The sequence below is a fragment of the Euleptes europaea genome, chromosome 19, assembly GCF_029931775.1.
Source record: "Euleptes europaea isolate rEulEur1 chromosome 19, rEulEur1.hap1, whole genome shotgun sequence".
Classification (NCBI taxonomy): Eukaryota; Metazoa; Chordata; class Lepidosauria; order Squamata; family Sphaerodactylidae; genus Euleptes; species Euleptes europaea.
In genome coordinates this window covers 24,253,266-24,484,916 of record NC_079330.1, presented here as the reverse complement: position 1 = coordinate 24,484,916, position 231,651 = coordinate 24,253,266, and the positions used below count along the sequence as shown (strand labels likewise).

Genomic DNA, 231,651 nt, shown 5'->3' with positions numbered 1-231,651 from the left:
GCCCCCATAACCCCTAACCCCCCGCCCCCTTCCTCTCTTGCCTGCACAGTCTCTCTTCCTCCACTTCTCCTCATCACCCCCACCACCATTATAGAAGTAGGTGGGTCAGCAGTGGGTGGGGGATGTGAGGGTTGAGGAGGGGCCTGGTTCCCTTCCACCATCCATCCACGGTGTTGGCTCCAAGGCACTTTCATTTTTGGATGTCTCCCTTTCATTGTTAGGGTTTGGGATTTTTCTCCAGCCTGGGAGGTCCCCCAAGTTTGGAGAAAAATCTCACTTCTCTCAACATGGCCCCAGTCTGCATATTTAACTATCCTCAGGCATGGCCATCTTGACTATTAGATATACTGACATGCTGCCTTTCTAGTTTCCTGGCTGAGGTGGCTTGCAAGTTAAAAAATACCATAAAATCTTTAAAACATAAATTCTCAGCATAGAAACAAAACAAGACATTAAAAACAAGCCATCAGAATCTAGATGTTAAGGTTTGGAAGAGGAACAATTTTGATGTCACGGAAAATCTGGTAAAGGGTCATCACATGATGAATGACAAAGAAGTGGTTTTAAAATTGTGAGACAGACCATCGTTATTATAGTATTTTGCAGATCAGACATATGGCAATTACACTATGGAGGAATTATAGTGGTTTAAGAACAAAAAGGTTAGCCTGATCTCGTCAGATCTCAGACTTTGATGGACCAAGGGTCAGCCCTGGTTAGTATTTGGATGGGAAACCTCCAAGGAACACCAGGGTCATGATACAGGGAGACAGGCAATGGCCCCCTCCAAATGTCTCTTGCCTTGAAAACCCTATGGCGTCACCATAAGTCAGCTGTGACTTGACTGCACCCAAAAAAACAAAAGAGCAAACAGTCTTTGAGCTTATAATTACCACTGATCAAGCTACCTTGTGGTTTAATGGCTCGAATCTATTCCTTGCTACTAAATCTAGAAAGTGGTTCTTCAAGTTGCACCAGAAAATGGAATAGGGATTTACAGATCAATACTGAGTTAGAGGAATGGGGGTGGATTTGGAATTGTGCAGCACCGAAAGTACTATTAGTTTCAATGGCATTTTACTTTGCATAGGTTCGCCACTATCCATAGAAATACATAGGATCTGTGTTGGTGGAATTGCTCATCCATGGCACTTTTTTTAACATTATTTTAGTCATGTTAAAAAATACAACCCTTCTGGAAACTGGCAATTCAGTCACTTAGTGAAATGTTGGGTTGTGACACATCCCCCTTGATCCAAAAGTGATTCTGTTGGCCGATGGAAAAGGCCATGGAGCCCTTACAGATGGAGAACTGATCTTGATCCTACTTATCACTGCTAAATTGGCAGCAGCAGCAAATTGGAGGGAAAAACAAAAAACAGAACCTCCCCCAGAGCATGAATGGTTCCACTGTGTGTGGAATATTGCATTATTCAACAACATCTATTCAAAGAGCCCAGAGAAATAATTTTCAATATTCAGATAGGTTTATCTAGCATTTGGGAGGTGTTTATTATGTTTTGGAGTAATAAGGAAGTGTTTCCTTATGCATCTTACGGGTTATTATAATGCTTCTCTGGTTATGTTATATATGGTGTGTTATATTTTGGGAAATCTAACAATAATAAAAAGACCATCCTGCTTTAATGTATGTACCAGTTTGTGATGCACTGTTTTTTTTCAATAATCCAGTTTTATTCATTGTTATCACTGTTCTTGTTGCATTGTTTTAATTCTATAATAAGTCTTGAGTTTGAACAAGAACATTAGACTATAAATGAAGTTAATAAACAAATTACCTACAAGGGGATCCATTAACAGATATACGACTTTGAAAACTGAAACTGCAATTACTGATTCCATGGACAATTGTTTAATTCAATGCCTTTCCTGGTTCATCAGCACAGTCCAAGAAAATGGATGGGCTGGTTTAGCAGCACAACTGAGATTTCCACCTGATACACAGTCATGTGGCACAACCTCCAGCTGCTGACTGGACAGGAGCCACAGTCCAATGCAGTATCAGGCATGCTTAACCACCTGAGAACTGAGATCAGGGTTGCAACCTTCTCTCTACACAATACTGTCTCCTTCTGGCCTTTGCACAAGGAAACCAACAAACAAACCTTCCGCTCCAGCTAGTTACTTCCCAAACCGATCCAGGAATTCCAGGTAAGTTTTCTTCTGGGCTGCAGAGGCAGGGACGAAGTGCCCCCCTGGGTGGGTGAGAAATAAAGGTTCACTAAAGTGGGAGGCAAGTTCCTGGCTCATCTCAGCAGGGATGACGCGGTCCGTCTCTCCTAGGACATGCAAGCTGGGCACCTGGATGGGTTCCTGATAGTAGCTCTGGTGATCGAGGGATCGGCTTTTGAAGCCAGCAATCAGGATGGCAAAGTCAAACTGGAAGTGGAGGTCTCCACGTTGCTTCAGGGCGCAAATGAGGGCAGCCAGTGCTGCGCCCTGGCTAAAGCCCAGCAGCCCATCGATGGGGCTGTGTTCAGCACATGCCTCAGCCACAGCCTCCAGCGACTCCTCTAGTCCTTTGCAAGACGAGGTTTCCTCAAGGGCACTGAATGTCCCCTCCTGGGGGTTGGAGAACCACCAGCCGCGAGCACTGCTGTCTAGTGGCTCCAACAGGCTGGCCTCACCTGCAATGGAGAGGGGAAAACCCGGTGGTTAGAGACATTGTGTGTGTGTGTGTGGGGGGGGAATGGTTGGTTCCTCAAAGCATTTATGCCCCCCCTTCTGGGTCTTCTATTCTGCTGCCTTTTCTGTGTAGATTTATAAGCTACCTTGCCAACAGGGGTTCAAGGAATATCCCCAGGTTTTAAAAGGCAAGCCAGATCCAGAGCGTAACTATGAAAACATTCACAAGGAAATGATATAGGAATCTGAGGAAGCCATGTTATGCTCCTATGCAACTAACTAAGTCATGAAAACTTATCCTGGAATACATTTTATTAGTTCTAAGGTGATGGTGGACTCTTGTTTGATTAAGTACATAATACAGTCAAGTCGACCCGGAGAATAATTAGGATAGTGATTAGGACGATTCTTTAAATGGATCTAGCACTTTCTAGGACTTGAACAGCTTCACCAAACTTCTGTCTACAATCCTCACATCTCCTCTGCCAGGTAGACCAGCACTAGGGTTGCCAGCTCCGGGTTGGGAAATACCTAGAGTTGCCAGGTCCCTCTTCGCTCCAACGGGAGGTTCTTGGGGCGGAGCCTGAGGAGGGCTGGGTTTGGGGAGGGACTTCAATGCCATAGAGTCCAATTGCCAAAGTGACCATTTTCTCCAGGTGAACTAATCGTTATCGGATGGAGATCAGTTGTAATAGCAGGAGATCTCCAGCTAGTAGCTGGGGGTTGGCAACCGTAGAAATACCTGGAGATTTTGGGGGAGGAGCCTAAGGAGGGCGAGGTTTGGCGAAGGGAGGGTCTTCAATGCCATAAGAATCCAATGGCCAAAGAGGCCATTTTCTCCAGGTGAACTGATCAGTTGTAATAGCAGGAGATCTCCAGCCACCACCTGGAGGCTGGCAACCCTAACCAGCCCTCCCACACGGCGGCGGACTCTGAACTCGGGTCACGTGCAAGGCTACCCCAATGGGCCCCCAAGCTTCGCCCACCCTCCTCGAGCCCTCTGCACATGCCCAAAGGCACACACGACCGCCGCGCGACGTCACAAAGAGGCCCCGCCCCCACCTGGCCGTGCGGCTACCACGTGAGGCGCGTCCACGAACAGCAGCTCGGCGCGCCCGCGCAAGGCTTTCCGCAGGGCCCCGCTGCGCGCCCGGAAGCTCCCGGCGTCCTGGCGGTAACCATGGAGACAGAGCAAGCGCAACGAGCGCGGCCCCGAAGCCCCCTCCGCCATGCTGCTGCATCCGGGTACTTCCTTTCCCTTGGGCGGAAAAGAGTATTGCAGAGACCGGAACTTGTCTGGCCCACCCACCTCTATGGCGAGGGGGGCGAGCGGCCGTTCCTCTCAGGCCGGAGCCCCGCCCCGGATGTCTTGTTTAGTCTCAGCGGCAGCCAGCTGTTGCCATGGAGACAGCCTCTCCGCGGCCGGGCGGGCGTCAGGGGGCGTGGTTTGCAGGAAGCCAGGGAGAGGAGGGAGACGGCTCACCTTGGAGGCTCAGCCGGCGCACTTTGCGCATGCGCAGAGGCGCAAAAAGATACCATATGCAGGACGGTTATGCCCCTGCTCTGATGGGAGTGCTGAGACCCTTGAGCACGTTGTGTTTGAATGCAAAATCTACGACAAGATACGAGAAGCCGTTCTTTCTGTATTATCGGACCTCCCAGGGCGATCCAGAGCTTTTAGTCTTTCTAACATGCTCTCAGACAAGGATATGGAGATAACTTTTAAAGTGGCCAAATTTGGGTGGCAAGCAAGGAGTGCATGGGTCGAACTTAATGGTTGAGCGATTTTATATTTATATTTATACTAATTCCAAACATGTAATATTTTTTAATTAAGCGCTTAACGGCTTTTATGAGTGAGAGATTGTAAGATGTTATAGGGGCTCACGCTTGATGCACTTTTATATGTGTTATGTATGTATATCTGGTATGTTTTTATGCTGGTCTTCGACCGTATTAAACTCTCTTTGTCCATGGCTAGGGTGGCCAGCCTTCAGGTGGCGGCTGGAGATCTCCCACTATTACAACTGATCTCTAGGTAACAGAAATCAGATCACCTGGAGGAAATGGCCGCTTTGGAAAGTGCATTCTATGGCATTATAGCCCATTGATGTCCCGCCCCAAACCCCGCCTTCCTCAGGCTCCACCCCCCCATCTCCACGTGTTTCCCAACCCTGAGCTGGCATTTAGGAAGGATGGGACCTGTAGGCACAGGAGAATGCCAGTTGCTGCGGAGGGGGGGTGTCTCTGTGCCCCCCTCCCAAACCTGTGGGCCTACAAGGCCTGGTTATTGCACCAAAGAGAATGCTGGACTAGACAGACCTTTGGTCTGAGCCTGCAGGGGTCTCCTGGTGCAGTTCACTGTCCTGGGGTGGGGGGCAATTCTGTTGTTCCCAGTCCCCACCCTAGGGGCATCAATCAACCCTCCTCCAGCCCTGTGAGAAAATGGGCTGGGGCATGATCCCCTCCACTCTGTGTGTGTGTGTGTTAAGTGCCGTCAAGTCGCTTCCGACTCATGGCGACCCTATGAATGAAAGTCCTCCAAAATGTCCTATCTTTGACAGCCCTGCTCAGATCCTGCAAATTGAAGGCCGTGGCTTCCTTTATTGAGTACCCTGATTCATGCTCCTCACATTCCATGTTCCTATTATATGCGTCGAACAGCTTCGGACAAGGATCTGCAATGGTTGAAAAACACCGTTGTCCATGTGGCAAGAGTTATGCCATGGGCTTTCTCTGTGGTAGGTCAGTCCTCTGGAATGGCCTAGCAGAGTTGGCATGGAGGGCACCTTCATCGGCTGTATTTAAGATGGTGTGCGAAACTGAGGGGATTTGTCAGAAAGAAAACAGACCTAGCTGCATTTATTTACTTCACTTCCTCCCCAATGGGGACCCAAAGCAGCTTACATCATTTGCCTCTCCTCCGCTTTATCCTCACAACAATCCTTTGAGATAGGTTAGGCTGAGAATGTGTGCCTGGCTCAAGGTCACTAGGTAAAGTTTTCAAGCACAATGGCTAGAATGCTGTGTCGAAACGGGGGGTGGGGGAAGGTGCACACTGAATGTTATGCCAGCCTGGTCCAGAAAGATTTATTTTAACTACACTCCTTGGAGGTGTATACTTTATAAGTTTAGCAAGTTTATATAGTTTAGCAGCACTCTCGTAGATTACATCTTGTAATACATACCTGGGCTGACACTAAATGATTATATTTGTATTTGACATTTTAATGTGTGCAAAATATTAGACCACTGAAGAAAACCTGAGGGCCGAAATGCGTTTGGCATGTGGTTTTAATTATCAACCCTATATCTGTTGCTATATGGGCTTGTTTTTAATATATGCCTATGCGCTTTATAATAAATATATTTCATTGTTTTATTTAGGTCTCGGGTAGCCAAAAGGTTGGGTGAAACAACTAGACTGCTGGGTCACCAGTACAACAAAACTAGGAGAATCAGACAAAAGGGTGCCTTTTTGAGGTTTAGGAATAATTCAAACAAGAAGAATACAGGCAATTACTTTATTATAAATTATCCACATTCTTTCCTTAATAAAAATTTACTGAGATGGGAAAGAAATAACACCTACACTATTTTTAAACCCCCTCCTCATACGCTAACTAATGTTCTGCCACAACCAAAGTTAATTACGCTGGCCTCATACTCTTTGAAGGGGGTGGGCACTCCCTGGTAGAAACTTGTATTCCCCCCTTAACTCTTGGCCATTCCTAGTCCTCAAAAACTTTGCCTTCAGGGGAATGCCTATCCTGCCCCTCCCCAAAAACCCTCTTTCAGTCCTTTCCTCCACTGAACCTTTGACCCAGCTGGAACCAGTGGGGACAGAAGGCATTCACTTCCCCACGTAGTCAGGGAGGAAAAGGAGACCCAGGTCAGTTGGCTGCAGCAGGGGAAACCCAGCCGCCGATGGCCCCTCCACTGCCAGACCTGCTTTTATGACTAAGGCAAGCAAACGGGGGCGGGAGGCATAGGCCACAAGCCCCTGCCAGGTCCAGTTCTCAGAGGCTGCAGCGCATGAAGAAGGCAGTCTCGCCCTCTCCACTCTGACCGTTGCCCCACCCAGTACACCGGAAAGAAGGTGTGGAGCTTTTGGCTTCTGAGCCACGAGCAATGGGAAGGTTTGGCCCACAACCTGCAGTTCAACCCGCCCCACCGGGCAAGCGCCTCCACCCAGGTGTCTTTCCTCACATCCCACAAGACATCTCTGCCTGCGAGAAATAGGAACAGGGAATTCCCCTCCACTGCCCCACTGCCCCAAAGTTGGGCTGGGTTCAGGCCCTCCTGGGCAGACACACAGCATGATGGAGGGGAGTTCGTGGCACAGAAAATCAGCAGCTGCCACATCCTATTTTGCAAGGGGACCCCCAGAAGCAACCTGGCTCTTGCCTCCCAAAGCTCACAGGCTGCTGCTTCTCAAGGTGCAGGGCTATGGCTTTCTCTCCCTGCCCGAGAACTGGGGGCTTAGACATGCCAGGCCTCGGCGGCCCTTCAGGGCCTCAAGGCTGCTGTGGTTGTGGGGTTGACTCTTCCTCCTCCTTTTGGCGGTCTCCGCTCGGTCTCGCAGGCAGTGTAGGCCCTGCCACCTTCACCTGCAATCAGAAGACACCACGGTGGGAAAAGCACAGCAGGCGCTTGGCCATCTCCCCCCTCCCCCCACTCCTTTGGATTTATGAGTCCCACCCTGCTGCTACACCCCCACCCCAAAAAAAATTAGGAGCAACTCCATAAGCTTGATCTGCAAGGACAAGGAATTTGTGCTCCTTTGCTTCTAGTTTGAGGCAGAAGAACTGCCCCGCTCATCAACCATGGCTCCCATTTTGCAAGTAAAAAGACAAATAAATGCTGGAAAGGAGTACATGCTGAAATCCAGAAAATGTCAAAAATTAAAAGAGTATGCTATTAGGAATGTTACCAAAAATATTTCAGAAGGTTTAGAGGAACTGCTCCGATATATGATAGTAGCAGCTAGAGTAACAATTGCCCCAAAATGGAAATCAGAAGAGTGCCCATGTAGACAGGGCTGGGAGAGCAAACTCACAAAATATGCAGAAATGGCAAAACTGACAAATTATGTGAATAAAAGACCAATTAAAGAATATCGAGACAAATGAAAACACTTATTACATATTATTCCTAAAAAATGGGAAGCGGAAAAGGAGATTGTTGAGATGATGTTTACGATTTATGAAAAATCCTCTTGATATATTGTACTGAAAATGTGCCAAAAAGGGGGGTTTAATGTTTAACATTTGGGAAATATTTTTAGAACTATAAAACATTAATGATCACTGCAGATATCTCTTATCTATTTAACTCAAAATTCTATAATTAGACAATGTCATTATTATTTTACTATATATTGCTCATAATTTTCTTTTATGTTTCATTTATATCTGTAAAAAATGCATATCTTAAAAAATCAACAACGGTGGCTCCTACCTTTATCAATAAGAACAGGACAGGCCCATGCCTAATAGCTGTTAAACCAGCCAGCCATTTAAATAGCCCCCCAAAATAGCCACCATCACTACCCTGCTGCGGTGAGCCACTCGGGAAGCAAGACAGATCTGCTCTATTCTGCCCACTTGGGCCTACAAACTCTGAGCGCATTTGGTTTGACATTAGGGTTGCCAACCTCCAGGTACTAGCTGGAGATCTCCTGCTATTACAACTGATCTCCAGCCAATAGAGATCAGTTCACCTGGAGAAAATGACAGCTTTGGCAATTGGACTCTATGGCATTGAAGTCCCTCCCCAAACCCCACCCCCCAAACCTCCTGCCAATGGTGAAGAGGGACCTGGCAACCCTATTTGACATCTCTGCTCTGGCCGGCCTTTCCACCAGCTGGGATTCCTCCCCCCGCATTAAACTCTCATACTTTGGTGAACTTGCTTCTGCCAGGTCTCCCTCCCTCCTGCTCCAAAGAAAAGCCTCCAAAGACTTATCTGAGCACGAGCAAATGCTGATTTCCCTTCCCTCTCTTTACCCACCTCAGGCCATGAGCCGTCAGGAGAAAGGCGGGCATGTAAATATTTAAAAGATGTTTCAAAAATATTCTTTTTATAGAACGGGTTTAGTAGATTTACTAGAACTGAAGCGGCTCAAACCCTGCATTGGACATATCTGCTCCATGAGCAAAACCAGAAGTGGGGTCTGTGCTTTTCCAATGAATGCAACAGGCCCCTCACGGGCAAGAGACCCTATACAGCCCCAATCCCTGTGCAGGGATAGCATCTTGAGGGAGGATGCTCTAGTACAGCGGTTCCCAAACTGTGCTCCATGGAGCACTTGGTGCTCCGCGAAACATCTCCTAGTGCTCTGTGAAAAGATTGGAAAGAAAAATAAATAAAATAAAAGTGACAAGATTGCAAAGTTGTGAATTTTTGCGGCCATGAACTGTGTAGGTATCGAGTGGAAATTATTTAGCTCTTACAGTGTGCTGTGAAGCCATAACTATAAAGGGCTAGTCAGCATTCATAGTGCCAAACTCAAAAGTCTGCCGTCTATCGTCCACCATATCTGCCCTATTTAAGTTTTTTTGTGTGTGTATGTAGTGAAATTAGTGGAGAAAATAATTTTTTTGAATGAAATAAAACTTGATTAACATGCCCAAACGCTTAAACTACCGTCCATCGTCAATACTACTGTGATTCGGTTTAGTATATAGGTGCTAGGTGAAAATGAGTGCTCTGTGATGAATTTCTCTCCTGAAAAGTGGTCCATGACTCAAAAAGTTTGTAAATCACTACTCTAGTACTACAATGGACAGGCCGGGGGGGAATCCCAGAACTACTTCCACTGCTCAGAAAACTCTGTCCTACCTTGAGTACCAACTGACCATGCAAAGGGGAGGGTGGGAGACATTGCTGGATATTTTAATGCTTTTTTATACCCTGGCTTGCTTTTAAGGCTGGCTATATTACTCAAAAGCAGCCTGAACAGCCCAGACTACCCCATGCTTGTCAGACTTCGGAAGCTAAGAGGATTGGCTGTGATTAGCACTTGAGTGGGAGACCACCAAGGAAGATGTGGGTTTCTATGCAGAGGAAGGGAATGGCAAAGCACCTCTGCTCATCTCTTGCCTTGAAAACCCCAAGGGGTTGCCATAAATCTGACAGCGCTTAATTATGATATACTAATAATAATTTCTTGCATTTGTATGATTTTACTGTAGTATTTTAACCTTTGTAAGCCACCTCGGATAAGAGCCTCGTGGCGCAGAGTGGTTAGCTGCAATATTGCAGTCCAAGCTCTGCTCACAACCTGAGTTCAATCCCAACAGAAGTTGGTTTCAGGTAGCCAGCTCAAGGTTGACTCAGCCTTCCATCCTCCCGAGGTCGGTAAAATGAATACCCAGCTTGCTGGGGGTAAAGGGGAGATGACTGGGGAAGGAACTGGCAAACCACCCTGTAAACAAAGTCTGCCTAGTAAACATCGGGATGTGACATCACCCCATGGGTCAGGAATGACCCGGTGCTTGGAAGGGGGGCCTTTACCTTTAAGCCACCTCGAGCTGGTCTCTTGAAAGGTAGCATATATATTTTTCTAAACAAGCAAATAAATAAGGCGGAACATTCTTGGTTTTGCAAGGGGGAAGCTATGCCAGCCCATTTTTTAAGGAAATATTTATGTGCCTTTCTGAGTGCTCAAAGTGAAGCGTGCCTCCAATTCCAATGCAGAAAAAAAATTATGTAGAAAGGTATCCAAAGTCTTGAGAAACACTGAACTAAAAGCTTCAGTTGATTAATTGTTGGAAGCAAATTTTAATAGACAGGAATGAGATTAAATGGCACACTCATAATTTCCCCCCTAATGTAATATGGAATGAAAAAAGAAAGTTTTATTAGATTGCAGGCTCTCTCGTGTTTCCTTCGGCAGTCTCAAATCTGTGCCAATGTGGTGGGTATGGTGATAAGCAAGTTTATTTAATTGACTTTAAACTCAGATGATTAATGAACCAATCAGTGGACAGCCTTCGATGCAAATAGCTGTGTGGTATATGGGTGTGTTTGTGTCTTAAATGCAATGTGAACTGTTCCATTGGGCAAAGGAGATGCTCCTCTAATTATCGTTAAAGTGTGAAATAAATGTGCTGTTAAAACAGCAAGAGTCACCTGGAGCTCCCAAAGGGAGCTCAAAAGGAGAACAGCAGGTCAGGCCAAGGGTTGCTCGACACAAGTGCTGCTGGCTCTTCTCTCCATCACCCCCCCGTCCCCCACAATCTATACAGACAAGTAATGAACACTGCTATCCTAAGCACGGTTACCCCTTTCCGAGCCTACTAAAGTCAATTCCGCTGGAAAAAACACATTACTCAAACTGCAAATGACCAGATCAGAAACAGGGACACTGCTAATGAGGTGAAGCTCACTATCTGCATGTTTTGTAAATCATTTGGTCATTTTGGACAATGCTCCGGTAACACTGTGCGTGATGGGTGCTTCTGATTATCATGCCATTTTGGTTAGGAATTAATAGACAAATTAATTTTACGCTAGAAGGTTCACTGGATCTCAATGCTCTTACTGCGATGTTAGGGTACACGCCTTCTTCCTGGAACCTATCAAAAGGACAAAGGCTCTGGATTTTACAATCCTTGGTAACACAAGCATAGGAGCCCCATGGCGCAGAGTGGTAAGCTGCAGTACTGCAGTCCAAGCTCTGCTCACGACCTGAGTTCGATCCTGATGGAAGTCGGGTTTAGGTAGCCGGCTCAAGGTTGACTCAGCCTTCCATCCTTCCGAGGTCGGTGAAATGAGTACCCAGCTTGCTGGGGGTAAAGGGAAGATGACTGGGCAAGGCATTGGCAAACCACCCCGTAAACAAAGTCTGCCTAGTAAACGTCGGGATGTGATGTCACCCCATGGGTCAGGAAAGACCCAGTGCTTGCACAGGGGACCTTTACCTTTTACGTTAATGCAAGCATACCTCAGAGATATTGAGGGTTCCATTCCAAACCACTGCAATAAACCGAAAGTTGCCTTTATCAAGAAACAATTGTGAAATAGCACGACACTTGGTCTCAATTTGTGGATTTAATTTTTTCCCCGGCCCTGTTTGGCTCTTGACCTGCTTGAAATCTATCCCTTTGCCTGAATGTTGGTTTTAGTTATTGCAGTGTGCGCTGGCAAATGATCCTGGCGGGAGGCAATCAGGCAACCCTTCGCCTCAATTTGAGTTCTTCAAACAGAGAAACAGAGAAAAACCGGGCACGCTTTGAAAAATAAATAGGAGTTCCAGAAGGGCCCTGTGAGCCATGTTGGGCAGAGATTCCCATTTCACCAGGGGTCCAAATCTGAGCCCGCTTTTCCCCAGGAGGAGGCGCTCTCTCAGAGCTGGACCTTCCAGCAATGAGGCCATCTGCACATGCTCCGTTGGCACCTAGCCATGACACTGCACAGCATGGTTCCAGTTTGGAAGAGGACATTTCTTGGCAGCACACTGTCTCCACTAAATGCACAAAGGGCCAAGGAGCCTCCGTCCCACCCCGCGTGGCCCCTTGTGTCCTTCAGGGCCAGCCCCCAGCTTCGCATGGAGAAGGTCCCAGGTTCAGCTCCCGGCTTCTCAGATCAGAAGGGCCTCAAGGAAGCAGGGAAGGGATGAGCTCTATTGCAGAGCTTGGGGGGAGGGCCCTGCCAGTCCAAGAAGACCCTGCAAACCTCGATGGGCCAAGGGGCTGGGTCCATGTCGGGAGCTTCCCTTGTCTGTCTGCAAGCAGGCCAGGAAGCAATCTGTGATTGGGGAGAGAGGGGGCCAAGCAGGGCCCAGTCCTCCCCGACCCACACCTGCGAAGATGCCTGTGACTCTCACCTCTTTGACGGCGCTTTTCTTTTGGGGGCGGTGGGAGGTGTGGTTCGCCGTCCAGGGTCCCAAGGACTGGCTGGCATAGAAATCCATGGGGTAGGTCTCCTGCCACGCAACCTGCTGCAGAGCCACGGCAGCCTGGGAAAGGAAGGAGGGGGGGTTGGCAACAGCCCCTTTCCATGAAGTGCTCCCTGCCTGGCCCAACTACGTGGATTGGAACCCAGGTCCTCAGCTCTGAAGCAACAGCCCCTTCCCATGAAGTGTTCTCTACCTGGCCCAACAATGTGGATTAAAACCCAGGTCTTGAGCTCTGAACCAACATCCCCTTCCCATGAAGTGCTCCCTGCCTGGCCTGACAATGTGGATTCGAACCCAGGTCTTGAGCTCAGAAGCAACAGCCTCTTCCCATGAAGTGCTCCCTGCCTGGCCCAACAACGTGGATTAGAACCCAGGTCCTGAGCTCTGAACCAACATCCCCTTCCCATGAAGCGCTCCCTGCCTGGCCCAACAATGTGGATTAGAACCCAGGAGCTGAGCTCTGAACCAACACCCCCTTCCCATGAAGTGCTCCCTGCCTGGCCCAACAACGTGGACTAGAACCCAGGTCCTGAGCTCTGAAGCACAGGTGCATGACTCCTCTCGCAATAACCAGCCTGGGCTCAAATCCTGGCTCGGGCAGGTAGTCGCTTTCCCCCCTCTCCCCAGTTGGAGCTTCGCTGGCCCCCGGCTCTTGGACTAGGTGAAAAGCAGCCCAGGATGCTCCCAGTGCATGGAGGGTTGCTGACACCGATCCCCTTCCCTCAGCTGGATTATTGGAAACAGACACAATAAGCTCACCTCGTAGGGTGTGAGCAGAGGTTTGTCAAAGGCCTCCCCCCAGTCGATGGAGAGTCGAGGGCAAGCCACCTGCACCCACCTGCAAGAAGAAGCGCAGCCGGTGAATCTCATGCACCTTACACTCAGAAGCCCAGGCATGGCTGCCAAGGTGCTGGCAGCACATAATTCAGGGCTGGGGGCCCCTCAGTCCTTGACTCAGAGGTAAGGGGAAGCAGCAGCTATGTCAACAGGGCCTGAAAATTTCACACTGCTGGGGAGGGGGGGAAGGTTGCCCAGGAAAACTCCGCAACATTTGGGGCAAAGCCTGTGGAGGGAGAAATCTGGGGATCTGATTTCACCTAGGATCTATGGAAGAGACCCCAAAACGTTTTGAGCCTCCGGGCCCATTTGGACTTTTGACAAGGCACGGTGGGCGCAGCAACAAAACGGCTGCCACAAAATGGCTGTCGTAGGAGGCGGAGCCGGCCACAAAACGATTGCCGCAGCTTCACTTCAGCAACATAGTGCAGATCCTCGTGCCATGGTGGCAGCTGCCGCCAAAGCAACATTTAAAAAAAATTGCACAGCCATTCAGATTTCCAATAGGCAATCAGAAGCCTTGCTGGGCAAAAGCCCTACCTGGCCCCACCCACTTCCTAAAAACACCTGGCGGGCACCAGAAAAGGTATCAGTGGGCTCCATGGCACCCATAGGCACCATGTTGAGGACCGATGATTTATGGTATACCACAGCGTCTGCCCTCTGAAGCTACCATTTTCTCCAAGGGAACTGGTATCTGTAGACTGGAGATTAGTTTGTAATCCCAGGAGAACGTCAGGCCCCACCAGGAGGTTGGCAACCCTAGGAGGGAAGCTTCCCACCCACGGAAGAGATTTTGCCCAGAACTTACGCCTCAACATCGGGGAAGAGCTGCAGTTTGCCTGGGAATATCTCCGAGAGCAGAAGCCGGACGAAGGGGCGTTGCAAGGCTTGGAGGCATGACTCTAAGTGCTGTGGGGAAGAGGGGAAGGGGGTTAGGGCTGCAGGGATAGGAATAAGCTGCCCACAAGTCACCAGTTACTGGCAACACTGACCTCTGGATCTAATGTGTGGCTTTGGGGAAAGTCCTGTCTCAGGACCAGGACAGGAGGAGCAGGGAAGCGGCAGAGAGGGGGGAAGAAGAAGAAGGAGGAGGAGGAGAAGGAGGAGGAGAGTTGGTTTTTATATGCTGACTTTCTCTACTACTTAAGGAAGAATCAAACCGGCTTCCAATCACCTTCCCTTCCCCGCCCCACTACAGACACCCTGTGAGGTAAGTGGGGCTGAGAGTTCAGAGAGAGCTGTGACTAGCCCAAGGTCACCCAGCTGGCTTCATGTGTAGGAGTAGGGAAACCAACCCAGTTCACCAGATTAGCCTCTACTCTTTTCCAGTGACTCTTGTCTTCTCATAATACGGCCAAAGGATGACAGCCTCAGTTTAGGCATTTTAGATTCTAGGGTCAGTTCAGGCTCGATTTGATCTATAACCCACTGATTTGTTTTTTTGGCAGTCCACGGAATCCGTAACTCTCCTCCAACACCACATTTCAAAGGAGTCTACTTTCTTCCTATCAGCTTTCTTCATTGTTCAGCTTTCACATCCATACATAGTAACAGAGAATACTATGGCATAAATTAATGCTGGCTAACCCGGACTCAATCTCCACTCTGCCACGGAAGCTCACCGGGTGACCTTGCGCCAGTTACTCTCTCTCAGCCTAACCTACTTCACAGGGTTGTTGTGAAGATAAAGTAGAGGAGGGGATAGCACTGTTGCAAGCCGCTTTGGGTCCCTATTGGGGAGAAAAGCAGGGTATGAATTTTAAAGGAAACCAGCTGGAAAGCATTTCACCTGTAGGATGGCTGGGGACCCCTGGCGTCCCAAGGTCCCCAGGATAAGTCCCCACTTGGAGGCATGGGATGCTTTGCGGATGGCTTCCTTGCGCGAATCCTGCATGCGCTCGTGGTCGTAGTGCTCTTGTGAGAAGACCTTGCTGTAGGGGTCGTACCTGCAACAAGGAAGGCAGAGGCATTTGGCTGTTGGGCATGGTATCTCCTCTCCAAAGAGAAACCTCTAGAATCATAGAGTTGGAAGGGACCACCAGGGTCATCTAGGCCAACCCCCTGCACAATGCAGGACATTCCCAACTACCTCCCCCACACACACACACCCAGTGACCCCTACTCCATGCCCAGAAGATGGCCAAGATGCCCTCCCTCTCATGACCTGCCTAAGGTCATAGAATCAGCATTGCTGACAGATGGCCATCTAGCCTCTGCTTAGAAACCTCCAAGGAAGGAGAGCTCACCGCCTCCTGAGGAAGCCTGTTCCACTGAAGAACCACTCTAACTTAGAAAATTCTTCCTAATGTCTAGACGGAAACTCTTTTGATTTAATTTCAACCCATTAGTATCTCTCTCACACACACACACATACACAACGGCCAAGTTACAGCTAAATGTTCATATGCTCTTTTAGGTGCTCTTTTTGAACTGGAACACAACAGCCGCTGCTCCAGTTCTGCACTACTTATCACTTTCATTCCTCCAGCTCACAAGCAGCTTTCCCACAGGTCCCACATGTGGAGCCACAATTTGAGGTGGGGTCAAAAATCTGTGCTGCAAATGCATAGATCAGTCCGACTTAATTGTTTGCTCTGGCAAGAAAAATAAGAGCTAAGTTAGTTAGCTCTAGAGCAGAATCCCACAAATGATGTTGTTTTTGGTGGTTCATATCAATGTTAATTCTACTAGATTTCATTTTCTTGTACGTGTCTCTTTTTTAACATTGTGCTACTCTGTCGATGATGTTTTGTGAAGGCCTATGGCCGCATACGCCCTGACCTGGGTGGCCCAGGCTAGCCTGATCTCGTCAGATCTCAGAAGCTAAGCAGGGTCAGCCCTGGTTAGTATTTGGATGGGAGACCACCAAGGAATACCAGGGTTGGTGTGCAGAGGAAGGCACTGGCAAACCACCTCTGTTAGTCTCTTGCCATGAAAACCCCAAAAGGGGTCGCCATAAGTCGGCTGCGACTTGACGGCACTTTACACACACACACATGGCCACATGCAAATTAATTCTACATAACTAACATAGATCAGTCCATGCAATTTAGACTGGACTGAGTCAGAAGGAAGGTTCAGTAGGACTCCCATGGCTAAGAGAGTAAGTCGACAAAACAGAGGGGGGAAATGACCCAACCTAAAAACAAAGTTGGGTACCCAAAGGTTTGGTGAAATAAAACCCAGTTAAACAATGAAATGCATTTACTATAAAGTGCTCATGCATATATTAAAAACAAGCCTATGCGATAGCATATACAAGGTTGATAATGTACATCCACATGCCAAATGCATTTCAGCCTCCAGTTGTCTAATACAACATATTATGCACACATAAACTTTAATTAACAAACAGAATTATTTTGTAGCAGCCTGGGGTATGTATTATAAGATGTATTCCAAGTAGACTTTGCCTATGATACCAGTGTTACTAAATATATTTTGAATTGAATTGTAGAAGCACAATCAAGGAATGCAGTTTAAAATATTTGTTTCTGGAACAGGCTGGCATTACATTCAAGTCAGTATCAACCAAGTTCAAATCAGCCCCCAGTTCAAATCTTGCCTCTGCCACAAACTCACTAGGAGGCCTTGGGCAAGCCACTCACTCAGCCCCCACCCCCCATCTGCAATATGGGCATAAATGTTGCTGGCCTGCTCTACAGAACTGTGGTAAAGATTACAAGAGAATGGATGTGAAGCATTCTGAAACTGTATATACCTTTTTTAAATTATTGAACAATTAATTATAGTAATTATTTAATAATCACCAGTGTAGGAAAGGTGTTTGCAGAGCAAATATGATGTTTCAACTAAGAACATAATAAAAGCCCTGCTGGATCAGACCGAGGCCCATCAAGTCCAGCAGTCTGTTCACACAGAGGCCAACCAGGTGCCTCTAGGAAGCCCATGAACAAGACGACTGCAGCAGCACCATCCTGCCTGTGTTCCACAGCACCTAATATATTCGGCATGCTCCTCTGATCCTGGAGAGAATACGCATGCATCATGACTAGTAGTCATTTCAACTAGTAGCCATGAATAGCCCTCCTCTCCATGAACATGTCCACTCCCCTCTTAAAGCCTTCCAAGTTGGCAGCCATCACCACATTTTGGGGCAGGGTGCCCCAATTTAACTATGCATTGTGTGAAAAAATACTTCCTTTTATCTGTTTTGAATCTCTCACCCTCCAGTTTCAGCAGATGACCCCACGTTTTAGTATTATGGGAGAGGGAGAAAAACATCTCCCTGTCCAATCTCTCCAAACCATGCAGAATTTTATAGATCTCTATCATGTCTCCTCTCAGCCGCCTTCTATTCTTCTGTTGATTCCACTGAATCCCCTCTTTGGCTTTCCATACCATCAGTGCTGGTATTCTTCTGGCCAATTAGCCAGAAGGATCAGGGATACTGCACCCCAGTGTTTTCAAGTCCTACCTGGCTGTCATCAGAAGATGGCACTAGGGAGAGATGCTCAGCTTCACCGCATTTGTACTGTCTTGTCCCCTATGCTGAAACTGCTTGGAGTGACTTGCCCACAGATCTGGAGTGAAATATGCAGACAACACTCAACTATCTCTCCTTGTAAGCAGAGTCAGCTGAATCAGTTGGTATTCTGAAACCAGGTTAGATAAACTGAAGCCTGATCAAGAGAAGACCAAGGCACTGTTGGCTTATTTTAGATGACATTGCACCCCAAAAAACGCAGCTTTGGGGTGCTATTAGAGCTGTCTGCAGATGATAGCTCAGGTATCTTCTGTAGCACCTTCAACCAACCTTCAGCTGGTGTGCCACCTGCAGCCTTGCCTCGAAAAGCAGGACCTGAACAATTCTCCATGCTCTCCTCGCATCCAGGTTTGTCTACTGCAATTTGCTCTATGTGGGACTGCTCTTGGAGACAGCACAGAAATTTCAGCTGGTTCAGAAGGCGGCAGCCAGGTTGCTGACCGGCATAAAGAAAGAATACACCTTGTCAGGTTTTAAAGAGCTATAGTGGCTGCATGAAGGAGCTAGAAAAGATTCTGAAGTGTAAGGATGTGTCACTGGCCACCAAGATTAAGTTAATTCATGCCATCGTATTCCCTATTACTATGTATGGATGTGAAAGCTGGACATTGGAGAAAAGCTGATAGGAAGAAAGTAAATTCCTTTGAAATGTGGTGTTGGAGGAGAGTGTTACGGATACAGTGGACTGCCAAAACAACAACAACAACAAATCAGTAGGTTATAGATCAAATCAAGCCTGAACTGACCCTAGAAGCTAAAATAACTAAACTGAGGCTATCATATTTTGGTCACATTATGAGAAGACAAGAGTCACTGGAAAAGACAGTCATGCTAGGATAAGTAGAGGGCTGCAGGAAAAGAGGAAGACCCAAGAAGAGATGAATTGACTCAATAAAGGAAGCCACAGCCCTCAGTTTGCAAGATCTGAGCAAGGCTGTCAAAGATAGGACATTTTGGAGGACATAGGGTCGCCATGAGTTGGAAGTGGCTTGACGGCACTTAACACACACACACACACACATAATGGCTGCAAGCTTTGATTAAATACGAAGTGCTGGTTCCTGCTTCTAAATCACTTCACAGTCTGGACCAAGGACTTTGGCTAAAATCAAGTGCAGTGCGTGTGTGTAAAGGACTCCTTGCTCTCACGCAAACCTGCCTGTCAGCTAAAACCTTTACACCAGTATTGCTCAGCATGCTCCCCTGGGTGGTGGACAGGGACAGCAGCGGTGCCTCCTTCGGAATTCCCTCCCCAATTCGCAATTCACTCGGCACCAAGCTTGTTAAGTCTCAATGCACCAGGGAAATGCTTTGCTTGTTTTGCTGAGTTGTAGACTTTTCCCCATTTGCCCTGCCTGGTACATCACCTTCTGTTCCTGGTTTTGTTACATTTTAGAGCTGTGGCTCAGTTTCAAACATTTACTGCTCTGCTTCGGGATGTGGACAATGCAGCCGGCTTTATCATACGCTGCTGGTTTGCATTTTGGGTTTTTTAGTGCAGATTCTTCCTATTTTTATCAAGATGCATTTTAATCACTTTGTGCAAGCTTGCCTGGGGCGTTTTTTTTTAACAGAGTTGGGGACTTCGATACTTCAAAAATAGATCCATGCAATGCATAAATAAATAAATGAGCAGAGCGTCCGGAAATGTTGTGCAGCTCAGAATTTAGTAGTCAGGATGTTAACTGGGGCTTAGCCAATTCTGCGTCGACTTCACGGGCTCTGAATTTTTGCAAGGCCAATTCTGGGTTTAAACGTAGCTTAAGCCCAGGTAGCCGGCTCCAGGTTGACTCAGCCTCCCATCCTTCCGAGGTCGGTAAAATGAGTACCCAGCTTGCTGGGGGTAAAGGGAAGATGACTGGGGAAGGCACTGGCAAACCACCCCGCAAACGTCGGGATGGGACGTCACCCCACAGGTCAGGAATGACCTGGTGCTTGCACAGGAGACCTTTACCTTTTACGTTAATGCAAGCATACCTTTTTTAAGCCCAGGATAGTTAAAGGACTCACATATGAAGGCAGCCATTTCTTAAGACCTTCTATGGAGAGCCCTTTCCACACGCCCCACTGTCTGAGCTCTGATGAGGTCTTTTTCCAGCATAGGGTTGCCAGGTCCCTCTTTGCCATCGGCGGGAGATTTTGGGGTGGAGCCTGAGGAGGGCAGGGTTTGGGGAGGGGAGGGACTTCAATCCCATAGAGTCCAATGGCTACACATTTGTGTTATCCTATGTGGGAACTGGCTGAAATTTATCCTGCTTGAATTTTTAGCAAATATGCAATATGTAAGCTGGAGATATTACATGATGACTGATTTTTGAGGGACTGATGAAAAAATTTAAAGCCAAAGAATTTGAAACGGCCGTATCCCCTCTTAAATTTTTGGCATCCTCTCATGGTAACGTCAGAAATGCTATTTAAAAGCTTGAAGAGGAACCAAGAACTTCCCTGTGATGACTGAATATGACCTAAGGACTACACCTATACTTTGAATCTTCAGTCTGGTTTGTTCCAGCCTGATTGTTGTAACATACATTGTATATAGTAGGATAGATTATTTAGGTTGTTAGTTTCAATAAGTGTATAGTGACTCTATGGGGGTTACTGCACTTTGTATTCCCAGCGATGTATTGTTTGAAAATGTTGTAAAAAACATCACTTTAAAAGGGTTTTTGGATACCACGGCTTATAAACGGTTGGAAGATGTCTTCATAGCTAAAGGGGCCAAACAAAGTGCGAACAGTATTTTTTTATAACGTTTTCAAACTCTTAATACATCGGTGGGAATACATAGAAAGTGCGAACAGTATTTTTTTAATAACCTTTTCAAACTCTTAATACATCGCTGGGAATACAAGTGCGGCAACCCCCATAGTTATATGTTGCAGCGATTTATATAAATATTTGCACTTTGTAATATTCATTCGCTCCTGTGCCGATTACCCGGAGGTTGGCAACCCTATTCCAGCACCCCTATTGGCAACCCTATTCCAGATGGTCGAACTCCTTTCAGGCACAGCAATGCCCTTTAGAGGAGCTTTTACATCATTGGAGTCCAGTAGTACCTTAGAGACCACCAAATGTTCCAGGCGATCAGCTTTTGTGAGTCAAAGCTCACTTAGTCAGACAGAAAGAGCTAGATTTCAGTCGCTGTCGCTTCCTGCTTATGTTCTCAGTTCCTGCCATTCTGTCGATTGGCCTTGCCAGGGATATTTTTGTTGGGTTGTTTGTTTTTTTGATACTTCTGTGGGATTTTACTCATTGCAGCTCATTTCAATTGGGTTTATTGTCGGCTATCGTGCGGGTTTCAGAACGCTGAAATGCTGGATATACATATTTAAATGGACAACATCATTTTGAGTCAGTTTAAGCAAATCAGCAAAGGCATGGGCCACAAAACATGGCAAAACCAGCAAACCCCCACCCCTTCATAGCACCCCACTCCCCAGTCACTGGCCAATGTGATCTAAACAGAACAGGGAAGCAGACTGTAATGAGCCAGACCACTGACTCATCCACATCTTCAAGACCGGCAATGGCCCTCCAGGGTATCAGGCAGAGACCGATCTTCCCAGCTGGTTCAGAAAAGCTGGGCAAGTGAATGAAGATTTTCTGCACACGACACAACACCTGTGCTCACAGGGGGGAAGATCATGGTTCAGTGGTAGGACATCTGCTTGGCATGCAGAAGGACCCAGGTTCAATCCCTGATGTCTCCAGCTAAAAGGATCAAGTGGCAGGTGATGGGAAAGACCACCGCCTGGGACCCTGGAGAGCCACTGCCAGTCTGAGCAGACAATACTGAACTTGATGGACCAAGGGTCTGATTTAGTATAAGGCAGCTTCATGTGTTCACGGAGCACTACTCTTCTGCTCACATTTTTCTGTGTGCCAGCGCCATGTGGTGTACTCCTGGATGACACCTGCAGGTAGGGTTACCAGGTCCCTCTTCACTACAGACAGGTGGTTTTGGGGGCGAGCCTGAGGAGGGCAGGGTTTGGGAAGGGGAGGGACTTCAATGCCATAGAGTCCAAACGCCAAAGTGGCCCTTTTCTCCAGGTGATCTGGTCTCTATCAGCTGGAGATCCGTTGTAATAGCGGGAGATCTCCAGCTATTACCTGGAGGTTGGCAACCCTACCTGCAGGAGATTGAGGCGGCAAAGCGAAATGCACCGCATCAGACTGCAGGGATTTTTGCTGTGGGTCTTCCTTCCCATCAAACACCGAACAGAGAACAGTCAAAGCAAGGAGACAGATTGTGGAAAGAAAGACCCCACAAAATGTGGGGATTTCCATAGGGGAAATATCCCCAAAATGGGATACTCCCCCTGAAGTGGTGTGGTCCATTCACCGCCGTCACATCCCCGCATATCTTAGACTCAGCAGCATGAAGAAGCAGAAGGGATAAACTGGGGGCAGCTGAGGCCTCCGTGGGGGTCCGGCCTCCTCAACGCAAAAGCTGCAGCCTTAGGGTTGCCAGATCCCTCTTCGCCACCGGCAGGAGGTTTTTTGGGGCGGAGCCTGAGGAGGGCAGGGTTTGAGGAAGGGACTTGAATGCCATAGAGTCCAATTGCCAAAGTGGCCATTTTCTCCAGGTGAACTGATCTCTGTCGGCTGGAGATCAGCTGTAACGGCAGGAGATCTCCAGATAGTACCTAGAGGTTGCAATAAGCCAACAGGAGAGTGGTACCCAAAGCACATGTGCACAGAAGAAATCTGCCAATTTAAACTGAATAATATGTTTGGGTAAATATTAAAAACGTTTTAAATGTTTTTGTGTGTTTAAATATAAGTATTTTGGTGTAAAATTATACTTAGGTTGTAAATTTGGTTTCGAAGTATTTATGGTGTAAATTTTGTTTTAAAGAAACAGGATTAGAATCAGAAAGACTAAAAGAAGCAATCAAGATTCTCCTGTTAATAGCAAGATTAATAGCAACAGACTTCTGATGAAGCTGATGCGAAACAGGGATAAAGTCACAAACCTTGTTTAGTTTGCATTGTTATATTGTGCATAGTTTGCATTGTTATAGTTTGCGCTGTTAAGACATAACTATTTTGGATATTATGTAATTTTATTTTTAAGTGTTATAAGACTCGGACTGTAATTCTTTGTTTGTAAGAATTTATTAGTCCTTGTTTTCTGTTTTATCTTGTTTTATCTGGCTAAGGGCCGTAAATAAATTATCGGGCTAAGGGCCGTAAATAAATTACCTACCTACCTACCTACCTACCTACCTACCTACCTACCTACCTGAAATATAAATCACCTTTGTGAGATTATATAATTCATCCCATTCAGTACATGGAGGTTGGCAACCCTAAGCCCGAGGAGCCTCCTGCTTGCAGGGAATGGGAATAGGGCCAGCCCCCCCGCCCCATCCCCAGGAGGCTGCAACGTGCTCTCCTGCTGCACCGGTCCGCTCTCTCCGCTCCCCCCACTTCCAGGGAAATGGGTGATTTGCTGGCCGACTCGACAAAGGGAATTTTAATCAAGCTGCACCCGGGCTGGGCCGCCTCCCCAGCCCATAAAGCTGCCGTCCCTGCCTTTTAGTAACAAATGACCTACTCAGAAATTCAGATTCCGAGGAGTGGGCCCGGCCTCGCCCGTGCACCGGATATTTCATCGGCTTTCAGGAGCCTCATCACAGTGTTTTATGGCCCCTGCCTGCAGCAGCTGGAGACTTTAATGGGAGCTCCACGTAACGTTTATGCAGGTGCTTGTCAAAATGTTTAGATTTCAGGGGGAGTCGATGGCATCTACTACACCTGACGCGGGTGGCGGCTCCCCCTCTCCTCGGCGCCGCTTCCAGAGACGGACAGACTCTCCGTTCAGGGTGGCCAAAACTCCGGCCTATGGAATTAATTTCTGAATAAACAGTGGAGTAAACACTTACGCCTGAAGAACCTTGCTGCGTGCAAAAGAAGCAGCTGTCCGGAATTCAACTTTCCACGCTCATTTACTGTCCAGCTGGAAGGATAACCAGCACAGCATGCAGAGATGCAACAAGCAGGTCATTGAGCTGCAGCTGCATGGGGAGCAACAGAAGGATCCCGCCATACCAAAAGCAATGATGCAGAATGATTTGCCCACAGCCTAGGGTAACTTCTTCCGCCAAGCTGGCACAACCAACCATGCAGAGACACAACAGGAAGCCTCTTCTGATCAGACGCTTTCATTAGTTACTTTATTGGGAATGACCGCCTCGCACAATTCCTCACCAGGATGAAAGGTTTATATCAGTGATTCTCAAAATAGGCAGTACCTCACCCTGGGGGGATTACCTAGGGGGGCACTAAGAGGCAAGAGGGCAGCGGGGGGGGGGCTAGAGGGCATCAGGGGGCCCCCTTCAACTGTGTTGTTCATTAATTTACAATAGCACCATGCTGACAAATTTGGTGGAAACTATCAGAATTTTCCCCCAGACTTTGAAGAGCTGGTACCGCTGGATCTAGTTCATCAGTTCTGTTGAATAAATTTCAACTAAAAAGTTTTATTTTGATTTTGAATCGATGTGCAATTAATTGTTACTGTTTTGAAATTTTATTGTTAATATCTTCTCTAGTGCGTCATGCAAACCCCTGTTTTGAATACTGCTTTTTATAGGATAGGGGTTGAGTTTGTGGAACCAAGGGGGCGGTGGCCCGAAACGTTTGGGAACCACCTGTTTATATAATTTGTGGCCACTCCATGGGGTTCCCAAAAGGAATGGACCTTGGGGTCTGCCACTTCTATCATTTGTGGCACTCCCTCCCACTTGACACGTGCCAATATCCAAACCCAACAGACTCGGAAGCACTCCTAAGACCATCCTATGGGAGGGGGCTTTAAAGGCTCAGTGTTAAAGTTTACAGAGGGGTGGGAGATTTTTTATTTACTCATTTGTTTCAGTTTCTATCCCGCCCTCGATTCCTGGCCAAGGCCGGGCTCAGGGCGGCTAACAACATGGTATATAAATAAATACACTAAAATTACAATACAGAAAATAAAAAAGCAATTAGACAGCCCCATAGACATTAAGTTAATAAAACATCAGAACAGTAAACATCAGTTTAAGCGAAACATCTGTTTAAATAAAAACAACACAGTGGCACTCATTATTGGATTATAGAGACTGCCAAAGGGCCTAATAAGCAGTCAGGGACCCCACCCATTAGTTGGTAGCAAACAGAAGAAAAAAAGGGGAGAGAAGAAGAAGGGCGAAGGAGAAGGAAGAAGAAGAAGAAGAGTTTCTCTACCACTTAAGGGAGAATCAAACAGGCTTACAATCGCCTTCCCTTCCCCACCCCACAACAGACACCCTGTGAGGTAGGAGAGGCTGAGAGAGCTCTAAGAGAGCTGTGACTAGCCCAAGGTCACCCAGCTGGCTTCATGTGGAGGTGTGGGGAAACTAACCCGGTTCTCCAGATCAGAGTCCACCGCTCCAAAGTACTACACCTTGCTGGGGGAGTAGGGAGGCCAGCACTGATGGAAAACCATAACTACCCTCAGAGTTACCAACCACCAGGTACTAGCTGGAGATCTCCTGCTATTACAACTGATCTCCAGCCGATAGAGATTAGTTCCCCTGGAGAAAATGGCCGCTTCGGCAATTGGACTCTATGGCATTGAAGTCCCTACCCGCCCCAAAAACCTCTCGCCGGTTGCAAAGAGGGACTTGGCTACCCTACCTGGCTGTTATAGGCCTTTTCCATATGATGTACCAGTGGGAGGGGGAGGCAAAGGCTGAACTGCAGACAACGACTGCAGAACCTGACCACCTCACCCTGAAGCAAAGCAGGATGGGGGGCAGAGGGGGGTGCTCCTTCAAAGCAGCCATGGGAGGATTCTAATGTGACCAGGAGTCTGCTGCTGGGGAAAAGGGTGTTTCAATCCTTTTGCTTGATCTAACTTATTTCTTCTCCGTCCCTCAAAGCTTTTTTGGGGGGGAGGGAGACAGGTCCCCTTCTTTGAGAAGGGGAGCAAATCAGGACCAAAAAGTTGCACACACCTTGGGCTGCTCTGAAGTTAACACAGAACTCTGCAAAGTGCAAAAGCCTGGCTGGGCTTCATTTGCCGCCCCAATTTGGCACCGGTAAATGGCCCATCTCTTCAAAACAGATGTCCAAAGTGCCGGCAGCAGCCTGCCTTTTTTTCATGGCCATCACAACTCCCCCTTCCCATCCCACCTCCCTCTAACAAAACAGCCTCAGTAGAAAAGAGCAAGAGTCCAGTAGCACCTTCAAGATCAGCTCACTTCTTCCAATTCTACAAAATAGCCCCAATTTGGGTTGACAGGTCTGATGAGTAAGAGTGACCATGGTCAGATACCACGGATGGGGAGGCAAAGATCAGAGGTGGAGGGAGGGGGTATGCTACTACCTGGCCCATTCACTCCATGCTGGGGGAAGCCTAGAATGGAAAGCAGCTAGGGTTGCCAACTGCCAGGTAGTAGCAGGAGATCTGCTATTACAACTGATCTCCAGCCGATAGAGATCAGATCACCTGGAGAAAAATGGCCGCTTTGGCAATTGAACTCTATGGCATTGAAGTCCCTCTCCTCCCCAAACCCCGCCCTCCTCGGGCTCCGCCCCCAAAATCTCCCACCGGTGGCAACCCTAAAAGCAGCAGAAAGGACCATGGGGAAAGCCTAAGGTTGCCAACCTCCAGGTGGTGGCTGGTGATCACCTGCTATTACAACTGATCTCCAGCCAATAGAGATCAGTTCACCTGGGGAAAATGGTCGCTTTGGCCATTGGACTCTATGGCACTGAAGTCCTTCCCCTCTCCAAACCCCACCCTCCTCAGGCTCCGCCCCCAAAGTCTCCAGGTATTTCCCAACCCGGAGCTGGCAACCCTAGGAAGCACAGTAGCTAAAGTTGCCAGCTCCAGGTTGGGAAATACCTGGAGATTTGGGGGTAGAGCCTGAGGAGGGCGGGGCTTGTGGAGGGGAGGCACTTCAATGGGGTATAATGCTATAAAGCCCACCTTCCAAAGAGGCCATTTTCTCCAGGTGAACTGATCTGTGTCACCTGGAGATCATTTATAATAGCAGGAGATCTCCAGCCACCACCTGGAGGCTGGCAACCCTACTAGCAGCAATCCTCATATTTGGCCTTTCTGCACCTCGGGAGGCAAAGATTCCATACAAGGAAAATACTAAGAGAGAAAAAAACCCAGAAGATTTCCAATTAGAGGTGACTGGGATGTCACAGACTCTTGTCTGTTGGAGGTAGAACAAACAGAACGTCTTGACAATTTGTTTTCGGATTCGCAAAACATGGACAAGTTTTGCTTTCTCAGCTGTGTACTCGATGTCCTATCCTTGGGATGAAGAGATACTTTGAACAGATGGACGGATGCCCAGAAAAAAAAATCTCTGAACAAGTTGATCTAATAGTTCACAGTTTGGGTACATTTATTTCTATGGGAAATTTCTTCTTGAGCTCAGGGAAACGCTCACCGCATACCAGCAGAAGCAAAGAATTGGAAGGTTTTGGTATGGCCAGGTGTGTTTCCACGTAATTGGGCCGATTAAAAACAGCCACACCCAAAACACCCCTGAATCAGATGTGGGTTCTGGAGACTAACTAACCTTTCTGAAAGGTGATAATCTTAATCTTTAAATAGCATAAGGAATGATACATATGTATTTCTGCTACTGATATCATTTAAACATGCAGGTATATTTTGTTTCATAGTGATTCTTTCATATTTTCTCGTTTCAGGAATGATTAGATTGATTTTAAATACAAATCTTAAAAGATAAACATGAGTGATCTTTGGCTGGGGTACAAGGTTTTCACTTGATACTCGGAAATAAATAAACTTCTGACCTCCTCAGAGGCTATAACCTATAGAGACTGGATATCGAAAGGAGTAGCCATCTTAGTATAACCCTATGATTTAGTGGTTAATACATTGCTTTGGAACAGGCAAAGAGACCCTTCATTTCCATGTGTCTGTTTTAAAAGGAATGCTTCCCTTCCTGGGGGGGGTGTGCTAATCGTTCACCTGTTATAAAAAGTAGGGGATAACGTGACAGAAATTTGTAAAATTTATGCATTATATCGGAAGGTGAGACATTTTATTTCTTCCCCTCAGTACTACAACTTGTGGTCACCCAGTTAAACGGATGGCTTTTAAATGCAGGACACGTAAAAGGAAAACACTTTGACCACACAATCATCATTAGCTTGTGGAACCCACTGCCACCGGATATGAGAAAAGCCACTGGCCTGGATGACTTTAGAGATGATTCGGGGAGAATCATGGCTGTCGGCAACCCTAGGACACACAGTAGCTAGGGTTGCCAGCTCCAGCTTGGGAAATACCTGGCGATTTGGGGGTGCAGCCTGAGGAGGGCAGGGTTTGGGGAGGGGAGGGACTTCAATGGGGTATCAGTGGCTGTCGGCCATGATAGTTAAAAGGAACCTCCCCGATTAAAAAGCAAGGAGAAGTGATGGCGAGGGGAACATCTTGATGACCTGTTATGGGCTTCCCAGTAGCACCTGGCTGGGTAGTACTGGAAAGACCTGACCCCTCCCTTCCTTATTGTGCACAAGCAGGATATTCTGCGGAGAGTCTCCAAGGAAGATAACCCATTGACCACGCCCATAGGAAGATGAACAGCCAATCTTCATTTTGAATGGTTTTATTTGCATTTAGCCATAGGACATTACAAATAATCTTCATTTTGGGCTCCTCCTCCATGGTTAACACAGAGAGAACCAGCTAAACGGAAGAGGCAGCTGGCACTGCCGAGATGCGGGTGCAAACATGCAATCGGCTATAGTGCCAACTGGGAGAAGAAGAAGAAGAGTTGGTTTTTATATGCCGACTTTCTCTACCACTTAAGGCAGAATCAAACCGGCTTACAATCACCTTCCCTTCCCCTCCCCACAACAGACACCCTGTGAGGTGGGTGAGGCTGAGAGAGCATGACTTGTCCAAAGTCACCTAGCTGGCTTCATGTGTAGGAGTGGGGAAACAAACCCAGTTCACCAGATTAGCCTCCGCCGCTCATGTGGAGGAGCAGGGAATCAAACCCGGTTCTCCAGATCAGACTCCACCGCTCCAAACCACTTATCTTAACCACTACACCACGCTGGCTCTCACAGAAGGAGTCTATGTGGGCATGCAACAAACTCTCTCATAGAATCATAGAGTTGGATGGGACCACCAGGGTCATCTAGTTCAACTCCTTGCACAAGGCAGGAAATCCACAACTACCTCCCCCCCACACCCCAAGTGACCCCTACTCCATGCCCAGAAGATGCCCAAGATGCCCTTGGGGCTCCTTAAAAAGCTATGGAAGGTAGAATGGCAGAAGCCTGTTTCATCAGATGCCAGCAGGAAAAACAAGCAAATATCTTTGTAGGGGCTTTTTCTCCACCCCCCACCCCCATACCTGTATGCAGGAATCCCCGGGTTGGCAATCATGATGGACTCCAGGTGGAAGCGGCCATCGCCGAGATACCTGCAACAGAAGGGGAAGGGGGGAGAGACAGGATCAGCTGAAGGGAGGACAGGCACGCTGCTCCCTCATGGGCTCCTCATTTAACCCCACCAATGGCTGCTTCTGCTTTTCCGATCAGGGCTGAGGTTGTCTATCCAAGGTAGAGCCCATTTTCGATCAGATTCAAGGACAAAAGTGGAGTGATCCCAGACAGCGTTTCTGGGCAATGAGAGTCCTTATTACACTCTGGCCCTTCATAAGTTAGCATCCCGCTGGGACCAGTTTGTGAGGTATTTTGTGTCTAAGTAGCTCGCATCTCATAAAATCATAGAGTTGGAAGGGACCACCAGGGTCATCTAGTCAAACCCCCTGCACAATGCAGGAAATTCACAACAACCTCCCCCCCCCACACACCCCCAGTGACCCCTACTCCATGCCCAGAAGATGGCCAAGGTGCCCTCCCTCTCATCATCTGCATAAGGTCATAGAATCAGCATTGCTGACAGATGGCCAACGAACCTCTGCTTAAAAACCTCCAAGGAAAGAGAGCTCACCACCTCCCGAGGAAGCCTGTTCCACTGAGGAACTGCTCTAACTGTTAGAAAATTCTTCCTAATGTCTAGATGGAAACTCTTTTGATTTAATTTCAGGCCGTTGGTTCTGGTCCAACCTTCTGGGGCAACAGAAAACAACTCGGCACCCTCCTCTACATGACAGCCCTTCAAGTACTTGAAGATGGTTATCATGTCCCCTCTCAGTCTTCTCCTCTTCAGGCTAAACATACCCAGCCCCTTCAACCTTTCCTCACAGGACTTGGTCCCCAGCCTGGACTCTGTTAACTGCAGAACTGTTTCTGAGTTTTCCTAGGGTCTGTCTCTGCTGTTTGTATGCCTACTTAAGTCATTTCTGTAGCCTGAGGCGGTGCCCCGAAGGCCCATGACCCTCCCCTCCCCCAATTTAAAGCTGCTGGAAGGGAGATGACTATCTGGGTGAGGGGGACAATAAATGCCTCATTGAGAGACAGGGGCATACCAGAGCCAAGGATTTCAAGGGCTGGCTAGAGCCAAAATTACAACCTTGGGAAAAAGAATGTGAGGTTGTGGGAACAGCACAACTTTAGAGATTCCTGAACTGCATTGACTAGTTGGATCCTTCCAATCTGGTCTCTGGCCTACTTTGGGGACTTGGACACACTTTTTCCCAGAGCTGGGTAGAGCAAGGTGTTCCTAACGAACCTCTTAGAAGAAGAGTTGGATTTTATACCCCACTTTTCTCTACGTAAGGAGTTTCAAAGCGGCTTACAATCACAATCCTTTCCTCTCCCCACAACAGGCACCTTGTGAGGTAGGTGGGGCTGAGAGAGAGTTCTGAGAAAACTGTGACTGGCCCAAGATCACCCAGCAGGCTTCCCGTGGAGGAGTGGGGAATCGAACCTGGTTCGCCAGATTAGAATCCGCTGCTCTTAACCACTGTACCTTGCTGGTTCAAACCTGGTACTCCTCTAGAACAGGGGCTGGAAGTGCTGTTGTGCGGTGAACCCCATCCTCAAGACTTAGGAGGAGGTTGTGGGATGCTCTTTGGTTTACGGGATGCTGCAGGGTTCCTCCCCCACCCCTGTTCTATTTAACAGCCACGAGAACTCACTGAGAGAGGCTCGCTGGTGGGTCGGGGTGCAAAGTCATCAAAACAACAAGGAACCATGGAGCCAGTGTGGTGTAGTGGTTAAGAGCAGTGGTTGTAAGCGGTGGACTCTAACCTGGAGAACCGGGTTTGGTTCCCCACTCCTCCACATGAGCAGCATAAAAAGAGCAAAATAACAGAATGTGCTCCTCGAAACATCTCTTAGTGCTCCACTAAGAGAATGGAAAGAAAACTACGGTTGTTCGGTTTAGTGTATAGGTGAAAATTAGTCCTCCGTGATGAACTTCTCTCCTGAAAAGAGCTCCACGACTCAAAAGGTTTGGGAATCGTTGGCCTACATCCCTGACAAGTGTTTGTCCAGCCTCTGCTTAAAGACTGCCAGTGAGGGGGAGCTCACCACCTCCCTAGGGGGCTGATTCCACGGTTGAACAACTCTTACAGTAAAAAAATGTTTTCCCTAATATCCAGCCGGTACCTTTAAACCCATTATTGAGAGTCTTATCCTCTGCTGCCAACAGGAACAGCTCCCTGCCCTCCTCTAAGTGGCAGCCCTTCAAGAGAGCAATCATGTCCCCCACTCAACCTCCTCTTCTCCAGACTAAACATTCCCAACTCCCTCAGCCTTTCCTCATCAGGCTTGGTCTCCAGGCCTCTGATCATCCTCGTCCTCCTGCTCGTGTGTTCTGCCTCCATTTGAGGTACAGTGGGAGAGCATACAAGACAAGGTCTTTTTGGTGGTGACCCAGAGTGCTGAACACTCCACCCTGAAAGTTATGCATGATGCTACCAGCCCCAGGATTTGTACTAAGGAGACCTTATTCTGTTTTGGGGGGAGGTTCTTTCCTTTCTTTTTTTAAGTGTGACTGCTTCCCTGGGACGGTTCTGTTTTCGAATTTCTCTTTTTGCGTTCCAAGCGATCTGATTGTTTTGCAGCACATTAATATTATGACTGTCAGTTGCTTTGAGGATCCACTGGGGGTAGTTCAATAAATAAAACACACACGTGCGTTCCTCTACACTGCGGTGAGCTGCTCTTCTCTCCCCCTGCTTGATATTCTGTGGTTGCAATTAACGCTTCTTTCCAAAATGGGGACTTCGAACTGGCCTCCTTCTATTGAATAGGCCCACAAAGGGCTGACGCTTGGATCTTGAGTCCTCAGCGTTTTCCCCATCAGTCTTCAGACTGTGAGACACGATCATTTGTATGGTCCATTTGAGAGCGTATTGCCACAAAGTACTATTTTATGGGCGCCATTCTTCAACACTGTGTCCTCTGCACCAGTGTTTCCAGAGGCACCTCTTTAAACAAAAAAACGAATGAATTAAAATTGGCGCTGTTTCTTTCTTTACGTACTCTGAAGCTATCAGGATCAAACAACCTGCCCTCTAGGAAGCCCCTCCTCCTGTATGCCCTCCTTGCGTCAAATGTGCCCCCTGTGTGACGGTAACTCATGCAGAGACACAACGGGCAACCTCTTCCAAGGGCAGAGAAATCTGTTGCGTCGCCATGAAGGCAGACGTACACACTTCCCAGCCCCACAGAAGTGGACTAGAATGAGAGAAACAGCGCTGAGAACCGGCGGGCGTTCCTTCCATGGCCTTCTCTTCCTTGCCTCCTGGAGCTCAGCAATGCGGCTGCCAGGCCTGAAACCCTGGCAAGCACTGGAGGAAGAGGAGGAGAAGAGGAAGAAGAGGAAGAAAAGTTGGTTTTTATATGCCGACTTTCTCTACCACTTAAGGGAGAATCAAAGCAGCTTACAATCACCTTCCCTTCCCATCCCCACAAGAGACACCCTGTGAGGTAGGTGGGGCTGACAGAGCTGTGACTAGCCCAAGGTCACCCAGCTGGCTTCATGTGTAGGAGTGGGGAAACAAATCCAGTTCAACAGATTAGCCTCCGCCGCTCATGTGGGGGAGTGGGGAATCGAACCCGGTTCTCCAGATCAGAGTCCACCGCTCCAAACCACCGCTCTTAACCACTGCACCACGCTGGAGGCGGGAGGCATTCCACGCAGGCAACCCCCTCCCCCGGGGAACAGCACGTCAACGGCGGAACGGGCTCAAGCACCGTTTAAAGCCATACAGGGTTGGGGCAGAAGGATTTTCTACAATTTAATTTGCACCCCCAGAGACAGAGAGGGAAGCCAGTGGTTCATGTGGAGCGCACAACGCCATGGGAAAGAAAAGACCACCTCCCCTCCTGAAATCTTAAACATTCCTCTCTCCTCTTGGTCAGGGGCCAGCTGGAAGAGGGCCCTCCCCCCTCCTGCAGCTTGCCCCCCCCCCCCGGGTCTGCTATTTATTTTTCCACGGTTCCTCAGCGTGATGTTCACAGTGCATTAAGCATTTCCATTACCTCCAATAATTAGGTGTGCGGAAGCTGGAGGCTCGTCTAATTCACTGTCCTTAAAGAAAATTAATGGGGTTGCTGCATCAGGCCCCAGTCATTCCCCAGTCATTCGTCTTCCCCAGCTGCCACCTCCCTGCTTCCCCCCACCACCCCAGCCGTTAAGGACGCCTCCCTTGCTGGGTCGAGGCACAGCCAAGGAAGGGTAGAGGGTCCGGAGGGCCCTTTCCCAACAGCCAATGTTGAAGATGAAGAACAAGAAGATGAAGGGGAAGAGTTGGTTTTTATATGCCAATTTTTTCTCCCTTTTAAGGAGAATCAAACTGGCTTACAATTTCCTTCCCTTCCTTTCCCCACAATAGGCACCCTGTGAAGTAGGTGAGGCTGAGAGAGCTCTAAGAGAGCTGTGACTAGCCCAAGGTCACTCAGCTGGTTTCATGTGGAGGAGTGGGGAAATCAACTTGGTTCACCAAATTAGAGTCTGCCACTCCTAACCACTACACCATGCTGGCTCTGTGACAGCAAAAGCAGGATATAAATAGATAAATACAATTTTGTTAGCACATTCCTTTGGCTCAAATTAAATTAGGAAGACCAGAACAAAACAAGAGCCCCACCCCAACCACTGTTACGTGACCCTTACTCACACAATGGCATCTGTGTCCTTTGCCAGCTGGGGGGACGTACACCCCAATATCTCCCCAGGGGAGAGAGGCTTGCATTGTGGGGTGAAGACAGTATAATCTGAGCAAAGTTCCCGAGTGGCAGCCTGTGAAGGGAGGGGAGAAGAGAGCAGAACATGGAAAAGAATTACCCACTCAAGCCTTTGGGGCCGTGCCACAGGGAGACACAAGAAAAGCCCTGCAGGGTTAGATCCCAAAAGGACAACCTGGCCCAGGCCAGTTTCCCCAAATTCCAGCCAGACAAGTGGCCTTAGGAAACAGCCACACACACACACACACCCCTTTTTTTCCCCCAGTATCTGGGACTCAAGGAACACTGCCACAAATCAGAGAGGTTCCATTTAGATAGGAAGATGATCGGGTGTGGGCAAGACCTGTTCTGCACGATCGGGAATGGTCCAAGAGCCCATCGGCAAGGTCAAAAGCAGCAGGGGATGAATCCCAGGAAGCTCACCCCTCCACCCCCATCCAGGCCCAGAGTGGGAAATCTTAACATGCTGATTTCCAGGGTATAAGCTTTCAAGAGTCAAAGCTCCCTTTGGGAGCGCTGACTCTTGAAAGCTATTTACCTTGGAAATCTTGTGGGTTTTCCAAGTGCTACTAGACTCGAATCTTGCTCTTAACAGTCTGCTTTCTGAACCAGGGGAAGAAGAAGAGTTGGTTTTTATATGCTGACTTTACCACTTAAGGGAGAACCAAACCGGCTTACAATCACCTTCCCTTCCCCGCCCCACAACAGACACCCTGTGAGGTAGGTGGGGCTGAGAGAGTGTGACTAGCCCAAGGTCACCCAGCTGGCTTCATGTGTAGGAGTGGGGAAACCAACCCATTTCACCAGATTAGCCTCCGCCGCTCATGTAGAGGAGTGGGGAATCAAACCCGGTTCTCCAGATCAGAGTCCACCGCTCCAAACCACCGCTTTTAACCACTACACCATGCTGGCTCTCAAGGTCAAAAGCAGCAGGGGACGAATCCCAGGAAGGGCATTCCCCCATCCCCATCCAGGACCAGAGTGTGAAATCCTAACATGCTGATTTGCAGGGTATTAGATTTCAGAGAAGTAGAAGAAGTGTTGGTTTTTATATGCCGACTTTCTCTACCACTTAAGAAAGAATCAAACTGGCTTACAATCACCTTTTCTTCCCCTCCCCTCCCTGTGAGGTAAGTGGGGCTGAGAGAGTGTGACTAGCCCAGGGTCACCCAGCTGGCTTCATGTGTAGGAGTGGGGAATCAAACCCAGTTCTCCAGATCAGAGTCCACCGCTCCAAACCACTGCCCTTAACCACCACACCTCCCTGGCATCTCTAGTTAAAAGGACATGGGGATAAACCCTTTGGGAGCCTTGACTCTCAAAAGCTATTTACCTTGGAAATCATGTTGTTCTTTCAAGTGCTACTAGACTCGAGTCTTGCTCTTAACAATCTGCTTTCTGAACCCGGGGTAGGGGGACAGCAGGGTGCCTCTCGCTACCCCTGCACTGGAGGACAACCGGGTGGCCGTCTCGCCTCTCGGGCTGGCTCATCAGCCTCGCGGAGCTGCCACAGGAGAAACGTGCCTGCCTCGCGCCCTGTCGCCAGCCCTGACAAAGGCATCCATTAAAAGTGGCCACTGTTTAACGCTCCGACGCTGCCCTGTTTAGACAGCCGCAGTCGGGGGCGCCCATCCATCTCTGCCCACTTGCAGGGAACGGGCCGAGCTCTCGGGCCCTGCCAGGGCCTCCCCACCTGCCACCTGGTTAGCACTTCACAATGCCAAGCACTTGGCTATCTGCTGTGACAGACACTGAGAGGAGATAACAAAACACAGATCCCGTTATTTGGAGTGTGCGGATCCAGTGGTAAACTACAGTTGAGGGGGGGCTCACATCATCTACCAAGGGGAGGGGCTGTGGCTCAGTGGGAGAGCATCTGCTTGGCATGCAGAAGGTCCCAGGTTCAATCCCCAGCATCTCCAGTTCAAGGGACTAGGCAAGTAGGGGATGTGAAAGACCTCTGCCTGAGACCCTGGGGAGCCGCTGCTGGTCTGAGCAGACAATACTGACTTTGATGGACCACGGGTCTGGTTCAGTATAAGGCAGCTTCAAGTGTTGGGCTTCAGACGCTCGTTCAGTGGGCTCTGTAGTACGCAATACTGACCTTAATGGACCAATGGTCCATTATATGGACCAATGGTCCATTCAGTATAAGGTAGCTTCATGTGTTCAAATATTTTCTTAGGGGAGGGGCTGTGGCTCAGTGGTAGAGCCTCTGCTTTGCATGCAGAAGGTCCCAGGTTCAATCCCCGGCATCTCCAGTTAAAGGTACTAGGCAATTAGGTGATGTGAAAGACCTCTACCTGAGACCCTGGAGGGCTGCTGCTGGTCTGAGCAGACAATACTGACTTTGATGGACCAAGGGTCTGTTTCAGTATAAGGCAGCTTCATGTGTTCATGTGATCCTTACAGCTGGAGATGCTGGGGATTGAACCTGGGACCTTCTGCATGCCAGGCGGATGCTGTACCACTGAGCCATGGCTCCTCCCTCGCATCTCTAGTTAAAAGGACCAGGTAGTAGGGGGTGTGAAAGACTTCTGTCAGAGACTCTGGAGAGCCCCGGTCAGTTTGAATAAGCAGGACTGATCTTGACTCATCAAGGATCCAATTCTGTATAAGGCAGCTTTGTGTATGTTCAACTGGGGTCTCAGAACTGGCACTGAGCTGCTGGGCCCCCAATTCAACCTGCTTGGTATTGTCACTAGTGGCCAAACTAAACATAGCCATAGGGTTGCCAACCTCCAGATACTAGCTGGAGATCTCCTGCTATTACAACTGATCTCCAGCTGATAGAGATCAGTCCACCTGGAGAAAATGGCCACTTTGGCAACTGGACTCTGTTGGAGGGTGTGGGCCTGTCTCCTCCCCTTCCTGCCACCCCACAAACCAGCTTACCAGGCTTACAGAAGACCAGAACCAACAGACTCAGAGTAGAAAACATCACTTTTCAACCTCTCTCCTCACCTGAAGGGCAGATACAAACTGAACCGTGCTGACAAGCGCCAGTTTGGCCCCTGCTGGGAAGTTGAACCGCACCACCTCCACGAAATGGGTCATGTCAATCTTGATGTCAACAAAGATGTACAACATCTTCACACTCCCCGTGGAATCGATGGGAACTGGTGGAGAAGAGAACAAAGGCTGTTGCTGCTACAGGGTCCCCGGTGGGGAAGAAGGGGAGACCCCAGCCCCAGGAGAGAAACAGAGCTGCCCCCACCTTTCCACCAGCCCACTTCCTTCCCAAAAGCGCATGCCCGATCCATCAGTATGCACTGCAGGGTACAGCATTCAGAATCCTGACATGCTCGGCTTTCCTTACATCCCTTCCCCTCCCCACAACAGACACCCTCTGAGGTAGGTGGGGTTGAGAGAGCTCGAAGAGAGTGGTGACTAGCCCAAGGTCACCCAGCTGGCTTCATGTGTAGGAGTGAGGAAACAAATCCACCAGATTAGCCTCCGCCGCTCACGTGGAGGAGTGGGGAATCAAGCCAGGTTCTCCAGATCAGACTCCACCACTCCAAACCACTGCTCTTAACCATTACACCATGCTGGCTCCCCATAAATAGTTATCCTGTCCCTTCTATAATCAGAAAGTCAAGGCGGACAGCTGAAAGGGGGGGGACAATGGATTTTAGAGTTGCCAACTCCTGGTTGGGAAATTTCTGGAGATTTGGGGGTGGAACCTGGGGAGGGTGGGGTTCAGAGAGGGGAGGGAACCTCAGTGTGCTATGGTGCTATCGTCCACTAGGAACATCAGTAGCCAAAAAAATCTTTTTGGATTACATTTTTGTCATGCTCAAACTGCATTTAACTTAATTCTTTAGAAGAAGATGAGTTGGTTTTCATATGCCGACTTTCTCTCCCTTTTAAGGAGAATCAAACCTGCTTACAATCTCCTTCCCTTCCTCTCGCCACAACAGACACCTTTGAGGTAGGTGGAGCGGAGAGAGTTCCGAGAGAACTGTGACTGGCCCAAGGTCACCCAGCAGGCTTCATGAGGAGGAGTGGGGAATCAAACCCAGTTCTCCAATTCAGAGTCCACTACAACACACTGGCTTTATTCTTTATTTTTTTTCTTCAGATATATTATAATACATAACTGGGCTGATAGAAAATCATTCTATTTGTTAATGAACGTTTCGGTGTGCATAATATGTTGTACTAGACCACTAGGGGCTCAAACGCGTTCAGCACGTGGTTTTAGATTATCAACCCTGCATTTGTTGCCTTAAGGCTTCTTTTTTAATATATACATAGTGCTTTGTAACAAATATAATTTATTGTTTAATTGCATTTTATTTCACCCAACCTTTTGGGTACCCAACTTTGTTCGTCGGGTTGGGCCATCTTCCCCTCTGTTTTGTCCTCTTCTGGGAGACAACATCAGAATCACCATGCAGCGCCATAAGAAATGAAGGCATCGAAGGAAGGCTCCTTCAAGTCCAAATCGCCCCCTCCCAATGAGGCCTTGCCTGGCACTGCCTCCTGTCAATCAGCCTTGCTGGGAGAAAAATTCTGTATCCTTAATTGGAGCGTGCAGAGGAGGCTGCCTGCTGAGTCTCTGCATGAGATACTGCTCCAGCCTCACCTTCTGCTAATCAGAAGGAATCACGCCCAGCACCCTTACTCTTATGGCACATCAACAGTAAATTCTCTGTTTCAGTTCAGAAAACATTGTGCCTTAGCTATGGAGGAAGAGAAATTTGCAATATTGCTTTACTCTGCTCTGGTTAGACCTCACCTAGAGTATTGTGTTCAGTTTTGGGCACCCCGATTTAAGAAGTAGACAATCTGGAACGTGCCCAGAGGAGGGCAATAAAGATGGTGAGGGGTCTGGAGACCAAGTCCTATGAGGAAAGGTTGAAGGAGCTGGGAACGTTTAGCCCGAAGAGGAGAAGACTGAGAGGGGATATGATAACTATCTTCAAGCACTTGAAGGGCTGTCATATAGAGAATGGCACCAAGTAGTTTGCTGTTGCCCCAGAAGGTCGGACCAGAACCATCAGGTTGAAATTAAATCAAAAAGAGTTTCTGTCTAGACATTAGGAAGAATTTTCTAACAGAGTGGTTCCTCAGTGGGACAGGCTTCCTCGGGAGGTGGTCAGCGCTCCTTCCTTGGAGGTTTTTAAGCAGAGGCTAGATGGCCATCTGTCGGCAATGCTGATTCTGTGACCTTAGGCAGATCATGAGAGGGAGGGCATCTTGGCCATCTTCTGGGCATGGAGTAGGGGTCACTGGGGGTGTGGGGAGGAGGTAGTTGTGAATTTCCTGTGTTGTGCAGGGGGTTGGTCTAGATGACCCTAGTGATCCCTTCCAACTCTATGATTCTATGATTCAATAGCCCCATATGCCTTCACACCAGTTGTGGGGATGTGTGCTCCTGTTTGTCAGGAGAGAGGCAAGACAATTGTCCATAACTGAGTCCTGGGGAGTGGCAGAAATTGGGTGTCCTCAAAATGCTTCAAAACGTTTGCACTGCCACATGAGAGCAACCATGCACAAAGTTTAGGGTTGCCAACTTCCAGGTACTAGCAGATCTCCTGCTATTACAACTGATCTCCAGCTGATACAGATCAGTCCCCTGGAGAAAATGGCCGCTTTGGCCATTGGACTCTATGGCATTGAAGTCCCTCCCCTCCCTAAACCCCCCCCTCCTCAGATTCCGCCCCCCAAAACCTCCCGCTGGTGGCAAAGAGGCACTAACAAAGGTGCCAACGTTTGCGCTACAATCACCTGCCCTTTTGGTCACCCACAGCTCTGGCTCTTTGTGCCAGTTTGAAAACTAGAATCCTCTGGGGGGGGAAAATTGGAAAAAAAAATCCTACCATTATAACGCATGTGGGTCAAACTGCGCCCTGTTTGCAGTCGTTGATTCCGAGAACATGCACACAAAAAAGAAGTCACTCTGGCGTGCTTAATTGGGATGACTCTGATCCCCAGCCAGAGAGCCGCTTTCTGCATCAGGAAAACTGCCCTACATTGAACTGGAACTTCCCCTCCGCACACCGCCCCTGCAGTGTGGGCACTCGGGGACTGCCACCTCGGGACGGAAGGTCACCCCGCCGGCCTCCCCTTCCCCACTTTGCCCCTTTCTGAGAAAGCAGCTGGCACTTTGCGCTGCGGCCACCAGAGGAGGCTGCGCCTCAGCCGGATCTTCGAGCCCTCCCTCCGCAAACCATGCCACTCCTCCCAGCAGGACACCCTGCAGGGCGGGGAGGGGGGAGAACAACACAGGCTGCACTCTCTCCTCCGCCAGCCCCAACCGAGGATGGCACTGCTGGCTCGTTCTTCGGGAAAAGACGGGCAAGAAGGCAGAAGGGGCTCCCCTGGCATCCTTGCTCTGAGGCCCCAGCAGCCTCGGCATCCTGCAGATCCCCTCACCTGTCCATCCCTCTTCCCCTCCTCCCCCCCCCATCCTCCCTCACTCTCCCCTGCAGTCTCCCACCCAGGTGATGCTCCAAGAAGGCAGCCTGGCAGAGACGCCAGCCCTCCTCCCTCCCCCCCCTGCAGATCCACCTTAAAAGCCGACGCGGCCTTTCCCTCCTCCTCTCCCCACCCCTTCCTTGTTATTTTGAGCCCATTCCATCCTGGGTGGACTTCAAAGTTAGCAGCATCTGGGACAGCAGCGCAGTTTCCATGGCAACAGAATCCAGAGTACCCGTTCCGCCTAGGGAGCCGGCAACCGTTGCCTGCCTGCCTGCCTTCCCTCCCTCCCTGCTCTTCGAGGCCTCCTCCTCATGCTCAGCAACCGTGCCAGTGGCACAAACAGCGCAACCCCCCTGCCCCACCCCTCCAAGCCTTTCACAGGGCTCTGCAAGCCTCTCCACCATGGGGGGGGGGGGCAGGGATAGAGAGCGCAGGTGAAACAGCGAGGAAAACCCAGCTCCGCAGCCACCCCGTGAAAGCAAACTGTGAATCCCGGTGCCGATGGGATTCAAACAGGGAAGGGAGAAGCGTACGCAAGATTGCATTCCAATTTGTATTGCCGAGAATCCCTGCTTGCCGCCTCCCTTTGGAGACTCACTTAGGCACATGAACACATGAAGCTGTCTTATGCTGAATCAGACCCTTGGTCCGTCCAAGTCAGTATTGTCTACTCAGACAAGCAGCGGCTCTCCAGGGTCTCAGGCAGGGGTCTTTCACATCACCTACTTGCCTAGTCCCTTGAACTGGCGATGCCGGGGATTGAACCTGGGACCTTCTGCAGGCCAAGCAGATGCTCTACCACTGAGAATCTGCAGATGCTCTACCACTGAGCCACGGCCTCAGCCTGAGAACTGCCAATCCTTTCCTAGGAGGTTTGGGCCTTCGGGGTTGGTTTCATGGGTCTGGAATCCTATTTATTAAAACATTCATATCGTGCCTTTCCTCGTGGTTCAAGGCAGCTTACAATCTTGCCCCGGTCTTGCAGGTCGTGCCACGTTGGTGAGCCAAGCAGGCCAAAGGCGTCTCTCTCGGCTTCTCTCTTTGCATAAAGCTGCCGTGAAAGGCACATGCAGTGGGCGGGGGGCCGGGGCCATGAAGGACCACACCTGCTTTGGGTGCAGCCCAAGCAAAGAGCCTTGAGCAAAACACTGATGTGGATTGGTCAGCGGAGAGCTGATAGCTGGGTGGGGGGAGAGAACTGACGCTCGAATCTAAGGATGAATGAGGAAGATGACGGACACGCTCAGAATCCTGAGCTGTGCCAGATTCTCAAGGGGCAGTTTTGCGGGTACACAAAGTACACCCGAGCGATGCCAAAAAAACCATTTGCAAAACCCCAGTGCTTTTAAAGCGTCTTCGAGCAGGATTCTTGGCCTTGGCAGCTCACTCCTACGTAAGCAAACGCAGGACTGCAGTTCGACACGTGCATTTAAGAAAATAAAAATCAAGATCCATCAGTTTTGGAGTTTACATGTTTTAAGGTTTGCAAGGCAGCCTTCCACATTCCCTTCCCCCAATCACTTCGAGCTGCCACTTTAGATTCCCCATAGATTTGGGTGTATGGGGGGGATTTGTGTATTTATTTATTTATTTATTTATTGAGCAGGCCATCCCAATTTGTTTGCAAAAGATCTGGGTCGAAAAAGTCCTCCATGAAGGACTTAAACTTGCCAACTTTTCAGCTTTTTGAAGTTTCGCAAATGAGTCACAAACTACACAGGGTAGCTCAAACATACAAAACAATCTGGTGTTTAACTGTTCTCTGGCACACACACACACACAGTTTCATGGCTCCTTTAAATAAACATGAATTGCCAACCAAAAGGAAGTATTTCTTCACACAACGCATAGTTAAATTGTGGAACTCCCTGCCCCAGGATGTGGTGATGGCTGCCAACTTGGAAGGCTTTAAGAGGGGAGTGGACATGTTCATGGAGGATAGGGCTATACATGGCTACGAGTAAAATGGCTACTAGTCATGATGCATACCTAGTCTCTCCAGGATCAGAGCAGCATGCTTAATATATCAAGATAAAGGTCTCCTGTGCAAGCACCGGGTCATTCCTGACCCATGGGGTGACGTCACATTCCAACGTTTCCAAGGCAGACTTTGTTTGTGGGGTGGTTTGCCAGTGCCTTCCCCAGTCATCTTCCCTTTACCCCCAGCAAGCTGGGTACTCATTTCACCGACCTCGGAAGGATGGAAGGTTGAGTCAACCTTGAGCTGGCTACCTGAACCCGACTTCCGTTGGGATCGAACTCAGGTCGTGAGCAGAGCTTTTGACTGCAGTACTGCAGCTTAACACTCTGCGCCACGGGGCTCCTGCTGAATATATTAGGTGCTGTGAAACACAGGCAGGACAATGCTGCTGCAGTCGTCTTATCTGTGGGCTTCCTAGAGGCACCTGGTTGGCCACTGTGTGAACAGACTGCTGGACTTGATGGGCCTCGGTCTGATCCAGCAGGGCTTTTCTCAGGTTCTTATGTTCTAACCCCACGAGCACCTCTAGCAGCTCCTGCAGCTACGGTCTGTAGCCCCCTTGGGCACAAGAAGCCAGACCAGTAGGCTGGGCTATGGTAGTGCATCATGCTGCCTTCAGATTTGGGGATCCCTACACAAGGCACTTTCAGTGGGCCCTGCTAACATGGAAGTGGTAGGAGGACACACCCGAAAAATTAACTCTGCTCCAAAATGCTCCCCCAGAAGAATGCATTGCTGGGGCCGTGGCTCAGTGGCAGAGCATCTGCTTGGCCTGCAGAAGGTTCCAGATTCACATGACCACAGGAAGCGGACTTAAACTGAGTCAGACTCTTGGTCCATCAAAGTCAGTACTGTCTAACTGGCTGGCAGCTCCCCAGAGTCTCAAGCAAAGATCTTTCACATCACCTCTTACCTGCTCTCTTTTAGCTGGAGATGCTGGGGATGGAACCTGGGACCTTCTGCATGCCAGGCAGATGCTGTACCACTGAGCCACAACCCCTCCCTGGCATCTCCAGTTAAAAGGACCAGGTAGTAGGGGATGTGAATAGACTTCTGTCAGAGACTCTGGAGAGCCACGGTCAGTTTGAGTAGACAGGACTGATCTTGATGCACCAATGGTCTGATTCTGTATAAGGCAGCTTCGTGTGTGTTCATCTGGGGGTCTCAGAACTGGTACTGAGCTGCTGGGTCCCCCCAACTAACCCCGCTCAGTATTGTCACTAGGGGACAAAGTAAACCAAGCCACGGCAAGGGCTACCCGTGCACTGCAGAAGGAAGAAAGAGCAGCATACTCCGTTAAAGTTCAGAGTAGAAGATGGAGAAAGAGGCGCAATCTAAATCTCGGGTAGAGGCCAGTCTAGGCTACGTACTCAGACAGCTGTGGCCGTAGTGTACCAGGAAGTCGGCTCCCAGCGCCCGGGCTGTGAAGTCATCCACACAACAGGCTCCATAGGTCACGTCGCCCATCACGACTGCTTTGGCTCCAGTGAACCTACAAAGGAAAGAAGTGGAGTAGTGCTCAGCAGGACCTGTGGCCAGTTGGCCCCCTTTCCAGAGAGCCAGCATGGTGTAGTGGTTAAGAGCAGTGGTTTGGAGCAGTGGACTCTGATCTGGAGAACCAGGTTCAATTTCCCACTCCTCCACATGAGCGGTGGACGCTAATCTGGTGAACTGCGTTGGTTTCCCCACTCCTACACATGAGCGGTGGACACTAATCTGGTGAATCAGGTTTGATTCCCCACTCCTCCGCATGAGCAGTGGATTCTAATCTGGAGAACCGGGTTTGATTCCCCACTCCTACACATGAAGCCATATGGGTGACCTTGGGCTAGTCACAGCTCTCTTCAAGCTCTCTCAGCCCCACCTGCCTCACAGGGAGTCTGTTGTGGGGAGGGGAAGGGAAGGTGATTGTAAACCGGTTTGATTCTCTCTTAAGTGGTAGAGAAAGTTGGCATAAAAAAACCAACTATTCTTCTTCTTTCCACTTAGCGTGACGGCTATGCAAGTTAGTGCTGGGGCTACCTGGACACCCACATGGCTGCATCCAAGAAGCCCCTTCCCTGCCACACACTCCCTACAAGGCCCAGCATGTCAGCCTTATTTCCTTAGCTGAAAAACAGGAACAAGCAACAGTGCCGGCCTCTTGGGGCATTTGCTAATAAAGACCCCCATTTGAGTGGGGGAAAAGATGAGGAAGAGGCCCCCCTCCAGAGCTAGTGGGCAAATGCCCTTCCCAGAAAGAGGCCAAACAGGCTGCTCAAGCCTTGGCCAGATCATTAAACTGAAGGGTGATAATCCACCAATTGGGGGAAAGCACTTTGCCATTCAGGGGATTAGGCACTCCTCAGCATTTATTGCCAGCATCCCCGAGCATGGCATGGAAAGCATCCTGCTTCTTCTGGAGCATGGAAGGCACAGCTCCCAGCTCCAGGAAGAAGACGACAAAGAAGAGTTGGTTTTTATACCCCCATTTCCTCCGCCTTTAAGGAGTCTCAAAGCGGCTTACAACTGCCTTCCCTACAATCGCCTGCCCTGAATCTCCTGCATTGTGTGAAGGTCTGATATTGTGGGAGATGGAGGTTCGCTCTGGAGCAAGTGGTGCAAAAACCAGACTTTGAACCTGGTTCTATGTGCGTCACCTTGCAGGGCAGAGTCCCTGGGGTCTGGAGATGTATGCTTTGGGGTGGTGCAGATCTTTTTTAGGAGAAGAAGAGTTGGTTTTTATACTCAACTTGTCTCTACCTTTAAGGAGTCTCAAAGCAGCTTACAGTTGCCTTCCCTTTCCCTTCCCATACCAGACACCTTGTGAAGCAGGTGGGGCTGAGAGAGTTTGGCGAGAACAGTGACTGGCCCAAGGTCACCCAGCAGGCTTCATGTGGAAGAGTGGGGAAACCAACCCGGTTCTCCAGATTAGAGTCCACCGCTCTTAACCTCTACACCACGCTGGCTCTCAAGAAGCCTGACTGAGCACCCACTCCCTATACTTCTAAGGCATGGGGAAGAGAGAAAGTCAACTAGGAGATTTGTCTACTGAAGACCCATCTCTCCCCGGACCTAAACCAGACTGCACCAAGGTCAGTGGGGGTCTTCGGACATCCAGGGCTCTTCCCGGCAGGGGACCAAGCCGCGGGAGGCACTAGAATATGGGGAGGAACACTTTCCAGTGCTTTATTTGTCCATGGAAAATGTTCCATTTCTACAGATGCATCGGTTCATTAAATGAACAGCAATGAATGAGTGCTAATAAGAGGCAAACTTAGGAGTGTCAAGGTTGTAATTCATGTTTTTCAGGCAATTATCTCTAAAAATAGAGAGTACTTGTATGTTTTATTGATTTGTAAATGGGGGAGAGGAATCAAACCACAAATACATATCATAATCCAACTTTTGAAAATCAAGTTATGAATTCAGCTGGAATGGCTGTGCAGGTCCAACCAAAGCCAACGCTGAAATTCTGATTTGCACGGTTCCGCTCCCAGGGTGGAAAGGGGTGTTGTAATCCCCAGATTGATATGGCACTAACACGTAATGCAAGTGATGAGGTGTCCTGGTGAATTCTGTGGAAGGGAGGTCAATTCTGCTGAAGCAGATGAAAAGACACCCACATGTATGGCATATCATGCCCGGTACTCTGTCAACCGTTTCCAGCGCCGCTGGACTTTCGCTCCGTTTTGCTACAACAGATTGGCACATCAAACCTCTTTGCAAACAGTTTTTCAGGGTATTTTTTCTTAAATGTAAACACTGCCAGGGAAGTACACGCTATATTGTCTTCAACTTAGACTTGGCAACCCTTGGCACAACCCCTATTCCAATTGTTACAGTCAAGGAGAACTAAGCTTGAGCAAAACAGGCACAACTTAGACTTGGCAACCCTTGGCACAATGATACAAGAGGACGCAAGCTCCTTCCTGATCAGTCTAGGGCAAGCAGGCCATGCCTCAAGCACTGGGAAGACATCTGGCCAATCCAGAGATTTTGGGATTGATGCCCCCCCCCATCCTGTGCCCGAAGAGGGCTAACAGATGTAGAAGAGTTGGTTTTTATATGCCGACTTTCTCTACCACTTAAGGCAGAATCAAACCAGCTTACAATCACCTTCCCTTCCCCTCCCCACAACAGACACCCTGGGAGGTAGGTGGGGCTGAGAGAGCTAGGAGAGAGCTGTGACTAGCCCAAGGTCACCCAACTGGCTTCGTGTGTAGGAGTGGGGAAACAAATCCAGTTCTCCAGATTAGCCTCCGCCGCATGTGTGGAGGAGTGGGGAATCAAACCCGGTTCTCTAGATTAGATTCCACTGCTCTTAACCACTACACCACACTGGAACCAAGCAGGCAGTGCCTCAAGCACCGGAAACACATCTGGCCAATCCAGAGGCTTTATTTGGGGATTGATGCCCCCCCCATCCTGTGCCCAAAGAGAGCTAACAGAAGTAGCCCTCTGCAGCTCCTGCCTACAAACGACAAATCCCTGGCTGAAGCTCCCACGTGCCCGGGAACCGCAGCTCAGCCCTTCCAATATGTACAGCATCCCTTTTTATACTTGCAAAGTGCGCTGTGACCTTTGCATTCTCCTGCACAACCCCTACTCCAATTGTTACAGTCAAGGAGAACTAAGCTTGAGCAAAACAGCTTGCCCGAGGTCCCGAAGAAGAGCTGGTTTTTATATGCTGGCTTTCTCCGCCACTTAAGGAAGAATCAAATCGGCTTACGATCACCTTCCCTTCCCCTCCCCACAACAGACACCCTGTGAGGTAGGTGAGGCTGACACAGTTCTAAGAGAGCTGTGACTAGCCCAAGGTCACCCAGCAGGCTTCATGTGTAGGAGTGGGGAAACCAACCCAGTTCACCAGATAAGCGTCCGTCGCTCATGCGGAGGAGTGGGGAATCAAACCCGGTCCATCAGGTTAGAGTCCACCGCTCTTAACCACTACACCACGCTGGCTCTCAAAGACAGGCAATGGCAGGGCTGAGCCCAAACTCCGGATTTCTAAATCCATGGCAAACGTTCCCATAAGAACAGCTAGATTCATGTCCTGCAGCGCCTTAAAGACCAACAAGAATTTTAGGGGGTATCAGCTTTCAAGAGTCACAGCTCCCTTCGTCAGAAGGCAGCTTTGACTCTTGAAAGCTCCTACCCACCCCCAATCGTGCTCGTCTCCAACGCGCTGCTGGGCTCGAATTTAGCTGTTCTACTGCAGACCAACACGACTACCCCTCTGAAACTATGCCCAAAATGAGAATTCAGTATGTGTACACTTTACGCTGAGGCAGGGAAATGATGTCCATTGTCCATTGCTGAGAGCCAGCGTGGTGTATTGGATCAGCGCAGTGGTTTGGAGCGGTGGACTCTGATCTGGAGACTCCTCTCCTCCACATGAGCGGCCGAGGCTAATCTGGTGAGCGGGATTTGTTTCCCCACTCCTCCACACGAAGCCAGCTGGGTGACCTTGGGCTAGCCACAGCTCTCTTTGAGCTCTCTCAGCCCCACCTACCTCACAGGGTGTCTGTTGTGGGGAAGGGAAGGCGATTGGAAGCTGGTTTGACTCTCCCTTAAGTGGCAGAGGAAGTCGGCATATAAAAAGCCAACTCTTCTTCTTCTCCCAATTGGTTTTTCCTTAGCCATGTGGTCTGGATTCAAGCGCCTGCCGCTGTTCGCTTGGATGCCCCAAGTTGGCAACGTGGCCCAGGGGAAAGCCAAGTCTGTCCTCGCCTCCACAAAACGACCAGCAAGTGCTCCTGAGAATGGCCTGCACTCTTCAGCGGCCCCGTTCGTTCTGACGGCAAGCGCTCCTGCACGAACGGCAAGGCCTGCTGCCTATGATCTACCCTTGACTGATGATGCAGGATACACCACGGGGTTATTCCTCATTTGTTCTCCAAACACTGATTTTTTGCCCGGCGGGAAGAAGCCAGAGCACAAAAGGAAGAATGAACCCTTGATGCGCCTTGCATCATTTTTTTTCAAGTGTCGGTTGGCTCAATACTCTCTCCATGTAGGTGTCTGCGTTTTTTTTTTTTTTAAACACGTTTGGAGAGACCTTCAAAATTGTCTGCAGCAATGTGGCGGGAGGGGAGGCCCAGACTTTTTTTATTTTCAGAGATAAATGCCAGGCAGGGATCGAGCCCAGGGTCCAAGGAAGGAGATGCCCTTGCCCTGCAGATGCCCACAAGCTCCTTCCTTCAGCACAAAGGCTGGCTGCCACCCCAGAGCAAAGACCCAGAGCTCCCACCCAGCAAGAAGGCCTGTCTGCCGGTCTGGCTTCTCCTGCCCTGCACAGCCGAGCCTCTCCTATGCCCCCTTCCCATTTGCTAAAGATGAAGAGTTGGTTTTTATATGCCGATTTTCTCATCCTTTTCAAAAGGAGAATCAAACTGCCTCACAATCTCCTTCCCTTCCTCTCCCCACAACAGACGCCTTGTGAGGTAGGTGAGGCTGAGAGAGCTCTAAGAGAACTGTGACTAGCCCAAGGTCACCCAGCTGGCTTGATGTGGAGGAATGGGGAAACCAACCCAGTTCACCAGATTAGCCTCCGCAGCTCATGTGTTGGAGTGGGGAATCAAACCCAGTTCTCCAGATCAGAGTCCACTGCTCATGTGAAGGAGTGGGGAATCAAACCCGGTTCCTGAGATTAGAGTCCGCCGCTCATGTGGAAGAGGGGAGAATCAAACTCGGTTCTCCAGATTAGAGTCTGCCGCTCATGTGAAGGAGTGGGGAATCAAACCCAGTTCTACAGATTAGAGTCTGCCGCTCATGTGAAGGAGTGGGGAATCAAACTTGGTTCTCCAGATTAGAGTCTGCAGCTCACGTGGAGGAGTCGGGAATCAAACCCAGTTCTCCAGGTTAGAGTCCATCACTCTTAACCACTACACCACGCTGGCTAGAAACCCAGAGGGCTGGAAATAGGCCCCTCGCATTCAAGGTGCCAGTGGGTTGCAACATACCAAGCCCTTCACGGCCTCAGACACTCCCGTCTGCTGGACCGCTTCCCCCTCATGCTCTTCCCCGACAGCTTCGCTCATTCTGGCAGGGCTTTCTGCAGGTGCCAACCTGAAAATGGGCAACAGCTACAACTGCCCATACCCGTGCATTCTCTGTTGTGGCCCCCAACCTTACGGAAAGGCCTGCCCAAAGAGCAGGAAGTCTCCCGCTGCCCTGGCATGCTGGAAACGACGCAGAACAGAATTGTTCAGGAGGGCGTTTTTAGAAAGGTAATGGGGACAGCGGAATGATTCAGGAAGACGCTTTAATAAAGGGACTGTGCACACACGATCTGTTGCTATATGCCTCATCCTGTTCCCGCTGCATTGTCTTCTGCTTATGTAATACCATTTTCTGCATTGTTTAACATATCATGTCTAATACTGTTGGCTTTGTTTCAACTTTCTGTATACCTACTCCGATGGCATCGCTGATTAGGTGTCTCATCTGACTGGTAGCATCGACTAACTCCGTGGAAGCCACTTGGAGTCTCCAACAAGAAAGGTGCACTACAAATTAATTAAAAATAAACGAAAGAAGCCCCCCCCCCAAAAAAAAACGCAGTACAAGGAAGCGGCTTGTCAGCCTTCTCTCGTTAAAAGGTCACGAAATGAACAGATAATTCACTTGGATTAGGAAAGGCCTGAGGGCGCTACTCTGCTAACAGCCCATCCAGGGCTGGCTGGGTGCAGGGAGGACCCAAAAGAGACAGGGGAAAGAGGGTCATAGAATCATAGAGTTCGAATGAACCACAAGGGTCATCTAGTCCACCCCCCTGCGCAATGCAGGACATTCACAATTACCTCCCCCCACTCCCCCAGTGACCCCCTACTCCATGCCCAGAAGATGGCCAAGATGCCCTCCCTCACATCATCTACCTAAGGTCATAGCATGTGCCCCAAAATTTGATTTCGATGACTCCTGATCATACATTGCCATAAAAAACAAAGGCTTCTTTTAAAAAGTGGAAGATCCAATGGGAACAGAAGGCAACACATGGTCTGCCACAAGAAGCGTAAGCTAATAATTAGGCACGCAAAGAGAGAACCCGAGAAGTAGATGGCTGAAAGCTTCAAGACAAACAATAAACATTTCTTTAAATATATCCAGAGCAGCAAACCAGCCAGAGAAGCAATTGGACCTTTGGAAGACCAAGGAATAAAAGGATTGCTAAAAGAAGACGGGGAGATGGAAGAGAAGCTAAATGAATTCTTTGCACCTGTGTTCACTGTGGAAAGCATGGGGCATGTACCCATACCAGTGCGGTGTAGTGGTTAAAAATGTCAGACTAGTATCTGGGAGACCCGGGTTCAAATCTCCACTCATGCCATGGAGCCTCACTGGGTGACCTTGGGCCAGTCACACACTCTCAGCCTAACCTACCTTACAGGGTTGTTGTGAGGGTAAACCAGAGGAGAGGAGAACGATGTAAACCCCTTTGGGTACCCATTGGGAAATTTTAAAAAATAAAAATTGAGAAAGGGAGTCTGAAGAACTGAGTCAAACTGAGAAGACAAGAGATGGAAGTTCTACACCTATTGGGGGAAATTGAAAACCAGGAAGCCTCCAGGTCCCAAGAGAGCCAGCGTGGCGTAGTGGTTAAGAGCGATGGTTTGGAGCAGTGGAGAACCGGGTTTGATTCCCCACTCCTCCACATGAGCGGCGGAGGCTAATCTGGTGAACTGGATTTGTTTCCCCACTCCTCCACACGAAGCCGGCTGGATGACCTTGGGCTAGTCACACTCTCTCAGCCCCACTTGCCTCACAGGGTGTCTGTTGTGGGGAGGGGAAGGGAAGGTGATTGTAAGCCAGTTTGATTCTCCCTTAAGTGGCAGCGAAAGTCGGCATATAAAAACTAACTCTTCTTCTTCGTCAATGCTATATACCCGAGATGGATCCAGACCAATATTTCCAATGGCAGAATGGAACTTTCCTGCCTCCTCTTCCTAGCGGATGGGGACCCAGAGGAATGACATGAGGGGGAACTGCTGTAGGAAGGGGGAAATCAGCAGAAAGCACCAACTGAGTCTGGATCCAACCTATCAGTTTCCTTTAAAAAAAAAAAAAAAGGTGCTAGTCCTGAAGGTGTGCTGGCAATTTCTGGTAGAATTTCAGATGCCAGCGGAAGAACACACATGAACACCTGAAGCTGCCTCATACTGAATCAGACCCTTGGTCCATCAAAGTCAGTATCGTCTGCTCAGACCAGCAGCGGCTCTCCAGGATCTGAGGCAGAGGTCTTTCCCATCACCTACTCCCTTGAACTGGAGATGCCGGGGATTGAACCTGGGACCCTCCGCATGCCAAGCAAGTGCTCTGCCACTGAGCAGCAGCCCCTCCCCTAAGACTGACCTGAATTCCCACAGGGCGGGGAAGTAAGAGCTGAGCTTCTTGCCTCGCCTCATGAGCGGCAGAATGGATTATGCAGAATAAGCAAATCTATGCAATTGTGCTTGCTTTGCATAATTCACAAGCCCCCCCTCCCCCGCCTCCAAGGCAGCGTCTCTAGGCAGAGAATTTGGGTAACCAGTTCAAAGTTTCAGTTGTGCTAAACAAAAAACAAAAAACCACTCTTTTGAGTGAACTGGGTTCTGGCCATTTGGTTGGCCACTGCTGGAACGGTGGACTGACCAGATCTTTCGGGATCCAATCCAGCAAATCAACCTAAGCACTTCCAATAAGCTTTTCTTGTCTGTCATACACACAAACCTGCAACTAGCACAAGAAGGCTGCCTATGCAAGCTCTAGGCCTCATTTGCTGGGGGGCAGAGGGAAACGGGACTGGATGTAACTAGAATAAGGCACTTGCAATTTCTCTGCAAACAGAAGAAGGCTTTCTCTACCATTTAAGGGAGACTCAAACCGGCTTACAATCACCTTCCCCTCCCCTCCCCTCCCCACGACAGATACCCTGTGAGGTAGGTGAGGCTCAGTGTGTGTGACTAGCCCAAGGTCACCCAGCTGGCTTCATGTGTAGGGATGGGGAAACAAATCCAGTTCACCAGATTAGCCTTTGCCACCCGATTAGCCTCCTTGTGTAGAGGAGTGGGGAATGAAACCCAGTTCTCCAGGTCAGAGTCCACTGCTCCAAACCACCGCTCTTAGCCACTCCACCACGCTGGCTCCCCAAAACAGATTGGGGAGGGAGACGCTCCTTCTTCTGAACCTCTGCAGTTGGGGCTATTTGTGGATACACACCAGACTAGAAAGCAAGAAATCCGGCAGCGTGGGTGAAATCCAGTGGTAGGCCAGAAAAGTCACCCCCCACTAGGGACAGCAGAGACCTCCCCTGGGGCGAGAAAGCCCCCGTTCTTCTCCTGCCAAGGTCCACCACACAGTCTTGCATTGAACACATGAACACAAAAAGCTGCCTTATACTGAATCAAACCCTTGATCCATCAAAGTCAATATTGTCTACTCAGACTGGTAGCGGCTCTCTAGGGTCTCAGGCATAGAAAGGTCTTTCACGTCACCTACTTGCCTAGTCCCTTTAACTGGAGATGCCAGGAATTGAACCTGGGACCTTCTGCGTGCCAAGCAGAAGCTCTACAAACCGAGCCACAGCCCCTCCCACCTTTTCCCTTCTGGAAAAGGGAGCAGAGCATCAAGGAAATCTTGACCTGTTCAAGGCATGGGAAGCTCAACCCCTTCCGCAATAGAGGAGGGGAGGGGTCAGGGGGCAGCTGTTCACACACAGTCCACAAACAGCATCCAGGTGTGCATGTGTGTGGGGGGCCCCCAACATCCCTGGCTCCCCCAGCTTGGAGCATTCAGACACCAGGAGCATGCTGGGCGATGGTACCCCCTTTGATCTTCACAATCGCCCATGTCCCGGCTCGTTTGGAGGCCTTTAAAGTTTCTGCAAGAATGGTGCGTTCCACACTTGGCAGGCAAGAGACGTGCCCATCCTGCCAAGGAGCGCCAGTCCGTGTGCGTTTTGCTGCTTAACCGTTGGCTGCCCACCCTGCAGAGGAGAGAACGGCAAGGTCTATGCCCCCAATCAGCTGCATTTAGCAACCTTGTACATGGATATGAACTGTGCAGCAATGTGTGTGTGTGGGGGGGGGGAATCCTCCCACCCACCCCACCCCGCTAAGAGTAGGTGGCGGCAGCAGGCAAGTACGCCAGGAGCTGACCAAGGAGCACAGAGCGCCAACCCCAACCTTCTGGCATCCACGAAGCAGTCCCTGTTGCCTCCACCCCCTGGCCATGACCTCCGCGCCCACCTCGCTTAAGGTCTAAATATTTCATGCGACGCCATCTCCAGAACTTGAATATTCATCGCAGGGGAGGCGGCCCACAATGCTTCTCCGCATGGTAATCACCATGCCGCCCTTAGGAAGTGAGACAGCCCATGCTGCTCGGCCTGGCCCGTGGTGTTGGCAGCACAGCCCCTGAAGGTGGGGCTGAACCGACTCACACGCCACCCCCTTACTCACCCCCACAAGACAAGGAGCCAAAGTGACATGATCGAGATTTATAAAAGGATGCAGGAGGTAGAAAAAGTGATCCGCCATCTCCCATAATATCAGAACTTCACACAATGCAGTTGAAACCAGGAGTTTCGGGGCAGAACCAAAGGAGGGGGAGGGGCTGTGGCTCAGTGGCAGAGCATCTGCTTGGCATGCGGAAGGTCCCCGGTTCAATCCCCTGGCATCTCCAGTTAAAAGGACTAGGCAAGAAGGTGATGTGAACGACCTCTGCCTGAGACCCTGGAGAGCTGCTGCCGGTCTGAGCAGACGATACTGATTTTGATGGTCTGATTCAGTATAAGTATAAGTAGCTGTTGTCTACTCAGACCAGCAGCATAGCAGACTACCAGTGGGCAAAGAAAATGCAGCCCAACAACTGGCACTTCTTGCAAGGCCCATAAACAGAGGATGCTCAGATTCCTCTGAGGCTGCCTTGCTTCCACTGGCTGAACACCGTCAGCCCTCCATACACTCAGGCAGAGACCCACCCTTCCCAGCATGGCTACTTAGGAACTTTTTAAAATGGGAGATACTGGGGCCCAAGTCCAAGGCCTTGTGCGTGCAAATCCTGAACTATGCAACTTAGCTGGGCAAAAGGCAGCGACAAGTCGGGTTTAGTCCAGAAGATGAGTAGAATGTGCTGTACCAAATAGTCAGGTATTCAGCTTACAGAAGAAGAAGAGTTAGTTTTTATATGCTTTCTCTGCCACTTAAGGCAGAATCAAACCGGCTTACAATCACCTGGGGCTGAGACAGCACAAAGAGAGCTGTGACTAGCCCAAGGTCACCCAGCTGGCTTCATGTGGAGGAGTGGGGAAACAAATCCAGTTCACCAGATTAGCCTCTGCCGCTCATGTGGAGGAGTGGAGAATCAAACCCGGTTCTCCAGATCAGACTCCACCGCTCCAAAACACTGTTCTTAACCACTATACCATGCTGGCCAAATGGGATTGGCCGAATGGACTTCCTCTGATTGGATCCCCAGCATCCGATACTCAGAGGTAGACTACCTCTGAACATGGAAGTTCCCATTAGCCGCACATATTTAGAAAGGGATTTCGGGGCTATAAGCTGCTGATAATACCTCTCCTTTTGAGAATACCAGCAATATAAGGCTTATACTGTAAATCACACACTCATCTGCAATTCACAAGTCCCCCGGGGGCTCCACTGAAGAAGTCAAGGGCATGACTGTAATGTGGCATGAACTGGCCACGCCAGCCCCCTCCTTCCTTTGCCTTGGCAACAACAGAGGCCTGGGCAGGGAGGATCAGAACCAGCCGCTTCTGCAGAAGGAAGTCATGCTTCAGGTTTCATTCAGATAAAAGGATCGCCATAATCAGCTGCCTTTGAAGTCGGAGACTTAAAAGAGACCCCATGCTGGGAAAGAGGCTGCTGCTCTTAAAGGAACAGGGACAGCCAGAAATGTTGCAGCGGGGCTTTGCCAAGCCATCTGCTCCTCTGGGCACAAAGGGGGCAGCACCCGTGGGCCCTTTTTCCCAGTCCGGGCCTGGCACCACGTCCCCACCTCTCTCACAGGCCTGAAGCCGAGTGTGGTGAACAACTTAAGAACATATGAAAGGCCACGCTGGATCAGACCGAGGTCCATCAAGTCCAGCAGTCTGTTCACACAGTAGCCAACCAGGTGCCTCTAGGAAGCCCACAAACAAGAGGACTACAGCAGCATTATCCTGCCTGTGTTCCACAACACCCAATAGAATAGGCATGCTCCTCTGATCCTAGAGAGAATCCTGGAGAGAACGTCTGCCTGCCCAGCTCGGGACCAGACTTTGCCAGCCCAAACAGAACACCAGGTGGAGGTCAGGCCCAACCCAGAGAGCTGCTCTGGAGCCCGCCCCCCCGTACCACTCCCACCCTCCAGCAGCCCCCTGGCCCAGAAGTCCTGCGTTCAAATCTTTGGCTCCTAATGCAGAAATGGCTCTTGGGTTCAGTCATCCCACAGGCTTCAGTCGGCAGAGGGGAGAGAGCCAAGACATCGCACCCCTAGGCCTGCTACTTTGAGATGCCCCTCACAGTCACCCCTCCCTTCCTTGAAGGAGAAGACAGCCTCCCCCTCTCTCCCACACATCCAGTGCTCCGCTCCATCCTGACCCACGCCAGCAGGCAGCACCTGGGGAAAACCATCTCCCCTTCCCCCCCCCCTTACCTCTCAATGATGTCAGCGAGGGTGCAAGCGAACATGAGTAGGCCTTCGGGCATCTGCAGCGCCACTGAGAGAGACAGAGAGAGCCGACATCAGGAGGGCACAGCCTAGCGCACACACAGGGCTTGGGCCGGGTTCAGGCCCAAAGCCCAAAGCCCTCGGCCAACACGTTCTCCCCTGGAACCAGGCCTTGCAAGCTGGGATCCTGCGGCATCCTTTAGCTGGTTGACCCTCCTTGATACATGACACCCTGGCATTTGGAGAGCCAGCATGGCGTAGTGGTTAAGAGCGGTGGTTTGGAGTGGTGGACTCTGATCTAGAGGACAGGGGGTGATTCCCCACTCCTCCACATGAGCGGCGGAGGCTAATCTGTTGAACTGGATTTGTTTCCCCCCACTTCTCCACGTGAAGCCAGCTGGGTGACCTTGGGCTAGTCACAGCTCTGTTAGAGCTCTCTCAGCCCCACCTACCTCACAGGGTGTCTGTTGTGGGGAAGGGAAGGTGATTTTGAGGCCGGTTTGAGTCTCCCTTAAGTGGCATAGAAAGTCGGCATATAAAAACCAACTCTTCTTCTTCTTCTTCTTCTTCTTAAAGAATGCATAGGCAGAGAGCACATGTCTTTCCATTCAAAGCCTAATGTAACTGGGAAACCTGATTTCAAGGCCTGCCTGAATGCCAAATCTCTTGTTCAATCAATCAATCAATCAAAGTTTTATTTCCATACAATATCAGCTCTGAATACAAACCAAAGTTAGGTTAAAATAATAAAATAAAGTAATAAAAGTTGATGATTCTGGGAGGATGATTTGAAGAAGAGGAGGAAAGATCTTCTACTGGGAAATATTTTCAGTTAGCCGTTTATGAATCTCACTAGACCGGAGGCAAAATTTGGCTACTTGAATGGTTATCTCCTGAGAGGAGTCTGCTAAGAGAAGGGAAACGTTAGCTTCTTCCGATCCCCCAGGAAAGGATGACAATATGGGGAGAACGTACTGCGAAGGGTCATTGCAGCAGGACACGTTCTATTGTTTCCACTTTCTCTGTTTTGCATGGGCATAGTCGTTGATGAAAGGGAGTACAGAGATACCTGCCTTCCAGGAGAGCTGACGGTAAGGCATCGAAATGCGCAAATCTCTTGTTCAGCTTTAATCCACCCTGGCCTGAGTCAGGACAGCAAGGGGGGATTTTGTAATGCTGGCCGAGGGGGAGGGGTGCTTATTCCCAGGGCAAAAACTCCACTGGAGCAAGGACTGTGCAGGGTTAACCCTTTGGCTCCTGCGCTCATTCTCCAAGAGAGGAGCTTCGGAACTGGGCCATCTGTCCAAAACATTCCAAGCTGCTGACAAAAATTAAAACCCCACACACAGAGACCAGATTCAGCAGCCAAGTCGTCATCCAAAAACCAGTTTGAACGTGATGTTCGGCAACATTGCGTTTCTCTCTCAAACCTCCTAACTTCTGCAATAAGCTGTCAGTAGCTGAACCATCAATCAGGCTGAACAGAGCGTTTGATCTGACCGAGCTTGGCCTTTCCTCCTTTATTTTATTGTCCTCTTCATTGTTCTAGACTGCCTCCATCTTTAGCAACGTTCAGACCCAGTCAGGGAGGGTGCTCTTAGCCAGCGCCAGCCCCTCCTCCAAAGCCACAGAGCCCAGTCTTTCTGATCTTCCCCAAAAACGATGAAGAGTTGGTTTTCAGATGCCAACTTTCCCTACCTTTTAAGGAGAATCAAACCGGCTTACAATCGCCTTCCCTTCCCCACATCAGACACCCTGTGAGGTAGGTGGGGCTAAAACAGTTCAGTGAGAACTGTGACTAGCCCAAGGTCACCCAGCAAGCTTCATGCGGAGGAGTGGGGAAACCAACCTGGCTCTCCAGATTAGAGTCCACCGCTCATGTGGAGGAGTGGGGAATCAAACCCGGTTCTCCATATTAGAGTCTGTCGCTCATGTGGAGGAGTGAGGAATCACCCAGTTCTCCAGATTAAAGTCTGTTGCTCATGTGGAGGAGTGGGGAATCAAACCCGGTTCTCCAGTTTAGAATCTGCTGCTCATGTAGAGGAGTGGGGAATCAAACCCGGTTCTCCAGATTAGAGTCCACCGCTCATGTGGAGGAGTGGGGAATCAAACCCGGTTCTCCAGATTAGAGTCCACCGCTCATGTGGAGGAGCGGAGAATCAAACCCAGTTCTCTAGATTAGAATCTGTTGCTCATGTGGAGGAGTGGGGAATCAAACCCAGTTCTCCATATTAGAGTCTGTCGCTCATGTGGAGGAGTGAGGAATCACCCAGTTCTCCAGATTAAAGTCTGTCACTCATGTGGAGGAGTGGGGAATCAAACCCGGTTCTCCAGATTAGAGTCTGCTGCTCATGTGGAGGAGTGGGGAATCTAACCCGGTTCTCCAGATTAGAATCTGTCGCTCATGTGGACATCAAACCCGGTTCTCCAGATTAGAGTTCACCGCTCATGTGGAGGAGTAGGGAATCAGTCCCAGTTCTCCAGATTAGAGTCTGTCGCTCATGTGGAGGAGTGGGGAATCAAGCCCAGTTCTCCAGATTAGTGTCCACTGCTCATGTGGAGGAGTGGGGAAACCAACCCAATTCTCCAGATTAGAGTCTGCCGCTCATGTGGAGGAGTGGGGAATCAAACCCAGTTCTCCAGATTAGAGTACACCGCTCTTAATCTCTACACAACACTGGCTCTCCAACGAACTCTGGGAACAGAGGGATGGTGAGCTGATCTACAGGGGCACCTCTAGGCCCTGCCAGGTTCACCCACGCCAAGCAAGCAGAGGCGCTCTGGCTGATAAGTCCACAGGTCTCTGCCTCTCTTGCCACCCTGATAGACCAATGATTGGCCACACCTTCAGCTGGCAGAGGCAACAGCTTTGCCGTCGGCCCGGATTGGCACAGATGGCACCAGTCCACCTCGGCTACGTGAGTCACCCTCCAGCACCACACAGCTATAACCCCCCCTCCACTACATGCACTCAATCACAGCTATTACAGCTATAAACCCCCCCTCCCTCTGGAGCTGGGATTGCCCCCCACAAACCTACAGTGTCAAAGTGACTAGCCAGGGTGGCTCAAACAGCAAGCAGACATGTGCCCTCCACACACACACACACACACAGCAGCTGCCCACAGAGGGGGATGCAACTCAGGGCAAAGACCCCCCCCCCAAGTGGCTTCACACCAGCCAAAGAGTTCCGGAAGAAGGAACCTCCACCCGCGCCAAAAGACTCAACTGCCCTGGAGCCAAGGTGCTCACCTCGCTTTGCCTGGGCCTGCCGGATCCGCCATATGGTCTTGTAGATCTCAAAGTTGTAGTTAGAAGGGAGGGCTCCCACGGCTGCCTGGAGGTCTGGGTCGGATAAGATCTCTTTGGGGATCTGGTGAGCCACCTGGCGCCGGGCCTTGGGGGCTGCAAGAGAAGGGAGGAGGAGAAGGAGTTTGTTGTTATATGCCAACTTTCTCTACCACTTAAGGAAGAATCAAACCGGCCTACAATCACCTTCCCGTCCCCTCCCCACAACAGACACCCTGTGAGGTAGGTGGGGCTGAGAGAGTGTGACTAGCCCAAGGTCACCCAGCTGGCTTCATGTGTAGGAGTGGGGAAACAAATCCAGTTCACCAGATTAGCCTCCGCCACTCCTGTGGAGAAGTGAGGGAATCAAACCCGGTTCTCCAGATTAGAGTCCACCGCTCCAAACCACCGCTCTTCACCACTACACCACGCTGGCTCTCTAAGAGGAGGGGCAGCGCTGTGGATCAAGCCCAAGTGGACCACACCCTTTCCTACTCTTCCTCCCCACCTTCACACCCAATGGCTGGCTGGGGTTACTCAGTGGCAATGGGTACGTGTGCCGAACGCCATCAACAGTGCCTTCCTGTTGAAGCCCCAAGAAGGGAAGACAAAGCCCCAGCCAGGGAAAGAGGGGCTCCTTACAGATGCAGAGAAGTCCACCAGGATGGCTTGAACATCATCAAGACAAAAGTAATGACTACAGGAGAATTACTCAACTTTAAGGTGGACAATGAAACAGAAGTTGTCCCAGACTTTCTATTCCTTGGCTCCATCATCAACCAAAAGGAAGACCGCAGCCAAGAAATCAGAAGGAGATTGAGACTGAGAAGGGCAGCCATGAAGGAGCGAGAAAAGATTCTTAAGTGTAAGGATGTGCCACTGGCAACCAAGATCAAGTTAATTCATGCCATAGTATTCCTTATTACTATGTATGGATGTGAAAGCTGGAAAATGAAGAAAGCTGACAGGAAGAAAGTAGATTCCTATGAAATGTGGTGTTGGAGGAGAGTGTTACGGATACCGTGGACTGCCAAAAAAACAAATCAGTGGGTTATACATCAGATCAAGCCTGAACTGTCCCTAGAAGCTAAAATGACTAAACTGAGGCTGTCGTACTTCGGTCATAATATGAGAAGACGACTCACGGGAAAAGACAATCATGCCAGGAAAAGTTGAAGGCAGCAGGAAAACAGGAAGACCCAACAAGAGGTGGATTGACTCCATATAGGAAGCGACGGCCCTCAGTTTGCAAAACCTAAGCAAGGCTGCTAAAGATAGGAGGTTTTGGAGGACACTGGTTAATAGGGTCGCCATGAGTCCGAAGCGACTTGATGGCACTTAACACAACACGCACACTCTCAAGCCTCAAACTCCCAGGCAAGGAATCTTAAGGACCCTGGAGGTATCGGCTGTGAGGACAAGCTGCAAAGAAACACAGGACAGCCACCTCAGCCTGGAATCGCTACCCAAACCACGAACTTTCCCAAGCCCTTTTCCTTTTCTTTGACAGTTATCGAGTCTTTCTCTTCCTTTGCTCTGACCAATGGAGAACCACCATCAAGCCCATTCTGCAGACAGGCAGGCCTCAGAGGCAAGTCTAAGAGGGCCAAGGCGACACAGGGACAGGAGACCGGAAGACCTTCCCTGGTTCACCACAGCCAAGTAGTCAGAGGCCCTGATAGATAGGGTTGCCAACCTTCAGGTAGCAGCTGGAGATCTCCTGCTATTACAGCTGATCTCCAGCCGACAGAGGTCAGTTCACCTGGAGAAAAGGGCCGCTTTGGCCACTGGACTCTAAGGCATTGAAGTCCCTTCCCTCCCCAAACCCTGCCCTCCTTAGGCTCCGCCCCCCAAATCTCCAGGTGTTTCCCAACCCGGAGCTGGCAACCGTACCGATAGAGATCCTCAGCAGGTTTTCTTTTGGGTGGGTGCAAGAAGAGGCAGGGGGGGGAATTTCATCCGGCCCTCCATATAAACATCTCTTTTCAGCTCTGGGAAGGAAAGATCATCGGCAAGAGGGAGTCATGAAGACCACGGATGAACGAGAGAACTCGGAGTAAGAGGCCGCAGAACAGCCCCAAACCTCACTTTTCTGCCAACTCAAGGGTGTTCATGGGGACTCCCAAAGAGCCCCCACCTCAATTGAGGCTTGGCAGCAGCAGGTCAACATCTCCCCTACCAGCAGGAGAGCCCTCCACCCCCATGCCAGAATTTCAGGCACATGGGATCTCATGCCTACCGAAGGGAACAATCTGAGGAGGGCTGAGTCACCTTTGGGACTGGGTGTTCGGTATCCTCCCACAGCAGGGGGGGATCAAAAAAGGTCGGGAGGGCACCAATGCTTTAGTCAACCAAAAGGGCAACCTGCTATTCTGGTCTCCCCCCCCCCCCTTTCTTTTTTAGCACAAACACGGTTCTGTGAATCAGCGAAGCGGTAGCGTTGCCAGAGGACACAACTTGGCAAAGAATTATATTTGGGGGGGGAAGCTGAGAATTTGGGGTGGAGGGGCCCTATTTATGCTTTGCTATGACTATGCCCCAATGGTGAACAGGTGCTGCTGCCGTAGGAAGAGGCCAAGAAGCAAGCGAGACTGACTCACGCACCGCCCTTGCCCACTCGCGGAGAGCGGGCGAGCTCCGGGACCCGCCCAGCAAGCTGTCGGGACCTACGCAACCAGAACAGGCGTCACATGCAGGAGAGGCAAAAAAAAGCCGCTCTCCGCAAAGCTACAGTGGCTGGACGGTGCTTTGCTATAGCAGGGATCAAGTGCCGACTCTGGCCACCGAGGCTCTCAGTGGCCTTAGGCAAATCGCCCAGTAGTTCACTCGCCCCTTTCTGCCCCAGAGAACATAAGAAGAGGAGTTGGTTTTTATACGCCAACTTTCTCTACTGCTTAAGGAAGAATCTAACCAGCTTACAATCACCTTCCCTTCCCCACAACAGTCTCCCTGTGAGGTAGGTAGAGCTGAGAGAGCTCTAAGAGAGCTGTGACTAGCCCAAGGTCACCCAGTAGGCTTCATGTGTCAGAGTGGGGAAACAAATCCAGTTCACCAGATTAGCCCCCTCTGCTCATGTGGAGGAGAGGGGAATCAAACCCAGTTCTTCCTGCCTGATTAGACCAGTGGTCCATCTAGTCCAGCATCTCGTCTCACACAATGCCCAACCAGTTACTCAGGAGTGTCAACAAAAGGGCATAGAGGCCAAGGCCTTCCCTTGATGTTGCCTCCTGCCGCAGGTAATCAGGAGTTTACTGCCTCTGAACATGGAGGTTCCCTTTAGTCACCATGACTAGTAGCCGCTTATAGACCTATCACCCATGAGTCTAATTAAAGGTGTTTTGAACGTAGGACACAACAAAGAGAAGGAAAGCCCAGTGCTGGTTCAAGAGAAACAACAAAGACTTTTCGGGCCAGAGGAAGTCCCAAGCATAACTCAAGACACCCCTCATGAAAGGTCCAGACTATTCCAAGATCCCCAGAGAAGGACACAAGGCTTTAAAGGGAAATATACTTATTGCTGTTGCGTTTTTATCTTGCCCCTTCTCCCAGGAGGACACACATGTTTCTTTTATTTCATTTCAAGAAGCCTGAAAGACAGATTAGGCTGAGACACAGGGAACACGACCGAGCAGGTCTATTCAGAAGGCTTACTCCCAGGAAAAGAGTCTTAGGATTGCACTCACTGTTACCTAAGCCATCCACCAAGTTTCAGAGCAGAGTGAGGATCTGAATCCAGGCGTTCTCAGACTCTCTCTCAGCTGACGCATCAGCTGGAAAACATTACAAGCCATAGCCAGCTGTGGTGGCAGAAAGTGCCACCAAGTCGCAGCCAACTTATGATGACTCTGTAGGGTTTTCAAGGCAAGAGACATTCAGAGGCGGATTGCCACTGCCTGTCTCTGCGTAGTGACCCTGGTGGTCTCCCAACAGGGCCGACCCTGATAAACTTCCAAGATTTGATGAGATTGGACTAGCCTGGGCCATAAGTTCTAGGAAGTTATGACCTCTAAATCACATTATACACCCCAAAAAGAAAAGAAAACTGCACCAATTCATACATATATGGTCAAGGCAGCATGGCCAAGTGGCTAGAGCACTTGTACATAGCCACTGATTTGGCTGTCTGGGAACAGTGAGAATCATTCCGGGAGGCCAAGGAGGGAAGCGCTCCAACACCACCTTTCTCTCATGATTCTGAATCCACAAGGTAATGGGTTAGGCTTGAGCCCCTATGACTCTTTCTAGTCCTGGGGTGTTGAACTCAATTGTTATGACGGCCGGATATGACATAAATGTCACTTGGTTGGGCTGGGCCATGCCTCACCAGCCCAGATTGAGAGGGGGGTGGGTGGCTGCCTCAGCTGGCTTGCAGGACGGGTAAGAACTCTCAAGGGCCCAGATCCAGCCCTTCATATGTTTGACACCCCGTTCTGTTAAGACATGTTTCAGGAAAATGATGTTTATTAGACAAGTAACTTCTGTGACCTTATTTCCAAGGCTGGATTTTGATACAGAGACCATGCTTCAAGAGCTTCCTCTGTAACAGAACCAGATCTGGTTCACACACGCTGCACGCAAAAGAACGAGATGGGAGAATGAACTGCACCACCTCGGGCCTGAAGAGGGTTGACCTGAAGAGTGCAGCTTGGAATGATCCTTCACATCAAACCACTCCTGCAAACAGTAAGCTAACCCAGCAGGAAGAAAGACCCCTCCCCTTTCCCTGTTGTGCAGGGAGTTTTTAATAGAGGGGTTGCAATTAAATCAAAAGAGTTTCCGTCTAGACATTAGGAAGAATTTTCTAACAGAGCGGTTCCTCAGTGGAACAGGCTTCCTCGGGAGGTGGTGAGCTCTCCTTCCCTGGAAGTTTTAAAGAAGAGGTTAGATGGCCATCTGTCAGCAATGCTGATTCTGTGACCTTAAGCAGATGATGAGAGGGAGGGCATCTTGGCCCATCTTCTGGGCATGGAGTAGGGGGCACTGGGGGTGTGTGGGGGCGGGGAGGTAGTTGTGAATTTCCTGCATTGGGCAGAGGGTTGGACTAGATGACCCTGGTGGTCCCTTCCAACTCTATGATTCTGTGGCCCATCCCAAAAAGCGACTCTCCAAATGCAGTCTGCACGGGCGCGCTCCCTTCTGCCACGCCACCGCATATGTGAGCTGTCTTGGATACCTCAATAATCTCCCGTCCTCAGGCCTCTGCTTGGGAGCAACGATCAGGAAGCGGCTGCTTCACAGAGCTGCTGCAACCCAGTTTAACCCCCAGGCCCTTGAAGAAGCCCTCTGCAGGCAGCTCCTTCCTCTCCGCGACCCACGTAGCTAACCCAGATCGGCCCCCCACTTACCCGGGGCCGGAACAGAAGAGCGGCATCTCGCTTCCGCGACAGCTGCATCCTCCATGGCTGCCGAACCCACGTGGAGCCGGGAAAGGCAGCGCCAATCGAGCGCCGAGCGCAGGAGCCAGGCAGAAGCGAGAGCCGGCCGAGCGCATCGAGAGAGCGCGTTCAACCTCTCGCTGGCCTGCAGGACGCGAGTTCCTCGGGCATCCGTTTCAAACGTTCAGGGCTAAAACCCGGGTTAATAAGCGTCAGTGACCCTGAGCAGATGCATTCGGCTTTTCCCTCCCAAGGCGCAGGGCGGTGGATGAGTCTGAGCCCCCTAACCTCTTTGGGGGGGATTCAAAATCCAGCGCAGCTTAGGGTTGCCAGGTCCCTCTTCGCCACCGGCGGGAGGTTTTCGGGGCGGAGCCTGAGGAGGGCGGGGTCTGGGGAGGGACTTCAATGCCATAGAGTCCAATGGCCAAAGAGGCCATTTTCTCCAGGTGAACTGATCTCCATCAACTGGAGATCAGTGGTAATAGCAGGGGATCTCCAGCTATTACCTGGAGATTAGAAAATCTGCAACGGAGTCTCCAGTACAAAAGTAGCAAAAAATTCTTATTGGTGCTTACACATATGACATCAACAATACAAGAGTGAAAGATACATATAAGAACAATCAAAGTTATATACAGTATGTACAATCTAAGTAAGGTGCAGTCTCAGTGCACCAATTGCCATGTTCTTCAAGTAAATGTTGTATTTTCTTCAAAAAGTCCAATAGTAGGTACTATCCCAAAAGCACACTTTTTCCCAAAAAAAAAAGATGTTACATGTGAAAGCACCAATAAGAATTTTTTGCTACTTTTGTACTGGAGACTCCGTTGCAGATTTTCTAACCATTGGTATTGGCACGGAGGTGCCTATTTTGTATTGTATCATTACCTGGAGATTGGCAACCCTAGCGCAGCCTGGCTTGGCGAACATGCGGCAGGCACCTGGCCCTGCCCGGGCAGAGAGGTGCTGGCGGCGGCTACCGGCTCTGGCAACCGCTGGGCACCGTTTCTTCTCGCGGGACTCCCAGCACTTCGACCCCGGCGCCTACCAGCCCTCTCTCCGCTTTTCAGTTTCACATCGGGACCCTGCGAGGGTTTTGCCTTAGCCTTCCCCGATTGCCTGGCTCAGATTTACCCGGAATCGGAAGATCTGGAGCCATGAGCCAGGCGGCCACCGCGCCGGTCTCCTACGAGGAGGGGTTGCAACCGGAGATCGGCCTCCCCCCGGGAGCCCCGGCTTCTCCCCCTCCCTTTGCCAGCGGCCGCTTCTGGCCCCCCTGGCCCCATCGAGCTTCCTTCCGAGGGCTGGAGTTTCTGCCTCCGGGAAAAGGGGGGGGGTCTCTTTCTCATGACACATGAAGCTGCCTTAAACTGAATCAGACCCCTGGTCCATCGAAGTCAGTATTGTCTGCTCAGACCGGCAGTGGCTCTCCAGGGTCTCAGGCAGGGGGTCTTTCACATCACCTACTTGCCTGGTCCCTTTAACTGGAGATGCCAGGGATTGAACCTGGGACCTTCTGCATGCCAAGAAGAGGCTCTACCACTGAGCCACGGCCCCTCCCCAGGACACCAGCGTGGTGTATTGGTTAAGAGAGGTGGTTTGGTGGACTCTGATCTGGACAACCGGGGTTGATTCCCCACTCAGCCTAGCCTACCTCAAAGGGTTGTTGTGAGGATCAAATGGAGGAAGTACTGTAAATCGGGGAGGGGCCGTGGCTCAGTGGTAGAGCATCTGCTTGGCATGCAGAAGGTCCCAGGTTCAATCCCCGGCATCTCCAGTTAAAGGGACTAGGCAAGTAGACGACGTGAAAGACCCCTGCCCGAGACCCTGGAGAGCCGCGGCCGGCCTGAGTAGACAATGCTGACTTTGATGGACCAAGGGTCTGATTCAGGGGAAGGCAGCTTCATGTGTTCAGGTGTTCAAGTCACTTTGGGTCTCCACTGGGGAGATCAGGGAAGTCCAAATGAAGCAAACAGACACGTGCGCCCCCCAAACCGTAAGCTGGATTGCTACAGCGGGCCTCTCCAGGCAGCCCCCCCCCAAGCCCCCAGCTAGGCCATTCTCCCTTTCACGGGGGGCTTCCATGCCATGTGGGTCCTGGCTGGGCGCCAGCTTCCCTCCCACCGCCGCAGCCCCGGAGCTGCGCCCCGCCGCAGGTGGCCTCGCCTCCCCTGACATTTCCGGAGGTGCCGGTCCGACCAGCCCCCCCTCCCCTCCCCTCCACCCGTCCCGGCACACAGCTTGAGCGACAGCTGCTCCGCCCCCTCGGCCCGGCTTCTGACTCACCCCTTGAGTAATGCCCGCCTCCCTCTTGCTGGTCAGGCCCTGGCCAGGCGTGGGCACCTCGCGCCCCGCCAACCGGGCCGGCTCTGCCTGGCTCACCCCCTCCCTCTCTGAGAAGGGCTGGGGAAGTGCCAAGAAGCCCCCGGCCCCCCCACCACCACCCACCCCAACCAAGCCGGTCTGTTCCTAGCAAGAGGAAGAGTTGGTTTCTATATGCCGACTTTCTCTACCACTTAAGGAAGAATCAAACAGGCTTCCAGTCGCCTTCCCCTCCCCACAACAAGACACCCAGGTGGGTGGGGCTGAGAGAGTGAGCAGAGAACTGTGACTAGCCCAAGGTCACTCAGCAGGCTTCATGTAGAGGAGCGGCGAAACCAACCGAGTTCTCTAGATTAGCATCCGCAGCTCCAAACCACCATGAAGCTGCCTTCTACTGAATCAGACCCTTGGTCCATCAAATTCAGTATTGTCTACTCAGACCGGCAGCGGCTCTCCAGGGTCTCAGGCAGAAGTCTTCCACATCACCTACCTGCCTAGTCCCTCTAACTGGAGATGCCTGGGACCTTCTGCGTGCCAAGCAGAGGCTGTCCCACTGAGCCACAGCCCCTCCCCATCTTAACCACGACACCACGCTGGCAATCCGGGGCAGGGGAGCTTTGCCAAGCGCGCAGCCTTCGTCTTGCCACCCCACGGCATATCCCCCACTGGGGCAGAGTGGCCCACTTTCCAAGCCTCCCCCTGCCGTGCCGGGGGGGGGGGCGCTTCCAAGCCAGCCTGTTTCTGGGCTCAGCTGTCCCAGTAAGCCGTGAGATCCAGCGCCGAAGGCCCCAGGGCACGAAGCTGTCTTCAAGTAACAATGATCACCCAGACCATCCGTGTGCAGCCAAAGGCCCCGCGTTAATTCTCGCGTTACATTCAACGCGTGTACAGCTGAACGTGTGATTTTAAACCCCACGTTTGTCCAGACACTGGTCCTTTGTGACGTGATGGTGTCTTGGAGCCAGCGTGGTGTAGTGGTTAAGCGCGGCGGTTTGGAGCGGCGGACGCTACTCTGGTGAACCGGGTTGGTTTCCCCGCCCCTCCATGTGAAGCCAGCTGGGTGACCTTGGGCTAGTCACAGCTCTCTTAAGAGCTCTCTCACCCCCACCTACCTCACAAGGTGTCTGTTGTGGGGAGGAGAAGGGCAGGCGATTGTAAGCCGGTTTGATTCTTCCTGAAGTGGTAAAGAAAGTTGGCGTATAAAAACCCAACTCTTCTTCTTCTGTCTCTTCTATCTCCGCTGTAACGTGTGAACAGGGCTGCTGAAGCAGACCGTCAGTCGCTCAAGGTCAGTCTTGTCTAACTCAGACTGGCAGCGGCTCTCCTAGTCTGGGGCAGAGGTCTTTCACCTGGCCTACCGACCGCTCTTTTTACCTGGAGAGGCCGGCAACTGAACCTGAGGGCCTTATGCAGGCCAAGCAGATGCTCTACCGCTGATCCTGCACCCCCCCCCCAACCAGAATCAGCCCAGCCAACTCTGGAGAGAGAGGTCCAGGGGCTCCGATCCACTCTAGTTGCACAAGATCCCCAGTCCACGCGCCCCGGCAGTCCCCCAAATTCGCGAGTCGGGCAGAGCATAGACTCATAGAGTTGGAAGGGACCACCAGGGTCATCTAGTCCAACCCCCTGTACAATGCAGGAAATTCACAACTACCTCCCCCCCACACACACACACACCCAGTGACGCCTACTCCGTGCCCAGCAGATGGCCAAGATGCCCTCCCTCTCATCATCTGCTTAAGGTCATAGCATGAGACGTCAGATGCCACCTCGCTGACTTTGGGCATGCCACTTTCCGGGTGCCCGTGTCAAACCCGTCAAGACGCCGCCGCCGCTGGCCGCCCTCTCCAAGAGGCGCGCCCTCCCGGGCCCTCTGGGTCGAGCTCACCCGGGCCAAAGGAGCGCGCAGCCTCTGGAGCAAGTCGGGGCTCGAGACAGAAAGGCCCCTTTGGCACCGAGCCCACCGTGGCAGGGAGGGAGGGAGGGAGCCAGGGAGGGCCGCCCGGGACAGGCGGCTGGTGGGGAAGCGGCCAGGAAGAGAAGGGTCCCTGCCCCGAGGCACTGGCAGAAGAGCTGGGGAAAGCGGGAGGGGGCCCTGGAGCCAGTTAAACGCATAGTTAAATTGTGGTTAAACAATTTTAACTTTAAACACAATGCATAGTTAAATTGTGGAACTCCCTGCCGCAGAATGGGGTGATGGCTTACAACTTGGAAGGCTTTAAGAGGGGAGTGGACATATTCATGGAGAGGAGGACTATTCGTGGCTACTAGTAAAAATGGATACTGGTCATGATGCACACCTATTCTCTCCAGGATCAGAGGAGCACGTCAAATCTATTAGGTGCTGTGGAACACAGGCAGGATGGTGCTGCTGCAATCGTCTTGCTTGTGGGCTTCCTAGAGGTACCTGGTTGGCCACTGTGTGGACAGACTGCTGGATTTGATGGGCCTTGGACTCATCCAGCAGGGCTTTTCTTATGCTCTTATGACACCTGGGCTTAGCGCTGGGAGGGACCCCCAGCCGGGGGACGCCCGCAAAGGCTCCCCCTGCCCCACTGGGGCAGGGGGATAGGGAAAAGAGCTCCCCATCGCAGCCGGGCCAGCCAAGATATAACCAGTCGGTGCCTCGAAGTCCCCTCTATCGATCAGCTCGAGCGACGCCGGCGATCGCTCAGCCAAGACTGGCCGGAGCCAGCCCGGATCGCCGCGGCCCACCGGCCCAAAGCCGCCACCCGCTGCCCGGTGGCCAGCTAAGGGTGCAAACCGGAGGGGGGCAAGGCACTCTGCACATGCTCAGCCGCCACCCTGGACACTAGAACTCCCACCCCGCCCCCTGTAGGTGCAGCTTCAGTTCATGCCCAAGGTCTTGCGCAGGAGAAGTTCCCTGGAGGCGCGACCCATTGCTGGCTGCGTTCCTAGCCGGTCCTTTAGGGGAGGGGCTCAGGCTCAGTGGTAGAGCATCTGCTTGGCACGCAGAACGACCCAGGTTCAATCCCCGACATCTTCAGTTAAAGGGTCCAGGCAAGTAGGTGATGTGAAAGACCTCTGCCTGAGACCCTGGAGAGCAGCTGCCGGTCTGAGTAGACAATACTGACTTGGATGGACCGAGGGCCTGATTCAGTATAAGGCAGCTTCATGTGTTCATGTGTTCCTTGCGCTGCGCTGCTCCCCAGTGCAGGATCAACACTGCGAGGGGGCAGGCCCTACATGTCCGATTGTGCCAAAGGGAACTAAGCTAAGGCAACAGAGTTCTAGGAGGGGTGGGTGGGACGTCAGTAAATGGCATGTAGCTCAAGGCACAGAGGAGCCGGGCTTCGCCCCAAGGTGACCCCTTCCATTTCCAGCGATTCTCGGGTGTGCTGGACGTTTTCGGGGAGAGCTGGTTGGACGGAGGGAGATTGTTCCAGGGAGCAAAACACCCAGGCCTAGAAGTTGGGTCTCGCGGAACCGTGCCTTCCCGGCCAGTTGAATTGGGCTGCGGCAGATCCCAAAGTCCGGAGACAACTGGTCAGAGAGCTCCGCTGGAATACAGGGCCAAGCTCTGGACTTGAGCACGGAGAGCTGGCGATGGAACCTCCCTGGCCCTAGGCAGTCTGTCTTGGAGTATCACAGGCTAGGGAGGGGGGGACCACAGACGCAGCCCGTCCTTTCCACTGGGATTCTCAGAGGGGATGCCGGGATAGGCGGCCATCGGACATTCAAAAGCCCATCCCCTGAGCCCCGGAACGCGCTGCTCTCCAAAGGACAGCGCCCAGGCCTCCTGGAAACCCATGGGGAGAGCCGGCGGGGCTTCGAGCTCTGCCCCAGGCCTGACCTTGGCCTCTTGGCTTCGGCAGGCCTCTTTCTCGGCCTCAGACCCTCTCTTGTGATGTGGGTCACGTCGGTGAACTGGAAGGCCTGCCTGCCTGGCCGGGTTGTTGTATAGATGACAAGGCGCTGTCCCACGGGAAAGTGCTGAACCTGGTCCAGCTCAGCGGAGCGGCGCCCCCAGCCTGCTCCAAATCCCAGGAGTCCCTCTCCTCTCCCCCCCCCCCGGAAAACTAGAGATCCCCTCTCCGGACTTTTCCGGCGACAGATCCATCTCCCCGACTCCCTCCTGCGATCTGGAGCGAATTAGACCTGGCCTCCGCAGAGAGGCGCGGGACGGGACCCCTCCCTCCACCCCTGGCTCCCCCTCCCCTTAATCATGGGAAAGTAGGTCGGAGGGGGGGTGGGCTGCCCCATGGCCCGCCCTCTGGCCTAGCGAGGGCGGAGGGGCCGGAAGAATGGGGAGGGGGGGCGGAGGGCGTGGTGGGTCCCCCCCCGTCCCCGATGGAGCGGGCGGGAGGCCCATCCACACCGGTTGGTTTCCATGGCAACAGGAGGGAGAGGGGCTCGTTGTCGCGTTGCCATGGCGACCGCGGCTGTCTGTCAAGGCCCTCCCCGTGCCGTCCCCGCCCCTCCCCCGGACCGACCCGGCCGGACTGGGGCCGGAAAGTGGGGCCAGAGGTGTCCCCCGGCTTCCCCTGGAGGTCCCGCGCCCTGCCCTCGGGAGACAGGGCGCGCGGGCCGGCCTCTCCCGGGCAGCGGACCCCCCCCCCGCCACGCCCGGACGCCCCCCGGGCCGGCTCTTTGTCCTGCCCGAGAAGCAAGTTGCCTCCGGTGGCCGAGCGCCGCCGCCCGGGCTGCAAGCCCTTCCCTGGGTCGTCGGCGCGGGCAGGGGGTCCCCTCGGAAGGCTCCGGGGGGCGGCCCATCCCCGCCCGGTGCAGCCCGGAGGGGGCGCCTTCCCGGAGCCGCCTGCCCCCCCCCCAAGCCCCAGCCCCTCCCCAGCCCGCTCCGCCCGTGGGGAGCTGTCGGGAGTGGCCGGGCTCGCCTCTCCAAGTCGCTCTGGAAACACTTTCATAAATTTTCTATGGGAAGCGGGCGGGGGGGGGGAGAGGGAGGGAGGGAGGAGAGAGGCGCGCCGACGGGAGGGGGGGAGGGAGCGCGGGAGGGGGGGAGGGAGGGAGGGAGGGGGGACCTGGCCCAGCCCAGCCCAGCCCAGCCCAGCCCAGCCCTGCCCAGCCGTCGCTGCTGCTGCTGCTGCTGCAGGGAGCGGAGCGGAGGCGCGCTCCGGGGCTCGGCGAGACGCCCTTTGGAGGCGCAGCCGGAGGGCGGAAGGGAGGAGGCGGCGGCGGCGGCGGCCAGCCCGGAGGGGGCGGCTCCCCCCGCTAAAAGCGAGCCGCCAGGCGCGGAGGGGCGGAGGACGAGTGCAGGGCAGGCAGCCCAGCGAGCCGCAGCCGCTCCCCGGCCGCGCGATGCGGCTGCCCGGCGCTCCGGCGAGCCCCCCTCGGCGTAGCGGCCGCCGCTGCCGTCGCTGCCTGCTGTGAGCGCCGCTCCGGGGGAGCCGGTGGCCCGCGGCGCGTCTCCAAGATGCTCGGCGAAGGTGAGCCCGCGGCGGGCGGCGGGGACGGGCGCGGGGACCGAGTCGCCAAACTTTGCGCTCCCGGCTCGGCCGCGCCGGCTGGACTGGGGCGCCGGACTCCCACCCACCCACCCCCGCTCGGGGCGCAGGGACGGGGCCGGGGGGTGGGCGGCGGGGCAAACTTTTCCGGGGCGAGGGGCGTGGGTGCGGGAGGGGATCGGAGGCTCCCTCCCTCCCGGGCGGGGGGCGGTGGCAGGAGCCCAGGCTCCGGACCCCCGTGCGCCAGGACGCACGGCGTTCCCAAGGGGCCGTCGAGGGACGGTGGCGCAGGAGAGGGGGTGCCGAAGGAGGGCGGGGGGGGGACGCCGAGGCAGGGAGCGGCCGCCCAGTCCCAGCTCAGCCCCGGACCACCACCCCCCCTCCCAGAAGCAGGAGCAAACAGCCGCTAGGTGGTGATGTAATTCCCGGGGCGCTCACGGAGGCGCAGCGACGCCTCGGAGGGGCCCGAGCGAAGGATGCCGCTTCTCCCGGGAAGGAGCCCCGAGCGGGCTGGGGCCGGCGGGGAGGGCGGAGGGACGTCGAGGCGGAGCGCAGCCTGGGCAGCGGCTCGGGGCTGGAGCGAACGTGTGCGTCCCCGCTCGGCTTTGGGGTGGCGCTGTAGGGAAAGAACCTCGTGTGGATGTGCGTGTGGGTATATGGGGGGGGGGATCTGGAGCGCAAGGAGCCGGGATCCGAGCAGGGCCCTCCCTCCCTCGCTCCGCCGCCCCTCGGCTCTCTTCGGTCAGTTCGCTGGGCCCTTTCTCAGGGGCGCCAGAGGTTTTCCGGCTAGTGTTGGAGCAATAAGTCCTGGGGTCACATGAACACATGAAGCTGCCTTCTACTGAATCAGACCCTTGGTCCATCAAAGGGTCTACTCAAAGGTCCATCAAAGGGTCTACTACGGTCTACTCAAACCGGCCGCAGCTCTCCAGGGTCTCAGGCAAGGGGTCTTTCACATCACCTACCTGCCTAGTCCCTTGAACTGGAGGTGCCAGGGATTTAACCTGGGACCTTCTGCATGCCAAGCAGAGGCTCTACCACTGAGCCACGGCCCCTCCCCAAAACAAAAAAGAAAGGTCTGCAGGCAGACACTTGCCAGAGCCTTATTGGGGGGGAGGTCCCAGTCCCACCCTGCCTGTGACAAATTGCAAACTTGCCCCCTCCCCTCCTGCGCAGGAAAAAGTGGGAGGGGGGATCTTCCCCGTTCCAAAGGGCTTTTCCAACTTGGCCTGACAGCCCCGGGGGCTCTGAGCATCTCCCTTCCCAAGCCCCAAAGGGAGATCACGCCTGGAGCTGGAAAGGAAACCCTTTGGATTTGCTGTCTTGTCGGACTCCTTGCTGGTTTTTCTTGCCAGGGGGCACTAGGATAGGTTGGGCATAGGGGCTGTGGGTGAGTTAATGTGCGGCACATTTCCTTTGTGGGCGAGTTAACAATGTGCGGCACATTTTAGGTCAGGGCTTTCTCTGCTCAAAGTGGTGATGGAGAAGGTCTCTGGAGGGGGGGTATCAAACAAAGGAACGGCCCACCCAGAAAGGCCAAGGGGTGGGGTGGGGTGGGGAAGCAGATCCGCTTTATCAACGGTCTTCATTCAATTCAATTCAAGACCTTTATTGGCATACAAACGGTCTTCATTGCAACATCTGTCAAATGCTGCCAAAGGCCCCCTAGACAGGAGGGATCCCCTAGGGAGCCCCCCAGTCCTCAGGTGCTAGAGATGCCCTGGCAGGGTGACAAGTCAAGGCTGAGTTTGAGGGGCAGTTCAGCCCCCAGGCCTGTTTCTTATAGAGAGGCAGTGACAAAGAAGGAGGACCTCTGAGCACCAGCAAAGTGCCTTTCCCTTCCCACTGATGAATCATGGGGAAACGAAGTCTGTGGATCAGGAAGCTCTCTCCAGATGGGCTTAGGCCCCGCCGCCTCTCCCCCTGGGAATGGGCCTGCCCGCAGGGCACCTCTTGCAGGGCTTGCAGCCAGCCGTTCGAGATGGCTCATCGCAGACACGCCGTTCCCGTTCCCAATAAAACAAACAACCCCCAAAATGAGATGCAAACCCAGAGGCCTGCAAAGTTTGCCGGGTCTCGTTAAGCAAGGCAACAGTGAGTGCCAAAGAAGCTTTGTTAAGTGGCACCTTGATTAATTATTGAGAATCTTGTAGCTGTCTTCCCTTCGAATTTATCTGTACATCAACCACAAAAATCAACCCTACACACTCCCTCCAAACTTAATGCCAGGCCTGAATAATTCAGCAGGCTGCGAGCCTCGGGCCGCCCTCCCGTGTCTCTCCATCTTCCTCTGGCCCTCGGGATGGCGGGCATGCGGGGCCCGGCCTCTCCTGTGGCAAGGGTGCAGGGATGGAGCTCCATTCCGAGGTCCGTTGCCACCTCCTGCTTTCACGTGTTCACATGAAGCTGCCTTATACTGAATCAGACCCTGGGTCCTTCAAAGTCAGTATTGTCTACTCAGACTGGCAACGGCTCTTTGGGGTCTCAGGCAGGGGTCTTTCACATCACCTACCTGCCTAGTCCCTTTAGATGCCGGGGATTGAACCAGGGAGCTTCTGCATGCCAAGAAGATCCTCTGCCACTGAGCCACGGCCCCTCTCCGCACAGACTTGCTGAGGTCGCCCTGCCTTGGAAACAGAGCATTTCTGGCTGGGTGGGTGGAAAAGCATTTGTATGCCGCTTGAACCTAACATGGTATGAAGCAGCAAATTAGATGCCATCGCTTCTTTTGGATAAGGCAACAGGAAAGCAGTCGTCACCTGGATGGCCCGGGCTAGCCCAATCTCATCAGGTCTCAGAAGCTAAGCAGGGTCGGCCCTGGGTAGCGCTTTGGATGGGAGACCACCAAGCAGGGGAGGGGCTGTGGCTCAGTGGTATAGCATCTGCTTGGCATGCAGAAGGTCCCAGGTTCAGTCCCTGGCATGTCCAGTTAAAGGGACCAGGCAAGTAGGGGATGTGAAAGACCTCTGCCTGAGGTCCAGGAGAGCCGCTGTCAGTCTGAGTAGACAGTACTGACTTTGATGGACCAAGGGTCTGATTCAGGAGAAGGCAGCTTCATGTGTTCATGTGTTCTTAACGTTTTAGGAGAGGGGAAACAAATCCAGTTCACCAGATTAACCTCCACTGCTTGAGAGGAGGAGTGGGGAATCAAATCCGGTTCACCAGATTAGCTTCCGCCATTCATGGGGAAGAGTGGGGAATCAAACCCGGTTCTCCAGATCCACTGCTCCAAACCTCCGCTCTTAACCACTACACCTTTCCTGCCAGGGAAAGAGGCAGAGGAATGGGGGGTGAAAAACCTTCCAACCCTCCTTGGGGGAAGCTTCCCTTCCTTGGCCACATTTAACCCCTGACGTAACTTGTTCCAGGGACAGCACATTAAGGTGCTCAATCTGTATTTCATTTAGAGTTGTGCCAATAAAGGTTTGTGTATGTGACAGCACATCAAAGTGTGATGAAAAACATCTGGACCCTTTTCCAGAGAAATTAGTGGTCCACAGTTGTAAGATAATTCACAATGGGTAGCCGTGTTAGTCTGTTTGCAGTAGTCAAAAAGGGCAAGAGTCCAGTAGCACCTTAAAGACTAACAAAAATATTTTCTGGTAGGGTATGAGCTTTCGTGAGCCACAGCTCACTTCTTCAGATACAGTTGTAAGAGGCACAAATATTCTTACTTGATCACAAGAAGAGTCCTGCTGAGTGAGTCCTGCTGAGTGAAACCAAGGCCCTCCTAGTCTCTGCCTCGGGCCACAGAGAAACATGGCAGGGGTGTTGTTTTTAGGCGTTAGGCACCCCCAAACGTGTTACAGTCCTCATCTGCAAACTGGGTGCATGTAAAATGGTTTTGGGTGTATGCGTGAGGGTTGATACCATAGGACATTCTCTCCAGAGAAAGTGACAAGATATTGGGGGGGTGTCTCTTGTGCCCCTCGTACAGAAATGATATGAAGGTTAGGAAAAGTTCTCTGCTCAGAGATGGATCCCTTCAGGATCCATGATGGGAAGACATCTATTGGGTCAGCAGCCCGCTGGCCAAGTTATAACAAATTTATACGGAGAACAGATTGTTAAAGTTACTGATGACTATAGTGATGGATTCTCCAAGCAGAAGCCAAGGGGGCTGATGGGATGGGAAGCTGTAGAACACCAAAAGAGATCCAGCGCTAGAGCTTGGGATCTGGGAGGCTTGGATTCAAATCTCTCCTCAGCAGAGAGTTTGTTTTGTGGCCTTGGGCAACTCCCCCACACACACACACACACATATACACACTTCGTGTTCTGGAATCTGTAAAATGAAAGGAACAGCTATATGATTCTGGGCTGCCATGGTGGCTGCAAATCAATAAAAGATGCGTTGAGTGTTTTGGAATTCAACAGTCTGGAAATCATACTGGGCAGAAATTGAGGCCCCGTATCGGTAGCAGCCTCAAATATAAAAGAGGAAAGCCTGTGCGAAGAGGTCAGGCACTTTGCAAAGAGTGAAGGAACTGTAAAGGCTGGTTTCACACATGCCTGTAGGCACACTTGATTAGTAGACAAATTCGGGTTGCCAACTACCCGTTAGGGCCTGGAGGTCTCCCGGAATTATAACTGGTCTCTCCAAACTACCAAGATCAGTTCCCCTGGAGAAAACAACAGCTTTTGAGCACAGACTGTATAATGTCGTATCTCCACGGGGGTCTCTCCCTTCCACAAACCCCACCCTCTCCAGGTTCCACTTCCAAATTCCCAGGAATTTCCCAACACTAGGGTTGCTAGGTCCCTCTTCGCCACTGGTGGGAGGTTTTTGGGGCAGAGCCTGAGGAGGGTGGGGTTTGGGGAGGGGAGGGACTTCAATGCCATAGAGTCCAATTGCCAAAGTGGCCATTTTTCTCCAGGTGATCTGATCTCTATTGGCTGGAGATCAGTTGAATTAGCAGGAGATCTCCTGCTACTACCTGGCAGCTGGCAACCCTACCCAACACACAGCTGGCAACCCTAAAACATGTGAAGTACTACCGAGGAAAAACATTGCAACACACGGGGTGATAATGAACATTCATTTGTGGTTAGATCTGTGATCGTTCCTTTGTATGTGCAAGCCCGTCTACGATAGCTTTGCATGCATCATCCGGTCCTCGTCCAAAGAGAAGTTTGCTCTCGTGCCAGGTGACCGGCCTGTCCCACTTTTTGTGAACAAGATTTGGGCTTTCTGTGGGGAGATGATTTTTATTTTTGTTTGCTGTAATTGTATTCGTCGCCCGCCTTTCTTGCTGAGACCCAAGACAGATTACAGAATAAATAAAATGTACTCATACAGCTTCAGACATCCAATGAATAATGTAATAGCATTAAGATTCTAGCTTTGGTGCCCAGCCAAATGTCTGCCTAGTAAATCATAGTTCTGCTGGAAATGGGATAGGGGAGCGCGTTTATCTATTTACTTCATGTATACCCTGGCTTTCTCCCCAATGGAGATCCAAAGTGGCTTACATTGTTTTCCTCTCCTCCATTTTATCCTCATAACAATAGGGTTGCCAACTTCCAGGTACTAGCTGGAGATATCCTGCTATTACAAATGATCTCCAGCTGATAGAGATCAGTTCCCCTGGAGAAAACGGCTGCTTTGGCAATTGGACTCTATGGCATTGAAGTCCTGCCCCTCCCCAAACCCCGCCCTCTTCAGGCTCCGCCCCCAAACCTCCCACTGGTGGCGAAGAGGGACCTGGCAACCCTACATAACAACCTGTGAAGTCGGTTAGGCTGAGAGAGAGTGTGTGACTGGCCCAAGGTCACCCTGCAAGCTTCCATGACAGAGTCGGAATTTAGGGTTGCCAGGTCCCTCTTCTCAACCGGTGGGAGATTTTGGGGGTGGAGCCTGAAGAGGGCAGGGTTTGGGGAGGGGAGGGACTTCAATGCCATAGAGTCCAATTGCCAAAGCGGCCATTTTTCTCCAGGTGTTCTGATCTCTATCTGCTGGAGATCAGTTGAATTAGCAGGAGATCTCCTGGCAGCTGGCAACCCTATCGGGATTCGAACCTGGGTCTCCCAGACCCTAGTCCAACACTCTAACTGCCGCACAACGCTGTGTGAGAAACCAGATCGCAGCCGCAGAATCTTTCGCATGCGCACACCTGCAAGGGAACTTTGGACAAGCTCCCTCTAGGAAAGGTGGACATTCCCTCAAATTCTGCCCTTTTAAAACTAGATTGCAGATCCTTGAAAATCTTCATATGCACACAAGCCAACAGACAGCTAGTTAATCCAGATTAAGAGGTTCACAAACTGAGTGCAAAGTTCTGAGTTAAGGAGATATCGGCAAGATGCGTAATCCTGTACACATGACGAATTAATCCAGATGAACTCCCCCCCCCGGGGGCAGAGGGGCCACTTAAAGCAGCTGTGCCTGGAGGGATGGGGGGGGACGCCCCTGCCGATGCCTGTGGGGGCCGCCTTCAGCCCTCCCTGGCCTGCAGATGAAATGCCGGAGGGGAAAGGCTAGAAGTGAGCAGGCGAGGCCGGAAGCTCACAGGGGAGGAGGTTGGCTCAAGGTCACGGAAGACGGCAGGGTCCCCGTGGAGAATCTAGGTGGGTGGGTGCAGGGAACCCGGCGGTTCCAGGCCGAGGCACCATCGGGTTTTCCATGCTCCTCTTCTGCTCCGCTGACAGCCTCCCTTGCCAGCTGGGCAGCAAAATGGAATTAAGTTATTTTCACTTAGTTACTCGGCTAATGCATGGAAAGAAGCCAAGGACCAGAGCCAACAGGAAGACAGTGCCGGGGGTGGGGGAGAGCAGGCGCTTGTGTGGGCTTCTAACGGCTTCCCCACTCCCCAGAAAAGCACTGTGAAATTGCCGGGTGGGGGGCGGACAGGTTACAGCCTCTGCCTTCTGGGCTGGTATGGAGAGACACACACACACCCCGCCCGGGAAGTGGGAGGGATTGGTGGGACAGGCCTAGAGCAGGAAAGGAATCCTCACATCAATGACGCTGGGACTGAGCTTCCTGTAGACAGTTCCTAGTAGGGTTGCCAACCTCCAGGAGGGCCTGGAGATCTCCTGAAATTACAACTGATCTCCAGGCTACAGAGAAGATGGCAACTTTGGAGGGTGGAGGCAATGGCATTATACCCTGCTGAGGTTGTTCCCCAACCCCGCCCTCCCCAGGCTCCACCCCCAAATCTCCAGGAATTTCACACACACACACATACACACACACACACACACACACACACACACTGTCTGGAGTTGGTTGTGAAACTACATGATGACGAACAAGGATCTCCATGCATGCTCAGAGCTGCTTGCTTTTTCTACCATCTAGCACTTCCTTGCCAGAAGGGTGGTATCGATGATTCTCCCTTCCTTATTTTTTTTTTATCACAACAGCCCTATGAGGTGGGTTAGGCTGAGAGAGATGGACTGAGTGGTTGGCTCAAGGTCATCCAGAAAACTTCCATGGCAGAGTTGGGTTTCGAACCCAGCTTTCTCAAATCCTAGTTTGACGCTCTAACTCGAAGAAGAAGAAGAAGAGTTGGCTTTTATATGCCGACTTTCTCTACCACTTAAAGAAGAATCAAACCGGCCTACAATCACCTTCCCTTCCCCTCCCCACCACAGACACCCTGTGAGGTAGGTGGGGCTGCGAGAGCTGTGACTAGCCCAAGGTCACCCATCTGGCTTCATGTGGAGGAGTGGGGAATCAAACCCAGTTCTACAGATGAAAGTCCACTGCTCCAAACCACTGCTCTTAACCACTACACCACACTTTACCATAGCACCGTGGCTCCACCTCCTTTTAGGGTCTCGGGGATAGGTCTTTTGTACCCCCTGTTACCTGATCCTTGTGTCTCTGGAGACAACAAGGGTTGGAATCTGAGCCCTCCTGAATGCCAAAGGGAAGCTTTGTGGCTGAGCTAGGGCCTTCAGGTTGGATTTGCTTTGTAGGCACAGCTGAGATGCCTTAATGGACAGTGTAATTCTGGGAGACGTTAGGGGCCCTATAAACATCCCCCTTCTAGAGCTGGTGTGAAAAATAAAGTTTCACCGGACTGCTGTGAGAATCGCATGGGAGAGAGGAGAGTGCAATGCAAGTCAGTTGAGCTCCTTGAAGGAAGGGTGGGCGAAACATGCACGTTTTCATAAACGCACAGTGCTCAGATTAGATTTATCAGCTCTCTCCAGCACTGACACCAGAGTCCGCTGGTCTTCAGGTCAAGAGCTAGAGCTCAGCGGAGTGCCTGCTTTGAAAGGAGGGGCCGTGGCTCAGTGGTAGAGCATCTGCTTGGCATATAGAAGATCCCACGTTCAATCCCAGGCATCTCCAGTTAAAGGGACTAGGTAAGTAGGTGCTGTGAAAGACCTCCGCCTGAGACCCTGGAGAGCCGCTGCTGGTCTGAGTAGACAATACTGACTTCGATGGACCGAGGGTCTGATTCAGTATAAGGCAGCTTCATGTGTTCAAAGCACCAGGTTGCAGGTTCTACCTCTGGCTGACATCTCCAGCCCACCATTTGAGACCTGCCTCTCAAGCCCGGTTCTATCTGCCCCCTCCCGAGAGATGAGGCAGGTGGTGACTAGAGACAGGGGATTTTCATTGGTGGCACCTCAGCCTTAGAACACCCTCCCCCTTGCATCTCGCCTGGCCCCTACATTACTTCAGTTTAAGCATCAGGCTGAAACATACATTTTTACCAAGGTTTTTATTTAACCTTAAGAACATAAGAAAGGTCCTGCTGGATCAGACCAAGGTCCATCAAGTCCAGCAGTCTGTATACAGAGTGGCCAACCAGGTGCCTCTAGGAAGCCCACAAACAAGATGACTCCAGCAGCACCATCCCACCATCCCAGCACCTAATATAATAGGCATTCTCCTCTGATACTAGAGAGAATAGGTATGCATCATGACTAGTAGCCATTTTTACTAGCAGCCGTGAATACCCCTCTCCTCCATGAACATGTCCACTCCCCTCTTAAAGCCTTCCAAGTTGGCAGCCATCACCACCTCCTGGGGCAGGGAGTTCCACCACTTAACTATGTGTGGTGTGAAGAAATACTTCCTTTTATCTGTTTTGAATCTCTCACCCTCCAGCTTCTCCGTCCACTCTCTCCAGATCATGCATAATTTTTAGACCTCATCAGCTGTTTAATTTTATAGACCTTATCAGCTTTTGAATGGTCTCCTTCTGTTTTGTGGATAGTTTTTATGCTGCTTGTGTTTTGATATTGTGGTTTTAAAGTGTGAGCTGCTTCACTCAGGACCCTGAAGCGATGGCATAGAAATATTCTAAATAAATAAATAAAAGGCACTACAGTGCTGGGGAAGTCCCTGCTTGGCTGGAGAGCCCCTGCCTGGCAGAGGAGAAGGTGCATATCTCCGAGGACCAAGATGCCACGTCTCAGCAGGATGAGGCCTCTTCATGCCAGAGCTGGGAACTGATGGCCTCAGGGCCAAACGTAGCTCCGCATTCGGTCGTTTGCTCACAGCAGACGCAGGACGTGAACCAGCGATGGTCTTAGCCAGGGTGTTAAGCTGCTACGTGCCACGCGGTGCATTGCAAAAATCCCAAGTACAACACCAGGGGGTGGCGTGTATGTGCCATAATGGCTTCTGGGACTGGGCAGTGGGCACTGGAACCAGAAGCAGGAGCCCAGCGAAGCCGGAAGCGCCAGCGCAGTATGATGCAGCAACCAGTATGTGAAGCTTGAACTACAGGGGACTTTTTGGAGATCCGCTGCAGAGCTTCTGTGACGCTGCAGCGTGCGTCTTTGAAATGCTGTTCGGCAGTGTGTTTTGGCCTGATCTCGTTAGGCCATAGCAGGCAGCAAAGCTAGGCTTGCCAACCTCCAGGTAGTGGCTGGAGATCTCCTGCTATTACAACTGGTCTCCAGCCGATAGCGATCAGTTCCCCTGGAGAAAATGGCCGTTTGGGCAATTGGATTCTATGGCATTGAAGTCCCTCCCCTCCCCAAACCCCTCCTCAGGCTCTGCCCCAAAAACCTCCTGCCAGTGGCAAAGAGGGACCTGGCAACCCTAAGCAAAGCAATGGGTCTCTCTGGCCAAGGAGGGGGGTTATTTGAGCAGGTGCTGTCTTGCATGGTCAAATAGCCAGTGGGGGAAGGGGGAGAAGGAGATTAGCGCGCCTCGCCCACCAAGACTCGCAGCAAGCCTGCTGGCCCAGCCGCAAGGAGGATGCATGTTGGGTGGCCTGGCAGGTATCTCTGACGTAGGTCCCGTGCCCTGGCTGACATAAGCCCATCTGCGAGGCCCAGGTATGTGGAAGGTGAAGGAGCCATCCCAAATACCACCCAACTTGAATACCAAATGACAAATGCTTCCCCACTCCTCCACATGAGCAGCAGACGCTAATCTGGTGAACTGGATTTGTTTCCCCACTCCTCCACAGGAAGAGTGTTCAGAGGAGAGTGACGAGGATGATCAGAGGCCTGGAGACCAAGCCCTATGAGGAAAGGCTAAGGGAGTTGGGAAATGTTCAGTCTGGAGAAAAGGAGGTTGAGGGGGGACAGGATTGCTCTCTTGAAGTACTTGAAGGGCTGTCACTTAAGAGGAGGGCAGAGAGCTGTTCCTGTTGGCAGCAGAGGATAGGACTCGCAATAATGGGTTTAAATTGTGGGCGAAAAGGATATTAGAAAAAAGTTTTTTACATTAAAAGTTGTTTGACAGTGGAATCAGCTACCCAGGGAGGTGGTGAGCTCCCCCTCACTGGCAGTCTTTAAGCTGCAGCTGGACAAGCACTTGTCAGGGATGCTGTAGGCTGGCCCTGCATTAAGTAGGGGGTTGGACTAAATGGCCTCTATGGCCCCTTCCAACTCTATGATTCTATCCCACCCCAGGGCTATATAGGGCAATGTAGCCTGTGCCTAGAGAAAGGCTCCTTCCTGACCCCAAAGATAGGAATCCAGTGAAGAGCTGAAGACTTCCCAAAGGCCAGGAGGCAGATAGAATTCCTTGCACCCAACATTGTTCCCTTGGGCAGGGCAGCCAGACTGGGCATGAGCTGGTGCAGGCAATTCCAAGACAGGGTGGCATACGTTGAGGTGCCTGGGATGGAGGCTGCTTTGCTTGGATTTGACTGGCAACCTTATTCCTTTCCATGTAGGAAACGGTTTGCCTTCTTCTGTAGTCCCTGGTGGCATCTTTAGTGGGAAGAAGCTCCCCCACCCTCTCCCCCTTTCCCAGTCCAGAGCTGTACACGTGGTGATACTCGGAAGGCCTGCCTGGGAGAAGGCCAAGAGCCTGAAAGTTTGCAGCAGAAAGAAGAAGGGTGCCTCTGGGCATGTACAGAGAACATGCCAAGTACCGATAATGGGTGGGTTACAGGGCAAGACTTGAAGGCAGACTTGGGTGCCCTGGCACTGCTCACTTCCAAAACAACCTCTCAGGCACCGATCCTGCCCCATGGCAGACACATTCCAGTCGTGGGCTTCTTCTGACCTGGAGCTGCACTCGTGGCTTGGCTGTGAGAAAACAACTTGCCCAAAGGGAATGGGGGTTGCCTCGAGAAAGTCCCTCCAAAGGGGTGCCAACCTCCAGGTAGTGGCTGGAGCCCCCCTGGGGTTACAAATTATCTCCAGGCAACAGAGATTAGTAATTCTATCTCTAGGCCTCGGTTCTGTTAACCAAGGGCTTTTTATTCAGTCATGACCCACTTTTAGGGCTGCTAACCTCCAGGTAGTGGCTGGAAATCTCCCGCTATTACAACTGATCACCAGGCGACAGAGATCAGTTCACTTAGAGAAAATGGTCGCTTTGGTCATAGGACTCTATGGCATTGAAGTCCTTCCCCTCCCCAAACCCCGCCCTCCTCAGGCTCCCCCCCAAAAACCTCCCACCGGTGGCGAAGAGGGACCTGGTAACCCTACTTCCCCCACCCATAGGAATGATTTAATTTCCTTGCATTTGGTGTGGTTGGGAAGCAAACCCCCCTCCCACTAAAGTGGTCTTTTGCTAAAGGGAAGGCAGGGCCCACGGTAGAGATAAAGGGAGCCTTTCATTGGTGCCCACCTCTGAGGCGTGACTGTGATGCTCCCTCCCCCCCCCCCCATCTGCCAGGGCTCCCCTGTGCTCGCCTGCCTGTTCGGGTTGCTGAGCAGACGTTGATGGCTGTTAATGAGACACTCTTCTTCACTGGGCTTTGCTCTGGGTTTGGATTTGATGCTGATCCGGTGTGCTGCCGGCAGCAAAACCAAGGGGAAAGAAGAGGGAACCCCCCCCCTGCAAGAATGGCTGTAACAGAATGTGTGTGCTGGGGGAGAGAGAATAGCTATCAGACTTTTGGCCCCCGATCCAGGCCAAGAGAGGCATCCTTATGCCCTGCAGGCTCACTTCTATTGTGCAGATTGGTACCCATGGGCATGTGCGGGCACACACTCGCACCCTTCTTGTTGCCCTCTCTTTAGGCCTGAGGCCTAAACAGAGGGCAACAAGAAGGGTGCGAGTGTGTGCCCGCACATGCCCATGGGTACCAATCTGCACAATAGAAGTGAGCCTGCTAGGCAGCCTTGTGGGGAGACGGGGTCACTATTCTTACTAGGGTTGCCAGGTCCCTCTTTGCACCGTTGGGAGGTGTTGGGGGTGGAGCCTGAGGAGGGCGGGGTTTGGAGAGGGGAGGGACTTCAATGCCATAGAGTCCAATTGCCAACGCGGCCATTTTCTCCAGGTGAATTGATCTCTGTCGGCTGGAGATCAGTTGTAATAGCAGGAGATCTCCAGTTAGTACCTGGAGGTTGGAAACCCTAGTTGCCAGCTCTGGGTTGGGCAATACCTGGAGATTTTTGGGGCGGAGCCTGAGAAGGGCGGGGTTGGGGGAGAGGAGGGACTTCAATGCCATAGAGCCTTAAGAAAAGCCCTGCTGGATCAGACCAAGGCCCATCAAGTCCAGCAGTCTGTTCACACAGGGGCCAACCAGGTGCCTCTAGGAAGCCCACAAACAAGACAACTGCAGCAGCATTATCTTGCCTGTGTTCCACTGTACCTAATATAATAGGCATGCTCCTCTAATCCTGGAGAGAACAGGTGTGCATACTGACTAGTATCCATTTTTACTAGTACCCTTGAATACCCCTCTCCTCCATGAACACGCCAATTGCCAAAATTGACCAATTGCCAAAGTGGCCCTTTTCTCCGGGTGAACTGGTTTCTATCAGATGGAGATCAGTTGTAACAGCAGGAAATCTCCAGCTGGTACCTGGAAGTTGGCAACCCTACATACACCCCACTGGAGCAGGGACCCGGGAAGCTTTAAGCTCTGGACCCTTCTCTGGCCACACAGCCAAGAGTACTGGGTGCCGTTCGCATCCCTCAGGCCTCTGCCAGGGCCGGTGCTGCCTCTCCTTTGTTTTGCAGGGACTGCGAGTCATAAATAGGTATTCCTTTCTCCCTTTCCCAACCTCTGCAGCCTGTCAGCTCCCCACGTCTCTCCTCTGATCACGCTGCCTCTTCCTTGAGCGAAAGGGGGGGGGGGGAAATCCTTTAAGCAAAAAAAGGATTAAGGCTGGAAAGTAGGTCTCTGCCTAAGACTTTCGCCTGCTCCCTCCTGCAAAGAGCCACCCTCTGAAGTGGGAAAGGGGGAGGGGGCATGTCAAGACCAGGCAGGGATGGGGAGGGGGACGCTGGAGATGATAAGGGAAAGGAGTCCACGGTCCCTCTTTCGGCTTGGTGCTTGCTGGGGGAGGGGAGGCAGGCGGGAAGAACAAAGAGTTGCTGGGAAAACTCCCCCTCCCTGTCTGAACCAGCGTGGAAGGAGGGAGGGGAGAGACCCCTATCCCTGCTTGTTTGCAAAGCTGTAGCCCAGAGCTGGCGCCTTTGAAATGTCCTCTGAGCATCTCCAGAGTGCTCACTTTGGGCTAGAATTGCCAACTCCAGGTTGGGAAATACCTGGAGGTTTGGGCGAGTGGAACCTGGGGAGGGCGAGATTTGGAGAGGGAACTCAGCAAGGATGTGGTATAGGGTTGCCAACCTCCAGGGACTAGCTGGAGATCTCCTGCTATTACAACTGCTCTCCAGCTGATAGAGGTCATTTCCCCTGGAGGAAAATGGCAGCTTTGGCAATTGGACTCTATGGCATTGAAGTCCCTCCGCTCTCCAAGCCCCACCCTCCTCAGGCTCCACCCCAACAACCTCCTGCTGGTTGCCAAGAGGGACCTGGCAACCCTAATATGGTGCCATAGAGTCTACCCTCCGAAGCAGCCATTTTCTTCAGGGGAACTGGTCTGTGTAGTCTAGATCTCCTCCTGGCACAAAAAATCCATGAGGGCTGCACCGGAGATACGCCACCTAAAAGGCCCCGCCCCCAACCCGGCGCCGTTACGCCCTGGGGACGCCTCCTGGGACGCCACCACGGGCTTTGCTGGCGTTCGGACGCCGGCAGAAGGCTCCGTCAGTGTCCCAGCGCTGCCATGGCAATGGCCAGCGACCAGCATCTGGGCCTTCCCACCGACGTTGGACCCACTAACGCTGGCGTAACTTGCCCGTACGCCAGCGCGGGGGCCCCGGCACAGGCCCCGGCACAGGCCCTGCCAAGCCTCCTATAGGGCTTTCGCCCTGGACGCCGGCCCAGCTCAGGAATGCACTGTTAAGCATATAGAAAAATAAACTCTAAAGAAGAATCAGCATGGCTTCTTCAAGTCCTGCCTTCCCAACCTTTGGGCATTCCCCCAATTTAAGAAGCATGCCGATCAGGGTGAGCAAATAGACATTCTATAAGAGGTTGGAGAACTGTTCCTAAAGGGGAAGCCTGAATTGGTTGGGGTTTTTCAGTTTAGAAAAAAGAGAGCTGCCTGGGTTGGAGGATATGATGGAGATTGATAAAATTATATATGGAAAAGAAAAGGAGACAGAGATCCCCCCCCTGTTAGAGCAAGGGGGTCACCCATAGAAGTTGTCGGCAACGGCTGCTTCACACCTAATTCTTTAATCTTTAACGATTCTGCCCGAATGACCAATAGGTCTTTAGCAGGACCACACTAAAGCATCATGGCCAAAATAATTAATATTTAGTATATTCCCCTTATCCTTAAAAATAGGCAGCCAACATATAAATATATATAAATTTTGCAATCTTTACCATCTCCGATTTATTTGTTATTTTAAAAATGTCAGGAAGGATGAGTGCCTTCTTTCCATTATCAAATGACTCAGCCAGCCTGTGTCTACCAGCCTCAAATGACCGACAATGGAAAAACAAGTGACTTATTGTGTCTATACTGCCAGACCCACAAGGGCAGCTCCTATTGGAAAATGGAACTTTACTAAATCTGCCCTTCAACTCAGGCAACGTCAGTCAGAGCATTCAATAGGGCCGTCTTATAGGCTCGCCTATATTTGGGGAAGGCTAACAGATTTAAGTACTCCGGCAGACTTTGTGGGAAAATACCCCCAAGAGAGGGTGGAGCATACCCTCCATGTTCTATTGTGCACACTATCGCGATCTAATAAAATCAAGCTCATTCACACCTAATGAGCTCGTGGAACTCACTGCCACAGGATGTAGGTCTGGCTACTAGCTTTGGAGGCTTGACAGGTTCATGGAGGAGAGGCCCAGAGGTGGCTCGGAGCCACCGTGGCTGAATAGGACCTCTGAATGCCGGCGACTGGGAGGCAGCAACAGGGGAAGTCTTTGGTCATGGTGCCGTCGCACCTTCCAAGGAATACACATGAACACATGAAGCTGCCTTACACAGAAGCAGACCCTTGGTCCATCAAAGTCAGTATTGTCTACTCAGACCGGCAGCGGCTCTCCAGGGACTCAGGCAGAGGTCTTTCGCATTGCCTCCTTGCCTGGTCCCTTTAACTGGAGATGCAAGTAGGGTTGCGTCAGTGCTTGGCTCTCATGGCCCTTTCTTATGTGCTCAGGATAATGTTAGCTGCGGCTTTGGGGTCAGGAAGCAATTTCCCTCCAAGCCAGATTGGCCAGGGCCCCTCCCTAAATGGTTAAGAACACATGAAGCTGCCTTACACTGAATCAGACCCTTGGTCCATCAAAGTTGGTATTGTCTACTCAGACAGGCAGCGGCTCTCCAGGGTCTCAGACAGAGGTCTTTCACATCGCCTGCTCACCTGGTCCCTTTAACTGGCAATGCCAGGGATTGAACCTGGGAGCTTCTGCATGCCAAGCAGCTGCTCTACCACTGAGCCACAGCCCCTCCCCCCATGTGTTTGTCCACTGTGGGAAGTGCGATGTTGGATGCGATGGCCCGTTGGTCTGATGCACAGGCTGCTTGGCTTTGGATTCTGCTTACAGCAGCAGACCCAGGGCTGCCTGCTTGCTGCTCTTCCCACATTTTACACCCAGGGACCCTAGCAAGAAGACAGCCTCTCTTCTCCCTCTGCCCATATTGCTGGGGGGGGGGCTCTGCTCCTCCTTCACCTGCTCCTGGATGGATCCTCCCAGACAGAGCCAAGCTCTGTGGTGCCGCTGCTGCCGTGGCAGGGCCCTGTGCGGTGCTCTGACGCCACAGCCCGCGCTGGCTGCTTGCTGACCTGAAATGATAAAGGAGAGCCGGCTGACCTCCACTGGGGACGGAGGGAGAGGGCAAGCTCAGAGTCCCCTTGGGGAGAGCAGAGGTGGTTCCGCTCGGGTATCAAATGGAGTGTGTGCGTGCGCCTGCGTGCCGGAGAGGGGAGCTGGCTATTTTTGGCTCCAGCTCCTTTTCCCTGCCAAGCACCACTGTCAGCAGCGTGCCCAAAGCCTTCGGCGCCATCCCTGCCCTTCTGGCATCAACCTACTGACGCAAAACCGTCACTCTTTTGTTCCGGATTAATGCACCTGGAAATGCTGCCGCGCTCGCCCTGACTTGGTTTCGCACACCCCGGTCCTTTAATCTGGATTAGACTCGGGATGGTTTGTTTTTTTTACAAGGGGCCGAGCCCTCGGATCCGATTTCTGTGCCAGGATCCAGTCCTCGGACTGCTGGGACGTTGTTCCTGACCATGTGCAGAGTGTGAGTGCTCGCAGCCTAGCTCAGGGAAAAGAGGGCGAGGCTTCCAGGGATGCATCTCCAAGAAAGGCTGTATATCTTTCCGTTTCAAAAGGAGGGCAACGAAGATGGCGAGGGGTCTGGAGATCAAATCCGATGAGGAAAGGTTGAAGGAGCTGGGTATGTTTAGGCTGGAGAGGAGAAGGCTGAGAGGGGATATGATAACTATCTTCAAGTACTTGAAGGGCTGTCATGTAGAGGAGGGTGCCGAGTTGTTTTCTGTTGCCCCAGAAGGTCGAACCAGAACCTACGGGTTGAAATTAAATCAAAAGAGTTTTCGGCTAAACATTAAAGAACTTTCCTCAGTGGAACAGTCTTCCTTGGGAGATGGTGGGCTCTCTTTCTTTGGAGGATTTTAAGCAGAGGCTAGATGGCCATCTGTCAGCAACACGGGTTCTGTGAATTTACGCAGATCATGAGCGGGAGGGCAAGTCAGGTTGCGTCAGTGCTTGGCTCTCGTGGCCCTTTCTTACATGCCCAGGATAATGCTGATCGCCACTTTGGGAAGCAAGTTCCCTCCAGGCCAGATTGGACAGGGATCCTGGAGGGTTTTGTGTTTTTTTGCCATCTTCTGGGCATGGAACAGGGGACACTGGGGGTGTGGGAAGGAGGTACTTGTGAATTTCCTGCATTGTGCAGTGGGTTGGACTAGATGACCCCGGAGGTCCCTTCCAACTCTACGCTTCTATTATTCTAAGCCTGGGCTGTGTCTACCACTCCTTACCAAAATAGGCAGCCTCTGGAAAGGGCAGGGGGGAAAGGTGCCTCCAGCTGAGGGTTAAGCACTCTGATTGTGAGGATAATTGTGTGCTCTCCTCTCTTTGTGACAGACAGTTAGGAGGTAATTATGGGATGCTGAATATGTGCCATTTGGGCAATTTGACCTTTTCCTGCTGAGGGTGTCTGATTCTCTTTCTCCCCCCCCCCCCAATTCCAAGAAATAAAAAATTAGAGGGGCATAAATACAACAGTCTATGGGAGGCAGATGGTGCCTTTGAGCCCAGAATGAACATCGGTACCTGGAACAGAGCAGGAAGTGAGATAAAGGATGAGGGGTGGGGGTGGGCGAAGGGTCCTGCCCCACACAGCCCTTCTTCCTCACCCCCAAGCAGATGCCCCATCCGTGGCAGGTGCCATCGGTGTCTTCCTTTCCTCCTCAGGCAGGCCAAAGCGGGCCACCACCCCCTCCTTGCCAGCCGCTGCTTCACTCTGATCAATAGAGCAGGGAAGCAGCAAAAACAAAACAAGGTGAATATTTCATAGAATCCAGGGAGCGTGTCCCTCCCTCCCTCCATCTCCTCTGCCAGACACTCAGAACATCTCCTTTGCATGGAGGAGATGGCGTGCAGAGGACCTCCTGGGGGGAGTCAGCCCCAGCTTAGCCCGGGGGGGGGGGGGCTCGGCGCCCACAAGCAGCAGATTTGGTAGCCCTGCCAGGCCTGTAGATCTCTTCTCTGCTGCCTGCTTCTTGTGCATTTCAAACTCTTCCTCCTAGGGTTGCCAGCTTCCAGGTGGTTTCTGGAGAGCTCCCGCTATTACAACTGATCTCCAGCCGACAGAGATCAGTTCCCCTGGCTGTTTTTGCAATTGGACTCTATGGCATTGAAGTCCCTCACCTCTCCAAGCCCTGCCCTCCTCAGACCACCTCTCCAAGCCCCGCCTTCCCACCCCCCGAAATCTCCAGGTATTTCCCAACCAGGATCTGGCAACCCTATTCCTCCCATCTCCTGCTGCCTGGCTTCTCTCCTCTCCGCACACCCTATGGTTGCCAACTCCAGGTTGGGAAACTCCTGGAGATTAGGGGGTGGAGCCTGGGGAGGGGAGGGTCTGAGGTCAGGAGGGACCTCAGCAGGGTATAATGCCATAGAGCAGTGGTTCGCAAAGTTGGCAGTACCACCCCCTGGGGGGCGGTTGATTACCTAGGGGGGCTCTAAGAGGCAAGGGGGCAGCAGAGAGGCAGTAGAGGTGGGCCCCTTCGACTGGATTGTTCACTGATTTACAATAGATCAAGCTATGGCACCATGCTGGCAAATTTGGTGGAAACTATCAGAATTGTTTCCAGACTTTGAAGAGCTGGTACCACTGGATCAAATTAATCAGTTTTGTTGAATAAATTTCAACTAAAAAGTTTTAATTTGATTTTGAATAGATGTTCAATTAATTGTTACTGTTTTGAAATTTTGTTATTATCTTCTTTAGTGAGTCATGCAAACCCCTATTTTGAATAATGCTTTTTATAGGATAGGATAGGGGGTGCTGGGGTTGAGTTTGTGGAACCAAGGGGGCAGTGGCCCGAAACGTTTGGGAACCCCTGCCATAGAACAATGATTCCCAACCTTTTTCCTTTTCCTTTTATCCCTTAGATGCTCTATGGCATTGAAGTCCCTCCCCTCCCCAAACCATGCCCCCCTCAGGCTCCACCCCCAAAACCTCTCGCCGATGGTGAACAGGGACCTGGCAAACTTACAACTGACATACAGGAGATAACTATTTCCAGGGTCAGATCTTAGTTTCCAAAATACAAACGAGAGCAATGGAAAGAACAGGGGCAGCTGTCAAGGGGGGCTGGCACACAACCCACTTTCAGAGGCTTCCTGACCCACTTCTGGATCCCGACCCACAGGTTGGGAAACACTGCCCTAGAGTCCACCCTCCAAAGCAGCCATTTTCTCCACTGAAACTGATCTTTGTGGTCTGGAGATCAGTTGTAATTCTGGGCGATCTCCGGGCTCCACCTGGAGTTTGACAACCCTATGGCATCGTGCTCCAGGCCTTCCCTTTATCTTCCATGCCATCAGGATCTCTGGGGCAAAACAGTAACCCTGCCAACACTCGCCTGTGCTTTAGGGACCTTCCTTCCTTCCCTTACCAGTGACAGAACAGCCAGCTTCAAGCTGCTCCTCCTCATTGAGATCTGATGGCCTTGGGTAGGCCTGTCAGCTGCACTTATCGGGCCTGCTTGTATGAATGGCTCCAGAGTTGGGCCTGTGGTTCAGAGAGATGTGTGTGTGTGTGTGTTAAGTGCCGTCAAGTCGCTTCCGACTCATGGTGACCCTATGAATCAATGTCCTCCAAAACATCCTATCTTTAACAGCCTTGTTCAGGTCTTGCAAACTGAGGGGAGTGGTTTCCTTTATACAGTCAATCCATCTCTTCTTGGGTCTTCCTCTTCTCCTGCTGCCTTCAACTTTTCCTAGCATGATTGTCTTTTCCAGTGACTCTTGTCCTCTCATAATGTGATCAAAGTACGATAGCCTCAGTTTAGAGAGATGCCTGGACTTATTTATTAGTTTGGGTTCAAAGCTGTGTAAGATGAAGTCAGGACAGATGCCAAGGCAGGGAATCCTAGTGGGAGAGGTGAGAAGTCAGCAAGAGGATGTGGTCAGAGGACTCTGGTCATTGGCTTGCAAAGGCAGGAAAAATCAGACCTCTCTGTCTTACGTTTGGGTGAAGACCCTTACCTGGGCTTTTTGGCCAAAGAGAAGGAGGGAGCCTTTGGGTGCTGGGTCTCCCACACTCCCCTGCCCTTCCCTGTTTGGCCATCCATACCATGGATGTGGATAGGGTTGCCAGGTCCCTCTTCGCCACTGGCGGCAGGTTTCTGGGGCGGACCCTGAGGAGGGTGAGGTTTGGGGAGAGGAGAGACTTCAATGCCATAGAGTCCAATTGCCAAAGGGGCTTTTTCCTCCCGGTGAACTTATCTTTTATCGACTGGAGATCAGTTGCAGGAGATCTCCAGCTAGTACCTGGAGATTGGCAACCCTAGACGTGGGGGCTTCCTCCTTCCCCTCCATCAGTTCAGCGTCTCCCCAGCACGCACATGCCAAGCTTGCTCTTTATTCCTCAGGCAGGGCAGGAGTTTGCCTGCATCACTGAATGAGTCCCTGGGTGTGTTAATTCCTCCATCGCGCAGGGATGCTGCTGCTGGTCCCTGCGATGCAGAGATTTTGGTCTTGAGGTGAGCGCCAAGATGGAGCGGCCAGGAGCACTATAGAAGAAGAAGAAGAGTTGGTTTTTATATGCTGACTTTCTCTGCCACTTAAGGAAGAATCAAATCGGCTTAGAATCACCTTCCCTTCCCCTCCCCACAACAGACACCCTGTGAGGTAGGTGAGGCTGAGAGTGTGACTTGCCCAAGGCCACCCAGCTGGCTTTGTGTGTAGGAGTGGGGGAACAAATCCAGTTCACCAGATTAGCCTCCGCCGCTCATGTGGAGGAGTGGGGGAATCAAACCCGGTTCTCCAGATCAGAGCCCACTGCTCCAAAACACCGCTCTTAACCACTACACCACGCTGGCTCTCCTGTAGCGTTCTCCGCGCCTTGCAAAGGGGGTTGGATGGATCCATTGGAGTCTTTTGCTGGAGCGTTGGCAGAGGAGCTCTTTACCTGGCTAGTGAGCTCGGTTGCACGGGCAGAAAAGCGGGCCCCTCTCTCACGACAGCAGCAGGGAAGGGGCACACGATCCCAACAGAGCAGGTAGCCAAAGGAGCCGCATCGCAGCTGCAGGTTTGCGGCGCCGCGGAAGTTTTTTTTGCAGCTGCGTTGGGGTGGGGAAGAGAAGAAAAACTGTTGACATGTTTTTTTGAAACAATTTCAGATCTGATATCTTCGCCAGATTGAGTTTGTTACCAGCTTTATTGTTTAAGCCTGCTGGGATTTCATCAAAGGCGTCTGCTGTTTACCCAGAGCCATTCCATTGGAGAAAACAGTAAACAGACCTGAATTTCGATCTGATTTCACTTTTTCCTTTTCCTGTGGAATTTAAGTGCTTGTGAAATGTGGGGCCGATAAGGCTGCGCCTGCCTCCCGGGGGTGGGGGAACCTCTGACTCTATTAATGGACACTTTGGAGGGAAGAGGGCATTTGGGGTGGGCAGGGCGGGAGGGGGGTCTGTCTGCAGAAGGCTAGGCCTGCCCGAGGTGTGAAGGAGAAGAGAGACCCCCCCCCACTCTCTTTCCCTGCGATTTAGACAGCAGAGAGAATTGGATGGGCCTCCAGGGTGGGTTGGGGTCAGCCTGCTTCCATATTCCCGACCTCCATTGCTGGAAAGAAGTAGACTACCCCCATGCATGAAACATTTTGGGCCTGAAACCTTAGGCAAGGTGGGGTGTGAGTAGGGTTGCCAGGTCCCTGTTCACCATTGGCGGGAGGTTTTGGGGGAGGAGCCTGAGGAGGGTGGGGTTTGGGGAGGGACTTCAATGCCATAGAGTCCAAATGCCAAAGCAGCCATTTTCTCTAGGTGAACTGATCTCTATCAGCTGGAGATCAGTTGAAATAGCAGGAGATCTCCCTCTCTCATAATACTAGAACGCGGGGTCATCTGCTCAAGCTGGAGGGTGAGAGATTCAAACACAGATAAAAGGAAGTATTTCTTCACACAACACATAGTTAAATTGTGGAACTCCCTGCCCCAGGATGTGGTGGTGGCTGCCAGCTTGGAAGGCTTTAAGAGGGGAGTGGACATGTTCATGGAGGAGAGGGCTATTCATGGCTACTAGTCAAAATGGCTACTAGTCATGATGCATACCTATTCTCTCCAGGATCAGAGGAGCATTCCTATTCTATTAGGTGCTGTGGAACACAGGCAGGATGGTGCTGCTGCAGTCGTCTTGCTTGTGGGCTTCCCAGAGGCACCTGGTTGACCGCTGTGTGAACAGACTGCTGGACTTGATGGGCCTTGGTCTGATCCGGCATGGCCTTTCTTATGTTCTCCTGCTACTACCTGGAGGTTGGCAACCCTAGGCGTGGGGGAGCGGGAGCCACTACTGGATTTCGCTGTGCCTGCCAGCTCATACCCCCACTGCCCATGATGACATCAGCGCTCAGTTAGATCACACGCGCGCACACAGTATGAAATTGTGCCGGGGTGGCCAGACTGTGTGAACATATGACTGCCCGTTTATAAAGAGCTTCGGTGCGTCTAAAATTGCATTGCATCCTGTCTCTCGGTAACCTTGACAGCAGGGGTGTCAAACATAAGGCTCGAGGGCAGAATCCGGCCCCTTGAGGGCTCTTATGCGGCCCACGAGGCAGCCGAGGCAGCCACCCCCTCCACTCTTGATCTGGGCTGGCAAGGCATAGCCTGGCCCAACGAATTGACATTTATGTCATATCCGGCCCTCGTAACAATTGAGTTCGACACCCCTGCTTTGCAGCATCTCCAGCATTCATGATGGGTCCCGATAGGGTTGCCAACCTCCAGGTGAGGCCTGGCGATCTCCTAGACTTACAACTGGTTTCTTGATGGCAGGGATCAGTTCCCCTGGAGAAAACGGCTGCTTTGAAGGCTGGACTCTATGGTATCATACCCCACTGAGGTCCGGTTCCTTCCCTCCACAAGCTCCACCCCTAAATCTCCAGGAATTTCCCAATGTGAAGTTGGCAACCCTACGTTCCGATCTGCCCTACTGGCCAGGGAAGGGGCTTCAGTGGACAGAGGTCATCCAGACTTTCTGGCAAGGCGAGATTTGAAATGGAGACTTTCTGAATCAGGCTTCGGCACCGTCTTGCAGCACCTCAGGTGGAACAAAATCTTTATTATTAGCATTATTTATTATTAGCCATTGGTGGTGCGTGGAGTTGCTGCTGTGCCTAATGCAGGGCTGTCTTAAGATCAGTGGGCGTCTGAGTCAGAAAACTAGAGAGCGGAGAGTCCATGTGAGGTTTTATGGAGACACCATCGTCACTGCGGTTGCCATTCCCATTGTAAGGCTTGTTCAAGAGAACTTCCTGTGGAACATAACATCAGAAGAGTCCTGCTGGATCAGACCAGTGGTCCTTCTAGTCCACCATCCCATCTCACACTGTGGCCAACCAGTTCCTCTGGAGGGCCAACGAACAGGTCACAGAGCCCAACCTCATCAGTTCTCAGAAGCTAAGCTGCTTTGGCCCTGGTCAGTGCTTGGATGGAAAGCCACCAAGGAAGTCCAGGGTTGCTACGCAGAGGCAGGCCATGGCAAACCACCACCACTGAGAGTCTCTTGCCTCGGAAACTCTACAGGGTCTCCATAAGTCAGCTGTGACTCGACGGCACTTTCCGCCACCATCAGCGTCGAAGGCCAGTGGCAACGGCTGATTCTGTGAATGTAGGCAGATCGTGAGCGGGAGGGCAGGCAGCATTGGGTCAGTGCTTGGCTCTCGTGGCCCTTTCTTACATGACCAAGGTGATGCTGATCGCCACTTTGGGGCCAGGAAGCAATTTTCCTCCAGGTCAGATTGGCCAGGGATCCTGGAGGGTTCCCCCCCCCCATCTGCTGTGCATGGAGTAGGAGTCACTGGGGTGTATGTGGGGGGGGAGGTAGTTGTGAATTTCCTGCATTGTGCAGGGGGCTGGACTAGATGACCCTGGAGGTCCCTTCCAACACTGTGATTGTATGATTCTATGACCAAGGCCTTTCCCGGCTGTTGCCTCCTGGCACCGGAGGCGACATCAGGGGAAGCCGTCTCCTAGGGATTCTGCTCCCTTTGCTGTTCACCCTTTCCCCCACCCATCTTCTGTCCCAGCTTCTTGGGATCAGTGGCGGCAAGCCTCTGGGCAGGTCTCCCCTCCTCCGGCGGCACCTCATTGGCATTTGTGCCCTCTGGGACCGGCAGGGCTCGCCTGGCGGCTGCTCCCAGCTGCCCGCCTCCTTGGCGACCGGAGAAGTTTGTCTTGTACATCTATCACACCTGCACGGTGACAATGTAATTTTTATCTCTGGTTGTTTATTTCTCAGATGGAACTACTTGTAAATTCCAAGAAGAATATACCTCCCGTGCATGTGACAGAACCAGCACAAGGCGATTAATCTGCCCTTTGAGGAGCGGAATGCGAGAGGTGCCAAGTGACTTGAGCACATGGGGGGGTTGGCGGTTGTGGGGGGGAGCCTGGCTTGCAGCGGAACAGAGGGTCCTCCACGCAGCGGCTAGACCAAAAGGAGGCGTCAGGCTGCCAGCTGCCGCAGAGCAGCAAGGCCAGCTGGGGAAGGGGGCCTTATGGTAGGGGCCCCTCCCCAGGCCGAAGAAGCCCTGTGGCTATTGAACTGGCAATACTACATGGAAGGTGGCTCCCAGGTTTTTAATGCAATGCCAAGCCGTACACCCAGCTTGAACAGGAAACTTACTTTGAGGATATTGTTCATGTGGCCAATTCGGCCCTGAACGATCGAACAGGGAACTGAAGGTGCCGCCCCTAGCTCTCCAAAATAACCTCTGGCCAAATCCGATACTTCTAGGATACCCCCTCATGCCGTGCGTGTCTGCCTCATTGCGGCCTTTTCACACAAGGCACTAGAATCTCAAGGATTTGCTTTTGTGATTCAAGGTCAAACGAGAGATTGTTTTGTTTGGGTGGGCTGGCAGGTATTCTGGGGAGCCAAGATAAGCAACCTCCAGTTTCTTGCTGCAGCTTCTTCTGCAAGTTCTCATACTAGCTAGGAAGCTACGGAGGGTTTTATTGCGTTCAGAATCGGGGAGTGTCATTTCAGGATCCAGACTCTACTAGGATGTAAAGGGGCAGCCCCCAGGCAAGGTCCAAGGCCAACTAAAAGTCACATCTGGCGTAGTATAGAAATTCATTCGTTCTAAGCAACTTACAAAGGAGTTATGGAGAGGCAGTGTGGTGTAGTGGTTAGAGCAGGGGTGTCGACCTCATTTGTTACGAGGGCTAGATATGACGTCACTTGGTCGGGCTGGGCAATGCCTTGCCAGTGCAGATCAGGACTGGGGGGTGGGGTGGCTGCCTCGGCTGGCTCAAGGGGCCGGATCTATTCCGCGTGGGCCTTATAGAACCATAGAGTTGGAAGGGACCACCAGGGTCATCTAGTCCAACCCCCTGCACAATGCAGGGAATTCACAACTACCTCCCCCCCGCACCCCCAGTGACCCCCTACTCCATGCCCAGAAGATGGCCTCCCTCTCATGAACTGCCTAAAGTCATAGAATCAGCATTGCTGACAGATGGCCATCTAGCTTCTGCTTAAAAACGGTTGCCATCTAGCCTCTGCTTTAAAACCTCTGCTTAAAAACGGTTGCCATCTAGCCTCTGCTTAAAAACCTTAATTTTGACACCCCTGAGTTAGAGTGTCAGACTCCGGATCTAGAAGGCCCAGGTTCGAATCCCCACTCGGCTGTGGAAGTGTGTTGAATGACCTTGAGCCATTTTGTTCTTTCTCTGCCTGACCTACCACGGAGGGTTACTGCAGGATAACACGAGAACTATATTGTAAGCTGCTTTGAGCCCCAGTTGGGTATAAATATCTAAATAAATAAAATATGTATACCCTTCCAACAACCCTGTGAGGCACTGAGGCTGAGGGTGACTTGTCCAAACAGCATATGAACATATGAAGCTGCCTTATAATGAATCAGACCCTCGGTCCATCAAAGTCAATATTGTCTACTCAGACTGGCAGCGGCTCTCCAGAGTCTCAAGCAGAGAAAGGTCTTTCACATCACCTACTTGCCTAGTCCCTTTAACAACTGGAGATGCCAGGGATTGAACCTGGGACCTTCTGCATGCCAAGCAGATTCTCTACCACTGAGCCACGGCCCCTCCCTCTGAGCAGGCAGGTCGCCTCCCTTAGTTCACAAGCAAGTTTCACCTCCTCCACTTTGTTCTCCAAGCAGACTTGGTTTGCATAATTTATTTGCATTTCTGCTACATCCGCTGGTGGGCATGGAGGAAAGCAGAGCAGACGCTCTCTCGCCCTCTTTACAAACAGGCCAGTGTTGGTTGTGAGCGTGGTTGTCCTTGTCCCCAGGTTGCAGGTAGGGGGCCTGCCCTAGAGAGTATGCGGCTGGGACCAGATGCGAACCGGCAACCTCCTGGCTTGTGCTTCTAGCCCATCTGCTGGTGCACCAGGGTCCTCAGGCCCTGCTGCTGAGATGGCACCAGGCAGACCCCCTCCCCTTTGCCAACGTCTCTCTGCAGCTACAGGGGCTGTTTTTCAAAATAGAAACAAACTGTGGGGGGGGGGAGGCTGGATTCTCTCTGCCTGATCGTGGTGTCCTCTTGGAAAAACAGGCCTGGGCTGCAGCTATGGCCTGGCCTACTTTAGAAAATCGTGGCTGATGTGGAGAGAGCAGGGGGAAAGAACTAGCTGTCCAGCTTGCAGAAGGCCAGAATTTACGGGTCACTCAATGGGCAAATCCCACAAGACATAGGGAATTTGTTGCCACATGAACACATGAAGCTGCCTTATACTGAATCAGACCCTTGGTCCATCCAAGTATTGTCTACTCAGACCGGCAGCGCCTCTCCAGGGTCTCAGGCAGGGGTCTTTCACATCACTTACCTGCCTAGTCCCTTTAACTAGAGATGCCAGGGATTGAATCTGGGACCTTCTGCATGCCAAGCAGATGCTCTACCACTTAGCCACGGCCCCTCCACAAGATGGAGGGGTGGCCACTGGCACAGATGGCTTTTGCAGGGGAGGTGGCACATTCATGGGGGGGGGAAAGCCCATCAAAGACTGTTAGCTGAACTCTGCATATGCCTCCTGGACATACACCCCAAAACAAACGTTGGAGCCAAGCAAGAGACCCAACCCCCGTCACTCCTCCCTTTGAGATCCCTACTTTTGTCCCACCTGACCAAACACGCTTTCTTTCTTGACTTGATTCTCCTCCCCCAACCCCAGCAGCACAGCATCTGGATGTATGCGGGGGGGGGGGAAAGAGATTTTGAGACTGTAAACCGAGTTAAACTGGGCAGGCAGTGTGTGACAGCAGGGAATGGAAGAGACTTCAGCTGAGATCGCTTTAGCAGGAACAGCCAGGTTCAGGGAGGACAGATCTGCCACACTGCCTGATGGAACCTCCATGCTTAGAGGCAGTGTACCTGTGATGCTGAGGCTGTTGCCTTCATGCACTGCTTCTGAGTGCATCTGGCAGAAACAGAATGCTGTCCTGCATGGGCCTTTGAGCTGGGACAGGGGAAGAAGAAGAGTTGTTTTTTATATGCCAACTTTCTCTACCACTTAAGGGAGACTCAAACCGGCTTACAATCGCCTTGCCTTCCCCTCCCCACAACAGACACCCTGTGAGGTAGGTGGGGTGGAGAGAGCTCTAACAGAGCTGTGACTTGCCCAAGGTCACCCAGTTGGCTTCGTGTGGAACAGTGGGGAAATCAACCCGGTTCACCAGATTAGCTTCTGCCGCTCATGTGGAGGAGCAGGGAATCAAACCCGGTTCTCCAGATTAGAGTCCGCCATTCCAAACCACTGCTCTTAACCACTACACTATGCTGGCTCTCTGCTGAATCAGCCATGCTCCAGGAGGGCAGAAAGCACCAGCTTGGGCCAACTGCCTTGGCCCTGAGGGACCAGTGTTTGCTCCCAAGTCCTCCATGGTACCTGCTCCGTCCCCCAGGTCCAGTTCTTGGCTTCCAACCGAACCCGGGAGATCAGGCGGGGTGGTGCCCATTCCCTTGGCCCTCTGTCCCCTACCCCAATTGGCATGCTTTGACCTGCAGCATTCAGAGTCTGGTGGGGGCCAGAAACAATGCCTAGTGGACCTTCAGAGGACAATGCAGCCCCCTGGCCCTACCAGCCCAGCCTCACCTCGCGCTTTGTGCACATCAGTATTGGGAGCCTACCAGTCAACCTGTGTGTGTGTGGTGGGAGGGGGAAGCAAGCATAGAAGGCTTTAAGAGGGGAGTGGACATGTTCGTGGCGGAGAGGGCTATCCATGGCTACTAGTCAAAATGGCTACTAGTCATGATGCATACTTATTCCCTCCAGGATCAGAGGAGCATGCCTATGATATTAGGTGCTGCGGAACATAGGCAGGACAATGCTGCTGGAGTCATCTTGTTTGTGGGCTTCCTAGAGGTACCTGGTTGGCCCCTTTGTGAACAGACTGCTGGACTTGATGGACCTTGGTCTGATCCAGCATGTCCTTTCTTATGTTCTTATGTGAGGCAATGGTCTTGAGCCTGCCCCCTCCCACGTCCTTTCTCGGTCATACTGGCCAGGGGCCCATGGCGCTGTGGGCCAGAAGCAGGAATGAAGGGTGTACGCCGCCAGCCTCCTGTCCAAGGAAGAGTCCCTGCCCTGGACATCTCCTTCCCTTCGGCTGAGCACCAGCTGGAGGGCCGGGGACGGCTGTGCCAGCAGGTTGGCTCTGAGCTCCTGGACTTGCCAGGGGAACCTTGGCCAGCCAGGAGGGCAGCTACATTGCGTGGCCATTCTGGCTTTGCCTGCCTGGGCTGGTAGCTACGGGTTCTTGGGGGCCGGCCGGGGTGGTGGCTTTGCCAAGAGGAGGCCGCGCTCCTCTGCCCGGCCCACAGCCTTCCCAGCTGCTTTGCAGGCCAAACCCTGGAGGAACACAAACTCCCCTGGGGGGACCAAGCAGCACGATATGTTCCCGAGGCAACCGCTGCCAAGAGCCTTCAAAATGCTACAGGGCCGGTGTTTATCCCTGCCCTAAGGTAGCACCCTTTCAGCCCCCTCCCAGATCTTCCTGGGTGTCTGGCATTGGAGTCCGGGGTTCTGGTTACCTGGTCTTAGCCAGCGACCCTTGCCGGCTCAATTTCACCCTGCCTGTTCTTTCCCCTCCAATTCTCCTTCCTGCTCCTCCACGCCAATGCGCGGGGAGTTCCGCAGGGCAACTCCGCGCTGTGGCCACCGCGGACTACCCTACTGGACAGAGGAAGTGCTCTGCCCCCTGCCCGGACCCTCCAAAGGCACGCAAGGAACCGCAGAGGCAAGACGAAGAGCCAGCATGGTGTAGTGGTTAAGAGCGGTGGTTTGGAGAGGTGGACTCTGATCTGGAGAACCGGGTTCGATTCCCCCACTCCTCCACATGAGCGGCGGAGGCTAATCTGGTGAACCTTTCCCCCACACCTCCACATGAAGCCAGCTGGGTGACCTTGGACTTGTCACAGCTCTCTCAGCCCCACAGGGCCGGATTGAGGTTTGATGAGGCCCTAAGCTATTGAAGGTCATGGGGCCCTTTATATGTCCCAGCTGTCCTTTGTCAACAACAAATTGTCACTGTTTTTTGAGTTGAATATATGCTATATGGTAATGTATGGACCTAATAGGTATCTAAAGCCATTTGCACATAACAAAATATGCAGCCTGGGCCCATTATTTACATCATAGGAGCCTACTCAACACAAAACACTGTTGCTGTATGTAGGTTTTATTGTATTTGGTTTTTTTAAATCTTATATTTTGGAAATGTACCTCCAGTTTTTTTTCCTTTAAATTTTTTTGGGGGGGCCAAGAGAGCGGAGCCCTAAGCTATAGCTTGTTTAGCTTAGACGTCAATTATTCCTTAAGTGGTAGAGAAAGTCGGCATCTAAAAACCAACTCTTCTTCTTCTTAGCGGATGGGGGGGGGAGGAACCAACACGGATTTTTCGCACCTTTTTTTTTTATTATTATTGCACAAACAGCTCGCGCGGCTTTTGCACCGGCTGCTAATTCATGGGGAGCGAAAAAAGGGAGCCGCCTGCAACCCGCGCTCCGCCGGTTGCGCAGCGAAGGCGGCGGGGGCTGCGGCGCCTCCTCCTCCCCACTCCAGCGCCGAATCCGCACCCGGGGCCGGGGCAGTGGCCGGGCGCGAGCCTTGATTGCGCCTCCGCCGCTCGGCTTGCTGGAGAGATCGCCGCCGCCCCTTAATGGCTTGCTTTATCTGGGGTGGGAAAGCTGCCCGCTGGAGAGAAGCGGAGGCCCCCAATAGGCCGGCGATTGGATAACCCGACCCTCGGAGGGGCGGCGGCGGGGGGGGGGCGTCAGGGGGGCGAGCCGACCTCGCCCCCCCTCCCCGGCGCCGCTGGCACGTAGGGTTGCCAACCTCCAGGTAGCTAATTAAACAAATAAAGGCATCACTATGTTTGCACCTGAATAGGTTTGGAAATCAGCACAGTCAAAGTACAAAATTATTATTAGTGATTAGGACGAATTACAACAAGGGCTATGCAACAAATACTTATCCCGCTACTGAATTGTATCCCTTGAGGAACTATGAACCTGACTTGAAACAGTATTGGATCAACGATTAACGACAAATTACCAGACTTTGAAACTATTGTCGAAGGCTTTCACGGTCAGAGTTCATTGGTTCTTGTAGGTTATCCGGGCTGTGTGACTGTGGCCTTGGTATTTTCTTTCCTGACGTTTCGCCAATAGCTGTGGCAGGCATCTTCAGAGGAGCAACACTGAGAGACACTGTCCTTCAGTGTTACTCCTCTGAAGATGCTGGCCACAGCTGCTGGCGAAACATCAGGAAAGAAAATACCAAGACCACAGTTACACAGCCCGGATAACCTACAAGTACCAGTCTTTGGATTTTATAATGGGATTTGATTGAACATGGGGCTGAAGAAAACATCTTGAAACGGCCGTCCCCCAGCTTATCCCTTTTTGGATTATACCAATCATTGGATATCCTACTTGAATTGGACTTTTCCAACTATATTATAAAGAAAAATTGCATGTTTGCATCTGTAACACAAAGAATTATTGTACACCTGAATAGTTGACATCAAGTGAATCTTATGTATTATAGTAGTAGGATAAGTATTTGTTGTATAGCACTTGTTGTAATTTGTCCTAATCACTAATAATAATTTTGTAATTTTGTACTTTGACTGTGCTGATTTCCAAACCTCCAGGTAGCAGCTGCAGATCTCCTGCTATCCCAGCTGATCTCCAACCAAGAGAGATCAGCTCGCCTGGAGAAAATGGCCACTTTGGCGATTGGACTCTATGGCGTTGAAGTCCCTCCCCAAACCCCACCCTCCTCAGACTCTGCCCCCCAAACCTCCCGCCATTGGCGAAGAGGGACCTGGCAACCCTATCGCCAAGTCCAGGTTGGTAAATTCCTGGAGATTCATGGGTGGAGCCTGGGGGGTTGGGGAGGGAAGAGACCTCAGTACAGTAGCTCTTATCCTCCAAAGCATCCCCTTTCTCCAGGGGAGCTGATCTCTGTTATCTGGAGATCAGCTATAATTCCAGGAGGTCTCCTGGCCCCACCTGGAGGTTGGCAACCCTAACCCTGCCAGTAGGGATGGCAGCCTCCAGGTGGGATCTGGGGAATCCACTGGAATTATAGCTCATCTCGACTACAGAGATCAGTTCCCCTGGAGGAAATGGATGCTTTGGAGGGTGGACTCTATGTCAATGCACCCCACTGAGGTCTCTGTCCTCCCCAGGCTCCACCCCCAAATCTCCAGGCATTTCCCAACCTGGTTCTGGCGACCCTACCCCCCCCATCCCCCTCCAGTGGCCAGGGGGGACTTGGCAACCCTACCTGCCAGCCAGGCCTCTACAGCATTCCTCTTTCACCCCTTTGCATGGGAGGGAGGGGGCCTCTCTCCAGGGCTGCTGGCCATGGTGTCTCCCTCTAGAGACTCCATTAAATGCGAAGCCGTCAGTCTGGACAGGGCAACATGATCGGTGGAGCCAGCCCCCCCCCCCACAGCACTCCCCCGGCAAGGCTCGGTGATTGGATTATAGGCCTGTAATGGGCCTCCCCGCCTGACTGCGCAGAGGCGCTGCTGTGGGTTGGGACCATGCTGAGTGGAGCTGTCGGGGCCCAAACGCGCTCCTGTAATTGAATCCGTAGCAGGTCTCCACCTGCTTGGTCTCTTGCTTGGTGGCTGGAGCGTGAATAGCCAAGCCACAGGCGGCAAACCAGAGGGGCCTGGGGGGGGGGGATTTATGAAGTGCCTTGTGTGTGTGTGTTAAGTGCCATCAAGTCGCTTCCAACTCATGGCGACCCTATGAATCAATGTCATCTAAAATGTAATATCTTTGACAGCCTTGCTCAGATCTTGCAAATTGAGGGCTGTGGCTTCCTTTATTGAGTCAGTCCATCTCTTGCTGGGTCTTCCTCTTTTCCTGCAGCCCTCAACATTTCCTAGCATGACTGTCTTTTCCAGTGACTCTTGTCGTCTCAGAATGTGACCAAAATACAATAACCTCAGTTTAGCCATTTCAGCTTCTAAGGTCAGTTCAGGCTTGATTTGATCCCACTGATTTGTTTTTTGGCAGTCCACGGTATCCGTAACACTCTCCTCCAACACCACATTTGAAAGGAATCTACTTTCTTCCAATCAGCTTTCTTCAATGTCCAGCTTTCACACCCATACATAGTAATAGGGAATATGATGGCATGAATTAACTTGATCTTGGTAGCCAGTGACACATCCTTATAAATGCTCAAAGGAATCAGTGATGGAGCTGTGAAGGGCCATGTTAGCAAAGACGGGGCAGGGACATACGGCTCTTTGCCCTACATCTGGGTTCTCAGAATGTCCCATCCATGACCTAATTAGCCCTTCCCAAAAAAACTAGGCTCCCATCTGGGATATAGGTCCTGTGAAAGGCAGGGTGTATATATTTTATTAAATATTGCAATGAAGGGAGTCAGGAGCTTCCCAAGGAATTGGCCTGGCCCCCCGAGAAATTCCCCCATCACTGATCGCAACACAGGAGGCAGCAGTGGTGTAGTGGTTAAGAGCGGCGGTTTGGTGCGGTGGAGTCTGATCTGGAGAACTGGGTTTGATTCTGCATTCCTACACACGAAGCCAGCTGGGTGACCTTGGGCTAGTCACACTCTCTCTGCCCCACCCACCTCACAGGGTGTCTGTTGTGGGGAGGGGAAGAAGGTGATTGGAAGCCGGTTTGATTCTTCCTTAAGTGGCAGAGAAAGTCGGCATATAAAAACCAACTCCTCTTCTTCTTCTTCTCCTCATCATCAAATGCAGTCAACCACTGGTCAGATCCTTCAATGGAGCACATGCTCAGTTCCTTGCATGATTTATTAGTGTTGGTCTTTATATCCCGCTTCTTTCCCCTCAAGAGACTGAAAGCTGCTTACAAACAAATGTGTGTGTGAAAGAAGTGCCGTCAAGTCGCAGCCAACTTCATACACATAGTTACATTGTGGAACTCCCTGCCCAAGGATGTGGCGATGGCTGCCAACTTAGAAGGCTTTAAGAGGGGAGTGGACATGTTCATGGAGGAGAGGGCTATCCACGGCTACTAGTCAAAATGAATACTAGTCCTGATGCATACCTATTCTCTCCAGTATCAGAGGAGCATGCCTGTTCTATTAGATGCTGTGTTTCTTATGTTCTTCTGGCAATCCAGTAGGCAAACAGTGGCTCCAAAGTGGATGTGCCATCTCTCCCCTGGACATGAGTTGCCACATCTCCCCCCGCTCCTCCCCCCCGCCCCCAATGAGTCATCTTTTCGTGATGGCCCTCATCGTTGTGGCAGTTGCTTGCTTTGATCTCGTGGACTTTCCATCCAGCATATTAAAAGTTGCAATTAGTAAAGTGTTCACGGATGAGGCTGCTCAGTGGGAAGAGAGAGGCTCTAAATGAAAGCTGAAAGGTTATTCCAAGAAATGATGGCAGCTGCTTGGCTTGCTGAGAGAAGCAACTTGCGGGCGGGGGGTGGGGGTGGGAGGTGCAGATGGAAGAAGGACCTGGGCCTGCAGCCTCTATAGAACAAGGGGGCGATCTTTGGGAGATCTTGGCGGTCCCCTCGGCCCCCTTCAAGAATGGTTCTGTTTAATGCACACACTGGTTTAAGTTCACTGCTGCCAAACCAGCAAACAGTCTTGGACCACCTACAAGACAGTGGCAGGATTTCCCGTGGGCCTAAGCCTACTTCTTCTGGTCTCAGGCGTGGCCTTTGGGGACTTTCTTAGACCTTTTGGGACTTGTTCACTTGGCAAGGTGAGCGCCAGCCTGCAAATGTTTATGCTGTGATCCTTTGGGAGGAGTTACTTTAAGGAATTCTAGATACCTTGGTGGGTTTTGATGTTAACAGTCCAATTAGGGTTGCCAACCGCCAGGTAGTAGCAGGAGATCTCCTACTAATACAACTGATCTCCAGCCGATAGGGATCAGTTCACCTGGAGAAAAATGGCCCCTTTGGCAATTGGACTCCATGGCATTGAAGTCCCTCCCCTCCCCAAACCCCACCCTCATCAGGCTCCGCCCCAAAAATCTCCCGCTGGTGGCGAAGGGGGACATGGCAACCCTAAGTCCAATACAGATATCATTCTGGAATTTGCTCTGTATTTTTCATGTGAAATTAATACAAATATCATCAATTCATAGATAGGAAAGAATGGTTGGGGGGAGGGAAAGTAAGATAGGAAAGTCAGGCGTGGAGGGATTTATTCTGAATCACAACGTGAGTCCATGGCAGGCCATGGGACTTGACCACAGACCTCTTGGAGCCAACTTAAATGACTGGCAAGATTGTGGCTGGCATTGCTTACATGATTCCATGCTTCTCTTCACAGTCCTATGGCCTTTAAAAAAACTCAAAACAAGGGTTCCTAGGTTATAAATACAGTCCCCACTGGCACATGATTGCATAGATATGTGGCACACGTTCAGCAGCAGGGGTGCCTAAGCATCAGCAGCTCTGGCACACACAGATCCTGTTGAGTATTATGTGCGGTGGAAGACAGGCAGGATAATGCTGCTGCAACCATCTTGTTTGTGGGCTTCCTAGAGGCACCTGGTTGGCCACTGTGTGAACAGACTGCTGGACTGGATGGACCTTGGTCTGGTCCAGCATGGCTTTTCTTATGTTCTCATGAAAGGCTTTAAAAGGAGAATGGACGTGTTCATGGAGGAGAGGGCTATCCATGGCTACTCGTGAAAATGAATACTAGTCTTGATGCGTACCTATTTTCTCCAATATGAGAGGAGCATGCCTATTATCTTAGGTGCTGTGGAACACAGGCAGGATGGTGCTGCTGCTGCAGTCGTCGTGTTTGTGGGCTTCCTAGAGGAACTTGGTTGGCCACTGCGTGAACAGACTGCTGGACTTGATGGGCCTTGGTCTGATCCAGCAGGGCTTTTCTTTCGTTCTTATGTGTCCAGTGCCTATCTCAACACAGCCTGGCACTGATGGTGTCCAGATTGATAAGAGAAGAAGAGTTAGTTTTTATATGCCGATTTTATCTACCTTTTAAGGAGAATCAAACCACCTTCCAATCTCCTTCCTTTCCTCTCCCCACAACAGACACCTTGTAAGGTAGTTGAGGCCAAGAGAGCTCTAAGAGAACTGTGACTAGCCCAAGGTTGCCCAGCTGGCTTCATGTGGAGAAGTGGAGAAACCAACCCAGTTCCCCAGATTAGAGTCCGCCGCTCATGTGGATGAATGAGGAATCAAACCCAGTTCGCCAGATTAGAGTCTACCGCTCTTGACTACAACACCACGCTGGCTACAATGGGTACAGTTAGAGGAGGAAGGGACTGAGCAGATTATTGTTAAAGGGCCAGGGGTGATTTTCTTTACCTTTTAAGGAGAATCAAACTGCCTTACAATCGCCTTCCCTTCCTCTCCCCACAGCAGACACCTTATGAGGTAGGTGAGGCTGAGAGAGCTCGAAGAGGACTATGACTAGCCCAAGGTCACCCAAGCTGGCTTCATGTGTAGGAGCGGGGAAACCAACCCAGTTTTCCAGATTAGAGTTCACCGATCCTAACCACGACAGCACGCCGGGCTGGGAAACGGGAGCAACCAAGGCAAGCCACAGTTCCCAAGCGAAAGAGCTACCCAAGCCACAGTCCTCCGGACCAGGCCCTGGTGCTAAGCTGGTTCGGCTGCCTGCCCTGCTCTCCTTTCCTCCTCACAAGCCAAGCTGTCTGGGCATCCCCCGCCCCAGACAGCATTAGGTGGGATGAAAGGCTTGCCTGTCAAGGCATTTCAAAGGCTTCTGCACCTCTGGAGAGCAGCACAGCTGCCCGGCCTGGCCCATGCAGCCCCTCGGCTTTTAATTAACCGGGCCTCTCCTTTCACCCTCTGCCAGAATTCCCTTCCCTTGTTTTCTTTTCAGCACTTTTCAATTTCCTTTTAACGGCTGTAAACTGCGTTTTGAGCAACATGAGTCAAAAAGTCACGTGGCAGTTGGGGAAGGGAGCATAGCTGAGCTACAAGCCAAACCTGTAGCAGTGGCAGGTAGGAAGCAGATATTGGGGTGGGGACTCTTGGAGGTCATTCTGCATCCTTCTGCCATGCAAGAGGTAAAGTCCTTCCTTAAGGAATTTAAGAAGAAGAAGAGTTGGTTTTTATATGCCGACTTTCTCTACCACTTAAGGCAGAATCAATCTGGCTTACAATCACCTTCCCTTCCCCTCCCCACAACAGGCACCCTGTGAGGTAGGTGGGGCTGAGAGAGCTCGGAGAGAGCTGTGACTAGCCCAAGGCCACCCAACTGGCTTCATGTGTAGGAGTGGGGAAACAAATCCAGTTCACCAGATTAGCCTCCGCTGCTCACGTGGAGGAGTGGGGAATCAAACCTGGTCCACCGCTCCAAACCACTACACCACGCTAGCCCCGTGGCGCAGAGAGGTAAGCTGCAGTACTGCAGTCAAAAGCTCTGCTCATTACCTGAGTTTGATCGCGACGGAAGCCGGTTTAAGGTAGCCAGCTCAAGTTTGACTCAGCCTTCCATCCTTCCGAGGTCCGTAAAATGAGGACCCGGGTTGCTGGGGGTAAACTGTTGGCGACTGGGGAAGGCAATGGCAAACCACCCCGTAAACACAGTTTGCCTAGTAAACATCGGGATGTGGCGTCACCCCATGGGTCAGCAATGACCCGGTACTTGCACAGGGGATTACCGTTAAGGATGCCAACCGCCTTTTGGCTGCACCTCTCTCATTTCCACCACCCGATGTCTGTGCCAAGGTGATTTTGGCACCCTGGTACTTCAAAGAGCCAGCAGGAGAAGCTACAATGGGAAGGTGCTCAGCAGCCCTGGGGCCTGGGGACCCTTGGTTACCATGGTGCCCATAGTCACGCCTGCTTGTTTTCAACCCGCTGCAATCAGATCCACCAGCAGCTACCCAAGGCAGACACCTCTGTTGGAAGATGGGGCGGAGCCCACTCTCATTCCTCTGCCTCACGATGAATGCATCACATATCCTGGGTTTCTGGGAATTAGATATTAAGGGGTTTTTTTTTCATCCAAATTCCCAATAAGCAACTGGTTCCCATGGGCTTGTGGGAAAGAAGAAGTTGGTTTTTATATGCCGACTTTCTCTCCCACTTAAGGAAGACTCAAACTGGCTCCTCCACATGAAGCCAGCTGGGTGACCTTGGGCTAGTTACAGCTTTCTTAGAGCTATCTCAGCCTCCCCTACCTCGCAGGGTGTCTGTTGTGGGGAGGGGAAGGAGATTGTAAACTGGTTTGATTCTTCCTTAAGTGGTAGAGAAAGTCAGCATATAAAAAACAACTCTCCTTCTCCTCCTCCCCCTGCCAAAGGAAGAAGGCTGCCATCTGCCCCATGCTTGGTCATCAGGCCAGGACCCAAGCATAATGTCTCCAGACCTGGGACAACCTTGAACATGTACAAACATCAGAAGCTGCCTTCTCCCAGTGCAGACCACTGGTCCATCTCACTCATTCTTATCTGCCCTGATTGGCTGCGAGCGACTCTCCGCGGTCTTAGGCAGAGAAAGGGCTTTAATGGAAACAGCCCTGGCTGGGAATCTGCTCTGCACAAAAAGCAGGAAATGCCCCCACCCAGCTGAACTTTGTAAGCTCCCGAGAAGGTAGTGTTTGCTTGGCGTGCAGAAGGTCCCAGGTTCAATCCTTCGCATCTCCAGTTAAAAGATTGGGTAGTAGGCGATGTGAAAGACCACTGCCTAACACACCAGAGTCGCTGCCAATCTGAGTAGGCAATACTGACCTTGATGGGCCAGTGGTGTGATTCAGTACAAGGCAGCTTCATGTGTCAAATATGTATATATAGATTTGGGAGGGGCCGTGGCTCAGTGGTAGAGCAGCTGCTTGGCATGCAGAAGGTCCCAGGTTCAATACCCGGCATCTCCAGTTAAAGGGACTAGGCAGGTAAGTGATGTGAAAGACCCCCTGCCAGAGACTCTGAAGAGCTGCTGCCAGTCTGAGTAGACAATACTGACTTTGATGGACCAAGGGTCTGATTCAGTAGAAGGCAGGTTCATGTGTTCAAATGCAGGACTCTTCTGTAGACAGGAGGAGGCAGCTGTCCCAAGGCTGACCCAGGCTTGGAATTTAACTACAAAGCACTCCTTTGGCTGGAGCGAGAGCTTGGGCGAAGCTGCCCATCTAGGGAAACCTTGTCTGGGGTTTCATTTCGAACAAGAGTAACTGGACGAAAATTAACCCCGCCCCCACTGACGGCCAAACACCTGGCATGGAGGGCAGCTGCCTGCCTTCTCTCGTTCATTTGTCTGGCTCAGACGCGGAGCCCCATGGGGAGGTTCCAGGCCCGGCTGCAAAGAAAGATAAAGCAGGAGTTTTGGTCGGCGTTATTGATTTTCCTTATTATTACAGTACAAAATTTATGGCTGGCTTTAAAACTGCAATAAGTGGCAAGCTGGAGGAGGGAAACTTCCATATGACCTTGAAAATGTTCCCCTCAACCCCATAGACTGCTGGCAGCAGGCTGAGACTCAGTGGCAGGGCGGAGGGGGGGGGCACAGCATTTCTGCTGACCCCCCCCCCCCACACACATCACTGCCAGAAATAAGGAGATGCTTCTAGGTTTGGTCAAGAGAAGCAACACCGAGTCTGGCCAGGGCTGCTGGGCTCTTTGCCACCTGTGGCGGCTTTTGTTCTCGGCACCAAGTTGCCCACAGCACCAGGCCCATCCCCTTGGGCTTAGCCAAAACAGGGACAGGCTAAAGCCACTAAGATTGCCAGTGGGGGGAGTAAGCCCAGTCAGAATCTCATCCTAGGCCATCCCCACTCAGCACCACTGCCACTCTTACAAATGAGGAGGAGACAGTGAGGGCTAGTAAAGAGGGCTAGTAGAGTATCAGATCCCAGCTTGGGAGTCCCGAATTCGAACCCCAACTCTGGCATGAAGCTGGATTGACCCTAGGCCCGTAACCTCCACTGTCAGTCTGGTTATCTGGAATTGTTGTCTATACATCTAAATGGGAGGGGAGGGGCCGTGGCTCAGTGGTAGAGCATCTGCTTGGCATGCAGAAGGTCCCAGGTTCAATCCCTGGCATCTCCAGTTAAAGGGACCAGGCAAGTGGGTGATGTGAAAGACCTCTTCCTGAGACCATGGAGAGCCACTGTCAGTCTGAGTATACAATACTGACTTGGATGGACCAAGGGTCTGATTCAGTATAAGGCAGCTTCATGTGTTCATGTGTGTTCATGTGAGGACAGACAGCAGGAATCTCTTGCAGGAGTGACCTTTCTGGGGAGTGATGGGGAACATCTGGGGCTGCTTCAGAACATCAGAGCATTGCTTCTCCAATGCCAATTTCTTCTTGCTTACATGGACGGCTCCTGCACAGAAGCCACGGTGAAGGAAGCAGCAGCAGCTACTGAGCGGGTAGCAGCTGGCTGGAGTCACAGCTCTGGTTTTCTTTGAACATGTTTGATAGCTTCCAGCTCCTGGCACAGAGCTACTTGGAAGCTGCCATGCTGCTACCCTGCCTGGCCTGCTGCCCTCACTAAGCCTCCGAGGAAGCCCTTTCATCTATGATCTGGAAAACATGACTGATAATTCCTTACAGAAAAGAGTTTCCTAATTTAACAATGCAATCACATCAGTCCAGTGGGGCTCACTTCTAATTTAGTAACTGCGCATAGGAGTGTGGCCTCCTTTAGCAACTGAACTTTCATGGCCGCATTATTCTAGAGAAAGGGCCCCTTTCCCTCCCCCCTTCACAGACAATATAGGCAGGGCTTTTTATTCATCATGCATTCCTCCATATCCCACACTCACTGCTTTAGGAGATTTGTTGTAGTTGTTGATAATAATAATAAAAAAATAATTTATACCCTGCCTTTCTCCCAGGTGGGGATCCATAGTGACTTACATCCTCCTCCTCTCCTCCATTTTATCCTCATGACAACCCCACGGGGTAGGTTAGGCAGAAAGAGTGTGTGACAGGCCCAAGGTCACCCAGCAAGCTTCCATGGCACCAATGGGGATTCAAATCCAGGTCTCTCAGACACTAGAAGAAGAAGAGTTGGTTTTTATATGCCGGCTTTCTCTACCACTTAAGGAAGAATCAAACTGGTATACAATCACCTTCCCTTCCCCACCCCACGACACCCTGTGAGGTAGGTGAGGCTGAGAGAGCTCAAAAAGAGCTGTGACTAGCCCAAGGTCATGCAGCTGGCTTCCTGTGGAGGAGTGGGAAAACCAACCCGGTTGACCAGATTAGCCTCCGCCGCTCACATGGAGGAGTGGGGAATCAAACCCGGTTCTCCAGATTAGAGTCCACCACTCCAAACCACTGCACCACTACAAATATTTTTTTAAAAAGTTTTTATTATGTTTTAAGGACTACAGAAGGGAAAGAAGGGGAAGGGGGAAAGATTTGCATCCGTTTGCAGTAAACGATATTGTCTCAATCATTAATATACACACATAGTACCAAAATTATACTTATTACTGCTGATTCAAAATATTAGTTTCTATTCTGTTTTTGCTCGATAAAAAATAGTCGAGTATATATTTATGTATATTAAACAGCCGGTCTAAATAAGATAGTATTAAAGATGAACAGTGGTCAATTTCTCTAAAGATAATCATCGTTAAGGTGTTTGTATCTAAGGAGAACTTTTGCTCATATAACAAGGAGAAAGATTAAGAAATACAATTTTATTTGATGGTTTACTAATTGTTCATATTTTGAATTACATATATATGGGGACACCAAAAATTTTTAAGTGCTTAGGGCCTCTAAAGGTCTTAATCCGTACCTGCCCCTGACACAGAGTCTTGGGGGTCAGGGGAGGGGTCGTGGCTCAGTGGCAGAGCATCTGCTTGGCGTGCGTAAGGTCCCAGGTTCAATCCCAGTTCAAGGGACCAGGCAAGTAGGTGTTGCGAAAGATCTCTACCCGAGACCCTGGAGAGCTGCTGCCGGTCTGAGTAGGCAATATTGACTTTGATGGACCCAGGGTCTGATCCAGTAGAAGGCAACTTCATGTGTTCAAATGCAGGACTCTTCTCTAGACAGGAGGGGGAAGCCGTCCCAAGGCTGACCCAGGCTTGGAATTTAACTACAAAGCGCTGGAGATCTCCAGCTAGTACCTGGAGGTTGAAGGAAAGATAGACACCACTGTACTAGTATCAAGGAGATTAGGAAATCAGTACAGGAGCGAACAGGAGGGGTTAATGTGAATGCTACCAACCTAATCTAATGACAACTATGTACAAAACTAACACGTCAGCAACAAGAGGAACCTACAAAATTCTTATATAGAAGAATATAACCATCACAAGTGGACTACTACCTATCTACTCCACTGGAGATTTTTCAGGACATTTTCTTTGGAATTTTTATAACAATATGTGAACTCTTTCATGTGATTTTGTAGGTTCCTCTTGTTGCTGACTTGTGTGTTAGTTTTGTACATAGTTGTCATTAGATTAGGTTGGTAGCATTCACATTAAATATTTTGCACTTTATAACCCCTCCTGTTCGCTCCTGTACTGAGTACCTGGAGGTTGGCAACCCTAGCTTTGGGCTGCCTGGTGGGGAAGGAGGGTGCCTGCCGGCGGCACCAGCTGCTTGATGCTCCCGGGCCTGGGTGGCAGGCGGCGCAGCAGCCCCCGGGGAACCAGCCCGTGCCTGCAGTAAACAAGGCGGCCGGGCCCCCGAGGGCAGAGCTGGGCCGCCAGGGAGAGCAGTGCTCGCCTCCGGCCTGGCGCTTTGACGACGGAGGGAGGAGCTCGGGCAGCCGGCCGTAAAGCCCAAGCGGGACAGAACCAGCCGTCGAACAAAATAGCATGGCCCAAGGCAATCGCCTGGCGGGGACTGCCAAAACCTCCCGCAAGAAGGGCCAGGTGGCGCCGTGCTGGGGTTGCCAACCTCCAGCTGGTGATCTCCTGCTATTGCAACTGATCTCCAGCCGATAAGAGATCAGCTCCCCTGGAGAAAATGGCCACGTTGGCAATTGGACTCTATGGCATGGAAGTCCCTCCCCTCCCCAAACCCTGCCCTTTTCAGGCTCTGCCCCCAAAAAAGCTCCTGCCGGCAGTGAAGATGGACCTGGCAACCCTGTGTCATTCTGAAGAGTGTGGGGCTAAGACCTGGGCGAGGGGTTCGAATGCCCGCTCTGCCCTGGGAGCACACTGGGTGACCGTGAGCTGGTTGCTCTCTCTCTCAGGGTAACTTACCCGGGGGGGAGGGTAAAATGGAGAGGATGCATTTCTTCACACATCGCGTAGTTCAATTGTGGAACTCCCTGCCCCAGGATGTGGTGATGGCTGCCAACTTGGGAGGCTTTAACAGGGGAGTGGACATGTTCATGGAGGAGAGGGCTATTCATGACTGCTAGTCAAAATGGATACTAGTCATGATGCACACCTACTCTCTCTGGGATCAGAGGAGCACGCCTGTTATATTAGGTGCTGTGGAACATGGGCAGGAGAATGCTGCTGCAGTGGTCATGGGGGGGGGGGGCTTCCCAGAGGCATGTGGTTGGCCACTGTATGAACAGACTGCTGGACTTCATGGAACTTGGTCTGATCCAGCATGACTGTTCTTATGTTAAGCCACTTTGGACCCCCACTGAGAAAAGGAAAGGTTTAAGTGAACACACAAATAGGTAGCTGGTGTGGTATAATGGGTAGAGTGTGGGACTAGTATCTGGGAAACCCAGGCTCAAATCCTTCACTGGTGCCATGGAAGCTCGTTGGGTAATCTTGGGCCATCACTCTCTGCTATGGGGAGAGGAAGAGAAAGCGATTGTAAGCAGGTTTAAGACTCCTTAAAGGTAAAGAAAAACGGGGTACAAAAACCAACTCCTCTTCTTGCTAGGCCAGGCCTGGGGCTTTGAGCGGCTCTGTTTAAAGGCAGGGATTTGCAGGAATTCCAAATGGCAGCTTAAGCAGCTGCTGGATACTCTGCAGACCTCGGGTTTCGTGTCCACAGGCCAGGCATTAATATTTTAGGGACCCATAACAGGCAGAGGTGGAGTGTGTGGGGGTGGGGGTGGGGGTGGGCTGTAGCCTGGATTGCGCTCTCTAGCGATGTTCTGGGAGGCAGGCTCAAGCGAGAGTGGCAGGCCACAGCAAGAAGAGTTGGTTTTTATATGCCACCTTTCTGTTAACTCTTAAGATAGAATCAAACCGGCTTACAATCACCTTCCCTTCCCCACAACAGACACTCTGTGAGGTGGGTGAGGCTGAGAGAGCTGTGACTAGCCCAGGGTCACCCAGCTGGCTTCATGTGGAGGAGTGGGGAAATAAATCCAGTTCACCAGATTAGCCTCCGCCGCTCATGTGGAGGAGTGAGGAATCGAACCCGGTTCTCCAAATCAGACTCCACCGCTCTTAACCACACCACGCTGGATTGGCATGGTTGCCAACGTTGGGTGTGTGTGTGTGGAAGGCTTGGTCAGGGGGGCTTCTACACCTGGCTGATGACGGCGGAAAGGGCCAGGGGCGCTGAGAGACCGGATCCATAGGAGGGAGAGAGGGCGGCTGGCACCAATGACAGAGGCAGGTGTGGGCAGACCACCTGCCAGCCGTGGCAGGTTCAGATACTGGCATCTCCGAGCAAGGGGGTCTCCCCAAGGAGAGCCCTTCCTCTGCCGGAGACCCATGGGATCCTGACCAGGCAATCTTGAGCCAGAGCCTGGGTGTAAGCCAGCTTCAGGTGTGCTTTCTGAGGGAAGGGAGGGGGCGTGGCTCAGAGGTATGCCACCAGCCTTGCAGGCAGACGGTGCCAGGTTCCCAGGGAGCCGATGTCTGGGAAAGCCCCAGAGGAGAGGATCCTCCGCTGGAAGGACCAGGGGGCTGGCTGAGCCACAGAGCTCTGGCTGGGCATGCAGAAGGACCCAACCTTTTTCCCCCAAGGCGGGGGAAAGTATTATGAGAAGACCTCTTTGCCAGGGACCTTGACAAGCAGTCAGAGCTAGCGCTGGGCTAGATTGCCCCTCGCCCCCAGGACCTATTGGAAAGCCAGTGCGGTGTAGTGGCTAGAGCGCTGGACTAGTATCTGGGAGACCTAGGTTGTGAATCTGCACTGTGCCACACAATCTTGTTGGGTGATCTTGGGCCAGTCTCCCAGCCTCACCCACCCACGGGGTTGTTGTGAGAATAAAATGGAGGACAAGGGGGAAGCCACCGCCAGTCCCCACAGGGGAGAGGGGGGGCTGTCATATAGAGGATGGTGCCGAGTTGTTGTCTGTTGCTCCAGAAGGTCGGACCAGAACCAACGGGTTGAAATTAAATCAAAAGAGTTTTTGTCTAGACATTAGGAAGAACTCTCTAACAGTGAGAGCGGTTCCTTGGTGGAACAGGCTTCCTCAGGAGGTGGTAAGCTCTCCTTCCCTGGAGGTTTTTAACAAGAGGCAAGATGGCCATCTGTCAGCAATGCTGATTCTATGACCTTAAGCAGATGATGAGAGGGAGGGCAACTTGGCCATCTTCTGGGCATGGAGTAGGGGTCCCTGAGGTGTGTGTGTGTGGGGGGAGGTAGTTGTGAATTTCTTGCATTGTTCAGGGGGTTGGACTAGATGACCCCGGCGGTACCTTCCAACTCTATGATCCCATGAATAAAGTCAATCAATCAATGTCTGCTTCTGGGTCAAGGGCCCGGCACTGACGTTTTCTCTCTGCTCCACTCAGGGGGTTGCCTGGAGTTCCTCCTTCTGCTGCTGCTGGGGCTGGCGCTACAGCGCTGCGGAGGCTGCCCGGCCACCTGCGTGTGCTACCCCTCACCCATGACCATCAGCTGCCAGTCGCACCACCTGCTAGCCATCCCCGAGGGCATCCCCGAGGACAGCGAGCGTGTCTTCCTGCAGAACAACCGCATCTCGGTGCTGCTGCGGGGCCACTTCAGCCCAGCCCTCGTCACCCTGTGGGTCTACTCCAACAACCTCACCTTCGTGGACCCGACGGCCTTCCAGGGCTTCGCCCAGCTGGAGGAGCTGGACCTGGGCGACAACCGGCAGCTGCGTGACCTGGCACCCGACACCTTCCAGGGGCTGTCCCGCCTCCACGCGCTGCACCTGTACAAGTGCGGCCTGGCCTTCCTGCCCAGCGGGCTCTTCCGGGGCCTGCACAACCTGCAGTACCTCTACCTGCAGGACAACCAGCTGGGCACCCTGCAGGAGGACCTCTTCGCCGACCTGGTGAACCTGAGCCACCTCTTCCTGCATGGCAACCGCCTGCGGAGCCTGCAGCAGCACACTTTCCGCGGCCTGGTCAGCCTGGACCGCCTGCTGCTCCACCAGAACCGGCTGCAGGCCGTCCACCGGCGGGCCTTCCACGACCTGCGGCGCCTCACCCTCCTCTTCCTCTTCAACAACAGCTTGGCCGAGCTGCCCGGAGAGGCGCTGGCCCCACTGGCCGCCCTGGAGTACCTCCGCCTGAACGGCAACCCCTGGGACTGCGGCTGCCGCCTGCGGCCACTCTGGGACTGGCTGCGGCGCTTCCGGGGCTCCAGCTCCAGCGTGCTGTGCGAGCGGCCCGAGCGCCTCCGCGGCCTGGAGCTCAAGGAGGTGGGTGGCCAGGCCTTCGCCGACTGCAGGGCCGCCGCGGAGGAGGCGCCGCCCCACCAGATCCAGGGCGCCCGCCTGCCCCCCGCCGACCGGGCCGCCCCCCGGGACCTGCCCCCGCTCCATGCCTCCGGGGAGAAGGGCAAGCGCCCGGGCTCCCGCAAGAACTGCCCCAAAGGCCGCAACCGGACCGCCATGCCGGCCTCGCTGGGGCCCCGCAAGGCCGCAGCCGAAGAGATGCAGGACCAGGAGCACAAGCTGGGCTTCGAGCTCATGCCGGCCGGGCCCCCCAAGCCGAAGGGCAAGTGCTCGCGGACGCCCCTCCTGCCCCCCAGCGGCGTCCAGAGGGCGGCCGGCGGCGGGGCGCATGCCCTGGAGACACCGCTGCTGCTGGCCTTCCTCCTGGCCTGTGTGGCCATTGTCCGCTGAGCGCCTTGGCCTGGCGCTCCCAGAGCCCCGGAGTCGCTTCTTTTGCTGTCCGTCGAGGATCCGGCCTGGCGTGGGCCGCGGCGCCGCCCTGCCCCGGGCCGGCTAGGGTGGGAGGAAGAGCGCCTGAACTGCAGCCGCACCAGCCACGGCGCGTGCACTCCTCGCGAGCAAGGGACACGTCGGGGCTGGCTCTGCTCCCGGCCCGGCCCTGGGGATTGCTGCACGCAAGGCCAGGGAGGAAGGAGCCGGGGAGGGATGGATGGCGGGCGGGCAAAGGGGAGGGGGGGAAAACCAGGGCACGAACTGGGCACAGGGACACGGGGCCCAGCTTCCCGGCTGGCTCCTTTGGGCTTCGGGACGGGACTGGCCGGCCGGAGTTCCCTCAGGAGCCCCCGAACCTCTCAGGACTCACACTTCGCAGGACTGCTCAGCCGCAAGCGCTCGAAGCCAAGGCGGCCGGCTGGACTCGGGACCCTTTTGCAAAAGCGGGGCTCCTCCGAGGCGCGCCTTGTTTGTAACGTCTGTGTTCACATAGCAAATAAAAGCGATGCACAGAACCACACTCCCTGCCCGTCTGCCCTGCCCTTAAGAGCCTGGTACGGAGCAAAGGTGGAGGAGGCTGGCAACAGAGCAAAAAATTGGGGTGATGGGTAGTGGCACCAGTGCCAGCATGGGCACGCAAAGGGTGGAGGAGGCTAGCAACAGGGCAAACTATTGGGCTGATGGGTGGTGGCACCAGTGCCAGCTTGGGTAAGGTATCCATCCTTAGGCTCCTTGGACTGGAGGTCAGCCCTTGTGGGTCTCCGAGGTGTTACTGGACTCGAATCTAGTCGCTCAGTTATGCGGCTCCCGTGGTGGCCTTGAGGCAGTTGCTCTCTCCAGCCTAACCCACCTCATAAGAACATTAGAAAGGCCGTGCTGGATCAGACCGAGGCCCTTCAAGTCCAGCAATCTGTTCACACAGCGGCCAACCAGGGGCCTCTAGGAAGCCCGCAGAGAAGTTGACAGCAGCAGCATTGTCCTGCCTGTGTTCCACGGCACCTAATATAATAGGCATGCTCCTCTGATCCTGGAGAGAATAGGTAGGCATCATGCCTAGTACTCATTTTGACTAGTAGCCATGGATACCCTAGCCTCCATTAACATGTCCACTCCCCTCTTAAAGCCTTACATAAGAACATAAGAAAGGCCCTGCTGGATCAGACCAAGGCCCATCAAGTCCAGCAGTCTGTTCACACAGTGGCCAACCAGGTGCCTCTAGGAAGCCCACAAACAAGACAACTGCAGCAGCATTGTCCTGCCTGTGGTCCACAGCACCTAACAGGCATGCTCCTCTGATCCTGGAGAGAGAATAGGTATGCCTCATGACTAGTATCTATTTTGACTAGTAGCCGTGAATACTCCTCTCCTCCATGAACATGTCTACTCCCTCTTAAAGCCTTCCAAGTTGGCAGCCATCACCATATTCTGGGGCATTGAGTTCCACAATTTAACTATGCGCTGTGTGAAGAACAGCCTTGCAAGGCTGATGTGAGGATAAAATAAGGGGAAGCGAAACCCATGTGCACCACCAGGTCCTTGGAGGAAGGGAGCCAGGAAAGCACCAGGCTGGGCAGAAGAGCACTGCGTCAGGTAACAGACACCCAACCCCTCCTAAGCCCCTCTGGGCACTCATAACTACTCAAAGAGGCCCTCCAGAGCAGGTGGGGGGAAAGCCTGCCGTCTCCCCAAAGAGGGTGCTCTGCCTGGTGCCCCCTGCCAGTCCAGCTACCAAGCGGAAGCTCCACAGGGGATGGGGGCTTGCAGGAGAAACCCCCCCCCCAGCTCTGCTGTGAATCCTCTGCCCTAAATGCCAATGGGATCAGGTCTGTGCGTTCTTGTGTTCTGGCAGCCCATTGTGGAACCCCAAAACAGACACTAATCCTGCACGCCCTGCCATGTGTGGATGCGGGGCCGGAGCCTTTAGCCAGGGGTCCAGGAAGGGCCAAGACGAAGCGCCTGCCTGGAAGGAGACTGGGAACTCTGTTCTCCCACCCACTAATTGCGCTCCACTGCCCCCCTCCCCCAACCTCAGGATATCCCTTTGCCCCAGCAGGATGAGAAGAACACAAGCCCCTGCAAAGGCGCAAGGTGTCCAAAATCATAATGTCAGAAGCATATACTCATGTTTGCCACTTTCCAACTGGAGGAGGTGGGCCGAAGGCGGCAGGCACAAAAACCATGCCGTGGCCACCACCCCAGCACGCATCTGATAGTGGTTAGAGTGGCAGGCTAGGATCTGGAAGATGCAGGTTCGAATCCCCATTCTGCCGTGGAAGCTCGCTGGGTGACCTTGGGCCAGTCACACTCCGCCTAGCCTACCTCAGAGGGCTGTCGTGAGAATAAAAAGGAGAGGAAAATTATGGAAACCACTTTGGATCCCGGCTGGGGAGAAAGGTTAGAGATGAATGAAGTCAGGACGGCAAACGTTGGCAGCCGCCTCTGAAGTGGCCCCGATTCTCCCAGCCCCCAAAGATTACCCCCACTCTAGAAATGACCCTTGGGCTCGACTGCCACCCCCTTGGCAGGGCTTGGCAGATCCCCAAAGCGATCTGGAGCGGCAGCCATTTCCTCACAAGCAAAGCCTCCCTACCCCACCCCACCGAGCATGGCCCCTTCCTGCCACCCGGCAAAGCAGGCCTTCCTTTTTCACGTGGCTCCAATGCCCTCAGCTGACCCCCGACCCCTTTGCAACTTGCTTCTCGGCCAGGCTTTTCTTCTTCTCCAGCCCCCCCCCCCAAAGTCATTCCAGTTGTCAGGCTACCTGGCTGGCCACGAACTGGGCGCCCACCTGCTCCCTCCCTGGCACCTCCTCCAGCGCGCTCCCGATGCCCGCCTGCTCCGTTCCAGCACGTGCGCGCACGTGCAGGAGGCTCGGGAGCCAGGCTCCAGCCGGCACTTTTCTAGGCCAGGGGCGGAGGAAAAAACAAGTTGCACTTACTCACTTCTTCAGAAAGCTCATACCCTACCAGAAAATATAGTTGTTAGTCTTTAAGGTGCTACTGGACTCTTGCCCTTTTCTACTACTGCAGACAGACTAACACGGCTACCCACTGTGAATTACCTGTAACTGTTGTTCGTCGAGTGGTCCTCTGTGCAGGCACACATGGGACTGCACAGAGGCCACGACGATGCACCGAGCAAAACCACTCAGCCGCTCCGCTGCGGAGGCACCGGCCAAGGTGGTTATGCAGCCTCCCCCCACCCCGGGCCATCGGGAGCGCTCTCCCTCCCCCTCCCCAGGGTCGGGCAGACTCCTGGCCTGGACACCCCGCCGCAGGAGGCCCCCTCCCCTCCGCGGCGGCCACTTCCCCCCGACTGCCAGGATCCTACGGGGACAGAGTAGTGAACTCTAACCGAAAAGAGCCCGGAGAGCAGGTGCATCCTTCCCCGGAGTCCGTGGATCCCGGGCAAAGACGGTGTGCCCGCGTGGCACACCTTCGACGTGTGCCAACGTGGGCTTGCGGCGGACGCTGATCGGGCCCTCGCACACAATGCAAGAGACCGACCGGGGCGGGGTGAGGACCCCTCCCCTCGTTGCTGCTTGGCCAGGCCCGCAGCCGGGGCGGGGTCAGCTCCGTCGGGGGACCGGCCGGCGGGGGCCGCGCGCGCGCGCCGCACCGGGGAGTCCCGGGGGAGCTCGGCTGGCTGGAAGCCGGACAGCGCCCTCTCCTGACTCCCTCGGGAAGTACAGGGCCCGGACAGACCAGACCGGGAGGGGGGGGCGCACAGCGGCGCCACCCTGCGCCAGCCGCTGGTGCTGCTCCCGGCGGCCGGGCCCGGCTTCTCCCGCTTCCAGGGGCGGCCGCGTGATCCGGCGCACGTGGCGGTGACGAGCGCCGCCGTGACCTACTTTCCTCGGTTGCCGGGCGGAGCCGGATCCCGCCAGCCGCGGCAACCGGGGCGGCCTCGCTCCCTGGCCCCGGGAGGTCCCGCTCCAAGCAGCCCCGGGGAAGTTGGGGCAGGGCCCGGAGCTGCCCGGCTGCGCGCCGCCGCGGAGCCCCCGCGCGTCTTTCTCCCGGCCCCACGCAGCGGTTCCTCCCCGCCGGCATTTGGCCCCCCGCAGCCGAGAGCTGCCTGGGTTTGGCTTCGCCTTCTCCACCCCCTGTGGTTTGGGTGGCGCGGCTGCTGGGCTGAACCTAGGCTTGCCAACCTCCAGGTGCTGGCTGGAGATCTCCTGCTGTTACAACTGAGCTCCAGCCAATAGAGATCAGTTTCCCTGGAGAAAATGGCCGCTTTGGCAATTGGACTCTATGGCATTGAAGTTCCACCCCTCTCCAAACCCTGCCCTCCTCAGGCTCCGCCCCAAAAACCTCCAGGTATTTCCCAGCTCGGAGCTGGCAACCCTAGCAATAGCCTAATACAGGACTCTCAAACCACCACTGTTTGGGCTGCAGAAACTACATGGCTATGGATTAGGGTTGCCAACCTCCAGGTACTAGCTGGAGATTTCCCACTATTACAACTGATCTCCAGCCAATAGAGATCAGTGCACCTGGAGAAAACGGCCGCTTTGGCCATTAGAAGTCCCTCCCCATGGTATTGAAGTCCCTCCCCAAACCCCGCCCCCCAAAACCTCCCGCTGGTGGTGAAGAGGGACTTGGCAACCCTAGCAGAACTGGTGACAAGTCAGAAGTCCGGGGACCGGCTGCTCCCGCCTGGCCTCTGTGTGCATACCCCTTGGGTTTGTTTTTTTTTTGGTTTTTTTTTTTGAGAAGGAGGCACAAGAGCAGCTCAGCGCCTGCGGGAAAGGTCGGGCTAGCAGCAGCCAGAACTGGCTTGGCATACTTCACTTGTTTACTGAACCCCCTGCGCAGCCCGCCTTGCTCAGTTTATAGAACAGAACTGCAACGCAACCCGACAGGCAAGTGCTCCGATGAACAGCGCAGCAGGGCAGAGTTAACAGGCGAACTGGAAAACTGTTGGAGGCAGGCCGAGCACACCCCTAGGCTGGAGCCGCAAACCAGAACTGGCCAGAGAAGGCTTCTGCAGGGGCTGGAGCTTAGGATCGGCCGGCTTGCAGCCCTTCCCTCGGGCATGGTGCAGCATAAAGGCGCTGCAGGCACGGGGGCCGGGACAGGGACAGTCTGCCCCGCCCCAAGGGTAGCATCCAGCACACACAATGGAGGGGTGGTGGTGAAGAGAGCATATGTGTGCTCTCAGCTTTAGGAAGCTCTTTCAACTGCACCCGGCTGACAGCCAAAGGCTGTTGCAACTGATGGAGAATAAAACAAACCAGTGGCACCCGAAAAAACTAACACCACTTATTTCAATATGAGCTTTCCTGAGTCACAGCTCACCTTTTCAGACAGTGAGGCCAAGGGAAAAATCATTCTGGACACTTTACAGGCAAGGCAGGGAGCTAAGGCTTGATAAGAATTCCACCTTTTTGATCATTTATTCCGCCTTTTTGATAATTTATTATTTACTTCATTTATACATTGCCATTCTCCCCAAAGTAGGGACACAAAGCACCTCACATGCTTCTCTCCGTCCTTTAATTCTCACAAAAAACCCTGCGCAGTAGGTTAGGCGGAGAGAAAGCGACTGGCCCCCGGTCGCCCAGTGAGCTCCCATGATGGGTTTCCAACCCACTTAAGGAAGAATCAAACCAGCTTACTATCTCCTTCCCTTCCCACAACAGACACCCTGGGAGGTAGGTGGGACTGAGAGAGTGTGACTAACCCAAGGTCACCCAGCTAGCTTCATGTGTAAGGGTGGGAAAACAAATCCAGCTCAACAGATTAGCCTCTGCCACTTCTGTGGAGTAGGGAATCAAACCTGGTTCTCTAGATCAGAGCCCACCGCTCGAAACCCCCGCTTTTAACCACCACACCACGCTGGCTCTCATTAGGCACCAGCCTGGAGCAGGGGGGACACTAGTGTCTATTATGAGTCCTGGCACATCCATCTTTCAAATGGGTCAGGTACAACTGAGGCACCCAGCTCTTTCCCCTAGTTGCCTTGTGGTTAAATGGCCAGGGCAACAACAGGCCCAGGAGCACCAGCAAGGAGGAAAGGGCCTGGGACAGAGATCGGCCTTGGCCTTTTAGCAATAATCTGCTCAGTCCCTCCTCTAACTGTACCCCTTTGTAGCCAGCATGGTGTAATGGTTAAGAGCGGTGGACTGTAATCTGGTGAACCAGGTTGGATTCCCCCACTCCTCCACACGAAGCCTGCTGGGCGACCTTGGGCTAGTCACAGCTCTCTTAGAGCTCTCTCAGTCCCACCTACCTCTCATGGGGTCTGTTGCGGGGAGAGGAAGGGAAGGAGACTGTAAGCCGGTTTGGTTCTCCTTAAAAGGTAGAGAAAAATCGGTGTATATAAACCAACTCTTCTTCTAAAGAGGCCAGAACAGGCTGGTGGGAGGTAAAGCCTGCTCTGCTCTGACCTGTGCGATCTACAGCACCACTGACCACCACTGAGGCCTCAACACCACTCACAGACAGCATAACTGAAGAGCCACTTCATAAAGCCTCCCCCTGGCTTCTGAGGGGCCGCTGCGGACATCTCCCAGCTTGTTGAGCCTGCAGGCGCTTTTGGAATTTTGAGAAAGGGTATCGAACGACCCCTGTGGATCAGCTTTTCGCTTTGGGGGCTGAAGCTTCCAAACAAAGGGAAGAGGTTTGCTCCCTGGGAAGGCATGGGGAAAAATTACCACGTCCACAGCTATAAGAAAAGCCATGGTTACGGCCAAAAAAAGCAGCAATCCAGGAGAAGCTCAGCACCATAGCAGTCTCTCAGCTGGCCAGGAATGACTTGAGGTCTTGAATGAAACAGAAAAAACAACCCAGGGATCTTCAAGAGGCAAGCAGGGGACGTGGGGCTGGCATATCTGTTCCTGCAAGGAGTCTAGAGGAGGCTTGAAAGTGGTCATGAGAGAGTCCGCCCCCTCAGTGCAGGGAGACCCGTCTGTCTCCTGTTCGTTCTCCATCTTCCGAACCACTGAAAAGGGTCTCTAGCCACATCTTTGCAGTAAAAAACAACAAAAACTCTTGCAAATAGCGCAAAGGCACACTAGGTATGGAAGCAGAACTCAGCGGTGATGAAAGAAACCACAGGAGGGCTTCTGCAAACATAAGTGCTCCGTTATTGTGGCAACTGGGTGGAAAGGGGGGGGAAACCTGAGCGGAACAGGCTCCCCAAGTCTGGGAGAAACTTTACATTGAAGCTGAGCCTCAATTAGTCAAGCCACTCATAAATATAAATACAACTGATCCCCCAATCTTTAGCAGGCCAGCCACCAACGTGCCCTTAGTCTACTAATGAGAAAATGTATCTACCAAAACCCCCTTACAATTATAATATCACAACCAATATTTCTCCTAATACAGGGTCTTAAATGAAACAGCTGCTCAGCCACTCTTCAGATTAAGGTGATTTCATTCTAGTTCTCATCCCTGTGAATCTGCATTTTTAGGTTTGGGAATATTACATGAGGTCAGAAACGCTGAAAGGGAAGTTGGGAGTTACCAAGAAGGTTCCTGTTTGTACAACTGGTAAAAGAGCAGGCAGGAAAGGTTCAGCTCAGGAGGCAAGCTTCTCGAGTACCATCATCTACAGCGCCCCAGTTTGCTCCCTGCCCATGTGCCTCCGAGGCAGGTCTCCACAAAGATCAACAGAAGTAGGGTTGCCAGGTCCCTCTTCACCACCGGCGGGAGGTTTTTGGGGTGGAGCCTGAGGGCGGGGTTTGGGGAGGGGAGGGACTTCAATGCCATAGAGTCCAATTGCCAAAACAGCCATTTTCTCCAGGTGAATTGATCTCTATTGGCTGGAGATCAGTTGTAATAGCAGGAGATCTCCAGCTGCCACTTGGAGGTTGGCAACCCTAAACAGAAGGAGTCTCTTTAGAAGTTTATAACCCACCTGAGGCAGAGAACCAGTGTGGTGTAGTGGTTAAGGTGTTGGACTGGGACCTGGGAAACCCAGGTTCAAATCCCTACTTGCACCATGGAAGCTTGCTGGGTGTCCCTGGGCCAGTCACACACTCTCAGCCCTGACCTTAGCAAGTATTTGGATGGGAGACCTCCAAGGAATACCAGGGTCGTGGCGTGGAGGCAGGCAATGGCAAACGTCCAGATGTCTCTTGCCTTGAAAACCCTACTGGGTCACAATAAGTCAGCTGTGAGTTGATGGCAAAACAAACAAACAAGAAACCCCACCTGAGAATCTCAAACAAGGGTTCAAGACCACTGATCTAGAAAAAGAAGACTTGGTTTTTATACACGGACTTTCTCTACCACTTAAGGAAGACTCAAACCGGCTTACAATCACCTTCCCTTCCCCTCCCCACAACAGACACCCTGTGAGGTAGGTGAGGCTGAGAGAGCTCTAAGAGAGCTGTGACTAGCCCAAAGTCACCCAGCTGGCTTCATGTGTAGGCGTGGGGAAACAAATCCAGTTCATCAGATTAGCGTACACCACTCAAGTGGAGTGAGGAACCAAACCCGGTTCTCCAGATCAGAGTCCACTGCTCCAAGGAGAACAGAAAAATGGTAACCAAATTCACAAATAGGAACCAAATCCACAATGGTACCCCAGTTGACTGTAATCTCCCCTCCCCCAACAACATTCATTTAGATCCTCATTGGATCTGCCAGCTATTGCGCAGAAGGGACCTTAAGAACGTAAGAAAGGCCCTACTGGATCAGACCAAGGCCCATCAAGTCCAGCAGTCTGTTCACACAGTGGCCAACCAGGTGCCTCTAGGAAGCCACAAACAAGACGGCTGCAGCAGCACCATCCTGCCTGTGTTCCACAGCACCTAATATAATAGGCATGCTCCTCTGATACTAGATACCTTCCTACCCTTTCCTCACACTATCCAAAAGCCAAGAAGAGCAGGGTCCTGTATAACTTTATCACACCAGGGAGGGGGGGGCCCACAGTAGATTGACCACGTGGGAAAACCTGGTTAGTATTTGGATGGGAGACCACCAAGGAAGTTCAGGGTTGCTATGCTGAACCAAGCAATGGAAACCACCTCTCAACGCCTATTGCCTTGAAAACACTACGGGGTCGCCCTAAGTCAACTGCGACTTGATGAAAGTTTCCACCAACATAAACACTAAATATTTCTTTGTACCCCAAATCAGCTTGCCATTGGTACCCAAGTGCATGCAAAACTTTCTCATGGCTGGAGATGGCCACATCTGTGAGATAGCTCAAAATCACTGCTCTCCTCACACCTCTCTGGGGCTGGCTGGAAGAAAGCTTCACCCCCTTTCCAGACAGCGGCAGACAAGATGCTTCAATGCTTTCCAGCCACACCGGAGCATTAAATACTCAGTAGAAAGGGAGGGGGGAACGCAAAGAACTCTTGAGCAGAGCTGTACAAAAGCTGTTTATAGAGTCCTCAGATGATCATGAGATGTTTAAAATATGCGCATGGTAATTCAAAACTAATTATCCCAAGCACATTTGGAACATTTATGCCCTTCCTGCTCGAACTTGCCTATTGGCTGCACCCTTCTGCATACTCTCAAGTGCTTCTATAAACTGCCTCAGTGCATTTAACTTCCAACCTGGATCTGTCAGGCCCAGACTCTCAGGAAGAGCTGATACTCGGCAAACCCTGTTTTCCCTTTCCCAGGATTCAAGGAAGCACACATTTCATCGGGAGTCTTCATACCGCAGCTTCCATGCGTGTACCGCAGAGCTACCGTCATCTCTGTTGGGTGTAACTGGCAGCTTCCGTGGCAGAAAACTAGGCAGCTATGACCAAAAACATTATATAAAACGTGGGAGGGGGACTCAAAACCAATCAGGTAACTATGAAATGGACCTCCGCTGGATGTTTCACAGCTGGCGTGGGGGGGGAGGGGGCTTTCAGGCATAGCCTCCCGACACTTCTGGTGTTGGCCACAGATGCTGGACTACGTGGCTAATAACGTTTATTCTGCCAGAGTGTATTTTCTGTGGATGCTCCATAGCAAAGGGCAAGATTGCAGATCACTATCTTTTGAGACCACCCCACTGGGGTGGGGGGCGTACTAGATAGACATCTGTGATATTGCCACTAGGCCTAAGATCCTACCACTTCACTGAAATTCAGTGCCAATAGGGTAGGGTATGGGAGAGTCTAAAGAGTCCTGGGTTCAAATCCACCATGAACCAAGAGGAAAGGCGGGATGCAAATGTTTTGATAAACAAATAGAATTAATAAAATTAGCTAGGTTTTTGTGAGCTTTGTGGTCATGTTGCCTCGGTGGCGCTTGTGAGGGCAGAAAGGCGGGATATAAGTTTTGTAAATAAGAGCCCAATGGCACAGAGTGGTAAGCTGCAGTACTGCAGTCCAAGCTCTGCTCACGACCTGAGTTCAATTCCGACGGAAGTTGGTTTCAGGTAGCCGGCTCAAGGTTGACTCAGCCTCCCATCCTTCCGAGGTTGGTAAAATGAGTACCCAGCTTGCTGGGGGTAAAGACTGGGGAAGGCATTGGCAAACCACCCCGTAAGCAAAGTCTGCCTAGGAAACGTTGGGATGTGACGTCACCCCATGGGTCAGGAATGACCCAGTGCTTGCCCAGGGGACCTTTATCTTTTAAAATAATTAAATAATCCCATGTCCAGTGGCCTGAACTTCTTTGAGGAGCAGGATAACAATTCGAATTCTTAAGTTTCTGGGTCATGCTATAACTATCTGGTGATTAGGAAGGGGAGAAACAGAGCCATCGTGGAAATACCGGCACAAAGAAGAACGAGAACAGACTTTATTATTATATTTTCTAAAATCCATCTTCATGGGGGCTATTCTCAAGTTACTGATACAAGGGGCATTTGAGAAATGAAGGGCAGGCCTCCTTCTCAAAGTTGGCCCACCGGTTCCCCCATGTCTCCCTCCCCTCAAGCATTCAGCACTTCTTGCTCCGGAGATGCAGGATGCCGGGAAGACTCTCCATCAACCGCCCCTCTGTCCAAATGGGGCTCAGTGGGACCTCACCTCTACGTCGCTTTGCATGTAGCCACTTTTCGCATATCAGGTGATATAAGGGCTGTCATACAGAGGAGGGTGCCGAGTTGTTTTCTGTTGCCCCAGGTCAGACCCGAACCAACAGGTTGAAATTAAATCAGAAGAGTTTCCATCTAGACATTAGGAAGAATTTTCTAACAGTTAGAGTGGTTCCTCAGTGGAACAGGCTTCCTCAGGAGGTGGTGAGCTCTCCTTCCCTGGAGGTTTTTAAGCAGAGGTTAGATGGCCATCTGCCAGCAATGCTGAACTTAGGCAGTTCATGAGAGGGAGGGCATCTTCTGGGCATGGAGTAGGGGTCACGGAGGGTGTGCGGGGGCAGGTAGTTGTGAATTTCCTGCATTGTGCAGGGGGTTGGACTAGATGACCATGGTGGTCCCTTCCAACTCTATGATTCTATCTCAGCCCTTTATTCCTACCCTGAAAAGTAGACTGACATCCTTAACCCCAGTGCTGCTGACAGCGGCAGAGCGGAGACGAAGCTTCCAAAGAAGCTACTTGCTCAAGCTGCTCTGCACAAAGTGATTGACGCTTTCCTAAAAAAAAAAAAAAAATGTTTCGTAGGACAAAAACAAAACACAGAGGAACAGCAAGGATGAGTGCCGGTCAAGGGTGACATTTCAGCTTCTGAGAGGTGGGACCACTGTCAGACCCCCTCACTGAACCCGCTGTAAAAACGATGCCTGCTGCCAAAAGCATCCCAAAGTGTTCTGTACCCCCACGCTGCTGAGGCTTAGAACCCTGCAAATGAAACTGCTGCCTGTCTCTCTGTCTTCAAACTGGCATTACCTCTCCCAATTAAAATTTGAAATTCCCCAACCGGTCTGAATGGATTAATCTCAGCTACAAGGATCCAGATTTTAACAAGTAGCAGAGCCCAAGATTTCTTCTTCTTTATGAGTCAATGAGAAGCCGAATTAGCACGGAAGTTATAAATACACTCCAGGAAAGTGACAATCATCCTCTCAGCTCTCCAACGCTGTCGTTTTGAAGATGGGGGCCACTGGGGCTAGCAAGGATTTAAGCTTCGCAAACCTGAAGCGTTTTCCTGGTCAGAAACTGAGCAAGAAAACAGATCTGCCATCTTCCTGCCACTGAAGCTGTCCTGTGAGAGCCAGAGGGCAGGAGGAAAGAAATGGTCAGTGTCCAAAGTAGGAGCCCACAAGGACACTTCAAAGGGACTTCAAAGTTAAGACAGCATCCACCTCTGAAAACTTTGCTCATCCACACTTCGGCAGGAAAAGGTAAAATGAAGCACCAATCTCTCCCCATCAAAAATATCAACGTGCAAGGGCCTATATTTAGAACCTGTTAGTACCAAACTCTAAAGAATGCGGTACCAAAGGCACTTGGATAAAGGCCATGGTGATTCAGGTTATCACTGAGCTGGTGCGGCTCTAACTAACACCAAGATCCTTCTGACTCTGTGAGAAGATCTCCAGCTTACGAGCTAAGCAGCAAGGCAATTGAAAAGGGTGAGGGGGAAAAAAACCCAATTTCGCCGGCTCTGCTACTTAGATTCCATCCGGACCAGGCCTGCAGCCTTACTTTCTTCCTCCCTTTTCACTCACTCTCTCCCTGCACATAGAGACAGAGAAGCTAATGGCTTTAATTGGAGGCATGCGAACGGGGCACTCACCTATCCACAAAGCGGATGGGCAAGCTGCCTGCCCATCTTCCTCTAGGAAGACGAGCCCCAGCGCCACGCTAATGCAATTGAAGCATGGCCAAGAGGCCTGTGCGGTAAAGGCCAGCATACAACACTCAACAGTAATGCTTGCAGAGAGCAGCCTTTACCAGGTGCTTCTGACAGCAGAACTCTTTAAGAGTTATTCTAATGTGGATTTATACTCAGGCAGTGGGGGCGGGGGGGGGACTAAGAGCATAGCTCTAACTGCAGAGAACCTAGCAAACAAGCAGCAGCCACTCAACCAAGAGATAGGCTTTAAAATGGCTACGGGGACAGGCCCTGGCATCTCCTGAGATGAGGTTCTTGAGGTGGTTGCACATGGCAGGCCACATTTTCCTGTTTAATTAGCAAACTGTACGAAGCCATGCTTCCAGAGAGGAGGGGATACAGCCCTGTAACGTTCTAGTGCTAGCACATTTGCTGAGCTCACAAAAGGGCTGTGGAGGATGCTGCATTTGTTCCTTTCAAGAGGATTATGGGGAAGTCACATACAAAAAGAGACCGGGGGTGGGGGGAGAAGCCTTCTTGCAATAGCCAAAGGTTCAGGGTATACAAACTCTCCCAAACACATGCCAAAAAAAAAAAAAGATCCAGAGGAAAGTTATGATGATGATGAACCTAGAAGGCAAACCAGGAAGAAATTTTAGAAAGGAAGGTGAAAAGAGCGACAGTTGCCAAATATGTCAGTGGCTGACAGATTATGTGCGCGTGGGTAGCAGCAGGAACTGGGAGGATTTCAGGCAGATTTCTGTGAAAAGAGCTTCACCTCTGTAGCTTTAGGAAGGAAGTGAGCTATCTGGGAATTATGGCAAGCTAGGCATAGATGTCGGGGCATTCTTTTGGCATATGATACCTTTTCTGGAACAGTATGTTCAATCCGCTATGCCTAACCATACATACACCTTTCATCTTCTCTCAAAATGAATCCATCAGGAAGTCTTTTCATCAGGGAGATAACGGCGGTCTGTCCCCAACAGAAGCTTTAAGAACCCCAACCAGCCTGGAATTCTGACGGAAGCAATCACTGAGAGACGTCCAGGGGGCTGCAAGATATATAGGGTACAATTCGCTGCCTTTTACAAGTGTTAGACAGGAATCTTATCAGGAGAAAGCTGTCATCTTTAATGACAGTACGAGCTCCAATTACCAGAAAGCCAATACACTTGAGAGCTTGGGGTTTTTATTCCAACCCCCCCCCCCCACACACACACACTGTTTAAGACTGGGGAGAAAAGCTTTATCATACCAGCGTCTGAATCAGCTGTAAAAAGCTTCACCTAGTCTTGATGCTTAGCCATTTCAGCTCATTTAAGCCATGCCTTAGCTCCCTGCAATATGGAGCCCATTCAAGAGAATGACTTTGAAGCCGAGACAGAGCTGAGAAGGAGAAGACCACACAAGACAGCACCCATGAGCTGCCCACCGGAGCAGGCGATGCCGTCGCTGGTTCCAGAAGAAGAGTTGGTTTTTATATGCCGACTTTCTCTACCACTTAAGGGAGACTCAAACTGGCTTACAATCACCTTCCCTTCCCCTCCCCACAACAGACACCTCGGGTGGAATGCTCGTGAGTTTATCTTGTCTATTTAAAACATTTGTATACCGTCTCTCTGCCAAAGTGCTAGAGGCAGTTCACGGAACAAAAGTCAGGTTGCACTGCAAAGACAGTATCCAGCCATCCCTAAAAATGTATCCAGTCCCAAAATCAGCAATAAAACTACAGGGGATCAATTAAAATAAAATCCACAGCAGCCAATTAAGACGACTTCAAATACAACCCACAGAAGCCACTTAAAACCAAATTAAAACCAACAGCAGAGAGAACAAAAAGGAGTTGTTGTTTTTTTAAAAAGTACCAAACAGCAATCAATTAATTAAAATCCAGTTCAAATTAAAATGCCTTGTTCTGGGCACCAGAACAGGGAAAGGAGGAGAGGGATTATAAAGCTTGGTGGGTGGGGACACTGAAAAAAAACCCCACTCCTCCACGGCCATCCAGCTCACCTCTGAAGATCGACAGATCTAACTGCCTCTGCCACACGGCAAATAGAAATACATCACCATGCAGGGTGGGCTTGGGCTTTTCCTCTATCCTTTCTTCCAAGGTGCTCTTGGTGATGTACAGCTGTTGGTGCTGCTTCTTCCAAGCTACCATAGTCTGGCCTTTGACCAATTCAAGTAGGCCAAGTGTCCATAAGAACTTCTGGACCTCAATGCCACAAAGGTGAAATCCAGTAGTGTTGGGATCACCTTCATTCATATATCGTTGTTTTTTTTAAATTAAGATTCCACCTAGTTGAACAGGCTGGCTCTATTTTTTTTTGCCTTCCCCCACAGTCATATGATTGACTGATTGATTGTCCAACACTTGAGTACTAGGATAATTGTGACTTAACAGGCATGTCTCCACCCCTCCTGACTAACAAGGTACAAGGTGGAAGGGAAGACTCCTAAACATTCCTATGGTACAGCAAACGTACCTGGTTTATGTCCGAAGAAGAGAAGACTGAGAGGTGATATGATAACCATCTTCAAGTACTTGAAGGGCTGTCATATAGAGGATGGTGCTGAGTTGTTTTCTGTTGCCCCAGAAGGTCAGACCAAAACCAACAGGTTGAAATTAAATAAAAAAAATTCCTGTCTAGACATTAAGAAGAATTTTCTAACAGTTAGAGCGGTTCCTCAGTGGAACAGGCATCCTCGGGAGGTGGTAAACTCTCCTTCCCTGGAGGTTTTTAAGAAGAGGTTAGATGGCCATCCGTCAGCAAAGCTGATTCTATAACCTTAAGCAGATTATGAGAGGGAGGGTATCTTGGCCATCTTCTGGGCATGGAGTAGGGGTCACTGGGTGTGTGGGGGGGAGGTAGTTGTGAATTTCCTGCATTGTGTAGGGGGTTGGACTAGATGACCCTGGTGGTCCCTTCCAACTCTATAATTCTAATCAGAGGTCCGCAAACTTTGGATGGGATTGGAAGCCAAATAATTGTTTTGTCTTTTTAGAAACATACTTAAGGCTTTCCCTGGTGGTTTTCAGAATAAAATGTATGGTTGCCATTGGCACCATATCCATAGAACTCTAATCCTTAAGTTACTATGGTAGACCAAATACTATGGTGTCTTTATGGACAAGCCCAACGAAGACCCCAGCCCCACTAATACAGCACAGGCAGACAACCAGTGGGCTTTCCACATATGCCATTTGCAGCAATGAAGTAGATGTGGAATAGATTGTTTTCACACACTGGCTCACACCTGGCCAATAAACACACAAAGCTATCACAAAGCAAAGAGACGTCTATACCTCCCCAAGCAACTGAAACAATGCCAAACTGTAAGTCGACGCAACAGACTAGAGTGCAGATAGAAATTTCTTTTTTTCCCCAAAAGGCTCCAAACGATAAAGCTATAAACTCTCTCATTATGAGAAGACAAGAGTCACTGGAAAAGACAGTTAGGCTAGGAAAAGCTGAGGGCAGCAGGAAAAGAGGAAGATCCAACAAGAGATGGATTGGCTCAATAAAGGAAGCCATGGCCCTCAATTTGCAAGATCTGAGGAAGGCTGTCAAAGATAGGACATTTTGGAGGACATTGATTCATAGGGTCGCCATGAGTCGGAAGCGACTTGATGGCACTTAACACACACACACACACACAAACTCTCTTCCCTACACAAACATTACTGTGCTAAGGCATTAACTGGAATGGCTAAACACTGGGCATTTAACACCTTCATGGAAAAATGAGTCTTTGGGCAGGTAGGAAAAAAACAGTTTCGGGGTGTAGAAAGGACCAGGGCCAGACCCTAAAAAGGAGCCTGCTCCCCTTTCTACAAATAAGGCTACCAAAACAGAGGCACTCAGCCAGAATGGCACCAGTCAATACAGCTTCGGTATCTATGCTGCCAAATTTCACTTTCAGGGAGTATATTAATTACGTAGTCAATATCTGTCTGTTTCATTAGTGTATTAAATACCTGGATCAATAATACCTCTACAGTTCAAAGACAAGTTTTAAGTGGGGCAGGAAGAGGAGAGAGGAGCCGTATATTTTGGGCTTATGAAATCCAAAATGTTAGTGAAACCCCCTAGAGATCGTCTGGGGCCTTATGGCAAACACGCAGCACCGGGAAACAGACAGAAATCAAAATGATTGCTATCTGTTTTTCAGTCTCTTGCACAACGACACACAAGGGAATCTAAAGAACGTTTAAAAACAATAAGTGAAATGGTGAGGTTCTCTACTCTTCTATCCCCCCGCCCAGCTCAAGAGCTTCACAAGGAAGATTCAGTTCTTTCTCACCCACTCACTTCTCCCAAACAGCTAACTGTTAGAATGCAGAATGGTTGCCCTTTACTACTGCTCTAGTTCCAAGAGAAAGCTAATGACTCCATGCCTGTGCCTAATTACAAGACAGCGGCAGGAAGGTGCAGCCAGAACCCACTTCTGCTATGTTTATTTGCTCACAAAAGCCCCCAGGGCAACGTCGGTGCCACAGAATCCCTTCCTTTCTCCCTCTTAAACAACCAGTCCCAAGGACTCTCCACGGTGCCAGAGCTCCCGTTCTCCTTCCCAATTCCAGGGAAGGGAAAGTAAATGGGATGAGGCAGAAGCAAGAGACTGGGTTAAGCAGAGCGGAAGGAAAGATGATCCCTCCTAACCTATAATTTTGTCATCCGTGAAACGCGCAGAAGGCCAAAGTTTCAGTCAACGCTTCATAGGCAAGGTCAGAAGGAACTAGGCACGACCCTGTAGAAAATTCAGAAACACAAGTGCCCGGCAGAGTCAAATTTCCAAGACCCAAAGAGGGCTCTCTGCTCAGTCTGGGGCAGGAAAGGTCAGGAGACTGGGGGGACACGGGAAGCCCACAAGTGACAGGTAGGAAAGGCTTCCATATGCATGAGAGAAAGCACCAACGTTCGCAACACATTTCATTACCACAGGTAAACTGTAACGCAGCATGGCTGCTGGGAGCTGTGTATTCAATGCTTTGCTGCAGCCAGAGAATGCATAATTAATGCGATCAGAAGCGTGCGGAGCTAGCCTGCTCTACGAACTGTAATGCCCAGCAACACAATTACTGATTTCAATTCCAGTTCACTGTATGCATAGAATCTCAAGGCCCAGAGTTTCAGGCGGCTGTGTACACATTAATACCCCCGGCCATGCCACCTTCACCAGCAAAACACGATCACGTATCAATACTGACGCTGGCTGAGAAAGCTCCACTACTCCATGCAGCTAAATTCAGCGCTAATAATAAGGTAACGCCTCTTCCAAGAGAAAAATGTACTTTGAAAACTAATTAATTGCTTTCCATTAATGAGAAACTGTTGCCATTTGCAGAAATTGGAACCCACAAAATACAGGAACTAAAGCTGTTTTATTGAGAAAGGGGAAAAAAACACATACACACCCCTACATCCCCAATCTGAATGATCACTTCCCCGTTTGTTCATATCAGTTACAAACAAATCCAAAATGAGTATTGTTGGCGTACAAACGCAAGAATACATATCGACAGGTAGAAGACCTGTGCTGTCAGCAGCCACAAAAATGCAATCTTAAGTGAAGTGAAAAACTAAAGCAGTGCTTTGTAGTTGCCTAGATTTCCCAGAGGGATGAAGAGTCAACACTTATTAGCCTCTCTCAGAAGAGACAATTTTGATTAATATCAGGCCCATCTGACTCAGTCTATTAAGCCCTGAAGGAAGGATATTCTTCAGATAGAAGAGATATGTCTTTGATTAATAATTCTACCATATTGTCATTCCAGGCATTAACAACTGCCTGGTACCTGTGGCAGGAGGCAAGTATTTGAATGCAAAGAAAGAAAGGAGGACCTGGATCGTGCCGACAGAGGCACCCGCACTCCAGCAACAGGGAAGGATATACCTGGGGTCCTGTCTCACCCTCTCTAAAATCAAACCCACTGCTAGCCTTTCCAGAATTTTTTTCTGGGGGGGGAGGAATCAAGACATTTCACAATGTTCAACCCTGCCTAAATAAAATAAAATCTCTGTGCCAGGCACCACCACAGAACCCAGCGCAGAATGTAGTTTTCGTCACTTTAGCCACTGATTTGCTATGGGAATTTTCTTAGTGGCGGCATCCTCTCCTTTCGTCAATGGCCACACTCAGCCATGCCTCCGAAAAACAGGAGACAATTGAGAGAGAGCAAGAGAGAGAGAGAGAGAGAGCTGCAAAGCATACTGGAACTCGCATCAACTGGGGCTGCACAGGGCAGGGAGGAACCAATGGAAACCTGTGTTTCAAAGTGTTCGGCAGAGAGGATCCAGCTCTGCTTGGGCTGCTCACGCCAGCTGCGGAGCGTTCTTCCGGATGTTCATGATCAGCCTCTTGCTGTACTCCTTGTGGTTGACAGGCTTCACGTCCATCGCCGTAGCCTTCAGGCGCGATTCGTCCTTGGGAGGAGAAAAGCATCAGGTGAGGACTGAGACCATGAGTGAGGATAGTGCGCTATTAGCAATCGCCCAATATAGAAGCCGAACTCTCTCAGCACCCTGCCCCACCCAGAGATAATCATGCCACCTTCTACAACAGAGAATCTCTCTCTCTAGTAAAACATTTTTTTGGGGGGGGAGGGAACAATGCTAACGATAAATAGTTCTCTGTCGCAGGCTCTAGAGCAGGGGAGTCGAACTCATTTGTTACGAGGGCTGGATATGACATAAATGTCACTTAGTCGGGCCGGGCCATAAAATTTAATGCCAGGTACCGAAGAAACAAGCTTTATAGAAGGCACAGGCAAAGCCAATTAATGATATTATTTTTTACTTAAAATACAAGCACGCTTAAAACAATAACTCTCTTACAGAATTTTCTTTTATTTAACAGTCTTTGATAATTGACACCTCGGGACTGGAGGAGGAGGCTGCCTCAGCTGGCGAGCACACAGTGGGCTTGCCAGCTCAGATTGGGAGCGAGGGGTGGCTGCCTCATGGGCCGGGTAAGAGCCCTCAAGGGGCCAGCCTTGGCCCCTGGGCCTTATGTTTGACGCCCACACTCTAGAGCATGTGAATCTTAAGACACTCAGAAGTGGATTCTGATCTCTGCAAGATCAAACGGCATCTGTCAGTGTGAGGGAATTGGGCGATAGCCTTTCTGTGCTGAAGTTGTAATTTCTTCATTACACTGGCTGGGAATAAGGGAAGCCACAGAAGCAAGATAGCCTTTGTGACACACGGTTGACAGAATTCTCCAATGAGACTGCAGAGATGTTAGGGGAATTTGCTCAGTTTTATTACAAATGTCTGGATGAAAGCATTTTGTAAATTGTAAAAGCAGTCAGCAATTTCTAATTTCCCCCCCTAATGTCTCATTTGTATGGCTGCAGAAAAGTTCAGATCTCTCAAATGGCAAATCCTCCACTGTAGTCTTGAGCTCAAAGGGTAGTGCGGTAGACCTGAGCCAGACACGTCTCCTAGAGTCACCGCGGTCAGGGTCCAGGCCACGTGACGGCGGCGTGCTTCGCCCTATTAATTCCCTGTTTCGATCACTTTCTGGCCTTGGTCTATAAGACTTGTGCCAATTTTCCCTTATCACGCGCAACACATGTTCCCACAAAATATCTGGTAAAAACCCACAATGGCTTGATCGTTGGTTGGCTCGCTTCAAGGATGGGGCTAAAGAGGAATACATTTTCCCACCCAGCTTCTTGGGGCGAGATATCTGTCTCTCCAGTACTGTACTGTGTTGCCATCACTTCCGGAACCGAAGCTTAGCTGGGAATGAGCTCCTACCCCAAACAGTTCTATTGGGCTTTGGATCAGAAGAACATTTTGGAGAGTACAAGCATTCCCTTCCCCCATCAATCACTGGCTCTAGAGCTTTTCTGCAATTGTTGAAACAAGCTTTCGAGGTCTGAGTAATGCCAAGCAAAGACAGGATGCCAGCTGGAGGGGTTTTTTTTTGGGGGGGGGGGAAATAAAGGCTGTGAGTGGCTGATGTCTTGATGTCTTTGGATTTCGGGCAATTATTTTAAAGTTTGCAAGCTGCTTTGAATCCTGTAATCCAGAAGGAAAGCGGCACATACATATTTTAAATAAATTAAAGGATGTGAAAACAAGAACAAATCTTTTGTTTCGAACACACTCATCTTACAAGGAGTGGCTGGAACTGAGGTTGGAATGCAGGCACGGACCTATGGAATGCTCAACAACCCTTGCTTGACAAGGAATAATATAGGTCCAGTGGTTTCAGACTGAGGAATGCAAAATACAGGGTCTGAAGCTTGTAGTGCTATTGCTTCACTCTTGAAATCAGATTGCATCACACAATGCAACCAGATCCACTACCGTCTGTGTGATGGTACACCACTGATTTGAAAAGGAGCTGTTCTACGTAGAACCGATGAGATCTTTTCTGAAGGTAAATTCTCCAAAAGGTAGGCCCTGAAATATGAAGGTGAGCATCTGTGAGTCTGTCTCTGCCACTGACAAGGGACCTGCAGTCCCAGTTATCTCCAAAAACAGAGTAAAGTGGCAAACTGTACACAAGATAAGGAACCCACCGTCCAGAGGAGGGATGGTTCCAGTTACAATCTCTTTCAAAACAACAGCCTCTGTTGAACATCTCTCACACGTCCCTTTTGCTCCAACTTCATAACCCTTTTCCTCCTGAGAGGGGAGAGGATTTGCCATGTTGCAGGCATGTCAACATCCGCCTCACATCTCTCCTTTTGAAATGGAGATACTGGTTCCATGTACATCAGGACTGGGGTCATCAGTGCTGGTCAAACGTCTCTCAGACCCATTCGTTAGGAAGAATCATGTTCCTTTGTGGGTAGAGACAGAGCAAGGTTTTCTTGCTGTCGGGTTGGTCTTGCAAGGACTTTTCTCTATGCCTAGATTTAATCTTGGCCTGCAGTGCAGGAGGCTCAGTTTGGCATCATTTCCAACCAAGGACAGATAGGTCAAACTAAGTATTCTTAGGATCTCATCCAGTGTTTGTCAATTCCTATCTGGGAGCCAAACGGACCAGGAGGGTTGATCTAAGGAAGAACCCATTCCTGAGGCGGAGGATAGGATACCATCTGTGCCAGTTAAAGCTATGTCCCAACAGGTGGCTTTAAGACGGGATGTGTTTTGATTCCTTCCTCTGGGGGTAAATGGCTTACATGTGGAACCTCTTGATACATCGCGTTCTTCATCCAGACAAATGATGCACAATGCACGATCATCAGAATCAGCTTCAGAGGGTCATGGATTGCATGCAAAGTTCCCACGTGGGACTGCATGGAGATGAGCAGGGATGCCGACCATTCTGCAGAGCTGTGCACCGATCTGACCACCACAGAGCGCTGCGCTGATAGATTTTCTTCTTTCCATTCTGTTGTTTACACCAACCACACCGCCGGCATGCTGGTTGGATTTGATTTCGTGTTAAGAGCAGCAACTCCTGTTTCTTTGCTATTCTGTTCTAGAACAGCGTGTGGGTAAACATCTTGCTTGCCTGTGCTGGCATCTCGGTAGGCTGTGCTTCAGAACTGAGAGGCAAACGCCCCACCCCCAATGACAGGCAGAGCTTGCCATGTCATCTGAATAGATGTACTGTAATAAACGGCACATGGGGAAAGGGGAAGAGGCTATGGACAGCCCAACAAGACATGAGCAAGCAGGGCTCTTTTGACGCCTTTAATGTTCCATGAGTGACGTCACCCCCCTTCCAGAAGACAAGGAGAGCTAAGCCCCATACTCTCCCACGTCTCACCCATGATGCATTTTTTTCTCATAGCTGAGCTCATCACCATTATCAGAGTGCAGTCAAGAGAAAATGCTACAAGTACCAGAAACCAGCTAGTAAGCCATTGGCAGGGTGTGTGTGTGTGTGTGCACAGTTTAACTTTTTTTACCCATGTGCTCTGTGGTGCCAGCGTGGTGTAGTGGTTAAGAGCGGTGGTTTGGAGCAGTGGACTCTGATCTGGAGAACCGGGTTTGATTCCCCACTCCTCCACATGAGCGGCGGACGCTAATCTGGTGAATTGGATTTGTTTCCCTACTCTTACACATGAAGCCAGCTGGGTGACTTTGGGCTAGTCACAGCTCTCTTAGCGCTCTCTCAGCCCCACCTATCTCACAGGGTGTCTGCTGTGGGGAAGGGAAGGTGATTGTAAGCCGGTTTGATTCTTCCTTAAGCGGTAGAGAAAGTCGGCATATGAAAACCAACTCTCTCTCTCGACATAAAAATAGACCCCACCCCATTTTTTATACAAATGAGTGGACTCCAACATAAGGATCTGCCTATTATTTGTGCCTATGGTAACCTTTCTTGTACTGCCCCGTACAAGTGAGAACTGTAACTGCCTATTTAAAGCAACTGAGATAATTTCTCTCATCAGCAAGGAATATGACAAGGGGAAATCTCCCAGTTGAAAATCCATGGAAATTTCATCCCACTTGGAGGGGATGGGGGGTTACATCTGAAAATGTGTTTCCTATTAAAAACAATGAAATCTAATAACTCAAACACACAGCACTAAATGAAAAGTATCTTTGAACCTATCCCTAGCTATGAAAGTCATTCCAGACATAAAGCCAAAGATCTACTTACTATCTGCTCATGTTTTTTGGAGATTAAAAAAGGTAAAGGCGGTCTCCTGTGCAAGCACCAGGTCATTACCAACCCATGAGGTGACATCCCCTCATGACATTTACTAGGCAATGTTTTACGGGTGGTTTGCCAATGCCTTCCCCAGTCATCGACACTTTACCCCCAGCAAGCCGGGTACTCATTTCATTGACTTGGAAGGAAGACTGAGTCAACCTTGAGCCGGCTACCTGGAACCGACTTCCGTCAGGATCCAACTCAGGTTGTGAGCAAAGCTTTTGACTGCAGTACTGTAGCTTACTGCTCTGCACCACAGGGCTCTTTTCTTTTTTGGAGCGACATGTGTGCATATCGGACTTACATTGAAAGTCTCCAGCTTCATTCGGATCCGGAACTCAAAGGTTGTGAAGTTGGCTTTCTGAATAATCTCATCGAAAGCTTGCTCGTTCTGTTAGAAACAAAACAGAACAAGTAGATGTCAATAGGTAACACCAAGCTTTGTAGATACTTTCCCCCATCATATCTTGGGGGGGGGAAAGCGGGGGGGATAGAAAAGGCATGATAATTATAATAGTATGGAACTATGGCATAGTAAGCCTTCCTCTGGGTTTCATTCCTAGGTTCAGAGGTTCTGGTGGGGGAAAGGCACAGCTTTACTATTCCAAGCTCAGAAGCCTCTTTCTAGAACATGAATCTAAAATGAGACATCAACCCAGGAAGGCGGGAGGGGCTTCCCAACGCAGTCGACACCGATGCTTTCTTATGATCACTTAGCATTCTAACACAGACAGATGTTTTGTTGTCAGGACCTTATCAGCAACCATCAGCCTTTTGGTGCATTGCGCAAGTCATCTCCTGACACTCCAATCGTTCGTAAGGGGACAGGTGCTGACTGCCCTTTTGGTTTCTGTAACCTAAACGGGGAGGGGGAGGGCTGGTTTTCAGTGCTGACAGAGAAAGGATGAACCTGCAGTGTAAATACCAAGAATTGGGGTATAGAATAAAGGAAACTGGTTCCTTGAGTAAGCAATGTCTACAGTCTTCCTGGTATAAATTTCTTCCAGGTCTAAAACCAACCTGATTTCCACAAGCTGTCACATTTTTACGCCTCTCAAGTGGGATGTCAAAGAAGGGGTGGGGCTGTGGCTCAGTGATAGAGCATCTGCTTAGCATGCAGAAGGTCCCAGGTTCAATCCCTGGCATCTCCAGTTAAAGGGACTAGGCAAGTAGGTGGTATGAAAGATCCCTGGCTGAGACCCTGGAGAGCCGCTGCCAGTCTGAGTAGACAATACTGACTTTGATGGTCCGAGGGGCTGATTCAGTATAAGGCAGCTTCATGTGTTCAAATATCTTCTTGGGGAGGGGCTATTGCTCTGTGGTAGAGCATTAGCTTGGCATGCAGAAGGCCCCAGGTTCAATCCCCGGCATCTCCAGTTAAAGGGACTAGGCAGGTACGTGATGCGAAAGAGCCCTGCCTGAGACTCTGGAGAGCTGCTGCTGGGTAGACAGTACTGACTTTGATGGACCAAGGGTCTGATTCAGTAGAAGGCAGCTTCATGTGTTCAAGCTCATGGTCCACCCCTGTTCTCACAACCATCTTATTAGGACAGGCGTGAGTGGCCTAAAGTAACCCAATAAGCTTCAAGGCTAAGTGGGGACTTGGACACAGATCCCCCAAATCCTTATCCAACTTGTCATTCTTAGCCATCACATGATCTTGTGTTTCATCTTCAGCCTACCCTGAACTCAGAAGTCTTGTCGCCTTGTAAGCTGTGCTCATTTACCCCAGTGACACAATGCCAGTATTTCAAGTTAATGACCAGGCACTGCCATACAAAGAAAACCATAGTCAGATCAGACCAGTCTGGGTACTTTAGGGCAGAAAGGATCAGCATTCTTGTTCATGAGTTTGGGTTGAAATCCAGCACTCAATAGTCAAAAACAAGACCTTTCCCCACACATTTACAGTGCACCAATTGCATCTCTATTGTGGCGGGGGTCTCAATATTTTTTTTAAAAAATCTTTCTAATTTGAACAGATTGTCTGAGGCTTGGAGAGTGTTAACGGTAATTTAGAACTACATAATGTATTGACAATACACATACAAATGTATAGCAAACACATTCCCAGACATCTGTCACTAACTCCTGTTCTTTGTTCTTGGAGAGAGAAGTTAAAGAAAGGCTCAATTCATGCCAGGACTCAGCCCCACCGAACTGTGTTTCAATACAAGGGCCAAGTTGGAATTAGAGGGGGGGGGAGTGCCTCATTGTGTAGGCAAAGTGCTTTTCCCGGACCCCAGGAACAGCGGCCTATCCCCACATACAAAGAATTAAGGAGCTGCGCTTTGCAGATTAATCAGCAGGGGCTTCCAGGCAAGCTTCGGTTTCTGTAACTCCCTTTTCGAAAATTAAGCAGGAGGAATAAGAATCCCCATCTCTGCGTTATTTGTGTGCAGTTTAATAAGAATGGCCTATGTTATCCTTCCATCACATGGAGAGCAGCAGAAATCCAGAGAACTTTGGCACACAACATGAAGATGATCTTCCCTACGGTGTGGAGGTGCAAACCATGCCCTTTACGTATCCAGAAGATAAACTGTGCAGACATCAGGAATACTCATCCCGATGAAACCTTCTGGGGACCTAATGAGAAATGCAAAGTTTCCAGAAATTTTAAAGCCACACCTCCATTTTGAGGGGTGATTAAGAAATCTGCAATATGTTTCTTACTTTCTGATAAAACAAAAAACATACTTCACTACTTCAAAAATATGGACTGTATCATCAGCTTTACCATCACTGGTCCCCCATGCAAATGATTAAAGCAAAAAAAACAAACCCAAAAAACCAGGCCACCCACAGACAAGGCAGAGGTAAGGGAGGGAGGGAGAGGGGGAGAGAGAGAGGGGGGGAGAGAGAGAGAGAAGAGAAACTGTGAGAGCCTTGCAGAGCTTGGAGAAACTTGAAGGGGGAGATTCTGGGAAAATAAGGGATTTCCACATTGCTGCTGTGCTACTACTATTTTTTAAAAACGGTAGACCCCTGTGCAAGCACTGGATCATTCCTGACCCATGGGGTGACACATCGCAACTTTTACTAGGCAGACTATGCTTCCCCAGTTGTCTACACTTTACCCTCAGCAAGCTGGGTGCTCATTTTACTGACCTCGGAAGGATGGAAGGCCGAGTCAACCTTGAGCCGGCCACCTGAACCCAACTTCCACTGGGATCGAACTAAGGATGTGAGCAGAGCTTTGAAAAGTGCAGTACTGCAGCTTACCACTCTGCACCACGGGGCTCTTGCTACATCATCATCCCCAGAAGTCCTCCTATATAGGAACAGAACTTCAGAAACAAGTGAAAGCTCTGGCAGTGATGTGTATGTGTGGGTGGTGGTGGTGCACAACCGGCAGTTAGGAGACAGTTGGCAACAGATTAAAGTGATGGTTGGTTTAAAAAATAGTAGTGAAATGCTCATAATTTGTGGTAGATTTTGTGAAAATGAAAAATTGGAGCATTTTCTTATTATTGGTGGATTGGCGGGTATCCTTGTGTGCATTACTCCTTCCACCCATTCCACAGGCAGGGCTGTGCTACAGATCTGCAGAGACCTTCTATTTCCAGTGGGGGGGTCCCCCACTTCATAGGCTGCATCACATAAAGGAAACAAATCTTCCAACTTGCTTAGCTAGCTTGACTAAGAAAATGTGTGCTCCACCCAGGTAGCAACGGAAGGGCTTTCTGCTGAATGAACTGCGCCGTCATTCCTCCTTGGGCACTTGACGTGCACATTTGCAATGGTGCCGTCCATTAGGATTCTAACAATGTTTTTCTTCCACACTGTTTGAGCACATGAGGAGTTAGTCTGATGTTTGTGATTCTAGCAGATTTATGCTGTGTGCTGACTCCGTTGTGGACTGCTTGCCCTGGGCTAAGAGGCTGAGACAGCGAGCCTCCTACCCATCAGGCCAGAGTACATTAATTCGACTGGAGTTGGGTCTCTCAGTGGACTGCCCATATGAAGTACTGTCTGATGTTTTTGTGATTTCTTAGGCCTTGGAGAAGCTATTAACTTGTTGGAGAGCGTGCATATGAGTTCTAATTTGTACCTACTGAGAATTGCTCGATGAACCCAAAGATCCATTATGGACTTCTCCCAGGCCCGACAGAATCTTTTGAGACCTCCCCTGATTAGTGGAGGTCTGGCATCATGCCAGACAGAATTTATGCCCTGTCCTCTGGCTGGTGGGGAGTAGAAGCTGGGCTGGAGGAGGAGGGGGATCTGGACTGGAACGTGGTCCTGTTTCCAGAAGGTTTAAAGGACTTACAGTCTTTGCACTCCCTGGCTTTGAATTGGAACTTGTAGGTGATGGAAGAGAATTCTCTCTTTGAAGTTTGCAGCCATATCACTTGGCTTTTTTTTTGGTCGTTAAGTTTCTACCAGGATCTTGTGCCCAATGCTGAGCCCCCAAACAATTTACCCCCCTAAAAGGGGTAGAGAATAGACAAATTACATTTGGAACCTTGACTGATGCTCCAGCGTTTTAACCAGAGATTTCTTGTAACTCTCGATCATTAGGAAGCCGCTGAAGCAGGTTTATTCAAGACGGCATTCAATCGGTTTAGCTTTTCTGCCTGTCAGCAGTTTTCAAATTGCAATTTTAAATTCATGGCCTTTTATATGTTTTGTGCATTTTTGTGTCCGAGCTACATTGTGAGCCGCCCTGAGTTCCATAAGGTAGAAAAGGCAGCTAATAAATGTTTCCAGTAAATAAACAGAATAAATAAATTATGGCAGTATTAGCAGCCACAGCATGAGTGGAGGCATGCCCGGCATCTAAATTGGAATCTGCCATGATGGCAGCGGCCACAGCAATTTTAAAAGATTATGGCACAGCCTGACAGAGTCAGCATGCAGGTCCTGTCAAGCCGCTTGACCCAGAGTATAACCACTCGAGAGGAAATGAAATTTCCAGCTCAAGCTCTAATGCCTAGGAGTGCAGCCTAGTGGACCTTGCAAGGTTATTCTTTTTGTCTCTGGCTGTCCTCATTTCTGGGAACCAGCATCCCAGGACCAAAGGCTTGGGCACGCCATTCCCACAGCAATACATCCGAGGTTTTCACCACTTGAGGCGATGGTGAAACAAAAGGGGCACCCCCCCTTGACATGTGATAAGTGTACCAGATGGAATTTGCAGAGATTTCATTCGCAAGCCCAGCATGGGATGGAAACTGGTTGAACCAGCACTGGAGCAACCTGGCAAAGCAAACCATAGCAGTGGACGCTACACTAAGCCCCAGTAGCCACTGGATCGTTCTTGCCTCCTGTGCTGGGTGCTGCAAGAAGCACGCCACCAGGCAGAAGCACAGGGTTTGGAAGCCCTGTTCAAGGAACAATCAGCTTTGCCGAGCACAGCGTGGTCCCTATACATTGCACAGGCCTGACTGGGTAAGGATGTGAATTTTCCCTGATGACATGTAGGCCATGGTGGTTAGGGTACACAGGATTAGTCACACATGAGGGAGCCACGAGAACTCAATCGTCTATGGAAGAAAAAATGGTTATCCCTTTAACAGCAAAGATGTGCTGCTACCACCACCATGCACTTGGTGAACTCCCTTGGGGCCGTGAAGAGGCTGAAAGGCAAACTTTGCACTTGTGGGCATTTCCCACAGTAAAATAAAGGTGCATGTGATGTTATGGCCAAACTGAAATGTGGAAGAAAGTATCTTTGAGGTTAACAGAAGCAAGCCAAGCTCACAGTGTTAGGAAGGGAAAGCTGCCTTATACCAAGTCACACCATTGACCTACCAAGATCTGTACAGTCTGACTGGCAGTGAGAGCCAGCGTGGCGTAGTGGTTAAGAGCGGTAGATGCTAATCTGGTGAACCCGGTTGGTTTCCCTACTCCTACACATGAAGCCAGCTGGGTGACCCTGGGCTAGTCACAGTTCTCTCTGAACTCTCTCAGCCCCACCTACCTCACAAGGTGTCTGTTGTGGGGAGAGAAAGGGAAGGAGATTGTAAGCCGGTTTGATTCTCCTTTATAAAGGTAGAGAAAATTGGCATATAAAAACCAACTCCACTTCTTCTCCAAATAGAAGTCTTTCACATCACCTACTAACGGATCCTTTTATCTGGAGATGCTGGGGATTGGATCTGGGACCTTCAGCATGCAAAGCAGACACTCTCTACCACTAGGCTAATAGCCCCTCTTGCTCAGGTTAAAAAAGACAGTGTATAAATAAATGTGGTAAAAATGAAGGAGGGGTATAAATGAAAATAAATAAATAACAGTAATAGTCCAAGCTGGAATGAGAAAGACCTGTAGGGAAAAAATATATAATTAAAGAAGGGAAGGGGGTGGATTGTTTTTCCAAACAGGATTAAAGGGGGGAAATTCAACCTGTGTATTGTATAACATTCCTATATGGTTGAGGGTGGTGACTGCTATCCAGGAATGCAAACTTTTTAACAAGGTGGGAAAGAGCCAAATGCAAAGAGAGAACCTGAGACATTTATGCACAACTCACTTTAACAGTGTTAACAAGGTCAGTATTTGAAAAATAATCTGAATTATTACTGGAGAGGGAAAGGGAAAATCTGAAAAGGTACGTGCTTGTCAAGCAGAAATAAAAAAGCATAAACAAGCACAACTATGTGACAGTTTGTTGAGAGTTGTGCCAGAGCACACAAAATGCCTTGACATGTTGAAGTACTCAGAGCCCCTCAGAATGCTAAACGTAGCATTCATTTTGACATAGGCAATTCGATACCTGTGTGTCAACATTGCTCAGCCAAACATTTTTAGATAAGTGGGTGATTATTACAACATAAGCTGTCACAATCGAAAGGTCATTATCCAAGATTTTTACAAAATCTCTTCCCTGGTGAGAACTCTCATTCACACAGTTTACTTGAGAGGATTCACCAAACAGCACATTCTCACTGCTATCTGCGGGAGTCAATGTCAAAATTCCACCTAGGCATGAAGTAGACTGTAGAAAAAGCAATTTATTGGAGCAGAACGAAGCCTACACCCTGAGTAAGACTAGTGCCATCCTAAAAGGGGAAGGAGATGTAACAAAAAGAGAGGAAGGTGCAAAATGGCCAAGCCATGAAGTTTTTTGGGGGTATCCCACCCACTCTAACAGAGCCAGCATGGTGTAGTGGTTAAGAGCGGTGGTTTGGAGCGGTGGACTCTGATCTGGAGAACCAGGTTTGATTCCCCACTCCTCCACATGAAGCCAGCCGGGTGATCTTGGACAAAGTCACACCTTTGTTAGAGCTCTCTCGGCCCCATCTACCTCACAGGGTGTCTGTTTGGGGAGGGGAAGGGAAGGTGATTGTAAGCCGGTTTGAGTCTCCCTTAAGTGGTAGGGAGAGTCGGCATATAAAAACCAACTCTTCTTCTTCTTCTAACAGCTGGAGGTGGCTTGTCCCAATCACAACAACAATGAAATCAGTCTACCTACATTTAAGGTAGATATTTACGCAACTTCTCAGGGGTGTAGAAAAATGTGCCAATTAACCAAAACAGAAAACAAACAAGCAGACTCAAGAGTATAAATGTGGAATAATAAGAGCAGCTGGCAATCAGGTACATGGAATTGGGTAGGGGGAGAGGAAATTAGCTTGCTCACGCCATCGAGAGCCTACAAACTCCTAGAGAGGGAATGGTTATGGGGGGGGGGGATTTCCAAATTGTTCCTTCTTCCCACAACCCCTCACAGGAACTCAAGCTTGTATTACACCGAATAGTAAAGCGGCCGACCCCTACCAATCATAAGAGCAGCAGAACCAAGCCACCCACAGACGAAGTAGGGATTTATTTATACAAGGGAGGGGGTGCTCCACAGCTAATGCAGAAAAATATGACTTTAGCAATTAAGAAGGGGAACCCCCCCAGAGCATCCTAATGAGGACTGAACATGCTCCAGGAGGCACAGAATGCTGAAGCAGTTGATAATGAAAAAAAAGAAAGAACAGAGCAAGAAGAAAAAAATGGGCTTGTTCAAGCCTTGAAAGGGGCATAGAATAGTCTGGAGGGGGTGATTTCTCCATGTTTTTATCCACCACCCCACAGGCTTCCCCATTCAGCCCATTCTTGTCAAGAGGCAGGAGCAGGAGGCCCCTGTGAGCCTCCTCAGAATGCTGCAGCTGCTGCCTTCAGCGTTAACGTGGTGACTGAGAGGAAACAAGCACCTTGATGTTCTCCGCCTGCCCACTGAACAAATGGGCAACAAGAGCAGACTGACCTTTTCCTTCAGTTCTCCGAGGTAAGCGGCATTCTGCCCGAGAATGGCCTCCGCTGACTCCTGGAAACAAGTCACCCACTGATTGTCATGAAAGTCGGCCATGTTTATCTGGGGGGGGGGGGGAGAGAGAGACGATAAAGCGCCAGCATTCCTGAGCCTTGCTTGCACTTGACTGGACACAAATGCATTATAATAAAGCCTGCCTAGCCGTTCCCACCAGTCTACTGGGCTCAAAAGCCACCACCCCCCTCTTCTGACTGGAGACACCAGCACAATATCCTATGTACACACCCTGACCCAGTGCTTGAAAAATACAACAGTTGGGCCTGGGACTCCGGTGGCTGCTACAAGCAGTCCCCCAAGTAGCAGGCCAGAAGGGAAGGTGCTTTTTCCCTTACTGGTTACTAATTTCCCAAAGCAAACACAAGAGGGGAGACAGAATGCAAACCCCTGTTCCTGTAGTAGTTGCCCCTTAAAAGAAGTGAGAGGACCTAAAGCTGGTGGCATAGATAGATATGCAGCAGAGAGGGTCTCTTTGGTTGTGCGTGCCTGGAATGAGAAGTGTCTGGGAAAAGAGAACAGAGGGCAATTTTCAAAATGTGCACGTTCAACATATCCTGCTCTGGTGCATGTGTGAAGTCACGGACTCACAAATTCCCTGTTCCTTTGGACTGGACCCCCAGGTGGTCAGAAAACCCCATGGCCGTTTCAAGCCTCCACTCAATGACATCACCCTGTCCGCTTGCTCCCCAAGATTGCCAAAAACAAACCAAATCAAGTCAAGTTTATTAATACGGTCGACTGACCAATCACGTGCCAACACATCAAAATGTCCAGACACAATAGTTCTGCACCACAGAATCACAGACTGCTCGTACGTATAAAGGTGCAAGATCAATAAAAGCAACCCCTGGTTAAAATTATCACATTAAAATTGTAAATTATTCTAACAACCATTCTCTAATAAAGCTCTGCGTATTTTAATGGCAACAGAACATAACTTGGCAGTTTGGAGCGTAAGCTGAGGGTCTTCTCCTAATAGGAGCTTCTTTGCCAAAAGCTCAACTGACTCATCAGGGAATTTACCAAGTAGGGGGGATATAGGCTTTGATCTAACGTCGTGGTAGAATGGGCAACATATTAGTGCATGTTCTATGGTTTCAATGACCCCTGCTCCACATGGACATAACCCCTCTGATCTAGGGAACCTCTCTGATCTAGGGAACCAAAAACCAGGTAACAATGACTAACACCAACTCAGCTGATCGAGTATATCCTGCTATAGGGATCTGAACATCTAGCACTCTGTACCTGTGTTGTCGCTTAGAGGCTCTGCTTAGTTGTCTCTTTTCCCGCACTGATCTGTGTACACAGCAGGTCTAGAAATGGCTTGCCGGTCCTAAATTTTGATCTCGAAGTGAAAGGAATGGAGGACCCTCTACAGTAGACTGACTTAATAAAGGACTTGCTGTGCTAGGCCATCCTGAAGAGGGAGCAGTGTCTATTGGAGGTGACAGGTACAGAGCCATGCCAAGGGGACAATATTGAGACAGAATATCATTCAAGTTAATGTCATGACGAGAGCCAGTTTGGTGTAGAAGAGTTGGTTTTTATATGCCAACTTTACCACTTAAGGCAGAATCAAACCGGCTTACAATCACCTCCCCTTCCCCTCCCCACAACAGACACCCTGTGAGGTAGGTGGGGCTGAGAGAGCTCTTAATAGAACTGTAACTAGCCCAAGGTCACCCAAGCTGGCTTCATGTGGAGGAGTGGGGAAACAAATCCAGTTCTCCAGATCAGAGTCCACTGCTCCAAACCACTACACCACGTGTACTGGTTAAGAGCGGCGGACTCTAATCTGGAGAACCGGGTTCAATTCCCCACCCCACCCCATGAAGCCTGCTGGGTGACCTTGGACCAGTCACAGTTCTCTCTGAACTCCCTCAGCTCACTTGGAGGCAGGCAATGGCAAACCACCTCTGAATGTCTCCTGCCTTGAAAACCCTACGGGGTAGCCATAAGCCAACTGTGACTTGTTGGTGCTTTCCACCACCGCCATGTCATGACTTTTTGTGGACTATGTGGTATATTGCTTCTTGGGCTTGTTCCACCCTGTCCACGTGAAAGAATACTCTGGTGTTGGCTATGTTAATGAAGATCTCCAGGTGGAGAACTGCCTCCTGAGAGGATTGGAGAGGGGCTGTGGCTCAGTGGTAGAGCATCTGCTTGATATGCAGAAGGTCCCAGGTTCAATCCCCGGCACCTCCATTTAAAGGGACTAGGCAAGTACGTGACGTGAAAGACCTCTGCCTGAGACCCTGGAGAACCGCTGCCGGTCCGAGTAGATTTGGATGGCCCAAGGGTCTGTTTCAGTAGAAGGCAGCTTCATGTGTTCAAGTGTACAGGAATCCATGTAGTTCTCGGTGGGAGACTGTGCTCTGGATATTTAGTTCACCCTCAGTGCTTGGTTGAGGAGTGAAGGTGGCAGTTCAGGCAGGGGTATGTCCTGAAGGCAAAGGGAGGCTACTAGTGTGGCCATGGCTCTGATGAAGATGTACGAGACTGAGAAGAGGCTCTGTGCTGGTAATCAGTACTGCAACTCTGTGGTAGTTCTTGTGGAGGAGGAGAGTGGGAATGTGAAGCTCCGCTTTCTTCAGATTGACTGATGAGAAGAATCCCCTCCACCTCTGCAAAAGACTCTATAATGGTTCTGAGATCTCCACCTGGAATTCCCTCTTCCTTGAGAGCGAGAGTGAGAACTTGAGAACTTGTGCCTGACATACTGTCTCTATTGCCCAGACGGTGACTGATAGCTTGAAATATCCAGAAGTGATTTTCTGGGGGGTTTGGACTCTGGCACAAGGAATAGATAAAGGAATGTCTATTGATATGCAAAGGTGGTCAAAGAAATACCTCTTGTTGAGTGGCAAGGGTGGGCCCTTGGGGAGGACTGCTTTTTGCTGCACTCTTAGTAACTCCGTGCCCCTGGTTCTGGAAATCAGGGAGCTTTTTTCTTCTTTTCATTCCTGACTGGACATGGTGAAGCCCACTCTTTTTCACATTCCCTTTTCCCCCCACATTTATCCTCAGTGTCTGAACCACCTGCTTTATCCGGACACAGAGGTCTAGGTGCAGAGTCGCTTCATATAGAAAGGCTTGGGTGGTGGTGAGTTTGTGATAAGAGCACAGATGCAATGGATTCTCTTCCTGCCCTCAAGGGACTAACTAATGACTCATGAGGAGCTGTAGCTTTGTACTGTAGTCACCAAATATACTGAAGCTGTGCAGCGGAGAGAGAGAGATGCTGCCAGCAGTGCCACCTTCCTCTGGCCTGGGGGCACAGGGCAGCTCTCACCCAAGAACAGGGAAATAGGGCAGGTTTCTATGGGGCTCAGGGGGGTGGCAGCTTTGAGGGCATTACCAGGCACCTCACTCTGCACTTCAGAAGGTGCCACCCTTTGCTTCCACCATCTCTGCAGTTGTCCGTGAGACGGGGAAAGGGGGGAAAGCAGTGTTTCTTTTAACAGCCCCCTCCTTGGCATTTTTACCCCATCCCTGGCTAGCTAAGGCAGAAGGAGGGTAGAGAGAAGAAAAGGTCTAGAAGAGTAAGAATAGAACAGTGAAAATAGAAGAAGAGTTGGTTTTTATATGCTGACTTTCTCTACTACTTAAGGGAGAATCAAACCAGCTCACAATCACCTTCCCTTCCCTACCACAGACACCCTGTGAGGAAGGTGGGGCTGAGAGAGTTCGGAGAGAGCTGTGACTAGCCCAAGGTCACCCAGCTGGCTTCATGTGTAGGAGTGGGGAAACCAACCCGGTTCACCAGATTAGCCTCCGCAGCTCACGTTGAGGAGTGGGGAATCAAACCCGGTTCTCCAGATCAGATTCCACTGCTCCAAACCACCGCTCTTAACCACTACACCACACTGGCTCTCAGCAGGGCCTAGACTGGGAGACGGCCTCAGCTGCCACTAGAAAAAGCTCTGCAATTAATTTACTGCAGTTAATTAATTGCTTGTGCAGCAAAAATGAGGCTCACCACCATATCACCAATATCCCCCTCCACCCATTGAGACTTTAAGGCAGAGGAGGTTTTACTGGGTATGTGTGTGTGAAAGAGTTGGCATTTTCTCTGTGTGGATCAGACCTAACTCTGATTTGCAAGCCTGCCTCTTGACGGACAGAGTAACAGCAGAGTTCACACATGGTAAATAAATTGGGGAGGCACGCTGCCCATACAAAAGGGTCAAGTGCACCGAGCTTTTAAGCAAAGCACTGGATATATGCAGAACAACTGAAGTCAAAGAAAGACCGGGTGGTGCAGGTGAAGCGACGCACTGCGGAGCGGGGAATTGGTGTGTTTGTGGGGTGAGGGGGAACGGGGGTCCTGTATCAGGACACCGGAGGAGGGGTTGCGATGCCAAAGGGAGCGCCCCTAAGACATGATAGGTGAAGCAGACCCTGAGCTTTTCTCCCCACATCCCCCATCAGAGGAGGGGCCATGGCTCAGTGGTAGAGCAGCTGCTTGGCATGCAGAGGGTCCCAGGTTCAATCCCCAGCATCTCCAGTTAAAGAGACTAGGCAGGCAGGTGATGTGAAAGACCCCTGCCCGAGACCCTGGAGGCCCGCTTCCGGTCTGAGTACACAATACTGACTCTGATGGACCAAGGGTCTGCTTCAGTAGAAGGCAGCTTCATGTGTTCAAGTAGCAGCCACCCAAATGCGCTCCCAGCAGCAACCAGTGGCCATCTCCTCGAGGGCAAAGAGGTTTTTGCTCAGAGCCTTCTTGCTGGAATCAGCTTGCTCAAATTCTGCTATAACAGGGGGGAAAAAGAGCCTGGTCCGATCCACATCGGCATTCAGCGTTGTAGTTAAACAGCCTGTGAAATGTCTCACTCCCGCACAACTGCGCCACTTGAGGCCAAGGGGTAGAGTGGGTAGGGAAGGAATTCAATTTCTACTGTTAATATTTGCTGAAACCTCTCGCTAGCACAGAACAAAACACAGGAGAAGAACTTGAGCGGCCCATAATTCCTAAGTAGTTCTGCCTCTCCCCCCCACCTCAATTTCACACAATAAATTATTTCCCCAGGGGGACAGTTTCCATACTCTCAAATGTTCTAATAAGGTGAGGCCATTTATTCGGAGAGCCTTTTTGTTTAGCTGCTCTATTAGCTGGAGCGAAGCCCCCAGTGGCAGCAAAAAACCCTCCCCGTAGAAGGCTCCCTGCATGAGAGCTTCTAAAGGCAAGACACAGGGCCCTAATTTGGAGGCACTTTTATGAGGAGAGGAAGGCTGCACAAGCAGCTGTGTTCCAAGAGTGCAAGCAGGCATCACAATAGCAGCCTTCAGACACACCGCTCAGAAGCAGGTTCCGTTAATGCATGAGACACAGAACATTACCCACAATAGAGCAAACTAAATATAGGGAGAGCAGCTGAATGAGGGCAATTACCACTCTCAAGAAATGTCATTCTACATTAAGCTTATCTTCGAAGGTGTGGGCCCATCGAGGCTTCGGCACAAGCTGCAACGCTCACAAACACGTCACGTGGGCTTGCAGGATGCGATGCACACCACGGGTCCCACCCCCAAATTAATTGGCAGACCACAGGGCAGAGACCCACGTTTGGTGCAACCGCCTAGGACCTCTTTAAAAAGGTAACGGTAGTCCCGTGGCGCAGAGTGGTAAGCTGCAGGACTGCAGTCCAAGCTCTGCTCATGACCTGAGTTGGATCCCAACGGAAGTCGGTTTCAGGTAGCGGGCTCAAGGTTGACTCAGCCTTCCATCCTTCCGAGGTCGGTAAAATGAGTATCCAGCTTGCTGAGGGTAAAGTGTAAACAGCCTGTGAAATGTCTCGGAATGACCCAGTGCATGCACAGGGGACTTTTACCTTTAGTCCCGTGTACAAGCACCGGGTCATTACTGACCGATGGGGTGACGTCACACCCTGATGTTTACCAGGCAGAAAATGTTTATGAGGTGGTTTACCACTGCTTTCCCCAGTCGACTACACTTTACCCCCAGCAAGCGGGGTGCTCATTTTACCGACCGCGGAAGGATGGAAGGCTGAGTCAACCTTGAGCCGGCCACCTGAAACGGACTTTCATCGGGATCGAACTCAGGTCGTGAGCAGAGCTTTTGACTGCAGTACTGCAGTTTGCCACTCTGCGCCATAGGGCTCTTCTTGGACCTCTTTAGACCAGGGCCAATGATTCATTCCATTTTCCTCAGGGGACATCTTGAAAACTTTTCAACACTCAGAGCCCTGCTGAGCTCAGCACAAAAGCATTGTGGTCATATTGCCCCCTGTGGGAATTTCAATATGCCAGTGCCAAGATTGCATGGCATGGGTGCTACGCTGAATGGAGGTTTAGCGTCATGGCAGCACTGCACCATACAATGGCAAAATGGCAGTTTAAGAGCCATCAGATGGCTATAAAGCTGGGCAGTTCAGAAAAATACATGTATTCTGAAGTGAAGCTAACGGGCAATGTAAATAGAGAATGCAAGTCCACCTGGAGAAATTCTGGGAAGGTTCCAGCATCTGGCAGTTTTTGCATAAAAACACTCAGAGGACATGGTAGAGTTGGGCACCTGGCACAGGTGGCAGAAGAGCCATGGTTACTGTACTGCTGCACAGTCGAGGGACTGAAGCAAGGAGTGGGAAGAGAGACTGTGATGCCCAAGCACAGATGCGCAGTGTTCACAACCATGTCCAAAGGAATGCATATAATTTCAGAGAGTGCACCCCCCACCCCCAAACAAGCTTCAGGAAAACACTCACAAGCCATGGAAAAAGCCATTAATGTTGATCGGATCAGAAAAACTCTGCTCAGCCACTTGAGTATGGAACAGTTGCTCTTTCTCTCTTCCCTACAGGAAAGGTTCTCTGGTTTAAACACAAATATACCCCCCCACACACACACACACATACGACCTAGCGGGGTTTAGTGGTTAAGAGTGGCGGACTCTACTCTGGAGAACCAGGTTCAATTCCCCTCTCCTCCACATGAAGCCTGCTGGGTGACCTTAGGCAAGTCACAGTTGTATTAAGAGCTCTCTCAGCTCCACCTATCTCACAGGCTGTCTGTTGCGGAAGGGGAAGGGAAGGTGATTGTAAGCCGGTTTGATTCTGCCTTAAGTGGTAGAAAAAGTTGGCATATAAAAACCAACCCCTTCTTCTACTCCACACTGGCTCTAGTCATGACATTAACTTAATGATATTTTGTCAGAACTCTCTCAGCACACGCAGAGGCAGGCAATGGCAAACCACCTCCAAAACATCTCGTGCTCTAAAAACCCCAAGGGGTCGCAAAAAGTCAGCTGTGACTTGATGGCACATGCACGCACAGGCCAATGATCTAGCTATGAAAGACAGGCTAACAGCCAAAAAATTGTGCCACACTTTTCCCGGACTCACCGAAAGGATCATGCGATACTTGAAGTTGGGGAATTCCCGATCGCATTTTTCGCAGCGATAAAGTCCAGTCTGGTCATCGATCACTTTCTTATTGCAGTCTTGGGACGGGCATGCCTGGTACATGCAGTTCTCCTTGCGCAAATACACCACAGTGGCCACGCAACTAAAATAGTCCGCCTGAAGGGAAAGATGGAAAGCATGAAGAGAGGCGCAAGCAGGGGCTGGTTTGTTCTCCAGGTCTGCAAAGTCAAGAGACATCAGCACAGCTTGATCTCTGAGGACCAGGCTGGATGTCTGGAGTCTCACTCATATGACTAATCCTACTGCCACCCTACTCTTGGACTTCATTATCCACCCCCCAACTCTTCCCCATTAATACCTGCAGGCACTGGCAGCCTTCAAATCAAAAGGTTCCCACACTACAAGTGTATTCATGCTATTTATGGGCCAAGATAACGGCATGCATTCATTACTCTCTCACTCATGCCTTGGTTATTTAATTGGTTGATTAATGGATTAACCATTGAGAGAATGAGACGAGGATCAGATTGGCGCTCGTTTCGACAACTTCCCCGGTTACAACAGAGGTCTCACTTTATTGATACGCAAACACAGTTAAGACGCAAGCATGACTGTGGATCACTTATTAACAGCAGTTCACTTCTTTTTTAAGACTGCCATTTGGGCATTAATATTTCTGCTCTGCTGGAATCAAGCAGGGTTTCCGAACAGTGTATGAGTTAAGGTGCTTCTCTTGTGTTATTTTTAGTTGGTTATTTATTGCAAGTTTTTGGTAAGTCCCTCTCTGCTTCAGACAGATCTGCAGGGAACAGCCTATCTCAGCAGGAAACAGCCCGTGGCTGCTGCTTCAAGGTCCCGCTTTACCTTATCTCCTTGGCCGAGGTTCTCCGATTTAGCCTCATACAGAGTTTTCCAGTTGGTGCTTCCGCCTGCACCAGGCCCACCCTGTGTGTTAGAGATGGAGGCGCATTCTTGAAGTTGCCCCTCAGAGTCAAACCTGAAAGCAAAAAAGGAGATTGCTCCCAGTTCCAGGAAGCAGCAGCAGCAGCACAAACAGGATTTTATTTTTGGTCTCCTGCACTCAACACAAGAAGGATATTCTTTTTAATCAATAATTGCACAGGAAACAATTACTGTAACTTGTGTATATTACTCACTTAAACAGCATTTCAAGATAAGCTAATGTGCTGTTTTTAATTAGTGCAATATTTTATAATCTGCAGAAACAGGGACAAGCTAAGCTTTCCTTCCACACCAACTAGTAACCACAGTTAAGCAGTGGAAATGCTTCAGAAGATGATACATACAGTTAACAGACAACAGGCCACTGGAACGAGAGTTAAATTATAGGCCACCATTATCTCAGCATAAGCTTGGAAAGAAACACAGAGATTTCACATCTGAAGTCAACACAAGCTATAGCTCCTGCCTATGAGATAAGTGGATGCTACTACCTTGGCAGCAAAATAGCTCTACAATTTAATTTGTTTTAGCAAACCACTGGCTTTGATTCACCGGAGCCTATCGAATGCTAACAAGCGGCTCATATTGGGAAGGGAAGAGCTTCTCAGTGACAGCCTGTCTGGTACTGCTAGCAGTAGCAGAGAGAAGTAATCCCGTTGAAACAGTAGCAAAACCAGGGGGGGGGAGATAAAAGTATTCCCTTCTGAACCCCTTTTTCCTCCATGCACACGTGGGTATAACTAGGCTACGAACTTCTGAAAGCTGCACTTGTGAATACTGGGCTTGTCTGCAACAGAAGTCCAAGACACCTATCACGGTGCAAAGATATGCACACAGCATGTAGAACAGCCTCTTGGGGGGGGGGGAGGATAATTTCCCAACCGATACACAGTGGTAAGGGGCAAAAATGTGTTTGCTAGGAAACGTTATGAGCCAGAAGGCTAGGAGGTATGTAATCACTACAGAGCATTGCTCAAAGAAAAGCGTGCGCGATCCGCATTTGGCATCTGCCTTTTCCATAAGCCTCACAGCAGCTCCTGTCTCCTAAGGCCCCTTTGGCAAGCTTCCCTGGGATGTACAGCATGCTACGGTTTTACCTGGCTAATGCAAAATAAGGCAGGGCTTTGCAAAAAGGTCTCAAAGTTCAATCCCACACCCCTCCTGGCTAAAGGATGCAGGGGAGAAGGCGTCAGGTTCTCAGCCCAAGACCCCAGAGAGTAACCGCCAGTCAGAGCAGACAGCGCTAAACTAGATGAACCAATGCAGCATAAGGAAGCTTCACAGGGCCTCTTGCTCCCTCTCCCTTCTCTCACAGAACTGAAATTAGTGCTTGAGTCTCCAGCATTTGCTGCTAGGGGGGAAAAATCACCGGAGGGATAGAGCCCTGCCCACCCATGCAAGCAGAGAGGCCAGAGTTTGGAAAAGGGACAGGCAACATCAATACATCTATGCTTATGGGGTAAAACTTCTGTCTTTCTTCTTTATTGCATCAACCAACAGGGGCTCAGGGAAGCATACACGGATCCCTTCCTTTTCAGGAGGGCTGTAATTACTGCCTGCGAATTCTTCTTTCAGTTGCTCGTTGAATACATTAAACCGCTTTGTGTCACCTTTCTCTGCTTTTGTGAACCGACTTTACTGTATGCTGCTTTAAAAAATGTATTCTCTAATTTTGTAATCCGGTTTTTGATCACATTGCTTGTTCTGTGTATTATACTGTTTCCACGGCATTGTTTTTAATGGTGTGATCTGCCCTGAGTCTCAGTAACAAAAGCAGACTATGAATGATGCAAGTAAGTAAATAATCCTTGTGAGGAAAGTTAGGCTGAGAGAGGGGAAAGACCAAGGTCACCTTAAGGCCAAAAGGAGTCTGAACTCGCAACATCTTGGCTTTAGTCCTACATTTTAACACTATACCAGACTGGCTCTTCACACTACAGGGGAGAGGCTCATATAATTTAAGGGCTCACCATATAGCCCCACTGTGAACAATGAAAATTAGATGTCAGGAAAAAGACTAGGCTTAGACCTAGGGGCTGTGCGTGCAAAAGTCTCAAAGGGTAGCTAGCGGCTGTGGCTCGGTGGTAGAGCATCTGCTTGGCACACAGAAGGTCCCCGGTTCAATCCCAGGCATCTCCAGTTAAAGGGACTAGGCAGGTAGGTGATGTGAAAGACCCCTGCCTGAGACCCGGGGAAGATGCTGTCTGAGCAGACAATACTGACTTTGATGGACCAAGGGTCTGATTCCGTAGAAGGCAGCTTCATGTGTTCATGGATCAATGGACCCCCTTATCCATAACATGCTAGCTTTCCAAGGTCAAGGCATTGTTTTGTTTTGCTTCTGTCCACAGCAATAATGTGAGGCCCCACACACAGTCTGACACAGACACAGGTTTACCACCTCAGTGAGGGTTATGTTTCTGTTGTACCAATAACCAAGATGCAGAATTTCTGGTCGGAAAGTCTGGGATGTTCGATGCAAAAGTTGAGACCTCCTACTTAGACAATTCAGAGGATACTCTGCACTGTTGAACCCATGTTTCTGGGGATATTTAAGGCTCCTTCCTGAACCATTAAAGCCATACACCTCTGATTTCGTGATCCCATGGACAGGCCCCATCTTAGCGGTCCTCCAGGGAGGCCTGGGACTCTTCTGAGGTCCCCAGCCATATTAAAAATAAGCTGAGTTATGTGTCACACTTTTGTCTGATAGTGATGCACACAAAACCATAACATGTTGTGAAATTTCTCACACACACCCCGAAATTAACACATTTAGCCCCTCCCCCCGAGCTTAAGGCCCAGGACAAATGGCTCTCCTGCCTCCCCCATCCATGGTAGAAGAGTTGGCTTTTATAGCCCGCTTTTCTCTACCTTAAAGGTAAAGGTCCCCTGTGCAAGCACTGGGTCATTACTGACGTCACATCTCGACACATGGGGTGACATCACATCTCGACGTTTACGAGGCAGACTTTGTTTACGGGGTGGTTTGCCAGTGCCTTCCCCAGCCATCTTCCCTTTACCCCCAGCAAGCTGGGTACTCATTTTACCAACCTCGGAAGGATGGAAGGCTGAGTTGACCTTGAGCCGGCTACCTGAAACCAACTTCCGTCGGGATCGAACTCACGTCGTGAGCAGAGCTTGGACTGCGGTACTGCAGCCTACCACTCAGCTTACAATCACAACCCCATCCTCTCTCCACAAGAGGCACCTTGTGAGGTAGGTGGGGCTGAGAGAGTTCTGGGAGAACTGTGGCTGGCCCAAGGTCACCCAGCAGGCTTCATGTGGAGGAGCGGGGAACTGAGCCCCTTTCTCCAGATTAGAGTTCACCGTTCTTAACCACTACGCCACTGCTTCTCCCTGAGACGTCCTCCTTTCCCGCACCTTTCTCTCTCTTGTCTGTGCTCATTCTCTTCATCCACACTCTTGTCATCCCAACACATGTGGATGCCTTTTAAATCCTTCCTGAAGCCTGAAAGGATCACGAATATCAGCCCACGCTGACACTCAACACTAACTATATGCCCAAAGACGGAGCCTCCCCCCCGCCACTTCTTCAGTGGGTTTTCATGCTGGCCATCAAATTAAAAAAGAAGACTCCAGTCGGGGTGGGGGGAGTGAGAAGAGACAGGCTGCCTCTTCTGTCTCTGCCACAGCCTTGAGTGTGCCAAGAGCACTTAAGAGGAACAATGCACCAAATGCAACCAAGTGCATTAAAGCACATCCGTTACTAATGGACTGTTGTCCTCGGCAACATGCAAGGCGGAGAAAGTGTGCGTGCGCCTCATTTCTACCACTGGGGATTGAGACCCAAGATCAAGTAACTCTCACTCAAATCTTGCACGTTGAATCTATGGCTTATCAAGGAATGAAGACAAAGTTTCTAAATATGAGGTTTCCATTCCGGGATTAACCACAGAATACAAGCAGCGACGTCTCTTTCCCTCCCAAGAATCTGCACCCTGGCAGCACCAGCAAGCAACTTGAGAATTATAGGTTCGCGTTGCCAACAGCAAAATACCATTTTGGCATTACGTCAAATGCCAAACGATGCTGGAGAGAACCCGGGATGAGAACGCAGAATCCTTCCCTACTAACTTTTAGAGTAAATAAGACTCCAGCACCAAATGCAAAAGGCAAAAAAGACATTCGAGAGGAGTCCAAGTTATCAGAGGTGGAAAATCCAAACCACCCGCTTCATATGAAATAACTTGGGGCATAACCCACTGAAGTTTTGCCGGGCAAACTCCACTGAAAGAGAAGACTTGCCAAGAGCGTTACTGCCACGGATTGTGCGTGTCTCACGGGTCTAATTTGTCTCACATAGCGCCATGCTTAATGGCACCCAAAAGCTGCTGTCTGGGTCACCAAGAGCTGCATTTTCTGGCGCTACTTGAACACTAAGTTCTTTGAAGTTAATTACAGGAACTCAGCTGCACCAGGGCTATAAGCAAGGACTCTTCTTCCTAGCGCCCAACCTCTGCAGGCAAGCAGATCCTCCTGCCCCCACCAAATGACAGCCACTGAAATAACAGGAAGCAAGGATACCATCCACGCAGCTTGAAGGATTCTGGACTGTCAGGGTTCATGATGATAGTGCTTGATGAAAGGACAGACAGGCTTCGGCCGCCAAAATCTGAGACTCGGGCTCCCTTGATGGCCACCACAGGCTGCCGAGAGCCATCAAATTTTTCAGCCTGCGAAGACAGAGATGTAGGTGATGCTCTTCCCACTATAGTGCAGTGTGAGTGAACTTGCAAACAGAGCCAGAATTATCCTAAGCACTCCTGTGTATATTTACTGTACTTTATTTATACTCCATCTCTTCAGGGACCTGCTTGAGGCGGCTCATAAAATAAAATGAAATAAAATCAAAGTCCTAAAATCCTTTAAATTAATGACCATTACAAACATGCCAATAAAACACAAAAGCGCATAAAAGCCCAGAAGATGAAAATATGAGGGTCATTTAGGGTGCCAAATAACAGAAACTCAAGCTACACGCATATTGTAAAACCATATAAAAAGACCCAATCGTCTAGTTAACAGCCTGGGCAAAAAGAAACATTTTGGTCTGGAGCCTAAGAGCAAGTAGTGCAGGCGCCAGGTGATCCTCAAGGGGAGGGGCTGTGGCTCAGTGGTAGAGCATCTGCTTGGCATGCAGAAGGTCCCCGGTTCAATCCCCGGCATCTCCAGCTAAAGGGACTAGGCAAGTAGGTGATGTGAAAGACCCCTGCCTGAGACTCTGGAGAGCCGCTGTCGGTCTGAGTAGACAATACTGACTCTGATGGACCAAGGGTCTGATTCAGTAGAAGGCAGCTTCATGTGTTCATGTGAACAGCATTCCACATGTGAGGGGCCACCACTGGAAAAGCGCCGTCTCTGGTTGCCACCTGCCCGACCTCTGCAGGGAGAGGCACAGAGAGCAAGGCTTGTGAGGAAGGTATTAACTGGCGGGCTGGACTCCACGGGATCCAACAGCACCCCCAAGCTATATACTTGCTCCTTCAGGAGGAGTGCAAAACACACACACACGGCATGCTGACTCCTCAATCCTCAAAAAACTTTGTCATTGATCAACAGCACCTGAGTGTTGCCTGGAATGAGACTTTTATTGGCTCTCTTCCATTCCATTCCATCTCCTGGTGTCTGGTCAGGACTTTCACAAACCCACCCAACTCAGCTGTTAAGGAGAAACAGAGCTGGGTCTCATCTGCATATTGGTGGCATCACACTCCATAACCATGGACGATCTTTTACAGTTGTTTCATGTACACATATGAATGAAGCTGCCTTATGCTGAATCAGACCCTTGGTCCATCAGAGTCAGTACTGTCTACTCAGACCGGGAGCGGCTCTCCAGGGTCTCAGTAGAGGTCTTTCACATCACCTACTTGCCTAGTCCCTTTAACTGGGGATGCCTGGATTGAATTTGGGACCTTCTGCATGCCAAGCAGAGGCTCTAGCACTGAGCCACAGCCCCTTCCCGAACAGATGTGAAACAGTCATGGGTGACAAGATAGTTCCTTGCGAGACCCCTTAGCATTAATGCAACAGGGCCAAGTAGCAGTCCCCCAGCACCACTTTATGGATTGGCCAGTCAGGTGTGAGTGGAACCATGAAAGCATGGTGACCGGAAGTCCAGCAGGATCACCAGGGATCCACTCCCTCGTCACTCACCCAGCCAAGATAAAGGCAAACGTGGCTATTTCGGTCCCAACCCCAAGCCTGAATCTAGACTGAATAGGGTCTACATACTCTCTCCTCCAAGACCACCCGAGGCTGCACAGCCACCGTCTGCTTGATCACCTTGCCCAAAAACGGGATGCTGGCCACCACACAATAGCTACTTAGGTCACTGGGGTCCCGGGATGCCCTTCTTCAGAAGGGATCCGCCACCACCTCTTTCACAGCAGTTGGAACTATGTTATGCACAAGAAGATTAGGGACCCCTCTAGATAGAACAGCACCTCACTTGTTGGTCAAACTACACAATACATTTTTTAACAACAACAACAAGAAGAGTTGGTCTTTATACTTCGCTTTTCTTTACCGAAAGGAAAAAGAAGAAGAAAAGGAAGAGTTTGTTTTTATATGCTGACTTTCTCTACCCGCTTAAGGGAGACGCAAACCGGCTTATGATCACCTTCCCCTTCCCACAATAAACAGCCCTGTGGGGTAGGTGAGGATGAGAGAGTGTGACTAGCTGAAAGTCACCCAGAGGGGAAACAAATCCAGTTCACCAGATTAGCCTCCATCACTCATGTAGAGGAGTGGGGAGTCAAACCCAGTTCTCCACATCAGACTCCACGGCTCCAAACCACAGCTCTTAACCACTACACCATGATGGAGTCTCAAAGAGACCCTCAGAGACAATTGCCTACTTCCCCCCCCCCAAAAAAAAGACACCTTGTGAGGTAGGTGGGGCTATCAGAGTTTGGAAAGAACTGCAACTGGCCCAAGGTCACCCAGCAGGCTGCATGTGGGGAATCTAATCTGGTTCTCCAGATCAGAGTCCACCGCTCATGTGGAGGAGCAGGGAAACCATCCCAGTTCACCCGATTAGGGTCCATCGCTCGTGTAGAGGAACGGGGAATCAAACCTGGTTCTCCAGATTAGAGTCTGCCACTCTTGACCACTACAGCATGCTGGTTCCCTGGACCCAACCTGCTTTTCCCCACAGCCATGGGGAACGTAGATTAAGAAGGGTTGGGACTATGGTATGAGGGGAAAGCAAGGGCTCCTGGCCTCCACTCCTAGCTGTTTTGGCTCAGGGAAACAGCACAGGAGAGAGAGGCAGGAGGCCCTGCTGCCGCGCACTGAGGGGTCCCTGCCAACTCCAGCCCCCACAGACATTTTAAAATGACATTCAAAGAAGCTGTGGAGAAAGAGAGTCCAATCTGGGAAAACTGGACCTGGCTCCTTAAAAAAACATATTGTGTGGTTTGGCCCTGAATGGCAGGGAAATTGGCGCTTGCTGCCTGCTTGCAGAGCTTCCCATTTTGCAACTGCAGTGCCACAGAACAAGGTAGGAGGGACAGCCCCAGTAAGCATTATTATTATTAACCTGGACAAACAGCTGACCATGAAGCAACTATCCCAAGGGAATTGGGGACCCCCCTCCATTTTAAACACAAAAGAAGGGGGTGCAGACACAAATTAGCAGTTGAAGAATTTGAAACTGTGGAGAGCTGACTCGAATCCGTTCCCTTTATCGGGGCAGAGCAGGGACGGCCAATAATCTTACCACCATCTCCCCCCCCACTTCATGCCACAGAGCCACCTATCAGACTGTGCTCGCTTCTCGTCCCCAAGATGGAACATAACCCAACCAGAGACTGCTCTCACTGCAGCGGGAATTCTGCGCCCGAGATTCTCCTGCATAGATATGCAAGCATTCTCTCTCTCTCTCTCTCTCACACACACACTCTGCTTACTTCTCCAGCATGGTTAGGCAATAAGACATACATCTTGCAAAGAGGCCAATTCAGCTTTCAGAAACAATGCAGATAACTTACTTCAGTTCCCCACAGCGTGACCGTCACCATTTTTCCAGATATGTCCACCAAGTGTATATCTCTCTTGGACACCTCTCGATTGGAAGCCTTCACTACAATTTTTTTGTCGTCCTCAAAGCTCTTGCAGATTCCCATGACATCTGAAAGGCAAGGAGGAAATCCATGAGGAATATCATGATTGCCACAGCACCCTAAACTGAAGGTCTTCCCAAAATACTCTGGTTTTACACCTTTGGCAACAAGGACTCTCCAACAGCGTACAGTTAAATTGTGGAACTGTCAACTTGGAAGGCTTTAAAAGGAGAGAGGAATTCATAGAGGATGGGGCTATCAATGGCTACTAGTCATGACGGCTACTAGTCATGGTGGATATCTACTCCTGGTAAAGCAATCGCAGCATGGAAGTTTGACCTTGGGCCAGTCACTCTTCCTCAGCCTAACTTCCTTCGTAGGGCTGTTACTAGGATAAAACAGAGGAGGGAAGAAGTCTGTAAGCTGCTTTGGGCTCCCGCTGGGGAGAAAAGTGGGATATAGAAAGTAAAAATGGATACTAGTCACGATGCATACCTATTCTCTCCAGGATCAGAGGAGCATGCCTGTTATATTAGGTGCCGTGGAACACAGGGAGGATGCTGCTGCAGCCATCTTGTTCGTGGGCTTCCTAGAGGCATCTGTTTGGTCATTGTGTGAACAGACAGCTGGACTTAATGGGCCTTGGTCTGATCCAGCATGGCCTTTGTTATGTTTTTTAGATAGCCAAAATAAATAAACTGGGAAGACTGGCTCTTTCCACGTATGGGCAACATGTGGTCGGCTTCAGGATGCCACTCTGTGATTGGAAGATGCTAGAGCTGTCACCACAAATGTCACATAACAGTGTTTCTTCACTCTTTCTCTTCTGGGAGAGTGCAGGATACCAGCTAAGTCTACGTTGTCATTATGTGGGCATCAGTACAATGTTAAGCACAGGAGGACAACAGGGTAGGTCTGTAAGTTTTGATTTCAAAATTTCTCTAACATAAACCAGACACACAATAAACTGGTTCTCTCACAAGTTCTTACTCCATTCACAGATGTCCCCAGATGTTTTTCACACAGAGGCCACATGCATCACGACACAACCACACTGACACAGCAACATGGACAACCCCAGTAAAGTGCCTATTCAGACCTCTTTTGCCTATTAGTAACTACAAATCAAAATCAAAGAGCCCCTACCTATGCCAAATAAGTGAGAGCCAGCATGGTGTAGTGGTTAAGAGCAATGGTTTGGAGCGGTGGACTCTGATCAGGAGAACTGGGTTTGAGTCCCCATTCCTCCACAAGAGCAGCAGACGCTAATCTGGTGGATTTATTTCCCCACTCCCACACATGAAGCCAGCTGGGTGACCTTGGGCTAGTCACAGCTCTCTCAGCCTCACCTACCTCACAGGGTGTCTCTTGTAGGGAGGGGAAGGTGATTATAAGCCAGTTTAATTCTTCCTTAAGTGGTAGATAAAGTTGACATATAAAAACCAACTCTTCTTCTCCTTCTAAGATATTCTATTGCTCTTTTCTAGTGGAAACAAATCCTGACATATCTGCCCATTTCTTTGCAACAAAAAGCACCATTCGGCCACTGCAAGAAGAACTGCCCAAATGGGACCGAGCACGCTTCGCCTGTCCCCCACCTCTCCACTGTGTTTTTAGAAGCCGCACCCTGACAGACTCACCCACAATCGCATCTTTGTTTACGTTCTCCAGGTCACCGATGGAAACAAAATCAAACTTGACAGAGGGAAGGTGCTGTGCGTCCTCGCACGGCACGACAGAAGTCTCGTTTGTGAACGTGATCTCATAATCATTCTTCACAGTTGTGTACTGTTTGTTAGCCGTCTTCAGGTTGCCCTTGGAGAAGTAATAGACCTATGCCAGAAGAAGGTGATGAAGCATGAGGTACACCTGCAGTCGCGTTCCATGTGTCACTGGGTCAGCGCCGTGTCGCTCGCCCAATCTCTACCCCTACTTCCACCAGGGATGCCCCAAAGGTTATTGATGCTGCCAACAATCAGCAGCTGAATGGAGAGATCAGTGTTGCATAACCAAAAAAACAAAAAACAAAAAGAAGGGGAAGAAACCCAACCTAAAAAACCAAAAGCTGGGTACCCAAGGTTGGGGGGAAAAGGTAAAATGATATTATAGAGAAATATTTTTACTTTAAGGCGCTTATATCAGGGTTAAGAGCCCCATGGCACAGAGTGGTAAGCAGCAGTACTGCAGTCCAAGCTCTGCTCACGACCTGAGTTTGATCCCAACAGAAGTTGGTTTCAGCTAGCCGGCTCAAGGGTGACTCAGCCTTCCATCCTTCCGAGGTCGGTAAAATGAGTGCCCAGCTTGCTGCTGGGGGTAAAGGGAAGATGGCTGGGGAAGGCACTGGCAAACCACCCCGTAAACAAAGTCTGCCTAGTAAACGTCGGGATGTGACGCCACCCCATGGGTCAGGAATGACCCAGTGCTTGCACAGGGGACCTTTACCTTTTTATATCAGGGTGAAAAACATTAAACATGATAAAACAAGGCACAATGGCAACTCTTAGGGTTGACACACCATACGCATTTCGGCCAACAGGCCCTCATCAGTGGTCAAATAAAAACCCATACAATGCACACACAAGTTGTTCTACTCTGGGCTGTATTAGTCTCTCATACAGAGTGTGCATGCTAGTTATCAACCTGGTAAAACAGACTGGGAGGTTAATACAGCCCAGAGAAGAACAACTTACAGGCATTCCACCTAGAGGACTTTCTAATTTGAAATTTATTATACGCCACACACGCATGCCTGGGCTTGTATAAAGTTATCTATATATGGTGATGCGTTTGTATATGACTTGTGTGTGCATTGTACGAGTTTTTATTTGACCACAGATGAAGGCCTGTTGGCCAAAACGCATATGGTGTGTGGTTTATCAACCCTAAGAGTTGCCATCATGCCTTGTTTTATCATTTTTAATGTTTTTAACCCTGATATAAGTGCCTTAAAATAAAAATATTTCTCTACTATATCATTTTACCGTCTCCACCCAAGCTTGGGTACCCAGAGATCAGTGTCACATACACAATGACAGGGAAAGTTGCATGTTCAGCAAACTCCACTCCCTCTTTCAAGGGCTGGTACAAAAACGCCCAAGGAAACCTCTGATTTTGTGGCCGAGGGTACATGCCAGGTTCCATAAACAGGACAATAAGCATGTGGTTCCCAATCAGTGAGCCACACACCTTTCAAGATACCACTCTAGAGGTAAGGGCTCAAAGTAAATGAAGGAACTCGTGGATACAACCTCTGCTCCTCACTCTCGGGGAGCACCGCCACAGTTACCTTTCTTCCAAAGCGCCCACATTCCACAGAATTACCAGGTGAAAATTCAGATGACTCAAGACCTTAAAAGGGGCAACGGCATGTACAACTCTCATACTCCTTTGTCTCATTACAGGGCCTGTACTGCAGCTAGGAGAGACATCAGTACTGTACCTTGTTCAGCTCAATAAGGGGGAAAAACTTGTCCACTTGGTCTGTGAAGGCAGTTGCTCGGATCTCACCCTGAAGAAAGAAGGCAGAAGAACAATCAGGATTCCAAAGGCATGTCCGGCGGAATACATACACCTCCCCTTGCCTACTGCGCTATACATGAGGCTCATTTGAGACCTTTCCTCTACATACTCTGCCGGCACCGCTCTTGAATGTGCTTGCAGCATGCCGTGGTCTGCAACGTAGAGATCGCCACAGGGGAGGAATATAAGACTTCTGGACATTGTGAAGCCACAGAGAGAAAAACCTCCAGAAATTACAGGGAAATTGAAATATATGCGATACTTTCCTATCAAACCTAATCTTCTTATACTCATTTAACAACATAAAATGCACCAATTAAAACTTGGCATATAAAATTATACTTTATGGCCTCTTTCCAGAATTTAGTATAAACACCTTTGTTTGATATAAGAAAAACCGCAACTACAACCAATACCTGGAAGGCTTTAAGAGGGGAGTGGACATGTTCATGAAGAAGAGGGCTATTCATGGCTACTAGTAAAATTGGATACTAGTCATGATGCATACCTATTCTCTCCAGGATCAGAGGAGCATGCCTATTACACTAGGTGCTTTGGAACACAGGCAGGATGGTGGTGCTGCAGTCGTCTTGTTTGTGGGCTTCCTAGAGGCACCTGGTTGGCCATTGTGTGAATGGACTGCTGGACTTGATGGACCTTGGTCTGATCCAGCATGGCCTTTCTTATGTTCTTAAAAGGTTCAAAACTGCTGCACCCTGGGCTACCACAGCACAGACACAAGCAGAGCAGATCTTTCCTAACATTTATGAGAGTCACCCTTCAGTGAGCTGATCAGACGTTTAGTGTATTGGTGCAATGATCGGTGGAGGCCAATTTTAAGATTGACGAGGTTGAAAATGACCCACTGGTTTTTGGGACTGCTTTTGTTGTGATATGTAACTTCAACTGACAGAGACAAAAGTTGTTAGAAGAAAATAATATCTTTAACGAGCAGCAGTTTCTGTTGCTTTCATTTCGCAATTCCTTCATTACTTCAAAAAGTCATCTATGCCAAAGCTTCAATGATTTATAAATACATTTAAATTCAAATCAATCTTCTCAAAAGCAGATGATTCATAAACTGCAATACGACTGATTGAAACCCTAATAAATACCCATGCTTGATTTCCTCACGGATGCCCTGAAATCTCACCCCCTCTTGAAAAAATCACCTTACGCTCTTTGTAAGTAACTCCAGGGAAGGCACAACGTAGCAATAAGTACTTTCTGCACCCTCCCTGTGGGAAGGAAACACAGCTTAGGGCAGGCAGTCTGAATCATGTCCACCTACAGCCTCACTAATATCTACCTCTAGCTTTACAAATTAGCAGGTGACATCACCCATGTGGTGGCAGCCCCCCTAGTGTTGTGACAGGCCTTCCCCAAAGCGATAATTATAAGGAGTGCTAGAGCGCCACCAGATAAGATGTTTATGCAATAGGAGTATTACAAATGAATTAAAAACTGTCAGTCAAAAAACCCAACAGCAAGGCGAAGGGAAGCTGAATGAACAGCTGATAAAAGATGTTATCAGGAGTTCACAACCACACCTTGCAGTCCTAAAAAATAACTTCACAGCATGGCCAATAAGCACAGCCCACCAAGCAGCTAATGTCCTGTATCCTATCACTTCACTCAGCAAAGCCTTACTCTGACATCGGGTGGCTCTTCCTCTGTAAGACACAGGCCAATGGCTGTCAATAGATCCAGATGCTCAAGCACAAGTTTCATGTTTATTTTAGGTTTGACCATTTCAGGCTTCATGGTTATTTTCCAACAGAAAGGAGACTCGTTTGCTTTTTTTATTTTTTTTGTCGTCAAGTCCCAACGGACTGATTACGACCCCTCAGGGTTTTCAAGGCAAGAGACGTTCAGAGGTGATTTGCCATTGCCTGCCTCTGCACAGAGACCCTGATCTTCCTGTCCATGTGGGGAGGGTGAAACTGAATCAGTCTCCCACATCCTATTCAACTGTCCACTGTATGTCAGAGGTCAGCTTCAATTACTAAGCCCAATATTTGTGGACAGGGAATGGTTGCCTGTAAGCATTAAGGCCGCCCTCCTCATGAATGCACAGGATCCACTAATAATTGATGCAGCGGCAAGATTGTGAGCAAGTGTAAAGTGATGCATATTGGGGCAAAAAAACCCAACTTCACATATACACTGATGGGATCTGTGCTGGCAGCGACAGACCAAGAGAAGGATCTTGGGGTGGTAGTGGATAGCTCAATGAAGATGTCAACCTAGTGTGCGGCTGCTGTAAAAAACGCAAATTCCATGCTGGCCATAATTAGACGAGGAATTGAGAATAAAACTGCTGATATTATACTGCCACTGTACAAATCTATGGTGAGACCACACTTGGAATACTGTGTACAGTTCTGGTCACTACACCTAAAAAAGGAGCTTGAGAAGGTACGGAGAAGAGCAACCAAAATGATTAGGGGACTAGAGCAACTGACCTATGAGGAGGGGTTAAAAAACTTCGGGCTGTTTAGCTTGGAAAGAAGGTGGCTGAGGGGAGGCATGATAGAGGTCTATAAAATTATGCATGGTTTGGAGAAAGTGGACAGGGAGAAGTTTTTCTCCCTCTCCCATAATACTAGAACGTGGGGTCATCTGCTGAAGCTGGAGGGTGAGAGATTGAAAACAGATAAAAGGAAGTATTTTTTCACACAACGCATAGTTAAATTGTGGAACTCCCTGTCCCAGGATGTGGTGATGGCTGCCAACTTGGAAGGCTTTAAGAGGGGAGTGGACATGTTCATGGAGGAAAAGGGTAGTCATGACTACTAGTTAAAATGGATACTAGTCATGATGCATGCCTATTCTCTCCAGGATCAGAGGAGCATGCCTATTATCTTGGGCGCTGTGGAACACAGGCAGGATGGTGCTGCTGCAGTCGTCTTGTTTGGGGACTTCCTAGAGGCACCTGGTTGGCCACTGTGTGAGCAGACTGCTGGACTTGATGGGCCCTGGTCTGATCCAGCAGCGCTTTTCTTATGTTCTTAAGATTCTTACAGAGGGCAGTTAAAGTGCATGAAAGTTTGTGTAATTCATGAGGCGATCTCGGGGCTCTGAAGCGAGTAATCTACTTATTGCATTTAAAACTGTTTTAGTGTTAATTTTATGGAGGTGATCCTAAATTGTGTTTTTTGTTTATGCAGGTGCTATTGTTTGTACTACTAATGCCAATAAAGGCTTCATATTCGACCCTGGTCTCCCATCCAAATACTAACCAGGGCCGACACCTCTTAGCTTCCAAGATCTGCTGAGATTGGGCTGTCCAGGTCAGGGCAATAATTTACATACATAAATAAAAATAAAGAGGAACTGTAAAGAGACTGGGGTGGGGTAGGGTGAGGGACAGGCTGTACAGCATGGCTTCCCTCCCACTCACCACAGGGAGATGAATCGTGGCAGCCCTAGGTGACTCAGCTCCCGTTTGAGGCGTGTGCCGTTATCTGCACATGAGTTTGTCCCCACTAATAACTGCTGGACTTGCAAAATGTATTTCATACCAGAGCCAGTGTTTCTTTTCAGACACTGAAGCCCTGCCAAGCCATCAACAGAGGAGTAGGGCTTCAAGCCTGGACTGGCAAGGAGCAAGAAGTTGGTCTACAAGGAGCAGGCCCAGGAAAAGAGGCAGAGAAAGGACATCTCTGTGTACACGCCTCTGTAAGACACTCCTCTCCAACATGTGGCGGCGGGGGGAGAGGAGGAGCTGTTGATTTGGACACAGGACAGAGATGTTGCCCTGGGTGCCACATTTCACTGGGCACTGAAAAACTGACTCGCTTATCAGCAGGGCAGGGGCTCGTTACATGCTTCCACATTTTCATGGGGTGCAAATGTGGTCCTTAATACATTCACTGAAGCACTTACACTTTCATCTACCATCTCTATGGAGAACAGCTTCCCTTCCCCACGCGAGTTGCTCCATGTCCGAATCTGGCTTTTCTGGGTCACCCGTGCGCAAATTGTCCACCTGGAAACAGAGCAAGAATTCGAGCCCTATTAACCAACTTGTGCTAGGCCTCACCAACATCTCCTGTGTGCTTTAAATGCAGGACCTGAAAATGACCTGCAATTAACAGAACCTAAGCAAGCATCTCAAACTGTGGGCTGGCCCAGTCCAGCCATAAATTTGCAGACCCAGGAGCCATCTCCCATATCACATGCCAGCTACCCACGCTGCAGACCAGCTGCTGAGTAACTGAGCATTGTGTGGGCAACAGCCTACTTCATCAGATACATGTATGGAAGTGGTGACATATAACCTATCCACATACACCCCCTCCCTCAAGAGCACAAAAGCCCTGTTCTACCGCTACAGGAATAAGCTATCTATCCTTCACCCCCCTCAACAACTGCACCTACGATTGAAGCTAGCATTTTCTGAAATGCAATACATACTGTTAAGAACAGTAAATGTGTGTAATTCCCAAGCATCCTGATAGGAACACACTTGGAGATGAGGGACCTCAGCTCCATGGTAGCCCAAATGATTTAAAGGTGCAAGGTCCCAGCCTCAATTCCTGCCATTGCCTGAGAAAAGACCTCACATAACAAAGCTGTTCTTGAAAATGGGGCTCAGCACACTCATGGACGATAAGCAGAACCGCAGCGGCTGGCCTTGGTGGCTTTAGAACCTCCACGTTTGCAGACAATGTGCTACAAATACCAGTGGATGGAGGCATGTGGGAGGTCTTTATCTCCTTGCAGGCTTCCCAAAGGCATCTGCTTGGCTACTGTGGGAAACAAGATGCTGGATTAGATGGACTTTTAGTCTCATCCAGCAGGGGCTCTTCTGATGTTTTTTATGGCACGCTGTTTTGCTAGGAGGCAAAGCAAGCTGGAGAGACGATTCAGCCTGCGCCAGATTGCTCCAGCTTTATGCAACTGAAGCAACCTCCCCTAAACCAGAATGCATGCAGACTTTGGAACCCACTTTTCAAAAAACAAATCCACAGACTTCAAGAGATCACTCCTGCAGCTGTGGAATTAAAGGAAAAGGGCAGTAATACACAGGATGGAACAGCCCCCGCATGTTAAGAAACATCACTATAGCAGGGGTAAGTGCTTTAAAGCCACAGCAAGTTCTGCAGCTAGCTGACTTACTTGGACTGATATGGATTCAAACTGGCAATGGGCACCACTTTGGCCTGAGAGCCGCCAGGAGTGTTCAGGAAGCTGGAGCCACCTGCCTTCCCGAGTGTCGGTGGAGGGCTGATGTGTTTTGCAGGAGGACCTAGGGTAAGACATCTGAGATTCAGCTACATACAGGGCGAGATGTGGAGAGAATGGAGCGGGTGCAGAGGAGAGCGACGTAGATGACCAGGGGCCTGGAGACCAAGCCCTAGGACAGTGATGGCGAACCTTTTAGAGACCGAGTGCCCAAACTGCAACCCAAAACCCACTTATTTATCGCCAAGTGCCAATACGGCAATTTAACCTGAATACTGAGGTTTTAGTTTAGAAAAAACAACTCATACATTCACATATTTTGCGTTAAAAGAAAAACACAATAACAGAGCTTTCAATGATACAAACAACTTTTTATTGAAAGGTAAAAGTTTGCATTTGGCATGCACCTCTCCAGGACTCGTCCTCTGCTCAGCCACCGGACATTATTGTACATAAGTAAACAATTATACTGTGCCTGAACCTCCTCAAGAAGTGCTTGAAACTGTCTACAATTCAGAGCACGAGCCATGATGTAATTCACCATTTTTGTGACATCTTTGAGGACATCGTCAAATTTTTTGAACAATTAATGTGATTTTTGCTGTTGTGTGCATGCTGATAATTTGTCTACCCTTGGCTCATACTTTGTAAGTTTGAGAGCAACACATGCAGCACTCAGGTCATCTGTTAGCCTGTTTCTGGTGTCAGATTTGATATAATTCAAAGCTGAAAAAAGCTGCTCACAAGCATAAGATGATCCAAACAAAGTAAGGAAAGCAATCCCAAGTGCTTTCATCGACTTAAAATTATTTGGCAGAGAATTCCACACTTTAAGGATTTCATTTTCAGAACTAACTGTGCTGTCCTTTGACGTCCCTTCTATCTTCTCAAGTGTTTCACGCAGGTCATATAATTTATTTTTCCAGATAGAGCTTTCTTGAAATTCTATTAGCTCCATTTCCAGATTTTTTAATTTAATCAGTGTAGGCAGGAAAGATCAAGTTCTTCAAATCTGGCTTTATCTGGAGAAGTAAGAAAACACAGGGTTGTCTCCATCTTACGGAAGTATAAAAATCTGTTACTAAAATTCACCTTTGCAGCTGCTACAATGCTAGAAAATTCCTTGTAGATTTCCTGACGGCTTGTAGGATTATCTGCAAATGTTGTAGAATTTTCTAAATGCTTTTTTAGATGGAGGCCCCGACAAACAGCTGAGCTGCAGGGGGGCGTGGCAAGGTGCTCGGCCATAGCCTCCCGGTCCAAACTGAAGACGGGCGGGGCCCCGACAAACAGCTGAGCTGAGGGGGCATGGCAAGGTGCTCTGCCACAGCCTTCCCCTTCCAAACTGAAGACGGGCAGGCCCCCGACAAACAGCTGAGCTGCGGCTGCAGCTCAGCTGAGAGGGAGGGGCTTGCCCCAGGTGCAAGGAGAGGGAGGGCACCAGCGCAGGCTTGGGGAGAAGGAGCACTGCCCTCAGCGCCCTCACCACAGCAACACGGCACAGCCCTAGGCAGACGCGACGGGTCCGCGCGTGCCCACAGAGAGGGCTCGGCATGCCGGCTGCGGCGTGCGTCCCATAGGTCCGCCAACACGGCCCTAGGAGGAAAGGCTGAGGGACTTGGGAATGCTCAGTCTGGAAAAGAGGAGGTTGAGAGGAGACATGATTGCTCTCTGAAAGGCCGTCACTTAAAGGAGGGCAAGGAGCTGTTCCTGTTGGCAGCAGAGGATAGGACTTGTAATAATGGGTATAAATTATGGGCAATAAGGTACTGGCTGGACATTATGAAAAATATTTTTACGGTTAAGAGTAGTTCAGCAGTGGAATCGACTGCCTAAGGAGGTGGTGAGCTCCCACTCACTGACAATCTTCAAACAACTGCTGGAAGAACACTTGTCAGCAGGCCGGATAAAAATCAATGATTTTTTTTTAAATAAAAAAATTGGATTCTTAAAATTTAAATCTGATTTAAAAAATAAAAATTTTTTGAGGAAAAATCTATCTAAAGATAGCTTTCTATTTAGGACACATTATTGTCCAAAGGTTATTCATCATGGAATAAATATTAGTTTTTAATTATGTTGCATGAGACTGTATATTCATACAATGTTTAATTTTTTTCGTAGATGAATTCCATTAATCCGTTCACAAAGTCATGCTCTTCCAGAGGTTTCTGTAAGATTATTTTGGGCAGTTTTTCCACCTAGAAGACATTATCACAGATCCTTGGTTTTGCAGTTCTCAAAACTGTGAATGTGTGTCTGCAGAGATAACATGCCTCTTCACAGTAAAAAATGTTATAAACTTACAGAATTGAGAAAAAAGACATTAATCCCATTGTTCCTTTACCAACCTATGTACACAGAACCAACCCCTTACTTTTTAAGTACTAAGTTTCAAGAAGTTCAATTTGGAGTGGAATAGATCTGCACAAGAAGACTGTTTGGAGTGGGATAGATCATCACAAGGAGCTAAATGTGAGGAGGGAGGGGCAAGCAGTAAAAACGAAAGTGAAACATTTTGAGCAGAATACTCAACAAGTCTTGGGATTTTTGTGTGTATAGCCTGAGGTTTATTAAATTATTCTCTCCCTGGAGGAGAAAATCTAAAATGGCAGGCTATAAAAGAGACCCAGTTTGGGAATATTTTAATGAAGTTCCTCTACCTATGGGTAAGGCAGGCAGGCACACAAAATGCAAACACTGCAAAAAGAAATGCAAGGCCTGGTGGCCCAAATGAAACTGGAGATAGGTAATTATGATATTTAGGGTTGCCAGGTCCCTCTTTTCCTTTACCACTCAATCTAAGAGGTAAAGACCCCTTGCGAGGCAGCACGTCCGGTTCTAAACCGGAAGTGCCACGCGCGTGCACGTTTGCCCACCGACCCTCAGGTGGTCGGCGGGCAGAGGGAGCAATTGCCGGGAGTTTGTCCGCCACCAGCGGGCACCTGGCAACCCTAATGATATTATTACAAGGTTAACTATTTATGTATTTCTAATAGTATAACCAAATCAGTATTTTTTTTTATATAACTGTAAAAGTAATCTGAAAATTATTCTAAAAATGAAACCTACTTCTGGTTGTAAATATTAAGATTATACCAGAAAGAGCGAGTCTTTATGTAGAACACCATGAATTAAATCACGTTTTACTGACTAGTGATTTAAATCAATTTGATTTAAATCAAATCCACCCTGCTTGTGAGGGATGCTTCGGGCTGATCCTAGGGTTGGTCTAGATTGCTTCTATGGCCCTTTTCAAGTTGATGATTCTAAGAAATCAAAGCAGGCTGGTTGTGGTACCACTCAGCTGCTCTTCTAATCACGCATCCCACATACAAGGTATACCTACTAAAAAAATTGCACATTTTTTTGGTATTTAGGCTTCATTTCAAAGGAAAGTCAAAATCATCCTGTTCTGCCCAAAGGGAGCGTACAGCAAAGAGTTTTGCGAGCTACTAGATAAAAAACAGCCCCCCCCCCACTTTGCAGGAAGACTTGCTAGTTTTGCAGCCTAGAATGAATGATCAGGCCTTGTAAGAGATTTTTCCTTTCTGGAAGCAGCCAACATGGAGCCACTGACACAAAAATCAACTCCAGAAGCCAGGGCCGCCAGGGCCAGAGTGGTGTGATTAAAATCAAGTCTGCCTCCTGGCACCTGATGCACTGAACATCCAGAGGTTCCGATGGATGCCAGGAAATGCATATTTAGAAAGACCTTGATGCCATCATTGCTCTGGGCACCTGTGATTTCTGCTTCTGTGCACTGAAAGCAAGTCATGAACCTCACCCCGTCTGTTCTCTGCAGTGGCCAACAAGTTCATGATGGAATGTTTGGTTATTGTTTGGAACGCCCAGAGACCTCCTCCCCAGGGAAGCTGCTGCCCTCCCTCCTCATGGGAGCCAGCGTGGTGTAGTGGTTAAGAGCATTGGACTCTGATCTGGAGAACGAGGTTTGATTCCCCACTCCTCCACATGAGCGGCGGAGGCTAATCTGGTGAACTGGGTTTGTTTCCCCACTCCTACACATGAAGCCAGCTGGGTGACCTTGGGGTAGTCACAGCTCTCTCAGCCCCACCTACCTCACAGGGTGTCTGATGTGGGGAGGGGAAAGGAAGGTGATTATAAAAGCCAACTCTTCTTCTCCTCCTCATACCAGCATGGTGTAGTGGTTAAGAGCAATGGACTCTAATCTGGAGAACCAGGTTTGATTCCTCACTACTCCACATGGGCGGCGGACTCTAATCTGGAGAACCAAGCTGGTTTCCCCACTCCTAGACATGAAGCCAGCTGGGTGACCTTGGGCTAGTCACAACTCTGTTAGAGCTCTCTCTCAGCCCCACCTACCTCACAAGGTGTCGGTTGTGGGGAGAGGAAGGGAAGGCAATTGTAAGACAGTTTGATTCTCCTTAAAAGGTAGAGAAAACAGGCATATAAAAACCAACTCTTCTGCCTGCAACAGTATGAACCGGAGAGCTGCTTTGCCTCAAGCAGCCAGTAGGTGCCCCTGCAGCCAAATTTCCCCCCTCAAACCTACTGGCAGCCTAGCTTCTCTGCAGTCAAAAACAATCCAATGGCTGCTCCAAGGAAGAACCTCTGAGGGAGATAGTCCTTGGCATGATGTGTCTGTCTAGGGCTTGTGGGAGTAGTGGTGCTCAAGGCCACAGCTGATAAACACCCAGCAGGCCAGATTACTGCCCATACCGCAGCCGCTTCATTCCCTGCAAGCCCTCGGAAGAAGGTTCCTTGGCCACCCTGGCTGGTTCTGATCTGGCTGTGCTCTGGAGGAAATGCTCCTGCTTAGCCTCTTGGCCCAGCCCAGAGGAAATGGCCAAGAGGGAACCAAGCCAGATCACTCGCTGTACTGGAGACTAGAGCAGCTGCTGTGTATCCCTCACCATTGAGCTAGTTCTAAGGAAAAGGATAAAGCACGGGTGCCCAATTGAATAGTTACGAGGACCGGATATGACATAAGTGTCAGCCGGTCAGGGCGGGCCATGCCTCGCCAGATCAGACCGAGAGTGAACGCACATGAACACATGAAGCTGCCTTCTACTGAATCAGGCCCTTGGTATTGTCTACTCAGACCGGCAGCGGCTCTCCAGGGTCTCAGTCAGGGGTCTTTCACATCACCTACTTGCCCGGTCCCTTCAACTGGAGATTAGGGCTGTCGATTCGGCAAATTTCTGGTTTGGCACCCTCCTCTATACGACAGCCCTTCAAGTACTTGAAGGCTTCAAGTACTTGAAGGGCTGTCGTACAGAAGAGGGTGTCGAACCAGAAATTTGCCAAATTTGCTGAATCAACAGCCCTACTTGAATGCTTCAAGTACTTGAAGGGCTGTCGTATAGAGGAGGGTGCCAAACCAGAAATTTGCTGAATAGACAGCCCTACTGGAGATGCCTGGGATTGAACCTGGGACCTTCTGCATGCCAAGCAGACTTTCTACAAACTGAGCCACAGCCCCTCCCCATGGGGGTGTATGGCTGCCTCGGCTGCCTCGTGGGCCGGATAAGAGCTCTCAAGGTGCCGGATCCGGACCTCGAGCCTTATGTCTGACACCCCTGGGCTAAGGGGAGGAGGGATCCCCATGCAGGAGCTTGAGGGGCTTCAGCCTCCCCACACTGTGTGGGACGCTCATGTCCCTCATCAGACAATGAAGGACAGGAAGAGAGGATGGAAGGAATAGAATTTAAAAAAGAAATTAGGCTTATTGGCTCTAGGCCACAATCAGACCTGGCTGGGCTTAGGAAAGCTGAACCTGACCCTGCTGCCCTGACATGAGGCAGGAGCAGTATGGGAAGCAACCCTCAGAACAGTGGAGGTTGTTGCTCACAGGTCAGCCCTGCCTCCTTCCCAGGTGAAAGGGCATCCTGAAGGTTCCAGAAAGCCTTCCTATTTCTTTTCTTTTTTTGCCCTCAAGTCACAGCTGACTTACGGCGACCCCTAGCGTTTTCAAGGCAAGAGACGTTCAGGGATGGTTTGCCATTGTCTGCCTCACGACCCGGATACTCCTCAGAGGTCTCCCATCCAAATACTTGCCAGGGGCGAGGCTGAGAATGTGTGACTGGCCCTAGGTCCCCCAGCAAGTTTCCACGGCAGAGTGGGGATTCGAACCTGGGTTTCCCAGATCTTAGTCCTACACCTTAACCGCTACACCATGTTGGCTCCCTTTCCTGTTTCTACTGGGTAATAATGCCTTAACAAGACACTTAACACAAAGAGATTATGCCGTCTATCCCCTGCCAACATAAGGCATTTCTGCATTTAGACAACCATCATTATGCATGCATGAAATTTCTATGAGTATTTTTGGCAAGCTACAGAAACGATCAGATTATTAATGAAGCTCCACTATAACCTGACAGGGCGAAAACATTATTTTGTAGTTTCAATTTTCATATCAGCTTATTTTTTCCTGTTTGCTTTTAATCTGTATGTCACCACACTTCCCCTGGAAACAAAAGGCTTTTTGATTATAAGCATCTTCTTCAAAAAAGGGAACAGGCCAGGGTCGAAATTAGAAGTGTCCAAAGAGGCCTTCAAGCGGAGGCAAGCAATGCAGCATGAGAAATATTTGGCAGCGACTAGAAAATGTCATATACAGCGAGCATAAATGATTCTCGCATTCTTTAACAGACTGTTTTTCTCTTGCTGTCTGTGGAACTTGCTAGCTTTCTATTTAAAGCCCAAGGGCACAACCCGCCAGGAAATTCTATTGTATCTTGCACACCTTCAATTTGCCTAGTGACAAAACAGTGCTTGGCTTCATCAACAGGCATCTACTGTTTCAAAACAGCACATCAAACCATGTCAGTTTTGTCAAGACTGGGATGAACCAGCAATTGGGAGAGCAACAGGAGAGGACAGAAATGCTTTATCATGTGAGAGGCCTCTTAGACCACCAGTGCCCCCAAATTCCTAACCGAAGAAGAGTTGGTTTTTAAATGCCGACTTTCTCTACCACTTAAGGAAGAGTCAAACCGGCTTACAATTGCCTTCCCTTCCCCTCCCCATAGCAGACACCCTGTGAGGTAGGTGGGGCTGAGAGGGCTCTAAGAGAGCTGTGGCTAGCCCAAGGTCACCCAGCTGGCTTTGAGTGGAGGAGTGGGGAAGCAAATCCAGTTCACCAGATTAGCCTCCGCCACTCATGTGGAGGAGCGGGGAATCAAACTCGGTTCTCCAGATCAGACTCCACCGCTCCAAACCACCGCTCTTAACCACTACACTACGCTGGGACATTTCCACCAGTTTTTCAATCCAGACCTCACACGAGATACAGATAGGGGAAGGAGACTCAAGGGGGTCTTCACCACCTGCATCGCTGCGACTGCTCTGTTCTTCCACTTGCTACTAACCCTCTCCACTGCCAATGGTTCTTACCTGCTGCAGGGTTCCCATTCCGCTGAGGTGTCTTGCTTGGCGCTTGGTTGGCTGCAAAAGCCGAGGTCTGCTGCTGCTGCTCTGCTTGCCCAGTTCCTGCCAATCGAAGAAAGGCCACTTCAGTGCCATGAACTTACAAGTCGGAACTTAGCCGGATACCTTGCAGAGAGTTGTTTTTTTGCACATCCAATAAAAATCAAACACGCACGAGGCACTGTCAACCCAAACACAACCCCCATGTGAGGGAGGCTTTGGCCACTAGGGAAGGTTCTGGCTCTCCGGCATCCCCAGCTGTCTACCCAGCTGGGATAACCTTGAAAGAGCTTCTCAGGTTTTTAAAATCTTTCTTTTTTCAGTCAAAGTATCAATACAGGGCTCGGCCAATACCTTGCTCCAGGGTGCCATGGCACCTAGAAGTTTCATTGGAGAACCTAGTGTTTTTAGCAGTCACTTGTTGCAAGTGGCGCAAGGGGACCCATGGCGCGGCGTGGTAAGCTGCAGTACTGCAGTCCAAGCTCTGCTCACGACCTGAATTTGATCCAGACGGAAGTCGGTTTCAGGTAGCCGGCTCAAGGTTGACGCGGTCTTCCATTCTTCCGAGGTCGGTCAAATGAGTGCCCAGCTTGCTGGGGGTAAAGGGAAGATGACTGGGGAAGGCACTGGCAAACCACCCCATAAACACAGTCTACCTAGAAAACGTCAGGATATGACATCACCCCATGGATCAGGAATGAGCCGGTGCTTGCACAGGGGACCTTTACTTTTTGTTGTAAGTGGCTTTTGGTGATTCTCAGTAGACATTCAAAGCTTGTTTAGGTGAGGGATAGAGGTTAGCTTTTTGGTTGTTGTTATAATAATCAGGGTTATCCCATAGTTATTTATACACCACAACATTTTTGTTTCAGCTTCAAAAGAAATTAGAAGAAACTGAAGAGTTCAGGATTAGGTTTTGTGGTAGCAATAATTGAAAAGTATCGTCATTAAAATACAATAAAACCCTGAAGGATGAAATGTCTAGCTTCTATTTTTTCAGGGTGGCTTGTAAAGCCAAATAAAATCTGCCAAGGCCTGAAATAATACAATTTGTATAACAATACATACAGAATAAACACTGCATTTAGAGTGTTATCCAAGTTGCCATATAATAGTCTAAATTTCATTATAGAGAAAAAATATATGGAAAACATTTCTTAAAGACTTTAGAACATAAAAGGAAAGCATGGGGCTTACAGTATAAAGTTGAAGTACATGTTTTGTAGCAGATATACTGAAATGAAGGAAAAGAACGAGTGTGGTATAGCAGTTAAAGAGTTGAACTACAACCAGGGAGAAACAAGAACTGGGTGACCTCAGGCCAGTTACTCTCTCTGACCTACCTCACAGGGTTCTTGGAACAAAAGTAGGATAAAAATGTGATAAACAGAATAATCATCCTTTTTAAGGCTGCAATCCTCGGGGGGGGGTGAAGCATAAATGCGCATTTAACCCGGAATAGGGGGCACTTACACCAGCATGGGCGGGCATTCATGCCAGCCCTGGGACACCACGCCACTGCACCAGGCTTGGGCGCCAGTGTGGCCTCCTGCCGTATTCCCCCATGCCGGCATCCTAAGAAGTTTTCCTGGGGGCGGAGCTCCCTTTAGGCAGCTTCTTAACCCCTTTCAGGCTGGGAATGTCCCCTTTGCCCTTACTGTGAGTTTGTGTGTGTGTTAAGTGCCGTCGAGTCGCTTCTGACTCATGGCAACCCTATGAATCAATGTCCTCCAAAATGTCCTATCTTTGACAGCCTTGCTCAGATCTTGCAAATTGAGAGATGTGGCTTCCTTTATTGAGTCAATCCATCTCTTGTTAGGGCTTCCTCTTTTCCTGCTGCCCTCAACTTTTCCTAGCATGACTGTGACTCTTGTCTTTTCATAATGTGACCAAAATACAATTGCCTCAGTTTAGTCATCTTAGCTTCTAGAGTCTCTCTGGTGAAATAAGGACATCCTATCTTATGACCACACAAAACCCAGAAATAACTGAATCAGTGGCAAGGTTCTTACAGCTAGCAATCAGATATTGTGAATGGTGTGTAGCTTTCCTTAATGACTGATTTGGGATGGTTTTATCCAATTTTATTTATTTGTACTCAGTTTTACCCAAATGTATGTTCTTTCTTTTATATGCCAATAAAGGCTTGTGTTGTGTGTGCTTCTAGGGTCAGTTCAGGCTTGATTTGATCTATAACCCACTGATTTGTTTTTGTTTTTCGGGCAGTCCACGGTATCCGTAACACTCTCCTCCAACACCACATTTCAAAGGAATCTACTTTCTTCCTATCAGCGTTCTTCATTGTCCAGCTTTCACACCCAGCTTTCACGCCACTGAGAGTTACGCCACCTTTTTAGGTGGTGTAGGCCCATAGATCGCTATGGAGCAGTTCCATGGGGCTTGCAAGCAAAGGCAGCTTTCTGGCTTCAGTAGGGAGACAGGATTCTGCTTTGGAGGTGGTGCAGCTGTGCCTCCTCTCGCCACCACCTAACCTTCCCCACCCCCCCAGGATTGGGCTGCCCATGCACCTATTAACCTGAATGCTGGTCCAAACATAATAAAAATGGCTGTCATTTTTCAATAAAGCAGTCTGGGTACTTTCCCCCTTCTTCCAACAGTGATCCATGTTAGTATTGATAGAAAGTGTTATTTTTTCCCATTCTGCTGCAACCCCTGTTCTTGCAGCTCTTAAGTGCAAAAATCAATTCCCGTTTGTTACATCGGACTTAAAATATTTTTTTTCTGAAAGTTCAAAGGGATTGTTTTAGGGTCTTCTGGAATCTTGTAATCTCCTCTGGTATGCTGGAGAACTTTATCCCAGAACCTCTAAACCTTGGTGCATAAACAAAGATGAAAGAAAGTGTCCCCTCAAACCACAATCAACGGTATCTCCAGCACAGACCCAAACTGGGAAGTGAAAACTATCTGAGCTTGTTCAGTGATAGATGCCATCTGCTTTTTAAAAACGTTAACAGATTTTGAATATGGAGAACATTGCTGCAATTTTCTAGGCACCTTCTCCTAATACTTCCCCCAAATCCAATTTCCATGCCTTTGTGCATCCTGTGCCCCTGTTCAAAGGATATTTTCCTGTTAAACAAAGGAGCGAATAGCTCCTTGAAAATAAGCAGTTCTTTTTTAAAAGTACATATTTCAAAGGGGCCAGCTCCTCTCTTAACTGCTTCCAGAGAAGTAAAGATTGGCATAAGGGAGCAACTGGCAAGTACTGCTACCAGGACACATGTGCTCCTCAGAGCTTTCTCTACCAGTCCCTCACTTGCAGCTCTGCCAAACAGAAAGGATGATCTAATGGAAGTCTGTAGTATTTTGGATGCCAATCTATGTTTTCAAGACACCGTCCCCCCTCAAAGGGCCTTTCTACATCTGCTCTTTGAGTTTTCCACCAAGATTCCAAACCATTTAGTAGCATGAGGTTTCTCAATATGGTTCAAGAACCGCAGATCCTTTCCTCCTGGCTTACATAATTATATGGAATTTAAACCTAAGCTTTTTTGCCTGCCCACATAAGACCCATCTATCACAGTATGCCTCTAAGACGTTCCGAGTTGAAAGTAATTGGAAAGGATTGATGTGTATAAAGTGTGTATGCACACACACTATCATACACACCCAACATATAAACAAGAATAGGACTGTTTCATTAAGCAAAGAAAGACAAAGGGACATCTATCTGTGCCAGACATAAAAATATCCTGTCCCTTTCTGACCACAACTAATCTCATAAGAACATAAGAAAGGCCATGCTGGATCAGACCAAGGCCCATCAAGTCCAGCAGTCTGTTTACACAGTGGCCAACCAGGTGCCTCTAGGAAGCCCACAAGCAAGACGACTGCAGCAGCATTGTCCTGCCTGTGTTCCTCTGCACCTAATATATTTGGCATGCTCCTCTGATCCTGGAGAGAATAGGTATGCATCATGACTAGTATCCATTTTTACTAGTAGCCATGAATACTCCTCTCCTCCATGAACATGTCCACTCCCCTCTTAAAGCCTTCCAAGTTGGCAGCCGTCACCACATCCTGGGGCAGGGAGTTCCACAATTTAACTATGTGCTGTGTGAAGAAATACTTCCTTTTATCAGTTTTGAATCTCCTTATGTCTGGTTGGAAGGTGGCTTAAGTAACAGCCTATTGGAGCCCATGGAACTCTACGAAACTGGAAGCGGGGAGGGACTAAAAGGGGGAAAACTGTTACACTGAGGTTTTCAGGTCAGTCAGCATTTACCAACCAGACAGGCTGGATTAAGAAATCCAAAGCTTTCAGATTCTGGCTTCTGTTGAGAAAGGCTAGTAAAATGGGCTGGTGGGGATCACATGTAGTAGTTATTCTAAGAAGAAAGCAAAGTAAAAAGCACATGCTGGGATCAGGACAGAAGGCATTAGGAGCCCTAGGCAAGGACGTAGTGGATCTGTGACTCCTGAAGACAGAAGCAATAAAGCTAACCCTCTAAGCTAACCCTTCCAAGGTAAAAGTTCACAATCCTGGCTATTAGTTGCTCTTGGCCTCTGTACAAACATGTTGCAACAGTGACATTTCCTCTGAACTGTGCCCAGTGAAAACAGAGTCGCAAGCATTAAGTCACCCAACATCCAAAGTAAACTTCCCAGCTGTTCTGAGAAACTAAATAAAAATTCACTTGTTATTTGTTCCTTCCAGCTTCCTGACACCGGTGTGGCAACAGGGCAAACAAGGTCTTTACCTACCACCTGTCTCTGTCTTGACATTTGTCATTAATTGCAAATAGTTATTCCTTAAGAGGTCTGCTTAAGAACATACGAAGAACCCTGCTGGATCAGATCAGTGGTCCACCTAGACCAGTCCCCTGTCTCACAGGGGCCCACCAGTTACTCTGGATGGCTAATAACAGGGCAGAGGCCTTCCACTGATGTTGCCTCCTGGCTCCCTTTAGACTTTGGATATATGATGATATAACCTTGTACATTTGTAATTAAAAGAAGAGTTGGTTTTTATATGCCAACTTTCTCTACCACTTAAGGAAGAATTAAACCGGCTTACAATCACCTTCCCCTCCCCACAACAGATACCCTATGAGACAGGTGGGGCAGAGAGCTGTAAGAGAGCTGTGACTAGCCCAAGGTCATCCAGCTGGCTCCATGTATAAGACTGGGGAAGCCAACCTGGTTCACTAGATTAGCGTCCGCCACTCATGTGGAGTGGGCAATCAAAGCTGGTTCTCCAGATTAGAGCCCACTGCTCCAAACCACTGCTCTTAACCACTATACCATGCCATAACACAATAACTCTTCATATTTTTCATTATATTTTGTAATTTTATGTGTGCGTGTATGTGTGTGTGTATTTGATGCTCCTACAATAATTTTTTAGACCTCTGGTACTTTGTACCCCTTGTTTCTGCCGTTCAGAGGTTTCCGCCTTCTTTTTTTGTTTCCACCCTGGCTAGCAAGCCATTAATGGACAATGAATTTGTCTAAGCTCTTTTTAAATTCATCGATGCTTGCGGCCATCGCTGCATCCTCTGGTATTGAATTCCACGTTTTAATTTCTTGTTGAGTAAAGTATTTTCCCTTTGTCAGCCTTGAGTCTACTGCCCATCAACTTCATTGGGTGCCCCCAAGTTCCAGTACTTTGGGAGAGGGAAAGTTCTCCCTATCTACTCTTTCTGCCCCATGCATAATTTTATAAACCTCTATCTTGTCCCCCCTTAGTTGTCTTTTTTCAAAATTGAAAATGTCACTCTTCAGCCTTTCCTCACAGCCACTTAATAATTTCAGTCGACCTCACCTGCTCCACTTCTGATATGAAGCCCTAGATATTTGGACCTTCCCAGGTTCATCTCCTGGCGCCATACACAAAGAATGGGCCTGTTGTAGAATCTAATGAAAAAGCATCCATGGTATGCAGGATGGATGTATTCTTGTTTCATTATCTAGTATAAGTCCGCCTGAATTAGTAATGGCTCATTAAATCTGCTTATAATTTTATGAATCAACTCCAATCAGGCATTCCTATTAATGTCTTAATGCACAGTTACCATCCTTAAGAAATTTGTTCAGCTAGCATAAACCAACTCTGATAACAGCTGAAGTAACTTCTCATGAATCCTTGTCTGTGTGCTATCATAAATCCCAGGAAAAGAACACTGATTCTATGACTGGGAAACCAAAACAGAAGTCCAAGGGCACCTTTAAGATATTACCAGTGCAATCCTAAAGAGAGTTACTCCAGTCTAAGCCCACTGAAATGAATGGGCTTAGACTGGAGTAACTCTCCGTAGGTTTGCACTGTAAAGCATGTACTCCCACTTCCTGCTGGAGATGTGAGGCTTGGGGTGGGTGGGGGTGGGAAATGGAAAATTGGAAATTTTTAAGGAAAACTGAAAAGAGACTCCTTTGGAACATTTTCTCTTTTTACGTGAGAAATGGCTTTTCTTTCAAAGGATTGTATTCATTCCAAATGTACAGCAGACGTTCTCAATTTTTCCTATGGAAAAACTGGGAAATTTGGGAGAGCACTGGCAAAAAAACACCTCTTATACTGTAAATATACAATATTTAAGATTTTTTTTGTTTGAATGTAACAAAGAATATGTTATAATGCATTTAGTACATTAGTAAGAAGTTGTGTGTTTTCAAGGTTATGAAGCCTAGCTTAATATCCAAACATGCTGGCAGTCCTGCCTATTGTGATTCTATGAGAGAGTCTCTGTCCAAATAATAAATTCTGTAATAAACAAGAGTGTAACTCATACCTTCAATTTTTATGCTTCCTACCTCTCAGATGGCAAAAATTAAAGATACATGTGGTATGGTAGCATAGAGCACAGCAATTTGCAACTGTTTCTCAGGTACTGGATACATATGCAATTTGTCTTGCAGAAAATGAAGATATATGTTTTTGAAATTCCATAAATAAGTTCAGTGGAACATTGGTTCCACATTGGTTCCGGTCACACAGCCCGGATAACCTACAAGAACCAATGAACTCTGACCGTGAAAGCCTTCGACAATATTTTGAACGCCTCTCTGTGGAACAATTCTATATGCTAATTCAAAGACAACTAGATTGGGTAGGAAAGTAAATACTGCATATATTTCAATCTTCCCCCAAATTGAGAAGCATTAATTACAACATTGAAACTACCAAGCCTGCCTCATACCGTATTAGAAATAATTAATAACTAGGATATACTGGGCACAGAGGACTTCAATCAGATTTTGCCTTCCTCCATTCCAAAGGAATACCCTAATGGTGAAAACTGCCTATCAAGATGGAAGGAGTATGAATTTGAGATTTCATCCCATAGCACGGGGGGGGGGGGGGTTGAAAAAAGCAGAAAATCCTTATTTTGCATAAAAATTCGGACTCATTACTGAAAAGCCAGCGTTAGCAGCTAAGTCTCTGGAATAAGCGCCACAAACCACCTGAGGCAAGTTTCTTACCTTCAGCGTACTGGACTGGATTGCCGATTTTACCGCCCACCGCATCAGCAGCTTTCACAACATCTAAATCCATCAAGATAATCACTTTCCTGCGAGAACAAGAAAAAAAAGTTTGGATTATTGACACCTAGTTGCTTTTTAAAGCCCATGAACTGGAAATGCAAACAATATGCAGGCACTTGGGTTCTATTCAGTCAATCGCCTTTGGGAAGACAGACGGGAACAAAAGCTCCATAAGCTGTTAGGAGCATAAGCTGTTCAAATACAAACAAGCAGAAGTGGAAAAGATAGAGCCAATACGGCACTTCAGTGATGCCTGCAGACTGCACAACATGCGCCAGTTTCACATGAAGCAGCACCATCAAGACAGCCAGTATTTTGGCATTTTATAGAGAACACGCTGTTTTCACTTCAGGATGTAGCTTGCATCTTTTAAAAAACTTATTCCTTTTTAACAATAGAAACAACAGAAGAATGAAGAAACCCATAACTACTGTTGACTATCATTCCCCTCCCTCCAGCGTGGTGCAGTGGTTAAAAGCGTGGACAGCCAGCCTGGTACAGCAGTTATGAGAGGTAGATTCTAATCTGGAGAACCAGGTTTGATTCTCCGTTTCTCCACATGACCAGCAGATTCTAATCTGGTGAACCAAGTTGGTTTCCCCACTCCTACACATGAAGCCAGCTGGGTGGCCTTGGGCTAGTCATAGTTCTCTTCAAACTCTCTCCGCTTCACCTACCTCACAAGGTGTCTGTTGTGGGGAAGGGAAGGTGATTGTAAGCCAGTTTATTCTCCTTAAAAGGGAGAGACGACATAGTCTCTTTGTCCCCTCCCACCTAGGGGCACCAGGTCTCCTGCTACAGAGGATTACCCCCATTTCACTTGCACTTCACAAGTTGCACCATGTGGCTTCTATCGTAAAACTGAAAGTAACATCATTATGTAAGGATGACACTCTAGGATTCATCCAAAAGTCTATGTTTAACCATACAGGCTTTGGGTGAATCATAGAGTGTCTCCCTGACATAATGAAGTCACTTTTAGTTTTTCACCCAATTCCTCCTGGTGGGAGGATGGATGCAGCTGGCAACCCTACTCCTCCCCATTTCATTGCTTGTTCTCATCACTAGCAAACTAGCAAAACTGTTATAACATCAGTTATAACATATAGTCTTATTTTTTCCCCTCAATTTTCTGCCAAAAAAAAAAAAAAAACCAATTACAAGCCATCAGTCCCTCATAAAGAAATCCTCTTTTTGTCTCCCTTACTGTGTCCTGATTTCTTGTGACAGTCAGTTAATAACTTTAAGATCCCAAACTTACTGAACTCAATCACACTCAGACTGGATACTTGTTTCTTCCACTGCTGTTCGATGTTGAAGAGCAACTGCTATTAAATTTTTTATTACCTTTCTATAAGCATAGGTCACACCATCATGTATGTATCCAAACAGCAAAGTCACTGGATCAAAACATAGCTCACAGCTAATAATTTTTAATGTTAACATGAACCACTCTAAAATTTTTGAATTTTGACACCAGTCCACCAGACATGAAAATATGTACCTACTGAGGAACATCTTTGCCAATATAATGTCTGACCTTAATTACACACACAAACACCTCTTTCTTGGAGTTAATACCAAAAACTGAGAAATTTAAAAGAACTACTAGAAACATTTGGGCAAATTGTCTGCCAAGCCTCCCCTGCTATCTCCAAGTTTAACAATTTCCCCCAGTTTTTCCATGTATGGGGTCTTTGTTCCTTATGATTCTTTGAAGCACTTTTGTGAAATAATCCATTTTACCCATCCCCTCAGCATTTTACAGCATCTTTTTGAATTCCATTAACTATCTGATAATCTGCAGTTGCAACAAATCATCCTCTCTCATAATTTCTTGCATGTGCAACTACTTTAACCATGACAATTTAACATCCCTTGTTTAACTGCTGGAGTTTATCAAGTTCTAGTAGTTCATGATGGTATAGATTCTGTGGATTAATCGGTGTTTGTACATTCTGAATTATGCTATGGAAAAGGGTAAACAGGATAAAACGGTCTCACCAGTATAATATCTTTCGAGAGAAAATTTTGGCAAATCAAGTAGGCATGGTGAGAGAACCACCAAGGGTCCCATTGTGTTTCGGGATTTTTTCAGTATGAATTCTCACAAGCACTGCTCTGAAATATCTAGCTACACCTCTTTGTTCATTCTGATGCAAGCTGCCAGACTCTCCCACTAATGGTTACTAACCAGTTTTTGTAAAATTAACAAAGGAAGTGTTACTGACAACTTTACTCGGAATAATTTGAAAACCCAAGTGCAAGCTAAAACATGACATAGGAAGACATCAGAAGCAGGGGACAGACGCACAGCAATGTCAGACTTACAGTTCTATTACACTGCATCACAACTGTCTCAAATAATAAAATGGGGAAAAACTAGTTCTAGCCCCTTCTGGACTCAAATGGAGCAGCATTGTCTGCCCACTTTATCAGAAGCTATCCTATGGCAAACAAAATCACAACAAAGCTCATTAGTTTATAATGATTTAGCAACTGGAACTTCTTTGAGAATATGGGACAAATGGATGAAATATATATCTCCTGGTACATCATTGTTGCCTTGGTTTCTACAATGTCAATTATTTCAGTGTAAACTGTCACCGTCAGTGCTCACTGTAGCTAAAGGCTGATTTTAAGATTTTTGACTACAGATTATGCTGCGCTTCAAGCAGAAAAGAGAAGAAATGAGATTGCTTATCTACGGTGGGCACAAATAGATGCATTCTGGGGGGGGGAATCAGATGTTAAGTCAACTAATTTTTTTACGTTTTGGTTTTAAGTTTTTAAAAAATAAGCTGGTATACAACAAAATCAGTACTTTAATGCATAATTTAATCTCTTAAAACTGAAACGATCCCCTTATGAAAGCCTGCTTATCTTTGTAAACAATGCACTACTTAGAAAACAACTTTGTTGTCAGTGATCATATAACACAACAATTCATGCCTTTGTTATGGTTTGATACAGGGGGTAAGGGAAATGCAACTGAGAATCCAGGTGTCAACCACTGAACCATCTGGGTGACCTTCTGCTTTACGCCAAGTAACCATGTGATCTCTGCAACTGGCTCAGTATTCTAATTATAAATGTTTATGACTACTTTCTAGCCCACAGAGAATGAAACACTGGACTCTCCTCATTAGTGGACTGGAGGGTATCAGCGAAAGGGCTATGCCACTCCACAAATAAGGCTTATACAAATTATTTGCGAAGACTTCCAGATCCAGTTGGAGGCAGACCCCCAGTTCACAGCTTCCAAAGCTTTCAGAGTAGCAACACTGAATACAAACATATTAACCAAGGATATTAATCTAGCAGAATTTAAACAGAAGCGTTAACAGAAGTTAACTCCACTGTCAAGAGGGGTCACAGAACAGTAAGAAGCATAATGTGGATAGGAATTGAAGATTATTTTACATGTCTTAAATCCTACAGTTCCAGACAAACTCACAAGTTAGGTGGGAAAGAGCTAATTCCCCAATCCACTGCTAAGAAGAATCCCTCATGGTAAGTCCAATGTATCACTGGCTATCAGTGGGGGAGGGTACCCTTGAGATGGATGTTGAAAAGCTGTGCCATCTTGAGTGGGAGTTATTGTGGGGCTATTGGGGTAACTTCAACACACAGGAATCCATCTTGCAATGTTTCACAAAAGATGAGGTCAATTCCCAAGTAACAACACTAAACATTTCCTATAGGGGAGCATCTGAGGAACAGCCAGCTGAAGTAGCAGCTGGTAGAATGAGTGGAAGCTGGGGGATTCTGAATTTCATACGCTAGGAAGAGACAAGTGTTGATTCAACTCTGAAACCTTCTTTCCCAAAACAGAAGGCAAAAAAGTCTTCTAAGGCTTTGAAGGAGAGCCAGCATGGTATAGTGGTTAAGGTGTCAGACTAGGATCTGGGAAACCCCATTCTACCATGGAAACTTGCTGGGTGACCTTGGGCCAGTTACACACTCTCAGCCTCAACCCTGGCAAGTCTTTGGATGGAAGACTTCCAAAGAATACCAGGGGCATGACATGGAGGCAGGCAATGACAAACTACCTCTGAACATCTCTTGCCTTGAAAATCCCACCAAGGGGAAGCCATAAATCAGCTTTGAAGTGAGCTGTATGCTTGAAGTAAATGTTTGTGTTCTTTTGATGCCTAAATTCTTCCCAACTCTTTCTTAAGGGTGTTTGGGCATGCTTTCTGCCCCTCCCCCCAATTATTGGAGCTCAGGGGTCTGGGAAGCTGTCTCTTTAATCTGTGAAAGAAGTGAAGGAAGAAGATGCTTCCAGCCTTTTCCCTTTTGCAAGTATTCTTTCCCACTACTTTCAAGTCAGGTCCTCTGCAACATCCTTTGTCATTATTTGCCCGAGCCAGGTTCATAAACAAGGGCAAAGGGATGCTCTGTACAGAATACCTGGGGGAGATATGTAGGGAAAAGGGCTTTGGAATCAGGGTCCTCCTGACCCCTTAACGCTCCACCACCACCCTGCTCATGGTGAGCAAGGCTCACCTGAGAACGGGTACTAACTGTGGGCCCTGAAGTTGCCGCAGCATTAGTGTGGTCTACAGAGGCTGCAATGGCAACTGATGAAGATCTAGCAGACATGATGCCTAATTCCCCCCAGGACAACAGAGAGCCTTGGAATTCAACACAATACTGCCAGCTCTGGACACCACCAGAGCTCTGACAACGTGCAGCTGTCTCAGATGAAGGAAACAGGCCTCTACCAGTGAAGCCAGCCTGGGGTATGAAACAGGAGGTAGCGCCACAGCTGCAGCCATGGCATCCCTGGGCAACTCATGCCCTGACCTAGGGACCCACCAGCATAACCACCTACACAAACTGAGTCCACTGAGGTGGAACATTTCTAATTGCTTGGGGATTGAGCTCTGGAAGTGGGTCTTCGCTGGAGAGCAAGGAAGAAATGGACTGGGGGCTTGCCTCCAAACAGATTTGGAAATTATTGGAAATAAATTACACAAGCCCTGCCTGCAGAGCAAGGAGGCATAACCCTCCTCCTCTGATGGAAAACACCCTTCTGACCAGAAACTACTGCCAGCTCTTGCCTCGGGTTGAAATTATTGATCTTTTATAGGGGACTGAAGCAGGCAGTTACATGCTGAAGAAAAAGGCGCACACTAGAACAGAAAAGAATGCTGGAAAACCAAAGAGCCCTTAATGTTGACTCCAACCAGCACCTGACTCCAGAAACCTGTCATGGCTGCAGGCTGTAAAAGAAAACCTATTTAAGGCCATGAGCATTCTTATTTAAACATAGGGAATACGTTATTTCTTTTCTAAAACAGTACAAATATTTTAAGAACATTGTAGCATATCCTCTGAGGTTGTACAAAGGCTCTACAAATAAGCACGTTTTATATTTATAGCAACCAATCAGCATGCATTTTTATCTAGCAAATATCTAAAAAGCAAAATTATTTGTATTTAAATCAATTAGTTAAATTGGATTTTCTCCCCTTGGTGATTTAAATGAATCCACCCTTGATGAGTCACTAAAATGCCTGTAGAATATACAGGAGCAGATGAAACAAGCTAAGTCACATGCTATAAACAAATAATCCAGACATAGTTCTTGTACCACTTCAAACCCCAAGATCAGTTAAGCCCTCTGTGTGAAGTAAAATCCATTTCTTGTCCTCCCCAAACCCTACACAGGAAGATAACCAATTCTATGTCTCCCCACATATCCTGAACAATTTTATTGAGATGTTGGCTTGTTAAGCCCAACAGCCTGCCTTTAGTCACAGCACAGACTTACCGGATGTCAAGTAAGAATTGTGCTCAGGCATCAAAGCTGTTATAAATTGGGAGAAACCCCACCATCCAAATCGCAAGATGTCATAGTCTCGTTGTACAATGCATTGGACAGGCCGCACCTGGAATATTGTGTGCAGTTCTGGAGGCCTCACGTTTAAAAAATGTGGACAGAATCCAATGGTGCAGAGGAGAGGTTGTGAACACACACACCCCTTTCTGGCAGTCGTCAAGCAGCGGCTGGACGAACACTTGCCAGGGATGCTCTAGGATGATCCTGAATTGAGCAGGGGGATTGGACTAGATGACCCGTATGGCCCCTTCCAACTCTATGATTCTTTCAGACAGTCAACGTGCTACTAATGACTAACATAGACACACAGGTGGAAAAACGATCAAAAAATGCAGGCATCACTTTTGCACACTTATCTGCCAAACTTTTGCACACATCTGATGAAGGAAGCTTTGACTCATACCCCAAAAATCTTGTTGGTCTCTAAGGTGCTACTGGACTCAAATAGAACTCTTCTACTGCAGACTAACACAGCCACCCTCTGAAACTATCTGTTAGACCAGTAGTGGGGCACCTTTTTCCCCACCAAGGGCCATTTGGATATTTATAACATCATTCGCGGGCCATACAAAATTATCTGCCCCAGATGACACCCCCCCCCACGGGCAAGCAGGCAGGCATCCAACCAGTGGTGCACTTGCCCACCTTCTGTCCCCAGCCCTCTTGTAGTACAGAGTAGCTGTAGTACGTTTCACCACGGCCCAGGTGGGAAAGGGTTAACACAGTTTCTTGGGCGGTCCTAGCAGCTCCATAGCTGACGACTCTCCTGCAAGGGGGAATAGGGTTCCTTTTCTCGGCAAAACAAACTCACATCTGCCTTGAAAAGAGGCTATTCTTGTCTGCGGGAGGGGGCGGATCACCAGTCTTAGATCCTTCGGAGCTAGAGATCTGCCAGGACCCACAAAGGGCCAGACCAAATGATTTCGCGGGCCTTAAACGGCCCCCGGGCCTGACATTCCCCACCCCTGTGTTAGACTGTTGTAGTCCATGGGGAAAGAGATTCAACCTAAGTCCACAGTTGGAGAAAAACAACATTTCCAGCCCAAAAGGGACATGTTTAGGGATATGGGTAAATGGGTTAAATCAAAGGTTTAGCTTTATCACATAGGACAGATGCTAAAAAACAGCATGAACACATTGCAAAGCAATCAGTTACCTTCCATCCTTCAAGACGTTAACGATAAACCTGTTAATCTTGCAGATGGCATGTGCAATCAAACGCCCCTGATCAACGAGAGAGTTCAGCTGCGTTGCCAGCATGAAAGCTACAACACAAAACAGAAGGAGGAAAAAACATCTCAGAACAGCCATGGCGAGGTCAACAGGGCAGCCCATTCTGGAGCGTTTTCAGAAAAAGGCCACGGGCAATCACACAGAGATCGAAAAATTAACTGCTCCAGTTAATTAACGCTCAAATCACCCACCACCACAAAGGTAATGGATTTTGTTGGAACACAAACCAATACTTCATTTCCAAAAGGACAGATCTGAAACTAAAGTTAGCACTGTTGCAACATTATTAACCACCTTGAGTCTGTAGGTGAACAAAGACCTTAAATTATTCTTAATAAGTTCCTACAATACAGATGCATTGATGTGAAATCCCATGGGAAATTAAAGAAAACAATTTCATGTGGAAAGGGATTTAGGGTTAGGGGTTAGGTTTAAAAAGGAAGAAAGAGGCTTTAGGAACTTTGGGGTATTTTGTCCTCACAGCGGTTAACATATTGCCATTATAGAGAAGGAGACACTGACTTACCCCCACCCCCACAAGGCCAATTGGGTGCAGTGCCCAGACTTTAACTCTGCCCTCCACAACTCCAAGTTCTACCCACTGGACTGGCTTCTCAGTCTACTGTGCAAGTGGAATTGTTACTCCTCAGGAGGACATCTTCAGGTGTCCCTTCTCAATCTCACAGCAGGGCTCAGATGCTATATAGCTCAATAAATTAATGTCACTGGTCCCTCTCACCTCCCTCAAAGCTATACTGAGCCATATCACGTAAATACTCTGAAATTCGCTGGGTCCAGAATACCAGAAAGCCAGAAGACTACATTAAATGAGAATAAATGAGTCATGTATCTGGCAGAATTGGGGAAAGAAACTGGGCAACAGCAGCCAGTAGGATAAGAAGAGTTGGTTTTTATATGCTGACTTTCTCTACCACTTAAGGCAGAATCAAACTGGCTTACAATCACCTTCCCTTCGCCTCCCCACAACAGACACCCTGTGAGGTAGGTGAGGCTGAGACAGCACGACTTGCCCAAGGTCACCTAGCTGGCTTCGTGTGTAAGAGTGGGGATACAAATCCAGTACACCAGATTAGCCTCCGCTGCTCATGTGGAGGAGTGGGGAATCAAACCAGGTTCTCCAGATCAGACTCCACCGCTCCAAACCACTGCTCATAAGTACTTCTTATGAGATGGCGGGAAAACACTTAGAAGCAGCAAATGTATTGATATTGCATGAGGACAGAATCATGGGATTATAGGGACTCTGCATAAGAATTGAAGAGAAACAAGAAACACATAAATTCCATTTTGTAAACAAAACTCTGGGTCTGCTGGTGACATAGCTTCCCATACATAATCAAGCAATGATTTCCTTCAGGGCTGCTACTCATAGCTGTTTAAAAAGCAAAGTTTGGTCAAAGCAGCAGAGCTTTGGGGGAATATCTCAGGTCTCGGACATTTAGCAAAAACCAGCACCTGCTTTCTCGGGGCAGAAGTGTCATGTTTATAGGATTAAGACCTCTGTACCCAGAAGAAGAGGATGCGGCATCTTGAATCAGGATACGTAACCTTTCAGGAATCTAAAAGACCAGTATGGTGGGCATTAGCTTGATGGAACACTTTGTGCTACTTGACTGGGGTGGGGAAGTGTTGCTCCACGATGATTCCTTTGTGACACTGTCCAGGACTGCACTGAAGTTACCCTCTAAGATTATGTTCCCTCCTCAAAAATCATTAGCTGTGAGAAAATGCTCTGAAAACAAAATAAAAAAAAACTGGCTTTCATTTGAAGCATAAGTAGTAACTATGGAAAGATCACATCACTTTTCATCTGTCAAGTAGTCTTGCTGCTGGAAGCTGCCACTATTATTGCAACCCCACACATTTTTGAGATTCCTGGAGCTGGGGTTAACAGGCAGTAGAGTTTTGGGACCAATATAAGCAGACAGTCTTCTGGGGCAGTCCCATGTAGAAAGAGCACTTCAATTACCACGTCATGAATGGTGGTAGCAAGTCTTTCTGTTCTAGTAGAGGGTGCAGCTAGCAAATGATTTCTCTATGCTGGTAAAAAGCATACCTGATCACAGTTTCTACCTAGGGTTCCAAAAGCAATGACGGATCCAGCAGAAGCCTCACACTACTTTCAGGAAGAACATAAGCCTACGAACAGGTTCTCCAAACTGCCTACCAACATCATCTCCGTCCGGCCTGAACTGCACTCATTTTTACACTCTTGTTCAGTTCTTTACAGTCTTCTGACACTAGCTGAGAATACAAGAACCAGAGGTGGCGTGTCTTCAACATACTGATGGCACTGCAGTCCGCGCCTCCTGACACCTCCCCGCTTCTTTATACAGATGTTAAATAGCACGGAAAACAGAGTGGAGCTTTGAGGAACTCTACAAGACAAGTTTATTCCATCTGAGGCTGCCACTGTAGGCAACTTGTTTGGAAGCCTGAAGGTGAGGATCTCCCTGACTGTGCAACAGCCAGCCCAGCAGAAGCTGTCATTTATCAACCCACTTTCTCCCAAATACCAGGAGCATTGTTAGCAATAACAGATCATTCAACTTTTTCAATTATTCTAAAAACTTTTTAAAAAGTTGTAACACAATTAATAAATATACTAAATAAATACCATGAAGAACGTTAGCTCCCTAGTGCTACCTTCTGAAACCTTCCAGGAAGGAACAGAATCACTGCAGAACAGTACTCCTTAGCCCCAAGCATGCAAGACACTCCAGAAAGACACTATGGTCAACGGTATCAACCATATCCAACACTTAGCTACACCATTTCCCCATCTTCAGCAATCAATGCTGATGCCCAAAAAACTGCTTGTGGAAGCATGCCTGTAATCTGTCTCCATGCATTAATGCTTACAAGAAAGCATGTTCACTCCATCGCTCATCAGCATTCGGTAACGTGGCAGGCTATTCCCAGTGGCGATAGCACGGATGGTCTGGGGAGAAAACAGAAGTTCTCGACTGTAATTCCAAAGAACACGTTAGGAATGCATACAATAAGGAGAGCTTACTTATCATCAACACAGAAAGAAAAGCAGCAATGCACATTTAGACACAAATGCCTAGTGATACGCATGCCTTCTTCTAAAAATTTTACAGGTATATATAAAAACAGATTACAAAGAAAAAATACAGGAAAAAAGAAAAGTTAAGAAACTATAACTTGATAGCAGTTACATTACATCAGAAGAGAAGGCAAAAGTAAGACAAACATGGTTTCTTAAAGCCTCCACTGCTCACTGCCAAAATTCCTGCCAGTTCACCACCTGACAAGGTTGTAAGTGTATCCCTTAAGGCTTGCCCCTCACTATCTACCCAGCAATGAATGATACAAAAAGAGCAACAGGCAATACTCACAATAAGCTGCAAGACAGGTGTCCCAACATTCTCTCCTTGCATTATGGACTGTAAAAGGAGAGGGGGAGAAAGAGAGAAAGTTGATCGCTTTGAGCAGAGGATCCCACATTGCAGCATGAAGGTTTTGAGATTAGAATGTTATGCAGAATCCCAGTTTTCATTTTAAAAACAAGCAGGAGCCTTGTGACATATACACTCCCAGAAGCTAGCCCCTGACAATAGTCAGGCTGCCACATTCTGAACCAATTGTAGTTGCCAGGTTGTCTTCAAGAGCAGCCCCACATAGAGCATGTTGTAGTAATCCAACCATGAGGCTACAGAACCATGGATTAGCGTAGCCAGATCAGCTGAGTCTAGGCAACGAGAGTTGGTAAATCAGACGCAGCTGATAGAAGGTACTCCTAGCCACTGTGCCAACCTGCTTTTCAGGCACCCCACCAAGCTCTTAACCTGCTCTGAAAAAGCCAACATTACTCCATCTAGGACAAGTGGATTCAGTCCCTCTAGAATACCAGCCTTGCCAACCAGCATTACCTCTGTTTTGTCAGAATTCAGTGTTTACTATACATCTTTTACTGTTCCTACTGCATGTTACAAAATGCTGTAATCCACCTTGAGCTTCAGCAAGAAAGGCAAACTACAAATAACTTGCTATTAAAGGCATAGATGTACAGCTCTTAGAAACATGAGCTTACTGCTGCCTAGGCTCTTTGCAACAGGCAGGTACAGCACCCCGGAGCTTTCTCTCCCTCCCCATGGTAGCGGGAACCTTTAGGGAGCGGTGTCACCCCCATGAAGCTGCCTTATACTGAATCAGACCATCAAGGTTCGTCAAAAGTCAGTATTGGCTGCTCAGACCGGCAGTGGCTCTCCAGGGACTCAGGCAGGGGTCTTTCACATCACCTACTTGCCTAGTCCCTTTAAATGGAGGTGCCGGGGATTGAACCTGGGACCTTCTGCATGCCAAGCAGAGGCTCTACCACTGAGCCACGGCCCCTTCCCATGAAGCTGCCTTATACTGAATCAGACCCTTGGTCCGTCACAGTACTGTCTACTCAGACTGGCAGCGGCTCCCCAGGGTCTCAGGCAGGGGTCTTTCACATAACCTACTCGCCTAGTCCCTTTAACTGGAGAGGCCTGGGATTGAACCTGGGACCTTCTGAATGCCAAGCAGATGCTCTACAAGCTGAGCTATAGCCCCTCCCCGTGGGTAGCCATTGTGCATCATGCAAACCAAAAGCTTATTATGAGCAATAAGGCAGCAAAAAATCGACCCCTGCCCTCCATTTTGGGCCCGATGCAACAGAATAAGGCGCGAAGAGGGCGAGTAGGGTTGCCAGGTTCCTCTTTGCCACCGGCGGGAGGTTTTGGGGGTGGAGTCTAAGCAGGCGGGGTTTGAGGAGGGGAGGGACTTCAATGCCATAGAGTCCAATTGCCAAAGCGGCCATTTTCTCCAGGCAAACTCATTTCTTTTTTTTTTAATTTTTATTAATTTTTATAACATAAAAACCCCAATAAAAATGATACAAAAATATAACAAAAGATAATACAAAAAAGTATCTACATATACTTATTAATAAATTCGTAGTTGCAAAGTTATTAAGACCAAAAAGGCGAACTCATTTCCATCAGCTGGAGATCAGTTGTAATAGCGGGAGAGATCTCCAGCTGGTGCCTGGAAGTTGGCAACCCTAGGCGATAGGGGGCACGACCCCCGCTCGGGGCTGGCTGGAGGCGCTCATTTTGGACCTCCCCGTTATGCTAAATATACCCAAAGAGCCAGCCGGGAGGGAGGCCGAGGCCTTCCCCGCACCGCGCGCGTTTTCTCCTCACAGAGAACTTTTTCAAGGCGGAGAAGCCTTGCGGGGCGGACCCCATCCCCGCACTCCTGAGGGGGGACGCGTGAGGGAGGCTAGGCGAGGGCCCGCACCGCAGCCCTTCTCCGCGCGGCTGTTTCCCTCCCCCCCCCTTCACGGAACCGGTGCTGGACACCGGCAGGCCCGGCCACCGCCCCCCCCTCCTCCTCCTCCTCCTCCTCCTCCTCCTCCTCCTCCTCCTCCCATCGAGCTCACCGCAATCGCCCCCTCGCTCAGGCGGACCGCCATGCCGGCGACTGCGGCGCCTCGTCCGGCCTTTCCCGCGCGCCAAACGGGCTAGGAGGCTCCGCCCTACGCGACGCCGTCGTCGTCTACGTCACACGCACCGCGGCTGGAGGGAGGGGGAAATCGGTGGGTTAAGGGGAGGCCTGGGCGCATGCGCAGCTCCGACGCTCGAGGCAGACGCAAGGCCGTTCCCAGACCCGGCGGGAAGAGGAGGTGCGGAGGGGGAGGGGCAGCAGAGAAGCTCTCTGCGTATGCTCAGGGGCGCTACCGGCCTTAATACTTAACGGCCGCTTCTGCGCGGGGGGGGGGGTTTGCGGCCCGCTCTTTCTGGCGGGCGGCTTTTGGTCGTGCTTCCGCTACCCCCCCTCAAAGGTGTCGGTGTGTGTGTGGGTGGGTGTCGATACCACAATTAAAATAGTATTGGGATTAGTTCCGTTAGCAAAAGTTTATACAATTTATTTTTAGATGGGAGCGGGAGAGGGGGAAGTCAATTTGTGGTTAATTTAGTAATATTATTTGACTCTTCAGTATTATTATTTTTTAACATTGGATAATGTTTTATATGTTGATATTTTAAATCAAGAAAATAAAAAAAATATTTTTTAAAAAAAAGATACCATAAATGGCGGAGGGATGGGGAGTGTGTGCGCCCCCACCCCGTAGGGATGCCTTCTCAAATACAGGGTTGCCAAACTCCGGATGGGACTTGGAGATCTCCAGGAATTACAATTGATTGGAGAGTGGACTTTGCAGCGTTGTAACCCACGCCCAACAAGAGATGGACTCAATAAAGGAAGCCACAGCCTTCAATTTGCAGGATCTGAGCAAGGCTGACAGAGATAGGACATTTCGGAGGACTTTCATAGGGTCGCCATGAGTCGGAAGCGACTTTACGGCACTTAACACACACACACAACCCACTCCCAAATCTCTAGGAGTTTCTGAAACCACAGTTGGCAACAAAGTACACAAAAGCTGCTTTTTTGCAGTGGTGGAGGCTGAGCCGGCAGCCAGTCTCAACTGCTCCTCACCTACAGCCCCAAGAATGGTGCTGCACTGGAGAAAGGCTTCCTCATCCAGAGTCTTCTCCAGATGCAGTAAAAACAACATGGAGAATCAGCGCCATGTGAATGCAGCCTCTGTGGCAGGTCTATCATTTAATGCAAAAATGAAACCTATACCTGTTAATTGTTTACCCTTTTACAATGCTAAATAACATTTATATTCTTTAAAAAAAAAATTCCAAACATTCTTTTTAAATGATCACTTTGGGCTCTTCTCCCTGCCCCTAGTCTTACATAAGCGCATAACACCTTCCTGAATGACAAATCCAGACTTCAATGGTTTCCTCCAGGTGGTTGATTCCTGCTTGCTGTCTGGCTTATCATGGACCTACCTGTGGAAAAGTGGAAGTTTTATGTTCAGCAGAAATGGGCTTTGCTGGAGCCAGCCCTGAAGGAGAGGTTGTGCCCAGCCCTGTCACTCCGGGATCGCTTTCTTCTGGTCTCGTCTTTGTTCCAGTAAGTCTTTCCCCAAATGCATCTGATCTGGCTAGATGTTGTCGAGAAGCTTCTCCGCTGAATCTTCTGCTCTGCAGGCTCAGCGCTCCTTTGCTCTTTCTCCCCCGTAGGCCCGAGGATGAAGAGTACTTACACGGCCTGGCCAGGAACTACTGTGTGAAGAAAGATCCTCAAATGGTGCTACTCTACAAGGCGGAAGGGAATGAGAGATTTCGGAAGAAGGCGTACCGAGCAGCAGGGATGCTCTATTCCAAGGTAAATGTACTTCTGGCACACTGGTTGATTTCATTTATTTTATTTAAGAAACGTATAAGATTCCTCTCCGGAGGCTTGCTTGAGTTTTGAAGGGAGGGTTTTTTCCTTTTTTCTGTCTTTTTTATGCTGCATAGGAATGTTGCTTTATTGTATTCTGTAAGGAGCCAAGAAAAAAATTAAGCTTTACCACCATCAGCCCCTCCTTCTTACCGCAGATGGCTCATAAGTGGGAAGGGAAGGGGAAGGAAGGAAAATCTAGGAATACTGGACAATTCTACCAACTATTTTGTCAGATTGCACAGAGAAGCCATTGAAATTCATAAACATCAGCACAACTTTAACAGAAAAGAAGAGAGTTTAAGAATGAATAAAGCTTGGCTTCCTGTCCTGAAAACCTCCAGACTAACAAAGACTACAGTCTACAATAGCCATGTGGATTAGCTTTGGATTCCACATGTTAACAGATCACTTCAGGATACAATGGTTCCACATTAACATACCACATCCTCATTAGCACATTATCTTGATACTTACAGGACAATGATTAGCACATTATCTTTAATACTTCGCAGGACAATGACTCAGCTCAAACCCAACCCCCTTCTGACTATATATTACTCTTCCTACACACTTGACACTGAGAGACACTGTCCTTCAGTGTTACTCTGAAGATGCCTGCCACAGCTGCTGGCGAAACGTCAGGAAAGAAAATAGCAAGACCACGGTCACACAGCCCGGATAACCTACAAGAACCAATGAACTCTGACCGTGAAAGCCTTCGACAATATTTTAAAATCTAGGAAATTCAAATATTAAAAAACCCTTCAGATACAGAAAAGTACTCTTTAGACCATGCTCTACAAACCATGAAAGGAGTAAGTTAAGCCTGTCATCTCTGCTTCCTGGCCGCATGAGCAATGAGAACATTATACAGTCAGATGTTTCATGCTCACTTATATTTGAGGCTCCCCGTTGCTACCCTTCGTTTTGTAGATCTTTTTCCCCAAATTGTTATTCTGCAGTATCTGTCTCTTCAAACAGGCATTTGGTGGCTTCATCCATGTGTAGATTCTCTGCCAAACTACAGCGGGGTTTTGTTTTTACTTTAGCATCTGCACAACATACTCTTCTAATCATCTGGCTTTCAGGCTTTACCTGTCCTCAGGAAACTCTCTCAAACCTGGTTTGGTATCATCTTTCCAGGAAAAAAAAAAACCAGTCCAAGTGCATTAGCAAGCTGTCTGGGTGGGCAATCACTTCTTTCAAAAGTCTGGCCCACATTAATGCCCTTTTCCTTCCATCAGCCCCTTCTGGCTGCCATTTTCCCCACCACACCATGAAAGGGCTTTTTAAAAAACAGTTATTGCAATTGCAGCCCTGATCTGGATGGCTCAGGCTAGCCCGATCTTGTCAGATTTCAGAAGCTAAGCAGGGTTGGTCCTGGGTAGTATTTGGATGGGAGACCTCCAAGGAACACCTAGGTCGTGTGATACAGAGGCAGGCAATGGCAAACCACCTCTGAACATCTCTTGCCTTCAAAACCCCATCAGGGGTTGCCACAAGTCAGCTGTGACTTGACAGCACTTGCCAACACCAATTGCTATTGCACAACAAACATGGCTAGATGCTTACTTTTAAAAAATGGAAGCTGGGAATTCAAAGGAACGATTAGATTATGGCAACAGATTGTTATAGTGTTACTGTGCAGTAGCAATGACCAGTTTTTAAAAAGCCTTCCATCAATGTAGGGAGGAAGGAGATGCAGGAGAAATGGCAGCTAATGCTGCCAGGGAAATGGGGGATCTTTGCCATGTGGATGCAGCCTGTGTCATTAATTTTGACATGAAGACAAATTCTTATTAACCATTTATGCAGCATAGAAGAAGAAGAAGAGTTGGTTTTTAAATGCCGATTTTCTGTACCACTTAAGGGAGACAAACCGGCTTACAATTACCTTCCCTTCCCCTCCCCACAACAGACACCCTGTGAGGTAGGCGAGGCTGAGAGAACTGTGACTAGGCCAAGGTCACCCAGCAGGCTTCATGTGGAGGAGTGGGGAAACAAATCCAGTTCACCAAATTAGCCTGTGCAGGAGTGGGGAATCAAACCCGGTTCTCCAGGTCAGACTCCACCGTTCCAAACCACCACTCTTAACCACTACACCACACTGAAAACTGGGGCTACCGCAGCAAAGAACCTAAGGTGTAGCCAAGCATTCACCTTCTGCTCACATAGCATGGAAGTGAAACTGGCGGCCTGTATGTCCGTGGTTTCTGGAGCATGAGCGAACTTTTGAGTGTCTGGAGTCTTCCCTTCAGCCAAGGGTTTTTGGATTGCAGAGTAAGAAGGCAGTCAATCACCTTTTAATGTAGACGATGGAAAAATCGAACAAGGTTGAGTATAGAAAGCATTTGAGTGTTTGGTATGGTTCATGTTCATCCTCAGTAATCATTTCAACTTCCCTTTATGGCAGGAGAAAATTATTCTTGCAAGTTGGACGGCAGCAAGCAGCTGCCTCTTTGCATGTCCAAACCCACTGCAGCTGGTGGGCCCAAACACCCCGGACAGTGTGGGGTCGGGGCCTGAGAGGAAGGGGCTTGCTAGAAAGAAGAAGAAGAGTAGGTTTTCATACGCTGCTTTTCTCTACCTTAAGGAACCTCAAAGTGGCTTACAATCCCCTTCCTCTCCCCACAACAGGCACCTTGTGAGGTAGGTGTGGGCTCAGACAGTTCAGAGATAACTGTGACTGGCCCAAGGTCACCCAGCAGGCTTCATGTGGAGGAGCGGGGAATCGAACCCGGTTCTCCAGCTTAGAGTCCCTCGCTCTCAACTACTACACCACTCTGGTGTACACCAAAGGAGTTCACGGCCTTGCTGAGCTTTGAGCCAGGGGCTTCATGGCTATGCTGATGCTTGACTCCCATTTCTGATCCTAACAGGCGTTGTCCCACACAGAGGTCAGTACTCCAGAAAGGGCAGTGTGTTACGCCAACCGCTCAGCGGCCCTATTTCACCTGGACCAGTTTGAGGTGAGCTTTGTTTACATCCTGCTACACGAGGTCTCTCATTGTTGAAAGAGGACTTCTGTCTTTAAGCAGAGAGGGCTGGTATTGGCTGTGGGCTCCTCGGGAGCAAGGATACACTCAACAGCTGGTGGTTGGGGTCTGTTAATCAGGATTGCTCCGAGGACTGGATCACATCCCAGGGGAACTGAGTCAAGGCTTCAGGCTAGGCAGTCGCAAGCCAGCCGTAATAACTGGTTGAACCAGAATGGCTCCTGGCTCAGTCTAAAGCTTAAACATCCTGAAAGCTCTGCCCAGTCCTGCCAAGGCTTCCTGGGTCTCTGATCCTACAGAGAACTGGAACAGTGGTCCCATTTGATGGGTGCTGAAGGGCCACAGGCCTGGCACTTATTTGTTCTTGGGCTGATTCCTTGCTGGCGTCTTGTCTTTGCTCTTCTTCTTTGGTGTGGGGAGAACTTGGGGGGCTGGCTGTCCAGGGACTAGCCCTACAAAGAGGCAGGATGGGTGCCCGGGGGGCGGGGGAGTTGGCAGCATCTGCTGGTGCAGAAGCTTCAGAAGCAGACCCCTCACCTGAGGATCTAGGGGCTCAAGGTCTGGGGGGCATCTGGTGATGCTAGAGGTGACCTGGTTGGCCACTGTGTGAACAGACTGCTGGACTTGATGGATCTTGGTCTGGTCCAGCATGGCTTTTCTTAAGTTCTTATGTTACTGAACCCCAGTGGCGGTCCCAGCTCCTCCAGCTCTTCTTTGAAAAGTCTATTCCTGGGTCTGAAGCCAGCCCAGGAGGGGTCTTGACAGCTTCCATGCTTGGGTGGTCTCTCTTCAAAATGCAGATACTACATTGTGCTCATGTTACTTACCTCTGGCAGGGATGCTAGCGAATGGGGGGAAGAGGGAGAGTTTGTTCTTAGCTCATGTAATGCGGCTACAGTACATCGCAGCATTCAGACGTAACGAAACGCTTTTCCGACATTATTTTTCTTTCCTTTGCAGGTGTGCCTGGAAGATATTGGGAGGGCTCTGGCCGAGGGCTACCCACACAGACTGCGCCCTAAGCTCTTGCTGCGGAAAGCAGAATGCCTCCTTTCTCTAGGGAGATCCAGGGAAGCGACCGATGCTCTGTGTGGTTTGGAGAGCGAAATATCCGCAGACCAGAGTCCGACAGCTAACAGCCAGCAGGTGCTGCTTAGCAAACTCGGCCAGCTGAAAACAAAAGCCTGTAAGGGGAACAGCTTTGTCCATCAGCCCGCCGTGCCCGGTCGAACCCAGGAGGCCCTTGAGCCTTGGGAGGAAAACAGCAGGATTTCATGCACCTCTGGAGCGGTGAGCTTGCAAGTCTCCCCGAATAAAGGGCGCCACTTGGTTGCTGCCAGGGATGTTCTGCCCGGGGAACTCTTAGTGAAGGAAGAGGCATTTGCCAGCGTGCTGCGCCCAGGAAAAGGCCTCTTGCTCCGAGGCAGTGCTGAGAAAAAACTGAACGAGCCATTTGAGAACGAAGATCTTCACTGCCACTGTTGCTTGAGGCAGTTGCTGGCTTCCATTCCCTGCCAGGGCTGCAGCTATGCCAAGTACTGTAGCCAGATGTGCTCGCAGCTGGCGTGGGAGAATTACCACCGGAGAGAGTGCTCCCTCGGGGGACTTCTTCTCACGCTGGGGGTTTTCTGCCACGTGGCCTTCCGAACTGTTCTGGTGGCCGGCTTTGCAGAGGTTCACGCTCTAACCGCGCAGTCGCACAGGGAGGGTTCAGGGGAGGCTGATGTTGCCGAAGCCCCGGCTTCCAAGGAGCAGGACTTGGCCTCCGTGCCTGGTTGCGATGCCAATGGGCGGTACCATAGCTCCTCCCGGGCCATCTTCAGCCTTCTGCCCCACGCCAAGAAGCAGAGTCCGGAATTCCTGTTCCTCTGCAGCCTGAGCGTAGCAGCCTTGTGCAAGAGGCTTGGAGAGGCCAGCCTGGCAGCTCCAGCTTGGGTGAAGAGCGCATCTGAGAGCCAGGCAGGAGTAACAGCTGCTGAGGCTTCTCCTGAGCTGAAGATCTTGGGGGAGGCCATGCTGAAGCTCATGTTGCAGCTACGGTGCAATGCGCAGGCCATAACTATAGTGCGAGAGTCAGGTCAGTGCTCGGTGCCGTGCTCAGGTGGGTGCAGACTGTGATACAGGAGGAGGAGGAGCGGTTCCTCAGTGGAACAGGCTTCCTCGAGAGGTGGTAAGCTCTCCTTCCCTGGAGGTTTTTAAGCAGAGGATAGATGGCCATCTGTCAGCAATGCTGATTCTATGAACTTAGGCAGTTCATGAGGGGGAGGGCATCTTGGCCATCTTCTCGGCATGAAGTAGGGGTCACTGTGGGGGGAGGAGGTAGTTGTGAATTTCCTGCATTGTGCAGGGGTTTGGACTAGGTGACCCTGATGGTCCCTTCCAACTCTATGATTCTATGAGGAACCAGTGGTGGCTCTGAAGTGTTCTTAACAGCTCGAAGACACTGCAGGCTCCCTCCTGCCCTTGAGACCATTATTGCTTCCCCCCCAGGGTCTGGAGACAAACCGGTTGCTAGAAGTGAGCAGGTACGCTTGGCCGTGGCGCTTTTCCCCGTGGTCAGCCTGCTGAACCATTCCTGTGACCCGAACACCAGCGTGACTTTCAGCAGCACCACCGCTGAGATCAGGGCTTTGCGGCCAATTGCTAAAGGGCAAGAGATTCTTCACTGCTATGGTAAGCAACTGTCATAAGAACAAAAAAACATAAGAAAGGCCCTGCTGGATCAGACCAAGGCCCATCAAGCCCAGCAGTCTGTTCACACAGTGGCCAACCAGGTGCCTCTAGGAACACCACAAACAAGTTCCACAGCACCCAGTATAATAGGCCTGCTCCTCTGCTGCTGGAGAGAATAGGTCTGCATCATGACTAGTATCCATTTTTACTAGTAGCCATGAATAGCCCTCTTCTCCATGGACACGTCCACTCCCCTTTTAAAGCCTTAATCTGGAGAACCGGGTTTGATTCCCCACTCCTCCACATGAGGGGAGGATGCTAATCTGGTGAACTGGGTTGGTTTCCCCACTCCTCCACACGAAGGCAGCTGGGTTACCTTGGGCTAGTCACAGCTCTCTTAGAGCTCTCTCAGCCCCACCTACCTCACAGGATGTCTGTTGTGGGGAGGGGAAGGGAAGGTGATTGTAAGTTGGTTTGATTCTTACTTGTGTGGTAGAGAAAGTTGGCATATAAAAACCAACTCTTCTTCTTAAAATGGGTCAATTAAATTGCATTGCTGTTTTTTCAAAAGCAGGCAGCCTTCCCAAAATCATGGTGGGAGACTGAAACAGCACTGGAGTTGCTAATCCATGTCTGTCTCCTACAATACAAAGACAGGAGGAAGCTCAGAAGAGAGAAGGTGGCAAAATAGTTAGCCATATCTATATAAGAAGCACCCTCAGGATTGTCGGTCCTCTCAGCACTGTACCCTTTGGGCTTTTTCCGTTGTTGTTCTCCTTCGGCAGGACCTCACAAGTGCCGAATGGGGGCTGCTGAAAGACACAAAGAGCTCCTTGCGCAGTATTTCTTTGAATGTCAGTGCCAGGCCTGCTACAGTGAGCTGGGATCCAATGGCAGGAGGGGAGTGTCCCCGCACAGTGCCTTCCGTTGCCCTACCTGCCAGGCACCACTGCAGGTAAAGGTCAAATCACTTCCTCTTGGCACCTTGCGTAGGTGGTGCTTTCTGGTGAACGGACTCAAGAAATCATTTTCCCATCTTACTCTAGCCCCCTGCTTGGAAACCTCCTTGTCTCTCCACCCAGAATGTTTTCATATAGCATAGAGATTTGTCATACGCATTAGTAATAGATATAGTATTCAGCCACTTCACAAGTGTATGGTTGCTTCCCATCTAGATTTGGCTTGCTGCTTCATATATTTATATCCCACTTTCTGCCTATGTAGCTGCATTCTTAGAATCATAGAGTTGGAAGGGGCCATACAGGCCATCTAGTCCAACCCCCTGCTTAATGCAGGATCAGGCTAGAGCATCCCTGACAGGTGTTTGCCCAGCCTCTGCTTAAAGGCTGCCAGTGAAGGGAAGATCACCACCTCCCTAGGGAGCCAATTCCACTGTCAAACAACTCTTACTGTAAAAAAAAATTTCTAATATCCAGCCTGTACATTTCCTCTCTCAATTTAAACCCATTATTGCGAGTCCTATCCTCTGCTGCCAACAGGAACAGCGCCCTGCCCTCCTCTAAGCGACAGCCCTTCAAATACTTCAGGAGTGCAATCATGTCGTCCCCCCTCAGCTTTCCTCGTAGGGCTTGGGTCTCCAGGTCCCTGATCATCCTCGTCGCTCTCCTCTGCACCCTCTTGATTCTGTCCACATCCTTTTTGAACTGAGGCCTCCAGAACTGCACACAATACTCCAGTAGCGGCTTTCCCAATGAAGTGTAAAGCGGGACTGTGACCTCTTGCGATTTGGATGTGATGCCTCTGTTGATGCACCTCAAGATCACATTAGCCTTTTTTTGTTGCTGCATCACACTGGCAGCTCATATTTAATTTACGGTCCACCTGTACCCCAAGATCTTGTTCACACACAGTTTTAATTTTAATTTATTTTTTGACAGTAAGAGTTGTTTAATTTTTTATTTTAATTTAGGCTGAATTTTCCTCTTCTTTCAAAATGTGTTCTCTTTCAGTTCACAACAGTTGGATTTAATTATTCTCAGTGATTATTTGTCGGCCGCCTTGTGGACTGTTTTGGTCAAAAGGTGGAATATAAATATTTCCATAATGAATGCATTAGGGGCGGGGAGGTAAGCCTGTTACGAGCTGTGGGGACGTGTGTATGTGTGGAACTGATTGTCAAGTGGACTTCTCCAGGGGGAGAGCATGCTCTGTTGTTCTCGTGGGACCTGCGAGGTGCTGATCCCTGAAGATCGCTTGCTGCGTCAGTTGCGGGAACTCCAGCTGCTAACCAAGACTGCCCTGGAGATGCTTGAAAACAGCCAGCCAGGTAAGAGTTACCTACTTGCCCTCAGGAGCTGCTGTTCCCCGTTGACCCACTTTTAGAGGAGTAACAAGAATGCTCATGAGGCCCATTGGGTGACAGTATCAACCTTCCCAAGCTGTGTGCGGATTGACCTTCACAGTAATGAACGGCTCTCCAGAAGAAGCTGAAGGTCAGCTAAACAGGCAGGAGGGTGAAATTTCCAGACACTTGACAGGGTAGCTGTGATCCAGGAAGCCCTTGATTCCAACCTTACTCTTGCCTTGAATTCTTTACTCTAGCTCTGTGGTGTAGTGGTTAAGAGCAGCGGATTCTGATCTGGAGAACCAGGCTTGATTCCCCACTCCTCCACATGAGCTGCGGAGGCTAATCTGGTGAACTCCCACTCCTACACATGAAGCCAGCTGGGTGACCTTGGGCTAGTCACATTCTCTCAGCCCCACCCAACTCATAGGGTGTCTGTTGTGGGGAGGGGAAGGGAAGGCGATTGCAAGCCGGTTTGATTCTCCCTTAAGTGGTAGAGAAAGTCGGTATATAAAAACCAACTCTTCTTCTTCTTCTTCAACAAACACCGATCTGCAATATGCAGCGATTAATCATGCCCTGCCTTACAAGAATGTTGTAAGGATGGCTGAAATAATGGTTTGTGAAGCCTTTCACATGCACAAGTCCTTTCTAAATGCTAAAAATGATCATGGCTTGATGAAGGAGGTGCTGAGTTATAAAATTGGACAGTCGTTCTGACGCATTACTCAGCATGCTCTACATATACCCCAGCCTGCTCCCCTTTCTTTCCAAGATGTCCATGAAACTCATATGTCTGCTACAGCATGGTGTAATGGTTAAGAGTGGTGGCTAGGAGCAGGGGACTCTAATCTGGAGAACCAGGTTTGATTCCCCACTCCTCCACATGAGTGGTGGACTCTAGTCCAGAGGACCAGGTTGGTTTCCCCACTCCTCCACATGAAGCCAGCTGGGTGACCTTGGGCTAGTCACAGTTCTCTCCGAACTCTCTCAGCCTCACCTGACCTCACAGGGTGTCTGTTGCGGGGAAGGAAAGGCAATTGTAAGCCGGTTTGATTCTTCCTTTAAGTGGTAGACAAAGTCAGCATTTAAAAACCAACTCTTCTTCTGCTGCACTGCCATGTGGTCCAGTAAGCTGCATCATATTCAGCCCCCTCTCTCTAAACACTGGCACTCCTGTACTGGACTGCTGTGAAAGAATGGAGAGCAAAGCCTCAGGGCAAATGGTTCTTGGTGATGGAGCGGATGGAGCAAAAGTGGAACCCGGGTTCACTGCCCGTGTTGCAGCTAATGGGGAATAGTTTCTGGGACGGACGTTCACTTTGTATTTGTCGCCTTGGCAGATCAGTCGGTGAAGCTGCTGATGAGATGCAGGTCAGAAGCTGAAAGACTCCTCTGTCCAGAGCACTTGATGATGGGCGAGATGGAGGATCACTTGGCACGAGCATATGCAACCCTGGGTAAAAGCTGGGCTGCAGCTTGGCATGGCCGGTTCTGAGCTTTTTTTGCCTTCCAAACCCCCAGGCCTTCTTTAAATATAACTTGGGTTATTTTTTTTAAAAACCTACTAGATCCAGCATGGTGTAGTGGTTAAGAGCCAGAGGTGGTTAAGAGCCAGTGTGGTATAGTGGTTAAGACCAGTGGTTTGGAGTGGTGGAGTCTGATCTGGAGAACCGGGTTCGATTCCCCACTCCTCCACATGAGCGGTGGAGGGTAATCTGGTGAACTAGATTTGTTTCCTCACTCCTACGCACAAGGACAGCTGGGTGACCTTGGGCTAGTCACAGTTCTCTTTGAGCTCTCTCAGCTCCACCCATCCGACAGGGTGTCTGTTGTGGGGAGGGGAAGGGAAGGTGATTGTAAGTCTTCCTTAAGTGGGAGAGAAAGTTGGCATATAAAAACCAACTCCTACTCCTTCTTCCCAGTTTCATGGGTGACCTTGAGTTTCTACTGTTATATGAGAGGAAGAGCCCCGTGGTGCAGAGTGGTAAGCTGCAGTACTGCAGTCCAAGCTCTGCTCACGACCTGCGTTCGATCCCAACAAAAGTTGGTTTCAGGTAGCCGGCTCAAGGGTGACTCAGCCTTCCATCCCTCTGAGGTCAGTAAAATGAGTACCTGGCTTGCTGGGGATAAAGGGAAGATGACTGGGGGAGACACTAGCAAACCACCTGTCGGGACATCAGTACCTCGTTGCATATCAGTAATAGTAAACTTCACTCCAGATGGTGCAGCGAAAGCAAAACGAGTTCAATAGGTCCATACAAACTTAAGGTCAGAATACAGATGGGGGAAATACAGGTCATCTTTATGGGGAACATACAATAGAATTGATTACACGTAATGGCGGAACACAAAAGGATGAGATGCAGCAGAGCTGTCCTGAATGGGAAAGGTTACAAGTTTACAAGGTATTTGCCGGTGATTACCCATTACGAGACATACTGGTGAAATTGACTAGTAAACGACCAGGTGATCTCTCGGGCTCCCAGGCATAGTGACACCACCCCGCAAACAAAGTCTGCCTAGTAGACGTCGGGACCTTTACTTTTTCTTATGAGAGAAAGGGGAAACTTTCTTCCGTCCACTTTCTCTACTCTATGCCCCCCTCTTTATTTCTAAATTAGCCCCGTCCAATCCTTTAGGTGCTTCCACTCTAGATTACTTGACATCATCCAAGTCTATGATAAATTTTGTTTGATGGAGTGGCCTGAACTCCATAGCTGTACCTTCATCACAATATATATACAAAGCCATTCTGATGCTAGCAGCCTGAATAGCCCAAACTAGGGTGAGCTCATTGAAGCTTGAAAGCTAACTAGGGATGGCCATGGTTAGTACGTGGATGGGAGACCACCAAGGAAGACCGAGGTTGCTACACAGAGGCAGGTCATGGCAAACCATCTCTGTTCATCTCTTGCATTGAAAACGGTACAGGTTTGCCATAAGTCGATTGTGACATTATTATTATGCTGTTTATTTCAAGTCCCTTTCCTACTGATCTCTAGCAAGGACTTTGTAGCCTCTGTTTCGGTCATGGAGTGGACACGGCTAAGCCATTATCCATGACCTTGATTAGCCAACCATCAATTCAAGTCCCATCCATTAATCTGTAAAGTTAGATAAGTTTTTGCTTGCTTTAATGTGTGCTTCACACTTAATATTTCACAACTGAAAATAACAAATTTGCATGGATGTTATTAATTTGATGGGGGTGGTTTTCTTTCTGCATTTTGGTTTTAAAAAGGAAAGCCCTCTTTTTTAGCAAACCTCTCACCAGAATGACTGGCCATTTTCCCCCTCTTTGGCAGGGAAGTGGCAGGAGGCAGCAAGGCATCTGGAGAGCAGCATACGGGCCGTAGAAGCCCATTATGGGCCCTCCAGCATTGAAGTGGGTCAGGAGCTTTTCAAGCTGGCACAGATCCTCTTTAACGGGTAAGCACGCCACACAAATTCATCTCGGTACATCACATAGAGGGGCTGTGGCTCAGTGGAAGAGATTTGGTTTATATGCCAACTTTCTGTACCTTTTAAAGAGAATCAAACTAGTTTACAATCACCTTCTTTTCCCCTCCCCACAACAGACACCTTGTGAGGTAGGTGGGGCTGAGAGAGCTCTAAGAGAGCTGTGACTAGGCCATGGTCACACAGCTGGCTTTATGTGGAGGAGTGGGGAAACCAACCCAGTTCACCAGATTAGCATCCGCCCCTCATGTGGAGGAGTGGTGAATCAAACCCGGTGTGAGGTAGGTGAGGCTGAGAGAGTTCGGAGACAACTGTGACTAGCCCAAGGTCACCCAGCTGGCTTCATGTGTAGGAGTGGGAAAACAAACCCTGTTCTCCAGATTAGAGTCTGCCGCTCCTAATCACTACACCTCACTGGCTGTGCTTGGCATGCAGAAGGTCCCAGGTTCAATCCCTGGCATCTCCAGTTAAAAAGATCCGGTGCTAGGTGATGTGAAAGACCTTTGCCTGAGAAGCCAGAGAGCCACTTCCAGTCTTAGTAGACCACAGTGACAATTTGAGGGAGGGGCTGTGGCTCAGTGGGAGGACATCTGCTTGGCACGCAGAAGGTCCCAGGTTCACTCCCTGGCATCTCCAGTTAAAAGGATCACGTCATAGGTGATGTGAAAGACTTCTGCCTGTGACCCTGGAGAGCTGCTGCCAGCCTTAGTAGGCAATACTGACCTGGATGGGCCGAGGATCTGATTCAGTATAATGTAGCTTCATGTGTCCTTGCTCTTCTCGCTCTGGTGTGGCCGGTATACTATGAGCAGGGGCGCAAGGCGTGAGCTCTTTTGAAGGATGGCTTGGGGGAAGCAGCTGCCATTGTTAGGCCAAGAGATGCACAAGCAGTCTTGTGGTTCAAATGTCCCCACTCCACCCCAGAGGCAGGCTTCCAGGGCTCCTTTTAAAACATTACACATTCTTCCCCCCCCCCCCTAAAATGGTGTTCAAACCCCTTTTGGGGTCCTGTGGGTCTGCCCTCTCGGAGATCTCACCATGGTGTCGTGGTTAAGTGGTGGTTTGGAGCGATGGAGTCTGATCTGGAGAACTGGGTTTGATTCCCCACTCCTCCACGTGAGCGGCGGAGGCTAATCTGGTGAACTGGGTTTGTTTCCCCACTCCTCCACATTAAGCCAGCTGGGTGACCTTGGGCTAGTTACTCTCTCTCAGCCCCACCTACCTCACATGGTGTCTGTTGTGGGGACGGGAAGGTGATTGTAAGCCGGTTTGGTTTTTCCTTAAGTGGTAGAGAAAGTCAGCATATAAAAACCAACTCTTCTTCTCCTTCTTTTCCTTCTCCTTCCTTCTCTTCCGACTTAGGTGTGCTGTGCCAGAAGCCCTAAACATTATTCAGAAGGCTGAAAGGATCTTGTCAGTGCACTTGGGTCTCCAGAGCACCCAGGTCCAAGAGCTGCAAGAGATGAAAGTCTACCTCCAAGAATCGCTGGGCGCCTCCATTGCAACAGGAAGCTCATGGTTGTCATAGGGGAACCCACACACCGTGCGGTAAGGCTCCGTCCAGGAAATGGAGCAGGAGAGGGGCACCCCTCCCTTGTCCTTTCTCAGGGCAGATGAGCTGATGTCACCTGCATGGCTGAACACCCCTGCTCCAGGAACAGTGAAGACTGCTGCCATCAGAAATGACGATCGGAAGATGGGGGCAGTCTGTCATGCTCACAGAACTGGTGGTTAGGGACCCTTCCTGCAGCCATGGAATACTCTTACTCTTGTGGGCGGTGGGGGGAAGGGTGAGTTCCCCCAACCAGAAGGCTGGATGGTATCTTTTAGACCAGTGGTTACCAACCTTTTGTTCACTTAGTGTACCCCTTGGCAGCGCATTTCTATAAACTTAACCCCTTATATTACAAAAATGTTTGTAATTAATATAGTTGCTTTTATTTCAAATGCCTTTCCCCACTATTATTCAATTTTTTTTCCCAGCATACCCCTAAATGTCCCAGTTTGTACCCCCTGGGGATACACATACCCCAGGTTGGGAATCATTGGATTAAGCAATCAAATATTTGGTGTGAGTGGGGGATTGTGGATGCCAGTTTTTGCTTTGGGGTAGACTCCCCTTCTGGCAGCAAACCATTCGCAGCTCCATCAGGTACACCCAACAATGTGCAAGGGACCGCTACTGAAAGGGCACACACACATGTGCACGCGCACAGACACACTGATCCTGGCCCCACTGGATATCGGCCTGCTCTTGAGATTGGGTAGAGAATGTTGCATTTATTGCCCCAAAGGTCTCCCTGGATGCTACAGTCTGAGGCTGTTTTTCCCCAGCATCATTATTCAAAGAAAGAAAAGGAATGAAAAGTGTTTAATAGTGACTTTTCTAACAAGCAGAAGTCTGCACATTCGTCTGTAAAATATAACAATTTTGCGTCAACAGTTTCTAACTCCTACCGAGGAAGATAAATTATAATTGGGTGTGTTCAGCTTTAAGACTGTACGAGCTGTGCTTTGCAGACGGTCATTGCATTGTTAATTGATGGTGCTTGTTTCGAAAGTGTATATTGGTGAACAGAATCAACTTGTTGAATGAGCCAGAGTGTTGTTATTTCTTTGTAGCATTATTCAACGGGTGGGCAATTGTGTTTTGTATACCAGCAGTTACAAATGATGCGAAAAATGAAAGAGAATTGTTGCCCATACACACACATATGCTACTGTCTCCTTTTTGTACAAATCTCTTATCAGCTACGAGGTTCTGGGGCAAGGGGAAAAGGTGTTGCCGGCCCGTGAAGCTAGTTGATCTCTGGGCGCGTTTAAAGCAAAAGCCATTTTATTGCAGCAAGTCAGGCATGGATTGTGTATGCATAACCATCTGCCCACTCCCCAGGTGGGTCGCTGTGGCAGAGGGAGGGGCCTAAGTGCTTCTGGGGTCGAGGATTTTCCCGATGAAGAGGAGAGCTCCCGTCTCATCGTCCTCAAGCACGAACAAGAACGGCCTGTCCAAGTGGTAGTCTATGCGGAGGCTCGAGCAAGGGGTGTCTGCCTGTGGCGGGGGCCCTGACCTGACCCCTTCTTCGTTCAGTTCCAGGCTCACTTTGTGCTGCACGTGGGAGAGCTTGAGGGCCTTCGGGGCGACCTTGCTGAAGTCGGGGGTCTCAAAGAGCGCCTGGAGCCCTGCAAGGAAAGAACAACGTTAGAACAGAGCAGGAGACAAAGCCAGGCCGCGTCTTTTGCTGCCAGCAGAGAAGTAGCAAAGGAGGGGAAGAACTAGCAAGGTTCCTGGGGGACAAGAGTTGGCCTGGAGAAGACTGCACCATTCTGTGGAAGCTGTTAAGAATAAAACAAAATTCACATAAGTACACTTATAGTAACAGGATTGGAATCAGAGAGACCCGAAGAAGTGATCAAGATTCTCCTGTAAATAGCAAGATAAAAAGCTGATGCGAAACAAGGATAAAATTGCGAAACCTTGTTGTATAGTTTGCATTGTTTGGACATAAGCATGTTGATATAGTTTGTACACAAGTATTCTGACTATTATAAGTCTACACATGGAATTACAATAATCTGTTTGAAATTCTATAATTACATTCTGCATAGTGGTATTTTTTCTATATACATGTATTTTGTGGAAGCTGGCTTTGGAGTGGGCGATGTGAAGAGAATCCTTGTCCTCTTCCAACACTCTCCAGCCTTCCAATGAAATAGACAAATAGCCAGTTCAGGATGAGCAAAAGTAAGTAGGTACTGTAAGTCCCCTTAAAGAAGAAGTTTGCACAGGGTGTTGTGTGCTCCGAGTGTACTAACTCAAACGAAGATGTAGAAGAAGAGTTGGTTTTTATATACCAACTTTCTCTACCACTTAAGGAAGAATCAAAACGGCTTACAATCACCTTCCCTTCCCCACAACAGACACTCTGTGAGGAAGGTGGGGCTGAGAGAGCTCTAAGAGAGCTGTGACTAGGCCAAGGTCACCCAGCTGGCTTCATGCGGAGGAGTGGAGAAACCAACCCAGTTCACCAGATTAGCCTCCGCCGCTCATGTGGAGGAGTGGGGAATCAAATCCAGTTCTCCAGATTAGAGTCCGCCGCTCCAAACCACCGCTCTTAACCACTACAACATGCTGGTGTAGTGGTTCATGAAGTCTCAGTTGACATGAGCTGCGCTAGCTATAAATGAAGCCCCACGTTCAAAGGCCTCTTGGTTGCAGCGTTCTAGATCAGGGGTGTCAAACTTAAGGGCTGGATCCTGCCCCTTGAGAGCATTAATCCAAGTAACGTGTCATATTCGGCCCTCATAACAAATGAGTTCAATACCCCTGTTCTAGATGCCAACACCAAAGGAGTGGTCACCCCCAGGTCCAGGAATGCCCCTGGGGAATCCAGCCACTTGGACCATTCCATCAGCCTTGGCTGAATTGGCCAGCCCTGCTCTGGAGCTTCCTGGGTCATCCACTTAGCAGCAGAGCGGATCTGGACCAGCCAAAGCCGGTGGCAGCGCCAGTACTAACTCCGCCCAGCCAGAGATCTGCACCAAGTACATACTCATTTCTTGAAGAGTGCCTGCCAGGGCCACCTCCGAAGTCAGCCTGAGCCGCGGCATGCGCAGGTCTACACAGACGGACTTCAGCTGCTTGTTGATGTCGTGGACAAACTCCGAGGTGAGGCTTTCCTCAATCAGCGTCATATTCTGGGTCACGCTTTGGGGCAGAAAGAACAGGGCACTGACACTCCCCTCCAGGGGCAACTGGGCAATCTGGGGTGGGAGTCGGAGAAAGCACAAGGTCAGGCACCGGCATTACAAAGGGCTCAACCCCCCAGCGGCCTCGAGTGTCCCCCTCGATCAGCCAGGGTGGCGTGAGCGCCTCCCCTTAGTTTGATATGATTTGTATTCTGTTACTCGTCTACCTTGCAATGCTAGATGGTTTGGAAGATGCCGGGACAAGGGGGGAGTCCCTCCTTCCAGCCTGTGGGAAGAAGCATGCTTACCAAAAGAGGAATTTCTGGTGTGGTTGGTGTTTAGGGGCAGGGCAGATGCAGCTCCTTTGGAAATGGAGGGTGGGGGAGTGACTGTGGGTGAAGGCTTAGTTCCAAGAAGGGTTGGGTGTGGCTTAAATGCTTACTTCAGGCCCCTTTGATACACACCCTTAGAACAGCAGCTACCAGGGCCAGTGGAAACCCTAAAAAGGTCTGTCCTTCCCAAACACTGCCTCCTTCCATTCATAACACCCAGTTCACAAATCCCACTCTTGGGAGGTTTTGCCTTGGATTTGCCGCTCTCTAGATGCACATTTTCCCCCATCCAAATTCTCAAAACTCAACAATAAGCCCCCATGCAGAGTTTTGAGAATTTGGATGGGGGGGGGGGAAATGTGCATCTAGAGAGCGGCCAATCCAAGGCAAAACCTCCCATGCATAAATGGCCTTTGGAACTTGTGGACAAAGTTGGCATTCTCTGAAAATGGAAACACCACATAAACCTCAACGTTATTGTAAGGTTACTGTCGTCCTCATTTGCTGCCTCAGCTAGAGAAATTCTTGCTTTCTTTCCAGATGCTTCCCTGGCTTGGACTGTGGAATTCGGAGGGAAGCCACTAAAAATGGTTCTTTTCCACACCTCTCCCATTTATACCCAACACCAGGTGGCAGGAATTAAGAACACAAGAAGAGCCCGGAGTCCTGTCTCACACAGTGACCAACCAGAAGAAGAAGAGTTGATTTTTATATGCTGACTTTTTCTATCACTTAAGGAAGACACAAACCGGCTTACAATCATTTTCCCTTCCCCTCCCCACAACAGACACCCTGTGAGGTGGGTGGGGCTAAGAGAGTGTGACTTGCCCAAGGTCCCCCAAGCTGGCTTCATGTGGAGGAGTGGGGAAACCAACCCAGTTCACCAGATCAGACTCCACTGCTCCAAACCACCGCTCTTAACCGCTACACCACGCTGGCTCTCCAGTGACTCTGGAGAGCCAACAACCTGGCATAGAGGCTGAGGCTTTCCCCCACCGTTGCCTCCTGAAACTGCTGTTCAGAGGTTTATTACCTCTGAATGTAGAGGGTTCTTTTAGTCACCATGGCTAGTAGCCATTGATAGACCTATCCTCCATGAATCTGTTGAATCCCCTTTCAGGGAAAGTTCCTTGGCCAGTTTCAGCTGTTGCGGTGATGACATTAGGGAAGGGGTTGGGTGGGGGAAGACATCTTTGGTGTAGGGGTGCCAGATTCCAGGAGGGACCTGGGGGTCCCCTGGAATTACAGCTAATCTCCAGACTACAGAGAGGAAACAGATACTCTGGAGGGCGGACCCTATGGCGCTGAAGAACAAGAGTTGATTTTTATATGCCAACTCTCTCTACCACTTAAGGAGATATCAAACCAGCTTACAATCACCGTAACCCCTCTTCTCCCCAGGCTCCATCCCCAAATCTCCAGGAGTTTCCCAACCTAGATCTGGCAACCCTATCCCCCATCGCTGGTGACTGGGGGGGACCTGCCAACCCTACTTTGGTGGCACGGAGTCCAAGCATTTAGGCAATGGACCCAGTACATGGGCCTTTTTTTACAGAGCATGTAGCCAGTGTTGGCCTTGATTCAGGGGCTCACGTTCAAATCCTGGCCAAGGTTCTATGCATGACCTTAGGTGGGCGAGAGTCTCACGGGGTCTTGTCCATGGAAATGCCTTAAAGGGTGCAAGAAAGTCATGTCAAGGAGGAGGAAGAGACAAGGGTTGTAAAAGACCTTGAAACGATCGTGTGAATACAGACCAGTGTGAGCTGTGTGCTGCTTGTCTTGGATTTGCTGGCCATAAGAGTAGAGAGGGATGGACAGACCCCTCCAACCTTGCTATGGGGCAGTCAGTGGCCAGATGGGGCAGGGAGGGGCTCCTCGTCTGATACTGACCTTGCAGTCAAGGTCGGAATCAAAGCCGTACTTCACGAGGGTGTCTGAGGCAGCCATCATGGGGACGCTCACTGTCCTGTCTTCATCCAAGTGGAAGTCCTGCGGCATAGTCAGTTTGGAGTCAAATCTGGTCACCCATTTTCCTATAGGGAGGGGGAGAGAGGGGCGGTTTTTGTTAATCGTGTTCTCAGTTTCCTCCTCCCTTGAGAGAAGATGTTGGAATTAGCGATGCTGTCGCTGTGGGGAAAGCGAAGGCAAGTCACAGTCTTCTCCCTCCTTTTTGATCCTAACAAAAGGGAATGAAATGTTCTACCCATTCACTTAAAAACAATATTAGAGCTGACAGAGAATCCCACACCATCAAAATGGTTGTACCTAGAGAAGGAGTCATTGGGGGATTGATTCCCAAGAAAATGTGGTCTGCCAATCAAAACATTGAAGACTTTAGCCATGCTCCAAATACGGGGTTATTAGAAAAAGTGTTTGGCCCATACTAGTTTCCCTATAAATTCCCCTTGTTTTTGAGGCTGGTAGTCAGACCAGTTCATTTTTAAAAGTCGGACATAACAGGAAGATACTCTCAAAAGCTGACATTTCAGCACAAATGCAAGACTCATCTGTGCCCTGGTAAGATTGTTTACGCATGAGGTCCCCAGCGTGGTGCCCATGGGGGCTATGGCCCTAGGGTTGCCAACCTCCAGGTACTGGAATTCAAAGTGTAGCACAAGACAATTATTTCCAAAGCTAGGAAAACACACAATTGCAAGTCTTGCTATTAGAAACATGTATTGGAAACAATTTCATATAATAACAAATCTTGAGCAGAAAGATATATAACACAATTGGTCTAAATGAGACCCCAACTCATAGCATAAGGCATTACAATACAAAAATATATAAGCCCAAATGCTCAATTCTTATTCAGTCCGTATCAATAAAATCCATAGAAAGTGCGTCAGTAGGCAACGGAAACAAGACGTGATACAATGGAGATCCGGTATAATTCCATTTCATGTAAACTTTTTCAAGCCTTCAGTCTTTCCGTGCACTATTCTGTGAAAAAATGCATAATTCTATATCATGCCATCCGTTACAAAATGCCAATAAATAGGATAAATAGATATCTGAGACCCTTCTTAATGACGTGGCTCAGTGAATGAATTAGACGTCTTACTTTGCTGTCCAAATACATAGGAAAGGTACACTCCTTCATGCATTGAATGGTATGTTATTTTAATTATTTATTTATCCTATTATCCTAAGGAGCCCTCTCCTTTTTATCTTGTGTACAAGGAGATGACCTTTGGAAAGGGAAACAAATGACATGAAGGCCTGGAGCAAGATTTAAGGGAACGATTTAGATGTAAAATGGCAATCGTCTCCCTTGAACTCCAGATGCATTGATGATAAAGAAAGTGAGTACAAAGGGATTGGCTAATGGCACCTGAAGCCAAACAAACTCAGCTGGTGAACAACTACCAATGCAGGTTTTTGCAGAATGAATTGTGGGATGAGTTCTTTCTTGTCTGGTGGTCCTATCCTAAGGCCCAGATGCACTGGCATAGAGTTCGCCGATACACAGAATGCACCACCACAAAAGACCCTAAAATAATCCTTCTGAATTTCCAGAGGAAGAATCAAGTCCCAGGAAGCTACAAGAACTCAAAACTGTAGCATAGTGGAGATGTAAACATTCCCATCACTATAAAAATTGATTGACATAGTGTAGGATCATTTCATATGTAATACAGTAACACTACTGGAGACAAAAACATGAAACCTACACAAGCTACTTTCTTGAGAAGTGGTGGCCACTTGTAGTGTACTTGGGGCTGGACTTAATTTTTTATTTGTTGATCACAATGTGAACACATGAAGTTGCCTTTTACTGAACCACACCCTTGGTCCATCGAAGTCAGTATTGTCTACTCAGACCGGCAGTGGCTCTTCAGGGTCTCAGGCTGAGGTCTTTCACATCACCTACCTGCCTAGTCCCTTTAACTGGAGATGCCCGGGATTGAACCTGGGACCTTCTGCATGCCAGGCAGAGGCTCTACCACTGAGCCACAGCCCCTCCCAGATCTATTTCATCTCAGTATACTGGTCATAGAGCGTACTGGTCTCTAACACCTTGCACCTTGATAAAACCATTTAATTTATACTTTTATTCTGCACAACCAAATGTTAATATGCACGATATTGTTATGGATGTACTATATTGACTGCTGTTTCTATGAACAAGTACAAAACAAATACTTTAAAAAACATTTGTTGCCAACCCCACGGCTGGATCTTCTCCTTTTCCTGGTTCTCTCTCTCCCCCTCCCAGCAGCCTTGCCTTACCTTTGAAGTACGCTGCCCCAAGGAGAAGGATGCTGACTTTAGCGGGGATCTCCCGCAGGAACCTGGTGACTTTCCCATTGGTTCGCTGCTGCACCCAGTTGTTAATTTCTTGCAGGTCCACGCGGGCGTTTCCAGTCAACACTCTGGGACGGATTCCGTAGGATTTGTCTAGCTCATTCGCAAACATAATTTTTGTTCGCAGTCCTGCCAAAGATCAGAAAGCTCATGTTTCTAACCCACTGTACTCCATGTTTGGAGGAAAGGCTCTGATTCCATGGGGCAAAACCAGCCTGTAGATGTAGGAGAGATGCAAACTCTTGCTGCCCTGATGGAAAACCATCCACCGACACCGGGCTAACTTATGCAATCTAGGTCACAGTATTCCCGAAATAGAGAACAGATGCCCTAGAGAGAGAGAGAGCCAGCGTGGTGTAGTGGTTAAGAGTGGTGGACTCTAATATGGGGAACTTGGTTTGATTCCCCACTCCTCCACATGAAGCCTGCTGGGTGACCTTGGGCTAGTCACAGTTCTCTCTGAACTCTCTCAGCCCCACCTATCTCACACGGAGTCTGTTGTGGGGAGAGGAAGGTAAGGTAATTGATTGTAAGCCGGTAGAGAAGATTGGGGTATAAAAACCAACTTTTCTTCTTCTTATTTCAGCTCCTGTCTTGTGAACATGGATGTCCATGTGCTAACATTGTAAGAGTAGGGTTGCCAACCTCCAGGTAATAGCAGAAGATCTCCTGCTATTACAACTGATTGCCAGCCGATAGAGATCAGTTCACCTGGAGAAAATGGCTGCTCTGGCAATTGGACTCTATGGCGTTGAAGTCCCTCCCATCCCCAAACGCTGCCCTCCTCAGGCTCCGCCCAAAAAACCTCTCACCAGTGGCGAAGAGGGACTGGCCAACCCTACTGGCAACCCTACTTGTGCCCATAAGAACATAAGAAAGGCCCTGCGGGATCAGACCAAGGCCCATCAAGTCCAGCAGTCTGCTCACACAGTGGCCAACCAGGTGCCTCTAGGAAGCCACAAACAAGACGACTGCAGAAGCACCATCCTGCCCGTGTTCCACTGCACCCAAAATAATAGGCATGCTCCTCTGATACTAGAGAGAATAGGTATGCAGCATGACCAGCATCCATTCCAACTAATAGCCATGAATACCCCTTTCCTCCATGAACATGTCCCCTCTTAAAGCCCTCCAAGCTGGCAGCCATCACCACATCCTGGGGCAGGGAGTTCCACAGTTTAACTATGCGTTGTGTGAAAAAATACTTTCTTTTTTCCCTTGTCTACTAGACCAATAGTCTGGGGTCCAGTATTCAGGAGGCAACCAGTGCTATCTGACTAACCCACAACCTGCTACAAAATCTTGTCAAAGCAAATTCTCGTAGGGAGAATTTCCAAGGGCCCCTTTGGATGATTTGGTTCATAAGCCAGAAGCCACTATCAGGGCGGGGAGGGGGGGGACAGAACTGCAGTGGCCCTTCCATATGTCCTCCCCCAAGCAGCCCTCGTTTCTGGGGGACGTGGGCGCCAAGCTTTACTTCTCTCCACGACGAGGCGAGAGGCAGTCTTCAATCCTTTGGTGGGGACGGCAAGGCTGGCCAGGAGCGCCCGGTATGTGCTGTGGACCTCCGCCTTATCGAGCAAGTCGTAGAAGAGAGCACGGGAGATGAGGGCTTCTGTTCGTTCTCCCGCACCTGCCAACGGCAAAGAAAGGCCGGTGAGATTTTACTCTCCCGCTTTGAGCGACGTCAGAGCGAGATGGAACAGAAGAGAAGGCAAGCTAGCGTTGCCAACCTCCAGGGACTAGCTGGAGATCTCCTGCTATTACAACTGATCTCCAACTGATAGGGATCAGTTCACCTGGAGAAAATGGCCACTTTGGCAATTGGACTCTACGGCACTGAAGTCCCTCCCCTCCCCAAACCCCACCCTCCTCAGGCTCCACCCCAAAAAAGCCCCGCCAGCGGTGAAGAGGGACCTGGCAACCCTAAGGCATAGGGTTGCCAACCTCCAGGTACTTAGCAAACATCGAACAGCACATGAATGTATGCAAAATACTTTATCAATATAAAACTTAAAGAAAACACAGTTTGTGCACTGTTAAAGCAAGTATTTACAGTCACTGTACATTTACAGCTGAATAATACAGAATTGCTGTATTATTCAGCTGTAAATGTACAGTGACTGTAAATACTTGTTTTATATTGATAAAGTATTTTGAATACATTCATGTGCTGTTCGATGTTTGCTAACTAACTATCAGCACGCTAACGCTTGTTTACCTACCAACCTCCAGGTACTAGCTGGAGATCTCCTGCTAGTTCAACTGATCTTCAGCCGATAGAGATCAGTTCACCTGGAGAAAATGGCTGCTTTGGCCATTGGACTCTATGGCATTGAAGTCCCTCCCCTTAACTGGTGGTTAAGAGGGACCTGGCAACCCTAAGGGAAGCTCACCCATCGAAAGGCCCGAGAGGGCTGTGGCAACACTGAAGGGTGAAAGGAGGACGTTGGCAGTGGGCGTCTGGCTGGACTGCTGACGGTACAGGTTGTAGCCAAAGTTGGAGACGGAGGCTGCCAGCTTGTTCACGGGCACCTTGTAAAAGGGGTCCTCCTCTTCCTCTGCTCCCCCGGCATGATCAGCATCTGGATTTGCAGATTCCTTTGGGGCACATAATTGCTTCTTTAGGATGGTCTGATGACGGGAGTAGGGTTGCCAACCTCCAGGTGGTGGCTGGAGATCTCCCGCTATTACAACTGATCTCCAGCCGACAGAGACCAGTTCCCCTGGAGAAAACAGCCACTTTGGCAATTGGACGCTATGACATTCAAGTCCCTCCCGTCTCTAAACCCCACCCTCCTCAGGCTCCGCCACAAATCTCCAGGTATTAACCAATCTGGAGCTGGCAACCTTAGACAGGAGAGAAGACAGCATAGTATAGCTTGATCTTGTCAGATCTTGGAAGCTAAGCAAGGTTGGTACTTGGAAGGGAGCCCACCAAGGAAGGCTCTGCAGAGGAAGGCAATGACAAACCACCTCTGCTCCTCACTTGCCTTGAAAGCACCTTGCTGGGGTCGCCATTAGTCAGCTGCGACTTGACGACACTTTACACACAGATTCTCTGATGTCAGGGGCAGTAATGAATGGGGGATTTGTTTTCTAAGCCTTCCTGGGTCAGTGGGGGGAAAGTCTAAGTAATTCCTAGGGTTGCCAACTTCCAGGTACTAAGATAATCTGCAGCACGTGGGCTCAGAATAATATAGAACTGAAACTGTGCTAAGCACGTAGTGTTTTATTTAGGAAGCAGCAAAAAATAATAGTTAGCCCAAAAACAAAAAATTGTGTATAGTGTCAAAGTGGAAAAAATACACAATAAAAGGCTAATACATTCTTAGCAATAGACCAAATGGCAAAGTTGCCAGGTTGTCCAGTAGCAATGCTCAAAGTAAAGCAAGAAATATACATTGGATTCAGCTAATACATTCTTGGTTCAAACAATTGTTGTCCAAGACTATTTTGTGTTTATTTTGTGTTAAAATTACTTCTAGCATTGTATGCTACTCTTCATTGTGAAGTTAACAGTTATGAGAAGTTTAGTTTGCTCTCCTTTGAAAATTGTGCCTAAATTGAAACATTGTTACGTTATTCTTTATATTGTTGTTGCATAACCTGGCAGCTTTGCCATTTGGTCAATTGCTAAATAAAACACTACGGGCAAAAAGGCACGGTCGCTTGAGCCTCCTTTCTTCCCTGCTCCAGCCAGGATTCAGCCAGGATCGAACGCACGAACGATCCTGGCTGAATCCTGGCTGGGACAGGGAAGAAAGGAGGCTCAAGCGACCGTGCCTTTTCGCCCTATGTGCTTAGCACAGTTTCAGTTCTATATTATTCTGAGCCCACGTGCTGCAGATTATCTCAGTCTCAACTGGTTTCAGCACAGGTATTTCTTTATCTCAGCAGCAACTTCCAGGTACTAGCTGGAGATCTCCTGCTATTACAACTGATCTCCAGCTGATAGACATCAGTTCCCCGGGATAAAATGGCCGCTTTGGCAATTGGACTCTATGGCATTGAAGTCCCTCCCCTCCCAAAATGCGACCCTCCTCAGGCTCCACCCCCAAAACCTCCTGCCAGTGGCAAAGAGGGACCTGGCAACCCTAGTGATTCCCACAGTACAAGGGGAATAGGAAACTTCATCCCAGTTTTCTAAATCATAGGACAGCCAGTCTTCCAACCCTGTCTTGCAAGCTCGGGTTAGTGTTAAGCCCAAGATGGCCTTTGAAATGCTACAGCCTGCAGTGTGGAGGCTGATATAGAAGGTGTTTCCTAAAACCTTCCCACCTGCCCTGTAGGCTGCTCACCTGCTCACCAGTCCTTAATTCCTGGCTTCTGCCGGAGGTGGTGAGGAGTCCCAGACACAGAAGAACCATCAGTCCCTGCATGGTGGCGCCTGAAGGGATAAGAACGGATCAAGGTAACTTCAGTGATCATCCCTAGCCCGGTACAGTGTGCATACCAGCACTAAAAGGGAGGAAATCTGGTGCAGAGTCAAAGAACTCAGCTTCACAAGGACTTAATGTTTAAAACACAACTTTTCCACCTTTGGTGTTGCAAAGGAAATGAGGATTTGGGGCTGTCTAGATGCTGCTGTCTGGTCCTGGGCCAGCAGGAAAAAAACAAAGAATTTTAAACCATTCTTCTTGTAAAAATTCACTGAACAACAAAACATCTAGTACCCAATATGGCCTAAAAGGTAAAACAAGACCACTGAACAATGAAGAACAAGGGCTTTCCTTTCTGAGAAAGCCTTGACCTTTTCCTATGAGAGGGGGAAAGCGTTCCCGGTAAGGGAGACCCTCCTTGGGTTTTCCTTAGTTAGAAGCTATTTTAAATAACCTGGTGCCTCGTCAGGAAGGTTTTAGAATTTGGTTTTTGGTTTTGCAGAATTTGGTCCAGGACAGGCTTATTACACCCAGCTCTGAGGGAGGGTTTGTGTTTTACATCGGTAACTGGCTCTTTTCATCCAAAATCTAGTGCTTTGATACCTTTGCTGATGACACAAAACTGGGAGGAATAGCTTGGAGGGCAGCAATAAAATCCATAATGTTCTTGATCGCCTGAAGAGGAGACTGAGAGGGGATATGATAACCATCTTCAAGTACTTGAAGGGCTGTCATATAGAGTATGGTGCCAAGTTGTTTTCTGTTGCCCCAGAAGGTCGGACCAGAACCAACGGGTTGAAATTAAATCAAAAGAGTTTCCGTCTTGACATTAGGAAGAGTTTTCTAACAGAGCGGTTCCTCAGTGGAACAGGCTTCCTCGGGAGGTGGTGAGCTCTCCTTCTTTGGAGGTTTTTAAGCAGAGGTTAGATGGCCATCTGACAGCAACACCAATTCTGTGAACTCAGGCAGATCATGAGAGGGAGGGCAGGAAGGGTTGCGTCAGTGTTTGGCTCTCATGGCCCTTTCTTACATGCCCAGGGAAATGCCCATCACCACTTTGGGGTCAGGAAGCAATTTTCCTCCAGGCCAAATTAGCCAGGGATCCTGGAAGGTTCCCCCCCTCCCATCTTCTGGGCACGG

General features: G+C 49.7%; 6 protein-coding genes and 2 non-coding genes across 8 annotated transcripts; 4 read left to right on the top strand and 4 right to left on the bottom strand.

The window, feature by feature from the left end:
- Nucleotides 1-2,142: 2,142 nt before the first annotated feature.
- OVCA2 (OVCA2 serine hydrolase domain containing) lies at nt 2,143-3,902 on the bottom strand. Its single transcript, XM_056865388.1, has 2 exons — nt 3,709-3,902; nt 2,143-2,648 (listed from the first exon to the last, which is right to left on the bottom strand). The coding sequence occupies exons 1-2, from the start codon at nt 3,875-3,877 to the stop codon at nt 2,143-2,145; spliced, it is 675 nt and encodes a 224-aa protein (XP_056721366.1). The 5' UTR covers nt 3,878-3,902.
- A 3,253-nt stretch (nt 3,903-7,155) lies between these two features.
- DPH1 (diphthamide biosynthesis 1) lies at nt 7,156-64,764 on the bottom strand. Its single transcript, XM_056865002.1, has 12 exons — nt 64,710-64,764; nt 59,329-59,481; nt 56,062-56,125; nt 43,812-43,933; nt 36,999-37,153; nt 33,968-34,089; nt 29,285-29,353; nt 15,180-15,336; nt 14,199-14,299; nt 13,310-13,388; nt 12,454-12,610; nt 7,156-7,256 (listed from the first exon to the last, which is right to left on the bottom strand). The coding sequence occupies exons 1-12, from the start codon at nt 64,762-64,764 to the stop codon at nt 7,156-7,158; spliced, it is 1,335 nt and encodes a 444-aa protein (XP_056720980.1).
- Nucleotides 64,765-116,872: 52,108 nt separating this feature from the next.
- Nucleotides 116,873-119,313, top strand: RTN4RL1 (reticulon 4 receptor like 1). Its single transcript, XM_056865001.1, has 2 exons — nt 116,873-116,885; nt 117,977-119,313. The coding sequence occupies exons 1-2, from the start codon at nt 116,873-116,875 to the stop codon at nt 119,311-119,313; spliced, it is 1,350 nt and encodes a 449-aa protein (XP_056720979.1).
- An 18,972-nt stretch (nt 119,314-138,285) lies between these two features.
- RPA1 (replication protein A1) lies at nt 138,286-203,535 on the bottom strand. Its single transcript, XM_056865000.1, has 17 exons — nt 203,503-203,535; nt 201,431-201,478; nt 200,931-201,009; nt 197,971-198,079; nt 190,904-190,992; nt 183,428-183,511; nt 175,982-176,111; nt 174,746-174,848; nt 170,778-170,846; nt 168,979-169,171; nt 167,267-167,406; nt 163,797-163,945; nt 159,150-159,282; nt 158,265-158,441; nt 150,835-150,942; nt 142,936-143,022; nt 138,286-138,430 (listed from the first exon to the last, which is right to left on the bottom strand). Exons 1-17 carry the CDS (start codon nt 203,533-203,535, stop codon nt 138,320-138,322), a joined length of 1,842 nt encoding a protein of 613 aa, XP_056720978.1. The 3' UTR covers nt 138,286-138,319.
- TRNAA-AGC (transfer RNA alanine (anticodon AGC)) lies at nt 143,711-143,782 on the top strand. Its single transcript has one exon. It is a non-coding gene; the product is annotated as a tRNA-Ala (tRNA).
- On the top strand, nt 153,034-153,105 carry TRNAI-GAU (transfer RNA isoleucine (anticodon GAU)). The gene has a single exon. It is a non-coding gene; the product is annotated as a tRNA-Ile (tRNA).
- A 1,383-nt stretch (nt 203,536-204,918) lies between the features above and the next one.
- SMYD4 (SET and MYND domain containing 4) lies at nt 204,919-218,331 on the top strand. The gene is made up of 10 exons (XM_056864999.1): nt 204,919-205,052; nt 205,163-205,307; nt 208,247-208,336; nt 209,324-210,440; nt 210,854-211,036; nt 211,822-211,991; nt 213,191-213,323; nt 214,685-214,801; nt 216,650-216,773; nt 218,166-218,331. The coding sequence occupies exons 1-10, from the start codon at nt 204,919-204,921 to the stop codon at nt 218,329-218,331; spliced, it is 2,379 nt and encodes a 792-aa protein (XP_056720977.1).
- Nucleotides 218,332-219,677: 1,346 nt separating this feature from the next.
- SERPINF1 (serpin family F member 1) lies at nt 219,678-230,513 on the bottom strand. The gene is made up of 7 exons (XM_056865211.1): nt 230,431-230,513; nt 228,526-228,730; nt 227,607-227,762; nt 226,055-226,258; nt 223,712-223,854; nt 221,354-221,564; nt 219,678-219,983 (listed from the first exon to the last, which is right to left on the bottom strand). The coding sequence occupies exons 1-7, from the start codon at nt 230,509-230,511 to the stop codon at nt 219,724-219,726; spliced, it is 1,260 nt and encodes a 419-aa protein (XP_056721189.1). The 5' UTR covers nt 230,512-230,513; the 3' UTR covers nt 219,678-219,723.
- Nucleotides 230,514-231,651: the final 1,138 nt, after the last annotated feature.

What these genes read in the sequence shown, in the direction of transcription:
- OVCA2 (XM_056865388.1), bottom strand. Translation starts at nt 3,877, where the DNA reads ATGGCGGAGGGGGCTTCGGGGCCGCGCTCGTTGCGCTTGCTCTGTCTC. An exon ending in CGTGGTAGCCGCACGGCCAG is followed by an intron (nt 2,649 to 3,708) that starts GTGGGGGCGGGG and finishes TCTCCATTGCAG; the next exon opens with GTGAGGCCAGCCTGTTGGAG.
- DPH1 (XM_056865002.1), bottom strand. Translation starts at nt 64,764, where the DNA reads ATGGAGGATGCAGCTGTCGCGGAAGCGAGATGCCGCTCTTCTGTTCCG. An exon ending in CTCTTCCCCGATGTTGAGGC is followed by an intron (nt 13,389 to 14,198) that starts GTAAGTTCTGGG and finishes TTCTTCTTGCAG; the next exon opens with GTGGGTGCAGGTGGCTTGCC. An exon ending in AGTCACAGGCATCTTCGCAG is followed by an intron (nt 7,257 to 12,453) that starts GTGTGGGTCGGG and finishes TTCTGATTGCAG; the next exon opens with GTGAAGGTGGCAGGGCCTAC.
- RPA1 (XM_056865000.1), bottom strand. Translation starts at nt 203,535, where the DNA reads ATGGCGGTCCGCCTGAGCGAGGGGGCGATTGCG. An exon ending in TGGAGTGAACATGCTTTCTT is followed by an intron (nt 198,080 to 200,930) that starts GTAAGCATTAAT and finishes TTTGTGTTGTAG; the next exon opens with CTTTCATGCTGGCAACGCAG. An exon ending in TCCAGTCCAGTACGCTGAAG is followed by an intron (nt 183,512 to 190,903) that starts GTAAGAAACTTG and finishes GAACTGGGCAAG; the next exon opens with CAGAGCAGCAGCAGCAGACC.
- SMYD4 (XM_056864999.1), top strand. Translation starts at nt 204,919, where the DNA reads ATGGACCTACCTGTGGAAAAGTGGAAGTTTTATGTTCAGCAGAAATGG. An exon ending in TTCACCTGGACCAGTTTGAG is followed by an intron (nt 208,337 to 209,323) that starts GTGAGCTTTGTT and finishes TTTCCTTTGCAG; the next exon opens with GTGTGCCTGGAAGATATTGG. An exon ending in AACTATAGTGCGAGAGTCAG is followed by an intron (nt 210,441 to 210,853) that starts GTCAGTGCTCGG and finishes CTTCCCCCCCAG; the next exon opens with GGTCTGGAGACAAACCGGTT.
- SERPINF1 (XM_056865211.1), bottom strand. Translation starts at nt 230,511, where the DNA reads ATGCAGGGACTGATGGTTCTTCTGTGTCTGGGACTCCTCACCACCTCC. An exon ending in CCTCTCGGGCCTTTCGATGG is followed by an intron (nt 227,763 to 228,525) that starts GTGAGCTTCCCT and finishes TGCCGTTGGCAG; the next exon opens with GTGCGGGAGAACGAACAGAA. An exon ending in TCGCCTCGTCGTGGAGAGAA is followed by an intron (nt 226,259 to 227,606) that starts GTAAAGCTTGGC and finishes GATCTTTGGCAG; the next exon opens with GACTGCGAACAAAAATTATG.